The 288,358-nt window shown below is 40.9% G+C and overlaps 1 protein-coding gene across 1 annotated transcript; it reads right to left on the reverse strand.

Moving 5' to 3' along the window:
• Window positions 1-6,767: 6,767 nt before the first annotated feature.
• LOC149149332 (organic cation/carnitine transporter 7-like) lies at window positions 6,768-231,401 on the reverse strand. Its single transcript, XM_089439759.1, has 6 exons — window positions 230,759-231,401; window positions 168,415-168,683; window positions 74,718-74,955; window positions 57,403-57,934; window positions 56,963-57,165; window positions 6,768-7,205 (listed from the first exon to the last, which is right to left on the reverse strand). The coding sequence occupies exons 2-6, from the start codon at window positions 168,681-168,683 to the stop codon at window positions 6,978-6,980; spliced, it is 1,470 nt and encodes a 489-aa protein (XP_089295885.1). The 5' UTR covers window positions 230,759-231,401; the 3' UTR covers window positions 6,768-6,977.
• Between the last annotated feature and the right edge of the window lie 56,957 nt (window positions 231,402-288,358).

Below are 288,358 nucleotides of genomic sequence, written 5' to 3' on the forward strand. Positions count from 1 at the left end.
ACACAAGAGACAATTAGGAAGACGAAGTGAGGTGTATAGGTGGAGCTGTCGTAGCAGCGAGGCTAACCATCAGTTGATGCGGGAAAATAAGGAGAGGACAACGAATTTGAAGAGTAGCTAGAGTGATACCGATGTGGGAGTGGCATAGACGATGACGTTGAAGTCAATATCAGGGGCATTTGTCAGTGCCAACATGTCGAAGCCGAGGACAGTGATGGCAATGCTCAATGTTGAGGACAATGGTGGTGTCATTATACAAAGGAATGAAGATGTTCAACAATGGTGCCAAGTTCGCTAATGTGGTGGTGCATCACTGGGCAATGCCATCCAAGAGCACTGTGTCATTCAACTCATTGTCGTTGCAACCATGTCCAAGGGCCAAAATGTCAAGGACGCAAGATAGGAATCTGCAGAGAAGATTCGATAGTGAGGGGGGGGCACATGGAAGAGGTACACAACTGCTAGCAATTGACAGGAGTGACACTAGTCAAAGCAGCAGGTCGAGGCAAACACAACCAATAGCCTCTAAATATGCTGCAAGGACTCGTTGTGGACTAGCCGGGTGCACACTCACAAAGGTCTAGAAGTATGTGGGCAATTGCAATGTCCCCAAATTTTGGATTTCCACATGATATGGTTAAGGGAGATCTCCAAAGCCTATGTCAGCCAGATCATAGAAGCAGGATTACACCATTGGTGAACCCGACAGATTTGTAGGAGTTTAATGGGGACCCAGTGGGATCACTTACCATGACCACTTACCATATTTCATCATTAGGATCAATTCTGCATGGTTCACTCTTGGTTTTGTTGCATTCCGACAATTCCCGTAAAATGGGGTTATTAGCATACATTTTAATTATTTACACTTAAACTACTATTTGGGGCTGATCAAAGTAGGAACAACTCAATGTAATAGCTTGTTGGAATCAGGGTGAAAAGATCTACAGGGAAGGATGATGAAAAGGGGCTTTGGGTGGGCAGTGTGATCATGGAGGTGAATTAAGCATTTTCCGGAGTTAAAAGCAACTTTAATTAGTTAATAAAAGTATATTAAATAAAGAAACGAAAAGTTATTTTATTATTTAATCGGAGGGAAACCCCCCACGTTGCCTGCTTGGAGTGGGTTACACATTCGGTATATGGATTGGCAAAAGAGTCAAGTGAACTATAAAAAGGGGAAATGAGGAGGTCTCTCCTCATTCTTGCATTTGTTCACTTAAAAATTAGAATTTTGGAGAGCTCTTGAGAAAGAGTCTAGGGTTTTTGGAAACCCTCATACCTGATTGCTAGTTTTGGTGTTGAAACTATACACCCTAGTTGGTTGGAAAACAGGATCACTCAAATTCAAACATTGTGCTTTAAGGAGAAGAATATTTTTGGCAAAATAAATGAGTCCACAATGTTATGAGTTGATTTTATGGACTAATTGATGTTCTGCATTTTTCTCTCAGGCTGAGCTTTCATTATCCAAGAGAACAAATTCTTGAAGAAAAAAGGGGTCTAGTTTTATTGTCTAAGAAGGGGTTGAGTATCCCTATATGCTGACTAGGTTTTTTTGACAAAGAGGGGTCAAATATCATTGTCAAAGAGGCACAAGTTGCATGGTTATCTCTGGGTTGAGGCTAAAAGGAAAAAGGGGGAGGAGTTATCATTTTTGTGGGCTGATTTCTGTTGTGTGAGTGCGCTGAGTTTTGATGTGAATGAAGGCTAGTTATACTTGTTACAATGGCCAAATACAACACTTCATCGCTAGGCTAAGAGGACTGCTATACATATGCATGCATTTCGTGGCTGAATACTCAAAGAAGGGTTGACTTAATTGTCATATTCAACTTGTTCGTGAAGCTAAGTTTAATTGTTGATGGTGGTGTCTATCATCAAAGGTATCTCTATTCGTGGTCTAGCAAGAGGCTAATAAAAGGGACGAGATATTAATGGATGAGATGAGTATTATTTCCATCCCTGTAGGATGAGTTACAAACTACTATCTTGGTGCCATTCTACAAACAAACTCTTTGAATTTATTTGCTGATATATATATTGTTGCATCTTCTTCAATGTTGCTATAGCATGCTAGCATTGGTATGTACCTCTCATGAGTTTAATATAAATTGCAATCAGCTGATTTGAAGCAATTTGGTCCCGTGTGTGTTATTTTTAATTAAATACAAAAAATGCATCTATAGCCATTTACGCACAAACTATTTAACAAAATAACACACTGGAAACTCAGACCAAACTCAGAAAATAAAAAGGGGAAATTCTAAGGTATTCCAAGAGGGTATCTTACAACAACCCAGAATAGGTGTTGAGTGGACCATGAATGAGACAACCACTGTAGAGGATCGTGTTATGGGTAGAACACTGAACTGGGCATGGTCAAGTTGTTGTGAGACATAATGACCAACAAAAGGTTATTGTGCATGGGACCTGCGATGACAAACATGAGCCAGTAGTAGCCGACATAGTTGGTGGCATCCAACAGTAGGTACAAAGGACAATCCCACTAGGATTTTCCAAAAAGACTGGGGGACGCTAGACCTTAGAGGGAGAGAGGGAGATTGAACTAGTTAGATTGGCATTAGGTTTCGTGGGTGTCTTCAAGGACCGAGACAAACCCACAATAGCGCTAGAAGGGCTTAGCATATGAGCACATATGTGCTATGGGTGTCAAAACTGGAGTTTTCTCTCAGTCTTGATGATCGAGAAGAAGGGGTTTTGTGTAGCATTCCAAGATGGACAAACATTGATTAGACCTAGGGGATCTTATCTTAGATGGTGGCCACATCATTGGAGTTAAAGAGAGAAACCATTATAGGTTAGAGTGCCAGCCTATTCAAGTAACGACAAGCAAATTCATGATAGAGAACAAGGTGTAGGCAACTTCGAAGGTTAAGCAACTCAAAGGGAGTCTACCTTCCAGTTTAGGAGGGGAGGAGTAGTGGACATATTGTTCCTATTCCATCAAGAAGGTCTCTTGGTATGAGAAGAACTTATAAGACGTTCAAGAGAAGGAGGCTTCTAGAAACAAGGTCACATGGAGCAGGTCTTCGAGGATGATGTAAGGGGAGTCTTCTAGTTTAGAGGAAGTAGCCATGGTAGTGGATGAAATCAGTTCTAGGTGGCAGAACTACCTCCCTTGCTAAGAGGGAGTGCTAATGTTTCTAACTTGGGCAAGTACTTCTGCACAAGCCTATATCTATGCATGCAAAAGTTTCCCATAGTCTCCTTAGGTACTTCCTCTAGTATGAGCAAGTTGCTAATGTAACTTAGCCTAAGTCTAACTTAGGAAAAAACACATATTATTATGTTGGCTTATTGAGCTAAAGAAACTTAGGAAAAGTAAAGTAAATTACTTTAGTGAATATGTTTTAATCTCAACCTTTGATCTCAAGTGAGGCGAGATCTAATCTCAGCCGTCACTCACTTTGGAGACTAACGTTAGGGATTTAGTTCAATGAAAAGTTATAAAAACAAGGCTAGGGAAATGGTAAAAACACACTACAATAACACAAGATTAAGAGAGTCTTCTTAGTGAGTGTTGGGTCCGATGAAGGACGACAAAGAGATCTAAATCAACCAAGCAGAGTTGGTTAGTTGGATATGATCCTAGGTTGTATGCTATTCCTCAATTGGGCCATTATCCCAAAACTAGAGCCCAAGTAAGTTTGGATTATTAATGAAAAAAATTGATTTGGCATAAAATGTGTTGCGTTTTTATGAAATTAGTTGTTTATTTTTGCTTCCGTTGAATGTTAAGAACCCAACTGTGTAAGTTGTTCAGTGGATCTGTAATCTACTAGGTTAATAATTTACTGGGTGCTAGGTTCAACGGAAATCTAACCTATCTTTGGTGGAGAAGAAGAAGAGAAGAGGATGTCTTGCCTTGGAGGACTTGTTAGAGTGACTTTTGCATCTTGTAGCTCTTTGGTTGAGCTAGGGTTTTCTTGTTTTCCATAGCTAGGGTTTTGGAGAGGTATTAGACTCGTATTAACCATGATAGAAGGCTATGCTATGCACATGTACCTCATCTTTGAACATATAAAATAGAATTTTCAGTGATCCAAAACTCGTGCATTTTTTAGAATTGAGTTTCAGGAGGTATGTTCTCTGTGTATAAGATTTATATCATATATATATTGATGATTTGACATCAATAATAGGACAATTGTTAAGTGATTTAACATCATCATTAACAAGTTTAAAAGTTGTTTTGCTACTGTTATACCTGCTGTTTTACCACTATTATAACTCTTGTAAAAGTGAATTCCTAGAACTATGGAATAAGTTGCTCGAGAGAGCTGAAACTTATCCAAATTTGTTTGGAATATTTTCTCCTCGGCTTGCTTAGGAAATTGGATTGTTAGAAAGTGAAATATTGTACTTAGGAAATTAGATTGTTAGAAAGTGAAATATTGTATTATTTCTATGGTTGTTTTATACTTCATTTTATAGCCATTTTATAACAATCCTAGGGTTGAAAGTTCACATGACTAAGATATAGGGAATCTATTCAAAAGGGTTAATTTTTTGTTTTTGTTTTGCATAAAAAAATGAGAATGAAAAAGTTTTTACATTGCTTATTCAGAGCTAGGGGAGCAACAGATCTTTGAGTCAAATTTATTTTTGTAACCCTAACAAAATCACCTTATTGTTATAAAAAGAAGGCAAAGGTGTGCATTTAATTTATTCAGTTTTAGGTAGCAAACAGTGAATTAGTTTGTTGTTAGTTTCTTGTAGCAGATTTTATTTGAGAATCAATAAAAAACAATCTCAGATTTCGAGGGTGCATCTATTTAGTTTTTTTGCTTTATATTTTCTACAATGTATAAATCTAGCATTATTATAATTATAATTTTGCTATATATTTCTACAATTTATAGATCTAGCATTATTAGAATTGCAATTTTGGGTGGCTGTTGATTTTCATATATATAATTCTTTCAGAGTGCAGAGTTAATTTATCTTGGTTGAGAAACTCTAGCAAAGGCATTCATATGTGATTATATTAAATGGCTAATTGAAAATTCAGGTAACAACCAAAAGAAGAAACAAACCAATCTCGCGACCATTAAAAGCCAAAGCATAGCATGTCATGATGTCAATTAGGCCATTTTTATGGTTGCCATATATTATATTAAGGTTATGGTAAATAGAATGTTAATACAAAATATGATAATTAGAAAGTCACTTAATAGATGAGTTAATAATGTCCAATGGAAACGACGTCTCGTTGACAAGTTCAATAAACTACTAACCCATCCATTGTGATTCCATTCTCATTATGGTCTGCCCAAATGGCATAAGTTACATACGGATTAGACTGGGAAGAATCTCTAGCGAATTTGCAATAATAGTTACCCCTCATATGTGGCACTTAATAGAAAGACTGCAATGTAGAGTATCCCCTGGAGTGTGTTTCTCTGAGCTCTTTCAAAATGAATGGAAAAAATGTCAAGAGGGCACAAGGTTTAAGTATCTCCATTGCTCTGATAAGAGTAGGGAAAATATACGGGTTGAAAATTACATTATGAATGGTTTGTCCTATTATAGTTTCTAAATATCATTTCATCATAACAAAATAGTGATATTTTATCAATATCATTGATGTCTTTGATAGTATTTTGTCAGGTTTAATCACAAAGACTATCACAATTTTTAATACATCTCCTCCAAGACAAGAGGAGGTCTACATCTTTATGTTCTCTTCACAATCTTTCTGGTTGATAGCATCTTGATTTCATCACATTAATTGAATGTATCCAAGTACTGGTGCTTTTCTCAGACATATATAGCTGTTCTTTGGCCTATTAACATCGTTCATGAGCTAGTCCAATTTGCTACTAAAATCATTTTAGCTATTAGTGAAACGGCGCATGTTGCCAATGGCATCACAGGAATGGGTTAGCTTACTTTTAAACAAAAATGGATTTTGCAGTTACCTTGTGAAATCAAGCTTTTTAGTTCTCAAACAACATACTCAAATTCAAGGTTGACTATTTCACTTGAAATTGTCCTTTCTGTTTTTCTCATTCTCAAGTTAAATTTTATTATCCGATATTAAAAAACCAAAGAACATCTGGATCACACCTACAGAACTTGTGTACAAAAGAACACTAGTTTCATGTCAGAATGAATCTAAGCTTAATGAAAAATTACGATCAGTGGAAATAAAATATCTGACCTAGAATCACAGTTCAACTGCTAGTAATAAGCTGAGATAGAAAATTCGTTCATGAACTGGCGATAATGAGGAAACTTGCTGCTAAATAAACAGAATGATTGAAACAAAATTATAAATGTGCGTATATAAAGTGGCCATAATGTAACATTAATTTGATTTGTGAAAGAATTTCAGCTTAATGAAAAATTATGATAAGTGGAAATAAAATATCTGCAGTACAGAAACTTTAAGGATGAAAAATTACCTTCAAGTTTATAAGCCTTGGCTAATCTTACTAGTCCTTAGTATGCAAATTGTAAAATGTTCAGTGATAGCTTTCTAAAAATAATCAAATCTCTAATGATGTTAGATATAGCCTTCAATAATTTTTTTATGATTTTTAAGATAAATAATTTTATATTATAAAATTTGGGCGAATAATTAAAAAAAGTGAAAATTGGCAGAAAAAGAAAATGAGAAATTAACTACTTGGGAATATTAGCCCCTAAATATTCGCCTAAAATCTTCTCTGCCTAGAGTCACAGCTCAACTGCTAGTAATAAACTGATATAAAAAAAAATCTTTCATGAATTGGCTATAATTAGGAAACTTGCTGCTAAAATAAACAGAATGATTGAAACAAAATTATAAATTTGTGTATATAAAGTGGCCATACTGTAGGTTCACATCAAAGTTTATATTTCTACCAAAAAAAGGTGAAGGGAAATGTACTCTTAAGTAGACATCTATTTGTAAACTATCATCTACCTCAACTGGCAACAATGTGTCTAAGCAGAAGACCTAATAATTGTTATTTAGAATGAACAATGTCACTCAGAGCCCGTCCTCTGGTTTCTATAGGAAGAAACAAAACAGAAACTCCGGCTGATAGAATTACAACTTCAAATAAAAAGATAGCCAATACTCTATGGCAGCTTTTTATCAGAGCTACAGCTATAACAGGGCATAATACTCCTCCAACTCGTGCAAATGAACTTGCAGCTCCAAATCCTGTTGACCTTATTGACGTTGGATAAACCTGCAATAACATTCAATGCAACTGTAGTCTCTGCCTTTAATGACCGTAACTAGATAAAATAAATCATTAGGATTTAGTCAAGTGGAAACATGGGATATCACTTAGCAATGTGAAAAGTAACGAACGTATTGGCCATGCCAAATTTTCCAGCCTAGGTAACTGTAAGTAAAATATACAAAATTTTAGTTCTCGTAAGTTGTTTGCTAAGTAAAATACTCCACTTCAACAATACATACCGTATGGAAAAATATTCAAATGATTCTATCTACCAATAACAGGAGCATTCCTGGGGTAAAAGGCATTGAGCAAAGATGGGTAGGTTGGAAGGAAAGAAAATACATCTTAGCGACGCCGTTCGTTTAATTTCTTGCCGCATTTTGTGCACAATACGCAAGTATATTAGAGATATTCCAAGATACACTCCAAAGAAATTTCTCATCAATGAATTCATCACCTTTTCTAAGCCACGGGAACTGCAGAATCACATACCAATCCATTTGTTTCCATTACAAGATTGAAAGTGTGAAGAATAACTCTCCAACTAACAGGGATAGGCCGGTAAGAATGGAGGACTAGCCCTATGCCTCATATGGAAATCTGGATGGAAATAAAAGGATCTGCAGATGATGCGGAGAGACTTGGGTAAAGGCCAGTAACAGCTGGGGAAAACTATAGATAAGCAATAGCATCCCCGCTCAACCAAGTCAAGGTACCAGTTGTTTATGTTTTCTTCATTATTTGCAAATGTGACTTTAGCTCAGCTCAACCAAGTCAAGGTACCAGTTGTTTATGTTTTCTTCATTATTTGCAAATGTGACTTTAGCTCAAAATCTGCGCATCCAGAAAGCCGACTTTGGATTTTAAACTTAATTTTGCACAAGATTAGCATATATGGATGACATACGGAAATGAGCTTTAAAGCTTCAATGGTGATTGATACTTGTCTTTTTTCTTTTTGCCATGTAAAAAAGCACGGGAAACCCCCAAAGACTTTACCAGGTGGTAATGTAAACCATCAACATAAACTATAGGCATTGAATATTAACATATCACATATAGCCAGCCTCGGAACTTTGACCTTGAGATCTCTTATTTGCAATTCAAGACACTCAACCATTTGAGCTAACCCACCAAGCTAAACTTGTGGTTAGTTTACATGGCTAAGCTTTCCATGTTATTATTGTTAGATTATGGTAGCAACGAACAGCTAACCCACCAAGCTAAACTTGTGGTTAGTTTACATGGCTAAGCTTTCCATATTATTATTGTTAGGTTATGGTAGCAATGAACGAACATTTTAGTCTCTATGATGTATAAGAGGCTAAGGAATACGAGATCTCCAAAACCCAAAACAAGTTTTCACGAGAAAAGACTTGGAGACACCACAATTAAATTAACTAGCCATGATTAAAATATTTCCTAAGTCTAACTTAGGAAAACTGACTAATTAAAATGAATTAATTGAGGGAGTTTGGTTTTGCTCTAAGAAACTTCCAGAAAAGTTAATCGACGGAGTCAATATGATCTTAACCATTGATTGAGATGTAATCATGGTCATTGAGACTCCAACGAGAGATTATAAGAGCAGGTCGAAAGGCTTGGAGAAATGACATCGAATTAGTTGTGTTGGGTAGTTCAACTACCTAGTTGCGGGTATTTAGCAAGGGCGCAATTGAAGCTAGGGAAGCATAAGTCGCAGGGGTTCGACAAAGATTTGCACACAGGGGTCCGAAGGATATTTCCTTAGTGTTTTCTAGTGTCCGAGAGATAGGAAGAGGAGGTCGAATTCATCTGCAAAGGAGGCCGCATAAGCTAGTGCGAATTGTCAGAGAGACCACGTTTTAGTTGTCGGACGCTGGATCTATTTCTTGGAGGCAGAGCGAGTGAGTCTAAGCAGCGAGAGGGTCTAAGCAACGACAGGAGGAAAATCAACTTGCAGGGAAGGATTCCCAAGGGCTGTGCGAATTATCCTCACTTAGATTTGCACATTTCAAGAGGAAGTGCAAGTGGCTAGGAGGAGGTCAAGTTGGTTGCAGAGGGAGACAAATAGTCTCCAAATTATTTTTCTAGTGGAGATTAGTATCTGCCGGAGGATTGCCAGTGAAAGGCATCCAGTTGTCATTTCTCAAATTGTTGAACATAATAATAAAACCCTCATTTGCTGCATTGGTTTTCTCTTTAGGGTTTTTCCAGGGACAATTGTCCAAAAATAACGGTGTCATATTTTTATGTGTGTGTGCATATTTTCTCAGTTCCAGTTTTTATATTCTACAACGTTTTTAATTGTGAAGATTGTAATAGTGATTTAATCGTTATTTGCCACAAAGTAATTACAGAAGCCAAATAATTTGCAGTAGATAGAAGATTAAATTTCAATTTATTGCAATCGTGGAAATTTCACATGGTATAAGAGTGACAAAACGTTGGATCAAAAAGGCTCTAGAGTGAAGGGAGTAAGGGTTGTGCCGTTCAGAGGGAGATCTGAAGCGCAGAGAACTAGATCTGCGGTTTGGTCTGTTGACTTTCTGTTGGGACAACGTTGACCAACCTTTGACTACATTTGACTTGGGTTTGTTTGACTTTAAATTATTTCTATTTTGGAAGGCCGAATTTCCCCCCCTCTCTCAGGCAAGTAAAGACCGTAAGACGTACGTGGATCGAAGGCCCTAATAAATCTATATTGACTCGTATGATTTCGTTGACTTTAGTTTCGCATAAAGATCAAGGAGATAAGTACTTGTCATATGGTGAGGGAGAGGAAGAATGGCTCGACCAGCGGGCGGCCATCATGCCCCCATTTCAGTCTTGACCAACGCCATCAAGTCCCCATTTCAGTCTCGACTGTTAAGGCTGCCATCATGCCCCCATTTTAGTCTCGACCAACGGGCCGCCATCATGCCCCCGGCAGGGTGAGAACCGACAGGGTGCGTAAGCACGCTCGACTGTTAAGAGGGATTTATCGCTCTATTTTCCCAAAATAGAGGGCCCTTTCCTTTGCGTAGAGGGAAGGGGAAGGGAGCGTTATTTGAATGGATAAATGAAAGACTCCTATCTTCGTTCGAAGGAAGTGCTTAGCCCGGATCGGGATAACCTTAGCGGAGCTGCCGACGGCAGGCCCCCCGTCCGAAAGGGTACATGCACTAGCGATCAGCGCATGTACGTACAGGGGAGTTGTTGCCTTCCCCCCCGGAGCCAGATTGGACAAGAGATCAAACTTTTTTGGGCTATTTGACTAAGGTTAGCTGTAAACTTTGACCACAATTGCTGCAAATTTGTTGAAGTTCGACCACAAGTTCCATATCTCTCCTTTGACTGAGTTTTTGGAGGTTGCATTGACAGGGTTTGACTAAGGGAAGAAGGTCAATTTCTTTGATAGTTTGATCGAGCCTTTTAAGGGTTGATTTGACCATTGACTGGGACTGGTTAGGAAACAATTCACTGTTGTTGACTTTGACCAAAATTTGTAGAATTCAAGTTTGACCAGATTTCACTGTTGGGCTCATCTTTGATTGGATATTGAATTGGTATTTAGGATAGTCAAGGCTTTGACCTTTGACTCTTTGTTGATGAACTTGAACATTGTATCTCTCTGTTGAACATTTGATGACAATCTAATAGAAGAAGAATTTGGAAATAATTTTCTCCCTTGTGGGGTTTTTCCCTAATCTTTGACCGAATCTTGTCTCTATTGTTCTTGGTTGTCTTCTGTTGTGCATTTGGTTTACTGTTCTATCTACAATTGTTTATTTTTGTTGGAATATTGAATTTATATTGGATAAAGTGATTGTTAATTGAAGAAGAAATTATCATAAGTGATTGTGTTAATCATAGAAAGCTGGAAAATTAACAGTCAACGAAGGTATATAAAAATTTCTACAGCATTTTTTATCACCATTGTAAGCTCAAGGTCATAAGTTACAATCCTCGTAACGACCATGTGAGGCCATGTATTAGGTATCCTAGACTTGTTTGGTCAGACTATGGCTAGTCCCTTTGGGTTCAACTCCTTTCACCTTGGATGGCATTGGAGGGTCTTGGATGAGCCTATATGAAGACTCATGGTTTTAGAGAAACCTGTTTTTTGTTGGGTTGATAACCAGTGTATGGGCTAGTCCTGTGCACATCAAGGTGCACCTATGTCTTTCCTCGTGATTATGTGTCTATAGAATGTGTATGCAACCTTGGCATTGGTACAGTATCCCTCAGAAAATTCTCATACATGGCAGTCTCACATTGACAACTTTTCACGTTTCCGAAGGCAATTCATGTTTCCCAATGCACGTGGTCCCAGAATGCCAAAAAGTCAACTTCGTTTCATTTTGTTCAGCTTGATGAGAGGATGACGTGCCATGTAAAAAAAATAGATTAGAGAAGGCAGTGGCAAGTTACAGTTGGTCAAAGTGTTAGTTTTTATAGCACTAGAGGTGTTCTAGTCTTGACATCTTGTGGAGAGGTTAAAACAAAAGAGTTCTCCAAAACCCATAAATTGTTTCTAGAAATTCCACCTAGAAGTGGCTTAATTAGATTATTAACCTATTTTTAAATATTAACCAATTTTAACTTAGGAAAATTAGTTAATTAACCAGTGTTAATTGAGAAAGGTGAGAATTATCTAGAAACTCACACCGATCGACTAGGAAATAATATCAGCCATCGATTAAGGTTTAATCTTGGCCGTTGGAGTCCCATAGTGAGATTATAAGAAGAAGTCGATGGATAGATGGAGGAACACACTTGTGACACTTGAAATTGATTTCCTTGGGCAGTTCGATTTCTCCAGAGAGTATCAGTGGTTGCCGGAAGATTTCGAGCCAGATAAGGGAAGCAGAAGCAGAGGGGCAAAGATAGTGAGCCCGGAGGAAGTTTTCCAGTTCCAGACAGTGAGAAAGAGGAGGTCAAAATTTTCTCTAGGAGGCAACGTAGAGCCTCAAGAGGGAAATTCGATCCAACGAAAGAGGAGCTTGTTCTCAGTTCCATAGGTCAAGAATATTTTCCAGTGCCGAATAGAGTTTCTCAATCAGCAACAGGCAAGACGACTACATTAGCAACTGATTCAGGTAGTGCGTGTGAGGGACTACGATAGGGTGATGTAGGGCTTACACAAAGCTACTTGGATGAATAGCTTTCTAGAGGAAGTCAAGTGTCGGGATTGCTCAAAGAGAGGGTAATTTCCCTTAGAGAATTTTTGTCAGTGTTTCTCTTGGATAGATTTGCCAGTTTGGTGATATTTATCATACTCAGAATTTCTCACTGCTACTTAATAATAAAAACCCTCAGCTGCTGCACCGATTTTTCCAAGGACATTTGTCCAAAAATAACTGTGTCATAATTTTGTGTGTGTGTGTGAGTATTTTCTCAGTTTCCAGATTATCTTCCGCATTATTTTTTTGGGTGAAGATTGCAGTGTGATTAACTCATTATTTCTGTAGTGATAAATTGCATAATTAATTTATTAGTTAGAAGAATTAATTCTAGTTACTGCAATAGAATTTCAGTGGTGAAATTTTCACATGGTATCAGATCTAGTTTGATCAGAAAGGGAAGCTCAGAAGCGGAGGAAGAAATTCGTTGTTCAGAGGGAGTAGCATGACAAATTTTTTTGGGGCGGCGCAGAGCCTAAGCCAGGCAATACGAATTGTTGGGTTGTTTGATTTTTTAGTTCAAGTTGCAAGAAAAATTTAGCTTGCCAATTTGAGTGATTCCAACAAACAAAGGGGGAAACAACTCAATAATTTTCATTGCGCAGATTCCTTGTTTGGGTGCAGGAGGATTTTGCAACGGGTGCCAGAGCAGAATCAACACCGTGTGGAAGAGAAAGTGCACACACAAAGGGAAATTTCTCTCAGAGGGTTTCTAGCTTAGAAATCCAAATTTCTTGTTGTAGTCGACAGTAGCTACAAGCAGGTTGTCTCACTCTAGAAGGTATAACAGATTCAACAATCGAGCAAGTGAAAGAGAGAGTTTTCCATTTCAGTTTTAGAGATGGCTACAACTGGGCTTAGAGATCAGGCTAGGTTGGAGGGAGCTTCCAACTATGTCATCTAGAAGGCTAGGATGTCCTTCTTGCTAGATGAATTTGGCCTAAAGACCTATGCAAATAATGTTGTGACAATATCGACCGATGCAAATCAGCTCCGAGAGTTTAAGAAAGATATGGCAAAGGCGAAGCGGATGATCTTGGACGCAGTCTGGGACCATATAGTCTCGCATATATTGGCCAATAATACGTCCAATGAGGTGTGGGATGCTCTTGCTCAACTATATCAGAATCCTTCCAAGCAACGAAAGATATTCCTGCAAGAGAAGCTAAGAAACATCAAGATGCAGAAGGGTGAAGGCATAGATCCCTTTCTCACCAGAATTCAAGAAATCCGAGATCAACTTGCAACTGTTGGGGAGATGCTTCAACCTACAAAGCCTGTGTGTTTGGCCCTAAACAGTGTCTCAAAGGAATGGCAAGTCTTTGTCCAAAGCATCTTGGGACGAGACACATTACCAGGGTGGAACAGGATGTTGATGATAATCCAAAAATCGTCGTGTCATAATTTTGTGTGTGTGTGCTAGTATTTTCTCATTTTCCAGATTATCTTCCACATTATTTTTTTTTTGTGAAGATTGTAGTGTGATTAATTCGTTATTTCCATAGCAATAAACTGCATAATTAATTTATTAGTTAGAAGAATTAATTCTAGTTGTTGCAATAGAATTTCAGTGGTGAAATTTTCACATGGTATCAGATATAGCTTGATCAGAAAGGGAAGCTTAGAAGCAGAGGAAGCAATTCGTTGTTCAAAGGGAGTAGTATGAATTTTTTTGGGGGGGCTACGCAGAGCCTAAGCCAGGCCATACAAATTGCTAGGTTGTTCAATTTTACAATGCAAGTTGGCAGAAAAATTTGGCTTGCAAGTTCGAGTGATTCCAACAAGCAGAGGGGGCAACAACTTAGTATTTTTCGTTGAACAGATTCCTTGTTTGGGTGTAGGAGGGTTTTGCAGTAGTTGCTAGAGAACGCCGGGTGGAAGAGAAAGTGCACACACAGAAGGAAATTTCTCTCAGGGGGTTTCTAGCCTAGAAATCCAAATTTCCTGTTGCAGTCGGCAGTAGCTACAAGCAGGTTGTCTCACTCTAGAAGGAAGTGTGAATAGCAGATTCAACAACCACGCAGGTGAAAGAGAGAGTTTTCCGTTCTAGTTTTAGAGATGGCTACAACTGGGCTTAGAGATCAGGATAGGTTGGAGGGAGCCTCCAACTATATCATCTGGAAGGCTAGGATGTCCTTCTTACTAGATGAATTTGGCCTGAAGTCATATGCAAATAATGTTGTGATAGTATTGACCGATACAAATTAGCTCCGTGACTACAAGAAAGAGATGGCAAAGGCGAAGCAGATGATCTTGGATGGAGTCCAGGACCATATAGTCTCGCATATATTGGCCAATAATACATCCAATGAGATGTGGGATCCTCTCGCTCAACTATATCAGAATACATCCGAGCAACAAAAGGTATTCTTGTAAGAGAAGCTGAGAAAAATCAAGATGCAAAAGGGTGAAGGCATAGATCCCTTTCTCACTAGAATTCGGGAAATCCAAGATCTTGTAGCTGTTGGGGAGACGCCTCAACCTACAGAGCTTGTGTGTTTGGCCCTAGACAGTGTCTCAGAGGAATAGCAAGTCTTTGTCCAAAGCATCTTTGGATGAGACACATTACTAAGGTGAGACATGATGTGGTCAAATCTACAGTAGGAGGAGATGAGGAAAGCTCTAGTAAAGAGATCCATCAATGAAAACAGTAGTAAGCGTTTGATAGGTAAGGAGGAAGAAGAAAATCTAGCCCTTGCATCAAAGGGTCCCAATCAGGGACAGGGGGAGAAGAAGAAAAATGACTTATGTAAGGTCAAGTGCTTCAGGGGTAGCAAGTTTGACCACTACAATACTCAGTGTTCTCTCAAGAAGAAGGACAAGTAGGAGAAGTAGGACTAGGCAACAACATCCGCAGAGATAGACAAGTTATCCTCCAAGTTGGAGGAAGACTTTGCCATGTTTGCAACTATACCTCCAGGAGTGGGTGTTGATTTGGGGTAGCATCGAATGTGCTCTAGCCATGAAAATTGGTGGAGAGGCTAAAGCACATGAGATCTCCAAGACCCAGAAATGGTTTGAGCAGATTCTAACCGGTTTGGGAGATATTAAAATAATTAATATTTTTAATGAAGTTCATATAAAATTGGGTTAGAAGGGTCCAAAAGTCATGGATCAAGCCAAATTTAATCTTAGTCGTTGATTAGAGATTTAATCTCGGCTCTTGTGGACCAACGAGAAAAATATAAGAAGAGGCTTGAGGGTCAATTGGAGAACACACTGAGGGAGACCAGTCGGTTCGATTTCTGGAGCAAGATTAGCTGAGAAATTCGAACTAGTGGTCTGGAGAGCAACAGGAGGCAGCAGGTACGGAACATAGAGTCGGGAACAGCACCAGAAAACCAGCGCAGAGGTTGGAGAGGCAGAGGCAGCAGCAAAATTCGCAGTCATTGGAGGGCCTACGTGGGTGACACAGAGAGGCCAGTGCTGACGTAGAAAGGAAGGGGCTGACTCAGAGTCTTTGGGAGCTACGCAAAGGCCAGCCAGGTTGATGCAAAGACTAGGAGAAGTGCTGGAGAATTTTCTCTTTGTTGGGTAAGCCAGTTTGGCACCCTGTTGTACTAAAGAATTGCTGAATAATAAAATCCTCCCTTGCTGCACCAGTTTTCCCACATTGGGTTTTTCCGGGCACTGTTGTCCAAAATATCTGGGTCGATGCGTTGATTCTTGTGCATGTGTTTGTTTTTGTATTATGGTGTGATATTTGCAACATAATTTATTTTAATGTTTATTGAAAGAATTTCATAAATAACTTATTGGAAAATAAGTAGGTAAAGTAAATCAGTTGTTGCAGTGATAGAATTTTCATAGTGAGGTGGGGTGATATGGAGTTATAGTCCCAAAGTTGCAGAGGATGCACAAGGTCCATTGAGGTGTCTTCCTCATGGATCATTACCTTGCTACAAGTGGCCCACAATATTCAATAGCAGGATGGATCAATGTCAATAATGCAGTCAGATTCCCGAGTTACAGTTGCAAACTAGTAGTAGTTAGGTGCCGAGGAGCGCAAAGTAGTGTTGATGGCAAAGCAGGAGGCTCGAAGGCAAAGTCAACAGCAACACAAATTCTTCAGTGGACAATGCAGTGGCTAGTAGCAGTGAGATGCTCAGGAGACAGATGCAGCACAAAGACACTAGCAACAACAACAATAGATGAGAGGGAGTTGCAGTGCAAATGAAGAGTTGGTAGCAACATAGCAATGTTAGCGGCAACACATATGCAACATCAAAGTTGTGCAGTAGTTGTTGGTCAGTGGCAATCACTCACAGTGGCCAAACATCAACAATGTAGGGAGGGTGATGCAAAGACACGGCGTTGGAACAATTCAACACTATAACACCTTCCTCGCTAAGAGGGAGTGTTAGTTTTTATAGCATCAGAGGTGTTCTAATCTCGAGACTTTTTGGAGGCTAAAACACAGGAGTTCTCCAAAACCCAGAAATCATTTATGGAAATTCCACCTAGAAGTGACTCAATTAGATTATTGTACCAATATTTCTTATCTAAAATTAGGAAAACTGGTTAATTAATCAGAATTAATTGAGAAAGGTGAGAATTAGCTAGAAACTCAAATAGATCAACTAGGAAATAATTTCAGCGATCGATTAAGGTTTAATCTTAGTCGTTAGACTTCCATAATGGGATTATAAGAAGAAGTCGGTGGGTAGATAGAGGAACACACTTGTGACACTTGAGATCGATTTCCTTGGGCAATTTGACTTCTTTGGAGAGCAACAATAGTTTTCAGAAGAGTTCGAGCCAGAGAAGGGAAGCAGAGACAATGAGTCCGGAGGAAGTTTTCCAGTTCGAGTCAGAAAGAGGAGGTCGAGATTTTCTCCAGGAGGTTGTGCAGAGGCAATGTAGAGCCTCAGGAGATAAATTTGATCCAACTGAAGAGGAGCTCTTTCTCAGTTCCAGAGACCAGGGATATTTTCCAGAGTGTTGGAGAGAGAGTTTTTCAGTCAGTAGTAGGTAGGACGGCTAGATTAGTAACTGAGTCAGGCACTGCACTAGGGTGACGTAGGGCTTGCGTAGAGCTAGTTCGACGACTAGCTTTTAAGAGGCAGTCAAGTGTCGGGATTGCTCCGAGAGGATAATTTCCCTCTGAGAATTTTTGCCAATATTTCTCCTAGATAGATTCGTCAGTTTGGCAATATTTATTGTACTCAGCGTTTCTCACTAATGCTTAATAATAAAAACCCTCATTTGCTACACCGATTTTCTCAAGTTGGGTTTTTCCGGGGCCATTTGTCCAAAAATAATTGTCATAATTTTGTGTGTGTGTGTGTAAGTATTTTCTCAGTTTCCATATTATCTTCCACATTATTTTTTATTTATGAAGATTGCAGTGTGATTAATTCGTTGTTGTCATAGCAATAAACCGCATAATTAATTTATCAGTTAGAAGAATTAATTCCAGTTGCGACAATAGAATTTTAGTGGTGAAATTTTCACAGAAAGGTGGTCAAACAAGTATTACATGTTTTCAAGTGGTAGAACAGGGTTAGCATTGGGCAAATTGAGGCATGCATTATGTCAAAAATGGGCTACAAAAGAATAGGAACAAAACCCAAGTCTCAAAATCCTAGGGGCATTAGAGAAGCCAAATAACGGCTCGATGATGTGGAAATGGAAGTGATGAAGTGGAAATATAGGGTTGATTACAACAAACCTAGGTGTCAAAGAAGTCAAATTCACTAGGGTGTTGGAGATCTGGAGTACAAGTTGAGTTTACTAAAGAAAAAAAGTTGAGAAAACTAGTCGTTTTAAGAGTCAACTAGCCATTTGAAGGGTCAAATTAACCTTTGGAGGTATCTTGGACTGGAAGTTAAGGAGAGTACCATATACTAACTATTATGAAGTCAAAGAACATCTTGTTGCACCCATTTTTTCAACATTCCAAGGAAGCAGGATCGGGAGATTTGAAGAAAATTTTTCAAAGTCAGAATCATCAGCCAATAGTCTATTATGTCATTATAAACCAATTTTGCAAGTTTTTAATGTAAATGATGCTAGTAGGACCGCTAATTATGTAAAAACCTAGGTAATCCTATGATTTTGACGACGAATTTCATCCTAGAAGGTTTTTTGTCTCACTGATTATCTGCATTTCTAAACACGGATGATCATCAAATTTTTCCCTCTAACCTCAACCCAAAGCTAAGGTGGAATTTATCGTCGAAGTCTTAGGTGAGTCCTCATGTTTTAGTCGAGTCTTTTGTAAAATTGATTTGGGATTAATTTAAGCTATTTGGCTATTTTTTTCCTATTACAGATCACTTGATCTACTGGATCATATTGTATCGCAGAATTGGGTAATTTTTATGAGGATCTATAACGAATGGGTATTCCCCTTTTGAGGGTTGAATTTGTAAAATCATATGTAAAAGATATTTTAGTTCATGGTCCTTCATACTTAGACACCATGGCTAAAATATTTAAGGGTGGAAAAATAATTAGTTACCTAATGAGTCAATTAATTAATTTTTCTGGCAAAAATAAAATTAAATCCTAAGCCAAAAAATCAATTAATTTAAAGTGAAAACTAAAATGTTAGAAAAATTAATTTTTTCAAGTGGAAAAATTCATGGGTTTAAAATAAATAAATTTTTGGAGGTCCCACACCAAGGGAATATTGTAAATTTCAAGAAAATTTTGACCCTTGGACCTTGGTGGTTAAGTCAAAGTCAAATTTTAGAGGAAATTAGTTCAAAATAATTATTTTTGAGCTAATAAAAAATGGTTTTAATGATAAATTCGAAAATTCCTCACAAAAAATTATATTCGACAATAAAGATTAAAAATTGAACAAGTATTTATCAAGAATCGAGATTATTTTGACCGGGATCAAGCCAACTAGCTGTTATTTTCCACTTGGAGGAATTTCTCTATAAATATAAGGCATTTTGCTTCTATTTGGATCATGATGATATTTGGTCTCATTTAATTTTGTAAACATTGGTGTGAAGCCACCATTCTAATAGGAACGTTTGAACTTCATTCTAAAAGACTTTGGGGTATAGTTCATGGTGTCTTTGTCTTATTGATCTGTGGTATGTGAATCCCTATATTGTGCTTTAATATTATCTGAATCGTTATTTCATTTGTAGATGATAAGAGCATTCTATTGGTAAGTTTTGGGCATATCTTAGGTGATCTGATTCGTTGTATGTTCTAACGATTTTTCTTGAGAAAATAAATAGAGTTTGGAGGTTCTTCGACCCTTGGGCTCCAAGTTCACAGATTGTGGGCATAGGCTGGCCGTGTTTGGACTTCGAATATTTTATGTGATGTTCTTACTTTGCTAACGCTCTGGTCGACATCTATTTTTTCGAAATACATCTAGCCATCGTCAAAATTTTATTTAAAATTATTCTTCAAAAAATCTTTCAAACATTGTACATTTGTATAATTTGTAAAATATTTTTTTGTAAATAAATTTTATTTTTCTTCTAACCCTTGTTTGTAGTTGGGGTTTTAAATTTTTTGTATATATTGGGGTTTTGGGTACTTGCAAACTTATTTGTCCAGGTGAGATTCAAGAAGATTTGCTGGATTAGAGCTAGAGCTAGGCCCTTGAGGGTAAGATCTAGTCTCTAGAATTTTCTTTTGTAGGGCCAACAACTGAAGATTTTGTAGTGAAATTTGAAGATATGAAGCAACTTTAACTCTTGGCAAGGGTTTACAAATTTTTTAGGGCCTCCAGGCCCAATGTCTTCCATAAACCTAGCCGTCTAGCCCTTGAAGCCCCCGCGTCAACCCTTTCTAGCCTTCCAAGGCTAGTCATAGGCCCCTAAAGGCCTCGGCCTACCTTTTTAGCCTTGGTTGTGGCCCGTGGGCATTTTTGGCGTTTTTAGGCCTAGCCATAAGGCTTAAAGCCCTTAGCCTCCCCTGCCGCAGGCCTTTCCCCCCTTCGTCTACCCTATGTTCCGCCTCCCTCAACCCTCCTCTCCACCCAAAGCCGCATCCCTCTAGGGCTTGCAACAGCCCCTTGTGGGGTCTACTCCCTTAGCCGCAACCTTTTTAGGCTTGTGGCAGGCCTTCAAGGCCTTGCCTACCCTAGCCACAGGCCTAACTAGGCCTTGCAACCATATTCCACCTCAACGCTAGCCCTTTAAGGCATGGCGTTTCCCTTCCTTGGCCCTCATATTGTCTCTTGTCCCCTCATTTCATCTCTGTCTGAGCATTTGATTTTCTGAAGCTAATCATTGGTGAGTTTTGCAAAAGAGTTGGTGAAAATTGGTGTTTTCATATGTTGAAGAAAATTTGGGCAAGCTTCTTCCGGGCCTAGGCCCATTGGTTTGTTATCTCTAAACCCTTACATATCTTTGTTTTTCTACAACAGTCATATATTTTCTTGAAAGTGATAAAAAACACATAAGTGGCATAAAATCAATTGATAAACTATCTAACACATTGGCAAGTCACTTAGGCAAATTGGGCATCGCTCACTTGGCATAGATCTAGTTGTTTTAATGATTTTCATCTCTGCATAACAAGTATAATCAAGTATGATCTAACAGTGGCATTTGATTCATTAAAAGGCCTAATACATTGATAAATTCGCATTTTGAAAAGTGGTTTGATAGTAGCTTGTTTCACTTGCATATTGACATTTCAAGTTTGCATTTAAGAGTACTCTAAATCTATTGTTGTCATAAAAGTTAATTAATGCTCATTGGGACACAAGTAACATGGGTGATTTCTTTGCTCATACCCTATATATAATAACTGTTAATTGATTCATGGTTTTATGTGCTATTGTGAAGAAGATAATTAGCATTGGTAATATTAAGTCTGTAAGTAAAAATTTGCGATTGGTTTCTAATTGTTTAAGTACACTAACACATTTGTTGTGGTGAGCTGACTGAAATTTTCATAAGATCACATCTAATAAATTCACTCACTAAAGCACTCTAATCTCAAGTGGCATTGTGTTGAATGGTTTAAAGTTTATTTGGGCATTCTTGATCAAATTGTCTCTCTTAATTGGCATTGAAGTAGCTTTCTCTCTTAAGTGTCTAAAATCATGGGCATTGAGAAATCTAATTATTGTTTTAGGTTTCTAAGTGAATCATTGGATAACTTCTCTTGTTCTCCTTTGCCATTATTGGTTTATGGTAAGTCCTTGGCATATTGGCATATCTTGAGAAGCTCTTAATCAAGAATTGAATGTCATTGAATGTCTCTTAAATTTTTTGGAAATTTAGCTTGAATATAATTACATAAAAGAGACTAATTGTTCAAGAGTATTGGCATAAGATCGTTTATAATCTTGTTTTGAAATAATCATTGGCATCTTGTATTGAAAATCAATGACTAATTGTTAAGCGGACAAGTGCTCTAAATTTCTTTAATTTCTATCATTGTTATCATTTATTGGTTAATATCTTGTGGAAGGTAATTTTTGAGCACTCGAATAATTGTTTCGTGGAGATCTCTTGTTGGCACTTGTCTTTTGGTTGAGATTTCCTTCTTTAAGCATTTTCAAGTATTTGATATCTTAAATTGAAGTAAATCATAAAGAACATTTAAGTAATCTCACCTTAAGAATCACTCATAATCCTTGCATATCATTCTAAGTTAGTTTTGCACTTAATAATTTACCTCCAAGCATAAGCTTGGTTAATAGACATTTAGGGCCACCCTTTCTCAATTTAGCTTGAGGGACTCAACACCTCTTTAGTGGTTAACACGGTGACGTTGCAGTCGTCAGAGCCACATTCTCTGCAGTGTCAAAGGCATCAAATTGTTAAAACACGGGGGGGTTATTGTTAATCAAGTTTTTGTTTGCTTCCTGTTGGCTTTTATCCCACAACCTACTCTAGAGACTAGTTCCAAAATACTTAAGAGGAAGGTCACATTTAGAATAGGCATTTAATTAAAAGTAACCAAGATTCTTGCATCACACCTAGGTCTTAGGATTTGCATATCATATAGGATAGTCATTCATTCAAGTAGTGGTTGTTCATCCGGTTACCTAGTCTCTAATCGATATAAAACAAGAAATTGACTCCATAAGGCACTGGTCTCATATTTAAAATCTAATCTAATCTATAAAACTTGCTAAATCAACCAAGTGGTTAGGCCATTCAACTGTGTCTCCCGAACTTGTTGGTTGCCAACGAGTCTTGCATTTCCATCTTCCATAGGGACTACCCCCCCATAGCCTGTTGTTGGGAGACAGCTATAACAGAGAGTTCGGGGATCAGAGTGGCAACCCCCGACCTGAGTCGTTGTCGCACTATGCCTGTACAAGTTGAGGGACAACACATCCAAAGGACCAAATCAACTAACTTTTTACCAAATGGAGTTGTGTTGTACTTGTACCGAGCCAAGCTACCAAGGATACATTGGTGAGGGATGTTGAGCTACTTATGGTTACTATTCATTGCTACTATTATGGACCATAATGGAAAGGGAATCTTGGATCAAATTGGGCTTTGTGAACTAAGCTGGCTCCTTAGTGCGAAAAATTAATCTTGTATATAATATTTTATAAAATTACTAAGTCTTCGACACGTGGATGGCTAGTAAAAAATAGTTTTCTAGAGGAGTCTAACTAGGTATTAGCTAGTCGTTATAATTTTTTTATAGAAGGCTAACCTCACCCCTAGGAAGGTTGTCATTGTATTGTGAAATTAATACCATTAACAAAAGAAACTTCATTTTTAAACCTTGTAATTTCTTGCATTGTGTGGGTTGGTTCTTACTGTGGTTTTTTTCCTTGAACTATTGTGGTATTTGGTTAAATCTAATAATTTTCCCAATTAGTAAGATCAGATAAAAGCTAGAGGATTGAGTCATTGAGGGGCCACATAACCACATGGAGGGGGCAAGCTAGGGAGAAATCCTGGTAGGTGGGTTGTTCCAACAAAGGTTGAACTATTCCAACAAGGAGCTTTAATTGAGAAGGAAGCTTGCATTTCACTGCATACTTAAACCGAAGGCTAGAGAATGCCATGTTAGGGGTCACTCCTAGTTGGGTTTGAAAATGGAATAATATGAAGCCACAAGTAGGGGCAATTTCTCTTCAAGACCAATCCCACTTCCCTGATAAAATGAAAGATCAAATTAGAGAGGAGTGTGTTCCGTAACCTAGCATTTGAAGTCACATTATTTGGTACAATGTAAAAATTGTAGTAACCACTTTATTTTAAAAACTCCAAATTTATTTTATTTATGTTTTACTTGTTTATTTTTCATAACTATATCATAAACAAGAAGATTACTTGAAAAATTAAAATAAAGTTGAAACTAAGCCAACATTTCATACATTGAGTTGGAAATTTGGAATCATTTTTGGATATCTTTACCTATGTGTATCCAGTGATTTTATTGTAAATATGTGCATTTTGCTGGTTGTTACTGAAGAAATCAGCAACATTCTTCAAGGTTCTCTGCTCATACCAAGTACGATATTTGTTTGGAACCTTGCACATAGACTTTAGTTTAAATTTACACATTGATCTATTGATTTATAGTAAAAGCAAAACACTTATTTCTAGCTGTTATGGAAGTAAATTAAATTCTGGAAATTTCCTAGACATTGTACCTGGTGGGAATTGAACCAGGAACACAGAAATGCAATTTCTAGCTTATTGGAAATTGGTATTTGTTGTTGTTCATAACTTGGAAGTGGTCTTTTAAGATAAAATTCATTCCTTTCAGCTTCCCCACCACTAGATGAGTGATATAGGAGTGCTTGGTCACTCATTGAGTGGTTTGTTTGAGTGAAACTCGTTGTTGTCCTTGCAATTTATTGCATATGTTGCAGTTTGCTTTGACAGGGCATCGAGCAAATTTTCTCTGTATGCCCTCTAACCAGTAACCCAAACTAAAAATTAACTTTATGACTGTTTACTATATTATTTTCTACATCAATTTTGAGTATTTGCATGCCATATCTAACATCATTTGGTGTAGTGTTTCGCTATTTTTAATTTTCTATTGCATACTTACAGAAATCAGCAAGACAGATTTAAATTAACTCATCCACCTCATCTTTTGACTCCATTTAATGCACTAGTATTATTTAGGTGGGTAGAGGGTATTGAGAGGGAATCCTCCCTTTCCCCTGTTATCCACCAAAAAGTGGGTAATCCATAAGAGAAAACTTTTCTCCTTGGACAACCAACTGGCCAACACCCCAATATGATCAACACATAACATGATGCTAGGATCCCCCACTTCTTGCTTCGGTCAAATTTATCTCTCCCATATGACATTCCTATTTGAAGGAAGGTGGGTCATCCATTGGTAGGTAGTTTAACCATTTTGTAATCGAGAGCTTTCACTTAATGTATGGGCATACTAATATGGATCAAGGAAGAAACTGAATGATTGACCGACCTTCACTATATTCTTGTTCCCTTACTTCACCCGGGAGGTTAATATTTGACTCTGCTCCAGTGGAATCTCCTCTGAGGCCTTTGGGTTTTAAGAAGTGTACTACTGGGGAGGCTCTTATTGAAGTAGCATGTCCATAATATTCCATACTTATCACTTTCCATCTCTCCCATTTTTCATCTCCATTCTTTAGGCTAGTGATCATTGGTTAGGGGTATTGGCACCCTTTCAATCTCATCCTTGACTCTGGGCCGGAAAACTCTGTCCTAGAGGTTGATGCAACTAAAAGAAAGGTAAAAGCATATGAAAGCCGCAATGAAAGAAAAATATAAAATGCAAAAGATGGCTAGGACATTTGATTAGTGCATGGGCAAAAGCCTGGAATGAGCTCTACCGCCCTCATTAGCCCTCACCCAATTGCTCAAGCACATGATACTTCATTTATTAAATGGAATTTTGGTATTGTTCCAACCTTTATGAGCAATAAATTGACTCATCTTCAAGGGGTGTCGAATGAAAAACCTCAAAAGGCAAGCTTGGGATCCTAAGTTACGCACCAAAATCAAAGCAAATCATAAAGAAGTAAAAGGCGCATCAAAGGAGTGGAAAAAGTAGGTCGAGGAAAGAGGTAACTCATGCCTCCATGATTGCTCCCGATTAACATCTATACACTCAGGATGTCGGACCTCCATTAGTTGGTCTCTTGGCCATGGCACCTAGCACTAAAATCTTTCCCACTCCGCAACCACCATTCTCACACACCCATGAATTGATGGGCGAACTTGGTACGTGTCACATCCCCTTGGGGGCTAGAAAAACCTAATAGGGTTATCCATCTAACCATCCCTAACATAACGAGGCAACCTATTTATGAGACTTGATCTAGTTAGACATTTGAAGGTGAGCTTTGCGTGAAGTATAATTGTTCCCCCAACATTAGGTATTGTCCACTATGATGCTTTTATGGTTATCGTCCCTAATGATAGGTGATTTCGCTCGATTTTAGGAAAGGTTTTGTCAGGTGGTATTCTCATAGCAGTAAAGGCCTTTGGAGACATGATTACCACTCCATCCAATAGCATTCCAAAAGTTGTTTTACACGTTTCAAAGAGCAACTTTGACCTCGTTGATGCAGTGTTTCCCACCCAGAGCAGAGAGTTGGGCTACTTGATGATTCCACATAGTACTTAACACTTTGAGGCACCCCCAGATGTTGAAATTCTGAAGTTTGAACCTATGAAGCTTGGTTTTGGAAATATTGGTGATGTGCTCAGTGGACTCGGGATGCCCTCAGGCTAGCCTTGACACTATTTGATGGGCATTTCTTGTTCCAAAGCCGGAAATATGATGGTCATCCTTGAGATGACAAAGGAGGGCTTGCACATCACTTTTTAGCCCCAACGCTTGAGTAGAAAAGTGTCACGTCACCCTTCTTGCCCTTTGCAGTGTGCTTTTAACATCATGGCAATAACGTCTTAGTTGGAGGCATTCCCATGGACATGGAGCTACTCCTTAGAGTGTGAAGCACTCCACTAGAGAATTTTTGAGGTCTGAAATGTGAAAATTCCTCAACAGGAATCCCTACTGCAACAACTGATGATATTACTCCTATTTGTTAAATTCCTTTAAACAAATTACATGCAGTTTCCTACAGAAAATATCGTAATATATACACTACAACTTTCACTTAATTAATTATTATGCGGAAACAAGAGAATGGGCAAGAAAAACATCCTTACATCTTCGTTGCTCCTGTTGTCCCTTCGATGTAGGGGTTGCATTGTCCTCCTCCTCCTTGGGCTTTAACCGACTGTTGCTACTGCTTCTGTCAAGTTTGACCTTGACTAAGTCTCTCCTCAACTCCTCTCGTTTTAGAGCTGCCCACATCTCATCCCAATTTGACAATGTTGCTCTGCCCAAGATACTCTGGACAAAGACTTGCCACTCATCTGACATAGAACTGAGGGCCAATCTAACCAACTCTGAATCCTGAGGTGTATGCCCTGCAGCAGAGAACTAATCATGGGTTTCCTTCAGCTTTGTGAGGAATGGATCCATATGCTCTCCCTTCTGCATCTGAGAAAATCTCAGCTTTTGCTCCAAGTACATCTTGCGATGCTTGGAAGATCCCTAATATAACGTGGCCAAGGTATCCCACATCTCCTTAGCAGTTCCTCTGCTAGCAACATGACACACCATATGATCCTTGACTCCATCCGGGATCATCCTCTTGGCCTTTGCCATTTCAGCCTTGTACTTCTTCAACGGATCTTGATCTGCTGGTTCAACCACCACACTGTTGACATACGTCTTGAAAGAATGCTCATCTAGAAGGAATGACATTCTAGCCTTCCAGATGACGTAGTTGGATGCTCCGTCCAACCTATCCTGATCCCTCAAGCCACTGGTTGCCATTTCTGCCAAAAATAGAAAGTCGAATGACCTCCTCTCTCCTTTGTGCTGCTGCTGGGCTAGCCTATGCACTCCCTGCTGGAGCTAGTAAAAATGTTGCCCCTTGTTGCTACTCAGCTCTAGAGAAATCAAATTCCTTGGCTAGGAATTCTCTAAGGAAGAAATTCCCTCAGCAGTGTTTCTCCTCTTTCTTCTGACGATTTTCTGCCCAACAAACTGCCTGTAGAAAAATTTGCATCCCACCCGCTTCTCCTCACGTTGAGGCTTCAGTGCTGCTCCCTCTGCCTCGACAAACTTTCGAATTGGGAGTCCTTCCTCTCTATCGACTCACTCAGAGAGAGACTGCCTTGAAAATTAGCCCTCTGGCTAGAATTGCGCAAACCCTCTAGGGTTTCAAACTGCTGCCTCCTATAGCTTTTCGATCTCCCTCTTCTGCTCAGTGCTGGATCTACCGGCTCTGCTCTTCTTACTTCACGTACAACGTTGATACCATGTGAAAATTCCTCAACAGGAATCCCTACTGCAGCAACTGATGATATTACTCCTATTTGTTAAATTCCTTTAAACAAAATACTTGTAGTTTCCTACAGCAAATATCGTAATACATACATTGCAGCCTTCACTTAATTAATTATTATGCGGAAACAAGAGACTGAGCAAGAAAGAAAATACAACACAATTGACACCGTTATTTTTGGACAAATGTCCCCAGAAAAACCCAATGCGGGAAAACCAGTGCAGCAGATCTGAGGGTTTTATTATTATGCAGTAGTAAATCTGAGTACAATTCTTGGATGCTCAACTAGCAATCTGATACAGAGAGAAACTGGACAAAATGAATGGTGAAGTGATCTCACCTTGTCACTGGGAGAATTTGAGTCTGATCACGCTGAACTGGAGCCTCTGCATACCCTCTGAATCACTCCTACGCAATTCTTGCGTCACCCTTGCTAAGTATAATGCTGCTCCTTCTCTGGACCCTCTGTTGGCTAGAAAATCCAAATCTCTGCCTCTCGGTCTCACACCTCGGCTCCCGGCTACTGAAAACTCGATTTCCTCAGTAGGAATTCGATTTCCCTCTAAGGCCTGCGCTGCCACTGCATCAGCTCTGCGTGAGCCAATGTATGCCTCTCTCTAGAGGTCGTTCTACCCTCTCTCTGCCTCATACTCTCCGGCCCAGGAAAAATTCCTTCTTCTGGAAACTCACTGCCCCTCGCTGCAAGAAATCTCCTCGATCAGAACTTCCTCCTGAGAACTTCTCACTTCAGAAATTCGATCTCTTGATCTCTTGGCATGTTTTCCAAATGACTCTCAAGCCCCGTCTTATATCTTTCTATTGGACAACCAATGGCCTATATTAACTCCTAATCAAAGGCTCAAATCATTTTGGCTTGATCTCTGTCTTCTTCTAGAAGTTACACCTGCAATTAGATTAATACCCACTAATATTTTTAATTTCCTAAGTTTAGACTTAGGGTCCCATTAAAAAATATTAATTATTTTAATAAAATCGTATCTAGGTGGAATTTCCCAAAACGTTTTCTGGGTTCTTTTTGGAATGCATGTGCCCAAGCCTCCTTGCAAAATTTGAGACCTAGAGCACATCCGATGCTACCCCAAATCAACATGAAATGGGCCTCCTAAAAAATATTATAAAATAATAGTGGAAATAATAAAATAATATTAGATTACATCATCAAATTTTAGAAGGAAAAAAGAAAAAACTATTTTTTCAACTTCTCTCCCTACAGTTTTATTCAAATCTCGAGCGAGAGAACTCGTTGGATGTGGAATTTAATTCCTCATCCACCCATGTTGTATACTTTCGATGGACGCTACATGAAAAACGAGAAATACATTAAAAATGTGATTTTCATTTTTTCTTGCTTTTCATGTAGCAGGGTCCATCGAAAGTATGCAACATGGGTGGATGAGGAATTAAATTCCACATCCAATGAGCGCTCTCGCTTGAGATTTGAGTAAAATCGTAGGGAGAGAAGTTGAAAGTATGAGTTGAAAAAGTAGCTTTTTCCTAAAATATTTTTACTTTTTTTATTAAAAAAATGGTGAATCATCCCCCATGGTTGACATCATCTTGAATCCTTTTAGTTCTTATAAAGTTGATTTTGGTTGTACATTTTAGTTTTAAATCCCATTTCTAACCTCAAAATTTCTCTAATGATTAGATAACTTGACACTTGCTTGTAGCATTTAGAGCTCATTTGGAGGATGATATCATAGTAGAGGAGGCATTTTCTACCACACCTATGGACCTTTTGGTATCTTTTGTTATGTTTTTGAGGTATGAGGTCGGCTTGCAACTTCTCTCTTGTGGAACACTTGGTAAACTTGTAATTAACAATTTTTACTTGTATTGTTGTAGAAACGAGGGAGATAAGTCTCGCATAAATGGAGAGTCTCCTCATTTCAATTTTTCATCATCACACATTCTATTATCTTCTCATAAAAGAGAGTGTGAATAGTCTTTTTTGCTACTAGGGGCAAGATGCAATCTTTTGTGGTGCAATTTTCTTGTGGAATTGATCTTTTGCATGGAGATGTTATTTTTGGGATTGAAAGAAGTGCTTCTTTGGAGGATTTTGTAAGTTTAGTGTTTTATCATTGATATTTTGCATATTGAATGTATGAAGTAGGGTTTCTATTTATGCCATGACTAAATGCTTAATTTTTGTTGAAATCTTGCTACATTATTTTATTACAAAATTGTTCTTCTTAAGGCCTATAGGGAAATTTTGAATGTGCATTCCCTATATTTAATTTCTCCTCTCACAAGAATAATAGTTAGTATTTTAAAAGTGGAGGTCCTAGCCATTCTCCCATACTCCATCAAAGTCTCTCTTGAATTTTAGCCCTAATTAAACCCTAGTAGGATAATGCACTAATCATTGGTGTGTTGATCACCAATAATTTTTATTAAATTTCATTTTCTTCCTCCCATTCCTAGACGTCTAAGGTTAGTTGCTAGGGTTTCTAGGGCAGATTTATGCATAACAACAAATTTGGTGTGGATGTTTGTGCCTTATAAATTAGTGATTGCATCTATAAATCACATAAAGGAAAAATCTAGCATAATGCATGGTAAATATTCTTCATTTAGGGCTGATGTCATCCTTCCTTTTGTTGTTTAAGCATACTTAACAGCCATAAGAAATATTTTCCTAACCTAGTTATGGTCTCTATTGGAAGGCCTTTGTTCCCTTGTTGTTGATTATCATTTAAAGGCCTCTTCCTTGGCTGCTATACGACATGGTGAACCCTATCATTGCATATCTATCAAACCCTAACTTAAAGCAACATTATTTTTGTTTTAGGCATAGAGTATTTGAATCCTAATATAGAACATCTAGGTGTTAGTTTTTGGGGTAGCAGTAGATAGATGTTCTAGTCTCTATGTTGTCTAAGAGGCTAAGGAACAAGAGATCTCCAAAACCCATAAAATGTTTCGCAAGAAAAGCCTTAGAGACAACTTAATTAGATTAATTAGCCTATAATTAAATATTTCCTAAGACTAACTTAGAAAATGTGGTTAATTAAATTAGATTAATTGAGGGAGGTCAATTTTGCTCTAGGGACTTCTGAAAAAGTTAATTGACAGAGTTAAGATAATCATAGCCATCGATCGAGATGTGCTCATGGTCGTTGGTTGCCCAACAGCTGATTATAAGAGCAGGGTCGTATGGTAGAGCAGTTTACGAATGTCTCCATGGTGGACTCGATTTTACCAAGGATAAAAATAATTTGCTTGCCTTAGTTCAAGCAATTTGACTTACCTAGTTGCAATGATTCAGCAAGGGCACAGTTGAAGCTAGGGAGACACCAGCAACGAGGTATTCAACAAAAATTTGGGCTAGAGGCAGGAAGGAGATCAATTAAGTTTGCAGAGGAGGAGGTCTATTTAGCAGAGCGAGTTACCCAATTTATCCAGTGCGAGTTGATGGAGAGACTACGTTTTAGTTGCTAGTTGTCGGAAGCATTTCTCGAAGGCAGAGCGAGTGTGTCTAGCAGCTGTTGGAAGTAGTTTTACTTGCAGGGACGATTTCCCCAGAGGCTGTACGAATTTCCTGGGACCAGTAGTGTGCATTCCAGCCAGCCAGTGTGAATGGGCTGAGGAAGTGTGAATTGGTTGGGAGAGGCCAGACCTAGTCACAGAGGGAGACAAAGAGTCTCCAGTTATTTTTGATACTGGATATTAATATTTAGTAGAGGTTTGCTATTCTACAACAACTAGTTGTAATTTCTCAAATTGTTGAAGATAAGAATAAAACCCTCATTTGCTGCATTGGTTTTCCGTTCCGGGTTTTTCTAGGGAAAATTGTCCAAAAACATTGGTGTCATATTTATTGTGTGTGTGCATTATTTTCTTAGTTCCAGTATTTTATTTTCCACAACGTATTTTATTTGTGAAGAATTGCAATGTGAGTTTATCATTATTTGTTGTTAATAAATTAACAAAATACAAATAAACTACGTAAGTTGCAAGATAAATTTCCAATTGCTGCAGTTCATGGAATTTTCACACTAGGCCTTTCAAGGCCCTGCTAATACTCTGTGCCATATTAGAGACCTATTTATCCATCACCTCAAGCCATAGCATTTAGAATATCTTTTAGGTGATTTAGGGAAGCCTCCCTTATGGTTGAATACCACTAAAGAACAGGAGAAAAGGTTGTTGAGGTAACAATGGAAACCCTTTCTCTTGTTGCTATCAAGTCTATCCCTGCCTAGTGAGGCTTTTCACTAGGCCTGCTAGATTTTGCGGCAACAGGCCCTTTAGGAGGAAGTTGGGCCTAAAGAGTTGGGGTTCAGGCCTATGTGATAGTGGGCCCTTACCCTGTGTGTATCAGTCATAACAAGTTGCACGAACCTTTGCAATCCTACTAATCCAATAAGTATCAAGTCCACCAAGGAAGAAGAGGCAATTTTTTTTGTAAAGGTTAAATTTCTATTCATAGATCAAAAACACTAACAAAGCATGAGAATATTCATGTTGGTTTGCCGCTAGGGAAACCAAACCAGGTACAACACTGAAGTTTAGAAACCATCCATATAAACCAGTTACTAATGTTTATCCAACTAACTAAAAAGCCTAACAATTAAATCAAGGCCACAAAGACCATAATCAGATGACAAAAATAGAGACTGAAACCAGAAAGTCATAACAGTAAACATAAAGAAAACTATCATCTAGACTTATCAGAGTCTGTAGCTTCAACTATAGTGGGTTCCTTGCGACTTCCAGGTGAGCAGCCAGAGTCAAGAGGTATGCCAGAATGGGCTTCCACAAGGCTCTGTCTTTTGTCCAATGATTGTGAAGTAACCTGCATGTCATCCAACACCAGTAGAACCTCCTCTTTAACCTCATTCTTGTCCATTAATACCTTTCCCAATAAGAGCTTAAGATGCCAATATATGTCAACAACATACACATATTAGTTGGACCTGCCAAAAGTATGACCTATGAAAATTTCTAAACAGAAATTCTATTATTGCAACAACTGATTTATCTCACCTACTTATTATTCCCAATAAGTTATTTATGAAATCCCTTTAGTAAATATTAAAATAAATTCTACTACAGATATCACACCATTATACAAAAACAAATATATGCACAAGAATAAATCACATCAACACAATGATTTTTGGACAATTGTCCCCAGAAAAACCCAATGTAGGAAAACCGGTGCAACAGAGGAGGGTTTTATTAATCTTCAGCAACAATCGCTTTTACAAAAAAATTTACATAGACATTGGGAGAAAACACCTAAGACTTTTCTCCGAGACTTTCTGACACCCTAGAGAGCTTCCTTTCTCTACTGCGTCAGCCCTGCATCATTCTGCGTGGCTTTGCGCAGCTCTGGTCCCTCTCTCCGTCATCCTAGCATCTCTTTGATCTGTGTCTCCCTCTGCACTGTCTCTAAGAGTCCTTGCGTCACTTCTTCTAAGACTACTGTTAATCCCTCCCCCCCTCTTTCTCCACCATGCAACTCTCCCTCTGAAATCAATCTCCTTCTCTTTGAGAATCGATTTTCCTTGGAATATTGAGTATCTGCTAGTGTGTCTCCAACTGAACCTCAAGCCTCCTCTTATACTTTTCCTGTTGAGTCTTCAACGACTGAGATTAAGTTCCTAATCAATGACTAAGATTGGATTTGGCTTCATCCATGTCATTTAAAACATTCACCTAGTTTTATATTAATACCCATTAATATTTTAATTTTCCTGAGTTTAGACTTAGGAACCCTATTAAAAATATTAATTAATTTAATATCTCTCCAATCGGGTGGAATTTCCCCAAACCATTTTTGGGTCTTGGAGATCTTATGTGCCTTAGCCTCTCCACCAATTTTCATGACAAGAGCACATTCGATGCTACTACAAATCAACACTCCCTCTTAGTGAGGAATGTGCTCTAGTAATGCTCCACCACTGAAACATCACATTGATTCTTCTGCACCGGTACCTGTGTTGATGCTTGGCTTGATGCCTCACACCATCTGCATTGTTGCTTTTTGTATCGCTGCCCATGACATTGCCCCTGCCACTACTACTGCTACATCTGTACTGCAACTCCCTCTCCATACGTTGCCCATGCTGCCCATAACACTGCTAACTGCTACACTGCAACACCTGACACTTATCCATTTCTGCTATTGAAATGGATTCATTACCATCCCCATCTTCTCCCTAAAATAAACGAACTGTGTTCTTCCTAGGGCCTTGATGAGGATGTCTGCCATCTATTCTCCTGTAGGAGTGTAGCTCAACTGTACTGCTCATCATTGAACACAGTCTCTGACAAAGTGACACCTGATATCAATGTGCTTCGACCGATCATGAAATACTGGATTCTCAGAGAGCTTGATGCAACTCTGATTATCACACATGATCCTAGTCGCTTCCATCCTTCTACTGAATAGGTTCACAAGCAAGATTCTAAGCCATATGGCTTTGCACGAAGCTATGCTAGCGGCCATATATTCTGCTTCCGCTGAGCATTATTCTAAGCCATATGGCCTCGCACGAAGCTGTGCTAGCGGCCATATATTCTGCTTCTGCTGAGCTCAGAGCTATGGATTTTTGTTTCCTACTGCACCAGGAAGTCATCCCCAATCCAATGTTGAAACAGTACCCAATGGTACTTTTCCGATCTACTGAACTTCCAGCCCAATCTGCATCAATGAACCCACTCAACCTGATGTCATTGCCTCTGGTGTACAATAGTCCATGCTCGACTGTTCCTTGTATATACATGAGAACATGTTTGGCTGTTGCCCAATGCGCCCTCTTAGGTTCCACCATGAACTGACTGAGTGTGTTGACAGCATAACAAATGTTTGGCCTGATATTGACCAGATATATCAGGGATCCTATGAGTTTCCTGTACAAGATGGGATCAACATATTTATCTTCTAATGCATCAATTTTCTTCCAATTGGTGACCATTGGAGTAGCCATAGACCTACAGTCCTGCTTCCTGAATGTCTTCAGAATTTCTGTAGCATATCTCCCTTGTCCAAGGAATATCTCACCCTTCTGCTACCAAACTTCCAACCCCAGGAAATAATGCATCTGTCCCAAATCCTTCATGTAAAATTATGTGGCTAGATTCTTCTTGTAGTCCTTGATGAGCTTGGATGATCTTGTCAGGAAGAGATCATCCACAAATAATACTAGGACTAGAGGCTCATTCTCTACGACCAGATAGTAGAGATTGAGATCTGCATCACTCTTGACGAACCCGATCTTCTGCAAGTAGCCATCAATTCGACCATACCATGCTCTAGGTCCCTGTTTAAGCCCATACAAGGCTTTCTTTAATTTGCATACATGAGATTTCTTCTCATGTGTCTCAAAGCCTTCTGGTTGTTCAATGTATACTTCCTCTTCTATTACCCCGTTCAAGAATGTCGTCTTGACATCCATTTGATGAATCTCCCACCCCATCTGTGCTGCAAGAGATATCACGGTTCTAATAGATGTATACTTGGCTACTGGGGCGAAGGTCTCTTCGTAGTCTATTCCTTCCTTCTGAGCATACCCCTTAGCCACAAACCTGGCTTTGTATTTCTCCACACTGTCGTCTGCAACATATTTGATCTTGTAGATCCATCTCGAACCTACCACTGATCTGTCCTGAGGCCTAGGCACCACTTCCCAGACATCATTCACCATTATAGAGTTGTATTCCTCCACCATCACATCCACCCATACTTGATGTTGAACGGCCTCCTAAAAACTGGAGGGTTCCCCAACCTGAGCTACTAAGGCCTGGTATCTGTCTAGCTGTCTTCGCTCCCTTTTACTGTTCCTGGGTGCACCAATGAATTCTTTTGCATCCTGTAGAATCTGTCGGAGTTCCCGGCTCATTCTTCCTCTGGTAGTAGGCGCATCTGTCAGCTCTTCCTCTTCTTGTGATTCCTCCTGTTCTAAAGGAGAATTTATGGTACTACTTTCCGCTGGTTGAAGTGGTTTGACCAATTTCTTATTTTCAAGTTCTTATACTTCTTCATTGATATGGGCTTCATTTGTTTCCTCTCTTCTTCTTGTCCTTCTTGAGTTTGGGACAATTCCTTTTGTAGTGCCCATATTCATTACACTCATAACATTGTATCTTTAACATATCAATTTTCTTCTTTTTCCGAGGACCAAACTTTCCTTTTCTCCTAGCCATGGCAACATATGCTTGAACTTGTTCATTTGATCCCACATCACTTTTTGCTTTCAACCTAGTTTCTTCAATATTACATAATGACCAAAGTTCACTGGATGGGGTGGCTGTCTTCTTTCTATAGATACTTGATACAAAATTTCCCCATTCATTAGGTAGTGCATTGAGCACAACGGTGGTCATTTCTTTATCAGACACTATTTCCCCCAATTCTCGTAGTTGATCTCTTATTTGTGACACCCTCATAAGGTATGAGGCTATCCCTTCTTCCTTTGATATCTTCATCTTGTATAGTTGGGTTCTTAAAGAAATCACTTCTCCTGTAGTGCTTACAGAAAATAGTTCTACCAACTTTTCATAGATTTCTTGTGATGTCTCCATCTTTGCTACATAATGGATAAGGGAATCCTTGATTGATTCTATAAGGATTCTTTGAGCCCTTATTTCCCCTTTCATATACTTTGATAATGCTTGAGCTTGTTCTTGAGAAGGTTTCGAGATGGAGCCCTTTAGATATTCAACAACTTCATTCTCTATGTGGATCAACTCTATCTTCTTCTTCCATGCAAGGAAATTTGATGACCCAACCAATTTATTGCTTTCCTTGCAAAATGATGTCATTTTGATAGTAGATTCAGACATAGATATAAAGATACTTACTTGTCAAGTGAAGATGCTTCTTTGATGGTGATATCTTCAACTTGATGCCTTCTTGATTTTCATGATTATTGATGATGTTTTCTTCCTTGAAGATGACAATACTTCTTCTTCTAGAGATGTCTTTCTTCAAATATGCTTGAGATGTGATCCTTTCTCCAAAGAGAGGGATATCACTTTGGTTCCTTTGATGATGATGGCAATGCTTCTTGTTGCTTCTTTGGATGATAATGTAAAATGTGGAGGCTTCCCAAAGTGCTTCCAATGTAGATTCCTTCTTTGAGTGAGGTAGGGTCTTTGAGGTCTTCTTCTCCTTGTGATGATGTGATCCTTGAGATGAGTGTTACCACTCAAACTAGCAAGGGACCTAAAGGGGATCCGTAAAGGGCAGATGTGAGGCCAAGGGCAACAAATGGAGACTTAGCCCACTGTCACCTCAGCTAAGGCTCCCTTCTATTTACGGACTTTCACCGATGGGAGGAGGTCGAATATGTATGGAGTCACTTATGAATAATAAGTCAATGGATATGAGTGACCCAAACAAACCCTTTCCCAGAAAAGTTTTAAGGATGGAGCTTGCTTGCTTTCTAAGCAAGGTACTATGTATTCTAGGGAAAGGACGAGAGGATTTTGAGGGTTAGGTTTTATGGGATAAGAGTTGTGAAGGAGTTCCCTAATCCCTAAAATCCTTGTTAGAATTGGTATCCCGGATGGTTCTTGAAGAATGATCTTTTTAAAGGAGCGAGACCACACAAGGCCAAGTGGAACCGGTCTAAGGTATGAGGAAAGTATGTAGAAAGTTAGCAACCAATGATATTCTTACCCTAGACAAGGTGGGAAAAGTATCAAATAAAGTATTTTCACTCAAAGATGTTGTTTTGACCCCTAGGGATGTTAGGGCGAGTTTTGATCCCAAAGCTAGGGCTTGGCTTTTCACCCAACTCCATCGTCATAATGCTTCAAAATCGGAGGAGAGCTTGGCTTTTCACCCAACTCCATCGTCATAATGCTTCAAAATCGGAGGAGAGCTAAAGGAAAGGCCAACGTAGGAGACCCTAGGTTATTGAAGTCTTTTGATGGCTAGATTGTCGGGGAATTGATGCCCTAGGTACCCCAATGTGGCTACTCCTAGAAGGATGTGAGAGAATATGAGTTTTAGTGACCACCCTTGGTAGATCAGAGCCTTAAACTTTGGGAGAATGGAGTCTATGTTGAGTATGAGTAGGATTTCTTGGTTCCCAATCAAGGAGGCCGCAAGATCACTTAGTTTGCCTTTTAGGTCAAGAAGAAGCAACCTTACCGCTTTTATACTTCGATGTGCAAAAGTAATGGCTTGTTAAGGTCGAATTCGTTGATAGAATTACCCATAGGATATTTCGCTCCTATTACATGGCCCATACATCGAGAGATGCTATAATAGAGACAAATTCCCCAATTTTAAGCAATAAATGCATGCAACAATTAGCCCTAGAACAACGAAAAATCCCAGTCCAACATATATGACAAAAGTAAACAAGAATAACATCAAAAAGCACGTACTTACATGTAACAAAGTATATCCAACCATTCACAATATATAATAAAGAAGCTCCAAGAGAAGATAGACCAATATCCACACATCAAAACTCATCTATAAAGCTCCAATTCATCCTATAGAAAAAGTGCGAAAATCTCAAAAGAGATAAGAGATCCAAAACCAAAGTGATGATGAACAAATGAGCTCATCTCACTTGTATTTATACACAACTTAAGAGTTCGAATTAGCCTCCTAGGCCTACATAAGCCCCAAAAATAAAATAATGTTCTAATATTCTAACTTTTGGTGACAAGCCCACCAAACTAGCTCATAAATGAAAAAGTAAGCCTCTCAAGAGATCAAATAATAATCTATGCATGTCGTAGGGCCCTTTAACAGGCCTGATGAGGTCCATGGGTGCCACCATGAAGAATAGGACCCTCAAAAGCAATGGACATGGGGTTGGCCCCTTGTAATAACCTGTGGTGCTCCAATTGACACGTGGGGGCACACAAGTATCTTCATGGGTCTCTGAACAAATCGAAGATGCCTGTAGATTGTCTGCAAGGGCTAGGATGATGGTGTAGGTGATGCCACATCATCATGCAAGTCCTGGATCATTTGCCAAGTGTATGGTGTAAGTCCAGGGCCAGTTGGGAATGATGCATCAGGTGCATCCTCCTCGTCCAATAAGTGAACCACAAGCAATATTTGAATGGTTGTGGGGATCCATGGAGTGCAATTTGCTGCTGTGGAGGCCCATGGCTCTCAACGCTCACCCTACATTTGCCAATGTAGCCCTCTGGAGGGTTAAGACCCTGTATAGGGAGACCAAACCCAAAACGGAAACCATCTACAATCCTGCATAAGATCCAATGCATCCCCTCGCTTTCCAGTACAAAAATTCATTAAAGAAATCGAGTAAATGACCTTACCTAATCATGGACCACAAGTGGGGACTTCATAATGGCCTGCCCTTCCATAATGGGCTCTGAGATGTGCCAATGTCCCCTAAACTCCAAATGGGGTTAACCAATAATCCTATTAGGTGGTTTCTACTTCTAAAGGGGATAATATAGTCAAGGTACATTTCAAAGGTGGTGGCATGTGGTAGATAGATGAATGAAGTAGGGAATGAGAAGGGGCAGCCTTGGGTCACATGCTGGGGTACAAGGGTAGCTAATAAGAGGGAAGCCCACACTTGAGTTTATAATGTATAGGAGGAAGCAATCGTGGTACATGAGGTGCCCTGACCTTGATTTTTTTTACCCTTCTTTATATGTCTTTTGCCTTTTTATGATTTTCTTTGATTAATTGCTCGAGGCTCAAGGGGTAAGAGCATGATGCATAAGATATAATAGTGAATACCCCCTTTTAAGGTGGGGCGGTTCATTGCCCACAAAGGGTTGGGACAATCATGGGTTCCTATATGAAGAAGGACGTTCATAAAACCTGTAGGAACCAGGGTTATGGCCATGATGATGGGGTAGAGCTCATGTACTAGCTTTTGCCCACGTGCTAAATGTATTTGTCCCGACCATATTTTGCATTTTGTGGTACATTTTCTAGTTGAATGTGGCCATATATGCTTTTAACTTTCTTTTCAGCTACATCAATCTTCGGTCTTCATTTCAGGCCATGACCCAAGTTGTGCGCAAAGGGAAGGGGCAAGTTAACCCTATGTGGACCCAATGGAGGAATGTGGACCCAAGCGGGAGAAATGATGAACGGGGTAAAAATGAATGGAAAGGGGGGTAATATAGGCGGATAAGGGAGTGAGACCACGCACAGCCAAAATCGGGGTTTCCCATTCAATACCATCCCTGGAACCAAATGGTCAATAAAAGAAATCCCATGGGACTCGAATCCAAGGTTAATTCCTAAAAGGGGTCTAGGGGACAAAAGCACAAACCTAGCCCATTCTTTCCATCGAATCCCCCCATTAATCCATGCCCAAAAGTGTCCATGATAAGCAAACTACAATACTCAATTTCCAAATGACAAGGCCTACCTTTAGATTCGAGAGGCACACCTTCAAACATACGATCATGGCAGATGGGCGAGGGACCACATGGCTGGCTCAGGTGGCAGAGAAATGGCACAATGAGCTCGCTGGTGGCTGCTGGCTACCAGTTGAGGACCCACCTTGGTGAAAAAAATTCTCCTAGGGATATTACCCACAAAATGGTGGGTAACAATGAGTACTCCTCCTTGGTGCTTCTTAGTCCTCTTTATTGATTTCCTTGTGCTTGACCCTTATGTATCACTCTTCAATGATGTGATCTTCAAGCTGCCTCTTCTTTGAAATGTCATCTTAGCTTTGATATCATGTTGAAAAATGTGGGGCAACTAAATTAGGTGATTTCTCTTTCTTTGATAATTGATTGTGATGTATTTTTACTTCACTTGATTAGCTTCTTTCACTTAGTTATTATTAGTGTTTTGTATCATCAAATAACTACCAAACAATGAAGATCAATACGCAAAATGTGGGTTGTTATCCAGGGCCAAAACCTCTCCTCTTGAGAGGAAAACCCACAAGAACTCTTCTCTTCCTATAGAATTTCAAATGACGAATTCCAAGACCTATGACCCTTGACCAAGACACCTCCAAGACCAAGTCAAACTTCTCCTTTGAAGAACTTTCTTCTAGCAAAGTCAACCCAAGTCAAACTAGCTTCACATTTGTTGCTACTCTCTTCTTCGACCTCAACTTCAAACCTACAATTTATGATTGCAATTTCAGCTACTACAGAAACCCTAGTTTTAACACATGTGGGGGAATACATTGTTTTTACCCTTCTCTCTTCTTCGCTTGAGATGGCTTCTTCTCCTAGGTAATTCGGCTTGCAAGGGAGACTTCTTTTATAGACAAATCTCGGCTTCCTAGTGTGACTGCAATTTGGTACTTGATGCAACAAGATTGATGCCCTAACTTCGCACATGTGAGGAAAGAAATCCCAAAACAATCCTTGAAATACCTCTATTTATCTCTCTTTTTCTCTCCTCCTCCTTTGCTTGATATAAGATTTCTTCTTGCCTTGTGATCGAACTTCTTGATGATTGAATGATCTCCTTTAAATGAGGTCGAGTGCTTCTATTTATAGGCTTCTTTGAGTGCCCTAATAGGTCGACTTATTCTTCTTAGAAGGTTGACTTGTCATCTTTTGAAGGTTGAATCGTTGTAGCACTATAACAAGGTCTTGGAGGGTCTTTGACTCTAATTTGACTAAAAAAATTCTTTACAATATACAATATGCCCAAAAGGGTCTTCCATACATGACAATGACTCTTTATGACTTGTTGACTCAAATACAAGCCCTAAAAGCATTCAATATATGCTTGACCTATAAATCAAGTAACCTTGAGCATGAAATCCATGCCTCAAGAATGACAATGATAATTTTATTTTTCTCGTTACATCAAATACATAAAATCATGATTACATTATGAAGACCGAACCTAGTTACATATTTCAACAATCTGGGGCCTGCTAGCGGGTTGTACGACTTTCCCATGCGAGGCAGTGCGAATTCTGGCAAAGTGAGTTGCCATTGAAAGAGTTCGAGCAAGCCATAGGGAGGCCGAATTATTGCAAAAGGGAGAAAATTTCTCAAAATTATTTTGCTAGCATATTTTCTGGAGGATTGCCAGTTGGGCATCCAAATTATTGTACTCATATTTTTACTATTGCATATAATAAAATAAACTCTCATCTACTGCATTGGTTTTCCCTTTGGGGTTTTTCTGGGGAAATTTGTCCAAAATAACTGTGTTAATTGTGTCCATGAATTTCCTAGTTCCAATTTAATTTTCCGCACCATATTTATTTTGTTGTGAAGAATTGTAGTGTGATTTATTCGATATTAATCAAAAAATTAATAAACTTCTAATCGGTTAGGAGAATAAACTCCAGTAGTCGTAGTTAAGGATTTTTCACATGATATCAGAGTGTGTTTGATCATATCCGAAGCTCAGAGGCAGGAAGGAGTGAGATCGTGTAGTTTCGGTGGCAAATCTGAAGCACTTTCTCCAGATCTATGCAGGCTATCCAGGAAATACATATAGCAGAGAGGCAGAGTTGGATTTCTAGATCCAGATTGGTAGAAATGTGCAAATTGCCTCACATCTATAGCAACATGCAGTGGATTTGCTAAAAAGAGGGTTTTGGTGGGCAGATTAGTTATTTTGCAGAGGAAATTTATCTAATCTGGGTGCAGAAGGTTTGCAACAAGTGTTTCAGTTGCATATTTACACACGGAAGGGAGAGAAAAGCACACTAAAGAGAGGAGATTTCCATATTTTATCATATTTCCAGTTGCAGTAGCAGGCTTGCCAGCCCAACTAGTCTGAGTTGTCGGAGAAGGATTTATGGAGGCAAGCAGAACTGCTCATTCCAGAGGGGTGTGAGTAGCAAAAGAGAAGCTGAGCAGGAGAGAGAAGGAGATTCCCAGGCTTAACCTCAAACTTATTTGAGTTTGGCAAGGATGGCCACAAAAGGACTCAAAGATCAAGACAGACTAGAGAGAGCCTCCAACTTTGGTGGATGGAAGGCTAGAATGTTGTTCTTGTTAGATGAGTATGGTTTGAAGGAGTATGTGGAGAACACTATTGCCATACCTACAAATGCTCAACAATAGGCAACGTACAAGAAAGAGATGGCCAAGGCTAAGAGGATGATCCTAGATGGCATCCAGGATCATATCATTTCGCATATTGCTACACTGAACTCAACGACAGAAATGTGGGATATCATAGTAAAGTTGTATGAGAATCCATCAAAGAATTAAAAAATGATTATCAAGGAGAAGTTGAGGACCACCAAAATGTAGAAAGGAGAAGATGTTATACCTTACCTCACCAAGATTCAGAATGTCAAAGATGAACTTGTTGTCATTGGAGAAAAGCCATCATATAGCGAGCTAGTCAGAACAACTCTAAACAGTTTCACCAAGGAGTGGCATACTTTCGTCCAAGTTATTTATGGACAAGATACGCCGCCTGGATGGGATCATTCATGGAGTGATTTCACTCCGAAGGAGATTAGACTCATCCTTGTGAATGGTACTTCCAATAGCAGCAATAAGGGATAGAAATAGGAGCAAGAGGAGGAGGAAAACATAGCCCTTGCAACCACGGGAAAGGCAAAGAAGGGTCCCAGTCAGGGACAAGGCTCAATGGGAGATGGAAGGAACAAAAAGGATATGTTGAATATCAAGTGCTTCGAGTGCGGTGAGTATGGCCACTATGTCACCCAGTGTCTTCAAAGGAAGAAGGACAATAAGGGGCAACAGGAGAAAACAACAACTTCGATAGAGATTAATGAATTAATCGCTAGATTGGAGAAGTTTGCATCGATAGCAACAATACCTTCAGGAGGAGGAGAAGTTTGATACCTATACATATGAAGCTAGGTAGGATCTAGCGCGGATGCAACAAGGAGATCAGTTTCAGATTGTTGCAGCAAGACCATCACCTTTGCTGCAGGGGCCCACATTATCGTAGTACCAGGATTAAGTGTTACCAGAGCTAGTTGCAGTCAAATGCTTGATAGATAGTGGTAGAGCTAGTTGCAGTAACACAGTGTAAGCAAATAGTAGTCAGATAGACAATAGTAGAGCTAGTTGCATTCAGATGATCGAGAGATAGTTGTAGAACTAGTTACAGTGACACAAGTGTAGTTCCAACCAGAAGATTCCCAGCGCAGAGCTATGCAATTCAATTTCCTATATAGGAGGACAGTGTGAATTTCCAGGAGGGAGCAAAGATATTTCCCATAGGGAGATCGAGACTCAGAGGGAGTCTAGCTTCAGAGGGAGTAGTGGTATGGAAGCTAGCACTTCAGGATCTAGGGAGATCAGAGTCATTATTGTAGTAGTTGCAGCAATAATGCAAAGATAGAAACAGAGCAATAGTAGTGTCACTGTGTCAGTACGAGTAGATCAAGTTTTTCACAATAGCTTGATAGACAATGTTTTCTTCACAGTGATTTCTAGTGACAGGGAGATTGGTCGGCGTGGAGAAGTGGAGGAGGTCAGTCAAACATCAACAATGCAGGATTGTCCAGGTGCAAGATAGTAGTATTAGTGGAGAGAACACCTTCCTCGCTAAGAGGGAGCGATAGTTTTTTGTAGCATCAGACAGGTGTTCTAGTCTCAATTTGTGTCTAAGAGGCGAAGGAACATGAGATCTCCAAAACCCAAAAAACGTTTCTCATGATAAGATTGCGAAATGCCTCAATTAAATTAATTGATCAATAATTAAAAATTGTCCAAGTCTAACTCAAGAAAATTGAATAATTAATGGGACTTTATTGAGGATGATCGAGAATGCTCTAGAGACTCACATGGATCTAGTCTAAGATTATATTAGCCGTTAATGAGGATATAATCATGATCGTTGAAGCTCCAACAAGAGATTATAAGAGCAGATCGATGGGATGAGGAGAGACACAAGTGAGGGAGCAATTATCCAGGCAGTGCAAATTTCCCCATGCATAGTGATTCAGTGAGGGAAGAATTAGAGCTAGTGGAGGAGCATCAGTAAGAGGGAGAAGCAAGAGGATAATTCCAAAGAGTTTTCCAGTGTCTCTCCAGTGCCAGTTTGACAGGATAAAGGAGGCCAAAAATTTCTGCAAAAAGGGCCGCATAACCAGTGCGAGTGAGCCAAAACCCAGCGCGAAGTGTAAGAAAGGTGGTCAATTCAGTTGCTGAAGGCCAAAAGATTGTCCGAAAGGCAGAGCAACTTCATTCCAAAGGTAGAGGGAGGCAAGATGACTCATCTAGAGCCAGTGAGTAGGCTGTATGATTTTCCCAAGCTAGGCAATGTGAATTATGGCAGAGCGAGTTTCTAGTGAAAGAGTTCAAGCAAGCTAAAGGGACGCCAAATTATTGCAGAAGTGAGAAAAATTTTTCCAAATTATTTTGCCAATATATTTCCATAGGATTGCTAGCTGGGCATCAAAATTATTGTACTCAAGTTTTTACTATTGCATAATAATAACATAAACCCTCATCTGCTGCACTTGGTTTTCCCTTTGGGGTTTTTCTTGTTGAGATTTGTAGCTTGGGAGGTATTCCAAACCCTAGGATTGAGAGTTGTAGAGGACTTGGTAGGCAAAAGTCTTTTGTGGACTTGAAACCCAAGCTTGGGGCTTTGTACCCATCGATGTTGGGGCTAAAACCATGGAGAGACTTAGACATGTGATGGATGGAGATGATAGAGGATGTCGAGATGAAATCAAACGCATCAAGAATCATCAAATTATTAATTGTGTATGTGAAGTTATTAATTTTTTAATGTAGAGTGTGGGATTGTAGCATGAGGTTCATGTAGGCTTGAGTTGGACAAGCCACATGACAAGCTGGCAACCCACTTTAGAGGCATTCGTTGGAGCCCTCTTGATGGATATAAATAAGAGGTGTTTATGACTCATTTGAACATCCATTTGTGCAACATAAGGGCAAGAGAAAGCGTGAGAAAGGGACTTGCTCTAGGAGAAATACATCTTTGTTTTGGGCCGTAGGTAGGAGCTACTTCAGCGAAGGAGAGAGACGACGTTAGGGCCTCTCTTGACACTATTTTGGAGTGCAAGTTAATTTGCAGCAAGGCCGCATAGGAGAGAAGCTATCCTGGGCTTGTTTGGCATGGAAAATCTTCCTTGAGCAGGCCAAAAAGGTGACATACCTATAATTTCTAGGCCGCATACCTGTAGTGGCAGTTTGGTAGGCTAAAGAAGCCTAAGATAGGGTGTTGTAGGAGCCTAACAAGGCAACGAGTTGCCTAGACTTGAAGAAGGGAGGATGCCACAGTATTTTAGGTGAGTTTTGGCCATAGATGGTGGGTTGTTGTGGGCTACAGGAGTTCCCTAACCAATGACCAGAATTCAGTCCATGAACAACAGTTGAAAGGTATGTTATTTCTCCATTCTTGCTAGGTGTTGGGTCTAGTTTTGGACCAGATTGGATGGGTTGTTTGTGAAGTCTGTTGGCAGCCGAGAGGAAGGGTTTCCTAGTAGTTGGATGCCCTAACCAGGAGCAGATGCTACAACAAGGATTGGTCACTCGTGGTCTGTTGGAGGGCAGCGTGAGAGTGGACCAAGTGTGGACAGTGGATTGGGCATTTATGGTCTGTTGGAGGGCAGCGTGATAGTGCCCAAGTTGGAGCCCGGTGTGCACCATCTTCATGGACTTAGGTGGTTTCTAGAGTGGCAGTTGAAGAGCTCAAGCGTTTGATCAGCCAGGAGCAGTTTGAGTAGCCCCAAACTTCTGTGTGGAGAAGAACATCTACAGTAGAAGATGGGTGGTCCTCCTAGCTCGTGTTGATTGTAAGAGATGGACATCTTGCAGTAATAAATGGAAACCCTCCATGCCCTATGTTAGTCTTCATTGGAGTAATGCAGGAAGACTATAGTGGGTTGAAGTCCCTGAGTAGCTGAGTAGCAGTGGGCAGATGAGATTTGTTCACAAACGAAGTTGTGCACAACTCGACAGGTGTCTCGATATGTTGTGCCCTTGATGGACTAAGGGACAACTAATGAACAAATTGGATAGTCGAGGTTCAGTGGCTAGATGGACATGGATAGTTTATGGAGACAGTTCTATAGATTGGGAGCCAAAGGACCGAGCAGGTACAAGGTACGACCGAGAGGAGTTGAGAGAGTGCCCTACAACCAGATGGTCAGAGTATCTTGTTGAGGGTAGATTGGTTGTCGATGGATTGAGACCAAGCCCCAGTTTTTGTATCTTGTACTAGTGGATATTTGAGGGCCATTATCTCTGGTACGAGAGCCCTAGACTGTTGTATTATTCAGTTTGATTAATATAACAAAGTTGGGTTGAAAATTTGTAAAAGATTGTCTATATTTGTGCATGTGTGATTTACTGTTCTTTATTTTCCACTATAATATGTTTTGATACGTGGTTTGGTAGCGTTAGTGATTCAAGATTCTATCCTAGACACCAATATCATGGGAAAACAACATTTTTGGGTACATTAGTCTAAAATAACCATGTTAATTGTGTGCATGAATTTCTTGGTTCTAGTTTAATTTTCCACAACATATTTATTTTTTTGCAAAGAATTGCAATGTGATTTATTCAATATTAATCAGAAAATTATTAAACTGCGAATCGGCTAGGAGAATAAATTCCAGTAGCAACAATTCAAGGATTTTTCACACATTGAATATTTCTTGCCCTAGGTCTTGATCTTTCTCTTAGGTATTTCTTGGAGAACCTTTATTCATCAAGCCAAGATTGAGCCTCTCCTTTGAATGGGCCTTCAGAATCACATCATACTATGTCACTGATACTATCATTATTGGTGATTTCCTCCATACCAGGACTCCTCCCATCAATGAAAGTTTGTAAAGAGCAGGGGACACTAACTGAGGTGACAAAGGGTCTTTATCTCGTTGTTGTCATTTGGTCTAGTAGTTATTCCTTAGGTACCCCTACTAGACTGTGTGGCAACAGTGCACATTGAACCTTTTGATGCATTATATTGTGAAGTGTGAAAATTTCAACGCTGAAGTCCTATTGCAGGAACTGGAATTTATTTTTCTAATTGTTAATTAATTTAACAATTTATCTGCTACGACAAACATCAAATAAATCACACTGCAACCTCACAAATAAATTGCAGAAGAAAATAACATTGGAAACTGAGCAATGCTAGCACACACACACATAAAAATTAACACATTTATTTTTGGACAAATGTCCCTGGCTAAGTCACATGACACGAGGACACAAGACACGGAGGACACATTTTATATATATATATATATATATATATATATATATATATATGCCGAAATATAGTTTTTTATCCATATTAAATTGCAGGTTGTAGCTTATCTAATCAAATTAAAATATAATTACTTCTCAAAGTTCATAGTTCACTTAAAAAAAATAAATAGAATCAAAATTTACTATTTAGAAATTAGAATGTGATATGCTTGGTCTTGATTCTTGAATATTCAATGTTCATTGTTCATGTACAACTTACAAGCACATAAGAAAATAACTAAAGTCTAATCCTATTGATTTCCTCTGCCCTTCTTGCGAGAAAATGCCATAGCTTTCCCTTTCCCTCTAGATGTAGATGCTGGTGCTGGTGGAGTTGGCAGTGGAGTTTGCTATGCTCTAGAAGCTGAAGAACTAGAAGTAGGAGCTATAGGAGGTAGACCACGTCCTCTACTGGTGGCAAGGGTAGCCCGGGCAGGTGGTGTCACCTGGAAACATTACAATCTCCCAATCCTGAAATCCTGAAAAACTGATAAGTCTGCTGCATTTTGAATGAAATCTAAAATTCTACCTTCTCCATATGAAATCCAATGAGGCCGGAACCACTCTCAAACATCCTGAGTCATTTCATGGTAATGTTAAAAATTTAAGTAAAAGGATGAAAATGAAGATTAAGGAGAATTTCACTTTTAATTTAAGAATTTAACATTACCATGAATAGCATATCAATACTAGGGCCTAGACTTGATCATTAAGCTGCCCCACTCAAAAATTATTTGTTTCTTTCAAAAAAAATTGCAGCTTATGTAGGCAATGTTTTCTATCAACGGAATACGTGTTTTCTAGATGTAGGACACGACAAATACCGGCGAATATGTTTTACATTTTACAGGACATGATGAAAAACGTTTTCGACACGTTTTAGGGCCGTTTTCGTGTCCGACATGTAAAATACGGGACACGGGACCTTGGAGGATGTGTCCTGTGACTTAGGTCCCTAGAAAAACCCAACTAGGGAAAATTGCTGCAACAACTAAGGGTTTTTATTGTTATGCAGCAGAGAAATTCTGAGTACAATCTAGATGCACAAACTGGCAATCCACTATAGGAAAAATTGGCCACAAAATTAGTGAGACAAATTTTGTCTCACCCGACACTGATCTAGCTCTGAAACTGGCTCTGAATGGGCTCCACGAAACCCCTGTGTTAGCGTCTATGTCAAATCTACGCAGACACTAGGACGCTCTACTTGGAACTATGACTGATCAAGCGGTCTGCCTAATCCAACCTCTGAGAATGATTCGCTGACAGCTTCTAGAAATCTTCCTAGCCTCCAACAACTGAATCGACCCTCTGTTTGGATAAATCAGACTCTACCTCTAAATCTTTTGTGTTGGGACTGCGTAGCCTCACTGAGAAACTCGGCCTCCTGTAGCTGACTCTCTGGATCTGGAAAAAAACTTTCCTCCGGACTCACTGTTCCTAACCCTCTCTGTCTCTACTTCCTTTTTTGGCTTTCTAGCAATTATCGTTGCTCTTTGGAAATCAAACTGCCAAGGAACTCGAACCCCACAAGTGTGTTCTCCATCTACCCATCGACTTCTTCTTATAATTCTCTGTCAGAGCACCAACGACCAAGATTAAAACATAATCAAGGGCTAGGACCATATTGGAGTCGATATGGGTGAGTTTCTAGATTATTTTCACCTTATCTCAATTAATTATGATTAATTAACCCCTTTCCCTAAGTTTAGACTTAGGAAATAATTAAAAAGAACTTAGGAAATAATTAAAAAATGGGCTAATAATCTAATTGAGGCACTTCTAGGTGGAATTTCCAGAAATGATTTCTGGGTTATCGAGATCTCATGTGTCTTAGCCTCTCCACAAAGTTTTGAGACTAGAACACCTATGATGCTACAGAAACTAACATGAATCATAGAGAATGTGGATGGATTAATAAGCTTTACAAGAAAAGGAAGCAACCATTAAATTTGTCACAGGGCATACAAGGGTAAACTACTTTTATGGCACTTACTCCAAGTTGTAGTTGTTTAAACTTTCAAAAAAAAAATTGCGAGTTATTATCTCACCTTTAGGCAGCCAGTGAAGGTAAGACAAGATTTAACTAATATGGCGACATGTGAATCATGGGATGATATTAAAACTGATAGAGATGGTGCTAATGTAGTGAAGGACACTATTCTTTACAATTACTTTTGGTCACAGATTAAATGTGTTTTGCAATTCACCAAACCAATTTATTACATGATCAAGTTTGCAAATTCAGATCGGACAAAAATTGGGGAGGCGCATGGGTTAGATGGATAACATGTTGGGGTACATTAAAGACATTGTTGAGCCTAGAGATATCACCTTGTACGATTATATTCATGCAGAGGTGGAAAAATGATGGGAAATGCTAAACATTCCATTGCATGCCTTAGCATATGTTCTAATACCTAAATACTATCATCCATCATGGCTTTCAACACCAATGCCTAGGGGGGTAGCAAGAGAAAACCACACCTAGATCTAGAGGTTCTATTTGGTTATATGAAAGCATTGGATAGAATAGTCCCTAATGAGAGTCTACCATGCTACTGAAACAATTGAGCAACTATACCCATGGTACTGGTCCATTTGGGAGCAATCATGCAATTAAAGATCAAGAGAATTTCTCTTCTCATGAGTGGTGGAACATGCATGGAGGTGCTACTCCACTTCTACAAACTTTGGCATTGCGAGTGCTATCACAAGTGCTAAACACTTCTTCTGCAGAGAGGCGTTGGAGCTCTTATTCTTTCACCCATAGTGTTAAAAGGAACAGGTTAAATTTAGACCAAGAAAAGAGCTTGGTTTATCTTCACTACAACTTGTGATTGTTGTCCCATTATTGTGAGGATGCAAAGAATAATAAAGACCTTAACCTTTTGGACAAAAATCTAGAGGAGGCCAATTTGAAGGATGGAGTGTTGCGATTAGATAAATTTGAGGATGTTCTTCTCCAGGATGATGATGATCGAGTTCATATTCCACCCCCATTTGGTCCCATAGTTCCCAAGTTCCATTCTTCAACGCCAACATCAGGGACTTCATCTTTATCAATTCCACAACTTCCACAACCACCATCTTCTTCACCACCACCACGTGGAGGCTCACGTAGTGGTTGTGTTGAAGATTCTAAGTTTACTTAGTTAGAAACCCTCCATGCACTTTATCTAATTTATTCCTACCTACTTGTTATTTTACTTAACAAGTTATTTCCAATGTAAATATTGAAAATAAACACTAGTGCATGCTCAACATTTTACAGATCAGCAACTAAAGGAAACAGAAACAATCACACCATATGACACCATTATTTTTGGACTAATGTCCCCAGAAAAACCCAATGTGGGAAAACCGGTGCAACTATCTTAGGGTTTTCTTATTAAGCAATATCAAAGTACAATATGGGTGCCAGAACTGGCCTACCCAACAGAAAATTTCCTTGGCAGTAATACCTCTCAATTTCTGACAAATATCCTGGCTGAAACCCTTGATAAATCTTCCGGCAGCTACTCAGCACAAATCTGCCCCAGAAACCCCAGCGACAAATATCCTGGCTGAAACCCTTGATAAATCTTCCGGCAGCTACTCAGCACAAATCTGCCCCAGAAACCCCAGCATCAGCCTCTCTCTGTACTGCGTCAGCCTCTCTCTGTACTGCGCCAGCCCCTCTTTGCCCAGCGTTGGCCCTGTGTTACACCGGATGGATCTCTGTCAACCTTAGAGGCCTTGCGTCAGCAACGATGGCCTCTCTGAGGCTCTGCGCAGCTCCCGGCAGCCTCTGCATGGCCCTGCGTGAGCCCTGGCTAGCTCTACGTCACTCTCCCAGGCTACTGCGCTGCTCTCCCGGCACTATCTCTACCTCTCTGTCTCTCTGTACTCAAATGCCCCTCAGCTACATCTCCCAATCACTAATTCTATCTCTCTTAGCAAACCCCGCTCTAGAGAATAGAATCACTGATCACTCTAGTGTCCTCTCCAAGTGACCCTCAAGCCTCCTTTTATACTTTTCTCGTTGACATATCAACGGCCAATATTAAGTCCCTAATCAATGGCTAAGATTAGATCTGGCTTGATCCATGTCTTTTGGACCATTCTAACATAGTTTTATATTAATCCACATTAATATTTTTATTTCCCTAAGTTTAGACTTCGGGACTCCATTAAAAATATTAAATATTTTAATAGAACCTGAACTGTTTAGAATCTACCCAAACCCTTTCTGCGTATTGGAGATCTCATGTGCCCCAATCTCTCCACCAAATTTCGTGGCTATAGCACATCCGATGCTACCACAAATCAACACTCCCTCTTAGCGAGGACTGTGCTCTAGCAATACTCCTCACTGAGTATTACTCTGATCATCCAGCATCGGTCCCTGTGCTGATGCTAGGCCTGTTGCCCACCATCCTCTGCACTGTTGTATCCTGTACTGCTGCCCATGGTTCTGCCACTGCCACTACTGCATCTATACGACAGCTCCCTCTGCATCCGTGCTGTTGTTGGTCCTTTCTCCCAACACTGCATCCGCACTGCAACTCCTCTCATCATGTTGCATCATGTTGCCCACTGCTGCACTGCAACTCAATTACTGAGAAGTAAGTAACTGATCTCCCAACTCTGACCTCTCTGTTGGGCTAGAGACCCTCCTGATGCTGAAGCTCCCTCTACCGCTGACAAGTGCTCCCTCTCTGACCTTTGCGCTGTTGCAACAACTCCCTGCATCTCGCACCGTTGCACACCTCTTTGTGCCATCCTACACTGGTGCAACACTCCTGTGCCTCTCGCACTGTTGCAGCCTGCTAGCCTCGCGCTGTCTCGGGACTCCTGCACTGTAGCTCTCTCTGCTGCTCCATCCACATCCATCTCTACCCACATTAGCCAGTCCTGCTACTCTTCGGGGCTCCCGTAGCAAGGTCTAATCCAAGAGGCTGGGTACCTCAAGGATCCTGCCCCTCATCGCCTGTAGTCTGCCCGACTATAGCTCGATGTCTCCCCATTTCCGCTCAAGTGGTGCGTGTGCACTCATGGCACACAAAACAGAATGGATCCTGGCCTTCCAGATGACAAAGTTGGATGCCTCATCCAACCTATCCTGATCCCTAAGCCCATTCATGGCCATCTCTTTGCTCTTCTTGTTGACTCCTCCGAGTCTCTCTACTTCCTGCCTGGAAGTTCTCTGTTCGACTCCTACTAAGTCTACTTCCTGTCTAGAAGTTCTCTATTCGACTCCTGCTGAGTCTACTTCCCGTCTGGAAGTTATCTTCTAGACTCCCTCTCAGACCTTATTTCCCTGTTGGAAATCCTTTTTCTGCTGTCAAGATGCCCCCTACTTTGATCATCTTGTGTAACCGCACCACTGATCCAGGTTCCTTGGCTAGAAACCATTGGTAGCAGCTCCTCTGGCCTTGCTCTGTCAGGTACTGTTCTGACTACAGTACCTCACCAGCTCCACTCTACAATATTCCCACAGCCTTCTAAACCCCATCAACCTGAAGGTGAGAGCTCCCAAGCTCTACGCAGTCCTCGCACTAGCAACCCGACCTCCTTAGCCCACTGCGTCAGCCCTTCCAGCGACTGCGTGGCTTTGCATGAGGCTCCCTTTGCCTTCCTTAGCCTCTGTGTTGCCTATTCCCAACTCACCTTTGATGACGCAGGCACTGCATCACCCTTCCCTTGTTGCTGCTCTGCTAGAAACAACTTTTGTCACCTCGGGACCACTGTTTTTTGCTGCTATCGCTCCGCTCTGCTGATGTCCTTAGTCCTCCTGTGATCTGCAATCATGCTCTGATAGCATGTTGAAGTTTCTAAGTTTACTTAGTTAGAAACCCTCCATGCACTTTATCTAATTTATTCCTACCTACTTGTTATTTTACTTAACAAGTTATTTACAATGTAAATACTGAAAATAAACACTAGTGCATGGTCAACATATTACAGATCAGCAACTAAAGGAAACAAAAACAATCACACCATAAGACACCATTATTTTTGGACTAATGTCCCCGGAAAAACCCAATGTGGGAAAACCGGTGCAACTATCTGAAGGTTTTCTTATTAAGCAATATCAGAGTACAATTTGGGTGCCAGAACTGGCCTACCCAACAAAGAATTTCCTTGGAAGTAATACCTCTTAGTTTCTAACAAATCTCCTAGCTCAAACCCTTGATAAATCTTTCGACAGCTACTTAGCACAAATCTGCCCCAGAAACCCCAGTGTCAGCCCCTCTCTGGATTGCGTCAGCCCCTCTCTGCCCAGCGTTGGCCCCAGAAACCCCAGTGTCAACCCCTCTCTGGATTGCGTCAGCCCCTCTCTGCCCTGAGGCCCTGCGTCAACCCTCTGGCCCTCTGCATCAGCGACGATGGCCTCTCTGAGGCTCTGCACAGCTCCCGGCTGCCTCTGCGTGGCCCTGCGTGAGCCCTGGATGGCTCTGCGTCACTCTCCCCGACTACTGCGCTGCTCTCCTAACACTATCTCTGCCTCTCTGTACTCAAATGCCCCTCAGCTGCATCTCTTGATCACTAATTCTATCTCTCTAAGCAAACCCCGCTCTAGAGAATAGAATCACTGATCACTCTAGTGTTCTCTCCAAGTGACCCTCAAGCCTCCTCTTATGCTTTTCTCGTTGACATATCAACGACCAAGATTAAGTCCCTAATCAACGGCTAAGATTAGATCTGGCTTGATCCATGTCTTTTGGACCATTCTAACACAGTTTTATATTAATCCACATTAATATTTTTATTTCCCTAAGTTTAGACTTAGAGACTCCATTAGAAATATTAATGATTTTAATATCTCCTAAACTATTTAGAATCTGCCCAAACCCTTTCTGGGTATTGGAGATCTCATGTGCCCCAACCTCTCCACCAAATTTAGTGGCTAGAGCACATCCGATGCTACCACAAATCAACAGGTTGTGGTGGAAGGAGGAGAGATTAATAGATACATTCATAGTTTACTACTTTTGTCATAGATTAGACTCTAGACTCTAGAGTGTTAGACTTGCTGTGAATTTGAACTTTTGTCTTACTCTTCCTAGTTTATTGTATACTTGATGGTGGCCAAGTGCCCTATTTTGTAAACATTATTATTTGAATTTTGGACATGACTCATGTTGACAGTTGCTCACTTGCTAGATAAGTTATTTGAATGTTTATGATTTTATCTTCTAAATGTCTACTTTCTATTATATGCTTAAAATTTTGGTACTTTCTACCTTCTATTATCTATGATATGCTTAAAAATTTGATGTATGTTTGTAATTGCTAGAATCTAGATGGTTGATGCTCAAATAATTAATCATCGATTTACAATGGATTCCATATCTATCTTGATTTATGTACACATGCATGTTTTCATATTTTCTACAACTAATTTGGTATTTTGGATGTTTTTTTTAAATATAAATGCATATATATATATATATATATAGTAGACGCTTCGCTTCCTAGATTTTTGGAAAATGATGCTTCCGACGCTTCACTTCCAAAAAAGGTCCCCACTTCATGCAACATTGGGGATGACTATTGGCAAGGGGGAAACATATTGCAAAAAAAGCTAGGCATGAACACTAAGACGAGAGGAGAAACAACAATGGAACAATATTGAAAAACTTTGAAAGGAAAAGCCCATAATTGAGCCATGGAAATGGTCAGTGTCCAAGAGAAGAAAGCTACAAGGTAAGGCCGTGAAAAGCTAGGCAACTGACAAAAGTAGCCAGAAGATAACGGAGCGAAAGAGAAAGAGGTCAATAAAATATCTGTTTTGCAAGGGAGAGGAGGAGAGAAGATTGGTCTCTTGCAGAGCCTCCACAAAGCAACAAAGAACCAAGGAAGGAAAAAACTCTTGATCGACCAGAATATATAAGAAATTGGAATGATTACCTGCTAAGAAATGCCACTGCCAGAGACTTCTTGTCCCATGAAGAGCCATCATTCCGCTAGTTGAGCTGCATTGATTGATAGAGGATTGCAAGCCACGTGCCAATTGATTCCATAAAACCACATCATTACCATTTACCTCGTGAGGTGATCATCCGTCATAATCTGTTTGCCTAGGGCAGGGCTATCTGGCGACCATCGATCACCAAGAACGCAGGCCATGGATATGCCCAATACCCATCCTAAACACTTGACATTGTACTGTAAAGTTAACCAAACTGGTTGCCCTCGAACTCCAACTATCACTCATGTTTAAAGGTGGTGGAGGATTAATGCACCTAGATGGCATAGTACGCACCCACACCCGTGGCAATACGCATGCCCCGCCCGTCGCCCATCAAACACCCCATCAGGGATCAAAGAAAAAGAGTTAAATGGGGATGACGTTATGAATACTTTTCTTAATGGTGAAAAAGACCAATTTTTTTTCTTAACCCCGTGAAATTGAGCACTCAATGATTGATACCCCTTGTCAAAATCTTGATCCTATTGATCCATCTTTTGAGCATATTGAAAGTGTCAATTTTGAAGAAGAAATAGTGGACTTTTCCTCATCCTATGAATAAAATGATGATTCTGTAAGTGTTGTTTATTTTTTCCACATCAGATCTAAATAAAACAACATTGTTGTCACTTTGAAATGACCCAATTTATGATACTGATGTTGAGGGAGAAGATACAATTGATGAACTTGGATTTAGTGAAGATGCAGATGGGCTGTTTTTGTCTTCTCCTCTAGCATTTCTTACCTATAAAGAGGGCAAAGTGGAGGTGATTATTACTCAATTTTTTTGAGTGTGAGATTGAGTTGTGTGCTAATCAGTAGCAGACGAATTTTGTGTTGCAGCAGTGTACTGTTTTTCCAGATTTACTGAAAAGCAGGTTTCAGGTTTGAGAGTTCTTCAGTTTTGTACTTTCTGTCCTATATTTTCAGTATGATGTGTTTGTCAATTAGCGTATTCAGAATCTACAGTTTTGATAGTCCTCAAAGTTTTCTGTTTTAGCTGTTAGCATTTTCTGAGTGCAGAATCTGCCTATCATTGTTTAAATTTTTTTCTGTAAATGTCCTTTCTTTCCTGTCAATGTAGGTTGTTCTTCAGAGCCATTAAAAATGAATTGATGACAATTTGCTCTCATGGTTCTCCTAGATGAGGCCTCAACAAACATCATTGAAAAAAATGAGTCACCAATACTTTTGACCACAAAATTAAAATTTACAAATCAGATAATTAACTTTAACCACCAACCTCGGGGGCATAAATGTAGGCAATTGTAAAGGCTCCTAAAATGCATAGTCGTGCTCCGAAGAGAAGAATAGTAGTGACAACTTCATGCTGAGGAAACATTAATGGAAGAATAAAGATGCAACATAAGAAAAAAGTTGCAGCCATTGACAATTTGCGCCCAAAACGGTCCATAAGACCTGCTGACAAGGCATACCCAGGAATCTCTGCCACCATGCAAAGCCAGTTGTAATAACATGTATTAGAACTAGAACCCATCAAATTAGTAACTTTAACATAAATGTGAATAAAGAGATCTTCCTCAGCTTTCTTGCAAGATAACATGAGTATAATCTGTAGCATATCTTTCATTTGACTCATCAGGCAAATTTGATGTGCAGAAATAGAATGAAGTGCAGAAAGCCCTCACATTTGGGTTCAGTAATGTCAGATGGAATTCTTACCTGCTAAACTTGAAATAAAAACATCTCTGTAAAGACTACTATCACTGGAAGCCGTTAAATGGATAGCCTTCGATGTGCAATCTCCACTTCCACCACTCAATTGGGAAGAAAGCAAGACAACTCCATAGTAGCCAAATGCATTTGAAAATAGTAATGACCATAGCAGAAGTGTTGATTTGACTAATGAAGGGGAAAAGAGACCATAAAACTGTGACAAAACTCCTTCACTTTTTGTTTCCATTTTGCTTACATCTAACTTCCCTTGGGATTTCAACAAAGCTTCTTCCAACCCATCAATGTCATCTACTTTATTGAGTTGCATTCTGAGATCATTAACAAATTTCCCAGGTGGAAGTTGCCTTTTATTCACATGTGCAACTTTTTCAAGAATGTGAAGCGCATCTTCATTTCTACCCTTCATTATAAGATACCGTGGAGATTCTGGGACTACAAAATAGAACAAAAGCAGAATCAATAAAGGTGCGGAAGATAGTCCAAGTAACCACCTCCAACCCAATGTTGGCATGACAATCTGCAACAAGAGAAAAGAGAATATTAATATAGTGTCAGAATTTCCACTGCACATCAGAAAAAACAATTATCAACCTATAAACGTTTTCAGTACAAGGAAATTACATCTGATGCTCAATAACTGGTAGCCCCATATTACCATGAGAGACTACTACATATTCAAATCAGACCAAAACAAATAGCAAGGAAGCTATGGAATGAGGTGAAAGAAAACAAGTTGGGAACCAATTTGTTTGGGAGACACAAATTAGTGGCCTAGCCACTTGGTTGAATTTGAGCAAGATTATTGATTAAATTAGATTTTTCTATTATGAGACCAGTGCCTTAATGGAGTCACAATTCTTGCTTATCGTAAATTGAAACCAAGTGACCGGATGGACATCCGCTGCTTGAATGATTGACTAGCTTATATGATATGCAAGTCCTAGGACCTATGTGAGATGCAATGATCTTGGTAAATTTTAATTATATGCCTAGTCTAGGTGGAAGTTTACCCCTAACTGTTTTGAGAAACCATCCTCAAAGTAAGTTGTGAAATGGAAAACAACGGGAAGCAGGCAGCGACCTGATTAACGATACCTCCCTCTGCGTTCCACTCGCCCAGTGCCTCCGACGTTGTAGAGACTGTGGCTCTGACGACTGCAAGGTCACTGTGTTAACCACTAGGAAGAGTTGAATCTCTCAAGCTAGTTTGGAAAGGGTTTCCCTAAGAGTCTATCAACCTAGCTTATGCTAGGAGGTAAATTATTAATGCAAGCTAGATCCTAGAATGCTTATGCAAGATGATGACTGAAGTTTATCATAAGTTAAGATTTGTTATGTTATTCAAGTACTAAATGTGAATTATCTTAAAGCAAGAGTACTTAACAATATTGAGATAACAATCTTAAACAAGATAAATGCTAATAGATACAAGTGCAAACTTCAACTAGAGATCAATCCACGAGATGCTTAACCAAAGCTATTCAAAAAGATTCTTATGCCAAGTACCACAATGCCAATTAGATCTTAGATGTTCAGATTACAATTACCAAAGGTGATTCCAAACAAGATTATGTGCGATCCTATTACTTAATGGCAATTATGAAGAGGAACTCAATCAGATCCACAAGACACCAATATGCACAAGAGACTTATCACCAAGATGATTTATGATTCAAGTACTTTTAGTGAGTGAGCCCATTAGATGTGAAATATAAATTATTATATCAAATAAACTCACAATAAAAACACAATGTTAGCCACTTCCACAATGTAAATGCTAGAAACCATAGTTACAGGAACCGTCCCCCCTGCAAGGATCTGGAGGCAAAACCGCGTCCCGTCTGGATCTGCTACCGATCCTTCGGCAAATAGGATCCGCGGTTCCGCCTTTTTTTGGCAATTCCTGGAAAATTGGATCTGTGGGGCCCCGATCCACGGATCCGGAAAGGATCGAGTGCGGATCTGGAAAGGATCGAGTGTGTATCCACCGCAGATCGCGAGTGGATCCGAGATAAGGTGGACGGTTCACACGGTTCCGTGGGGCATTTTTTTGGAAATTTCGAATTGTTATGTGAGGAACTACACTTTCCAAATACTCTCAAGGTGCCCCTTGATGCTCCCTAGACGCTTCCTAGATTCTCCCTAATGGTAATGTTATATTCTTAAAGTAAAAGTGGCATTCTCCTTTATCTTTCATTTCCATCCTTTTACTTAAATTTTAACATTACCATGAAATGACTCAGGATGTTTGAGAGTGGTTCCAACCTCATCAAACTTCATATGGAGAAAATAGAATTTCATATCCCATTCAAAATTCAGCAGACTTAACAGTTTCAGGATCAATGGAATTATGGCGTTTCATTGGATTATATCATGTATGAGAGCATGTGATTGGCATTTAATCAAGAGCAACAAGCCCTATATGTACCCCAGCGTTGGTGTTGTTGATTGTTGAACTCCTTTGTCATGGCCTTAGCAATTATGTACGCTTCACTCAAGTCAAAATCATTGATCAGGATTGTTAAGCTTTCTCTACGATATTATAAGGCTTGGATTAGGTTGTTTGATCAAAATTAGGCAGTGTTGGCTAATAGCCCTATATAATTGAAGTAGAGGCAAAGGCTAGACAAGAGAAGAGGAATCTAGATTCTAGATGGTTGATGTTGGAATAATTAATGATTGATATACAATGGATGCCATATCTATCTTGATTTAAGTAAACATATGCATGCTTTTATGTCTTCTGCAACTAATTTGGTATTTTGGATGTTTTTTAATATAAATGCAAAAGATTAAAATATATATATATATATATATATAGTAGACGCTTCGCTTTCTAGATTTTTGAGAAATGACGCTTCTGCGTCTCCGCTTCCAAAAAACATCCCTGCTTCGTGCAACGTTGATTTGACTCCATTAAGGAACTGGTCTTTCAAGATAATCTAATCTAATCATTAAACTTGCTAACTAACCAAGTTGCTAGGCCATTTAGTTGTGTCTCTCTGACTTGTCATTTGCAAATGAATCTTGCATCTTCACATTTCATAGGGATTACCCCCCCATAGCCTGCTATAGGGAGGCAACTAGAACAGAGAGGGCGGGGATCAAAGTGACAGCCCCCGTCCTGAGCATTGTCGGATCTTGCATGTACAATTTGAGCGACAAAATTTTCTGGCACCATTGTTGGGGATAACTCTATCTTGTTCTCAACACTTTAACGACATTTTCTCCATCTTTTCATCTCTTCATTTAATTCGTCAAGTGGCACATCTTCTAATGCTTTGACATCTCATCAATCTTCTCCTCACCTTGTTCACCATCATTTTCTATCTGCACCTTTAGCACTTGGACTTTTGGGTTAGTTTCCTGTTTGGGTGGCAACTCCAGTGATTCATCCATTCACAAGAGCTTATACTAGAAGAAATCCTAATATCTTGGTTAACCCCGCTCTTGGAGCTCGGTTAAACAAATTACATTCTAGTAAGCATTCATCTTTTCTCAGACACGAAACTCTCCCTGATATTTGTTGAAAAGTGTAACTAGGTTCGGTCTTCATAATGACATGTAATTATGATTTTATGTAATGAGATGTAAATAAGAAAAATGAAATTATTATATTGACTTGCTTCATGGGTTTCATGAGCAAGGGATTTTGTTTTTGAGTCAAGACTCCCATTGAGAGTCTTTAGGATTTATTTGTCATCTAGTCATAAAATGTAAGAGTCATTGTCATGTAAATTAAGTCATCTTACACTTTGTAAAAGGTCAATATTGTCTATAAAAGGTATCCTCCATAAACTTGTCACATAACCTCTTCAAGTTGGCCTACAAACAATGAAGAAGCTACTAGATAAAGTCGGCCTAAATCTAGTTGTCAAGTCAGCCTAAAGGTTAAGTAAAGAAGTGTATAAATAGCCCAACTCGACCTCATTTGGAGACACACAATTCAAACAAGCAATTCGATCTGATTTTGGCTAAAGAAGTACGAAGAGAAGGCAAAAGAAAGGTATGAAGAGAGGGCTAGAAAGAAGTGCGAAGAAGAGGCAGAAGTAAGGTGTGAAGAAAGAGAAGTTTCTTCTGGGCATGTGAAGTAGAATTCTTCTGGGATCTGTGAAGTAGGGTTTCTTCTGGACAGTGAAGGAAGGAATCTTCTGAGGCAACAAAGGAAAGACTCTTCTGGGTGATCAAAGTAGAGACCAAGATTCTCTAGATAAGACCTAGAGACCGAGATTCTCTAGGGAGGTTGTGAAGAAGCAATGAAAGAGATAGAGACTGAGTTTCTCTAGAAGAAGCCGAGAAGGAGCAATTCTAGATCAAGAAGAAAGGCGAAGGAAGGAAGAGGCAGAGCATCAAGGTTGGTGACAAGGTTCTTGAGAGGATACTAGAGTCAAGGGTCTGTGTCAAGGTCTTGGTACTTATCAATTGAAGATCTAGAAGAAGAATTTTGATCGGGTTTTCCTCTTAAGAAGTGAGAGGTTTTGGCCCTGGCTAGAGAAACCTACATACTATGTCACTTGTCTTTTATTATGCATTTTGGTAATTATCTTGATGAAATAACACATTAATAAGCTAACGAAGAAAAGACTATAAGATAAGAAGTAAAAGCATATCACAAGCAATTATCAAGCAGAGAAATTGTTAACTTTGAATGCCCTAGATTTCTCAACAATATCCACTTGCTTTTCCCTGACTTGGGGTAGAGCTTTTTTCTTTTCCTAGTTCTCGACTAACTGTTCAGTTTTTGCCTTTTGGATTTTAGAGTTAGATTCATGTTCAAGTGGTGACTCTACTTCATTCAGTTTTTACAAGAATTTTTGCTAGAAGCTTGCTTCTTGTAGACTTCTTGTCTGATATCCATTAGTTGTTGAAATTTCTAAGTCTAACACGTTAGAAATCCCTACTACATTATCTGGTTTAATTTCTCCTACTTGTTCATTCTATTAACAGGTTATTTATAATATAAACACTGAAATAAACACAAATGCAACCTTAACTCATATACAAATCAGCAACTAAAATACTGAAACAAACACACAAGGGACACTGTTATTTTTGGACAATCGTCCCTGAAAAACCCAATGCAGGAAAACCGATGCAGTAGTTTTGAGGGTTTTATTATTATGCAGATTCTTGAGTACACCTAGGGTGTCGAAATGGCTCACCCAACAGAGATTGTTACACGACAGTGATACCTCTTCTCAGAGACAGATATTCAGCCTCTCAATCTAGTCTGCCCCACGAAAATCCTTCCGGCGCTTCCTCTTGGGCTCTACGTCAACCTTGCTAACCTCAGCATAGCTCCTGAACCCTCTACGTCAGCCTTCTGACTCTCTGCGTCAGCTCTCTAGCCCTCTACATCACCCACACAGGACCCTCAGCCTCTGCGCAGTCTTTAGCTGCCTCTGCGTCAGCCTCTTTGCTCAATGTGCTGACCCTCTGGCACTATCTCTACCTCTCTACTATGTACTCACTGCCCATCGCTGCAACATATCACTTGTTCGGATTGTCTCAACAAGCCCTGCTCCAAAAAATCAAACTGACTGATCAATCTTGGTGTATCTCCAACTGACCCTCAAGCCTCCTCTTATACCTTCCCTGTTGAGTCTTCAACGACCAAGATTAAGTCTCTAATCAATGGCTAAGATTATATTTGACTTGATCCATGTCATTTAGAACATTCTCACCTGGTTTTATTAATACCCATTAATATTTTAATTTTCCTAAGGTTAGACTTAGGAACCCCATTAAAAATATTAATTATTTTAATATATCTTCAACCAGGTGGAATTTCCCCAAACCATTTCTGGGTCTTGGAGATCTTATGTGCCTTAGCCTCTCCACCAATTTTCATGGCTAGAGCACATCCTATGCCGCCACAAATCAACATTAGCTCTTTTTCCCTTTAAGCAAGTCATCATGAATGACTTGTTCAACCCTTGTCATTTTACTAACATTCCTCATGATATTCCGGAAAATGACGTTACCAATTTACCTTCTTTCACGGGTAATAATGCAATCACCGCTAAAAATCATCTCATTAAGTTTACTCGTTGTATGCTAGGGTTCTGCGACTCTGCACATTATAATCATGAAGACGTCAAGATGCGACTCTTTGTCCTTTCCTTGAAAGGTGATGCTAAGAATTGGTTTCATGATTTTCCTGACAATTATTTTGATTATTTGCAAGCCATTGTCAATGCTTTTAAAAATAGATATGAAGATCAAAGGGATTCACCATGTGCCAATTACAATGTAAAGAGAGATGAAAGTGATCCTATAAAGGGCCCAATTATTGTAGAAAGGCCTCAAGAGAATGCGTCACATCAATCTTTGCCGTATTGCAGACCTTGTGAGAATTTTCATGATGAGTCCACTTGTTTCGTTGCAAGAAGAATCCTCGATAGTGGAAAGGCAGGAAAAAATGATCAAAGGAGCGTTAATGATAAGTATCTTATCAAGGAATTAACTCAAATGCTTAGAGACATGAAATTCAGTCAAGCTCAGTTGATGAAAACCGTGGAGCTCAACCAAGAAAGTCACTTTAGGGCAATGAGATCCATGCACACCAAGTTATTAGCTATGGAAGAAAATCATGTTAAGGAGCTGGAAACCATGGAAGCAACTCATGAGAAAGAGATGAGTACCATCCAAGAAAATCATGACAAAGTAATAAAGGATATGGAATTTGGTCAGATCTCTCTTTAGAACAAGTTGTTGGCCATGGGACAAAACCAAGCACGATTAATAAAGACCATGGAATTAGATCATGCTAAGGAAATGAGTGCCATGGAGGACAGGATACAGAACATGATAAAAACCATGGAGGCTGATCACATACAACAAATGAAAATTATGGAATCAAAGCACGCTGAAGAAATGACTGCCATGAAGACTGAACAGATCACTCCTCAAAGCAAATTGCAAATGATGGAAAAATCATGGGTTAGGAATTCCTGCTCAAACCAAAGGATCCAAGGGACAAGCGTAAAGATCTTTCAATGAATCACAACCCTCCTAGTCCGCTAAAGCAATTTCCTTCTCATTGCAAGGAAGTCACTTGTCCCACTGAAAGGGGGTTAGTTGGTAGTGGCATAGTTGGAAAAGAGACTAAGAAAAATTAGGCTATTGAGGTCAATCACAGTGCTTTCTATACTTATGAGTCACCTTTGACAGAATATATTCAGAATAAGATTGGGAATACCTCAATTTCTTCAAATCTTTCATCTGATCATTTTCAAGATCAAGACAAAAAATCTACACTGGTTGCACTTTCAGCATCACAACCAACTGGAAGCAGAAGTATAAAATAGAAAAGACGAAGGAAAAGGTTTGATGCCTCTGATGGTCAGGAACAACTCAATATTCGAATACGTCAAAGTCCTAGGATCTTCAGAATTCAACATGGCACATCAGAAAAGCAACCCATGGACCTACCTGAAAGTCAACAGATGCTCAGTATGCACTTCGTTGAAGACATATGATGGAATAGGGCATGCTCTATATTGTATTTCTAACCCTACTCTCTTAGATCGGATTCTATTCCTATCATTAGTTATTTCCCTTTTCATGCATTTAAGTTTTATGTCTTTATATTTCATATGTTAGAATAGTTTTTCTATTCCAGCAGATGTTTTATATGTTTTATGATGTATACATTATGATATTGATTTTGGGTAGATACCTATTTGATGTACTTTTGTTTTCTTGGATACATGATTCTAGATTTTTCACATTCCTTTAGTGAAGAAATGTGTCCCCATGTGGAGCCAGATGTTGACCACACTTTGTCAACAGTCCGAGAAGGCATAGTACAAAGGAGTGGAGAATTTTTTTTGAATATCAAAGCCATCAATTGCCATCATTCATCATTGTTAAACCCAATTTCTACGAAGTTTATTGTAAATGATGCTAATATGGCCATTTAATTATGTAACAACACCTAGGTAAGCCTCTGATTTTGGCAAAGGATTTCATCCTAAGAAGTTTTTTAACCTCCCCAAATTATATGTGTTTGTAAACACGCCTAATCAGCAGAGTTATTCTTCCAACTTAAACCACAAAGCTAGGGTGGAATTTGTTGACAAGGTCTTAGGTGAGTCCCAGCGTTATCGAGGTCTATTGTAAAAATTTGTTGGGGAATTATTTTAGTGCATGGTCCCTCGCAATGAGACACCATTGCTAAATTATTTTATTACAAGCACACTTGGTTTCCTACTAGATCATATTTTGTTGCAGAATTGGGTAATGTCTTAAGGGTCTAATATAAATGTGTATTTCCTCTTCTAAGGGTTGAATTAATTGTAATATTTTGATGTAAAAAATATTTTATTGCATGGTCCCTCACAGTCAAACACCATGGCTAAAATACTTGCGAATGGAAAAATTATTAATCCCCTCTAGGGTCAATTAATTAATTTTTTTGGCTAAATTAAATTAAAATCCTAAGCTAGAAAATTAATTAATTTTGAGTCAAAAAAAATAATTTTAGAGAAATTAATCTCTCCAAGTGGAAAATAATCAAAGAATTCGTGGGTAAAAAAAAAGTCAATTTTAGGAGGTCCTCCACTGAGGAAAAAATGGATATTTTAAGAAAATTTGAGCCCTTGGACCTTTGTGGTTAAGTCAAAGTCAATTTTTTGAAGAAATTAATCCAAAATATTAACTTTTTGATTAATAAAAAATAGTTTATAAGAGAAATTCGATTTTTCCTCATGATTAAAGATTTGACAGTGGAGATTAAAAAATTATCAAGTTATTTTCAACAGTCGAGATTATTTTGACAAGGATCAAGCCAACTAGTCATTATTTTCCACTTGGAGGGGTCTCTCTATATAAAGAAGCTATTGAGCTTCTATTTATATATGATCTCTGGATGAGAAAAAATTTGTAACGTTGGTATTGAGCTACTTCTCTACTTGGAACATTTTTTTATCATAATAGAAAGACTTTGGGGTTCAAGTTCATGGTGTTCTATCTACTAATATGTGGTATGTGTTAGCTATGTGTTATCTTATATTGTGTTGAATAATTTTTTAAATTGTTATTTCATTTGTTAGTGATAAAAACATTCTATTGGTTACATTAGGTGATCTCATTCACCTTGTGATCTAACATTTTTATCTTGAGAAAATTATAGATATTTATAGGTATACTAACCCTTTGGCTCCAAATTCACAGACTATGGGGAAGAGCCGACCTTGTTTGGGCTCTAAGAATTCGTTTTGGTAAATTATTTTGCAGAAGGGTTTTGGCCAATCTATCTTTTGAAATTATTCATCCATTGTCATTTATCTAAAAAATATTTTTCAAAATTATTATTTGATCTTTGGCTAAAAAGAATTAATATGCTAATGAGAGTTTGTAATTTTATTTTGTAAATATTGTAAATATTTTTTAAATTATTTTTCTTACCCTTGTTATTTTGTAGCATTTGGGTATTTGGGGTTTTATAATTTTGTATATATTTGGGGTTTGAAATTCTTTTATTCATTTTTGCAAGTGATAGCTCAAGGGTTTGAAGCAACAAACTATTTTTGGGCTATTCATCCAAGCAAGGAAGGTTAATCTAGGCCCTTGAGGATAAGATCTAGCCTCCCCAACTTCCAGAAACTCAACATCTAGTTGAAGAAGAGAAGTCATCCAGCATTTTGAAGTCATTTTGGAATTTTTGTGAAATTTCAGGGGTTTCGAAAACATTTTAAGGCCCTTAGGCCTAGCCATCCTCCTCCTCTTCCCTAGCCGTGAGCCTTAGAGGGATTTTCTATCCCGCGGCCTTCCCTTTCATCCTAGCCACTATCCTTCTAGGGCTAGCCATGAGCCCTAGCAGCTTCTTTGGGTGACCCACATCCCTTTTTAGGGCTGACCATGGCCTTTTTAGGCTTTTTTCCTTAGGACAAAGCTCTCTAAGGGGCTTTCCCTTGGGTTGCTAGCCTTTTAGGCTTAGTGACAACCCTTTTTAGGGCCCTCACCCACCTCTTTTCCCTTGCCATTGCCATTAGAGGGTTGCTACCTCGAGCCGCATGCCTCTTTGGCCTTGTCGTTGGCCTAGGAGGGCCTCAAACCCTCTCAATCCCCTCCATTGGCTCTTTTCCCTTGGTCGCAAGGATTTTAGGCCTTTATCCCTCCATCATTGGCCTTCTCCTTGCCATAGCCTCTCCTTCTAGCCCTCATTTGGCCATTCTTTAGTCATTGATTGAGTTTGCATTAGTGTTTCATCTCTAACAATTTGCTTTGCAATGATTTTAGAGCTAACATTTTGGTTGCAGGTGGTCAAGTGCATTGGAAGAGTAACTAGTTTCCTACAAGGCCATTAGGCCTCTTGCTTTGCTCTCTAATCCCTCTTTGTCATCACTGTCTTCATTTATAATTCTGAAGCACTTTATGACAACAGTATATTCAGGGCCCAAACACACATCCAAGATAAGCCTAAATTCACTAATAACATTAAGAATTAATCTTGATGTCAAGTTGAATGCATATAAAGTGAACTTTGATGGATTGTGGGTTATGTTTGCTACAGCCATATAAAATCATCTACAACAATGGTAGAATAACATAACATTGGCATAATAATCAATTTGCAAAGCATTTTTCTTCGTTGGCATATCACTTGCACTAGTTGGCCTTGCATCTCTTGAAGGTTATCATAATAATTTGAAGTCTGTTATATACTGCATAGGGTCTGATATAAAAATTATAGTGGTATTAAAAGAAGTTGAAAATCCTCTAATTCTACTTGGCTCTTGTTCCTTGCATCTTGTGCATCTTTAATAATCGTTTTCTAGTGGAATTGGGTGTCTTTCTCACTACTGCAATCATTGGTCACTTGGCTTCCCCATCTTGCACTTCATTGCATTTTTCCATCTCTTGCATCATTGGCATCCATTTGCACTTGTTCATAAGCATATCTATAATTACATTAACAAACACCAGTTCTCTAATTGAATTGGTACTTGTTTCATAAAATTGGCTTAAAGAGTAATATTGTGGATTAATGCTCTAGTTTCTCATTGTTATCATTGGTTATTGGACAAGTGAATACATTGCTTTTCATTAATAAGTATCTCTTGTGGATTTACAATCTTGTTAATCTAAGTCACTCTTAAAGCACTTAATCAAGTCTAATCATAATTGTGATAAGAAGCAATCTAATTGTGTCCATATCTCTCTTTCTTGTGTATCTAATTGGCATATTGTCGTTCCATTGTTATAATCTTGAAGGTGGCTAATTGTGTTAAGAAGCATTGATCTTGTCAATATTGTCTATTTCGTAAGCAATTGTTTATCGGTAATCTTGGCAACAATTTCTAGCACCGTTTACTTTGAGCACTCCCTTGTGGTGAAGATTGTCGTTATTTATTGTTAAGTACTTCATTGTTCTAAATTGAGATATCATTGAGTATTTGAGAACCTTAAGAATCTCACCTTAAATATAATCACTCATATTGTGCATTTGCATTTTGGGACTAGTTTTGCATTAATTAATTCACCTCTAGGCATAAGTGATCCGAACTTAAACAAAAACGCAACAAATTACAGATATAACCGTAAATACAGAGATGCAGCAGAAGTAACACTTCATTTCATTAATATCAAATATTGAAATATGCTTACAAACATAAATAGAAATAAACTAGCTCGGACGATGGTATCTTATCTCTGAGAAGATATGCGGCGGCGACTGTGAAAATTCCTAATCCTCAAGGAACCCCTACTGCAACAAATCTGAATCTACTTCACCTACTTAATTTTAATATACATTCATCAAGTTATTCTCTGAATACTGAAGCAAAATACTTTTGCAACCTACGCTACTTTAATATTTGATTACATGAAACAAAAAACTAAGCAAAGAACAAGATACATGGGACACATTTATTTTTGGACAAAATAGTCCCCGGAAAAACCCAATGCAGGAAAACCGGTGCAGCAGCTCTGAGGGTTTATTATTATGCAAGAGAAAATTCTTAGTACAAATCTAGGATGCTCAACTAGCAATCCTTTACAGAGAAAATATTGGACAAAAGATTGGTGAAATGATCTCACCCTGTCACTAGAGAATTAGTGACTAATACTTCAACTCGGGAGGCTCTGCATCATCCTCTGCGTGGCCTCTGTGTCAAACTGCATCACCCTGGGCAGCTTCTGCGTCACCCCTCTTGGGTATTACGCTGCCTCTCTGTTCTAGATCCTCTACTGGCTGAGAAATTGACTTTCCTACCTCCTAGACTCACACCCCTGGCTTCTGACAACTCAACTTTGAATTCCCTCATCAAAAACTTGAATTCCCCTCACTGACTACGCTGCATGTGCGTCAGCACTGCGTAGGCCAGCGTCAACCCTCCTCTGGAAGTCTTTTTTCCCTCTCTCTGCATTGTACTCTCCAGAAATTCCTTCTCACGGATTCTCACTGCCCCTCTACTGCAAGATCTCCACAATCAATTTTCCTCCTGAGAACTTCTCACCTCAAAAAATCGATTTCCTCAATCTCTTTGTCTCTAAATGAACCCGAAGCCTCCTTCTTATACTTTTCTCGTTGAGACTTCAACGGCCGAGGTTAGGTCTCTAATCAATGGCTAAAATTAAAACATGACTTGATCCACCTTCTAGATCATTCTCACCCATATTTTGATTAATACCCATTAATATTTTAATTTTCCTAAGTTTTGACTTAGGAACTCTATTATTATTTTAATAAAACACAATCCGCGTGGAATTTCACCAAATGGTTTCTGGGTTCTTTAGAACTCATGTGCCTTAGCCTCTTTACCAATTTTCATGGCTAGATCACATCCGGTGCTACCAAAAATTAACGCTCCCTCTTAGCAAGGAAAGTGCTCGAGCAGCAATGTGCAATTGCATGCTGCTCTATCTCTGAAGCATCTCCTTCCCACACTGTTTCTGCCACCAACACTGTGTTTTTGTTGCTACTGTATCGTTGCCCATGACATTGCCACTACGACATCTGTACTACAACTCCCTCTCAAATGTTGCATCTGCTATGCTGCTAGCACTGCCACTACTAACACTGCATTCATACTGCAACTCAGTCGCTGAAAGAAGCAACTGAAAAACATCCAAAATTAACTAAACTTAACTGTGTTCAGCATAATACCATGAATGTTGGAATCTGACTGCTCTAGTTTCTAACCCTCTGAATCTTCTACGCTGTTGCTGACTTTTGCACTATGCCAACTGCATGGCTGCCAACCTTGCTCTGCATTGATCAGTCTCTGGTCTCCGACTACTACATTTGTCCTCCAAACAATCCACTGCATCATCTGACACTAAGTCCATCTCGCTACTGCTCAATCTTGGGCTCCTGTAGCAAGGAATTGATCCAAGAGGTTGACTCCTCAAGGATCCTGCCCACATGTAGTCCTCCCGACTACAGTGCAATATTGCCCCATCTCCCTCCTGAAGATGCGTGGGCACTCATGGCAAACTCATCTTCGTCAATCTTTGTTGGAGCAACCTTAGGATCATGTTTCTCATCCTTATCCTTTTGCTTCAAAGGACACTGGGATGCAAAGTGGCCCATCTCGCCACATCTGAAACATTTCACCTTCGAAATGTCCTTTCACTTCTGCTTCTGTTGTCCCTTTGATGCTAGAGCTGTGTTCTCCTCCTCCTCCTTGGTCTTCGTGCCACTCCCACTGCTGCCATTGAGGTTGACCTTAACTAGGTCCCTCCTTAATTCTTCTTGTTGAAGAGCTGCCCACATCTCCTCCCATGAAGGTAGTCTTTCCCTGCCCAATATGCTTTGGACGAAGACTTGCCATTCATCCAAGACTCCATTCAAGGTCGTCCTTACCATCGCAGTAGACTAAGGAGTTGATCCCACTGCAGCAAGCTAGTCTCTGGTGTCCAAAAGATGTTGAAGATAGGAGTTAACCCCTTCTCCCTTCCGCATCAATGTCCACTACAACTTTTGTTCTAGGTACATCTTCCTTTGTTCAGAAGAGCCACCATACAGTGAAGACAAAGCTTCCCACATCTCTTAGGCTGTATCCTTGCCCTGCAAGTGTGAGACCACATGATCTCGAACTCCATCGAGAATGAACCTCTTTGCCTTCCCTTGCTCGGCCTTGTACTTCTTCCTTTGATTATTATCAGCAGGAACAACTACAACACTCTTGACATAAGCTTCGAGATCATACTCCTCCAGAACAGCTAAGATTATGGTCTTCCATATGACATAGTTGGACTCTCCTTCCAACTTGTCCCGATCTCTGAGCCCATGTGATGCCATCTATTGATCTCGCCCAACTGCTGAACTGACTCCTCTAGTCACTGCTCAGTTGCCTAGCAAGTGAGAAATTCGAACTTTTGGGAAAAAGTTCTCTGAGGAGAGAATTCCCCTTCTATGTGTCTTCGCTCTTTTCTGGCGGATTTTTGCCCCGGCAGAAACTGCACCCTTCAAGCACTGAGTTGAAGCTCTGCGTCACTCCCTTTGCCTCTGCAAACTCACAAACTAGAAATCACACCTTTGTCGACTCTCTCAGAGAGAGATTTCCTCAGAATCTGTGCTTCCCAACAAAGACTGCACAATCCCTTCAAGGGGATTCGAATTGCTACCAAATGCAACTATTGGCCTCTCTGCTCAGCGTTGGATCTGCTCTTCCTGTTTCAAAATCAATGCTCTGATACCATGTGAAAATTCCTAATCCTCAAGAAACCACTACTACAACAAATCTGAATTTACTTCACCTACTTGATTTTAATATACATTCATCAAGTCATTCTCTGAATACTGAAGAAATTACTTCTGTAGCCTACAGTACTTTAATATTTGATTACATCAAACAAAAAACTGAGCAAAGAACAAGATACACAGGACACAATTATTTTTGGACAAAATAGTCCCCAGAAAAACCCAATGCAGGAAAACCAGTGCAACAGCTCTGAGGGTTTATTATTATGCCAGAGAAAATTCTAAGTAGAAATCTAGGATGCTCAACTAGCAATCCTTTACAGAGAAAATACTGGACAAAAGACTGATGCAATGATATCACCCTGTCACTGGAGAATTAGCAACTGATCCTTCAGCTCTGGAGGCTCTGCGTCACCCTCTGTGTGGCCTCTACGTCACCCTGGGCAACTTCTGCGTAACCCTCCTAGGTATTACGCTGCCTCTCTGTTCTGGATCCTCTGCTGGCTGAGAAATCAACTTTCTTGCCTCCCAGACTCGCACCTTGGCTTCCGACAACTGAACTTCGAATTCCCTCAACAGAAACTCGACTTTCCCTCACTGACTGTGATGCATCTGTGTCAACAATGTGTAGGCCAACGTAAGCTCTCCTCTGGACGTATTTCTGTCCTCTCTTTGCCTTGTACTTTCCGAAAATTCCTTCTTCCGGATTCTCACTACCCCTCTGCTGCAAGATCTCCCTAATCGATTTTCCTCCTAAGAACTTCTCACCTTAGAAAATCGATTTCCTCAATCTCTTTGTGTGTCTCTAAATGAACCCCAAGCCTCCTTCTTATACTTTTCTCATTGAGACTTCAACAACCGAGATTAAGTCTCTAATCAACGGCTAAGATTAAAACATGACTTGATCCGCCTTCTAGATCATTCTCACCCATATTTTGATTAATACTCATTAATATTTTAATTTTCTTAAGTTTAGACTTAGGAACCTCATTAAAAATATTAATTATTTTAATAAAATACAATCTGGGTGGAATTTCACCAAATGGTTTCTGGGTTCTTTAGAACTCATGTGCCTTAGCCTCGCCACCAATTTTCATGGCTAGAGCACATCCGATGCTACCAAAAACTAATAGCTACATTCCTCTCAATTATGTTACAATGAGGCTTGAAGGCCTATTTATTATTGAAAAATAATGGAAAACCCTAAACATCCAAAACCCTAACCCTAGGAGATGAAGCGCCAAAACTATGGGCCCCGTTTGGGTAAATTGGTACATCAACTTCCCGGGGTCATAATTTTGGCATACGATCTTCGTTTGACGCTCACAATACCTCATTAGAAAGATCTATCTGAGGACTACAACTTCCAACCGGCCAACATAGGTCAAAGACCTTTGTTGGCCCCGGTTTTCCCAAAAAACATCGTTTAGGGCCTCAAAACAGCTCTGAAAGTTCAGAACCGAAAAACTACTAAAAATAGTAAATTGTGCTACAATTAAGGAAACTGAAAAACTGAAAGAGACAGTGGTGGGAGTCCCAGTGGAATAGGCAGGTGGCCACCAACATCCACCTAGATCAATAAGCCTGGTTGATAGAGAGATAGTGCCACCTTTCTCACCCAGCTTGTGAAGCCTAGACCCTCCTTAGTGGTTACCACGGTAACCTTGCAGTCGTCCAGACTCAAAGCCATAGTCCCTGCAGCGCCAGAGGCATCGGGTGGTTAGAACCCCAAGGGAGGTATCGTTAATATAGCTTCTGTCGTCTGCCCTTGAGTTTCTCTCTCATAACCTACTCTAGAGACTAGCTTCAAAATAAATTAGAGGAAGGATTCACCTAAAATAAACCAAGACATTGCATTTCACTTAGTCTTTAGGTGTCGCATCTCATATAGGATAGTGAAGCATCCTAAGGCAACAACTTTTTATCCTATTACTTGGTAAATAATTTGTATAAAGCAAGTATTTGACTCCATTAAGGCACTGTTTTTTCAAGATAATTTAATCTAATCACTAAACTTGCTAAACTAACCAAGTTGCTAGGCCATTCAGTTGTTTCTCTTGGACTTGTCGATTGCCAACGAGTCTTGCATCTTCACATTTCATAGGGACTACCCCCCATAGCCTGTTGTAAGGAGACAACTAGGACAGAGAAGGCGGGGATCAGAGTGAGAGCCCCCGTCCTAAGCGTTGTTGCATCTTGCCTGTACAATTTGAGTGACAACAAGGCCAACCTAATCAATGTAGGCTCATAACCCCTCTTAGAGAAAACAATCTACCCCTTGAGTTGTATTTAGAATATCATTAAAGAGGATTCTCTTCCATCATTAGTAAGTGTTCTGCCTATGGGCGCCATGAAAGTGTTGAGCTCTCTTGTGCTTAGTTTATTTATCTCTACAACACTTATGCTTGAGCTTACTTTCTCTCCCTATGGTTATTTTACTTTGTTGTTGGTTTATTCACTTTATTGCAAAATTAGGGTTTTGCTGGTTGGTCCATTTGATCATCCCTCTGTCTCTCTCTTATGAACCTCAACATAAAGAATTGATTATTTAAGTACTCAAGGATTCTGTTTTTTTTTTTTGCAATTAAAATAGTGACATTTTCATTTGAAAGAAAAGGCTCAGTTCTGACAGGAAAAATTATCCTACCCATGCTATTGCAGCCTCCAATATTGTGCCAATTGTCCAAAACGCTGAAAGTATGACCATCCAGAAACCTCTGTTGGGAGCTGGGACAAATTCTAGAAACCATGAGAAAAGCACAGGGCCACCTCCCAGTCCAATACCAACCACACAACGAGTAGCAACCAAGAAAATGTAATTTGGGGAAAATGCACTCAAGAATCCAGCAATAAAAGTCACCATTGCTGTGGCAAAAAATCCATACCTGACAACAAAAGCCAGCAAATCATCAGATAACATGATTAGTTTTAATAGTTTCAGTAAAAAAAAGATAAATTTGCATATGTAGCTTTCTTCTAAGTACCAACCTATAATAAATTTACAATCCCACTTCATTTTCAATGCAAACTGTGATAATGATGCATTAAATCAGTCTTTAAGGTCTTGAAGGGGAATCTCATGTGCATATTGTCCAGAGTTTGGTTTAGCCAATTTAAGAGTTTTCCCTTTTCAGGGCTTATAGGCAAAACTCATATAAATGGGACTTGTGCTTGTAATTGGTGTGAATCATGCATAATTTGAATGGCTGACAAAAGATTCTGTAATATTAAATAACGGGTGGGATAATGATACAATAAAAATATGCATAATAAAAATCAGATCAAAGATTTCTAATGTTCATGAACATGTAAAGTCAAAGAAGATACTGACAGATACGACTTGGATACCTTTCTGATAAAAGCATTCATAGAATGGGTAAGACAAAATGATAAATAGAATGGTAGAAATAACTTGTGTCTGTGTTCACAAAAAACAAACTCAAATCCCGCACATCTCAATTCAGGATCTTGAATCCAACAAATGCATAGAAGATTCAAGAAAATGTAATTGTATGGGAATGCAATTAGATATCCAATTCATAGATATTAAAATGGAATAAATGTAATAACCCATATCGGTTCTTAAGCAAAATGGTATTAGCATGTATACGATGTATGCATATGATAGCTACATATGCATACTACGCATATCTTGCACTAGTATACTTATTGAATAATTATTCAAATAACTAAATTATTTAAGAAGGGAAGCCTAAAAATTTGACACTCCCAAAAGACACATTAAATATTTCATGATTATAAAGTTACTAAGTAAAATTAATACTTTCAATCCCCTTAATGTAAATATGTACAAATATTTATTTTTAAATATTCATTTTATATATATCTAGCAATTGACAACTATTCATTTATTCTAAAAATTAAAAATTAAAGTTATGTATTAAGACTCATTTGTTAAAAGTTATAATTCTAATAAAATAAATTAAAATTTAAAACTCATCCTCCACTGATGCCTTGAGGCAACACATAACAGATGACTAATGAATCAAATTGGATAAGGGCAACGGAAGAAGGCGGTGACTGCCTGAAGACAAGTATTTATCCATGCACAAAAGAACAGAGCGGGGGTGATTAGACAAAGGAGGAAAATTACAAAGAAGAGGAAATTCCTTGCCACTGATAGAAAGAACTCTGAGCTCAGTTGATCTTGAAATTTTGGGCACTGGGGACTAGAGTACCTCAAATTCGAAGTACTTTGGAGCTGGGTACTGAAGGTGTGTCTAGTTTCGCAGGGTGGTTTTGGTAACATAGCGGGAGCAAGAGTCACAACAGAGAAAAAATTTAGCCATAGAATGCCAGAGCAACTGTCAGAAACACCATCAGACAGAATTCCAAGTATTATCAAATGAAAAATTAGATTTCGAATTCTCTGTTTTGCCTGAATAACAATTTTTATTAAAGTCTGTTAATAAAAATTAGGGCTTCTCTGAGTAGCAGTTCCATTAAATTTTCTAAACTGAGTATCTTACATAAAACATTTGGAAACTTGATACATGTAGAAATATGACAGCAAGAATGAGTTGTCGACCTGTTAGCATAACATCTTTTCTTTGTACACCAGAATTATTCAAATGCTTGTTGTAACATTATTTGAGAAATCATATAAGTTATTTAAAGCTACTTTGTAATCCACAACAATTGACAGGCATGGATCCAATCATCTAGCTGCAAAGTTAATTCAATCCAGATGATTTAATACATTGCTGATGAAAATTTAAGTAACTTGCTTTAGTATATAGTTGCATCCAAAAAATTCAACATGTACAAGAATGTGGACATATACTGATTTGCAGGCTGGAAACATGGAAACCATTTCTCAGGATAGATTACTATGAGATAAACTGAATTTGAAGGCACATGGCTCAACCACAACCAACTCTTAGACAATGAATGAAAGAACCACTGATGCTTAGAATTCGACAGAATTCCAAGATGGATTATATCAACGAAACCACATGATGAGGAGCATATTAAGCAGATAAATTCATCATTATGTCAATATTTAATTAATTTTAAATGAATTTTAATATTCACTAGAGGCCATAATTAAACAATGGAACTATAAAATACAAATAAGAGTAAACATTGGGAGTATTAAAGAATCTTCAGAGAAATACAAAAGAAATAAGGAAATGCATAGGGTGCCAAGACAGATATAATCAAAGAGCATCAAGGAATAAGCCCGACAAAAACAATGCCACCTTTAATTATGATAACCAGAGGGTAAATTATCATCAAATGAGCTGGGAAAACAGGGACTCGGTGATGAAACCTCAATGACCAGAAGCACTAAAGAACCAAAGAAGACGGAAGAATCTAAGTAGAAGTTGTTTTGAGGAATGCCCCCAACCAATGAATGGGGCATTGTTACTTGAATAATGCTTCAAAGATGACGCAAATACAGACTGTGGCATTCTGTACCAGTAATAAATGACAATGAGATTGTCCACATCAACATGTTCCTAAGTGTCTACGAATGAAGACACAAATAAAGATAATTATAAACGTATTCAACAAAATAGCATAACAAAAGTTGATGGCGATGATGAGGAGGCCCTGTTACGAAGGGATAGGACTTCAGTCCGACTCTCTCCATGTATTTGACATTGTATTGTCAAGCATTTCAGGTGACAGGTGGAAGATTATGAGGTTCTAACATTCTCCCGGGTGGATCATGTGTTCCACAATTGGAGCCAGTTACCCCACATGTCAGTAGTGGTATATACAAAAATTTTGAAGCATTTTATCTCCGCCATTGTAAGCGCAAGGTCACAAGTCAAAGCATTGTAACAACCATGTGAGCCTTTGTATTAGGTATCCCAGGATTGTGTCTTGTTTTTGAGTCCGTATTGTTGATTTGGGGTAGCATTGGATGTGCTCTAGCCACGAAATTTGGTGGAGAGGCTAAGGCACATGAGATCTCCAATACCCATAAAGGGTTTGGGCAGATTCTAAATAGTTTGGAAGATATTAAGATAATTAATATTTTTAATGGAGTCCCTAAGTGTAAACTTAGGGAAATTAATATATTAATGTGAATTAATATAAAACTGTGTTAGAATGGTTCGAAAGTCATGGATCAAACTAGATCTAATCTTAGCCGTTGATTAGGGACTTAATCTCGGCCATTGATTTGTCAACGAGAAAAGTATAAGAGGAGGCTTGAGGGTCACTTGGAGAATAGACCAAGAAATCAAGATTTCGACTTTCTAGGGCTGGGTTTGCTGAGAAAGTTGAGAGAGTGATCAAGAGTTGCAGCTGAGGGGCAATGAATACAGAAGCAAAGAGGCAGAGATAGTGTTGAGAGGATTAGCGCAGCAGCCAGGAAAGTTGATGCAGAAGGCGAAAGCCGGAACTGTAGGGAACTGCTAGAACAATCGAGAAAGCTGACGCAAAGGACAGAAGCCGAAACTACCGTGAACAGACGGAACTATCGGAAACAACTGGAATTGCTGGGAAGCCGAAACAGCTGGGAAAGTTGACGTAGAGGGCAGAAGCCAGAACTGCCGGGAACAACCGAACTGTTAGGAACTTCCGAAACAGCCGGGAAAGCTGACGCAGAGGGCAAAAGCCAGAACTACCGGGAACAGCCAAAACTACCGGAACTGTCAAGAAAGCTGACACAGAGGGTAGAAGCCAAAACTATCGGGAAAGTTGACGCGGAGGGCAGAAGAGGCTAACGCAGTCCCTAGAGGCTGATGCTGGGGGTTTTCGTGGGTCAGATTGGAGCTGAGGAGCTATTGGAGTGTTTATCCGAGGTTACAGCCGGAGCATCTGTCTCAGAAGGAGAGGTACTACTGCCGAGATTATTCTCTATTGGGTGAGCCGGTTTTGGCACCCAGAGTGTTTTCAAAAACTACATAATAATTAAACCCTCAAATAGCTGCACCGGTTTTCCCACATTGGGTTTTTCTGAGGACATTAGTCCAAAAACAATGATGTCACTTGTGTGCTTGTTTTGTTTCCTTCAATTGATGATCTGTAATGTGTTGAGCATGTACTTGTATTTATTTCCAGTATTTACATGGTAAATAACTTGTTAATTAATAGAACAAGTAGGTAGGAATAAATCAAAAAAGTACATGAAGGGTTTCTAACGGGTTAGACTTAGAAATTCCAACATGGTATCAGAGCGTGGTTGCAGATCACAGGAGAACTGAGGACATCAGCTGAGCAAAACAGCAGCAGCAGAAAACAGTTATCCCGAGTGACAGAAGTTGTTCCTAGCAGAGACGCAACAAGGAAGGGGTGACACAGTGCCTGCGTCATCAAGTTTGAGCTGGGAAGAGGATTAGCGCAATGGCAAAAGGGGGCAGATTCGACCTACATAGTGCTCGGTCATATTTCTCAGTCAGGAAGGATTGACGCCCGTGGCCAGGAAGTGTGAATTTTGCTGGTGTCGGGATTGCGAAGAGCCTAGAAGCTCTAACCTTCAGTTTGTTAGGGCTTAGGAGGCTGTGGGTAAGTTGCAAAATGAAGTTGGTGGGTAGTCAGAACAATATCTAACAAGGCAAGACCAAGGGGAGGGAGCTGCTGCCGAGGTGGATTTCTAGCCAAGGAATCCAGATCAGTGGTGCAGTTGCACAGACGATCGGAGAGGGGCAACTTGATGGTTGGCAGAAGGATTTCCAGGAGGGAAATCAGGACTCAGAGGGAGTCTAAAAGAGAAGTTCCAGACGGGAAGTAGAGAGACTCAGCAGGAATCGAACTGAGAACTTCCAGGCGGGAAGTAGAGAGACTCGGAGGAGTCAACAAAGAAGAGTAGAGAGATGGTCGTGAATGGGATGAGGGATCAGGATAGGCTGGATGGAGCGTCCAACTTTGTGGTCTAGAAGGCCAGGATCCTGTCCATTCTAGATAAACATCATATCAAGGCCTTCGCCTTGAGGGATGACGATTGTGCCATGAGTACTCATGTGCCACTTGAGAAGAAGTGGGGAGACATCGAGCTGTAGTCAGGCGGACTACAGGCAATGACAGGCAGGATCCTCGAGGTACCTAGCCTCTTGGATTAGACCTTGCTACAGAAGCGCCGAAGAGGAGTAGCAGTATTGGCGATGTCAGTAGAGACAGATGCGGATGGAGCGATAGAGGAAGCTACAACGCAAGATTCCTAAGACAGTGCGAGGCTAACAGGCTGCAACAGTGAGAGAGGCACAGGAGTGTTTCACCAGTGCAGGATGGCACAGCGAGGTGTGTAACGGTACGAGATGCAGGAAGTTGTTGCGGTAGCGCAGAGGTTAGAGAGGGAGCACTTGTCAGTGACAGAGGGAGCTTCAACATCAGGAGTGTCTCTAGCTTGACAAAAATGTTAGAGTTGGGAGATCAGTTACTTACTTCTCAGTAATTGAGTTTCAATGCAGCAGTTAGCAGTGGTGGTGCTATGGGCAACATGATGAGAGGGGATGTAGTGCAGACGCAGCAGTGGCAGTGGCAGGGCCATGGGCAGCAGCACAGATGCAAAGGGAGCTGTCATACAGATGCAGCAGTGGCAGGGGCAGAGCCATGGGTGGCAATACGGGATGCAGAAGTGCAGATGATGGGCAGCAGGCCTAGCATCAGGGATTGATGTCGGATGATCAGAGTAATACTCAATGAGGAGTATTGCTAGAGCACAGTCCTCGCTAAGAGGGAGTGTTGATTTGAGGTAGCATCGGATGTGCTCTAGCCACGAAATTTGGTGGAGAGGCTAAGGCACATGAGATATCCAATACCTAGAAAGGGTTTTGGCAGATTCTAAACAATTTGGGAGATATTAAAATAATTAATATTTTTAATGGAGTCCCTATGTCTAAACTTAGAAAAATTAAACTATTAATGTGAATTAATATAACGTTGTGTTAGAATGGTCCAAAAGTCATGGATCAAGCCAGATCTAATCTTAGTGTTGATTAGGGACTTAATCTCAGTCATTGATTTGACAACAAGAAAAGTATAAAAGGAGGCTTGAAGGTCACTTGGAGAATACACCAAGAGATCAAGATTTCGACTTTCTAGCACTGGGTTTGCTGAGAAAGTTGAGAGAGTGATCAGGAGTTGCAGCTGAGGGGTAGTGAATACAGAAGCAGAGTGGCTGAGATAGTGCCGGGAGGATCAACGCAACAACCGGAAAGCTAACGCAGAGGGCAGAAGCCAGAACTGTCGGGAAGCCGGAACTGCTGGGAACGGCGGGAACTGCCAGAACAGACGGGAAAGCTGACGCAGAGGACAGAAGTCAAAACTGCCAAGAACAGCTGGAATTGCCGGGAACAGTCGAAACTATTGGGAAGCCGGAACTGCCGAGAACAGCCGGAATTGCCAGGAATTGTCGGGAAAGCTGACGCAGAGGGCAGAAGTCAGAACTGTCGGGAACAGCCGGAATTGCCGGGAACTGCCGAAACTGCCGGGAAAGTTGACGCAAAGGCCAAAAGCCGGAACTACCAGGAACAACCGAAACTGTCGGAACTGTAGGGAAAGCTGACGCAGAGGGCAGAAGCCCGAACTGTTGCGAACTGCTGGGAAAGCTGACGTAAAGGGCAAAAGAGGCTGATGCAGTCCCTAGAGGCTGACGCTAGGGATTTTCGTCGGGCAGATTGGAGCTGAGGAGTTGTTGGAGTGTTTATCTGAGGTTTCAACCGGAGCATGTCTCCGAAGGAAAGGTACTACTGCCGAGATTATTCTCTATTGGGTGAGCCGGTTTTGGCACCCAAATTGTATTCAGAAACTGCATAATAATTAAACCCTCAAATAGCTACATTGGTTTTCCACATTGGGTTTTTCCGGGGACATTGGTCCAAAAACAACGGTGTCACTTGTGTGCTTGTTTTGTTTCCTTCATTTGATGATCTGTAATGTGTTGAGTTGTACTTGTATTTATTTCCAGTATTTACATGGTAAATAACTTGTTAATTAACAGAACAAGTAGGTAGGAATAAATCAGAAAAGTACATGAAGGGTTTCTAACGGGTTAGACTTAGAAATTCCAACACGTATCTTATTGTCTTGGTTAGGCCAGGCCATGGTTGGTCCCTTGTAGTTCACTTCTGGTATATCTCATCCTATATAGAATTGGAAAGCGTTAGGTGATCTTACTTGAGGACTTGTGATTTTATGAGAGCCTACGTTTCCAAGGGTGATCACCTGTGTATGGGTCGGTCCAATCCGTGTCAAGGTGCACCTATGTCTTTGCCAAATGGTTATGATCTATAGAGTTTGTAGGTGGCCTTGGCTTTGGTGTGTATTCCTCAAACAACTCTCATGCATGATACTCTCATTTTTGACAACTTTCACATTTCCCAATGATCCAGGTGGATGTTGGTGGCCACCCACCTATCCCATTTGGACCCCCACAACTGTCTCTTTTAGCTTTTTCAGTTTCCTAAATTGTAGCACAGTTTACTATTTTTAGCAGTTTTTCGGGTCCTGAACTTCCAGAGCCGTTTTGAGGCCCTAAACGACGTTTTTTTGGGAATCTGGGGCAACATGGGTCCATCGACCAATGTTGCCTCCCAAAGTGGTAGTACTCGGATAGATCTTTCTAACGAGCTATCGTACGCGTCAAACGGAGATCGTATGCCAAAATTACGACCCCGGGAAATTGATGTACCAATTTACCCAAACGGGGCCCACAATTTGGCATTTCATCTTCTAGGGTTAGGTTTCGGGATGTGAAGGGTTTTCCATTGTTTCTCAACAATAAATAGGCCTTCAAGCCTCATTGTAACACAGTTTAGAACAGTTCAGAGGCATGTAGCCGCACATCTCTTCTCAGAGATAAGCTACCATCGCCCTAGCTGGTTTATTTCCATTTCTGGTTGTAAGCATATTTCAGTATTTTACAGTAATGAAATGAAGTATTATTTCCATTGCATCTTTGTGTTTATGGTTATCTCTGTATTTTATTGCGTTCCTGTTTAAATCCGGATCAGTGGTATCAGAGCGGTCTGCTTTTTCTCTGTTTTTCTTTGCATGTCCCCAACGAGGTCGGAATATAAGGAGTTAGGGCTTGAACTGGTCGAACCTTTGCAAGACCAGCCTCGCAAATCTCGACGGCCTCCCATGGCAGATAAGAAGAAAGACGAGGGGGCAGGAGATCCTATCAAAATCTTGCTCGAAGAAGCGCTCGAGCGGCAAAGGAACGCGATGATGGATAGCTTTGCGCAGATCCTTCAGCGGCTACCCAGAGGTGATGCATCGGCTTCCAACAGCGACTCTGGAAACGCCACACCGTTTAAGGTACAAGTTAATTTTGAAATCCCCATCTTCGAGGGTCAAATAGACGCAGATGCCGTAGATAAATGGTTAAATCTGCTAGATGGGTATTTTTCTGTTCACGAATTTTCAAGTCGGGAAAAGATTGTTTTTTCTCTTCTCAAAGCAGCCCCCCACGTCAAGGACTGGTGGGAAACCTACTGCGAGCAGAAGGATGAAAGTACAGGCTCACTATTTTCAGCCGCACCCACTTGGAATGACTTCCGGGATGCCATCAAAGAGCAGTACTACCCTGTCGGAAGCTATGAGGACAAATACATCAAATGGACCACACTGCGGCAGGGACGAGACCAAGATGTGCCGGAATTCACAAACATTTTTCATACCCTTCGCACACAGTTGGGTATCAAAGATTCTGAGCTACATCTGGTACTCAAATACCGTGGCTGCCTGCACAAGTACATCCAGGAAGAGATGGTGTTCTTGAACATCTCCTCACTTGGCACAGCATACCGATACGCTGTCAAAATCGAGCAAAAGTTCAAACAGAAGAAGCGAGACTTTGGATCTGCAAATCCGAAGCCCAAAGGACAAAGCCAAGGCGGGGTGACCCAAGACAACCCGTCGAAGCCGCAAGAAAAGAACAACACCACGAAGCTGAAGAAGGACACAAGAAAGTGGTGTGAGTTCCACAAGAGTCCCACTCATAACACAAGTGAGTGTCGGACCAAGCAGTTGCTTGTGGCCGAGTTGAAGGCTTCCGAATCAGATGCATGTTCTGACCATGAGCCAGAACCCGACAAGGGGAATGGCAAAGGGAAGCAGATCATTGATGCGGATCCCAACGCCACTGTTGCTACCGCCAAGATCCAAAAAAATGAACCCGAAGATCCAGAGGAGGAGGAGCGTCTCTTCCACTCCCAGATGTGGGTGAAGGGCTCCCCGATACAGTTCATTGTTGATAGCGGGAGTCAAAAGAACCTCATTTCGGCAGAGGTCGTGAAGCGGTTGGGCTTACCGACCACAGCGCATCCACAACCATACACCATTGGGTGGCTTCACGAAGGACGAGATCTAAAAGTTCGCCAACAGTGTCGCCTTCCGTACAGCATCAAGCCCTTCACAGATGAGGTATTGTGTGATGTTACACCTCTGGATGTTTGTGATGTATTATTAGGCCAACCATACTTGTGGAGGCGACATGCCGTGTATGAGTCAAGGCCTCGTGCTGTCATTATTTCTTTAAATAATTCATTATACAGGATACCGGAGGTAGCCCCACCTATGGCCACATCTTTGATCACTGCTAAGAAAGGTAACAAGCTCATCTCCCAGACCAGGAAATTCATCTGTCTGGTTCACTCCCAAAGTAAGGGGAAGATTGCCATCACATCCATGACCCCCACAAAGGGTTCCTCCATGCAGCAGCAGCAGCAAAGGGATACAGTCATGACAAGACACCGGAACAACTTCTCCTCACCCACAGGGGTACCACACAAGTTGCAGGTGGGCGACAAAGTTTGGTTACATCTGCAGAGAGAACGCCTTACCAAAACCCATCAGAAACTCAAGCAACTCCGACATGGTCCTTACACCAGTACCAAGGCTACGGGAAACAATGCTTTGAAGCACAGCATTCCTCCATTCCTTCGCTTGCACCAAGTGTTCAATGTGGACCATCACCGACCATGCTTCCCACCATTTCTGGTCACAGCAGAGATTGCAGAACAACTCAGCAGAAGCTTCCTCATCTCAGGGAGGAACTCAACGCAATGGGGACCATTGCTTCCTAAGGGGGGAGGAATGATCCAGGTGGATGTTGGTGGCCACCCACCTATCCCATTTGGACCCCCACAACTGTCTCTTTTAGCTTTTTCAGTTTCCTAAATTGTAGCACAGTTTACTATTTTTAGCAGTTTTTCGGGTCCTGAACTTCCAGAGCCGTTTTGAGGCCCTAAACGACGTTTTTTTTGGGAATCTCAGGCAACATGGACCCATGTTGCCTCCCAAAGTGGTAGTACTCGGATAGATCTTTCTAACGAGCTATCGTACGCGTCAAACGGAGATCGTATGCCAAAATTACGACCCCGGGAAATTGATGTACCAATTTACCCAAACGGGGCCCACAATTTGGCGTTTCATCTTCTAGGGTTAGGTTTCGGGATGTGAAGGGTTTTCCATTGTTTCTCAACAATAAATAGGCCTTCGAGCCTCATTGTAACACAGTTTAGAATAGTTCAGAGGCATGTAGCCGCACATCTCTTCTCAGAGATAAGCTACCATCGCCCTAGCTGGTTTATTTCCATTTCTGGTTGTAAGCATATTTCAGTATTTTACAGTAATGAAATGAAGTATTATTTCCGTTGCATCTTTGTGTTTATGGTTATCTCTGTATTTTATTGCGTTCCTGTTTAAATCCAGATCACCCAAGGTAGTACACAGTTCCCAATGCAAAGCGGTCTCGATGGTCAAAACGTCAACTTGGTCTCAAATTGTTCAGCTTAATGAGAGGTGTCCATGCACATTCCAAGTTTTTGATCGGAGGTGGTACTGACTAGTTAAAACTTGGTCAAACTTGGTCAATAGGTCAAACAAATTTCCAGGTAGCAAAACAAGGGCAGCGTTGAGCAGAATCATACATGCATTACATAAAAAATGATTAGCAAAGTGAGAGGAACAAAATCCAAGTGCCATATTTCAGAGATCCATTAGGGCATTAAAGAACAACCACAAACAATAGATGACGTGGTAGAGCATTTGATGATGTGGCAATGCCATGCAGGATATGAAGATTTCGAAAGAGACCTAGTTGAAATCCAAATTGGTTTAGCCATACATTGGTTCTAGAATTGCCAGAAGATCAAGGGCATTAGAGATCCAACTTCCAAGTGGCCAAGTCGAATTACTAAAGGGAAAAAATCAAGTCAAGATAGCCATTGGTAAAGTCAAATGGTTATTAGAGGGTTTAACTAGTTGTTGCAGACCTCATGGACCAATTAGTTATGTACCAAGAAAGTATTCGTTAAAAGATGAATCATTACTCCAAGAGACTGAGTCAAATTCCTCTCTCCAATTCAAACCACCTCCTAGACCAAGTCAAATTTCTTCAAGGGAAACTAGTGGAATGTTGCGCTACTTTAGTCTACTATTCTTTATTTTTGAGCATACCGAGCCATTAGCAAAGGAAAATATGGACCAAATTGGAAAATCTCAACCAAGTCAACCCCTTTGAGGGAAATTAAAAATTGGTAATAAAATATTTTATGAAAAAATTACAAAGTCTCCAACTTGTGGATGACTAGTAAAATAATATTTTAAGGAGCCCAACTAGCCGTTGTCTAGTTGTTGCAAATTATTCTATAAAAGATTAGCCTACCCTCATGTATTTGTTGTTGTTGTCATATGAGATCAGTGACATAATTTTAATAAAACAAATCACTTGTTGCAAACCTTTTTCCATATATTTTATGTTCAATGTGTGGAATGGATTTGATTTGTATTTTTTTTCTTGGTCATATTATTATCATGATTATAATCTAATAAACTCAATAATAAGTAGAATCTACACAACAGTTAAAAGGGTGAGCCATTGAGGGGCTACTTAGTCACATGGAGAGAGTGAACTAAGGAGAAACCCCACTTGGCCTTCTTGTTTTGTAGGTGGATCACTCCAAGCGACTAAACCATTCTGAAGGCGAGCTTCAAATCGTGCAAGGGTTCACATTCACCACACGTACAATTTCAAGACCAAAGATGTTATACCAAAGGGAGCACTCCTATTTGGGTTTGAAATTTTTTAAGGCTATTAAGTCAATAGTGGGGCTGACTTCTCGTAGTGACCAAACCCACTCTCTTGATTTATTGGCAAGAACAACTTAAGAAGGTGCAAATTTCACACTCCAACAAAGGTGAGGTAAGTTGGTCACAAGGTATTCACTTGACAACCACTCTATTATTTTAAAAAATTAGTTTACTTTTTTGCATTGATTTAGGACTTTATTTACTTGCTAATTTTAACTGATTTATCTTACTAGCAAGTTAAAACCCTTGGAGAAATTTGAGTTCATTGATAGATCTAGTCCCAAGGTAGATACATCTTTTATATGGATATATTTTACACTTGTATCTGATTGATGTTCTGTAGATCCGAGAGCGTTTTGCCTGTGAAAATTTTTGAATCTAACACATCAGAAACCCCTACTGCAATATCTCGTTTACTATCTCCTACTTGTTTTTTCCATTAACAAATTATTTATTAACATAAACATCGAAGTAAACACATTTGCAACCTTCACAAATATACAGATCAACCACTGAAATAAATTGAGACAACACAAGGGACACCGTTATTTTTGGACAATCATCCCCAGAAAAACTCAATGCGGGAAAACCAGGGCAGCATATATGAGGGTTTTATTATTAAGTAGATTTATGAATACAACTAGGGTGCCAGAAATGGCTCACCCTTCAGAGAATATCCTTGACAGTAGTACCTCTATCTGGAGACAGGTATTCCGACAAATCAACAACCGGATGAACAATCCCATAGTGACTCTGGCTGTTCCTTGTGCTAGACAGCGAAAGCTACTCCAAGCACTCCTCTAGAACTGTGTCACCCTTCCTCGGCTTGCGTCAACTGATCATCTCCCAGTGTGCCCCACAGACACTCCCAGCGCTGCTTTTGAAGCCCTCTTCAACTTTTGCATCAGCCTCTGCAGCCCTCTGCATCCTCTGCACTTGCCTCCTTAGCCTTTGCTTCAGCCCTTCTAGGCTATGCGTTGCCTCTTCTGACACTTTACTGCCTCTCTGATATGTATTCTTCAGCCTTTGATCGAAATCCCTTGCTGAACTGCCTCTCACTGCAACTGATCTCTAACTCGATTTCCTCAACAAACCCAGCCCCAGAAAATCAAATTCTTGATCTCTCTTGGTGTATCTCGAACTGACCCTCAAGCCGCCTCTTATACTTTTCCTATTGACGATTCAACGGCCGAGATTAAGTTCCTAATCAATGGCTAAGATTAGATCTGGCTTGATCCTCGTTATTTAGAACTTTCTCACCCATATTATATTAATACACATCAATATTTTAATTTTCCTAAGTTTAGACTTAGGATCTCATTAAAAATATTAATTATTTTAATATCTCTTCATCCAGGTGGAATTTCTCCAAATGATTTCTCGGCCTTGGAGATCTCATGTGCCTTAGCCTCCCCACCAATTTTTATGCTAGATCACTTCCAATGCTACGAAAAATCAACACTCCCTCTTAGCGAGGAATGTGCTCTAGTAATGCCTCACCATAGAAGCATCACACTGATCTTCTACATCGGTAATTGTGTTGATGCTTGGCATGCAGCGTCACATACCCTGCACTGTTGTTTCCTGTAATGCTGCCCATGACACTGCCACTGCCACTACTACATCTGTGTTGCAGCTCCCTCTCAAAATGCTGCCCATAGCACTGCCACTGCTACATCTGTACTGCAGCTCCCTCTCAAAATGCTGCCCATAGCACTGCCACTGCTAACTGCTGCACTGCAACTCAGTTACCGAGAAGTAACTCACTGACTTCACCCTAAATAGTGACATCCCGGTCAGTCTGGAAGCCTCGTGATGCTGAAGCTACCTCAACTGCTATCCTGTGCTCCCTTTGTTGCCACTGCGCTGCTGCAAACACCTCTGTGCCTCTCGCATTTTTGCAACCTCCACTACGCTACTACAGACTTCTGCACTCTAGCACTACCTTGCCGCTCTATCACACCTTGCTCCACCCGACACCTATCATCATGCTACTGCCGTTAAGGGCTCCCGTAGTCCTATGTGATCCAAGAGTTTGGGCACCTCAAGGATCCTGCCCTACTTCTCTAGTCCTTTCGACTACAGCGCTATATCTCCCTACCTCTTCTCTAGAGGTGAATGAGCACTCATGGCACAATCGTCATCAGTCTCGACATCCTTCTCCGTCGTTGCTAGAGCTGCCTTGAGTCAAAAGGTTCTCCCTTGCCTTTCCTCCTGGGGCATTGAGATGCTGTTGATTTGGGGTAGCATTGGATGTGCTCTAGCCATGAAAATTAGTGGAAAGGCTAAAGCACATGAGATCTCCAAGACCCAGAAATGGTTTGGGCAAATTCTCGCCGGTTTGGGAGATATTAAAATAATTAATATTTTTAATAGAGTTCCTAAGTCTAAACTTAGGAAAAATTAATATTAATGGGTATTAATATAAAATTGGGTTAAAAGGTTCCAAACGTCATGGATCAAGCGAAATCTAATCTTAGCAGTTGATTAGAGATTTAATCTCGGACGTTGATGGACCAACGAGAAAAGTATAAGAGGAGGCTTGAGGGTCAGTTGGAGAACACACCGAGATTGATCAGTTAGTTCGATTTTCTGAGCGGGGTTTGCTGAGAGAAATCGAACAAGTGATTTGAGTTGCAGCGAGGGGCAGTGAATACATAGCAGAGAGGCAGAGTTGGTACCAGAGAGACAGCAGAGAGCCTGGAGAGGTTGACACAGAGGTAGTTGTGTGCTACGCAGAGGCAGGGAGGAGCTGCGCAGAGCCAGAAGAGGCCAGCGTGGGTGATGCAGAGGGTCTGAGGGCTGATGCAAAAGCTTTAGTAGCGACACTGGGCAGACTGGGTGTTGGTGATCCGAGAAGGGTGACGCATTCCCTACAGAGTGACGCAAAGCAGTGGAAGTTGCAATTGTTGTTGTGGGATCGTTCATCCAGTGATTAATCAGCCGAAATATCTGTCTCCGAGGAGAGGTACTACTGTCGAGGGCATTCTCTATTGGGTGAGCCATTTCTGGCACCCTAGTTGTATTCTGAAAATTGCATAATAATAAAACCCTCTGAATAGTTGCACCGGTTTTCCCGCATTGGGTTTTTCCGGGGACCTTGGTCCAAAAATAATGGTGCCACTTGTTGAAGTTTCTAAGTCTACTAGTTAGAAACCCTCCATGCCCTTTACTGATTTATTCCTACCTACTTGTTCCGTTACTTAACAAGTTATTTACAATGTAAATACTGAAAATAAACACTAGTGCATGCTCAACATATTACAGATCATCAACTGAAGGAAACAGATACAAGCACACAAAATGACACCGTTATTTTTGGACCAATGTCCCCGGAAAAACCCAATGTGGGAAAACCGGTGCAGTTATCTGAGGGTTTTCTTATTAAGCAATTTCAGAGTACAATCTGGGTGCCAAATCTGGCCTACCCAACGGAGAATTCCCTTGGCAATAGTACCTCTCAGTCTGAGACAAATGTCCCAGCTGAAACCCCGAATAAACCCTCTAGCAGCTCCTCAGCTCCAATCTACCCTAGAAACCCCAGCATCTGCCTTTCTGGACTGCGTCAGCCTCTCTCTGCCCAATGCTGGGCCTACCTCACCTTGAATGGGTCTGTGTCAGCCTTCTGGCCCTCTGCACCAACAACGCTAGCCTCTCTGAAGCACTGCGCAGCACCTGGCTGCCTCTGTGTGGCCCTGGCTGCTACTACGTCACTCTCTCTGGCTTCTGCGCTGATCTCCCGGCACTATCTCTGCCTCTCTGTCTCTCCGTACTCACTGCCCCTCAGTTGCAACTCCGATCATTGATTCTATCTCTCTTAGCAAACCCCGCTCTAGAGAATAGAATGACTGATCATCTGCTGTGTTCTCTAAGTGACCCTCAAGCCCCTTCTTATACGTTTCTTGTTGACATATCAATGGCCGAGATTAAGTCCCTAATCGACGGCTAAGATTAGATCTGGCTTGATCCATGTCTTTTGGACGATTCTAACACAGTTTTATATTAATCCACATTAATATTTTAATTTCCCTAAGTTTATACTTAGGGACTCCATTAAAAATATTAATTATTTTAATATCTCTAAACTATTTAGAATTTGCCCAAACCCTTTCTAGGTATTAGAGATCTCATGTGCCCCAACCTCTCCACCAAATTTCGTGGCTAGAGCAAATCCAATGCCACCACAAATCAACACTCCATCTTAGCAAGGACTATGCTCTAGCAATACTCCTAACTGAGTATTGCTATGATCATCCGGCATCGGTCCCTGTGCTAATGCTAGGCCTGTTGCCCACCATCCTCTACACTGTTGTATCCTGTACTGTTGCCCATGGTTCTGCCACTGCCACTACTGCATCTGTACGACAGCTCCCTTTATATCCGTGTTGTTGCCCATAGCTCTGCCACTACCACTGCTGCATCTGCACTGCATCTCCTCTCATCATGTTGCATAGTGCAGCCGTGCTGCCCACTGTTGCATTGCAACTCAGTTACTGAGAAGTAAGTAATTGATCTCCCAACTCTGACCTCTCTGTTGGGCTAGAGACACCCGCTGATGCTGAAGCTCCCTCTGTCGCTGACAAGTGCTCCTTCTCTGACCTCTGTGCTACTACGACAACTCCTTGCATCTCACACCATTGCACCTCTCTATGCCATCCTGCACTGGTGCAACATTCCCATGCCTCTCGCACTGTTGCAGCCTACTAGCCTTGCGTTGTCCTGGGAATCCTGCACTGTAGCTCTCTCTGCTGCTTCATCCGTATCCGTCTCTAACCACATCCACCAGTCCTGCTACTCCTCTTCGAGGCTCCCGTAGCAAGGTATAATCCAAGAGGCTGGGTACCTCAAGGATCTTGCCCCTCATCACCTGTAGTCTGCCTGCCTACAGCTCGATGTCTCCCCACTTCCACTCAAGTGGCGTGTGTGCACTCATGGCACAGTCAATGTCCATCTCCACTTCCTTCTCTGCCCTTGCTGGCGCTGCTTTAGTCTCAGATGACTCTCCCTTACTCTTCTTCCTTGGACATTGGGTCGCATAATGACCTAGCTCCCCACAGTGGAAGCACTTGATCTTAGAGAGATCCTTCTTCTTTCGTTTTTCTTACTTTCCCTCAGATGCTAGGGCAACATCTTCCTCCTCCTTTTTTACTCTGATCCCCTTACTGCTGCTTCCTGCCTTTGTCTGCCATCTGATCTCTTCTTGGCGAAGAGCCGCCCACATCTCCTCCCAAGGTGGAAGGGTCCCTCTGCCCAGTATACTCTGGACAAATACCTCCCAGTCTTCTGAGACTGCATTCAGGGTTGTCCTCACCATTAATTCTTGATCCGGCGTGGCCCCTATGGAAGTCAACTGATCTCGGATCTCATTCAGTCCACCAAGGAAGGTGTCGATCGGTTCTCCCTTCTTCATCTGGTATGACCTCATCTGATTTTCTAGTAACATTCTTCTCTGCACAGAAGTATGTTGGTACAATTTCTTTAGGGCCTCCCACATCTCATTTGTCGTTTCCTTCTCGACAATGTGTGGTACTACATGGTCCTTGACCCCGTCAAGGATGATGCTCTTGGCCCTCGCCATTGCCTCCTCTTACTTGTCGTTATGAGCTGAGTCAACTGGGATAGCTATCGTCCTCAAGGCGAAGTGCTTGACACGATTTCTTTCAAGTACGGATAAGATTCTAGCCTTTCAGACTACTAAGTTTGAGGCTCCATCATGTCTGTCCTGGTCTCTTACTCCGTGTAGTGCCATGTTGCTCTTCTACTTCCCTCCTGGAAGTTCTCGATGTAACTCTCTCTAAATCTCGATTTCCCTCCTGGAAATCCTTCTGCCGATGTCGAGATGCCCCCTACTCTGATCGTCTATGCCACTGCACCACTAATCTGGATTTCTCGGCTAGAAACCCTCGGTAGCAACTCCCTCCTCCTTGGCCTTGTCCTACCAGGTACTATTCTGACTACAATACCCCCCCAGCTCCACTCTGCGACTTTCCCAAAGCCTCCTAAACCCCAACAACTTGAAGGTGAGAGCTCCTAGGATCTGCGCAATCCCGGCACCAGCGACTCGACCTCCTCAGCCAATTGTGTCACAGGACTCTAGCCCTCTGCGTGGCTCTGCATGAGCCTCCCTTGGCCTTTGCGCTGCCTCTTCCTGGCTCACCCTTGATGATGCAGGCACTGTGTCACCCTTCCCTTGTTGCTGCTCTGCTAGGAACAGCTTATATCACTTGGGATAGCGGTTTTCTGTTGTTAATGCTCCGCTCGACTGATGTCCTCAGTTCTCCTGTGATCTGCAAACACGCTCTGATACCATGTTGAAGTTTCTAAGTCTACCAGTTAGAAACCCTCCATGCACTTTACTGATTTATTCCTACCTACTTGTTTTGTTACTTAACAAGTTATTTACAATGTAAATACTGAAAATAAACACTAGTGCATGCTCAACATATTACAGATCATCAACTAAAGGAAACAGATACAAGCACACAAAATGACACTGTTATTTTTGGACCAATGTCCCCGAAAAAACCCAATGTGGGAAAACCGGTGCAGTTATCTGAGGGTTTCCTTATTAATCAATTTTAGAGTACAATCTGGGTGCCAAATCCGGCCTACCCAACAGAGAATTCCCTTGGCAGTAGTACCTCTCAGTTTGAGACAAATGTCCCGGCTAAAACCCCAGATAAACCCTCCGGTAGCTCCTCAGCTCCAATCTGCCCCATAAACCCTAGCGTCTGCCTTTTTGGACTGCGTCAGCCTCTCTCTGCCCAGCGCTAGCCCTGCCTCACCCTGAATGGGTCTATGTCAACCTTCTGGCCCTCCGCGTCAGCAACGCTGGCCTCTCTGAAACACTGCGCAGCTCCTAGCTGCCTTTGTGATGCAAATGATCAAGGTAATACTCAATGAGAAGTATTACTAAAGCACAATCCTCGCTAAGAGGGATTGTTGATTTTGGGTAGTATCGGATGTGCTCTAGCCACGAAATTTGGTGGAGAGGTTGGGGCACATGAGATCTCCAATACTCAGAAAGGGTTTGAACAGATTCTAAATAGTTCAAGAGATATTAAAATAATCTATATTTTTAATGAAGTCCCTAAGTCTAAACTTAGGGAAAATAAAATATTAATGTGTATTAATATGAAACTGTGTTAGAATGGTCCAAAAGACATGGATCAAGCCAAATCTAATCTTAGCTGTTGATTAGGGACTTAATCTCGGCCATTGATTTGACAATGAGAAAAGTATAAGAGGAGGCTTGAGGGTCACTTGGAGAACACACTGAGGGAGACCAGTCAGTTCAATTTCTAGAGCGGGGTTTGCTGAGAAATTGAACCAGTGGTGTGGAGAGCAGTCAGGAGGCAGCAAGTATGGAACAGAGAGACGGGAGATCAGCACAGAGGCAGAAAAGGCAGAAGCAGAGCCAGAGGAAGCCACGTAGAGGCAGCAGAGACTGTGCAGAGCCAGAAGGGCCTCTGTTATCCACGCAGAGGTTGCAGGAGTGACGCAGAAGGCCAGAGAGGTTGTGCAGAGCCTCAATAGGCTGACGCAGAGGGCTTCAGGCTGACGCAGAGGGTTTCAAGCTCACGCAGAGGTCAAAAGTGATGGAAATTTATATATCTGTGGGTAATCAGTTTGGCACCCTGTTGTACTAGAAAATTGTTGAAAAATAAAATCCTCCCTTGCTGCACCGGTTCTCCCACATTAGGTTTTTGTAGGGACATTAGTCCAAAATAACTGTGTCAATGTGTGCATATGTTTGTTTCTGTATTACGATGTGATATCTGCAGCAATATTTATTTTAATGTTTGTTGAAGTAATTTCATGAATAACTTATGATGAAATAAGTAGGAAAAGTAAATCAGTTGCTACAGTGATAGAATTTTCACATCGTAGTGGGGCAACTTGAAGTTGGCGGAGGGATTTCCATAAGGGAAATCAAGACTCAGAGGGAGTCGAACCGAGAACTTACAGACAGGAAGTTGACAGACTCAATAAGAGTCAAACAGAGGACTTCCAAGAAGGAAGTAGAGAGACTCGGAGGAGTTGAAAGAAGAGTAGTGAGATGGTCGTGAATGGGCTGAGAGATCAGGATAGGCTAGACAAAGCATCCAACTTTGTGGTCTGGAAGGCCAGGATCTTGTCCATTCTAGACAGACATCGCATCAAGGACTTCACCTTGAAAGTGATGGTGATCCCAGTTAACCTAGCTGAAAATGAGAAGTATGAGGAGGCAATGGCCAGGGTGAAGTGCATCATCCTTGATGGGGTCAAGGATAATGTGGTGCCACATATTGCCAAGAAGGACATGGCAAATGAGATGTGGGAGGCCCTGAAGAAATTGTACCAGCACACTTCCATGCAGAGGAAGATGTTACTTGAAAATCAACTGTGGTCATACCAGATGCAGAAGGGAGAGCAGATAGATGTATTCCTCGGTCGATTGAAGGAGATCCGTGACCAACTAACCTCCATATGGGCCACGCCGGATGAGGAATTGATGGTGAGGACCGCATTGAACGCAATCTCAGAGGATTGGAATGTACTCGTCCAGAGCATACTGGGCAGGACGAGCCTTCCAAATTGGGAGGAACTGTGGGCGACTCTTCGTCAAGAAGAGATCAGACAGGTGACCAAGGTGGGGAATAGTGGCAAAGGGGTCAGAATCAAGAAGGAGGAAGAAGAGGATGCGTCTCTAGCATCTACAGGAAAGCAGGAGAAGAGGAAGAAGAAGGACCTCTACAAGGTCAAGTGCTTCCATTGTGGGGAACTGTGTCATTTTGCAAACCAATGTCCTAGGAAGAAGAGCAAGGGAGAGGCTTCAGACTCGAAGGCAGCACCTGCAAAGGCGAAGAAAGAAGTCGAGGACGATGACGATTGCATCATGAGTGCTCATGTGCCACTTGAGAAGAAGTGGGGAGACATTGAGCTGTAGTCAGACGGACTACAGGCAATGAGGGGCAGGGTCCTTGAGGTACCCAACCTCTTGGATTATACCTTGCTACGAGAGCCCCGAAGAGGAGTAGCAGGACTGGCGGATGTCGGTAGAGACAGATACGGATGGAGCGACAGAGAGTGCTACAGTGCAGGAGTCCCGAAATAGCGCGAGGCTAGCAAGCTGCAACAATGCGAGAAGCACGAGAGTGTTGCACCTGTGGAGGATGGCACAGAGAGGTGTGAAATGATGCAAGATGCAGGGAGTTGTTGTAGCAATGCAAAGGTCAGTAGAGGGAAAACTTGTTAGCGGAAGAGGGAGCTTCAACATCAGGAGTGTTTCTAGCCTGACAGGGATGTCAAATGTTGGGTGGATCAATTACTTACTTCTCAGTAACTGAGTTGCAGTGCATTAGCAGTATGCATTAGCATAATGCAGCATGATGAGATGGGGATGCAATGTAGATGCAGTGTTGGGAGTATGGACCAGCAGCAACACGAATGCAGAGGGAGCTATCGTACGGATGCAACAGTGGCAGTGGCAGTGGCAGGGCCATGGGCAACAGTACAGAATGCAACAGTGCAGAGGATGTTGGGCGGGGAGGCCTAGCATTAGCACAGGGACCGATGCCAGATAATCAAGGTGATGCTCAGTGTGGAGTATTAATAGAGCACAGTCCTCGCTAAGAGGGAGTGTTGATTTGAGGTAGCATCGGATGTGATCTAGCCATGAAAATTGGTGGAGAGGCTAAAGCACATGAGATCTCCAAGGCCTAAAAATGGTTTGGGCAGATTCTAACCGGTTTGAGAGATATTAAAATAATTAATATTTTTAATGGAGTTCCTAAGTCTAAACTTAGGAAAAATAAAATATTAATGGGTATTAATATAAAACTGGGTTAGAAGATTCGAAAAGTCATGGATCAATCCAAATCTAATCTTGGCCGTTGATTAGAGATTTAATCTCGGCCGTTGATGGACCAACGAGAAAAGTATAAGAGGAGGCTTGAGGGTCAGTGGGAGAACACACCGAGATTGATCAGTCATTCGATTTTTTAAGCGGGGTTTGCTAAGAGAAATTGAACAAGTGATCTGGGTTGCAGCAAGGGGCAGTGAATACATAACATAGAGGCAGTGTTAGTACTAGAGAGACAACGCAGAGCCTGGAGAGGTTGACGTAGAGGCAATTGGGTGCTACGCAGAGGCAGTTGGGAGCTGCGCAGAGCCAGAAGAGGCCAGCGTGGGTGACGCAGAGGGTCTGAGGGCTGACGCAGAAGCTTCAGTAGTTGCGCAGAGGCTAGCAGAGTTGACGCAGGGCCAAGAGGCAACACTTGGAGGATTTTCGTGGGGCAGAACTAGGTGCTGATGATCCCCGGAAGGGTAACGCAGTCCCTACAGAGTGACGCAGAGCAATGGAAGCTGCAATTGTTGTTGTGGGATCGTTCATCCGATGATTAATCAGCCAGAATATCTGTCTACGAGGAGAGGTACTACTGCCAAGGGCATTCTTTGTTGGGCGAGCCATTTCTGGCACCCTAATTGTATTCTAAAAACTGCATAATAATAAAACCCTTTGAATAGTTGCATCGGTTTTCCCGCATTGGGTTTTGCCGGGGACATTGGTCCAAAATAACGGTGTCACTTGTGTGCTTGTTTTCTTTCAGTTGATGATCTGTAGATGTTGATACTGTACTTGTGTTTATTTTCATAATTTACATGGTAAATAACTTGTTAAGTAATTAAACAAGTAGGAAAAAATAAACCAGATAGTACAGGAAGAATTTCTAACAGGTTAGAATTATAAATTCCAATAGATTCATAATGTCCCAGCTCCCCATAGTTGAAACACTTGACCTTGGAAATATCTTTCTTCTTCCTCTTCTGAACCCCCTGTTGTCCCGCAGATGCTAGAGCTACATCCTCCTCCTCCTCTTTCTTGATTCGAACTCCCTTACCGCTACTCCCTACCTTAGTCAACCTCTTGATCTCTTCCTGTCGAAGAGCTGCCCACATCTCCTCCCAATTGGGGAGAGTCGCTCTGCGCAAAATGCTTTGGACAAACGTCTCCCAGTCCTTAGAGACTGCATTCAAAGCAGTCTTGACCATAAACTTTGGATCCAATGTAAACCCCATGGAAGTAAGTTGGTCGTGAATTCCTTGCAACCTGAGAAGGAAGTGATCTATCTCCTCTCCTTTCTGCATCTGATATGACCTCAGCTGATTTTCCAATAACATCTTTCGCTGCACAGAAGAGCCCTGGGATAAGGTGGTCAGGGTCTCCCACATCTCCCTCGTTCTTGACTTCTCAGCAATATGTGGTATTCATGAAACTTGACCCGGTCTAGGATCATGCATTTCGCTTTCGACGTGGCCTCCTCATACTTCTCATTTGCATCAGGGTCAATAGGGACAGCTACGGTTTTCAAGGCATAGTCCTTGATGCGATGTTTATCCAGGATTGCCATGATCCTGGCCTTCCAAATGACAAAATTGGAAGCCCCGTCCAGTCTGTCCTAATCCCTCAATCCGTTTACTGCCATCTCTGCTCCTCTTCTAGACTCCCTCTGAGTCTCGACTTCCCTCCTGGAAATCCTCCGTCCAACTGTCGAATCACTCCTCTCCAATCCTCCTTTGCCACTGCAACTCGGATATAGATTACTTGGCTAGAAATTTTTCGAGGTAGTGCTTCCCTCTACCTTGGTTTCGTCTCCTTAGACAATGTTCTGTATAGACAAAAACAGTGTCCCACCAACTCCTCAAATCACAATCTACACAGATCCCTTAGCCCCGACAACTGAAGAATCTGAACCCTTCAGGCTCTGCGCAGTCACGGCTTGGGCTGAATCTGCTCCTCCCGGCCAACTGTGTCAATCCTTTCTAGCTGAGAAAGATGTCGTGGCTCTACGTGAGCCTATTCTGCCCTTCTCTGCCTCTTCGCTAGCCCTTCTCCTGGCACAGAATGCTAACACAGGCTCTGCGTGAGCCTCTGCGTCACCCTCATTGCACTGTGTCACTCCTCTTGCCTCTTCAGCTCTGGAACAACATTGTCTCTCGGGACAGCTGCTTCTCTACTGCAAATTCTCAGATTTCTTCAGCTAGTGTCTTCGGTCCTCTTTGATCTGCAATCGCTCTGATACCATGTGAAAATTTCTGAATTTAACACATCAGAAACCCCTAATGCAATATCTGGTTTACTATCTCCTACTTGTTCTTTACATTAACAAGTTATTTATTAACATAAGCATTGAGGTAAACACAATTGCAGCCTTCACAAATATACAGATCAACAACTGAAATAAACTGAGACAACACAAGGGACACCATCATTTTTGGACAATCGTCCTCGAAAAAACCCAATGCGGGAAAACCGGTGCAGCATATATGAGGGTTTTATTATTAAGCAGATTTTTGAATACAACTAGGGTGCCAGAAATGGCTCACCCTTTAGAGAATGTCCTTGGCAGTAGTACCTCTATCCAAAGACGGATATTCCGACAAATCAGCGCAATGGGATGAACAATCCACAGTGACTCCGACTGCTCCTTGTGCTGGACAGCGAAAGCTGCTCCAAGCAATCCTCTAGAACTGCGTCCGCCGTCAACTGATCAGCTCCCAGTCTACCCCACAGACACTCCCAGCGCTTCCTTTGAAGCCCTCTTCGACTTCTGCTTCAGCCTCTACAGCTTCTGCATCGCCTCTATAGCCCCCTCTGCGTCCTTTGCGCTAGCCTCCTTAGCCTTTGCTTTAGCCCTCCTAGGCTCTAACTGCCTCTTTCGGCACTTTGCTGCCTCTCTGATATGTATTCTTCAGCCTTGGATCGAAATCCCTTGCTAAACTACCCCTCACTGCAACTGATATCTAACTCGATTTCCTCAACAAACCCAGCCCCAGAAAATCGAATTCTTGATCTCCCTTGGTGCATCTCCAACTGACCCTCAAGCCTCCTCTTATACTTTTCCTGTTGACGATTCAACAGTTAAGATTAAGTCCCTAATCAACGGCTAAGATTAGATCTGGCTTGATCCTCGTTATTTAGAACTTTCTCACCCATATTATATTAATACACATTAATATTTTAATTTTCCTAAGTTTGGTCTCATTAAAAATATTAATTATTTTAATATCTCTTCATCCGGGTGGAATTTCTCTAAACAATTTTTGGGTCTTCGATCTCATATGCCTTAGCCTCTCCACCAATTTTCATGGCTAGAGAACATCTGATGCTACCAAAAATCAACATTGTTGTCTATGCCTCTGCATAAATCTGCAATAACACCAGAGACTTCCAGCACTTCACAAATAAGTCATGCTAAAAAAATCTATCTTGTAACTCTATTGTGCCAAATATTGTCTATTTTACTTGTTAAGAGGGAATTTCTTTTAATTTCCAGCTATATTTGGAATTTTTGGGTAATTTGCCCAAGAGGGTTTGACCCAGTTTCTGGACAAGCAATTTCCAGCTTGATTGAAATTGTCTTTTCAGTTGTCATAGGTTGGGGAGAGACCTCATAAGCCTCAAAATAAGTCCTCAAACCTTCCTACCCCTAGACATAACATCTAGAAGTGCTAAAGCACTCAATAGGGTGGCTGATTTGGGATTTACAGGTTGTTGTCCCTGTGTTTTATGCAGACTTTACAGTAAATGACAAGAAGCTATTTTGACCCATAATTCCTTAAACAACATTCCAAATAAAGCTTTGATTGCATATTTGGCTAGGTTAAATTTTGTACCCCGAAACAGTTGGTCACATGATATACTTTAAATAATTTGGTGTCTATTAATTCACTATTTAGTTTTTTGTTGCACAGTTATATCATAAATAACTAGACAGTTGTCCGGAAGTTAACACCTCCACCTCCAATTGGTCCCATATAAGGCATAGTTTATGTTTGTGATTAGTTGATGTTGTATTTAGTACTCCTCCCTTCACCATTTAGGAGGTCTGGAAGTTAACACCTCCACCTCCAATTGGTCCCGTATAAGGCATTGTTTCTGTTTGTGATTAGTTGATGTTGTATTTAGTACTCCTCCCTTCACCATTTAGGAGGTTGATGGGTATAACCAATGAGGGCTTGGGTCGAGGTGATAGTGGGTCCCTGCCCTATATGTGCCCATCTAGAAAGCTTCCCAAGACCTTAGTGACCCTGATTTGAACAGTTTATAGGCCCCACCATGAACTAGCTCAAGGTGTTCATTATAAAGCATATATTTGACCTAATGTGGACCAAAGACATCAAAGAAACTATTATTTTCCTGTACATTGTGGGATCAACCAACTCTAAATCAAAAGTTGTCACCTTTTTCAAATTAATGATCATAGGTGTGGCCATAGGTTTGTATTCCTCCATCTGAAACCTCTTCAAGATCTCAACTGCACACTTGACTTGGCCAAGGAAAATCTCCCTTAGTTTTTGCCAAATCTCCAAACCCCAGATGCAATGCATCAAGTAGATATCTTTCATCACAAGCTTAGTTACCATGCATATTTGCACTTTGCAATGTGATTCTTTGTACCTGTAAGAAACAAGTCATCTACATATAACACCAAAATAAACAAATCACTCACAACAAATATATAATATAAGTTATGATCTGCTTCACTTTTAACGAATCCCATACCTTACAGATATCCATATACCCTAGAGCACCATACTCTCGATGCCTACTTGAGTCCATAAAAGGATTTCTTAAGCCTGCAAACATGGGATTCTTTTCCATTTACCTCAAAGACTTGAAGTTGCTCTATGTACACTTCTTCAATGATCCCATTAAGCAAAGTTGTTTTCACATCCATCCAATAAATGAACTGAGGACATAATTGCTCTAATGGAAGTGTACCTAGTGACTAGATCTAATGTATCCTCATAGTTCACTCCCTCTTTGTGGGAGAACCTCTCACCGCAAATCTCACCTTGAACTTCTCAATCGCCATCTGTTACATGCTTGATCTTGTAGAGACACCTAGAACACACTATTGACTTCACTCTAATCTTGTTATTATGTCCAAAACATTGTTCTTCATGATGGAGGTGTACTCCTCCACCATGGCACCCTGCCATACCTATTGGTTTGCTACTTCCTGAAATTTGGAAGGCCCAGAATCCACATGTGCCATTTGGACATCTATTGACTCATTCTAGATCTCATCTCATGAAGTGACCTTTTTTACAACCCACATGTGTGGATGAGGTTGGTTACTTGCACATTTATTCATGGCTTGATTGGAGGAGATCACATGTACATGTCCTATGATCATTTATTGAATGACGCACATTTATTCATGGCTTGATTGGAGGAGATCACATGTACATGTCCCATGATCATTTATTGCGGTCATTCCACTTCTTGCATGTTTATCTCACACATCAGACACCTCTAGAAGGACACACTTGCTATTCTTGGAGCTTAGACTTGATTTGTTTCTCAAACCAAGGAAGTGTCATAATCTCTTGGCTCTATCTTTAGAAAGCTGCTATAGCTAACTCCTATTTTATTCATTGTTAACTTAGCTCTTGAAGTTAGTTAGATGACAGCTTCATTGAAAATTATGTCCTACAATATTTATTGAAACCTCTTACAAGAAAATGTTGATCTCAACAAATTCTCGTCTATTTTGGGTGTGAAATTTGTTGATGAGGTTAGAGATGATTATATTATCATTATTCCTGGGAGAACTAATGGATCTAGGAGAACAATTCATTGTTTATTGTATGAGTAGTTCGAGCTAAAACCTATATAAGGAGGATTTGCTCTCTCCATTTGCAACATGTTAGTTCATTAATGGAATAACTTGTGAGCAAGCCAGCTTTGACCTAGAGAAATGAAGGTAAATTATTTGTTTAGGATATGTTTCATCATATGTAGAACTTTGTTATGAGTGGCATTGTGTTCTAGGCACACCATTGGAGAATTTTATTGCAGGTTTTGATTGTAAGAATTTATATAGGAACCATAGAGGAGCAACATTGTTACACTAGATGAGGTAAGCAATCTCTTCTTGTCACTTTGTTTTAAAGAACAAGAATTGTATTCCTTGGGTGTCTAAAGTGATTGTTATCCACCCAAGTGGGTAAACCCTCGGAGAAAATTTTTCTCCTAATTGATACCCTAATAGCCAATAGCCCTATGATGATCCACATATAGCTATGCCTTAGATCTCTCCACATATGTACTATCGGTGTTTTCTTCCTCACCTAACATACTTTAGCATCAGAGGTGTTCTAGTCTCTAAATTTTCCGGAGAGGCTAAAACACATGAGTTCTCCAAAACCCAGAAATCGTTTCTGGAAATTCCACCTAGAGATGGCTCAATTAATTAATTGACCATAATTAAAAAAATTCTCAAAGTCTAACTTAGGAAAAGGCGTTAATTAAATAAATTAGTTGAGAAAGGTGTGAATTATCTAGAAACTCACATGGATCAACTAGGAAATAATCTCAGCCATTGATTAAGAATTAATCATGGGAAATTATTTTTCGAATTATTAATTTATTTAGCAATTTATTTGCAGTTTGCTACGACAAATACCAAATAATTCACACTATGATTTTCACAAATAAACTGCGGAAGAAAATAGCATTGGAAACTGAGAAAATATACACACTTAAAAATGGCACCATTGTTTTTGGACAAATGTCCCTAGAAAAACCCAACTTGGGAAAATCAGTGCAGCAGCTCAGGGTTTTTGTTATTAAGCAGCAGTGAAATCTGAGTACAATCTATGGAGGCCCAACTAGCAATCCAAACAAGTAAATCTGGCCAAAAATACCTAAGGGAAATTCCCTTCCTCCACAAGCAACCCCAACACAACTTTCCTTCAGAAAATGCGTGCTCCTGGATCCTCTGAGTAGTGCTTACACAGGCAGGCCCTATGACGTCTAGCCTTTGAACTGCCTCTGATGAAGTCATTCTTCCTGACTCTGCAAAGGAAATCACTTCTCCAACACTCTGGGACCTCTATCCGGCCTCTGGAACTGAAAACAATTTTTCCTCCAACTAAATTGAGTTGCTCTTATGAAACAACTGCGCAGTCTTTTGCGCTACCCCATTGGGAGTAACTTGGCCTCTTGTTGCAGCCTCTCCGGATCACTGTCTCTACCCCTCATTGACTCAGCGTCGATCTCTCACTCTCCGACAACTATTGTTGCTCTCTGGAAATCGGTTTGCCAAGGAAATCGAACTGCTAGTGCGTTCTCTCCAAGTGCCCATCGACTTCTTCTTGTAATCCTTTGTTGAGACTCCAATGACCAAGATTAAATATTAATCAAGGGCTAGGATCATCTTGAAGTCGATCCATATGAGTTTCTAGACTATTCTCACCTTGACTTAATTAATTCTGATTAATTAACCATATTCCCTAAGTTTACACTTAGGAAATATTTAAAAATTGGTTAATAATCTAATTAGGCCATCTCTAAGTGGAATTTCCAGAAACAATTTTTGGGTTTTGGAGATCTCATGTATTCTAGCCTCTCCACCAAATTTCGTGGCTAGAACACATCCAATGCTACAAAAACTAACACTCTCTCTTAGTGAGGACTGTGTTCTAGTGCTGCACACCTTGCCACAACACTATGTCTTTGTATCATCCTCTGTCACGCTGCTACTACCCACCAACCACTGCACAACTCTGATGCTGCATTTGTGTTACTGCTAACCTTGTTGTGTTGCTGCTGACCCTGTTGTACTGTTGCCAACTCTGCATCTGCACTGCAACTCCCTCCCATCTGTTGTTGCTGCAACTGCAACTAAGAAGCATCCAAAACATTGAACCATTTGTGTTTAGTACAATGCATCTATCTCCCAAGTCTTTGACTGCTACTAGATTTTGCACTACCACTAAAGAATCTGCATTGTTGCTGACTTTGCAATGTGTTCCCCGGCATCTGACTGCTACTAGTTTGAAACTGTTACTTTGGTACTGACTGCATCAGCTGTGCGAAAATTCCCAAACCAAAATCCTATTGCAGCAACTAGAAATTATTCTCCTAGTTGTTAATTTTATTTAACAATTTATTTGTTGTTTTTTATGGCAAATATTGAATAAATCACATTGCAATCCACACAAATAAAACTGTGAAAGAATAAATGCTGGAAGAAATGCTAATGCACAGACATAAAATTAACACAATTATTTTTGGACAAAAGTCCCCAGAAAGTCTCTAGGTGGAATTTCTAGAAACGATTTATGGGTTTTGGAGAATACATGTATTCTAGCCTCTCCACCAAATTTCGTGGCTAGAACACATCTGATGCTACAAAAACTAACAGGCTAGACATCTAGCCTCAAATTGATTTCTGATGAATTCGTTCTACCTTCTGCGAACTCGAAAGATGCTTCTTCGGCACTTTGGGACTCCTTCCCGGCATCTGGAATTGAAAACATATCTCCTCCACAGCAAATCGACCTTGCCTCTAGAGACTACTGCACTACCTCAGCGTCAACCTCTCTATGGCTTTTCTGCCTCTCTGCAAATGCACTCGTTGGATCTGGAACGCCTCCTCCAACCTCACTATCTCTGCCCCTCTCTCACTCTGCCCCTCTCTCGCTGCTTCGATCTCTTTGACTCTCTCTCCGTCAATTGACTGCTACTACTCTGGAAATCAATCTGCCAATGAAACTGATCTCTACCAGTGATTTCTCCATCACCACATCAATATCCTCTTATAATCCTTAGTTGGAGCACCAACGGCCAAGATTAAAACTTAATCAATGGCTAGGATCATCTCTGGATCAATCTATGTGAGTTTCTAGATTATTCTCGCCTTGAATTAATTAACACTGATTAATTAACCACTTTTCTTATGTTTAGACTTAGGAAACATTAAAAAATTAGTTAATAATCTAATTAAGTCACTTCTAAGCGGAATTTCTAGAAACGATTTCTGGGTTTTGGAGATCTCATGTATTTTAGCCTCTCCACAAAGTTTTGTGACTAGGACACATCCGATGCTACAAAAACTAACACTCCTTCATAGCGAGGAATGTGTTCTAGTACTACTACACACCCAATAGCAATACTTTGTTTCTGCACCATCTCATATCACGTTGTTGATGTCTAGCTGCTACTGCCAACCAACCACTGTGCAACTCTGACATGCGTTGCATTTGTGTTTTTATTGACCCTGTTGAATTGCTACCAACACTACATCTACATTACAACTTTGTTGTTGCTGCTACTGCAACATCTGCAACTGAAAATCATCCAAAACTGAACAAATTGTGTTCAGTATGATGCATTTGTCACCTAAGTCTTGACTGCTACTAGCATCTTTACACTGTCATTAAGGAATCTGCGTTGCTGCTGACTATGCATTGTTTCCAACTCTACACTGCGCTCCCTAGCACCTTAATGCTACTAGTCTCTACAACTATCACTCTGGCATCTGACTGCACCAACTGCCAATGGTCCATCCTGCTACTGCATACTGTGGGCCCTTGTAGCCAGGGATTGATCCAAGAGGTGGACTTCTCAAGGATCCTGCCCATCTGTAGCACTCTGGGGCCACAAAACCAAGTCACCCTACCTCACTCCTGGAGGTATATCGAAGAACATAGCGAAGGCTTCCTCTAGCCTAGAGGAAAGCCTAGCGATCTCTACAAGAGCTGCCACCTAGTCCTGCTTTTCCTCCTTGTCCTTCTTCCTGAGAGGACACTGGGTACTATATTGGCCAAACTCGCCACACTTGAAGCACTTGACCTTTGACAAGTCTTTCTTCTTCTTCCTCTGCTCCCCTTGTCCCTAATTGGGACCCTTTGATGCGAGGGCCACATTCTCCTCCTCCTTTACCGCCTTCTTCCCGTTGTTGCTGCCACTGATGGAGCTCTTTAATAGAGCTCGTCTCAACTCCTCCCGGTGCCAATCAGCCCACATTTTATCCTAGTATGGTAGCCTATCTCTGTCCAATATGCTTTGGACAAAGACCTGCCACTCCTCTTAGACACTGTTGAGTGCCAATCGCACTAGCTCCGTGGGTTGAGGCACTACCCCAACAGTTGGCAACTGGTCTCGAGCCTCCTGAATCATGGTAAGGAAGTGGTCTATGCCTTCCCCTTTCTGCATCCGAATGAGGCTCAGCTTCTCCTCGAGGTACATCTTCCATTGCTCAGAAGTACCCTAATACAATGTGGTGAGACCATCCCACATTTGCTTGGTTGTATCTTTACCAGCGATATGCGAGACTACATGATCCCGAACTCCATCTAGGATCAACTACTTCATCCGTTCCATCTCCTTTCTATACTCCTTCAACTGATCTACATCCGTAGGAATTTCCACCACCGCATCAATATAGGATTTCAGGCCATATTCATCTAAAAGAAAGGACATCCTTGCCTTCCAGATGACGTAGTTGGAAGCTCCATCCAACCTGTCCTGATCTCTAAGCCCAGTAGTGGCCATCTCTGAAAATGTCGAAAACTACCTCTTCCCTTGTGCTCAAATGTTGCTCTACTACTCACACTCCCTCTTGGAATGTGTGACTGCTAATTGTTACTATCGATCTACAACTGAAAATTCGAACTTCAGAGACTAGAAGTTCCTTGAGAGAAATTTCCCCTCAGTGTGTGCTCTTCTTCCACCCGACGCAAGTTCTGCTATAGCGAATTGCTGCAAAAACCCTTAGCAACCAACGAGAGATCTTCCCAACGAAAATACTAAGTTTCTCCCTCTGCCTCTAGAATCACTCGATCTGGAAAACTCAAATTTTTTTGCCTCTAAAAAAAAATGGATTTCCTCAAGCAACTCGGCCTTTTGGCAAAGTCATCGAGCTACCCCTGTGAATTTCGATCTGCTGCCCACACTGAACAACGAAAATTCCTTCCTTTCGATCTGATCTCTTTGGTTTATCAATTGGGCAGTTATACCATGTGAAAATTCCCAAACAGGATTCCTATTGTAGCAACTGGAAATTATTCTCCTAATTGTTAATTTTATTTAACAATTCTTTTGTTGTTTTCTATGGCAAATACTGAGTAAATCACTGCAATCCACACAAATAAAACTGCGGAAGAATAAACGCTGGAAGAAATGCTGGCGCACACACATAAAATTAATACAATTATTTTTGGACAAAAGTCCCCGGAAGAACCCAACTCGGGAAAATCGGTGCAGCAGCTAAGGGTTTTATTATTATGCAACAGTGAGAAAATTTGAGTACAATTGGATGCCGAAATATTGGCAATCCTACAGAGAAAAATTATGGCAAAAATCTAGTGAGCAATTTTCCTCACCCCACACGCAATCTCCGGCTCGACTTTCCTTTAGAAATACGACCCTTTGACCCTCTGTGTCGCTGGCTTGACGTCTAGACTCAGACTAATTTCTGATGAAGTCGTTTTGCCTTCTGTTGACTGGAAAGATGCTTCTTCGACACTCTGGGACTCCTTCCTGGCCTTTGAAATTGAAAATGTCTCTCCTCCACAAAAATCAATCTTGCCTATAGAGACTACTGCACTACCCCAGCATTAGCCTCTCTGTGGCTCTTCTGCCTCTTTGCAAATGCACTCGTATCTGGAATGCCTCCTCTAGCCTCACTGTCTCTGCCCCTCTCTCACTACTTCGATCTCTCTGACTCTCTCTCCGGCAACTAATGGTTGCTACTCTGGAAATCGATCTGCCAATGAAATTGAACTCTACCAGTGATTTCTCCATCACCACATCGATCTCCTCTTATAATCCTCTATTGGAGCACCAACGACCATTGATTAGAACTTAATCAATGGCTAGGATCATCTCTAGATTGATCCGTGTGAGTTTCTAGATTATTCTTGCCTTGACTTAATTAATACTAATTAATTAACCACTTTTCCTAAGTTTAGACTTAAGAAGCATTAAAAAATTGGTTAATAATCTAATTAAGTCACTTCAACGCAAAATTTCCAGAAATGATTTCTGGGTTCTGGAGATCTCATGTATTCTAGCCTCTCCACAAAGTTTCATGGCTAGAACACATTTGATGCTACAAAAACTAACAATCTGCCACTAATCCATCCTGCTACTAAATACTATGGGCCCCCGTATCCAGGTAATGATCCATGAGGTGGACTCCTCAATGGACCCTGCCCATCTCTGTAGTTCTTTGGGGCTATATCACCAAGTCACCCCACCTCACTCTTGGAGATATATTAGCGAACATCACGAAGTCTTCCTCCAATCTGGAGGATAGCCTATCTATTTCAGTATCTATTTCAGCATGTGTTGTTGCTTGGTCCTGCTTGTCCTTCTTTCTGAGAGGACACTAGGTACTGTAGTGGCCAAACTCGCCACATCTGAAGCACTTGACCTTAGGTCCTTCTTCTTCTTCTTTCTTTGCTCCCCTTGCCCCTGACTGGGATGCTTTGATGCGAGGGCCACATTCTCCTCCTCCTTCACTCCCTTCGATCCACTACTGTTGTTGCCATTGATGGAGCTCTTTAGCAGAGCTCGCCTCAACTCCTCCTATTGCAAGTCGGACCACATCTTGTCCTATTCTAGTAGCTTGTCTCTGCCCAATATACTTTGGACAAAAACTTGCCACTCCTCATAGACACTATTCAATGCCAACCTCACTAGCTCTAATGGTTGAGGCGCTGCCCCAATAGCAGTAAGTTGGTCTTGGACTTCTTGAATCCTAGTGAGGAAGGGATCTATTTCTTCCCCCTTCTGCATCCTAATGCATCTCATCTTTTCTTCTAGGAACATCTTCTGCTACTTGGAAGAACCCTAATATAGTGTGGAGAGAGCATCCCACATCTCTTTGGTTGTTCCCTTGGCTGCTATATGTGAAACTATATGGTCCCAAACTCCATCCAGGATCAACCACTTTGCCTTCACCATTTCCTTTTTATATTATTTCTATTGATCAACATCCTGGGTAACTGCCACCACATTATCTATGTAGGCTTTCAGGCCATATTCATCTAGAATGAAGGACATCTTAGCCTTCCAGATGACATAGTTGGAAAATCCATCCAACCTATCCTGATCTCTAAGCCCTGCAGTGGCCATCTCTGATCAAGTCAAAAATTCCCTCTTTACCTATGCTCGGTTTTTGCTCTGCTACTCGCACTCCCTTCTAGAATGCGCATATTTGCTAGTTGCTATTGCCAATCATCTTGGAAAAATCGAACTTCTAAGACTCGAAGTTCCTTGAGAGAAATTTTCCCTCTATTGTGTGTGCTTTTCTCTTCCACCTAACGTTGAATCTGCAACTGACACTGCTACAAAACACTTTGCATCCAACCACGGAATCTAGTCAATGAAAATCTGAGCTACAGCTGCTCCCTCTGACTATTGGAATCACTAACCCAAGCAACTTGACTTTTCTGCAACCCTGCAATTGAAAATCGAATTTTTACCCCAACAATTCAGCCTGCCTGTCTGGGTATTGCGTTGCCTCTAAGAATTTTGGCCTACTGCTCCCTCTAAACAGTGAAATTCTTTCCTTCGCTTCTAAGCTTCCTGACTGATCACTCACGCTCTGAAACCATGTGAAAATTTCATCTATCACAGCAACTAGAAATTATTTTTCTAATTATTAATTTATTTAACAATTTATTTGCAGTTTTCTACGACAAATACCAAATAAGTCACACTGTGATTTTCACAAATAAACTGTGGAAGAAGATAGTGCTGGAAACTGAGAAAATACACACACACAAAAAATGACACCATTATTTTTGGACAAATTTCCCTGGAAAAATCCAACTTGGGAAAACCAATGCAGCAGCTGAGGGTTTTTATTATTAAGCAGCAGTGAAATCTAAATACAATCTATGGATGCCCAACTAGCAATCCAAACAAGAAGTAAATCTGGCCAAAATTACCTAAGGGAAATTCCCTTCCTCCACAAGCAACCCCGACACAACTTTTCTTCAGAAAACTTGTCCTCCTAGACCCTCTACGTCAGCCCCTGCGCAGTGCTTGCGCAGGCCCTGTTACGTCTAGACTTTGAACTGCCTCTAATGAAATTGTTTCGGTTGTCTCTGTTGAGGAAATCGCTTCTCCAACACTCTAGCACCTCTATCCGTCCTCTAGAACTGAAAACGATTTTTCCTCTAGCTAAATCGAGTTGCTCTTCTGAAGCAACTGCACAATCCTTTGCACTGCCCCACTAGAATAACTCGGCCTCTTGTTGCAGCCTCTCCAGATCATTGTCTCTGCCCCTCACTGATTCTGCTTCGATCTCTGGCTCTCCGACAACTATTGCTACTCTCTGGAAATCGATTTGCCAAAGAAATCGAATTGCTGGTGTGTTTTCTCCAAGTGCCCATCGACTTCTTCTTATAATCCTCCGTTGAGACTCCAATAGCCAAAATTAAATCTTAATCAAGGGCTAAGATCATCTTGAAGTCTATCCGTGTGAGTTTCAAGACTATTCTCACCTTGACTTAATTAATTTTGTTTAATTAACCATATTCCCTAAGTTTAGACTTAGGAAATATTTAAAAATTGGTTAATAATCTAATTCATCCATCTCTAGGTGGAATTTCCAAAAACGATTTATGGGTTTTGGAGATCTCATGTATTCTAGCCTCTCCACCAAATTTCATGGCTAGAACACATCGAATGCTACAAAAACTAACATCAACTAGGCATTATAAGAAGAGATCGATGGGTAGATGGAGAATACACTCAATGTGCGAGTTCCTTGGCAGATCGAGCTACCTAGTTGCAGAGATCAAGAAAGGGAGAGAAGTTCGCACCATCAGGACATACGAGTGAGACACAGTTGCAGATACTCAATGATTAGGTGATCTAGTAGCAAGTGTCAGAGGGACAAAGATAGTGATCCGAAGGAAGATTTCCAGTTCCAGAGAGGCAGCGACAAGTGAAAAAAGTATTCCACAGCAAAGCTAGCCAAGATCAGCCTAATGGGTCGTGTGAAATTTTTTGACGGGTCGTAGTTAGGGTCGCGCGGGTTTTCCTAGAACAATCGGGAGTATCACGCAGGTTTTCCCAGCACAATCGCGCAGATCATCAAAAGCAAAAATGATTTGCACAGGGGTTGGACGACCAGTTTTTAGAGGCCGAGGTTTGTTTCTGGAGAGCGAGAACCTTCTCTCCAAAGACGGGTGTTGATTTGGGGTAGCATCGGATGTGCTCTAGCCACGAAAATTGGTGGAGAGGCTAAAGCACATGAGATTTCCAAAACCCATCAATGGTTTGGGCGGAATCTAACTAGTTTGGAAGATATTAAAATAATTAATATTTTTAATGGAGTTCCTCAGCCTAAACTTAGGGAAAATAAAATATTAATGTGAATTAATATAAAATTGTAATATTCCTAATTAGCTATGGCTAATTGGAATATTCGATTTTGTTCAAATTTTTGCCTTCTATAGTTATTTGTAAATAAAAAGTGAGGAAGGAGAACATAACTCACTTTAGAACAATAAGTCACTTCCTAGGTAGCACAACGTTGTGACTTAAAGGGGAGCCAAGGGGGCCAAAAGGGGTCACAGAAGTGGAGCCCACGCAGACACATGGAGAGATTGCGCAGGAGGGAAGAACACATGGCAAGAGGGGAATCACGCAGAAGGAGGTGAGCCTAGGGATTGTGAGAGGCAGAGGCTATAAAATAGAGAGGAGCTCCCTCATTTTGGATTATTCAATTATGTGCATTTGAGCTAGTCATTTCGACTTCTGAGCACGCTGGTTGTTTAGCTAGTCTACAGCACTGTTTAATGCATTGAGTGTCTCCATTCGGAGATCTCACCCTTAACCCCGGGGGACTTCGAGTGCCTGCTCGGGCAAGGTATTTCCTTTGGTGTATCAGCCGTAGTTTCATCAGCATTCCAGCAGCCGTTTTAGCAGCGTTTTGGAGGACTGCACAGCACTGGGAGAGGCACGCAGTTTTGTTTGGTTGTTGTGCTGGATTGGGGTCTTGCGGGTGGATTTTCACTGGGAGATTGAGCAGGGGTCCAGCTCTTGTCTCATTGGAGGATTTCAGCAGGGTTTTAGGCAGGTTTCTGGAGTATCTCATTCAATGGCAGCGCAGAGCAGTGAGGAACTGCGCAGAACCCCAAGAGGGTGTTTTTCGAGGGTCGGCCATTCCAAGAAAGCTTTCTGGGTTTTTCTGGGTTTCTTGAGTAGAGCCCGAATCCAGAGTTTCAGCTTTTTCCGAGGAGGGGAGCAGCCCCAAATCATCACTTGTTTCCTAGCAGCAGCAGCATCCACGCAAAGAGGTCATTCTTGTCATTCTAAGAGTATTTCTTCACTTGCCTTGTGCAAGTCGAGGTGCCATCTGTCTGTTCACCTCTTGTACTCAGTTTATTGCTCAGTATAATAAAATGGCTTAGCATTTTCTCGCTGCATTTCTTGTGTATCTGCTTATATTTCTGGTTTACATTATTATTATGTGTTGTTCCACTGTTATTTTATCACTTCTGGGTTATTATATCATTTGCACATATTTAGTTGGAGTTTTTGCTGGGGTTTGAGGTTAGGAATATTACAGTGGTATCAGAACATAGATCTGGCTCAGCCTGTGGAGCTAGCAATCTATGACACCAAAGGAAAAACCCTACATTTGTTACAGAGGTAGGAGGTACAGAGACACTGGACGTAGGTTGGAGAATACCTACGGGGAGGGGAATTGTGTTCTTGTGGTGGACGCAGAACAGGTGGAGCCTGTGGTAGATGCAGAACCGAGAGAGCCAGTAGTGGACGCAGAACAGATGGTCGACGAGGACGGAATATGCTCCTCAAATCAGTGCAGGATCTGTCAAGACAGATTGAGGTGATGGGGCAGAGATTCACAGCAGTAGAGGCCAGACAGCGTGAGAGCCCACGAGGTTTTCAGATTGGTGAGGGATCAAGTGCATCCTATCACTTGCCAGAGCAGCGTGATACTGCACAGCAAGTGGCCTCACATGCCCCTACACGCTCTACCATGCCCATTTTCTTAGGAGCAGACACAGGGGCCGTAGCCCAACAAGAGGCAGAGCCTGGACACATGGGTGATTATTTTGCAGAGTACCAGGCCTATGGGCAGGAGTTCAGGGAAGCCCTCTCACTCCGTGATTTTGTTCAGCTCCAACGGGATAGTAGACCCCGCGACCATCACAGAGGGTACCGACCACCGTGCAGCGAGTAGATCCCACTTGCCTACGTTTGATGGCTCATCAAACAGTTCGGCAAAGTCTTGGGTGGCGAAGCTGAACATTTATTTCTAGCTTAACCAGATGTCGGAGGCAGAGGCCATCAAGGTGGCAACATTGCATTTGGATGGCGAGGCCTAGGATTGGTGGTTTCATGGGATGGTTACACTCTGGCACTCTACAGTGACGACATACGCTGAGTTTACCAAGAGATTGATGGAGCGATTTGACCGGAGGGATCCAGAGCAGCATTTTGTTGCGCTGACAAGGCTCAAATAGACAGGGAGCCCGGAGACGTACATTGCAGATTTCTTGAGGGTCTCAGTGATGGTGCCAGATCTATCCACGGCACGAAGGATCTATATTTATGTTGAGGGGTTAGCAAAGCCACTTCGGGGTCTAGTCAGATCCGCCAGACCGACCACCCTTCAGGATGCTATCAGCAAGACCCGGGACCTACAGGATGTCTTACCCATGACCTGGACACCTTACCCCCAGAGACAGACTTTCCAGTCTAAGGGGAAGGATGTGAGGATTCCACCTCACAAGGGGAATCCAGGACGAGTGCAGATTGACGATGATGTCAAGAGGGAGCTGAAGAAGAAGCGGTTGTGCTTCACATGTCAGGAGCCATGGGCACCAAGACATAGATGTGCTGCTGGCAAGGCACATTTCATTGAGGTTTTCTCCGAGCGCAGTGGAGAAGAGGATGACGAGGATGGTGTGGAGGCAGGAGATAGCCATGATGGATAGGGACCTTTGCCACCTCCACCGCCAGCAGCAGGTGGTGCATCTTTTGCACCCACCGGAGGGGCCCTTGCCGCATTGCGAGGAGTTCCCAAGTATTTTACGCTAGGCGTACGAGGGACAGTACATGGCCAGTGAGTGCCAGTTTTGGTTGACAGTGGGGCGACCCACAACTTCATCGATGCACAGATGGTTGAGCGGAGAGGCATACAAAGTTACAAACAGAGAGCTTCGATGGGTTTTCAGTCTTGGTCCCAGGAGATCAGACCATGACGTGTGCTCGATATGTTCTAGAGCTTTCAGTGACGATGGGCACCTACACATTGACTGCCCACTTTTTCGTGGTCGATATTCCGGACACCAACATGATACTGGGTGTTCAGTGGCTTATTACTCTAGGGAAGGTCACAACGGATTGGAAGACCCTAGAGATGGAGTGTGATGATGAGAAGACAGGGAGGCATGAGAAGATACGGGGACAGCTCACATATCCGCCTCAGACTGTGTCGACTCATCGGATGGAGGCAGTCTTCCGGAAGGGAGACATAGAGTGGTTAGTGGAGCTGCGTGCATCAGAGGCAGGGACTACAAGGCAGACAGTACATCCAGAGATCCAATCCGTCCTTGATCGGTATGCCATAGTGTTTGGAGAGATTCCACCAGGACAGCCACCGGATCGGGGGTTTGAGCACACTATCGAGCTTGAGCAGGGCATCCAGGCAATGATCACCACCCCCTATAGGCACCCCAAGGCCTATCGGGACGAGATTGAGCGGGCTATCCAGGAGTTGCTGGCTCTTGGGCACATTCGACCGAGCACGAGTCCTTTTGCTTCTTCTGTGGTGTTGGTGAAGAAGAAGGACGATACGCTGAGGATGTGCATTGACTACAGGGCCCTGAATAAGAAGACCCTAAAGAACAGGTACCCCATACCCAGGATCGATGAGTTGATGGAAGAGTTGAGAGGGGCACGTTTCTTCTCAAAGATTGATTTGAGATCGGGGTATCATCAAATTCGCGTGAGGGAGCAGGACATTCCCAAGACCGCCTTCAAGTGTCACTATGGGCACTTTGAGTTCTTGGTTATGCCTTTTGGGCTAACCAACGCCCCAGCTACATTCCAGTCTTGCATGAATCACATCTTCCGTAGTCACTTGAGGAAGTTTGTATTGGTGTTCTTTGATGATATACTCATTTACAGCAGGACGTGGGAGGAGCATCTCCAGCATATTGAGACAGTATTACACATCTTGGAGGAGCAGCAGTTCTATGCCAAGCTCTCCAAATGTGAGTTTAAGTTGACGGAGATGTTATACTTGGGATACATCATTGGAGTGGACGGAGTGAGGGTCCACGAGGAGAAGATTAGGGCCATCAGAGATTGGCCAGAGCCGAGAAACGTGACGAAACTTCGAGGATTCATTGGCATTTGTACTTACTACCGGAAGTTCGTCAAAGGTTTCTCACAGCTTGCTGCACCCCTGACAGATTTGACGAGGAAGGGGGCATTCAGTTGGTCAGATACAGCGCAGCGAGCCTTTAACAGGCTCAAGGAGGTTATGAGCAGCTGCCCAGTGCTTGCATTGCCAGATTTTACGCAGCCATTTGTTTTGGAGTGTGATGCATCAGGAGAGGGGATCGGCGCAGTATTGATGCAGGGAGGTCACCCTATAGCCTTTGAGAGCCGGAAGCTCCTTCTGCACGAGAGGTTGTATTCTATATACGACAAGGAGATGTTGGCCATCATGCATGCATTGGCTAAGTACCGGTAGTATTTGGTGGGGAACAGGTTCAGGGTGAGAACTGATCACAACAGCCTCAAGTTCTTTTTGGAGCAAAAGCAGTTGCAGGAGAGGCAGCAGAAGTGGATCAGTAAGATCCAAGCCTATGACTTTGACATTGAGTATGTCAAGGGTAAGAACAATGTGGTAGCAGATGCCCTTTCACGTAGACCAGCCACGTTGTCTCTTATGAGTTTGGATACAGACTGGAGGGCTCGACTCTTAGTAGAGTACTCCAAGGACAGGTTTGCATGTGAGATTCTGGACGGGCAGGTGGCAGATGACAGGTTCAGAGTGATCGATGAGATCATCTATTACAGGGATCAAATCTTCTTAACTGAGGGGTCTCGGCTCAAGAAGAAGATACTCCAGGCATCACATGATTCACCATTGGCAAGCCATCAGGGGTTTACCAAAACCTACAGGGCCATTAGAGAGAGGTTCTCCTAGAAGGGCCTCAAGGAGGACATACTCCGGCATATCAGGGAGTGCGATATTTGCCAGCGAAACAAGGGAGAGATGAGCCATCCCGCGGGTTTATTGCAGCCGCTACCCATTCCGGAGGGGAAATGGGAGAGCATTTCGATGGAATTCATCATAGGATTGCCCACGGTATAGGGCAAGGACTGTATCTTTGTCGTCGTTGACTGACTGACAAAGTACACACATTTCTTTGCCATATCCGCACACTACACAGCGGCACAGGTGGCCGAGCTGTTCTTCATGGAGATCTTCAGACTACATGGTCTTCCTAAGATCATCGTTAGTGACAGGGATAGCCATTTCATGGGCGGGTTTTGGCAAGAGCTTTTCCGGTTGGTGGGGACGGAGTTGACTCCGAATACCAGTTATCACCCACAGACGGATGGGCAGACAGAGATAGTTAACAAGTGGCTGGAGGGCTACTTGCGTAACTATGTCAATGGGCAGCAACGAGCATGGTTGAGATGGCTGCATCTAGGGGAGTATTGCTACAATACTTCACATCACATGTCCATTGGTATGTCACCATTCTATGCTTTATATGGGTATCATCCTTTATCTTTTGTTGACGTGATGTTTGGTGATAGCAAGGCTCCCAGAGCCAAGATATGGATCCAAGAGAGTCAAGATATTCTCTGAGCTCTCAAGGATAACATGGCTACAACACAGAACCAGCAGAAGCTATATGCCGACAGAGGTCGGGTGGAGAGACAGTTCGAGGTAGGGGACATGGTCTACGTACAGTTACAGCCATACCAACAGTCGTCACTAAAACAGAAGGGGGCTGAGAAGCTTAAGCCCCGCTTTTATTGGCCATACAGGGTGATACGCAGGGTTGGACAGGTTGCATATGAGTTGGAGCTGCCCCAAGGCACAATATTCATAACATTTTCCACGTATCATGCCTGAAAAAGGCATTGGGGCAGCAGGTGACAATGACAGATGAGCTACAACCCATGGATGACGAGGGGCATTTGGTATTGCAACCAGAGGCCATCATTGATACCAGGGAGAGGCAGTTGTGGAGTAGGATGGTCCGGGAATTCTTGGTGAAGTGGAAGAATTTGCCGGATGAGGATGCCACTTGGGAGAGTGAGAAGATCTTACAGCATCCATCACTTTAGTTGTTTGAGGACAAGCAACATTTTTCCTGGGGAGACTGTAATATTCCTAATTAGCTATGGCTAATTGGAATATTCAATTTTGTTCAAATTTTTGCCTTCTATAGTTATTTGTAAATAAAAAGTGAGGAAGGGGAACATAACTCACTTTAGAATAATAAGTCACTTCCTAGGTAGCACAACGTTGTGACTTAAAGGGGAGCCAAGGGGGCCAAAAGGTGATGCAGAAGTGGAGCCCACGCAGACACATGGAGAGACTGCGCAGGAGGGAAGAACACATGGCAAGAGGGGAATCACGCAAGAGGAGGTGAGCCTAGGGATTGTAAGGGGCAGCGGCTATAAAATAGAGAGGAGCTCCCTCATTTTGGATCATTCAGTTATGTGCATTTGAGCTAGTCGTTTCGACTTCTGAGCACGCTGGCTGTTTAGCTAGTCTGCAGCACTGTTTAGTGCATTGAGTGTCTCCGTTCGGAGATCTCACCCTTAGCCCCGGGGGGCTTCGAGTGCCTACTCGGGCAACGTATTTCCTTTGGTGTATTTGTAGTTTCATCAGCATTCCAGCAGCCGTTTTAGCAGCGTTTTGGAGGACTGCACAGCACTGGGAGAGGGACACAGTTCTGTTTGATTGTTGTGCTAGATTGGGGTCTTGCGGGTGGATTTTCACTGGGAGATTGAGCAGGGGTCCAACTCTTGTCTCATTGGAGGATTTTGGCAGGGTTTCAGGCAGGTTTTTGGAGTATCTCATTCAGTGGCAGCGCAGAGAAGTGAGGAACTGCGCAGAACCCCAAGAGGGTGTTTTTCAGGAGTCGGCCATTCCAGGAAAGCTTTTTGGGTTTTTCTGGGTTTCTTGAGTAGAGCCCGAATCCAAAGTTTTAGCTTTTTCCGAGGAGGAGAGCAGCCCTAAATCATCACTTGTTTCCTAGCAGCAGTAGCAGCACAGCAGCAGCGTCCACGCAGAGAGGCCATTCTTGTCATTCTAAGAGTATTACTTCACTTGCCTTGTGCAAGTCGAGGTGCCATTTGTCTGTTCACTTCTTGTACTCAGTTTATTGCTCAGTATAATAAAATGGCTTAGCATTTTCTCGCTGCATTTCTTGTGTATTTGCTTATATTTCCGATTTACATTATTATACATTGTTCCACTGTTATTTTATCACTTCTGGGTTATTATATCATTTGCACATATTTAGTTGGAGCTTTTGCTGGGGTTTGAGGTTAGGAATATTACAAAAATTGAGTTAGAATTGTCGAAAAGTCACGGATCAAGCCAGACCTAATCTTAGCCGTTGATTAGGGACTTAATCTCGGTCATTGAATTGTCAACGAGAAAAGTATAAGAGGAGGCTTGAGGGTCATTGGAGAACACACTGAGTTGATCAAGAATTCAATTTTCTGGGGTAGGGCTTGCTGAGGAAATCGAAGGAGTGATCAGAGTTGCAGCTGAGGGGCAGTGAATGAAGTAGCTAAGAGGCAGAGATAGTACCGGGAGCATCAGCGCAGAAGCCGGGAGAGGGTTGACGTAGAGCCAGCTAGAGGCCACGCACAAGCAGCGAGAGGCCACGCAGAGGCAGCCAGGAGCTCCGTAGAGCTTGAGGAGGGCTAGCGTGGGACACGCAGAGGCTCCAGAGGCTAACGCAGAGCCCCGAGAGGCTGACGTTGGGCCAGAGAGGCTGACGCTGGGAGATTTTGTGGGGAAGATTGGGGCTAATATCTATCTCTGACTAAGAGGTACTACTACCGAGGGCATTCTCTATTGGGTGAGCCATTTCTGGCACCCAGATTGTATTTTGAAACTGCTTAATAATAAAACCCTCAGATAGCTGCACCGGTTTTCTCGCATTGGGTTTTTCCTGGGACATTAGTCCAAAAATAACGGTGTCACTTGTGTGCTTGTTTTTCCTTCAGTTGATGATCTGTATGTGTTGAGACTGTACTTGTATTTATTTTGAGTGTTTCCATGGTAAATAACTTGTTAATTAACAGAACAAGTAGGAAGATATAAATCGGAAAGTACAGGAAGGATTTCTAATAGTTAGACTTAGAAATTCCAACAACGGGCAGTGCTGAGGCATACATGGCAGAGTTCCAAAGATTGGTTGTTATGGTCTATGACATATCAAAGACGAGGTTGATCATGTTGTTCATCAAGGGGTTCGTAGAGCCACTATGTGGTTGGGTGCGAGCTTATAGGTCGGTATCATTGCAGGACATCATTAATCAGACTAGGGACATGCTTGATGTGGTCTTAAAGACCAGGGCATTGATACCTTCCAGGCCTACCTTTTTCCATAAAGGTAAGACATTAGACCTCCTCAAAAAGAGTGGATGGGGCGAGGACAGTTGGATGATGAGATCAAGAGAGACCTTTGGAGGAGGAAGCTATGCTTTACTTGCCAAGAGCCATGGGCATAGGGCACCAATGCACCAAGGGCAAGGCCCATTATATAGAGGTATTTTCTGACAGTGAGTTGGAAGATGTTGACAAACCAGAGATAGATGGAGGTGATTGCGGCCCACAAACTGTGGAAAGAGGACCACCACCACCACCTGGAAGAGGGGGACAACCACTACCCACAGGAGGAGTTATTGCTTCACTTCGGGGAGATCCGAAGTATTTCAGACTAAGGATTAGGGGCACAGTGCAAGGACAATGAGTGTCAGTGTTGGTCGACAGTGGGGCTACCCACAATTTCATTGATCCACAGATGGTGGAGCATAGAGGTATGCACACAGAGGCGTTTGAGGGATTCTCAGTGTTGATGCCAGGAGATAGGACCATGCAATGCACAAGATATGTTCCCAGTATGACCCTGACCATGGGGAACTACTCTGTGACAGACCATTTCTATGTTTTTGATGTACCAAACACCAATGTCATGATGGGTGTCCAATGGCTATATTCTTTGGGGTGTGTCACTACCAATTGGAAGAAACTGGAGATGGAATTCGTGGGGCCAGATGGGAAACTGGTAGTATTAAGAGGCATGCATTCATACCCACCACAGACCATGTCAACTCACAAGATGGAAGTTGATTTGAGACATGGAGACATAGCATGGGCAGTGGAGTTATGCATCTTGGAGGAGGTCCTACACATCTTGGAGGAGCAACAGTTCTATGCCAAGATGTCCAAGTGCGAGTTTGGGTTGATGGAGATGTTGTATATGGGCCATGTGATTGGGGAGGATGGAGTTAGAGTTCATCAGGAGAAGATCATGGCCATTCTAGATTGGCATACACCCAGAATTGTGACGGAGTTGGGGGATTCCTAGGTATATGCACTTACTACAGGCAATTCGTGAAGGGGTTTTCTCAACTGGCAGCACCCCTCATATACTTGACGAAGAAAGGGGCGTTCGAGTGGATGAACGTGGCACAGGGGACTTTTGAGCACCTCAAGAGGGTGATGAGCAGTTGTCGAGTCTTGGCCTTGCCTAACTTTTCATAGCCCTTTGTGTTAGAATGTGATGCATCTGGAGAGGGCATTGGGGCGGTTTTGATGCAGGGAGGTCACCCTATTGCATTTGAGAGTCGGAAGCTACAGAGCCATGAGAGAATGTATTCCATATATGGTAAGGAGATATTGGTCATTATGTATGCTTTAGCCAAATTCCAACAGTACTTGGTGGGAAAGAGTTTCAAGGTGAAGACTAATCACAACAGTCTTCGATATTTTTTGGAGCAGAAGAAGCTACAAGAGAGACAACATAAGTGGGTTAGTAAGATCCATGCTTATGATTTTGAGATAGAGTATGTCAAGGGAAAACATAACATAGTGGCAGATGCACTCTCTAAGAGGCTTGCGACACTCTCACTCATGGATATTACTTAGGATTGGAAGGCTCAGTTGCTGGTAGAGTACTCCAATAATCAATAGACATGCGAGATCTTGGATGGTACCTATTTCCACACAATCTAGCAAGGGTCCTAGGAAGGGTACCGAAGGGACAACTACTAGACCAAATGACAACAATGGGACAAAGATCCATTTTCCCCTTAGTCAGTGTACCCTGCTCTTTACGAACTTTCACTGATGGGAGGAATCCCGATGTGAGGGAAATCACTATTAATTATAGAATCAATGACTAGGTATGATGTGATTTCCGAGGCCCATTCAAAGGAGAGGACTCAAATAAAAGCTTAATGCTTCAAGAGAAGCAAAAAGGCTCTCCAAGAAAGACCCATGAGGGGACCTCGACCTAGGGCTTATGGTATTCAATGATAACAAGGAGATCTAAGGCCAAGGCTCCAAAGAGATAGGGACCTTGCAAGAAGCTTTGTAAGATGGTTATATCTCTTGATATCAGCTTTCGCTATTCTTGAGAAGGACCTAGGATGGGACCACACAAGACCTAGGGTTTATGTATAATCGTGGGAGAAGACTCTTCAAAGAACTCTCTAGGTGAAGGTGGGATGAAAGAAAGGGTTTGAATGAGTTATTCCATTGAATACTATGTGCCAAAACCCTCAAGAAAGACAATAAACCTAAATGTTCAAGATGAGTTTCAAAGTTGGAGCTCGGGCTTCAAATTTCTCAAGAAGGAACTGTGGGAATTGCATAAAACCTGGAGGATAACTAGAGGAGAAACCCATGAAGTAGCTTATCCAGGGGGATTTGAAAAATAGTCCCTCAAATGGATTTCGCGGGAAGCCCTAACTAGGTCGTCTAGGTTTGGAGGCCAAAAAAATTGGAGGAGAAAAAGAGGAGGGAAAAGGGGGTGAAAAACAAATTTACTTGGATCAGTGTCTTGTCCTTGGGCTATGGAGTCTATGTGATTCGAAATTTGGCCAAGATTGTCTTCAAGGAAGTTAAAAAATGAGGACCTTGCAAGCACTCTCTAGCATTTACCCACCCAAGATTTATGGACCTTCATGGAAGAAAAACAAGTTTAACTCCACTAGGAACATTTATCCACTTGTTATCAATGAGTAACATGCACAAATTTGCAATCTGACAAACATTTACAATGATATTCAATAATTAGGGCACAAAAGAAAAAGCTAGTTACAAAATTTCCACACATTAGACATTTTTCATGCAAAAATCTTCCACAAGATTACTTACAAGACAACAAGAGATATATCCAAATCCAAGATCAAGAAGATGGCTCCAAGAGAGACCGAAATTTTGGCTCCAAGAGAGAAAATACATCAAGAGATCTCCAATAGACAACCAAGAGAAAAGTGTGAAATTATGAAGAAGAGATATCCAAGTACAAGTGATGATGATCCAAATGAATGAGGATTAACTTGATTTATATGAGCCTCCTCTAATTTAAATTAGCCTAACGATGCCCCTAGCATTATTTTAATGTGCAAAAATAATATGTTTTTGGTGACAAGCCCACCAAATACCTCAAATGTGTAAGATAAGCCATCCCAATAAATCCAAAATGATAAATAATGGTACAAAGGGTCGTTGAAGGGCCTAGTTGATTCCTCAAGTGCCATGATGAAGAAGAGGCCTCCACAAATAATGGTCAAAGGTGGTGGCCTCTTGATCTCCAAGTTAAACCATTATGTGGTGCTCCCAAGCGGCTCTAGGGCATAAGCAATGGTCTCATGGGTCTCCAAGTGGCTCATAATCAAGTCGATGCTCCATCAATGAGGGTTAGAAGATGACACATGCCCTCCCATGGCTTCCCGGGAAAGACAAGACCTCCTGTGCGCCCTGGATCGACTACCAAGTGTCAGGTGCAATGTGTAGCCGGCTGGGCAACATGGTCCAAGTGCATCATCATCCCTATATAACTGGGGCACGAATAAGCAATGTGGTGGTGCTGAAGAAGCCCATGGTGTGGCAATCAATGCTCTGCATGGCTGGAGGCCCATGGCTCTCAACGCTCACCCTACAAGTGCCATTGTGATCCTCTTGAAGGCTCGGATACCATATAGGGAGATGAAAACCCACTCGCAATACTGTATAAGATCCAGTGCGTCTACTCACCTTCTAATACAATAATCCATTAGTGCAATTGAGTAAATAAGCTTGTTAATCAAGGGCAAAGGTGGACACTTCATAGTGGCATGCTCTTCCAAATGGACTTTGAACATATACTAGATTTACCTTCCTTGACAAGAGAGGTTAATGGAGGACCCTATTAGGTGATTTCAACCTCTAAGGGAGTGATAGGTCCATGGTACATCCAGAAAATGGCAGGTGTCATGTATAATAGTGATGAAACAGAGTGCGATCAAGAGGGGAGGCTCCAAGCCACATGCCATGGTACAAGGGTAGTTATGATGAGGGAGGCCCACACCTGGGGTGTATGAATGCAATAGGGAGCTATCGTGGTACATGAGTTACCCCGACCCTTGTTTTTCCACCCTTCTTCATATTCCTTTTTCCTTTTTATTGATTTTCTTCATTTTACTGCTCGGGGCTCTAGGGGATGAGAGCATGATTTGTAATATGTAGCAGTGATTACCCCCAAGGTGGGGCAGTCATCGCCCACCAAGGGTTGGGACAATCATGGGTTCGTTAATGATGAGAGGGGCCCTAGGAACCAGGGTGATGGCCATAATGATAAGGGGTGGAGCTCATGTTTGGATTTTACCCATGTGCTAAACTTTATTGTCCCGACCATCTTTTGCATTTTGTGGTACATTTTTTGTTGCATGTGGCCATATTATGATTTTATCTTTCTTTTTAATTGCATCAACCTCTGGGGTATCATTCCAAGCCTGACCCAAGGTGTGGACAAGGGGAGGGGGAGGCTAACACCTTGTAGACCCAATGGACAAATGTGGACCCAGATGGGGAAAATGTGGAAAAGACTTGTAATGAGAGGAGGGAAGTGAGATATATGGTATCGGGAAACAGGACCACGCAACCAAAATTAGGTTTTCCCATGTAGTGCCACTCCTAAATCTAATGGCCAATAGAGGAGATCCCACAGGACTAGGATACAAGATTAACCCCCAAGTTGAGGTAAGGGAACAAGAGTACAGTCAAAGCCCTTTCTTTCCACCGAATCCCCCCACTAATCCATGCCCAAATGTGCCCAAGAAAAGAAAGCATAAACACCCAATTACATAATGAAAAATCATACCTTCAAGGTTGGATGGCCCACCTTCAAACATACGATCATGACAGATGAGCGAGGGCACACAATGGTTGGCTCAAGTGGTGGAGAATAGTAGCACATCAAGCTATCAGGTGGCTGCAAGGGGTTGTTGGCTGCCGACTGAAGACAAATCTAGGAGAAAAATTCTCCTATAGGGGTCACCCACTGGTGGTGGGTAACAGTACCCTTAGGGATGATAAATATCGGGTGATGGATGAGGTCATATATTATAAAGACATAATATATTTGGTGCCAGGCTCATAGTTGAGGGAGAAAATCTTGAATGCAACTCATGACTCACCCATGGTAGGCCATCAGGGGTTTTTCAAAACATAACATACTATCAGGGAGCGTTTTAATTGGAGAGGCCTCAAGGAGGATGTTCTAAGGAATGTGCGGGACTGCGATGTTTGCCAAAGGAACAAGGTGGAGCAGATACATCCGGTTGGCCTAATTTAGCCCCTCCCAATCCCAGAGAGGAAGTGGTAGAGCATCTCCTTGGAATTCATCATTGGGCTTCCAGTAGTACAGGGGTGTGACTGTATCTATGTAGTGGTGGACCGGTTGACCAAGTTTGTTCATTTCTTCGTTACTCCATCCAGGTCCTCAGTTTCACGGGTAGTTGAACTCTTCTTCAAAGAGGTATTCAGGCCACATAGTCTTCCCAATACCATCATCAATGACCAGAACAATAGATTATCGGGGTGTTCTGGCAGGAATTATTTAGATTGGTTGGCACCAAGCTCAATCCCAACACTAGCTAGCACCCACAGAAATATGGGCAGACAGAGATTGTGAATAAATGGCTCAAGGGATACTTGCGGAACTATGTGATAGTGCAATAATGCACATGGGTGAAGTGGCTACACCTTGAAGAGTACTGCTACAACACCACTCACCATATGTCCATTGGTATGTCACCTTTCCGTACCCTTTATGGTTATGATGCATTGTCTTTTGCTAACATGATTTTTGGAGACAGCGGAGCCCCTAAGGCAAAGGATTGGATACAGGACAACCAAGAGATCCTGAGGACTCTCAAAGATAACTTGCAAACAGTATAGAACCAGCATAAGATGTATGCAGACAAGCACAGGGTGGAGAGACATTTTGAGTTTGGGGAGTTAATCTTCCTATGTCTCCAACCATACAAGCAGTCCACACTAAAGCAAAAGGGAGTCGAGAATCTCAAACCATGCTTTTATGGACCATACAAAGTGACCTAGTGGGTTGGAGAGGTGGCTTATGAACTACAACTTCCACCAAGGAGAAAAGTGCACAATGTGTTCCATGTGTCTTGCTTGAAAAAGCGTTGGGAAAACAAGTTACAACTACCATAGAGTTGCCACCCTTGGATGATGAGGGACACATGATCTTGGTACCAGAGGCTATCTTCCAGGAGAGAGAAAGGACACTCAGGAATAGGACCATCAAAGAGTATCTTGTTAGGTGGAGGGATCTACCAAAGGAGGATGCCACATGGGAGGGAGAACAGGTTCTACAACATCCAACATTGTAGTTGCTTGAGGAAAAGCAACCTTTGGGCGGGGAGGACTGTCATGTCCCCAATAAATAATTTTGCTAAGTGAAATCCTCATTTTTGCAATTTTGGCGTTATAAAATATTTTGGCATATAAAACTTAGGAAAAGTGGGTTCAAGAGACACTTTATTTTTGGAGAAAAAGGGGAAATAAACATTAGAGAAAATAAAATTATTTTGTAAGTGGAATGTGGGGGCCACTCAAAAGGGAATTCAACCCCCCCTTGAGAAATTCACACTAGGAGAAAGAGAAGGGAAGAAGGGAGTTCGAATTTGTGGAGAAGGGGGACCCAACAAGGAGAAAAGGACCAACATCTATAAATAGCACATGGGGGCTCCATTTTTGCATCTTTTGTCCATCTATTTTTTGGAGATCGAACTCTCTCTTGGATGTTGTTTAACACAAGAGGACTTTAGTTGTTTAGCTCAATAGTTTCAAGCAAAACTCAACCTCATTTCAGAAAAAATTGAGTGTTTCCCTAGTGAGGCTTTGGGGAGTCTATTCCAAGACTTCTATTGGGGTTTATTAGAGAGATTGCACTTAGAAATTCACACTTCTTGGGCGCAGAAGGAGAACTATAGAGTATATTTGGAGCAATTTCCTTCCATTGCAGGTTTCAAGCTTTTGCAAGTGATTTTGTTTTGGTAGGAGGAGAAGATTGGCACCAAATTTTAGAGCGAAGACAAAGTCAATTGTTTGGGCCGAAATTCTCCCTTCCAGGGCCTGCGTAGGGGTTGATAGACATATATTTCACAGGGGTTTAGAGTGGTATTTGTTTCTAGTTTCAGCTGGGGAAGACTGCCGATTCCGGAGGATATTTAGCAAATAATTTCTTGTTGAAATTTTTAAGTCTGACACATTAGAAACCCCTACTGCATTATCTGGTTTAATTTCTCCTACTTGTTTATTCTATTAACAAGTTATTTATAAATATAAATACTGAAATAAACACAAATGCAGCCTTAACTCATATATAGATCAACAATTGAAATAATTGAGACAAACACACAAGGGACACCGTTATTTTTTGGACAATCGTCCCCGAAAAAACCCAATGCGGGAAAACCAGTGCAGCAGATATGAGAGTTTTATTATTATGCAGTTTCTGAATACATCTAGGGTGCCAGAAATGGCTCACCCAACAAAGAATGCCCTTAGCAATAGTACCTCCCCTCAGAGACAAATACTCTGGCTGATGAATCACCAAATGAACGATCCCACAACAACAATGGCAGCTCCTTAGCTGCACAACGAAAGTTGCTCCAAGCTTCTCTACTTCTCTGCGTCACTCTGCAACAATAGTGTCACCCTTCCCGGCTCACCAGCACTCATTCTGCCCCACGAAAATTCTCTCGGCGTTGCCTCTTGGCCCTGCGTCAGCTCTGCTAGCCTTTGCGCAACTACTTAAGCCTCTGTGTCAACCCTTAGACCCTCTGCGTCACCCACGCTGGCCTCTTCAGCCTCTACGTAGCTCCCAGCTGCCTCTGCGTAGCTCCCTGCTACCACTGCGTCAGCCTTCCCAGGCTTTGCACTATCTCTCTGGCACTATCTCTACCTCTCTGCTATGTATTCTCAGCCTCGTCCCGAACTACCCCTCGCTGCAACAGATCACTAACTCGATTTCTCAGCAAACCCTGCCCCAGAAAATCGAATTCTTGATCAACTTGGTGTATCTCCAACTGACCCTCAAGCCTCCTCTTATACTTTTTCTATTGAATCTTCAACAGCCGAGATTAAGTCCTTAATCAACGACTAAGATTAGATTTGGCTTGATCCATGTCATTTAGAACATTCTCACCCAGTGTTATATTAATACTCATTAATATTTTAATTTTCCTAAGTTTAGACTTAGGAACCCCATTAAAAATAATAATTATTTTAATCTCTCTCCAACCGGGTGGAATTTCCCCAAACCATTTTTGGGTCTTAGAGATCTTATGTGCCTTAGCCTCTCCACCAATTTTCATGGCTAGAGCACATCTGATGTGTTGACCAATGACCCATAGTAGGACACCTCTTTTTTTCGCAAAAGGGATAGTGCCTAATCGATGTGTTCGTGTCGTCCAGCTATCATCATCATCCTGAGGATCATGTTATAATGTAAACCCATTCTGCATGTATATGATATAAATAATCTCATCAGATCTGTGTCATGTATGTAATTTCCTAGGTAAACCTACTTTTCTGGTGACAATTTACATTCTTGGAGGTTTTTTGTCTCACCGATCCATTCTCGGATGGTCGACAGAGTTTTCCTCCAGTCTTACCCCAAAGCCGAAATGGATTTTGTCACTGGAATCTTAGGCGAGTCCTAGTCTTATAGATCGAGTCTATGTAAAAGTGATTTGGGAATAATCCTAACTATTTGGTGAGGTTATTTTATTACAAATTGTTTGGTTTGTTGGATTATATTTGTGTCGTAGAAATGGGTAATCTGTGAGGGTCTATCACAAATGAGTTTTCCCCCTTATGAAGTAAAAAATATGAAAATCATGATGTGAAGTGTCTTGAGGGGTGGAAAATTAATTTATCCCCTCATAGGTTAATTAATGAAATTTTCTAGCAAAAAATTAATTAAAATCCTAAGCCAGAAATTTAATTAATTCTAGGTCCTAGGTAAATTTAAATTCTCCATAAACAAAATTCGTCAGTATTTAAAAATTAAATTTTAAGAAGTCCAAGGACTAAGGTAAATTAATTATTTTGATAAATTTTAAGCCTTTGATCCTGGGGTTAATTAAAAGTCAAAATTTAATGCATTTAATTGAAAAATTCGAATTTCCTCAAGAATTTAAAATTTCAAAAGTTGAGATTAAAAGAAATTTTGATCCTCATCAACAATCGAGATTGCGTTGACAAGGATCACTAGAACTAGCCATTGGAGGATTTATCTTTAAATAAGAAGTCATTCGTCAGTCAATAGATCCGACCTTTGAGTCGTGTGCTAAGCGAAAAGCTCTCGTGTAATCTTTTTTTTTTGAATAATAAACAAAGACTTTGGGGTTAATCTTCGTCGGTGTTACTCTTCATGGAAATACTGTAAGATGCGTTGTTTTCATACATAAATTTCTTTATAACCATTGATGATAGCTTTTGAAGAATGATTTGAGTACAGGTAACTTGCTCAGTCGCTGGGGTTTAAGTAATAATCTAAAATTTGAATGTAATAGCAAGTATCTCTATTTATCTGAATTTATTATCATTTTCTCGCTCTATTTTAATGGTTGGATTGAGTTTTGCAGAAAGGTCTTGATTTTTAGATCCTCGGGCGTTAGAGGAAGTTTTCAGTTGGACCAACCAACTCCCGATCCGTGTTTTCTGAGCCCAGCTTAATTTGATCTCGAGCTTATCATAAGATTTTTATTGGTGATGCATTGAGGGTTTTGAGCTGAGCACCTCCTTTAAAATTTAAAAATTTAATTTTTATGTGGGAAATTGATAGATATGCTTGTTGAAAGCCTTAAATTATCATATCTGGGAGCAGAGTTGGACTCATACTCCTCAGATCTAACAGATTTATCATTCTTGTACATAGATCTGTAAATTATTGTTGGTTTTCTAACTTGGGTTTTTCTGGGTTTTAATTTTATCATTGTATATATCATTTGGGTGTCTTCTTGTCGTCATGCAGAGACATATCTGAGGAAGAAATCTATGTAGAATCCAAATCTAGGCCCTGAAGGGTAAGATCTGGATCTCTGGGATTCATCAACATCATTTTGCAGGAATATTATTCAAATTAATTTTGCAATCCAAGGGTTTAAAGAGTTTTAAATCTGAAAATTTTTATAAGGGTTCCAAAATTCTCAGATCTGGAAATTTTTTTAAGGGTTTCACTAATAAATCTTAAGCAGAATTATAACATTTTAATTCGGGAATTATTTTTTGGTTCTTTGGCTACCTGTCTGCTGCCTAGGGTTTTTAATTTCTTTGTTGCAGGAAAATTTTGAATTTTTTTTACAAGACTCACATCCTTTTGCTATTGCCTGCATTCTCCACAAATCTGCAAACCCCAGCCTTGCTGCCATCTCTCTCATCTGCGTTTCCAAACATTGCCTTCAAACCTTGCAAACGCATCCCTCTACCAACCCATCGCTTAGATTTGTAGCCATCTGTGTGCAAATCATCCTTGTTTGCAGCTTCTCCCATCGCTGCTCTTTCCACCTTTCTGTTGTGTCATTCCTTCAAGTATGGCCCATTAAAATTTTAAATTTTAACCCTTTGATTCATTTTAATTTCGTCACATTAAAAGATTTTGATTTCTTCATTCAACTAATTGCCTAAGAAATAATTAAAATTCTAATTTAAAGTTCCTTTGTGTTATTTGGTGTTTAAATGCATTTTTCATGATTTTTCTATGGTCAAGGTGCGATAAATGTTTTAAATCATATTAAATGTTGGAGAAAGATAATTTTTCTAGATTATCCTGCATGTTAAAGTTTCGAGCATTTTACATTTAATTGTTCATGATTTTCTCTTTGCCACATTATAAATTGCTCTGAGTGACTTGTCATTTATTTAGTCTTTGGTTAATTCAAATTAAAGGCACTGGTCTGTAGTCATTTTTATCTTGTTATTGTGTCTATCTATCTCAATTGACCGAGACTTATTCTAAATTCATCAAATTGTTCATCCTTAAAATCTCCTAGAGCCTGTGTTCCACAGGCCTTTCTCATTCATTCACCCTAGGGACTACCCCCCTCGACTTGTCTAGGAGAAAGTCTAAACGGAGTGAGTAAGGATTAGAGTGACAACCCTTACTCTTAGGGTTGTCGCTATGCCTAGACACTTTGTGCGACAACATGATGCTACCACAAATCAACACTCCCTCTTAGCGAGGAATGTGCTTTACTAATGTTTCATCATGGAAACATCACACTGATCCTCCGCACCGGTACCTGTGCTAATGCTTGGCCTGCTGCCTCACATCATCTGCACTGCTTTTCCTGTACTACTACCCATGACACTGCCACTGCGACTGCTACATCTGTACTGCAGCTCTCTCTCAACATGATGCCCATGTTGCCCCTAGCACTACCACTACTAACTGCTGCACTACAACTCAATTACCGAGAAGTAGGTAACTAACTTCTCCCAAATACTAACATCCTAGTCAGTCTGAAAGCCTCGTGATGCTGACGCTGCCTCTGCTGAGCCTGCTATCCTATGCTCCCTCTGCTGCCATTGCGTTGCTGCATACATCTCTGTGCCTCTTGCACTACTGCAACCTCCATTGTGCGGCCTGAAATTTTTGCACCCAAGCACTGCCTTGCTACTCCACTACACTTTGCTCCACCCGACCCCTGTCATCCTGCTACTATCGTTAAGGGCTCCCGTAGCCAGATGTGATCCAAGAGTTTGGGCACCTCAAGGATCATGCCCCTCTCCTGACTACAACTCGATGTCTCCCACCTTTCCTCTAGAGGTGCATGAGCACTCATGGCATAGTCGTCATTAGTCTCGACTTCTTTCTCGGCCTTAGATGGAGCTACCTTTGAATCGAAAGCCTCTCCCTTGTTTTTCTTCCTAGGAGACTGGGATGCATAATGTCCCAACTCCCCACAATGGAAGTACTTCACCTTGGAGATATCCTTCTTCTTCCTCTTCCCTATTGTCCTGTAGATGTTAGAGCCGCATCCTCCTCCTCCTCTTTCTTGATTCTACTTCCCTAGCCACTACTCCCTGCCTTGGTCATCCACCTAATCTCTTCTTGGCGAAGCGCTACCCACATCTCCTCCCATCCTGGAAGAGTGGCCCTGCCCAAAATACTTTGGACGAATGTCTCCCACTCCTCGAAGACTACATTCTGGGCAGTCCTAACCATAAATTCAAGATCCGGTGTAGACCCTACGAAAGTGAGCTGGCCGTGAATCTCATGCAACCTAAGAAGGAATGGAACTATCTACTCTCCCTTCTGCATCTAATACGACCGCAGTTGATTCTCCAATAGCGTCTTCCGCTGCACAAAAGAGCCCTGATACAAGGTCTTCAAAGTATCCCACATCTCCCTTGTGTTATTTTCAGCAATATGGGGTACGACATGATCTTTGACCCCGTCAAGGATCATGCACTTCGCCCTCACCATTGCATCCTCATACTTCTCATTCTCAGCTGGGTCGACCGGGATAGCCATGGTTGTCAAGGCAAAGTCCTGAATGCGATGTCAATCTAGGACTGCCAAGATCCTGGCCTTCAAGATGACAAAGTTGGAAGCCCCATCCAACCTATCATGATCCTTCAGTCCGTTCACTGCCATTTTAGCTCCTCTTCTAGACACCCTCTGAGTTTTGACTCCCCTCCTGGAAATCTCCCTCTAAGTCCTGATTTCCCTGTTAGAAATCCTCCCACCAAATGTCGAACCACTCCTCTCCAATCCTCCTTGCAACTGCAACTCGGATCTGGATTTCTTGGCTAGAAATCCGTCAAGGTAGCGACTCCCTCTACCTTGGTTCTGTCCCCTTAGGTATTTTTCTGCACCGACATAAACAACACCCCACCAGCTTCTCAATCACAATCTGCCCACAGCTCCCCAAGCCCTGGCAACTGAAGAAACTAAGCCTTTTAGGCTCTATGCAATCCCGACTACGGCAGAATCTGCTCCTCTTGGCCATAGAGTCAATCCTTCCTGGCTAAGAAAGATGACTGGGCACTGTGTAGGTCTGATCTACCCCTCTCTGCCTCTGTGTTGACCCTCCTCCTAACTCGAAATGATGACGCAGGCCCTCTGCGTCACTTGTTCTCTACTACTACTGCTCTGGAACAGCGTTGTCTCTCGGGACAGCGACTACTGCTGCAAATTTCAGATTTCTGTTTGTCCCTTCAGTCTTCCTGTGATCTGTAATGCTCTAATACCATGTTGAAATTTCTAAGTCTGACACGTTAGAAATCCCTACTGCATTATCTGGTTTAATTTCTCCTACTTGTTTATTCCATTAACAAGTTATTTATAAATATAAATACTAAAATAAACACAAATGCAACCTTAACTCATATACAGATTAGCAACTGAAATAACTGAGACAAACACACAAAGGACATCGTTATTTTTTGGACAATTGTCCCCGGAAAAACCCAATGCGGGAAAGCCGGTGCAGTAGATATAAGGGTTTTATTATTATGCAGTTTTTGAATACATCTAAGGTGCCAGAAATGGCTCACCCAACAGAGAATGCCCTCGGTAGTAGTACCTCCTCGAAGACAGATATTTTGGCTGATCAATCATCGGAAGAACGATCCCACAGCAACAATGGCAGCTCTGTAGCAAGACAACGAAAGTTGCTCCAAGCTTCTCTGCTGCTCTGCATCACTCTCCAAGGACTGCATCACCCTTCCCGGCGCACCAGCACTCAGTCTACCCCACGAAAATTCTCCTGACGCTATCTCTTGGCCTTGCGTCAACTCTGCTAGCCTCTGCGTAGCTACTGAAGCCTTTGAGTCAGCCCTCAGACCCTCTGCGTGACCCACACTGGCCTCTTTAGCCTCTACGTAGCTCCCAGCTGCCTCTACGTAGCTCCCTGTTGCCTCTGTGTCAGCCTTCCTAGGCTCTGCGTTGTCTCTCTGGCACTATCTCTACCTCTTTGCTATGTATTCTCGGCCTCGTGCCAAACTGCCCTCGCTACAATAGAGCACTAACTCGATTTCTCAGCAAACCTTGCCCCAGAAAATCGAATTCTTGATCAACTTGGTGTATCTCCAATTGACCCTCAAGCCTCCTCTTATACTTTTCCTGTTGAGTCTTCAACGGCCGAGATTAAGTGCCTAATCAACAGCTAAGATTAGATTTGGCTTGATCCATGTCATTTAGAACATTCTCACCCAGTTTTATATTAATACCCATTAATATTTTAATTTTCTTAAGTTTAGACTTAAGAACCCCATTAAAAATATTAGTTATTTTAATATCTCTCTAACGGGTGGAATTTCCACAAACCATTTCTGGGTCTTGGAGATCTTATGTGCCTTAGCCTCTCCACAAATTTTCATGGCTAGAGCACATTCGATGCTACCACAAATCAACATTTCTCAGTTATTTTGCAGGTGGAGTGAACCATTTCTAAGTAGTATTTCTCTGTTTGGGCACAAAACTAGTTGGCTACGAAATTCACACTATTTAGGGCATTCTGGGTTAGATGAAATTAGTCCAAAATCTTTCTAGGTTTTGGTTCGATTGGGTGTGAGGAACCTGTTAACCACCATTTTCTAGGTGACATCCCTAGGAGAATTTTTTTTCTCCAAGATGGTCCTCAGCCAGAAGCCCCTTGCAGACACCAGCGAGCTCATTGTGCCATTTTTCCGCCACCTGAGCCAGCCATGTGGTCCCTCACCCATCTGCCATGATTGTATGTTTGAAGGTGGGCCTCCCAAACCTAAATGTATGCCTTGTCATTTGGTAATTGAGTATTGTAGTTTGCTTATCATGGACACTTTTGGGCATGGATTAATGGGGGGATTCGGCGAAAATAATGGGCTAGGTCTATGCTCTTGTCCCCTAGACACCTTTTGGATATTAACCTTGGATTCTAGTCCCGTGAGATCTCCTTTACTGACCATTTGTCTTTAGGGATGGTATTTCACGGAAATCTTGATTTTGGTTGCGTGGTCCTGCTCCCTTATCTGCATATATTACCCTCTTTCCACTCATTATTACACCATTCATCATTTCTCCCACCTGGGTCTACATTCCTCCACTGGGCCCACATAGGACTGGCTCATCCCTTCCCCTTGCCCACACTTGGGTTAGGCCTGGAATGGTGCCTGGAGGTTGATGCAGCGAAAAAGAAAGACAAAAGCGTACTTGGCCACATTCAACAGGAAAATGTACCACAAAATGCAAAAGATGGTCGGGACAAACACATTTAGCACGCAGGCAAAAGCCAATACATGAGCTCTACCCCATCATAATTGCCATCACCCTAGTTCCTGTTACCGCTAAAACTAGCAGGGGATCCCTAAAGGGAAAATGCTAGGCCAAGGGCAACAAATGGAGACTTAGCCCACAGTCACCTCAGCAAAGGCTCCCTACTATTTACGAACTTTCACCTGATGGGAAGAGACCTGGTATATTATGGAGTCATCGATGAAGGATAAGCCAATGAAATGATATGGAGTGACCCAAACAATCCCTTTCCCGGAAGAGTGAGAAGGATAAGGCTTGCTTTTTTCCTAAGCAAGGTACAAGTCTTCTAGGGAAAGGAAAGAAGGATTCAAGGGTTAGGTTTATGGGATATGACGTATGAAGGAACTTCCCAATCCCTAAAATCCTTATTGTGATTGGTATCCCGGATGGTTCTTAAAGAATTGTTTTTTCAGAGGAATGGGACCACACAGGACCAAGTGGGCGTGGTTTAGGATAGGGGGAATGAGTATAGAAACCAATGATGTTCTTACTCTAGAAAAGGTGGGGAAAGCATCAAAGAAAAAAATTTCACTTGAAGGTGTTAATTTGACCCTTTGAGGTACTAGCCTTACGGATGCTAAGGCAAAGTCTGATCCCAAAGCTAGGGCTTGGCTCTTCTCCCAACTCCACCATCAGAATGGCTTCAAAATTAGAGGAGAGCTTGAGGAAAGGCTAGCGCAGGAGACCCTAAGAGATCGAACTTTTTGGAGGGCTAGCTTGTCGGAAAATTGATGCCCTAGGTACCCCTACATGGCTATACCTGGAAGGAGGTGAAAAAATATGAGTTTTAGTGACCACCCTTGGTAGATTCGTACCTTAATCATTGGGAAAATGGAGTCTATGATAAATATGAGTAGGATTTCTTGGTTCCTAGTCAAAGAGGCCTCAAGATCACTTCGCTAGCCTTCTAGGTCAAGAAGATGCAGCCTTGCAGCTTTTAAACTTCAATGTGGGAGAGGAATGGCTTATCAAGGTCAAATTCTTTGAGATAATTAACCCTAGGATATTTCGCTCATATTACATGGCCCATACATTGAGAGATACTATAATAGTGACAAATTCCATAATTTTAAGCAGTAAATACATGCAGCAATTAGCCCTACAACAGTGAAAATCTCAATCCAACGTATATGACAAAAGTAACAAGAATAACAGTAAAAAGCATGTACTTACATGTAACGGAGTATATCCAACCATTTACAATTGACAATAGAGAAGCTCCAAGAGATGATAGACAAATATCCACCCATCAAAATTCATCCATAAAGCTCCAATTCATCCTCTAGAAAAAGTGCAAAAATCTCAAGAGAGAGAAGTGATCCCAAACCAAAGTGATGATGAGCAAATGAGCTAATCTCACTTGTATTTATACACAAATTAAAAGTTTGAATTAGCCTCTTTGGCCTATATAAGCCCCAAAAATAAAATAATAGTCTAATAATTCAACTGTTGGTGACAAGCCCACCAAACTAGCTCATAAATAAAAAAATAAGCCTCTCAAGAGGTCAAAATAATCTATGTATGCTGTAGGGCCCTCTAAGAGGCCTATTGAGATCCATGGGTACCACAATGAAGAGTAGGACCCTCAAAAGCAATGGACAAGGGGTTGGCCCCTTGTAATAACCTGTGGTGCTCCAAATGACATGTGGGGGCACACAAGTGTCCTCATGGGTCTCCAAACAAATCATAGATACTTGTAGATTAGCAGCAAGGGCTCAGATGATGGTGTAGGTGATGCCACATCATCGTGCAAGTCCTGGATCATCTGCCAAGTGTGGTGCAAATCTAGGGTTAGCTAGGTATGATGGATCAGGTGCATCTTCCTCGTCCAACAAGAGAACAACGAGCAATCTCTGAATGAATGCGGGGATCCATGGAGTGTTGTCTGCTGCTATGGAGGCCATGGCTCTCAACGCACACCCTACATGTGCCAATGTAGCCCTCTGGAGGATTAGGACCCCATATAGGGAGACCAAACCCAAAATGGAGACCATTTGCAATCCTGCATAAGATCCAATGTGTCCCCTAGCCTTCTAGTACAACAACTCATTAGAGAAATCGAGTAAATGAGCTTACCAAATCATGGACCACAGGTGGGGACTTCATAATGGTCTGCCCTTCCATAATGGGTTTCGAGATGTGCCAATGTCTCCTAAACTCCAAATGGGGCTAACCAATAATCCTATTCGGTGGTTTCTACTTCTAAAAGGGATAATATAGTCAAGGTACATCCTTCAAAAGGTGGTGGATAATATAGTCAAGGTACATCCTTCAAAAGGTGGTGGCATGTGACAGATAGGTGAATGAAGTAGGGGATGAAAAGGTGCAGCCCTAAGTCACATGCTAGGGTACAAGGGTAGCTAATAAGAGGGAATCCCACACTTGGGTTTATAATGTATAGGAGGAAGAAATCGTGGTACATGAGGTACCCCGACCTTGATTTTTCCACCCTTCTTTATATGTCTTTTGCCTTTTTATGATTTTCTTTGATTAGCTGCTCGAGGCTCAAGGAGTAAGAGCATGATGTATAAGATATAGCAGTGAATACCCTCTTTTAAAGTGGGGCAGTTCATTGCCCACCAGGGGTTGGGACAATCATGGATTCCTATATGATGAAGGAGGTTCATAGAACCTATCGGAACCAAGCTGATGGCCATGATGATAGGGTAGAGCTCATATATTGGCTTTTGCCCACATGCTAAATGTGTTTGTCTCGCCCATCTTTTGCATTTTGTGGTACATTTTCCTGTTGAATGTGGTCATATATGCTTTTATCTTTGTTTTTAACTGCAGCAACCTCCGGGCTTCATTCCAGGAAAGGGGAAGGAGCATGCTAACCCTATGTGGACCCAGTGGAGGAATGTGTGTTGATTTTGGGTAGCATTGGATGTGCTCTAGCCTCAAATTTTGCAGGGAGGCTTGGGAACATGTATTCGAAAGAACCCGGAAAGCGTTTTTCAAAAATTCAACCCAAAAATAATTTTATTAAAATAATTAATATTTTCTAATGGGCCCCTAAGTTTAAACTTAGGAAATTAAAAATATTAATGGGTATTAATCTAATTGTGGGTGTAACTTCTTGAAGAAGACGAGGATCAAGCTAAAATGATCTTAGCCATTGATTAGCTTTTAATCTGGGTTGTTGAATGTCAACGAGAAGATTATTTAAGGAAGCTTGAGTGTCATTTGGAAAATACACCGAGAGATCAAGAGATCAAATTTCTGAAGTGAGAAGTTCTCAGGAGGAAATTTTTATCGAGTAGATTTCTTGCAGTTGAGGGGCAGAGATAGCATCCGGAGAGAGATTTTCTCAGTCGGAGAATCATCAGCAGAGAAAGGCAAAGAGTGATCCAGCAGCTCTCACGCAGAGGTAGCACAGAGGATGAGAGAGAGTCCGAAATTTTGTAGCAGAGCCAAATTCAGAAGCCGAGAGTAGGGGTGTGAGACCAGGAGGCTGAGAGCAGTGACTCCGAGCAACAAATCAATCAGTTGGCTAGGTGACGCAATGCCTAGAGGGGTTGATGCAGGGACTGCGTGAGGACTGCGTAGAGGCAGCGCAGGGCCTGCCAGAGGCACCTTATCCAATGATCGGATCATCTGAGATTTTTCTCATGATTACGTGAGGTAATCTCACAAATCTTTCTGTTAGAATTTCTCTCTTTGTAACCGAATAACCCTTGAGGTATTCAAAGATGTATTCAAAATTTGCTACTACTTAATAATAATAAACCCTCAGATCTGTTGCACCGGTTTTCCCGCATTGGGTTTTTCCGGGGACATTTGTCCAAAAATAATGGTGTTATTGTGTTGTATTTTCTTTCTTGCTCAGTCTCTTGTTTCCGCATATAAATTAATTAAGTGAATCTTGCAGTGTATGTATTTCAATATTTGTCGTAGGAAACTGCAAATAACTTGTTCATGTAAATCTAACAAGTAGGAGAAATATCATTAGTTGTTGTAGCAGCGATTCTAGTTTAATAATTTTCACAATGTGGACCCAAGTGGGAGAAATGATGAATGGGGTAATAATGAATGGAATGGGGGTAATATAAGTGGATAAGGGAGCGGAACCACACAACCAAAATGAGGGTTTCCCATGAAATACCATCCCTAGAGCCAAATGGTAAGAAAAAGAGATCCCACGGGACTAGAATCCAAAGTTAATACCTAAAAGGGGTCGAGGGGACAAAAGCACAAACCTAGCCCATTCTTTCTGTTGAATCCCCGCATTAATCCATGCCCAGAAGTGTCCATGATAAGCAAACTACAATACTCAATTTCCAATGACAAGGCATACCTTTAGATTTGGGAGGCCCACCTTCAAACATATGATTATGGCAGATGGGTGAAGGACCACATGGTTGGCTCAAGTGGGGAAGAAATGGTGCAATGAGCTAGCTGGTGGCTAGAAGGGGTTGGTTGCTACTGGCTGAGGACCATCTTGGAGAAAAAAACTTTTCCTAGGGATATTATCCACAAAATGGAGGGCAACAGTTCCTATAGGTACTATGAGCTTCATTCATCATATAGGAACCCATGATTGTCCCAACCCCTGGTGGGAAATGAACCACCCTACCTTAAAAGGGGGTATTCACTGCTATATCATATGCATAATGCTCTTACCCCTTGAGCCCCGAGAAATTAATCAAAAAAAATCATAAAAAGGAAAAAGGCATATAAAGAAGGGTGGAAAAATCAAGGTCGGGGCACCTCATGTACCACAATTGCTCCCTCCTATACATTATAAACCCAAGTGTGGGCTTCCCTTTTATCAGCGACCCTTGTACCCCAGCATGTGGCCCAAGGATACCCCTTCTTATCCCCTATTTCATTCACCTGTCTGTCACATGCGACCACCTTTTGAAGGATGTACCTTGAACATATTATCCCCTTTAGAAGTAGAAACCACCTAATAGGGTACTTGGTTAACCCCATTTGGAGTTAGGAGACATTGGCACATCCCGAAACCCATTATGGAAGGGCAGGCCATTATGAATTTCCCACCTGTGGTCCATGGTTGGTAAGCTCATTTAATCAATTTCTCTAATGACTTGTTGTACTGGAAAGCTAAGGGATGCAATGGATCTTATGAGGGATTGCAGATGGTCTAAATCTTGGGTTTGGTCTCCCTATACAAGGGTCCTAATCCTCCAGAGGGCTACATTGGCACATGTTGGGTGTGTTTTGAGAGCCATGGGTCTCCACAACAGTAGACAACACTCCATGGATCCCCGAGTATGGTCAGAGATGCTCGAGATACTCCCATTGGACGAGGAAGATGCACCTGGTTCTTTGCCCAGCCGACCCCACATATCTACCATGCACTTGGCAGCTGACCCATGACTTGTAGGATGATGTGGCATCACCTACACCATTGTCATAGCCCCTGCAAATAATCTACAGGCATCTTCGATTCATTTGGAGACCCATGAGGTTATTATTGTGCCCCCCACACCCACTGGGAGCACCACAAGTTTATTGTTTGGAGAACAAGGGGCCAACCCCTTGTCCATCACTTTTGAGGGTCTTATTCTTCATTATGGCACCTATGGACCTCATCAGGCCTCTTAGAGGGCCCTAGGACATGTATTATTCATCATCTGACCTCCTAAGAGGTTTATTCTTTCATTTGTGAGCTAGTTTGGTGGGCTTGTCACCAAAAGTTAGATTATTAGCACATTATTTTATTTTTGGGGCTTATGTAGGCCGAGGAGACTAATTCGAACTCCTCATTACTGTATAAATACAAGTGAGATCATTTGCTCATCATCACTTTAGATTGGATCTTTTCTCTCTCTTGAGAATTTCGCCCTTTTTCCAGAGGATGAATTGGAGCTTTATGGATGAATTTTGATGTGTGGATATTGGTCTATCTTATCTTGGAGCTTCTTTTTTGTCAATTGTGGATGGTTGGATATATTCTGTTACATGTAAGTACATTCTTTTAATGTTATTCTTGTTTTACTTTGTCATATACATTAGACTGGGATTTTCGCTATTTTTAAGCCTAATTGTTGCATGCATTTACTGCTTTAAATTGTGGAATTTTGTCTCTATTATAGCATCTCTCAATGTATCGGCCATGTAATGTGAACGAAATCTCCTAGGGGAAATTCTAACGGCGAATTGATCTTGATAAGCCATCTCCTTTGTACATTAAAGTATAAAAGCTGCAAGATTACTTTTCTTTGACCTAGAAGGCTAGCGAAGTGGTCTTGAGGCCTCCCTGAACAAGAGCCAAAGGTCCTCACTCATATTCATCATAGACTCCATTCTCCCAAGACTAAGGCATTGTTCTAACAAGAGGTGGTCACCTAAAATCACATCATTTTTACCTTTTTCCGAGACTAGCCAAGTTGGGTAACTTAGGGCATCTATTTTCCCAGTAAACTATCCCTCCAAAATGTTCGATCTCCTAGGGTCTCCTATGTTAATGTCTCCTCAAGGCCTCCTCCAATTTTGAAGTCATTATGATGGTGGAGTTGGGAGAAAAGCCAAGCCCTAGCTCCGAGATCAAGCTTTGCCCTAACATCCCCAAGGCTAGTACCTCATAGGATCAATTCAACACCTTCAAGTGAAAATTATTTATTTGATCCTTTCCCCACCTTGTCTAGGGTAAGAACATCATTGGTTGCCATACTCTTTCCCCAAACCTAGACTAGGTCTGCTTGGTCCCGTGTGGTCTCATTCCTTTGAAAATACAATTCTTCAAGAACCATCCGAGATACAAATTTCAACAAGGATTTTAAAAGTTGGGAAACTTCTTCACAAGTCATATCCCCTAAACCTAACCCTCAAATTCTCCCTTCCTCTCCCTAGAATACATTGTACCTTGCTTAGAAAGCAAGCAAGCTCCATCCTTCAAGATCTTCTGGGAAAGGGATTATTTGGGTCACTTATATGAATATCCATTCATTGATTTATCCTTTGTTGGCAACTCCATAACATGTCGAGTCTCCTCCCATCAGTGAAAGTCTGTAAATAGAAGGGAGCCTTAGCTGAAGTGACAGTGGGCTAAGTCTCCATTTGTTGCCCTTGGTCTAGCATTTGTGTGAAAATTCAGTGACCCCAAATCCTACTGCAACAACTGATAATGTTTCTTCTATTTGTTAAATTAATCAAACAAATTACTTGCAGTTTGCTACAGCAAATATTGAAACATATACACTGCAACCTTCACAAATACAATACTGCAGAAGAAATAAAAACATTGGAAGAATAGATGCACACACACAATAATACACCGTTATTTTTGGACTAATGTCCCCGCAAAAACCCAACTTGGGAAATCCGATGCAGTAGCCAAGGTTTTTATTATTATGCAGTAGTAAATCTGAGTACAAATCTATGGAAGCTCAAATCTAGCTTTCCATACAGAGAAAATAACTGACGGAAGTCTAGTGAGAAAAATCTCACCTCCACTGGTGATCCAACATTGACCTTAGCTCAAGATGAGCTACCCCTTGTTGCGTCTGCACTGCCTCTGCATCAGCCTACGCAGATCTGCGTCAGCTTGCTGGGACCAGCGTCTCTCTCACTCTGCGGATCAAATGCTGCTCTACAAACTCGATCTTCTGGCCTCCAGGCTCCCACTCTAGCTCTTGCCTCTGAATCTCAACTTCTCCTCAACAAAATATGCCAGCCCTCTGTGGAGTACGTTGTCTCTCTACTATGCACTCACCAAACTGGAAAAACTTCCCTCGGGCCTTACTATCCGTGTCCCTCTCTCATTGCTTCGAAACTACTGAATCACCTCCGGTAACACACAAATGCTACTCTGGAGTTCGATTTCCCAGCAATATCGAATTCCTTGCTCCTCAAGTGTGTTCTCCAACCCCCATTAAATTTCTTCCTATAATCTCTCGCAAGGCTTCAACGGCCAAGATTAAAACATAATTGATGTCTAAGATTAACTAGAACTCGAATCCATGTCTTCTTCTAAAATATTTCACCGTGACTTAATTAATACCCTTTAATTAATCAGATTTCCTAAGTTTAGACTTAGGAACCATTAAAAAAAAGTTAATTATTTTAATTAAGTCGTCTCTAGGTGGAATTTCCAGAAACAATTTTTGGGTTTTCGAGAATACATGTATTCTAGCCTCTCCACCAAATTTCGTGGCTAGAACACAACCGATGCTACAAAAATCAACACTCCCTCTTAGCAAGGAATGTGTTCTAGTGTTGCAATCTACTGAAACAACACCTGTTTTTGTACCACCTCCTGTCACGCTATTAATGTTTGGCTGTTGTTGCCCACCAACTACTGCGCAACTCTCATATACGTTGCATCGGTGTTGTTGTTGACCTTGCTAAACTGCTTCCAACACTGCATCTGCACTGCAACTCCCTCTCCATCTGTTGTTGCTGCAACTACAACAACTGCAACGGAAAAGCATCCAAAATACTGAAGCAACTGTGGTCAGTATGATACATTTGTCACTTGAGTCCTGACTGTTGCTAGACTTTGCGTTGTCTTTGAAGCCTCTGCACTGTTGCTGACTCTGCTTTGTGTTAACTACACTGTTGCCAACTCTGATCTGCGTTGCTCAGCATTTGACCTGCTACTAGCTATTGCACCTGTTACTCTGGCACCTAACCGCACCAATTGCCATTGATCCATCCTACTACTGCATGTTATGGGCTCCCGTAGCAAGGTATTGATTCATGAGGTGGACCTCCTCATGAATCCTGCCCATCCTGTAGCTCTTTGGGATACAAAACCAAATCACCCCACCTCACTCCTGGAGGTATATCAGTGATCATGGCAAACTCTTCCTCCAATCTGGAGGAAAGCCTATCGATCTCTGCGGATGCAGCCTATTGATCCTACTTTTCCTCCTTATCCTTCTTTCTGAGAGGACATTGAGTGTTGTAGTGGCCAAGCTCACCAGATCTAAAGCATTTCACCTTGGAAATGTCCTTCTTCCTCCTGCGCTGCTCCTGCTGCCCCTTTGATGCGAGGGCCACATCTTCCTCCTCCTTTACTTGCTTTGTCCCACCATTGTTGCTGCTACCACTGATGGTGCTCTTCACTAGATCTTGCCTCATCTCCTCCTGCTGCAGATCAACCCACATATGATCCAAATCTAGCAGTTTTTCTCTGCCCAGGATACTCTGGACGAAAACTTGCCATTCTTTAGAAACGTTGTTCAGAGCTAATCGTACCAATTCTGTAGGCTAGGGCACTAACCCTACTGAAGCCAGTTGGTCCCGAATATCCTAAATCCTAGTAAGGAAGAGGTCTATACGCTCCCCTTTTTGCATCATCGTGTATCTCAGCTTCTCCTCAAGATACATCTTCCGTTGCTTGGAAGATCCTTCGTATAGCGTAGAAAGTGCCTCCCACATCTGTCGGGCAGTATCTTTGCCAACTATGTGAGATACCACGTGATCTCAAACCCCATTGAGGATCAGCCTCTTTGCTTTCGCTATCTCCTTCTTGTACTTATTGAGCAGATTTGCATCTGCGGTACAACTACCACACTATCGATGTAAATCTTGAAATCATGTTCATCTAGAAGGCAGGAAATTCTAGCCTTCCAGATCACATAGTTGGAGGCTCCCTCCAACTAATCTTGATCTCTCAACCCTACTGATGCCATCTCTCAAAAATGTCGAATTCCTCCTCTTCTCCTCTGCACAGCTGCTGCCCAGCTATTCACACTCCCTTCTGGAGTGAGAAACTCTGCACACAACTACTGCTACTCTGCTAGGAAAATTCAAACTTCTTGGCTAGAAGTCCCTTGAGGAAAGAATTCCCTCAATGTGTGCTCTTCCTTCCTCCTGATGTTATTTGCATTAGCAAACTGCTGCAAAATCTGTGTCCCAATTGAAGATTTGCTCTACAAGGAAAACATTGTTGCTCCCTTCCGCCTCTGGTAAGCTTCGATCTAGAAAATTTAATTTCTCTGTCAACTCACTCAAAGAAATAGACCTTTCCTCAAAACTCGACCCTCTTGGCCCAAGGACTGCACTGCCTCTAGGGTTTCAAATTGCTGCCTACGCAGAAATTTGAACCTCCTTCTCCTCTTCTGTTACTGAGCTCTTTGGCTTACGATTTGTGCTCTGATACCATATGAAAATTCGGTGACCCCAAGTCCTACTGCAATAACTGATAATGTTTATTCTATTTGTTAAATTAATCAAACCAATTACTTGCAATTTCCTACGGCAAATATCAAAACATATACACTGCAACCTTCACAAATACAATACTGCGGAAGAAATAAAAACACTAGAAAAATAGATGCACACACAATAATACATCGTTATTTTTGGACTAATGTCCCAGAAAAACCCAAGTTGGGAAGACCGGTGCAGCAGCTGAGGGTTTTATTATTATGCAATAGCAAATCTGAGTACAAATCTATGGAAGCTCAAATCTAGCTTTCCATACAGAGAAAATGACTGATAGAAGCCTAGTGAGAAAAATCTCACTTCCGCTAGTGATCTGACACTGACCTTAGCTCAAGAGTCGCTGCAACTTGTTGCCTCTGCGTCACCCTACATAGATCTGCACTGCCTCTAGGGTTTCAAATCGTTGCCTATGCAGAAATTCGAACCTCTTTCTCCTCTTTTGCTACTAAGCTCTCTAGCTTACAATCTATGCTCTGATACCATGTGAAAATTCAGTGACCACAAATCCTACTGCAACAACTGATAATGTTTATTCTATTTGTTAAATTAATCAAACAAATTACTTGCAGTTTCCTGTGACAAATATCAAAACATATACATTGCAACCTTCACAAATACAATATTGCGGAAGAAATAAAAACACTAAAAAATTAGATGCACACACACAATAATACACCCTTATTTTTGGACTAATGTCCCCAGAAAAAACCCAACTTGGGAAGATGGTGCAATAGCTGAGAGTTTTATTATTATGCAGTAATAAACCTAAGTACAAATCTATGGAAGCTCAAATCTAGCTTTCCATACAGAGAAAATGACTTATAGAAGTCTAGTGAGAAAAATCTCACTTCCACCGGTGATCCGACACTAACCTTAGCACAAGATGAGCTGCAACTTGTTGCCTCTGCGTCACCCTATGTAGCTCTGCGCTGCCTCTAGGGTTTCAAATTGCTGCCTACGCAGAAATTCGAACTTCCTTCTCCTCTTCTGCTACTAAGCTCTCTAGCTTACGATCTATGCTCTGATACCATGTGAAAAATCAGTGACCCCAAATCCTACTACAACAACTGATAATGTTTCTTCTATTTGTTAAATTAATCAAACAAATTACTTGTAGTTTCCTACGACAAATATCGAAACATATACACTCCAGCCTTCACAAATACAATACTACGAAAGAAATAAAAACACTAGAAGAATATATGCACACACAAAATAATACACCGTTATTTTTGGATTAATGTCCCCAGAAAAACCCAGCTTGGGAAGACTGGTGCAGCAGCTCAGGGTTTTATTAGTATGCAGTAGGAAATCTGAGTACAAATCTATGGAAGCTCACATCTAGCTTTCCATACAGAGAAAATGATTGATAGAAGTCTAGTGAGAAAAATCTCACTTCCATCAGTGATCCGACACTGACCTTAGCTCAAGATGAGCTGCAACTTGCTGCCTCTATGTCACCCTATGTAGATATGCGCTGCCTCTAGGGTTTCAAATTGCTGCCTACGCAGAAATTCGAACCTCCTTCTCCTCTTCTGCTACTGAGCTCTCTAGCTTACGCTCTATGCTCTGATACCATGTGAAAATTTGGTGACCCCAAATCCTCCTGCAACAACTAATAATATTTCTTCTATTTGTTAAATTAATCAAACAAATTACTTGTTGTTTCTTACGACAAATATCGAAACATATACACTCCAGCCTTCACAAATACAATACTACAAAAGAAATAAAAACACTAGAAGAATAGATGCACACACAATAATACACCGTTATTTTTGGACTAATGTCCCTAGAAAAACCCAACTTGGGAAGACCGGTGTAGCAGCTGAGGGTTTTATTATTATGCAATAGGAAATTTGAGTACAAATCTATGGAAGCTCAAATCTAGCTTTCCATACAGAGAATATGACGGATAGAAGTCTAGTGAGAAAAATCTCACTTCCATCGGTGATCCGACACTGACCTTAGCTCAAGATGAGCTGCAACTTGCTGCCTCTGCGTCACCCTACGTAGATATGCACTACCTCTAGGGTTTCAAATTGTTGCCTAAGCAAAAAGTCGAACCTCCTTCTCCTCTTCTGCTACTAAGCTCTCTAGCTTACGATCTATGCTCTGATACCATGTGAAAATTCGGTGACCCCAAATCCTACTGCAACAACTGATAACGTTTCTTCTATTTGTTAAATTAATCAAACAAATTACTTGCAGTTTCGTACGACAAATATCGAAACATATACACTCCAGCCTTCACAAATACAATACTACGAAAGAAATAAAAACACTAGAAGAATAGATGCACACACAATGATACACCATTATTTTTGGAGTAATGTCCCCAAAAAAACTCAACTTGGGAAGACTGGTGCAGCAGCTGAGGTTTTGTTATTATGCAATAGGAAATCCGAGTACAAATCTATGGAAGCTCAAATCTAGCTTTCCATACAAAGAAAATCACTGATAGAATTCTAGTGAGAAAAATCTCACTTCCACCAGTGATCCAACACTGACCTTAGCTCAAGATGAGCTGCAACTTGCAACCTCTATGTCACCCTACGTAGATATGTGCTGCCTCTAGGGTTTCAAATTGTTGCCTACGTAGAAATTCGAACCTTCTCCTCTTTTGCTACTGAGCTCTCTAGCTTACGATCTATGCTCTGATACCATGTGAAAATTCGGTGACCCCAAATCCTACGGCAACAACTGATAACGTTTATTCTATTTGTTAAATTAATCAAACAAATTACTTGTAGTTTCCTACGGCAAATATCAAAACATAAGGAGTTCACCCCACACTCCTGGGCTACGTCTCCTGGTCCAGCCTTCAATGATGACCTCTCTATTATGTCTTTAGAAGCAGAGTTTTTTCAAAAGTGAGCTCAATTTGCTTCTCACACAACAGATACAAAACAACAAGGCTTTACTTGGATCCCCCAAGTCTTTCTGAGTACACAGACTCTCCTCACTGATTCTCTGTCTCTGCTTGCTCTCTGTCTCAGCACTGCTTCCCTTCTATCTTTGTCAGTTTGTGGCTTTAAAGCCAATCGGCATTGTCTGTTTGTTTCCCCTTCTCGGGCTCTCTGGCTCCCAGCCTCTGTTCGCTCGAATCCCCTTCTGAGCATTAGCAATCATTGCATAACGTCTTCAAGGAAGGTGGCCACTTGTTCTGCAATGGAAGGGACCATCAGGCCTTTGAAATCGCCAAAAATAATGTTTTCTGTTTACATAGAGAAACACTGTAAAACACGGGAAAAATCCGCCAAAACACTGTTCATCGGACTTCAAATATTCATAAATCCACACTATATTCCTATCGGGTCCACCTTTATATCGTGATCGCATCTCCACCGTTGATCTGAGGGATCTTGATCCAACGGCTGAGATTCATTTCGGGCGTCGAAAGCGTACAGAGATTACGCGCCCGAAAAGGGTGGTTTACTCTCTCCAGGGCCTGGCCACGTGGCAGCTAGTGTATGGGCTCAGGCGGAGCCTGGCCAAAACCACTTACCGCCTACGGCCCACCCAAAATCCCGCTTGTTTCGGATCTCAAAACATATATACCTGCATGTATAAACCCTTTCGGGTCCGGTTTATCGCTTTATTCGCATTTCTTTCGTTTTTCGTTCATTTAATGAAAATGCGATTTACATTGAAAAAGCCCTTTTACCGGACTTGAAATATTATCAAATATCATTCATAATTTTATCGGGTCCGGCTATCGTAGTCATAGTTATTATCGGCCCCGCTCCTTTGCATAGCTCCGATGCGATATTGCGATATCACGATCGCATGTCTCCGATCCTTCGGGCCGCGATTAAGTCCATATATATATATATATATATATATCAGCGATGCGATAGCGCGATTGAATCTGGACCGTTGATTTGCACGCATAGATCAATGGCTCTCGTTTGATCGCGTTGATTGCTATCGCGCTTCCCATATAGCCGCCTCCGATAGCTTTCGCCAATTGCAATATGCCGATCGGATCTGGAACGTTGATCAGCCAGATACGACAGCTCTCATGCAAAGTAGTTTTAAACCGTTGATACTCTGTTTTTCCACTATTTCTTCATGTTTTTCACTCCCGATAGTGTTATCCGCCTTTTTTAAAGGTTTTCTCCTTGTGGTAGTTTTTAACTATATGAAAGACTTAGAGGGTTTTAGGATCCATTTGGATCACCCCTTCCCACTAAAAGAAAGCTTTTAAACCACCAAAAGTGGGTTTTTAAGCATCAACCAAGTGAGGGTACAGCTTCTTTACTTGTCCAATCTCTATCCATCTTGCACTGCTTGGCTTTGAACCTTTGAGTCCGATTCTAAGGTACTCAACATCCCCTCTACGCGTAGTTCTCACCTTCCTGTCTAGAACTGTATCTTCCTGCATCTCATTGAGATATTCATGCAACAGATCATCAATAGAAGGCAACTAACTTTGCTCTTCAAAATCTTCACTTAATGAAGGTTCAAACAGTCTCAAGTTCTCTGCATTAACTACTGAATAGATGTGCATGTAAGCTGGCAAATCAAGGCGAAAAGCGTTCTCACCAATTTTCTCAAGTATCTTGAAAGGCCCATACCTTATTGGCTTCAGCTTCTTACCTTCACCTTGCATTCTGTCTTTGCTGATGTACAGCCAGACTTGATCACCAACTTGGAAGCTATGCTCAATTCGATGCTTATCATGCCTTGCCTTGTACTTGGCCTGGCTTCTTTCCAGTTGTTCTTGCACTGCTTGGTGAATTTCTTGGATCTGTTCAATGAACTTGGTTTCTTTGCTCACATCACTGTGTCCATCAACTACTATGTCTTTTTCAAAGACAAAATCCAAGGGAGACCTTGGTGTAAAACCAAAACAAGTGTCAAAAGGAGATCTATGTGTAGAAGAGTGCTTAGCACAATTGTAAGCATGTTGCACATAACATAAATGTTCATCCCAAAGCTTGGGATGCTTGCTGCAATAGCCCTGAGCAACTGGATCACTGTCCTGTTGACCACCTCTGTTTGGCCATCTGTTTGTGGATGAAAGGCTGTGCTCTTCTTCAGTCTGGTGTCCATCAATTCCCACAGACTTGACCAAAACTTCCCAACAAATCGGGAATCTCGATCAGATACAATGGAAGTGGGTAACCCAAAATGAACCCATACATGCTGGAAGAACAACTTTGTTGTTTGTTCAACTGTAATCTGCTTGTTACAAGGTATTAAAATACACATTTTGCTGAACCTGTCCACAATAACATATAAATAATCATGACCTTTTCTAGATTTTGGCAATCCCCCAACAAAGTCCATGGAAACACTTTCCCAAGGATGAGAAGGAACTGGAAGTGGAGTGTATAAGCCTAGTTTTCTATTGCTGGGCTTGCTTTTAGCACACATGGTACATCCTTTAATATATCTAGAAATTGTTTCATGCATTCTTGGCCAATAACAGAATCTTTGCAGCTGTGCAACTGTTTTACTTACACCAAAATGACCTGATATTAGAGAAGTATGTGCTTATCAGATTATGCTAACTCTTTCAGATTGAGGAATGTATAACTTTCCCAAATGATACAAGAGTTGGTCCTTAACATTGTAGGAATTTACAGGGTAAGTTCCTCAGAAAGAATACCAAAAGGACACCGCTCACAACCAGATCTCAAATCAATACACCAGTATTTTTGACGTGGTTAAAACCCTCAGAGTGCAAGGAGGGAAACAGTCCACGGCCTGTCCCAACGTGGGTACAGACAATTTATTAATCAAAGAATGAAAATTTACATAAGCTTCTCTCATGCACGGATTACCCGAACAATGACCCTCCATGCGCTTTAAATAGAACTCATGGACCAATCGGGTGTCAAGCCACGGATCAAGTGTCGGTAATACCGAGGTGAGAGTGAACCGTCGGATCACTACATATCGTGACCGTCGGATTGTAAGTTACAAAATGTACAACGGTAAAGAAACACACTTTACCTAACTCTAACCTAACTCTATACTAGACCAAGTTGAACTTAACTATATCCTATGTGTCGGAATATCCTAACATCCCCCCTTAAGAACAACTTGGGATAGGATTGAAGGATTTACAAATATGACACAATAGGAGAAGGAAGGAGGCACTAGAGCCTATCCCCCCTTAGTGACAACTTCCTGAACTCCAAGCATATATCGAAGTTTAGTGAACTTCGCCTCTGTGAGAGCCTTTGTGAAGATGTCTGCAACCTGATCATCCGTTGGACAATATTGCACTTCAAGAACATGGTCATGAATGAGCTTTCTGATGAAGTGCATGTGTAGTTCAATGTGTTTGCTGCGCTGATGCTGGACTGGATCTTTGCATAGCTGAATGGCACTTTGATTATCACACCAAAGTGTGGTTGGATGCTGCTGCTCAAAGCCAAATTCTGATAGGATCTGACGAAGCCACAAGGCTTCCTTACTAGCTTCCACGGCACCACGATACTCTGCTTCTGCTGACGAAAGAGAAATGGCAGCCTGTTTCTTACAAGCCCATGTAATAGGTCCTGAACCAAGAGTGAAGACATAACCGGCAGTAGACTTCCGATCATCAAGGTCACCAGCCCAATCAGAATCAGTGAAACCAACTAACAGAGGAGCTGCTTTGGCACTGTAATGAATCCCAAACTGTACTGTACCTCGAACATAACGAAGTATTCTTTTAGCTGCTTTCCAATGACTTTCACGGGGGTTTTGCATAAAACGAGCAACAAGGCCAACAGAAAAGGAAAGATCAGGACGAGTATGGGTTAAATACAAGAGTTTTCCGACAAGTTGACGGTATAAGGTAGCATCAACTTCAGGAGAAGTACAAGAGACTGAAAGTTTGACTCCAGACTGAAAGGGAGAAGGGGCTGGCTTACAGTCTTCCATGTGAAAATGACGAAGAATATCACAAGCATACTTGGACTGGGAAAGGAAAATACCTTCTTGGGATTGCAAGACTTGAAGACCGAGAAAATAGTGTAAGTGTCCTAAGTCTGTCATTTCAAATTTCTTTTTAAGGCTGGACTTCACATGGTTTATAAGGTTGGGATCACTACCAGTAAGAATAAGATCATCAACATAAAGAACAAGGATGATAAGAGAGTTGCCCACTTTCTTGGTGTAGACAGTATTGTCAGAATGACACCTAGAAAAGCCAGATTCTAAAAGAAAGCTATCCATTTTGGCATACCAAGCCCGAGGAGCTTGTTTGAGGCCATAAAGGGATTTCTTAAGTCGACAAACGAGGCTGGAGTCTGTTTGTATGAAGCCAATGGGTTGTTCCATATAGATTTCTTCCTGCAAGTCCCCATGCAAGAAGGCAGATTTAACATCCATTTGATGGACTTCCCATTTTAAAGAGGCAGCAAGGGAAAGAACAAGGCGGATAGAGTTCATTTTGGCAACTGGAGAGAAGGTTTCAGTGTAGTCAATGCCTTCAACCTGTGAAAAGCCCTTAGCAACTAGACGAGCCTTATGTTTATCAACTTTCCCATCTGGTCCATACTTGGTTCTGTAAACCCATTTGCATCTAACAAGTTTGCGTCCCTTTGGTAGAGGAACAAGATCCCATGTATCATTTGTCATCAATGAATGATATTCTTCATTCATAGCTGCTTCCCAATGTGGATGGCCTGAAGCTTCTGCGAAAGTGTCAGGATCATGATTTACTGGAGCTTGAGCCAGTAAAGAAGAGGCTCTTTCAAACTGAGAACGTGTACGTCGCTGATCTGTAGGATCACCGGCAAGATCACCTGCTGCATCCCGAGTAGCACGGACCCATCTTGGAAGTTGAGGATCCTGAGAAGGTGGGGGAGGATTATCATCCTCGCTTTCATCATCAGAAGAAGAAATGTTTTCAAAGATAGAAGAGATAGGAAGAGGTGGCACATCCGCCAGACTAGGCTCGCAGGCCGATTTATTTTCATCAAATTTTACATCTCTTCTAATGATAACATTTTTGGACTTAAATGGAATAAGTCTATAACCTTTTACATCTTCAGAATATCCAACAAAAGTACATTTCTCACTCTTAGGTTCTAAAGCTTTATGCTTTTCATCTGGAATATGGGCCCATGCTTCACTTCCAAACACACGAAAGTGACTTACATCTGGTTTAATGGAACTCCAAGCTTCTTCTGGAGTGATATTCTCTAGAACCTTAGTAGGAGTGCGATTGATTATATAATTTGCACAATTAATTGCTTCGGCCCAAAAACTAAGACTGAGTCCTTTAGATTGCAGCATACAATTAGCCATTTCCTTTAAGGTGCGATTTTTCCTTTCAGCTACACCATTTTGTTGTGGAGTGTATGGAACAGTATGTTGCATTTGAATTCCATTTTCGGTGCAAAAGTTGATGAATGCGTTTTTAACATATTCTCCACCATTATCAGTTCTTAGCTTAAGAATTGGATGTCCAGATTGTTTTTCAACAAATGCTTTGAAGGCCAAAAAAGTGCTAAATACTTCGCTCTTGAGTTTTAAGAAGTATACCCAAGTGCGTCTAGAGAAATCATCAATGAAAGTTAAGAAGTACTTGCAGCCAGAGAATGAAGCAACAGGAAGAGGACCACATAAATCACTGTGCACAAGCTGTAAAGGGGCTGAGGCGTGCCAAGAGGCACGTTTGTCAAAACTGTCCCGATGATGTTTTCCGAGTACACATCCGGAACAAACACCATCTTTGCAAGATACCATAGGAAGACCTGTCACCATATTTTCTTTACATAGATGCTGAAGGGAGCGATAGTTTAAGTGACCAAACCGCTCATGCCAAAGTTTGCTCACTTCATCATTATGAGCAACAAACACTGAGGGAAGATGGGATGACCCAAAGTTGTGAAACTTATACAACCTTTTGGAATCATCAGCAAGACCAGTAGCTAGAATCTGTTTAGGATCTTTTAGATCCTTGATTACAACATCATGAGGTGAAAATTCAACAATTTTACCTTCACCTGAATGAGTTATCTGATAGACAGATAGAAGGTTGCAGGATAAGTTTGGAACACATAATACATCATTGAACTGACCATTGTCTAGATGAACAGTTCCAGTCCCTACAACATTAAGAGATCTATCATCACCAACATATATATTTTTGGTGTTACAATCATTTAAAGAAGAAAACATGGCTTGGTTTTTGGCCATGTGACAAGAGGCTCCAGAATCAATGAGCCACTCATGAGAATGAGAAGAAGAAGAAGATACATTTAATGCATAACCAGACTGAGATGATTGACGATGACATGCAGAAAGTGCCGTTCCGGAAGTTGAAGTTGAAGTAGGCTCCAGATGGATGTTATGTTTCTTCATTGCGGCTTCCAAGGCTTCCATCTTCTTAAAGCATTTAGATTCTAAGTGGCCATCTCGATTACAAAAGTTACAATGTCTGTCAGTCCTCTTCCATTTGTTTTTATTGGTCTTGTCATTTTGCTGAAATGATCTTTCATCTTGAGGCTGAGTTGGTTTAGGACCATTCCTTTGAGGATAAGACTTCTTAGGATTCTTTGAATTTGGTTGCTGCTGGGCGGCTAACGCTTTCGAGGAAGAGTTTCCAAGATTAAGAAGACCAAGGTGTAAGAGTTTTTCTTGTTCTCTTATTAAGGAATCACAAAAGGAGTCAAAGGAAGGGGGTTTGTAGTCTTTGCCTTGACAAATGAAAGCTTCCCTTGTAGAATGGAAAGTGGAAACAAATACAGAGTAGGCTGGTCCCAACTTAGTAAGGATGGAATAAATAAGGTTACCATCTTCTTTCTTAACTTTAACACCTTCCAAGAGATATCTAAGGGTCTTGAATTTGGACAAGAAATCTTCAATGCAAGAAAAATTATTAGGATCCAAAGTAAGCAACTCATTCTCAAGTTGATGGGCTCTAATTTCATTTTTAATCCCAAAAACTTTAGCAAGTTTTTCTAATGCTTCATGAGGAGTTTCAATTTCTGCAATGTGGAATCTAAGATCAGGAGAAACAGACATTCCTATCAAACCACGTGCTTGATCTTGTCTATTTTCCCATTTTTCGGCCTTGTCTTCATCTTTGGGTTTCTTCTCTTGGTCTGTGGCTATTCTGAAGAGACCTTTACTTCTAAGTAAATCTCCCATGTAGGCTACCCATTGGAAGTAGTTAGTGCTGTCAAGAATGACTTGGCATGGACTTTCCATTTTTTGAAAAAAAAACTGAAGCTGAAGATGCTGAAAGTAAGTGGTCCAATGGATAGATCTCGAAAAAATAGGCGGTTTCAAAAAAAACGGCTCTGAAAAAGGCTTCCGGATGAAGAAGTTATGGCTTTTTGAAAAAAAATTGTTGACGTTGCCGGCAAAGTGCGCGAATGTGCGGGAATGAAAAAATCCGCCCCCACAAAATGGAGACTTGAACCCAAGACCTCTACTCTCTTAAAAAGTCTTTGAACCAATTGATCTATACAAAATATTTGAGAGAGAGAGAGAGAGAGAGAGAGAGAGAGGGGGGGGCCTCGATTTGCGTGCTTGCCTTGGGAAGGCTCTTTTCCCCTCCCGATCTGAAAAATGACGCAGCTAGGGCTACCGGAAACCTTTTCGCGTGAAACGAAAGGGGTTCCTCACTGAAACAGATGCTCCGAACGCAACAGAGCAGTCCTCTCGGCCCGAAAGCAGTCAGAAACAGCAGATCTAGGAAACGACAGCCGCATGCAGTTCTACCGGCTTCAGATTTGGATCACCAACGGACGCGGCCCTCAAATAGCTCTGATACCATGTAGGAATTTACAGGGTAAGTTCCTCAGAAAGAATACCAAAAGGACACCGCTCACAACCAGATCTCAAATCAATACACCAGTATTTTTGACGTGGTTAAAACCCTCAGAGTGCAAGGAGGGAAACAGTCCACGGCCTGTCCCAACGTGGGTACAGACAATTTATTAATCAAAGAATGAAAATTTACATAAGCTTCTCTCATGCACGGATTACCCGAACAATGACCCTCCATGCGCTTTAAATAGAACTCATGGACCAATCGGGTGTCAAGCCACGGATCAAGTGTCGGTAATACCGAGGTGAGAGTGAACCGTCGGATCACTACATATCGTGACCGTCGGATTGTAAGTTACAAAATGTACAACGGTAAAGAAACACACTTTACCTAACTCTAACCTAACTCTATACTAGACCAAGTTGAACTTAACTATATCCTATGTGTCGGAATATCCTAACAAACATGATAATTCAATTCTTCTACTTGTTTGCCATGACTTAAAGTTGCATATACATCTTTAAAATCTACATCTTGAGCATATTGTTCAATGTAACTTTCATGCAATACTGAGTTATGCTTAAGTATAGTAGATGCATTTATGATTGGTCTGGATAACATATCTGCAACTTTATTGTGTATGCCCTTCTTATATCTGATGACAAGATGAAACTGTTGTAGAAAACCCATCCACCTATAGTGTCTTGATCGCTACAATTTAGTTTGTGAGTGCAAATATTGAAGTGGTTGATGATCTGTATGTATAGTTGTTTCCTTGCACAATAGGTAATGTTTCCACTTTTTCACACTCTGCACTAATGCATACAATTCTTTATCATAAGTCAGATAATTAACTACTGCAGAATTAAATGTCTCAGAATGATAACCTAAGTCACATGACACGAGACACGGAGGACACGTAAATACGAGGTATTCAATACGAAACACAGCGACCTGGAAACAGGACACGGGGGACACGTTTTATATATATTTAATAAAAATATATATATATATATATATATACCGAAATATAGTTTTTTATCCATATTAAATTGCAGGTTGCAGCTTATCTAATCAAATTAAAATATAATTACTTCTCAAAGTTCATAGTTCACTTTAAAAAAATAAATAGAATCAAAATTTACAACTTACAAGCACATAAGAAACTAAGTAGTAAGTACTTACTACTAATTATAAATTTAGAACTTAGATATTAAAACCATAAAATGCAGATTTTCCATTAAGTCATCAAAATCAAAATGTATCACTGTTCAGTGTTTACAATGTACATAGATAGATCATAGACTATAGTAGATACTGACTCCTGAGAGAATGCCAATGGAAAATACAAAAGAGTAGATACTAGATACAAAATAAGTAGGAATATCATAGCTCGGTACTGGTCCATGAGTCATGACTCATCACTCTATCAATAGTCCATGTCCTCTATGTCATAGTCACCATCACTGCCACTGCCATCTGACTGTACTCCATCCTCCTCCTCTATGCCCAATCCAGGATCTGCTGCTATGGAGGATGACCCCTCAAGATGCTGTGTCTCATCATCAAAAGTCACTGGCTCTAGCACTGGGTCATTAAGATCCATGTTGGCTAATGCCAACTCAATACTGTCGTCCAAGCCCATATCATCAGGAAACACATCCCACATCTTTGTTTTTCCCTTCAACCACTCTGTCTCTGCCTGTAAATAAGACGAAGGTTGGTGTGCACATACACCATTGTCTCCGCCCTGGATTGCTCAAGCCTGCTCTTTTTCAAACTATATAGATTCCCGTAAGTGCTCCAATTCCTCTCACAACAAGAAGATGAAGTAATTTGAGAGAGGACCCTCAAGGCTAACTGTTGTAGAATAGGGCATGCTGCCCCATGAGTTGCCCACCATGCATAGGCACTTTTGACCCCCCCTATCTCCAAGTACATCATACGCCCCAAATCTCCTGGTGCCAATGGAGAACTCTACAAAGCCTTCCTCCACCTCAAGAAAAGATGTGTTATCCTGAAACATCCTTCTGAATGCTATCTTCCTCCCCTGTGAAATCTCTCCATCCATGTGAGGAGGGTATCTGTGTGAGGTCCCACCATGGAGCCACTCTTGACTGTAGTACTTGGGATTCAAAGAGTGAGCTAAGCAATGCAAAGGTGTGCAATTCTTATCCCACCTAGAGATAAGAATATCCTGTATGGTGGACCATAAGCTCTCTGCTGATGTCTCATATGCAGGGCACTCATTCTCCATAACAATAGTCTTCACAGACTCAATCATGGAATCCCAACCCTCATAAACCTCTCCTAAGATGGGCTGGTCCGTGTCTGCAAACCGCAAGAAAGAAATGATAGGGTTCATGATCTTTATGGTAAGATCCACCCTTTCCCACCAACCATCATCTAACACTATGTCCTTTACCTTTTTTGAAGCTGTTTGATCCGTCTTTCTCCAAAAAGACCAAAGATCTGAAATAACCATGGCCCCAAGAGCGGCCTTCACCTCCTTCAACCTCTTAAGCATGATGAATGAGGAAGCAAACCGAGTATCTGCAATCTTCAACAAGGATAGATGTGTGTACTCTTTATATATTGTGAGGGCATTGGTATGGTTTTGCACAAAATTTCGGATATGGCGTGCATCCTCAATAAGATTGCCAATCCATGTCACATCTGAAGCAATAGATTTGAGTGCCAAATTCAAAGAGTGAACAATGCATGGTGTCCAAAATATTTGTGGATATTTAGTTTCCACAATCAAGCCAGCTGCTTTGCAAACAGGTGCATTATCTGTGATAATTTGCACACAACTTTCAATGCCTACTTCTTCAATAACTTTAATAAACAGCTCACCCATATATTGTGCATCCTTGTATTGTCCAAGAGCATCAACTGCTTTCAAGAAAACCGGTCCATTTTGAGAATATACCATGAAATTGATGAGAGGATGGCGTGCTGTATCTGTCCATCCATTAGAGACAATACTGACACCAGATGAGATCCATGATGATTTAATAGGTTGTAGAATTTTATCCACCTCCTTCCTTGCCTTCACCAACAATGTGGTTCTAAGTTTTTCTGAACTTGGAGGCACATACCCAATTGGAGCCCTATCAACTAGAGCTCGACACATCTCAATAAACATAGGAGACCGTGCAACATTAAAAGAAATGAAGTTGAGATAGAAAAAGAATGCCAATGTAAGATCAACCTCATCTCGCTGCTCACGCCGAAAAATCTTGTCCATTGGACCACTATAAGTTTGGGCTGCCCTCTTTTTTGTTGGCTGAATTTCTTTTCTCCCAAATCTACTAATATTAGAATTCCTCAAGAATGGAAGAGGATCTTCATTTTTACTAGTTTTCCTGCTTGCTGCCACCACATTCACAGAGCCAGCTGCATCCTCCCTTTCCAAATCCATTCTTTCGTCCTGACTGATAGTTTTGCATGCTCCAATTCCACAAGGAAGGCCCAACAAATGGCCCTTAACTCGAAAGTAAGTGCTCTTAAATTCACCCTTGCAGAAATTACAAGACCAATGCACATTCCCTCCCGGACCAGTCTTTGGCACTTGCTTCTTGGTTACATACTTCCAGAGAGGGTATTTTTTTAGCTGTGCTTGTTGTCTTGCTGCAGCAGCATCATATGTTAATGTTGGCTAAGAAACACCTACAGCTTCACTTGAAGCACTTGGGGCACTATGACCAAGAGAAGGTGAAACAAAAACTGAAACACTTGGAGTTGGAGGGCGGGGACCACAAAAAGCACTGCCCTTCCTTTGACCTCTGTCGACTGCCTTGGATGATTGAGCCATTAATCTTCTCACTGTTATAAAGTCCACACACCTTCACCTACAAAAAAAACAATTAAAGTCACAATTAAAGTCTTGTTGTTTCTTACTATTTGTAAATTGTCACAAACCGCAATAATTATGAATTTGACACTCCTTTACACAGGTAAGAGGATGACTATTGACAATTTGACAGTTTATATCAATGTGTTTAGATTGCTACAGATATCTCATATGGGACTGTAACGGTGAAGTTACGAATACAGACAAACAAGCAGGGTTCCATGCCTTGAAGATGTCCTTAGAAGGTGGCAAGTTGGCAACTGATCAGAAGTGACTAGAACAGAGTATTAAATTTGTAACAGTTGATATGTGTCTACAAGATTAGCTTTTACTGGGCTTTAATTCTGTACATGCAAATGTGTTGTAGGATACCATATGAAGTTGGCCTCTCAGTGCAAACTGGAAATGGTATTTAAGACCTGCAATACAATCAAGCGAGTCACAAAAACCCCAACCAAAAGATAAAATAAACCCTGAACCAAGCAATTACCTGCTACAAGAAGATACAAAGGTGGATCCAAACAATAAAAGAAAAATCTAGCAAAGATTTGATCTGAAAGTCCAAAACATAAAAGAAATTTATCCCTGAACCAAACCAAGACAACACCAAAAGGGAATTTACTCCTGCATTCAACGAAAAACCTAAGTGAATCCACAACAAAAGCAAGAGAACTGGAACCACAGAACCAAACAAACAAAGCGATGATGGCTATAACTTTTAATATTCTGAAATCTGAACATTGAGCTTCAAACTCAGAGATCCAAATTGAAATTATAGGATTGTTTCTTTACTGGGCTTTACATTTATCGTTCACATTTCGGCAACCAAAAGAAGTCTCAGCAAACAAACGTGGCACTCTAATGATTCATACCACGTGGATGCTTGCAACTACAAGTTCATTTGAGATAGATGGGCTTGAAATTTGTGGAGTAAACACTTTTTGCTCATGGCAAAAGAGAAGAGGAATATTCAGTGGACATTGCATCTATTGAAAAATTATATGGTTATTGATAGTCGTATGAATAGAGATTAGACTCATTAATGAGCGTTGATGAAAAACTGAATAAACTTCAAATTTCTGTGATGAAAAACCATTAAAAAAATTTAAAAACCTGTGAAACATATGTAGCAAGTCGTTCACCGAATCTCACTAACCAACCGGAGTTTGTAAGCCGGAACTTCAAAGTATTGTCTGTTGTTTTTCTCGATGGGTATCGATGTAGAGACACAGTGGATATGGGGGATAATCATTACAAGCATAAATAATAAATATTAAATATCATAGACGTCACACGTGAATAATGTTACAGGCTTACAGCAAAGCCACTGTGGATTGCAATTAAAACACGGGTTCGGCTTACTGGTTTAACGCTGGTCTTGAACGAACACTCCCGCAGCTCCACACGACAGCTCCAGACAACCGAAAATAACCCGGGGGCCGGAATAGACCAACGCTTACGCTATAAACCATGTTTTTTTTTCAATACGTATTCAAAACATCGAAATACGTTAGGGCAACGTATTCTATGTACAAAATACGCGTATTCAAAATTTATGACACGAATGGAAAACGTCGAATACGTATTCGATTTTTATGACACGTTAAAAATCGTATTGGACACGTATTAGGGCCGTTTTCGTGTCCAATACGTAAAATACGGGACACGGGACCCTAGGGGACGTGTCCTGTGACTTAGATGATAACATATGGGTTTACCGTGTTGCATCAACACTGCTCCCATGGCATAGTCACTGACATCTGTTTCAATCTCAAATGGTCTTTGAAGATCTGGCAATGCTAGTACTGGTGTTGTACTAATTTTTTCTTACAAGGTGTCGAAGGCTTTCTGTTGTTTGCCTCCCCACTGAAACACCTTGTTCAATCCTATCAAAGCATGTAAGGGAGATGCAATCAAGGAAAAGTTAGCAATAAATTTTCTCCAATATTGTGTTGCTCCTAGGAAGCTCCTAACTTCTGTAGCAGATTTGGGTTTAGACCAGTTCACAATGACTTCAACCTTAGAGGGATCTATCTTCAATTCACCACCCCCTACAATATGACCCAAATAATTTAAAGATGTTTTGCCAAATTCCAATTTTGATAACTTCAAATAGAGATTTTCTTTTTTCAAAACATCTAGAGTCTGCTTTACATGCTTCAAATGTTCTTTCCATGTTTTACTGAAAACAAGAATGTCATCTAAATATACAATTACAAAATCATCAATAAAAGGTTTGAGTACATCATTCATAAATCTCATGAAAGTGGCAGGAGCATTAGTTAAACCAAAAGGCATAACTAGCCATTCATACAGCCCTTGCTTTGTTTTGAAAGCAGTCTTCCATGCATCTTGTTCTGCTACTCTGACCTAATGGTAGCCACTACGCAAGTCTAACTTGGAAAAGTAAACAGCTTCTTTCAGCTGATCTGATAGATCATCAATGTGAGGAAGAGGAAAACGATTCTTGATCGTTACTTTATTCAGTGCTATGTAATCAATGCACATCCTCCACGAACCATCTTTCTTTCTCACCAACACGATTGGAGATCCGCATGGTGATGTGCTTGGTCTTATGAACCCTTTATCGAGCATCTCATGTACCTGCTTCTTGATCTCTGCATTCTCTAAAGCGGATAACCTGTACATTCCGATGTTAGGCAATGGAGCATCTTGCTGCAAATGAATATCATGTACTATTTCCCTTTTGGGTGGCAGAGCTTTAGGTTCTTGAAATAGGATATCATATTCTGAAACAACTTTTTCTAAATCAGCTATCTGTTTAGCATCACAGCCTTCAAATACATTGGTTTTATCAGGGTTCTTTTTCTTTACAACAATTATTAAAAATTGCTTGCATGAATTTACAATTCTTTTCATCTGCCCTGAGTTAATGAGAGTGTAGTTATTTTTGAGTTGATGAGCTCTTACAATATATTCTATTCCATCTTTTGTGAGTTGATACTTATTTTCAGTTCTATAGAAAATAGATTTTCTATCATACAAGTAAGGACTTCCTAAAACAATACCACATATATCTAGGGGAATTATATCTAACTCAACCTCATCTACAAATGTTGACCCAAAAGCAAACCTAAGTTTACATTGTCTAGTCACTTGAAGCTTTGCTTTATCACATACCAAACCTAATGGATATGGCTTCTTGTGAGGTGTGGTTAGTAGTCCCAACTTCTTTACAATTGCTTCAGAAATCAAGTTTACTTGTGATCCACTATCAAATAAAGTATCAATCTTTTGATACTTGGAAATAACTCTAATATGAAAAAGCTCATGTATTTTCCTCTCATTTTCTTCATTATCAATAGATTGTGCAAAATTACTAGTAGATGCTTCATAATTTTTACCTTTTATAGCTATGGATGTGACTGTTGTTTCATCACCTGAGTCTAACCCCAAATCTTTCTGAATAGCAGCAGCAGTCTTCTTCTTCTTGCCATCGAACTTCTTGGGTTTCAGCTCCGAATGCAAAAACCAACAATGTGCATCATCATGTCCAACCTTCTTGCAGTGAGTGCATGAAAGTTTGTCTTTCTATACAGCGTTTTCCTTCCTCTCCTTCCATTTTTGCTTATTCTTTTCCTTGCTCTTGCTTGCAATGGGTTTTGATGATCCCGCAATCTCTAGGTTCGCATTCTTGCCTCTAACCTCTAGATGTGTAGCCTGAACTGATACCTTAGCTATGCTAGTAAGGTTAAACATGAGAATGGTGTGCCTCAAATAGCTATGCAGACCACCTATATACTTCAGCAAAGTTTCAGGTGAGTCTAGAGAAATGCCTAGAATTAAAAGCTCTTTTTCTCAATTCTTGGGTATAACTATGTAGACTTTGCCCCTTTAATTGGCGAAGAGTTTGCCAACTCATCATTGCTTGCTGCATATAAGCTAGTGGATAGAATTGTTTTTTAAGAGCAGAAACAAATTCAATCCAGATAGAAAGAATTTTACCATGCTTCTTCAAATCAGCGTGTGTCTTGCCTTCCCACCACACTAGGGCAGTTCCTCCAAGGCGAAGGCTAGCCAGTTGAATCTTACTCCTTTCTGAATTGATGTTCTGCACCCTGCAATACACATCAATCTATCTAATCCAGTTATCTAGCTTTTTTGCATTTAATTCTCCATCATAGATTGGCAAATCAAATTTTACATCTAATTTAATCAAAGATGTCTTCTTCTTTTTATTTTCAGGGCTAGAAGGAGGAGTTGATAGAGGAGGATTTCCCCTTTCCCTTTGCCTTCTGAATGAGCAAATAGAAGAGGTTCCTCTACTCCTTTGCCTTGTTCGGGTATTGAGGTGCTTGCACCTCGATCCTTCTTAAATTCTCGATACATTTCTTCCACCATGGCTCTCATGGTCATGAAACTGTTCATGAATTGAGAGTCTGATTCTAATGGAATCTCTTCTGCCATTTTCCTCCAAGGAGAGAGTCTTCATATTTCTGGGTTAGCCTCAACCAGTTATCCTTCTCCTAATTTGAGCTTTGGCCTAGTTAGCATTCAACAATCCAGCACAAGCTTGTCTAACCTTAGCAAACCTAAAGCTCTAATACCACTTAATCTGAAAATGAGATCTTAGACAATTATTAAGGTATTACAGACTCATGTGCATGGATTTGCCTATGGTACTTTGTGCAATGGATCGATAAGATTGCGAAATACATAAACAATGAAGCAGTTAAAGAACATAATAGACAAACACACATAAACACAACATGTTTAATAAGGAGCTCACCCCACACTCCTGGGCTATGTCTCCTGGTCCAGCGTTCAGTGGTGACCTCTCTATTATGTCTTCAAAAGTAGAGTTTTTACAAAAGTTAGCTCAATTTGAGTCTCACACCACAGATACAAAACAACAAGGCTTTACTTGGATCCCCCAAGTCTTTCTGAGTACACAGACTCTCCTCACTAACTCTCTGTCTCTGTTTTCTCTCTATCTCAACACTGCTTCCCTTCTGTCTCTATTAGTCTGTGGCTTTAAAGCCAATCGGCGTTGTCTGTTCATTTCCCCTTCTCGAGCTCTCTGGCTCCTGACCTCTGTCCGCTCGAATCCCCTTCTGAGCGTTAGCAATCATTGCATAACGTCTTCATGGAAGGTGGCCACCTGTTCTGCAACGGAAGGGACCATCGGGCCTTTGAAATCCCCAAAAATAGTGTTTTCTGTTTACACAAAGAAACACTGTAAAACACTGGAGAAATCTGCCAAAACATTGTTCATCGGACTTCAAATATTCTTAAATCCACACTATATTCCTATCGGGTCCGCCTTTATATCGTGAACGCATCTCCGCCATTGATCTAACGGATCTTGATCCAACGGCTGAGATTCATTTCAGGCATCGAAGGCATACGGAGATTACTCGCCCGAAAAGGGTGGTTTTCTCACTCCGAGGCCTGGCCACGTGGCAGCCAGTGTATGGGCTCGAGCGGAGCCAGGCCAAAACCACTTACCGCCTACGGCCCACCTGAAATCCCGCTTGTTTTGGATCTCAAAACATATATACCTGCATGTATAAACCCTTTCGGGTCTGGTTTATCGCTTTATTCGCATTTCTTTTGTTTTTCATTCATTTAACGCAAATGCGATTTACATTGAAAAAGCCCTTTTACCGGACTTGAAATATTATCACATATCATTCATAATTTTATCGGGTCCGACTATCGTAGTCATAGTTGTTATCGGCCCCACTCCTTTGCATAGCTCCGATGCGATATTGTGATATCGCAATCGCATGTCGTCGATCCTCCGGGTCGCGGTTAAGTCCATATATATATATATATATATATATATATATATATATATATATATATATATATATATATATATATATATCAGCGATGCGATAGCGCGATTGAATCTGGACCGTTGATCTGCACGCATAGATCAACGGATCTCGTTTGATCGCGCTTCCCATATAGCTGCCTCCGCTAGCCTTTGCCGATTGCGATAGGCCGATTGGATCTGGACCATTGATCGGCCAAATCCGACGACTCTCATGCAAAGTAGTTTTAAACCACAGATACTCTGTTTTTCCACTATTTCTTCATGTTTTTCACTCGCGATAATGTTATCCACCTTTTTAAAGGTTTTCGCCTTGTGATAGTTTTTAACTATATGAAGACTTAGAGGGTTTTAGGATCCATTTGGATCATATGTGCTGCCTCTAGGGTTTCAAATTGCTGCCTACGTAGAAATTCGAACCTCCTCCTCTTTTGCTACTAAGCTCTCCAGCTTACGATCTATGCTCTGATACCATGTGAAAATTCGGTGACCCCAAATCCTACTGCAACAACTGATAATGTTTATTCTATTTGTTAAATTAATCAAACAAATTACTTGCAGTTTCCTATGGCAAATATTGAAACATATACACTACACCTTCACAAATACAATACTGCGAAAGAAATAAAAACACTAAAAGAATAGATGCACACACAATAATACACCGTTGTTTTTGGACTAATGTCCCCAAAAAAACCCAACTTGGGAAGACTGATGCAGCAGCTGAGGGTTTTATTTATTATGCAATAGTAAATCTGAGTACAAATCTATGGAAGCTCAAATCTAGCTTTCCATACAGAGAAAATGACTGATAGAAGTCTAGTGAGAAAAATCTCACTTGCACCCGTGATCCGACACTAACCTTAGCTCAAGATAAGCTACAACTTGTTGCCTCTGCATCACCCTACGTAGATCTGCGCTGCCTATGCAAAAATTCGAACCTCCTTCTCCTCTTCTGCTACTAAGCTCTCTAGCTTACGATCTATGCTTTGATACCATGCGAAAATTCGGTGACCCCAAATCCTACTGCGACAACTGATAATGTTTCTTCTATTTGTTAAATTAATCAAACAAATTACTTGCAGTTTCCTACGACAAATATCGAAACATATACACGCCAACCATCACAAATACAATGCTACGAAAGAAATAAAAACACTAGAAGAATAGATGCACACACACGATAATACACTGTTATTTTTGGACTAATGTCCCCGGAAAAACCTAACTTGGGAAAACTGGTGCAGTAGATGAGGCTTTTATTATTATGTAGTAGTAAATCTGAGTACAAATCTATGGAAGCTCAAATCTAGCTTTCCATACAGAGAAAATCACTGATAGAAGTCTAGTGAGAAAAATCTCACTTCCATCAGTGATCTGACACTGACCTTAGCTCAAGATGCGCTGCCCTGTGCTGCCTGTGTGCTGCCTTTGCGTCACCCTACATAGATCTACGTCACCCAACTCGTACCAACATCTCTCTTGCTAACTGATCAGCTGCTACTCTAGAAACTCGATCTTCCTGGCCTCCGGGCTCCCTCTCCGGCTTTTGGCACTGAATTTCGACTTCTCCTCAGCAAAATACGGATCTCCCTCTACACCTCTACGCAACCTCTTTGCACTGCGTCAACCTCTCTGTGGAATTCTCTGTCTCTCTACTATGCACTCACCGGACTGATAAACCCATAGGAAAGCCTCCTTTGACTTAGTTCCATCCTTGGTTTAAAGTGCAGAAAAGAGTTGGTGAGGTGACAATGGCCAACCTCTTAGTTACACGAGTCTCCACCTAGGTTCTTGGGACTTTACATTTTCGGGTGACAGATTTTGTTGTAATAGGAACTATTTGTTATCTTTATCAGACTTATGTTTTTCTCCAAGCTTGATAATTTTAAGGTTTCCTTATTTCTCAACTATAACTATATTTACCTAAAATAACAAGCCAAAGTTGAGCTGTACTATTGGACATGTACCTAAAAAATATCATGAGATCAGATATTTACTCGCCATTGCATTTCATATATTATGTTTTGATAATTTAAAAGATGACTTTTGAAAATAATTACATTTAGATTTATATATAAATGTGTGTGCATTTTTCCGAAATGATATTTGGCAATGAAAAACTAATTATATCATAAATATTGTAAGAAGAAAGAAATTACCTTCTTCCTTTTGCATCTGAAATTACACCCCACAAATATGCACCCACCATCATTCCCACAAATACTACACTAGTGAGCATGCTTTCTTGATAAGGAGACACTCCCCACTCAGAATGAATTGCTGGTCCTAGAAATGAAAGGAGCATCATCTCCATTGCTTCAGCAGCCCAACCTAAACCAGCATAAGCCAGCAAAAGCCCTTGGAATTTCCCAAATCCCACAGCCAAAAGTGCATCATCAACAGAAAATACCTGACCGCCATTTTCCATCTGCAACCCACAAACATTAAAACAGAATTATTAGGCTTCTGGCAACATATATGCAAAGTTCAAAGATGCATGGATGTAGCAATGCAGTCAAAATCTCAAATCTTATGTAACAATATTATGTAGGAATATTGAATTCAAGAAATATTGAGAATAAACAGTAAAGACCGAAGAAAGCCTCCCATTTCATAATGGAAGAGTGCAGAAGATAGAACAAAGGAACTATCTTGAATAGGTTAACTAAAGAAGCATGATATGCACACATCATAATGGAAGAGGGTAGAAGATAGAACAAAGGAACTATCTTGAATAGGTTAACTAAAGAAGCATGATATGAACACACGAGTGGAAAAGCATGTAAAGTTTGGAATAACAATAACAAATATCTGACCATATAAGAACCAGCAGAAACACACCTATTCTTTTCTTCGATATCCTTTAAATATGGTTTTCAGAGACACTATACAATGTCGATACAAAATCTTTGGCCAGGATATGCATGGATGAAAGCATCCAGTCTCTTTGTGTTCGTGTGGATAATATCATAATAGAATCCACAACACCCTACACAACTTCGAACTGCAAAGTAATTATTACTCACAAATAAAGATATATACAACATTTACCTCTATATTGTGACTCAGCAAATGAACTGCTAACAGATTTTTCTGAGAGACCATTGTGATAAAATATTGAATTCTTATTATAAATTGATGAAAAGTTCACCACTGTAAAAACTACCTTCAACTTGTGCACCTACAATTCAATAAATGTCCCTTATCTTCTACAACCTTTCTGGCCATAGAATGAACAAACTATTATTATGGTTATCATCATGCCATATGTTGTCTACCATACAAATTGTGATCTCATACAATTTGCAATACCTCAAAATGTATTCATCCATAATATCTGCATTGTACAAGCAATGCCCTTTGGTACAAGGTTTAATGTTGAGACTCACTGTTACAAACAGCCCTGTTCAATAACTATAAAAGAATCCAATTCAAGATAGGTAAAATACATAAATCCATAAATATAAAAAATTAATTGATAATAATAAATGTGATATTTCATACAACTAATGTTGAAGTTTCTAAGGCTACCAGTTAGAAACCCTCCATGCACTTTATCTGATTTATTCCTACCTACTTGTTCTGTTACTTAACAAGTTTTTACAATGTAAATACTAAAAATAAACACTAGTGCATGCTCAACATATTACAAATCAACCACTAAAGGAAACAGAAACAATCACACCAAATGACACCGTTATTTTTGGCCCAATGTCCCCGGAAAAACCCAATGTGGGAAAACCGGTGCAGCTATCTGAGGGTTTTCTTATTAAGCCATATCAGAGTACAATTTGGGTGCCAAATCCGGCCTACCCAACAGAGAATTTCCTTGGCAGTAATACCTCTCAGCTTGAGACAAATTTCCCTGCTAAAAACCCGAAGAATCCTTCCCGGCTCCTCAACTCCAATCTACCACAGAAACCCCAGCATCTTCCTTTCTGGACTGCATTAGCCCCTCTCTGCCCAGCGTTGGCCCTACGTCACCCTGAATGGGTTTGCGTCAACCTTAGGAAGCCCTGCGTCAGCAACGCTGGCCTCTCTGAAGCTCTGTGCAGCTCGCAGCTACCTCTGCATAGCCCTACATGAGCCCTGGCTGCTACTGCATCACTCTCTCTGGCTCCTGCACTGATCTCCCAGCACTATCTCTGCCTCTCTGTCTCTCTGTACTCAATGCCCCTCAGCTGCAACTCCGATCACTAATTCTATCTCTCTTAGCAAACCTCGCTCTAGAGAATAGAATCACTAATCACTCGAGTGTGTTCTCCAAGTGACCCTCAAGCCTCCTCTTATACTTTTCTCGTTGACATATCAACGGCCGAGATTAAGTCCCTAATCAACGTCTAAGATTAGAGCTGGCTTGATCCATGTCTTTTGGACCATTCTAACACAGTTTCATAGCAATTCACATTAATATTTTAATTTCCCTAAGTTTAGACTTAGGGACTCCATCAAAAATATTAATTATTTTAATATCTCCTTAACTGTTTAGAATCTGCCCAAACACTTTCTGGGTATTGGAGATCTCATGTGCCCCAACCTCTCCACCAAATTTCGTGGCTAGAGCACATCCGATGCTACCCCAAATCAACACTCCCTCTTAGCGAGGACTGTGCTCTAGCAATACTCCTCACTAAGTATCACCCTGATCATCCGACATCGGTCCCTACGTTGATGCTAGGTCTGCTACCCACCATCCTCTACACTGTTGTATCCTGTACTGCTGCCCATGGTTCTGCCACTGCCACTGCTGCATTTGTACAACTCCCTCTGCATCCGTGCTACTGTTGGTCCTTTCTCCCAACACTGCATCCGCACTGCAACTCCTCTCATCATGCTGCATCGTGCTGCCCACTGCTGCACTGCAACTCAATACTGAGAAGTAAGTAACTAATCTCCCAACTCTGACCTTTCTGTTGGGCTAGAAACCCTCCTAATGCTGAAGCTCCCTCTACCGCTGACAAGTGCTCCTTCTGACCTCTGCCTTGCTGCAACAACTCCCTACATCTCGCACCGTTGCACCCCTCTCTGTGCCATCCTACACTGGTGCAACACTCCCGTGCCTCTCGCACTGCTGCAGCCTGCCAGCCTTGCGCTGTCTTGGGACTCCTGCACTATAGCTCTCTCTGTCGCTTCATCTGCATCCATCTCTACCCACATCAGCTGGTCCTACTACTCCTCTTCGGAGCTACCGTAGGAAAGTCTAACCCAAGAGGCTGGGTACCTCAAGGATCCTGCCCCGCATAGCCTGTAGTCCGCCTGACTATAGCTCGATGTCTCCCCACTTCTTCTCAAGTGGTGCGTGTGCACTCATGGCACAGTCATTGTTTGTCAATACTTCCTTTTCTGCCTTTGCTGGCGCTACCTTAGTCTCAAAAGACTCCCCCTTACTCTTCTTCCTTGGACACTGGGTCGCATAATGACCCAGTTCCCCACAACGGAAGCACTTGGTCTTGGAGAGATCCTTCTTCGCTTTTCCTGCTTTCCCTCAGATGCTAGGGCAACATCTTCCTCCTCCTGCCTCACTTTGATCCCCTTGCTGCTACTACCTGTCTTTGACTGTTGTCTGATCTCTTATTGGCGAAGAGCAGCCCACATCTCATCCCAAGTTGGAAGTGTCCCTCTACCTAGTATACTCTAGACAAATACCTCCCAGTCTTCTGAGACAACATTCAAGGTTGTCCTCACCATCAATTCCTGATCTAGCGTGGCTTCTATAGCAAGCAACTGATCTCGAATCTCATTCAGTCCTTCGAGGAAGGTGTCAATCGGTTCTCCCTTCTTCATCTGATACGACCTCAACTGATTCTCTAGTAACATTCTTCTTTGCACAGAAGTATGCTAGTACAATTTCTTGAGGACCTCCCACATTTCATATGTTGTTTCCTTCTTGGCAATGTGTGGTACTACATGGTCCTTGACCTCGTCAAGGATGATGCTCTTGGCCCTCGCCATTGCCTCCTCGTACTTGTCGTTATCATTTGGGTCAAGTAGGATAGCTATAACCTTCAAGGCGAAGTTCTTGACACGATTTCTATCAAGTACAGATAAGATTCTGGCCTTCCAGACTGCGAAGTTCGACGCTCCATCCAGTCTGTCCTAGTCTCTTACTCCGTGTAGTGCCATGATGCTCTTCTACTTCCCTCCTGGAAGTTCTCGATCTGACTCCCTCTGAGTCTCAATTTCCCTCCTAGAAATCCTTCTGCCGATGTCAAGATGCCCCCTACTCTGATCGTCTGTGCAATCGCACCACTGATCCGGGTTTCTCGACTAGAAACCCTTGGTAGCAACTCTCTCCTCTTGGCCTTGCCCTGTCAGGTATTGTTCTGACTATAGTACCTCACCAGCTCCACTCTGCAACGTTCCCACAGCCTTCTAGACCCCAACAACCTGAAGGTGAGAGCTCCTAGGCTCTACGCAATCCCGGCACTAGCAACCCGTCCTCCTCAGCCAACTGCATCAGCCCTCCTAGCTTCTGCATGGCTTTGCATGAGGCTCCCTTTGCCTCCCTTAGCCTCTACGCTACCTCTTCCTAGTTCACCCTTGATGACGCAGGCACTGCGTCACCATTCCCTTGTTGTTGCTCTGCTAGAAACAACTTTTGTCACCTCGGGGCAGCTGTTTTCTACTGCTATTGCTTCGCTCGGCTGATGTCCTTAGTCCTCCTGTGATATGCAATCACGCTCTGATACCATGTTGAAGTTTCTAAGTCTACCAGTTAGAAACCCTCCATGCACTTTATCTGATTTATTCCTACCTACTTGCTCTGTTATTTACAATGTAAATACTGAAAACAAACAATATTGCATGCTCAACATATTACAAATCAACAACTAAAGGAAACAGAAACAATCACACCAAATGTCACCGTTATTTTTGGACCAATGTCCCCAAAAAAACCCAATGTGGGAAGATCGGTGCAGTGATTAGAGGGTTTCCTTATTAAGCAATACCAGAGTATAATCTGGGTGGCAAATCCGACCTACCCAACAGAGAATTTCCTTGGCAGTAATACCTCTTGGTTTGAGACAAATTTCCTAGCTGAAACCCCGGATAATCCTTCCCGCAGCTCCTCATCTCCAATTTTCCCCAGAAACCCCAACATTTGCCTTTTTGGACTGCGTCAGCCCCTCTCTGCCCACCGCTGGCCCTGCATCACCCTGAATGGGTCTGCATCAGCCTTAGGAGGCCCTGCATCAGCCTTCTGGCCCTCTGCATCAACAACGTTGGCCTCTCTAAAGCTCTGCGCAGCTCCGGGCTACCTCTGTGTGGCCCTGCGTGAGCCCTGGTTACTACTGCGTCACTCTCTCTGGCTCCTGCACTGCTCTCCCGGCACTATCTCTGCCTCTCTATCTCTCTGTACTCAATGCCCCTCAGCTGCAACTCCGATCACTGATTCTATCTCTCTTAGCAAACCCCACTCTAGAGAATAAAATGATTGATCACTCTGGTGTGTTCTCCAAGTGACCCTCAAGCCTCCTCTTATATTTTTCTCGTTGACATATCAACAACCGAGATTAAGTCCCTAATCAACGACTAAGATTAGATCTGGCTTGATCCATGTCTTTTGGACCATTCTGATATAGTTTCATATTAATTCACATTAATATTTTAATTTCCCTAAATTTAGACTTAGGGACTCCATTAAAAATATTAATTATTTTAATATCTCCTGAACTGTTTAGAATCTTCCCAAACACTTACTGGTTATTGGAGATCTCATGTGCCCCAACCCCTCCACCAAATTTCGTGGCTAGAGCACATTCGATGCTACCCCAAATCAACAATTAATGGCGACATCATAGATACCATTGAATGGTCACAAGTACGAAAAGGCATTGGCCCCATAGGAGAAATTTTTCTCCTACCATCTCTTCCACCCAACACCTAGAAGCCCTTGACAACCACTAGTATCCAATGATGATCTGCCATTCATATCTCTGCAACCTACTTCAATCATATGTTTCCTCACCCATCTAGCAAGAGCACACATTGGAATGTAGGCTTTCGATAAAAAAGTACTTTATTCATTTTGCAATCTGGTGCTTATGCTTATTTGTATTTTGGGCATTTGGCATGGATTATGGGGTAACCTGGAAGGAAGAGGAGTTTTGACTGTCATTTTGTTCCCTCGCCTTAAATGGAGGGTTAAACTTTCATCCTAGTACAGTGCGACCTCCCCTAATGGCCCAATGGGTATAGGAGGGGCATTACTTGGGAAACCCTGATTGAAATAACGTAGTACCACCTCTCCCTATTCATACTTACCACTTTCCATCTTACATTACGAGCCCCATATTCCACCTCCCATCTTTGGGTTCAAATGACCGACCTCCCCTAATGGCCCAATGGGTATAGGAGGGGCACTACTTGGGAAACCCTGATTGAAATAGCGTAGTATCACCTCTCCCTATTCATACTTACCACTTTCCATCTTACATTACGAGCCCCATATTCCACCTCCCATCTTTGGGTTCCACTGACCATTGGTTCACTAGGATTGGCACCATACATCCTCATACTTGGGTAGGACTCGGAACTTGGCCCTAGGAGGTTAGTGCAACTAGAAGAACAAGAAAAAGCATATGATGACCACAAGTAAAAACAAAAAAGGATCAAAATGCAAAATATGGCTGGGTCATACACATTAGCACGTGGGAAAATGCCTACCAAGAGCTCTACTTCACACATTATGGCCATCACCTGGTTCCTGAGCACATATTGCTTGTCATATCATGAGAAAGAACCTTTGACTGTCCCAACTCCTGGTGGTCCATGAGCTACCTCACCCTTAAGGGGGTAATCAATGATATACATCGTACAAAGCAAGCTCTAACCCTTGAGCTACAAGCAGTAATACAAAGAAAAATGAAGAAAAGGTAAAAGGCACACGAGGGGTGAAAAAACAAAAGTCAAGTTGGTAAATTACACATCCACGATTGTTCTCTCCCCACATCTGTTGATTTGGGGTAGCATCGGATGTGCTCTAGCCACAAAATTTGGTGAATAGGCTAAGGCACATGAAATCTCCAATACCCAGAAAGGGTTTGGGCCTAAGTTGCAGGAAATGTGGCCCTAGGGGTCGTTTCCCCAGGGGAAACGAAACGAAACGCGTTTCCCCGTACCGTACGGCCACGTTTCCGTTTCGGCCGGAAATGCGTTTCCAGGCCGTACGGGCCACGTTTCCGTTTCGGGAACGCGTTTCCGGCCATACAGCCACGTTTCCCGAAACGAAAACGTGGCCGTACTGCCGGCAACACGTTTCCAGGCCGTATGGGCCACGTTTCCCCAAAAAAACAGTGGTTTTTTAAATTTTTTTTTTATTTTTTTTTTATTTTTTTAGGGTTTCCAGGATGTTCTAGAAACCTATTCTAAAGTTATAAAAGAGCAATTTGTCTCATTCTCTCATCACACTATTCAGCAAGTCGTTTCTCTTGGAGACTGGCAGTTGTTTCAGCTAGGGTGTTTTGAGCAGTGAGCAAAGTAGATTTCAGCAGCAAGAGAAAGAGATTTCAGCAGCAGATTTCAGTAGCAGCAGATTTGGCTCAGCTACAACCATATTTCTCTTCTCTTTTCTGGCATTTTGGGGTAGTCTCAGCCACAGATAATTAATTTGGGTAAGCCACATTCATTTTTTTAGTTTTTTCTTACTATTTCTTCAATTTTTCTAGGGTTTAGGCAGCCAAAAATATGAAAAACGTTTTTTATTGATAGATTTGTTTTTTAAATTTATTTTTGCAGCAGATTTGGCTCAGCTACAGCCATATTTCTCCTCTTTTCTGGCATTTTAGGGTAGATTCAGCCACAGAAAATTAATTTGGGTAAGCCACATTCATTTCTTAGTTTTTTTCTTACTATTTCTTTAATTTTTCTAGGTTTATACAGCCAAAAATATGAAAAACGTTTTTATTATTTACAGATTTGTTTTTTTAATTTATTTTTGCAGCAATGGCTTCCAGCCAAAGTGCAGCTGCAACTTCAAGCCCTAGGGCCAACCCAAGGGCTGAATATTATCCTCTTTGGAGGCATGTGACGAAAGCTTCAAAGATGTGGAGGTGGTGGCTCATGGGAATGGCGATGCAATCTTTGCAATAATACGTACAAGGGCTCCTACCCAAGAGTGAAGGCGCATCTATTGCATGGAGGAGGACAGGGGATTTCAGGTTGCACAAAAACATCAGATCCGTTGGTAAGGAGGGCATATCAAAGAGAGCAAGATGAGGCGGATGGTACTAAGAGAAGGCATGATGACCTTACTCAAGCTCCATCTAACATTGAGCCAAGGATTGTAGCTGAAGCAAAAAAGAGGAGAGCTGGTCACACTCAAGAACATGAACAACCAGCACCCAAAAATACCAGAGGCCCAGGGGCATCCCATTCAGTTCAGGATAGCAGAATTGCTAGATTGGTGAATGTGCAAGCAAGAGAAGAAGCTGATTCCAGAGTAGCTAGGTGCATTTATGCATGTGGTATCCCATTCAATGTTGTTCGCTCTCCTTACTGGCAAGATATGATAAGGGCAGTTAACAAAGCTCCTCAAGGGTACAAGGGGCCCAACTATGAGAAAGTCAGAACCCAGCTTCTCAAAAATGAGAAGGAACTTGTGGAGGACATTTTAGCTCCAATTCGTTCTTCCTGGAGTAGCTCTGGGGTTACCATAGTCTCAGATGGTTGGACAGATATGAGGCGCAGACCATTGATAAATATCATTGCCACTTCCCCCAAAGGAGCAATGTTTATCAAGGTAGAAGACTGCTCAGGAGAGGTGAAAGATGCACAGTTCATTGCTGATGTTATTATAAAAGCTATTGAACAAATAGGGCCTAACAGGGTGGTGCAAGTTATCACGGATAATGCACCAGTTTGCAAAGCTGCAGGTTTAATTATTGAGGGGAGGTATGACCACATCTTTTGGACACCATGCATTGTCCATAATCTGAATCTGATCTTAGAGGAGATCGACAACAAAGTTTCCTGGATAAAGGAAGTCACAGGGGAAGCAAGGGAGATTATCAAATTCATCACCAACCACCACCAGTCTCAGGCCATATTTCGAGAGTACTCCAAATTGGAGTTGTTAAAAGTTGTTGAGACAAGATATGCCTCAAACTTCGTGATGTTGTGCCGCCTTGTTGAGGTTAAGCATGCATTAGTTTCTATGGTGGTGAGTCAACTTTGGATTGAGTGGAGACAAGCAGATTCAGAGCGGGGATCTATGGTGCGTAGATTGTGCCTTGATGAGGATTGGTGGAGCAAGGTAGATTTCTTGCTAAAGTTCACAACCCCTGCATTTGAGCTTCTCCGGAGTGCTGACACTGACCAACCTTTCTTGGGAGAGGTATATGATGGCATGGATTCCATGGTTGAGAAAACTATGGAAATCATTTCGCAGGAGTCTCCACAACTTTTGTTTGTTGATGATCATTTTGCTGGTTTGATCAAGAAAATCATTGTTGACAGGTGGAACAATTTCAATACACCATTACACACTTTAGCACATGCTTTGAACCCCAAATTTTATCATGAGAAGCTTATTGCTAAAAGCAATGGAAAGAGGAAGGCACCCCATAAGGATAGAGAGGTGGCTACTGGGGTGAAAAAATCACTTATGAGAATGTTTCCTTCTCATCTACATAGGGAGGTAAAGGAGGAATTTGCCAGTTTTGCTGCAGGAATAGATGATTATGCAGATATATCAGCTTTGGAGGAGAGAAGCACCATGAATCTAGTTAGGTGGTGGATTTTTCATGGAGCAAATGGTGTACATTTGCAAAGCCTTGCCATTCGTATTCTTTCACAAGTGGCAAGCTCTTCATCAGCAGAAAGGAATTGGAGCACTTATGGTTTTATTCATTCTGTGAAGCGCAATAGGTTGGGCTCACAGAAAGCAGAGGATCTTGTTTATGTGCACTCCAACCTTCGCCTTGCATCTCGTAGGGGTCCAGAATACAACAGTGGTCCTTCTAAAGAATGGGATGTGGATGCAGAAAATCCTGATTTGGATCTCTCTCTTGTTGCCCTGAATATTGAGGACGATTCTGGAAGTGGAATTGGTGCATCATCTTCTTCAGCACCACCATCCACTGTTGAGCATTCTGCTGCTTCTATTTTTTATGAGGATTGTTATGATGAGGATTAGTCTTTTGTGACTTGTCTCTATAGTTCTTGCAGCCTTATAGTCTTTATTGTACTTGCAGCCTCATATACTAATATAAATAAAGGCTGATTTTGGATTTTCCAGTTCCTATATTTTTATTTTCATTATGTGATTATTCATGAATCATGAGTAAATGTGATGTAAATTTAATCTTAATGTTTAAATGTAATAAATTATAATCATATAATGTAAATGTATCATTAATGCTTTATGATTGCACATATATATATTAATAATTTTTAAATATTTTTAATATATATATATATATATTCGCGTTTCCCCGTTTCCAAAATTTGGGGAGGTCGCGTTTCGTATCTCTTCCCGTTTTGGAAACTCGTTTCCCCGTTTCGTGCAACTTAGGTTTGGGCAGATTCTAAATAGTTTGGGAGATATTGAAATAATTAATATTTTTAATGGAGTCCCTAAGTTTAAACTTAGGGAAATTAAAATATTAATGTGAATTAATATAAAATTGTGGTAGAATGGTCTATAAGTTATGGATCAAGCCAAATCTAATCTTAGTCGTTGATTAGGGACTTAATCTCGGTCATTGATCTGTCAACGAGAAAAGTATAAGAGGAGGCTTGAGGGTCACTTGGAGAACACACCAAGAGATCAAGATTTCGACTTTCCGGGGCTGGGTTTGCTAAGAAAGTTGAGAGAGTGATATGGAGTTGTAGCTGAGGGGTAGTGAATACAGAAGCAGAGGGGCAAAGATAGTGCTAGGAGGATCAGCGCAACGGCCGGGAAAGCTGACGCAGAGGGTAGAAGTTGGAACTGCTGGGAACTGTAAGGAAAGCTGACACAGAGGGCAGAAGCCAGAACTGTTGGGAACAGCAGGAACTTTTAGGAATTGTCGGAACTGCCGGGAACTGCCGAAACTACCGGGAAAGCTGACACGGAGGGCAAAGGAGGCTGACGCTAGGGTTTTTCGTGGGGCAGATTGGAGCTGAGGCGCTGCCGGAGTGTTTATCCAGGGTTTCAGCGGGAGCATCTGTCTCCGAAGGAGAGGTACTACTGCCGAGATTTTTCTCTATTGGGTGAGCAGGATTTGACACCAAGATTGTACTCTGAAACTGTGTAATAAATCAAACCCTCAGATAGCTACACCAGTTTCCCGCATTGGGTTTTTCTGGGGACATTAGTCCAAAAATAACGGTGTCATTTGTGTGCTTGTTTCTGTTTCCTTCAGTTGATGATCTGTAATGTGTTGAGCATGTACTTGTGTTTATTTTCAGTATTTACATGGTAAATAACTTGTTAATTAATCAAAACAAGTAGGAAGGAATAAATCAGAAAGTACATGGAGGGTTTCTAACTGTTAGACTTAGAAACTTCAACATGGTATCACAGCGTGGTTGCAGATCATAGGGGAACTGAGGACATCAGCCGAGCAGAGCAGCGGCAGCAAAAAACAGTTGTCCCAAGTGACAGAAGTTGTTCCTAGGAGCAAAACAACAAGGGGTGACACAGTGCCTGCGTATCAAGTTTGGGCCAAAAAGAGGCTACGCAGAGGCTGAGGGAGGCAAAGACAGGCTCATGCAAAGCCACACAAAGGCCAAGAGGGCTGACACAGTTGGCTTAGGGAGCTAGTTTGTTGACGCTGGGACAGCACAAAGCCTAGGAGTTCACACCTTCAGGTTGTTGGGGTTTAGGAGCCTGTGGATAAGTCGCAGAGTGGAGCTAGTGGGGTACTGTTGTCAGAACAGTGCCTAACAGGGCAAGACCAAGGAGGAGGGAGTTGCTACCGAGGGTTTCTAGCCAAAAAATCCGGATCAGTAGTGCGATTGCACAGACAATCAGAGTAGGGGGCATCTCGACATCGGCAGAAGGATTTCTAAGAGGGAAATCGAGGCTTAGAGGAAGTCACATCGAGAAATTCCAGGAGGGAAGTAGAAGAGCAACGGAATGGCACTACACGGAGTAAGGGACCAAAACAGACTGGACGGAACCTCAAAATTCGTAGTCTAGAAGGCCAAAATCTTATCCGTACTTGACAGAAATCATGTCAAGCACTTCGCCTTGGAGACGATAGCGGTCCCAGTTGACCCAACTGACAATGACAGGTATGAGGAAGCAATGGCGAGAGCCAAGAGTATCATTCTTGACGGGATCAAGGATCATATAGTACCACATATTTCCGAGAAGAATACGGCGCGAGAGATGTGGGAGGCTCTGACCAAGTTGTATCAGCGTACTTCCGTGCAGAGGAAGATGCTCCTAGATAATTAGCTACGATCATACCAGATGCAGAAGGGAGAACAGATGGACACCTTCCTCAGTCGATTGAAGGAGATCCAAGATCAGCTGACTTCCATAGGGCCACCCCAGATCAAGAGTTGATGGTGAGAACAGCCCTGAATGCAGTCTCAGAAGACTGGGAGGTGTTTTTCCAGAGCGTATTGGTCAAGGCGACCCTTCCAAATTGGGAGGAAATGTGGGCGGCTCTTCGTCAAGAAGAGATCAGGAGGGTGACCAAGACGAGAAGCAGTAGTAAGGGGATCAGAATCAAGAAGGAGGAGGAGGTGGATGCTGCCCTAGCATCTGAGGGTAAGCAAGAAAAGCGGAAGAAGAAGGACCTCTCCAAGGTCAAATGCTTCCACTGTGGGGAGCTGGGTCATTATGCGACCCAGTGTCCGAGGAAGAAAATCAAGGGAGAGGCTTCTGAGACCAAGGTAGCACCAGCAAGGGCAGAGAAGGAAGTGGAGACAGACGATGTATGTGCCATGAGAGCACACACCACTTGACGAAAGTGGAGAGACATCGAGCTGTAATCAGGAGGACTACAGAGGATGAGGGGCAAGATCCTCGAGGTACCCAACCTCTTGGATTATACCTGGCTACGGGGGCCCTAAAGAGGAGTAGCAGGACTAGCGAATGTTGGTAGAGACGGATGAGGATGGAGCGGCAGAGCTACAGTGCAGGATTCCCAAGATAGCGCGAGGCTAGCAGGCTGCAACAGTGCGAGAGGCACGGGAGTGTTGCACCAGTGCAGGATGGTACAAAGAGGTGTGCAACGATGCGAGATGCAGGGAGTTGTTGCAGCAGCGCAGAGGTCAAAGAGGGAGCACTTGTCAACGACAGAGGGAGCTTTAGCATCTAGAGTGTCTCTAGCCTAACAGAGATGTCAGAGTTGGGAGATTAGTTACTTACTTCTCAGTAACTAAGTTGCAATGCAACAGTTAGCAGTGGCGGTGCTATGGGCAACACAATGTAGCATGATGAGAGGGGATGCAGTGCAGACGCAGCAGTGGTAGTGGCAGGGCCATGGGCAACAGCACGGATGTAGAGGGAGCTGTCGTACAGATGCAGCAGTGGCAGTGGCAGAGCCATCGATGGCAATACAGGATGCAGCAGTACAAATGATGGGCAGCAGGCCTAGCATCAAGGACCAATGTCGGATGATCAGAGTAATACTCAGTGAGGAGTATTGCTAGAGCACAGTCCTCGCTACGAGGGAGTGTTATTTTGGTGTAGCATCAGATGTGCTCTAGCCATGAAATTTGGTGGAGAGGCTAAGGCACATGAGATCTCGAATACCCAGAAATGGTTTGGGCAGATTCTAAACAGTTTGGGAGATATTAAAATAATTAATATTTTTAATGGAGTCCCTAAGTCTAAACTTAGGGAAATTAGCATATCAATGTGAATTAATATAAAATTGTGTTAGAATGGTCCAAAAGTCATGGATCAAGCCAGATCTAATCTTAGTCGTTGATTAGGGACTTAATCTCGGTTGTTGATCTATCAACGAGAAAAGAATAAGAGGAGGCTTAAGGGTCACTTGGAGAACACACCAAGAGATCAAGATTTCAACTTTCTGGGACTGGGTTTGCTAAGAAAGTTGAGAGAGTGATCTGGAGTTGCAGCTAAGTGGCAGTGAATACAGAAACAGAGGCAGAGATAGTGCCGAGAGGATCAACGCAACAGTCGAGAAAGCTGACGCAGAGGGCAGAAGCAGGAACTGCCAGGAACAGCTGGAACTGCCGAGAACTGCCGGAACGGCCGGGAAAGTTGACGCAGAGGGCAAAAGCCGAAACTGCCGGGAAGAGTCGAAACTGTCGGGAAAGCTGACGCTGAGGGCAGAAGAGGCTGACACGGTCCCTAGAGGTTGACACTGGGGTTTTCCGTGGGGCAGATTGGAGCTAAGGAGCTGCCGAAGTGTTTATCCGGGGTTTCAACCGGAGCACCTATCTCCGAAGGAGAGGTACTACTGTCGAGATTTTTCTCTGTTGGGTGAGCCAGATTTGGCACCCAGATTGTATTCTGAAACTGCTTAATAAATCAAACCCTCAAATAGCTACACCAGTTTTCCCGCATTGGGTTTTTCCAGGGACGTTAGTCCAAAAATAACGGTGTCATTTGTGTGCTTGTTTCTGTTTCCTTCAGTTGATGATCTGTAATGTGTTGAGCATGTAATTGTGTTTATTTTCAGTATTTACATGGTAAATAACATGTTAATTAATCAGAACAAGTAGGAAGGAATAAATCAGAAAGTACATGGATGGTTTCTAACTGTTAGACTTCGACAACATCTATATGCTCAAGATGAGGGGCCCATCATAGTTGGTCCCTTTGACCATGTCACTTGGCCAAGAAGTCTTTTCTCCTCCGTTCCATCAATGTTCACATGACACCTTGTTAGTTTTTGGAGCATCGGAGGTGTTCTGTTGATGCCCCGAAAATCGTTGTATCAACATTGGGGATAACCACTCGGTCTGGACCTTAGTACAGCTCCTTTTCCGTTTGGAATGATGGCTCCGACTGGGGATAATGGGACCAGTTTCCCAGAAATGGATAAACGGAATGAATGATTGGTTGATTAATCTAATGATAGGTGAATGACTTAATCTATTGACGAAATAAAAGAACTACTACTAATCCCGGGAAATATTGTACTCTTAAAGTGTAGCGCTTGATGATCTATATTTATAAACAGGCATGTAGACGACTCTATTCAATAAATATGGACTTTTATTCATTCAAGAATTACTTTGCTTAAATAGTTAAACAAAGGGATCAGCGCAATGTTGCTACACTTTATATATCATCGATACATATATGATCAAAGGAAAGGCATTCCATACACATCCAATAGTGGAAAACATACAGAAATGCTGTTAAAACACATACATATATGCGATAATAGCAAATGTAATCAAATAACAATTCATATGAAAAGAATGAATTCAGACATAGATAATAGTACCATATGAGCTGCTAGACACTCCCAATATCAATCGCTACTTGAGATTCTTCCTTCAACGCAGAAATACTTTCAAACAAAGACAGTAGTGCACAATTGCATAAAAGCTTCCTTGTCAAAATTAGAATAACTGGTCCAGTTTCATAAAAGAATATGGCTGAAGCACAATAGTGCAACTTCAGTCTTTAAGTCAAGTACAAAACTTTACGACCCTTTCCAAAACAATGAAAGGGTCTATAAATACTTAATTAATCTAACTATCTAAGAAACTGAAATCCTACTTAATTGGTATCAATTGATTTTGATCCTATTTTCTTCAGCAATCTGGCAGTTGGCGGCATGAATCATCAAGTAGGTTGTTTGCCTTTAAATCTGAGCTGACTTATCGCAAGCATCGGCTCCACTTCGGGTGGTCTGTTGAGGCGAGAGCTGAGCTGGGCGGCATAGGTGGCATCCTGAATATCGGGGATAATATACCCGATTGCATCCGTAAGGCACTTGAGGGCGGCTCTCTGTGTGTGTGGTTTTACCAAGAAGAACCAATAGGTGTCCCAGGTTAAACTGTTAATTCCAGCAATTAATCTCCCCTTTTCCTCTAGATCTGGATAACATGATTGCTCCAATGTTTTCATCGCTGTCAATTTTCCTAGTGTGCATTGGGAAATCATGTTTGATAAGTAGAGAGTGTTATTGACTAATTCAACTAAATTGCTTGAAGTTGATTTGCATCTTGAAACTGCCCTCTCTGCTTTCATCAACTGGGACTGCCATTCTGTAAAGAGTATATCTTTATGTGACTCTAAAATTCTTGGTAAATTCGCCGCTTGTCCTTGATCAGTATCTTGCCAGTCGAGAAATGCAGCTATCGTTTCTTCAGCTTGATCCAATTCAGTCCTAGCCTTATCTACTTTATTACTTATGGATGCCGTTAATTCACATAGTGGCTCTGCCTGGGCGATTTGTTGACATAGAAGCTTAATTTGGGCTATCAATGTAGTATTTATCTGTAGTGCTTCTACTCTGAATTCAGCTACTTGTGGAACGCCCTTTGTCTTTTCAAGCTGTGCTGATAGTTGAGCGATTTGCTCATCTTTTGATTTCAGCATTTTCTCATTCGCTGCCTTCAATTGCGCCAAGGCCTCTGACAATTCTTTCTGCTTTTGGATTGCGCTGTGGTCAATCCTTTGTTTTTCTGCCTGCAATTGTTGAGTTAGTTGACTGTTTAATTGCTGTTGTGTCAACAATTGCTGCTCTGCCTGCTCCGCTTTCTGCTTTGCTTCAGTCAGCTGTGCCTGTAATAAGAAAATTTCCTGGTCCTTTGTTTTCAGTAAAAGACTCACCTCCGATGCCTTATCTATTGTTGCCGCCGAATAGGCTCCAGCATATTGTGACAATTTTGTCAGGTCATCAGAGGGGTCAAATTCCTCCTTCCAAACCACATTGCCCGTGACCGTCTGTTCTGGGAAAAGGGAAGGTTGATCAGTCCTTCTTCTTTTCCTTTGTCGTTTTACTACAGCTTTATGCCTTGGGCTGTAGAAGACATCCAAGGGAGGAATCTCTTCTACCTGCAAAATGATTTGATCGGAGGGGTCCTTTGGTATTATCTCTACTTCTTTTGAAATGGGTGGGCCGCTGGTTCCACTTAGAACCTGTGGTGAAATGGTTTCCTGTGTGTCTGCTGCCTTCGAAGTTTCGGTGTCCTTTGAACATTCCAGACCACTGATAATAGAATCAAATTGCTGCCATTCCTGGAGCAATTTTGGGTCAATATGAGTATCCACGTTTACTTCAGTGGTGGTCTGTTTCTGCTCTTTCATCTGGGTCTCTTCCCGCACTTTCTCCTGCTCTGTAGTCTGAGTTTCCTCCTGTGGCTTTTCTGGTTCTATTGTTGTAACCGGAGGCTCCTTTGATTGTTGTCGTTCAGGCTCGCTTGTCGATGTTGTTGGGGTTGTTGCTAATAGATCTAGAGGCAGAGTTTGCAACCTCTGTTCTCTAAGTCTGTTAAATTCAACCAACCCTTCATCTTGATATTTCATTCTGGCAAATGCCTTAACCTGCATTATTGACTCAGCGGAGGAGAACAGGTCATCAAACATATCTTCTTTATGATCAAATTTTGACAATTTGGCATGTTCTAGTGCATTATAGGCAACTTTGTTGGGATCAAATTGCCTATTAGGGAGAGTTGCTAGAGTTAATGATTTAATCTTTGTAGCTTCTTTCTCTGCATGTTTGAGATCATGCAAGGTATAGACACCGCATCTCAAAGAAAAAGAGGGCCAGCCCTGCTTCTTATTTTTCTTGAGAGTCTGTGTAACACTCTCAGCAATGATCTGGTAAGCGATTTCCCTTGCCAGCAGTTTATCAGATATGTATAAAGGGAGGACGTGAGGTTCGGCTTGGCTACCGAAAACTCTTATATAAGTGAACTTCTCCTCCCCGAACCATCTCCCTACTGCTGTTAAATCAATCCCAGCTTGGTAGGAAATCTTGGGAGCAGGTTTATCAAAAATAGAATAATGAATAGGCAACATAAAGCCATTGCAGACTTGGTATAAATGGTGCTTATAAGAGGATTTCCATAATTTCTGATGGTATATGTGAATAGGCATGGGGTCTTGTGGTGTCCACCTCCAGCCGAGCACAGGAAATTCAGAATTAAAACACAAGGTATCTAAAATATAGGCACTGTAATAGAATGGGGGAATTAGCCTTTCAGTAATGCGGGTCTTATTCCTAAACTCAAGAACAGCTGTAGCTAGTTTATCTGAGAGAATAGTGGCCCAATCCATTATTTCACTGTTGCATGCCGCTTCCATCAAGGGAACCATTTCTATAGTGAAATTAGAAGAGTCGTGCAATCCCCACAATCTACACATCATTATTCCAGCATAACAATAAGGAGAACATAGGGAATCAACCGAGTACTTACCGGAAGACTCATGTTTGTGTTTTGCTGGATTTTGTCTCCAATCCCGGATGGGCTCGGATTCCACTTCATTCTCTTTTCGGAATTTCTCCAAAAATGCCTTGTTATACTTCTTCTCTGGCTCAGGCAAATGATACATTTGCCTTAAATCATCAGCCTTGAATGACCCGAAAATTCTCCCGTCTCTGGTGCAGAAGGTTCTGTCCATGATCGGGATTTCCTCAATTGCCCATCGCACTACATCTGTATATGGGAGAATTTGCTCCCGAGCTGCTATCCGATGAAGGAAGGAGTCAGCCAAGTCTTTTAAAGTACCCTCAGATTTCCTAGTTGAATCTGCAGAAGCTTGTACTGTTGTCACTTTAGGTTCTTCGACTTCAATCAGATTGTAGGTACTCTGCCAAGTAGTTCTGCCGAGGCCAGAACATGTAGTATCAGATATCAATCCTTTCTTTTTGTTTGTGGGATCAGCGACAGCTTGTCCTGTGGCTGGCGCAACGGAAGCGACTGTGGTTTTCTTAGATTTCTTCCCCATTCTGCTTGAGTTTTCTTCTTTGGATGAATTCTGCACAGAAGTGAAAATGAACGTAACACAGAGAATTGGCAATGAAAACTCAATATGAGAAAGATAAATTGATCAATGGGTAATGAGGAATTAGCTTTTAAAATGGCCGCGAATACAATCTATAGGAAGATTTCAGGACTTATTATTACATTAAATGGCCGTTTAAACCTGCCAATCCTTTAAATGCCCATCATATCATTAATCGGCCGAATGATTCGTTTAAGCGTGCCTTGGATGTTTTGGCCGTTAAGCGCAAGTAAATCACCGTTTGACAGATCGAGCTTTTAATATGAATTGATCGTAATATCCCTCTGTCTTAACGGCTTTTTTGAAATCTGTGCTTTTGGCTTTATCGCAATCGGGCGTCGGGAAAACTTAACTCCTTATGTTGACACTTTTTGAAATCCCCGATCGCCGATAGCGATATCGCATCGCATTGGGAGTATGGGCGCTCTATAAACATATGGATAGCATACCGCCGATCGCCGATAGCGAAATCGCATCGCATCGGGGTGAATGGCCTGGGGCGCTTTAAGAATGTGCATAGAACATTGCCGATAGCCGATAGCGATATCGCATCGGCGAAAACCAATGTGCCATTTACTTATGCTCCTTATGTCATTGCGATATGCGATCTTGCGATCGCTTTATCGCAATGATAAAAGATTGATTATTTGTATAAATATGATCAAAATGGGTTTTTCAAAAGGTTTTCATAATGTTTTTCATTTTGTTTTCGGATCTTTTTAACAATACAATATTGATACCAATCAAAACTAAAAGGGACCCATTTCATATGATAGTTTTTCAAAAGAAATAATGATAAGAAATGGGGGGTTGTTGTAAAGCACAACATGTTCTAGTCTCGAAACTTTGTTGAGAGGCTAAAACACAAGAGTTCTCCATAACCTAGAAATTGTTCAGGGAATTCCACCTAGAAGTGTCTCAATTAGAGTATTAGCTTATTCGTAAATATTTCCTAAGTCTAAACTTAGGAAAAGGGCTTAATTAATCAGTATTAATTGAGAAAGGTGTGAATCATCTAGAAACTTACACGGATCAATCTAGAAATGATCTCAGCCATCGATTATGTTTTAATATTAGTTGTTGGAGTCCCAAATGGAGATTATAAGAGGAGGTCGATAGGTAGATGGAGTACTCACTTGAGATCGATTTCCTTGGGAAGTTCGATCCCCCAGAGAGTAGCAGTGGTCGTCAGAAGAGTTCGAGCTAGAGAAGGGAAGTGAAGAGGGGTAGGGACAGTGAGTCCAAGGGAAGTTTTCCAAACCCAGAGAATCCGAAAGGGGAGGCCAAGATTTTCTCTGGAAAGCAGCACAAGGACTGTGCAGTTGCTTCAAAAGAGCAATTTGATCTAGCTGAAGAGGAAGACGTTTTCAATTCTAGAGGCCGGAAAAGTTTTCCAGAGGGTTGGAGAAGCATTTTCCTAGTCAGCAACAGGCAAGATAGCTAGATTGGCAGTTGATTCAGGCAGAGTGTTTGAAGGACTATGCCAAGGTGACGCAGAGCTAGTTGGACGGCTAGCTTTCTAGAGGCAGTCAAGTGTCGGGACTACTCGAAAAGGGTAATTTCCCTTGGATAATTTTTCCCAAGATTCCTCTTGGATAGATTCGTCAGTTTGGCGATATTTATTGTACTCAAATTTTTCTCGCTGCTACTTAATAATAAAAACCCTCAATTGTTGCACTAGTTTTTCAAGGTACTTTTGTCCAAAAATAACTGTGTCAAATTTATTGTGTGTGTGTGCCAGTATTTTCTTAGTTTCCACCACTTTTATTTTCCACAATGTTTTTGTGAAGACTGCAATGTGATTATTTTGTCGTTGTTGTAGCAATAAACTAATAAATTAGTTTACAGTTAGAAGAAATAATTCCAGTTGTTGTAATAGAATTTCAGTGGTGAAATTTTCACATGGTATCAGAGCAATTTTGATCAGAAGGGGAAGCTCAGAAGCGGAGAAGGAAATTCGTTGTTCAGAGGGAGCAGTTGCCAATAGGACAAATTTCTGGAGGCTACGCAGAGCCCAAGTCAGGCAATATGAATTGCTAGGAAGATTGAATTTTAAGTGTAGGTTGGTAGAAAAATCCAGCTTGCCAACTTGAGTGATTCCAACAGGCAAAAGGGCAACTATAGCTCAAATTTTCGCTGAGCAGATTCCTTGTTTGAGTGCAGTAGGGTTTTGTAGCAATAGAATCAGCGCCAGGTGGAAGAGGAAGTGCACACACACAGAGAATTTCTCTCAGAGGGTTTCTAGTTTAGAAATCTGATTTTCCAAGTGCAGTTGGCAGCCGCTGCAAGAAAAATTTCTCAGTCCAAAAGGGAGTGCGAATAGTAGATTCAGTAGCCGAGTAGAGGGAAGAGGGTGTTGGACAATTGGCATTTCCCGGATGGCTAGTGGCAGTGAGTGTGTTGGCATTGATGTCAACAACCATGGAAGAGATATGTTGGAGAGTTAACATTGTCTGATAGTTGAAAAGTGTGTTGGCATTGATGTCAACCAGATTAGCATTGAGGTTGGTGGTAGCAGATGTTAGCATAAGCTCAGGGGGAGTCTCATGGTTGTTGCAGTCTCTTGTAGAGAATCACCATAGCAGTAGGTTTATTGGAGAAGCCATAAAATGATGACTATGATGGTTGGGAGTCCCAGGCTTTGAAGGCATTTCTGCCTCAGGAGCTTAGCTCAAATGCTTCTAAAGTGGCATAGTTGGACAGTGCTCAGAAAGAGATTTCCAACGGTATATTGAAGTCTGCAAATAGGCCTCCTGGATCACAACTTATTGCCAGTCAAATTTGAGGTGCCCAAAGTCAAAGTGGCAGAGATAAAAATGGTTGGAGGACCCCTTGGAGCACATTAGTTTGGTTTTTTGCCAAAAGAAATAGCAGCAAAGGTTGGCGAAGCCGCTACACAGAGCTTCGGGCAAACGTGGCCGACAATGCAACAGCAGGAAGCATTTCTATTGACGCAGGCAGAGCCCACTTGACAGCTTGGCCCAATGGGAGAAAGCCTAGAGGTAATCACCCGACGTGATTAAAAGGGGTGCAAAAAGTTAAGCATTGGGATGTAAGTTGTCAGGCCACAAAGGAAAGCACGAGCGAATGGAAAATGCGTCCAGAAAACCCCACACTATACATCATCCCGCAAGGCTCATCTCGAACAATTGCAAAGGGGTAACAAAATGGAAGCGCCGGGAAATAGACGTCGAGCCACGCAATGACATTCTGACGGGACTTGAGATGGCAATCTTGTCAGGCTTGGTAGTCACGAGAAGTGGTTTCCCAAACCACGGATCGCACAAATCAATGGTGGAGAATAACCTCGGGGCCACTCCCCCTAATACCACAAACCACAATGGAGTGGTGTCGAGGCTTGTTTCTTGAACCCTATGGGTTTTTTATTAACAAATGAAATTGGCGAAAAACCAAGGCCTCAGGACCCCCTTTCTCTCTCCTCTCTTACAGTGGACAATGGCAACATTTGATTAGCTCTCAGGAGATGATGGTGGCAGATGACGTTAGCATGACATAGTTGTACAAAGGACATGTGGTAGGCAATTTCGACATTTTTGGGTGGTCTAATGGGACAAATCCAAGTGACATGTGTCACCACTCAAGAGCCGCCACATGGGGTTGATGACATAAGCATGACATCATCCCAAAAGGATTAGAAAGGCACACAAGCGAATGCACCTAGCAAGAGGTGGCAGGCAAACGTGGCAGTTCACTCAGCCCGACTGCGTTTTTATTGGCTCCAGGATACAGCAGACGGACCCTATCGGACAACTCATCCCTCAGGCATAGAGCCCAAAAGTTTAATAAGGAATCGCAAAGGGAATGTGCCAGAAGAAAAAGCACTAGGACACATTGCACTAACAGGCGGTCTGTTGTCGCGCGGATTGGCACGACAACGCTCAGACCGGGGGCTGTCACTCTGATCCCCGATCCCTCCGTTTAAGCCTGTCTCCCGCGGCTAAGGGGGGTAGTCCCTGCGGGATGATGAAGACCAACTGTCGACCAGTTGGTTGGGAGACACGAGATACGATACAAGCACTTGATGGATTTAATTAATGAAGCAGACCAGTGCCTTAAGAGATGATTATAAAAACGATTACTTGTTGAATGATATAGAAAAATGGACCATGAACAGCAATCATATATCAACTTCGCATCTCGACTTGAAAATTCAGATCCCAGCGTAAAGATATGACAATTCCCGAAGGTAACTGAATCTAAAAAAAAAAAAAAAATTTTTATATTTTTTCGATTTTTTTTTTTTTTTTTTTTTTTTTTTTTTTTTTTTTTTTGTAAATAAAATCTAAAAAAATTTATCAAATAAATCTAAAGAAAACTTGAACTAAAATTAATCTAAGTTGAACTAAAATCTAAAAAAAAAAAAAATTATAAATGAGAACTTAGCTAATAAAACTAAATCTAAAATCTAAAGAAATAAAATGAATCTTTTTATTTTTTATTTTTCATAACAAATCAAAAAATCTAATTTGAAATCTAAATTTAAAATATAAAACTAACACATAAATCAAATCTAAATAAACAAAATAAAATCTAATTAAAACAAAACCTAAAACATATACATTCTCTCTTTCTTTCTTTTTTATTTTCATTTTTTTTATTTTTATGAAACTATTTAGAAGGAAAATTAAAATCTAATTAAAAGCCTAATTCTAAAGACTAATTAAAATCTAAAAAGAAATAAAATGAAGTTAAAATCTAAATCTAATCTATTGAAAACTTTATAAAAGTCTAAACCAAATAAAACTAAATAAATCAAAATCAAATTTTAAATCTAACCTAAGCTACGCTAGATAAAATCGAAGTCAAATGAACAACCATTAAAATCTAAATTAAATAAAAAAAAAGGGAAAACAAAAGGAATTCGATTTAATGCTCTTTCTTTCAACTCAACGAAAAAAAAAAAAAGTAACTAAGACCCTAAACTAAATGAGCAAGGCAGAACACGTATTTGTGAAATCGAATCGAATTACCTGCTGCCCGCTGAAATAAAAATTCGATGCCCACGCAAATGCAGAATTGGAATACGACTTCAGGCAAAAAAGGAAGGCCGACAGAAAGAAATCGTAACCCTGACCCGCTATTTACCTGGCTCAACAAAAGACGGTTTGCTGCAAAGCGTACAGGTGACCGCGGATTTCTGAGCTTGAGTTTGATGTAACAGTTTTGTTTGTCTGTACGCAGGTCAGTGTGGAGCGAATCGATGGATGGAGCAACCTGGTCCGATGACAGATAGCCTATCGACGAATTTTTTGGTTGCTGATCTCACCTGAGCAGATCCGACGTTGAATAGTTTAGACTGAGAAAAGTTCTGCAAATTTTCGGATACAGTTCAGAAATCGACGGATTGCTTTTGTGCGAATGATCGATGACGGATTCACGATGAGAAATTGGAGCGGAAAGTTTCAGAAACAACAAGTGACGGTGGCGATCTGGAGAAAGATGCGTTGATAGCCTGACGTTGCTGACCAGATACGAATTTATACCAACCGTAACAATTTTTTACTGCTGCACAGGTCGACGGCACAAGGGACTGAGATCGTTTTAGAGCGTTTACTGATTTGGATCGATGAGTGTCTAAATGAAATTTTGCCTGCGTGATGAATTTGACTCAGGGGATACGCAGATCCACAGGGTTTCAATGGAGTGTACGTCTTGCCACGTAAAACGGCTGCCCAGATGGATAGGGATAGCAGCAATATGAATGAGCAGCCCAGAAAACGATGAAACCTCTCCAATTATATCTAGCTTTTCTCTGATCTGTAGCACCTGCGGCCTGAAAATGATGAATCAAACAACCAGAAACCTAAAGAAAAATAAAAAAAATAAATGAAACCCTTAAAAATAAATCCTAAAATCACAAAAAAAAATTTGCAGTAAAACCCTAAATCCAGAAAAGAATTACAGATATGGCCCCTTGACAGCCTGATTTAGCAAATAATGACAGGAAATATTTAGAATATCAGATAATACTTCAGAAATCTCTCATGTAAACCAGAAAACAAATTTTAATTGATAAACCCAGGGCCAAAATCAGCTAGGCTCTGCACAGAAAAGCCTGTGGGAGTCGGCTGGTTCAGCCTAGAACTTCCCCAAACGCCCACCAATATTCTCTATCAACAGGTTTTCCTGCACATCTCAAGCAACCATCAGCACAGAGAGAAGGAAAACTGCTAGATCTCAGTAAATAATGGAGATACCTGCCATTATTTCAGAAACCCTAGCAGCCTTCAAACCCTAGCAGGTGAACAAGATACCTGTGCTCACACTACTCAAAAAACAAGCTATGATTAATGGCTGAAAACCGAAATAATGCAGAAAATATTAAGATCTCACAGCAATTCCAGAGAGTAACACCAGCACAATTTGGACCCCAAAGTCTTCTTTATTAACCAGAAAATCAGATTACACGAGAGCTTTTTCAGTGCTGACTCACAGATCGAATGATCTGAAAATGACTCCTAGCACCCTATTTAAAGGAAATGCTCCAACGGCTAGTTCGATTGATCCATGTAAAAATGATCTCGACCGTTGATGAGGATCAAGACATCTCTTGATCTCATCCGTCGATTTATTCAATTAATTTTTTATTATTATTTTTAAAATTTTAAAATTATTTTTTATTATTATTTTTTGAATTTTTGAATTTTTATTATTTTTTTATTTATTTCATTTTAAATTTTTAAATTTTTAATCTTTTATTATTATTCTTTATTAAATTTTTAAATGTTTATTATTTTATTTCATTTTTTAAATGGATCATCGAACTAAGCCATTGGAAACATCACCTAGGACCTAGGACTTAGGACTCACGAGGGGATTTAAAACATTTCTCAACCCTCAGGACACATTACATCATGATTTTTTACAATTTACATCTCAAAGGGATGAACCCACTTAACACAGACCCTCATAGAACACCCAGTTCTGCGACACAACTATAATCCAGCAGACTAACATATAAGACTCTCCCAAACTTTCTGATGACGAAATCCATCCCGGCTTTGGGGTCAGGTTTGAAGGAAAACTCTGCCGATCCGTGGATCGGTGAGACAAAAAACCTTCCGGGACGTAGATTATCAACAGAAAGTTAGGTCCACCTAGGCAAATTACATACATTGACTCATGTCTGCTTAGATTGTTTACAATTCATATATGCAGACTGGGTTTACAATTGAAATCCTCAAGCTGCTGATGACTGTAGGCTGGCACGGACACGTCGTTCAGGTGTTACCCCTTTCTGCCAAGAAAAGAGGGTGTACTGCATGGGAAGTTGACCAGTAGTGGTCAACACGGTCAATTGCAACCACAAGGAAGAGCGGAAGCAACAACCCCACATGACAGTGTGGCCCGAAGGAGATTACCCAAAAGAAGTTCATTGCGCAGTTTAAACAATTGTCGGGATAAAAGCGTCGAGCTTGGGAGCTCCAGCATTAGCACCAGGCCTTGGTCATTTTGCGTAGAAATGAGATCAATGGCGCGGAGCCATTAACAAAGTAATTTGGCCCTCCAATGGTCGCGAAGACCTGGTCCTATGGCAAAAAATAGTTAAAGGGCCTGAGCAAAAGGGGATTAAGTCAAAATTCGACAGTACTATCAGTTTGGAAGCTCTTGGGCACTATGTGCCATATTTGGTAGATGCGCCAAATTGAACATTCGCCATAAGTTGGTTATGCAGGCATGGATGAGTCAGCAGTTGGTGAAGAGCTTAGCGCCTCTGAGCATGAAAACGAGTTGGCAGCAAAAATAAGAATTGAAATCAAAAGCAATTGCCGAGAAATTATTGATGCAAGGACCACAATGCGCAAAATGAATTAATGGAGCATGGCGTGAATAGAATTTTCCATCTGTGATCTTCCCTACACGACATGAAGAATTTAATTGAAAAGAATGTTGAGTGCAGAAGATTTGTTCATAGTCCAAGAGAGCCATGCCCGTAGTACACTCAGATCTCTGTGGGCAATCAAGAAGCATGGAGAGCCTTATTGTAGCCTGCAATTTGACTGAGAATTAATTCCTAGTAGGGAGATCGCCCAGAAGACCATTCCTTGAATTAATTCAGCTGCAGTGGCTAAGTAATTTTGGACGGAACAACAGAATGGAGAGCCATGTTGTGAGTACACTTGGGCAGTACGGAGGACAGCAGAGACAAGATCGACCAGTGTGCAACAGAGGAACAAAACTCAAGATTGCAATTGAGCAATTAGGGGAATGTAGCATAGTCGAGTGAGTTGAGTGGAGAGCTTTGTGTGTGAGTGCACTACTGAGAAGAGGCCAAGTGTGCCGATGTTGCAGAGAAGAGGCCTAGAGTGCCTCTGTAGAGGAAAGAGGCCGAGAGTGCCTGTGCAGAAGAAGAAGGGCGAGAGCAGAGAGCCCTGTGTGAGTTTATGTTGCTGCAGAGTGGAGAGAGTACAGAGAGGGTTGTGTACGAGTGGTTGTTATTGAGCAGAATAGAAGGCTAAATGTTGAAGGCTGCAGAGGAGAACATAGTTGATATCAGTTGTACAATGAACATTAGTTTCCTTATTAGTGTGGGTTGGATACTACATACAGGAAGTTGGTGCTTCCATCTTAGTGGGTGCCTAAGGAAGGCTTGGAGGTTGGTGCCTCCTGAAAGTTGGTGCTTGCACAAATCGAAGGAGCTACATGTTGGTGCTTGCAACAAATCCGTGAAGTTGGTGCTTTTGATCAGGTGTTTACAAAAGGAGGGAGTTGGCACTTCCTACTAGTGGGTGCTAGCAAACAATCAAAGGGAGTTGGTGCTTCCTGTGAGTGGTGGCTCACAAACATATTGATGTAATAGAGTAGGTGCTCTTATTTTTACATCAATAACAAAACAAGCTTTGGTGGTTTTTCTCTTGGAAGGGTTTCCATGTTAAACCTTTGTGTCCAATGTGTATGTTGCTCATGGTGCTTGTATTCATGTGATGATTTATGTTGCTACACTTGATATATTGTTGATTGCTCACATGAATGGTTGCCATGTTTGAATGAAAAAATATAAATTGGCATAAAAGTTAAAGTTAGCCTTAATACTGATTCACCCTCCCCCCCTCTCAGTATTAACATTGTTTCCAACAATTGGTATCAGAGCCAAGTTCCTTCAGGAACAACTTAACTACTCGAAGGTAGATCAGAGGGAAACAATGGCTAATCAAGTTTGGCTAACAGCAAAAGGAGTTCCATTTCTAAATGGATCAGACTATGAGCTTTGGAAGATTAGAATGGAAGCCTATTTGATGGTAATCAATGAAGACATTTGGTTGTCTGTGATATATGGAGAGAGGAATGAGTTTAATGCAAAAGCCAAGGAGATTATCTTGAAAGGGATATCAAAGTCAGATGTTGATAAAGTAAGGCATTGTGAGACAACAAAAGAAATGATAGACAGATTGCAATCTTTGTATGGAGAATATTGCAATGTGGCTCAAGAGAAGGCCAAAGAACCTTGCTACTCAAGTAGTGAACCAAAACATGTAGTTTCTAGTATAAGAAGAAAAGGAAGAAAAAGGAAAAGGCATCTAAAAAGAAAGACGCTCAAAAGATTGAAGATATTTCTTCCAGTGAGCAAGTTGTTGTTGTCTGTGATATATGGAGAGAGGAATGAGTTTAATGCAAAAGCTAAGGAGATTATCTTGAAAGGGCTATCAAAGTCAGATGTGTTCATTTGGGGTAGCATCGGATGTGATCTAGGCCTAAAATTTTGTAGGAAGGCTTGGGCACATGTATTCCAAAGAACCCAGAAAGCGTTTTGGAAAATTCCACCCATAAACAATTTTATTAAAATAATTAATATTTTTTAATGGAACCCTAAGTCTAAACTTAGGAAATTAAAAATATTAATGGGTATTAATCTAATTGTGGGTGTAACTTCTAGAAGAAGACGAGGATCAAGCTAAAATGATCTTAGCCATTGATTAGCTTTTAATCTGGGCTATTGAATGTCAACGAGAAGATTATTTAAGGAAGCTTGAGGGTCATTTGGAAAACACACCGAGAGATCAAGAGATCGAATTTCTGAAGTGAGAAGTTCTCAAGAGGAAATTTTGATCGAGTAGATTTCTTGCAGTTGAGGGGTAGAGATAGCATCCGGAGAGAGAGATTTTCTCAGCTAGAGAATCATCAGCAGAGAGAGGCAGAGAGTGATCCAGCAGCTCTCACGCAGAGGTTGACGCAGGGCCATGCAGAGGCAGCACAAAGGGTGAGAGAGAGTCCGAAATTTTGCAACAGAGTCAGTTTCAGAAGCTGGGAGCTAGGGTGTGAGACCGGGAGGCTGAGAGCAGTGACTCCAGGTAGCAAATCGATCAGTTGGTTGGGTGACGTAGTGCCTAGAGGGGTTGACGCAGGGACTGCGTGAGGACTGCGCAGAGGCAGCACAGGGCTTGCTAGAGGCACCTCATCCAATGTCCAGATCAGCCGGGATTTTTCCCAATGATTGCGTGAGGTAATCTCAAAATCTTTCTGCCAGTATTTCTCTCTCTATAACTGAATAACCCGAAAGGTTTTCAGAGATGTATTCAAAATTGCTACTGCTTAATAATAATAAACCCTGAGAACTGTTGCACCGGTTTTCCCACATTGGGTTTGTCCAAAAACAACGGTGTCATTTGTGTTGTATTTTCTTTCTTGCTCAGTCTCTTGTTTCCGCATAATATTTAATTAGGTGAAGGATGCAGTGTATGTATTTCGATATTTTCCATAGGAAACTGAAAATAATTTGTTTGAAGGAATTTAACAAATAGGAGAAATATCATCAGTTGTTGCAGTAGGAATTCTCGTTTAGGAATTTTCACCTGGTATCAAAGCTGCAGGTGAAGCAAGAAGAGCAGTGCCAAAGACCCCGGCGCTGAGCAGAAGAGGGAAATCGAAAAGCTGCAGGAGGCAGCAATTCGAAACCCCAAAGGGTTTGCACATTTCTTAGCTGAAGGGTTGAAAAATTTCGAGGCAGTCTCTCTCTGAGTGAGTTGACGGAGAGGACTCCCAGTTCGAATTTTTGTCGGGGTAGAGGGAGCAGCGTCGAAGCCTCAGCGTGAGGAGAAGCTACTGGGACGCAGATTTTTTTGCACGCAGTTTGTTGGGGAAAAAATCATCAGAAGATAGAAGAGAAGCAAGGTTGAGGGAATTTCTTCCTCTGAGAATTCCTAGCCAAGGAATTTGAATTCTCTAGAGCTGAGCAGCAGCAAGGGGCAACAGTTTTACTAGCTCCAGCAAGGAGCGCGTAGGTTAGCCCAGCAGCAGCGCAAAGGAGAGAGGAGATTTTCGACATTTGTGACAAAAATGGCAACTAGTGGCTTGAGGGATCATGACAAGTTGGATCAAGTTTGGTTTCCATCACCACATCGACCTCCTCTTATAATCCTCTGTTGGAGCACCAACGACCAAGATTAAAACATAATCAATGGCTAGGATCATCTCTAGATCAATCCATGTGTGTTTCTAGACTATTCTAACCTTATCTCAATTAATATTGATTAATTAACCACATTCCCTAAGTTTAGAATTAGTAAATATTTAAAAATTGGTTAATAATCTAATTGAGATACTTCTAGAAGAAATTTCCAGAAATGATTTCTGGGTTCTGTAGATCTCATGTATTCTAGCCTCTCCACAAAGTTTCGTAGCTAAAACACGTCCGATGCTAGAAAAACTAACAATCCCTCTTAGCAAGGAATGTGTTCTAGTGCTGCTACACACCCTGTCTCTGCATCATCTCCTATTACGCTGTTGATGTCTGGCTGTTGCTGCGCACCAACTACTGCGCAACTCTGATATACACTACATCTATGCTAATGCTGCCAACACTGCATCTTCACTACAACTCTGTTGCTGCTACTACTGCAACTGAAAAACATCCAAAACTGAACCAACTGTGTTCAGTATGATGCATATGTCACCCGAATCCTGACTGTTGCTAGTCTCTGCACTGTCCACTGAAGACTCTGCACTGTTGCTGACTCTGCATTGTGCCAACTGCACTGTTGCCAACTCTGCGCTGCGCTCCCCAACATCTACACTGCAACTGTCACTCTGGCATTTGACTGCATCAATTTCCACTAGTCCATCCTACTACTGAATATTGTGGGCCCTCGTAGCTAGGTATTGATCCAAGAGGTGGACTCCTCAAGGATCCTGCCCAGCTATAGCTCTTTGGGGCTACAACACCAAGTCATCCCACCTCACTCCTAGAGGTATATCGACGAACATAGCGAAGTCTTCCTCCAGCCTAGAGGAAAGCCTATCAATCTCTGCAGAAGTTGCATGTTGCTCCTGCTTCTCCTCCTTGTCCTTCTTCCCGAGAGGACACTGGGCACTGTAGTGGCCTAGCTCACCACAACTAAAGCACTTGACCTTTGACCGGTCATTCTTCTTCTTCCTCTGCTCCCCTTGTCCTTGATTGGGACCCTTAGATGCAAGGGCCACATTCTCCTCCTCCTTCACGTCTTGTTCCCAATGTTGTTGCCACTGATGGAGCTCTTCAAAAGAGCTCGTCTCAACTCCTCCTGCTACAAATCAGCCCACATCCTATCCCATCCTGGTAGCGTGTCTCTGCCCAATATACTTTGGACAAAAACCTGCCACTCCTCAAAGACGTTGTTGAGAGCTAATGGCACTAGCTCCATAGGTTGAGGCGTTGCCCCAATAGTTGACAGCGGGTATCAGACCTACTGAATTCTAGTAAGAAAGGGGTTTATGCCTTCCCCTTTTTGCATTCGGATGCATCTCAACTTCTCCTCAAGGTACATTTTCTATTGCTCGAAAGTACCCTGATACAACGTGGCGAGAGCATCCCACATCTGCTTGGCAGTATCCTTGCCAGCTATATGCGAGAGTACATGATCCCGAACTCCACCTAGGATCAACCGCTTTACCTGTGCCATCTCCTTTCTGTGCTCCTTCAGTTGATCTGCATCCGTGGGGATCGCCACCACATTATCGATGTAGGCTTTCAAGCCAAATTCATCTAGAAGGAAGGATATCCTTGCCTTCCAGATGATATAGTTGGAAGCACCATCCGACATGTCCTCATCTCTAAGCCCAGCAGTGGTCACCTCTGAAAAAATGTCGAAAACTCCCTCTTCCCCTGTGCTCGATTGTTGCTCTGCTACTCGCACTCTCCCCTGGAATGCGTGGGTCTGATAGGTGCTACTTCCAATCTGCAACTGGAAATTCGAACTTCCGAGGCTAGAAGTTCCCTAAGAGAAATTTAACCCTCTTTATGTGCTCTTCTTCCACCCGACGCAAGTTCTTCTCTAGCGAACTGCTGCAAAAACCCTTTGCGTCCAGCTAGAGATCTACCCAATGAAAAACACTGAGTTGCTCCCTCTGCCTCTAGACTCACTCAATCTGGAGAGATCGAATTTTTCTGACCCTCAATCAAAAAAATCAAATCTCCTCAAGTAACTCAACCTCTTGGAAAAGTGATTGTGCTACCCCTGAGAACTTCGATCTGTTGCCCACACTGAACAACGAAATTCCTTCCTTTTGCTTCTGAGCTCTCCGGCTGATCAACTGCACTCTAATACCATGTGAAAATTCCTACACTGGAATCCTATTGCAGCAACTAATATTATTTCTCCTAATTGTTAATTAATTTAACAATTTATTTGCTACAACAAATATTGAAATAAACACACTGCAACCTTCACAAATAAAATTTTGCAAAAAAATAAAATGCTAGAAGCTAAGAAATGCTAGCACACACACAAAAAATATAAAACAATTATTTTTGGACAAAAGTCCCCAGAAAAAACCCGATGCAGGAACACCAATGCAACAGTGAGGGTTTTATTATTATGCAGCAGTGAAATTCTGAGTACAATTTGCATCCCTGAAACTGGCAATCCAAAGCAAGAAAATATGGGCAAAATTATTGAACGGAATTTACCCTTCCTCCACCAGCAATCTTGACACAACTTGCCTACAGAGAACTCAGCCCTCTGGAGCTTTTGCATCACCCTTTACGCTGTACTGCACAGTCACTATGACGTCAAGCCTCTGACCGGTCTCTGATGAAGTCATTCTTCCTTCTGCTGCTGAGAAATTCGTCTCTCCAGCCCTCTGGAACCTTTGTCCGACCTCTGGATCTGAGAATGGCTTTCTCTCCAGCAAATCGAATTGCCCTCTCTGAAGCGACTACACAAAGCTCTGCACTGCCTCACTGGGATAACTCGGCCCTCTTACTGCTGCCTCTATGGATCTGGAAAAACTTCCTCTATATCACTGTCCCTGCCCCTCACTCACTGCTTTGATCTCTGTCTCTCTCCAGCGACTGACTGTTGCTACTCTGGAAATCAATTTGCCAATAAATCAAACTGCTCAAGTGTGTTCTCCATCACCACATCGAACTCCTCTTATAATACTCTGTTGGAGCATTAACGGCCAAGATTAAAACATAATCAATGGCCAAGATCATCTCTGGATCGATCTGTGTGTGTTTCTAGACTATTCTTGCCTTATCTCAATTAATACTGATTAATTAACCACATTCCCTAAGTTTAGACTTAAGAAATCTTTAAAAATTGGTTAATAATCTAATTGAGATACTTCTAGGCAAAATTTCTAGAAATGATTTTTGGGTTTTGGAGATCTCGTGTATTCTAACCTCTCAACAAAGTTTCGTGGCTAGAACACATCCGATGCTACAAAAACTAACACATGTGATAGGTGGTAGATTACTACACAAATGGTTGTTACAAATTACGTTTAACAAATATGATGCCTAGGAGGATCTATGATAGATGGTTGATTTGTTTAAGAGTTGCTAGTAAGTTTTGCCTCGTGAGAGGTAGTGGATCTACATGAAAAAATGACTAGTATAGATTTATTTTCATTGTGTGAGATGTCCAGGAGGACCTATGATAAATGATTGATTTGTTCTAGTGGAAACCAATGTGTTCGACTTCATTTATGACTGGTATCAATTTATTTTGAGTGGATATGATGCCCAAGAAAACATGTGATAGGCGATTGATTTGTTCCAATAAATTCCAATGTGTTTTCCCCTATGATAGGTGGAGAATTTACTTTATTGATGGCTGGTATCCGATCTATATTTCAACAGGTGTGATGCCCAGGAGAACCTGGGATGTTGAAATTGAAACTAGGTTTGGTCTTCATAATTATTGTACTTCTATCAATATGTATTTCATGTAAAAACAAATATATATATATATAGTTTTTATTAAGCATGTTCTTCATGCTTTATTTTGGTCAAAAGAAAAAGTAAAAGGGCATGTTCTTCATGACCTGAAAAGAAGAAAAATCTGAATTTTGTAAGTATCATTTGTACCTCCAATCTGCCAAGTCAGCCCTCCAAGTAGACAAGTCGGCCTACCCAAAGGACGTGACCCTTCGCATGAAGAAACGACTATAAATTGGCACCTATCCTCCACTATTTGGCAAGTAGTTCGGTGATCATTTGTTGTCAAGAATTTGAATGTCTAAGGCATACCTTTATGTGATATACAAACTTACTGAGGCACCATTATTTCTGAAGAACACAAGCTACAGGAAGAGTATTATCTCTGTGGAGAATGCGAGCTAAAGATAGATTGTTATCTCTATGAAACACAAATCGCAGGAAGGGTCTATATCTCTATGATGCGAGTTGCAGGAAGGGTCTTTATCTCTATGAAATGCGAGTTGCGGGAAGAGTCATTATCTTTGTGCAATGCAAGCCATCTAAGACACACTATCTCTGTGAGACACAGAATCTAAGGACAGGCATGTGTTAGGCTTATTGAAGGCAAAATTTGAACTATGGATGGAGGGTTGACTTGGCATTTGGATCAGTGGTTAGTTTGACTTGGATTTCTCTTGTTGACGAAGAATCTATAACAAAAGGATTGTTGGGTTTTCCCCTTGTGGATTTTTCCCTGGCCTCTGGCCTATTCTTTGGTGTCTCTTGTCTTTTTGTGCATTGTATTTGTGTAATTGTTTGATGATCTAATGAATGAAGTAAAAACTAAATGGAAAATACATACATAAACAATCACAAGTAATTACCATGATAAGAAATTCAACCTTGCATTCAAATTTCAATATGGGATAGGTGGTTAATTTGTTCTAGCCAATTCCAAGGTTTGGAATGAATTGATAACAATGATAGGAATTCTCGACCATTTGATTTTTTGCTAATTCTTGGACCCTAGGATGGGCTCATAAATTGATAGATATTGGTTGCTCTATTTTCATTGAGTTGTGCCTCAATGATTTACAAGAATGGTGACCTTGCGCAGTTTCAATGATTCTTATAAATGTAGGAAACTTCAATCATCATTCCTTGGGAATAGAATCAATTGTACATCTTGTACATTTCTAGTGAGATTAATCATGGATGTGATAGCTAGTGTGATACTAAGCTATTGGGATCTTGAGCATTTGTACTTGGAGATAAATTCAAAACCTATGGTGGTGGAATCAATGATTGATCCCAAGTGTTTTCACTCATTGCTTTTTCAATCAACAGTGGCTTCAGAAGCCAAATAACAGTGATGTTTGTTGCCAAATTTTGGGCCACAGAAGCTATCACAACGAGATGGGACCCTCTCCAATGCGTAGTGCTCGAAAAGAGCTTTCTGGGGGTATATAGAAGTCCAAAAAAGGGTTCTTGGATCAGAAGTTAGGAACTGTTGAAGAATCCCTCTAGAAAGCTCAGAAAACCCAAAAAATGGCTGAGTCATCGCATACCGGCATCGGTAGGTCTAGGCACATCGCATATCGGCATCGGCGGGATCAAGAGGCAAAGAACATCGGTAATTGTAGAAACTGCGATCCGCCGATCGCCAATATCATACAATGGCGTCGACAGGTCAAGGCACCATGTTTATTGGTATAGGCGGGATTTAAGTCATGAAGACTGCACTGGGGGGCCGATTGTGATATGATGTAATATCACCAAGGGATTGGGAAATTCATTAACAAAGAAAATGGTTAACAAAACAGAAGCGGGCCGCCCCCCTTCCCTCTCCTTCACGTGGCACAACCATGCATCCCACATCACAACAGTCCCGTAATCTAAAACTTCAAAGACCTTGCGAGGGCCGATTGCGATGCAGAGTTGTATCGTTGGGAGGGGTCGATTCTAAGTTACAAAGGAAATGGCTGCACCAACCAAGGGTCGGGCCTCCCCTTCTCTCTCCTCCACATGGCATCGGCGATCGGCGGATCGACAGGGTCACAAGTCTGAAACTATAAGAAATCGCCGATATTGCGATATGGACCAAAATCGTCGAAGAGGACCGGTTTTTAAATACAAAGAAAAGCATGGAAAAACAGGGCTTGGCGGGCCTCTTTCTCTCTCCTCCAGGGGGGCCATGTGGTGGCCTCTAATTGATCCACCAAGCTGACATGGCAGCTGACGTCAACAATGATGTGGCAAGTATAGAATATGACGTGGCAAGTGGACACGTGTCACTCGTTTTGGGCATTTTTAGGGGTCCTATGGGGTTGTTTCTGGGTGCCATGAATCACCATTTACAGGGTGACACGTGGCAGTGATGACGTCACCCCGTAGATCGGTGATCGCAGCAGTTAAGAGGTAAAGGTTTAAGACAACAGTGTAATGCGATTGCGATTTGTGAGACTTCCCTTAAGGATGCCACATAAAATTATGGCAGGGTCTATAGGGACCTCGCGTCCGAACTCTCGGCCCACTCCCAAGAAAAAGGTAAAGAGTCCCCCCTCTTCGTGGTTGCAATTGCGATATCTTTTGGCAAAACCGACCCCGCGAATCGCCAATCGCGAGGACAAAGGAAAACGCCACAAGCGAAACACAATTGAAGCGCGATATGCGGGATTTGCGATAACAAAGGAAAAGGCTCTTGGGCACCTGTCCGATGGCCTTAGCGCCTGAGGGCTAAGCCCCTGGTTCTAGCCCCCCAGTCGTATATGGAAATTTACAAAAGGGGTTGTAATAAGGGGGTTAAAGAGGGAATTAAAAGCGACCTCCTGTTTTGTCTGTTTTTAGTGTTTAAAGACCCACAGTCGTGGTGCTCCAATAGTGTCCTGCAGCGATTTAAATGGGCAGATGGGCCAGTAGCTGCAATAGTTAATGGAGCATGGCACAGCTGCAGAACAATATAGGGGGACTCAGGAGGACTTAATGGCACGGCATGGTGCCCCATCCCTCTACACAAAAAAGGACTCAGCCTGTAACACACCTCCATAATTCGGTGTCGAAAGTAGTCAAAGGAGAGTTGACAGAAGTCGGTCGATGCAGCAATAAACCGCCTCAACAGCAAAGAGAAGCATGACAACAGCAAGGACATGGCTCCATCCAAGGCCTCCACTGAAGCAACAAGGGGACACCTCCTCCTTCCTCGCTCGACTTTCTTTTTCTGAACATTTATTTTTGTATTTTTCCAAGAAAGGGATTCGATCCCTGTTGTAATCTTAGGTAGGTGGTAGCAGAGCCTAACAGAACCGAGACAGCTAGTCTAGCATGACAGCTGGGGCTTAGACTTAGATATTTTGATTGTAATTCAAAGCTCTCCCCCTCTTCTTATAAATAGGGGGATGAAACATAATATAAAGGTTCCGGATTCTCGAACCCGCGAGGGCTGAACTCTGTGTTGCCATTTTGGTTCAATATGTTTTTATCGGACTTCACTGATACCATGGCTGAGTGTATGGACTGGTTATTGGGCCCTTTGGGATAAATGGTGTTTCCCTGTTGATTCCAAGCATGATTAATGTGCAGCACGTTTCCTCCTAATAAATATCACTTCATTTGTATTTTCCCATTCTTGAAATAGTAATGAGGCTGTTGGTTTCTCGCTGATTTGTGGATTTATCTTGGCTGCTAAATAGAGAACAGTACCTGGGCTAGCTCAGATTTACTTTAGCTGTTGGCAGAGAATGATACCCATGTCATGTTTAGCCTGAAACCTTCTTTTGCACTCCTTTATTTCTATCATTTCATCGGAAAACCATGGTTTAGGATTTTGTGTTGTTTACAGCCCTATCGATCAAATTCCACCTTCTGCTGGAACATTATTGCCTAGGATTTTGTTTGTTACACCCCTATGCATCTATTTCCCTCCTTACTTTCCTCCTCTCCACGATCACTACGACTTCAGTTTTAAGTTGTCTCATTTCCGTGTGTCGGCCACCAGAAGAAGAAACCATTTCTCTTTGAGATTGCCCCATATACCCCCAACATTTGGATCCATGAGTTGGCTTGAATCTACCTCTTTGAAGGCTAATTGAACCAAGCCCCCTCCTATTACTTTTTAGGTGACAATTGGAGTGCTGCAACCCCCTCACATGTAACCTTACAAGCACTCCTCTATTTAAGATGTCTTAGGCACTAGTCTACAATCAACCCAGAGGTTGTCTCTAGGGAGCTTTCCTTGCCTCCTACTGCACTTGTGCTGCAGGTGCAAGATTTAGCCACAACACCAAGGTTGTAGCTGATGGGAGTTGTGATTAGTATCAATGATAGGGTTGTTGTATTCCCTAAAGAAGAGGGAGTTGACCATGATGATACTTTTGCTTGAAGACGCTTAGTCAAAGGGAAGTGCTCTTGTTGAGACTATTGTTTCAATTGCTAAAGTTTTTGAGGTGCATTAGAGGGATTCTCATGCTCACAGTTGAATGATGACCATTTATGGGTTGTTGTTACTTTTCCCTCAAGCTTGATATCTTAGGATCGATGAGTTGAATTGTTGTTATTGATGTCTTCCTTGTTCTAGAGTGATTACAAAATTCAATAAGAAGCAATGACCCAAGATTATGTTCCTTCAATTTCACAGATGATCATTGGTCTTTTGGAGCCCCAAGCAAAGGGAAAGATAATATAAGATGATTTTATTAAATTTCAACAAATGACCACAAAAGTAGGCCAACAGGATTGACGAGTACAACTAGTATGAAAACAATGTGGTAATGCTAGTGAAACTCCTAGAAAATGCCGAAAATAATACAAGGAAAGAAACACACACACACACATATAAATATATATATTGAAGGTATGGTGATATAGAACACTAGGTGAGTTTGTCCAAGATTGGAAAGGTGCACAATCTTGTCAAGAGAGTGAGAAAGGGAGATCGAATGATGGGGTTGATGATGTCAAGGTCTCTTGAATCTGATGGTTGAGGGCAAGAGGCAAACTAGGCACTAGCTCACTGTCAAAGTCTTCTAGAACCATCGATGAGCTTGGTTGCCTATTCCTAACAATCGAGGTTGAAAGAAGGAAATTATGAATAGATCTCTAGTTGCTACTCCAGATCTGGGACGTAGTCTAATGGGCAGGGCAAGCTATGTTCTAGATTTGTCTAAAGTTGATCTCTCTAATACCCAAGAATGTGTGACCTGATGTACATTTCAACATCTCCAAACAATCTATAAAATATTGGGAAGCCTCCTAGAAGAGGAGGCTAAGGAAAAACGTAGGATCTCACCACAATGTTGTTGAATGCGTTTTGGAACTCTGTCTACCATTTGTTACTCTGAGGTAATTCGTCTGGTCATCCCAAGGCAAGGCATGTTGAAAATCTCCCTGTTGAAGAGCGCTAAGCATCTTTAATACTTATACTAGAAGAAAGTAGAGAAGGAACCTCTCAAGTCCCTATAGAGTCAGTGTCCTCTGATCTCATAGTATAGGGAGCATTGAAAAAATGAGGTACATCTCTGTCTCCGACTCCTAAAGATGCCACACCTAGTAAATCCTAGCAGATCGTGGTATGTGGTGATTTGTCTCTATTCGAATTCGATGGGAGCTAACCCACAACTATCCCAAAGGGATCCTAAGCGAGTGCATCCAACGTCTACATGTATACAAGGGCAGATGATCATAGCATCATGCATCTTCAAAAGGTGCTTTAGGTAGAAAGACATCTTTGAGCCCAGGCTCATCGCAGGTGAAATCCAAGTGACCTGAAGATACATTCTGTAAATATCCTCTTTGATAGCTTGCTTCAATACATGTCTGGTCAGCAAGAGATGGTGTGGCACATCAAGGGAGAATCTGAATGGGGGAAGGCATTTTAGGGAAATAGTAAACGTCTAAAGAAGTCAAGATGCCTCTATGTACCAACCTCCTGCCCGACCTGGGGAACAATCTGAGGCGAGAGCCTCCAAGGAACAAAGTGCAATGTAGGGATTTCTCTCTCGCTCAATGACAAAGCCTTTGAGAGATCAGACTCTATGAAGGAAAGGAACCAAGTAGAAAATGACCTTGAGGCGGAAAGGGTGGACGCCAAACTTTCCCTAAATGATGGGCTTTGGAATCATCCATTTACATGGGATGATGCACCTAAGAAGCAACTTGGTTTGGTGGTGTAAACCAAGTTGCCTTCGATTTTTTCTTGCAGATTCACCATCTGGAGGTCAATTCGCAGATTACTTCATTGATTGCTTGGACAAAGGCACACCTTTGTGAGCATTGATTGCTTGGATGTTGAATTGTGTAAACCTATACTTGTGGGTTTGACTCTTGCAGAGTAGGTATGATGTTCTATCATGATGGAGAACGATTCTTTCACTATTGTAGAGGCACTAGAATTACAAGTTGCCTTAGGGAGAGTTTATGGGTGTTACAGAAAATACTTTTTCGTAACTGACAAAATAATTTGTGCACAACTAGAAGAAGAATAGTTGCAACTTTTTGAAGGAGGTCAAGTCTTGGGAAAACAAAATACTTCAACATCAATAATCCTCTCCAATCATGCTTTGAAACCAAAGCAATTTTGTTGATTTGGGGTAGCATCGGATGTGCTCTAAGCCTCAAAATTTGCAGGAAGGCTTGGGCACATGCATTCCAAAGAACCCAGAAACCGTTTTGGGAAATTACACCCATAGACAATTATATTAAAATAATTAGTATTTTTAATGGAGTTCCGAAGTCTAAACTTAGGAAAATTAAAATATTAATGGGTATTTATCTAATTGTGGGTGAAACTTGTAGAAAAAGACGGAGATCAAGTCAAAACGATCTAAGCCTTTGATTAGGAGTTAATCTAGGCCGTTGGTTGTCCAACAGGAAGATATAAGAAGGGGCTTGAGGGTCATTTGAAAAACACACCAAGAGATCAAGAGATTAAATTTCTGAAGTGAGAAGTTCTCAGGAGAAAATTCTGATCGAAGAAATCTTTTGCAGTAGAGGGGTAAGGACAGTGATCCGGAGGAATATTTCCAGATCCGGAGAGGCAGTAGCAAGAGGCTGGAACGCTCGAGTGCAGGAACTCGCGATTGCAGGAACTCGCAAGTGCAGGAACGCCGAGTGCAGGAACGCCCGAGTGCAGGAACTCGCAAGTGCAGGAACTCGCGAGTGCAAGAATGTGAATGCAGGAATGTGTAAGTGCAAGAACGTGTCAGTGCAAGAACACGAGTGCAGGAACGCGAGTGCAGGAACGCGCAAGTGTAGGAACGTGCAAGTGCAGGAACACGAGTGCAGCGAACACGGGTGTCGGGGTTGCTTAGGGAATAGCTCTGCCAGATTTTCTTGCTGTTTGGATTTCCAATTGGGCATCCATAGATGTACTAAGATTTCACTGCTACTTAATAATAATAAACCCTCAAAACTGCTGCACCGGTTTTTCCGGGGACATTTATCCAAAAATAACAGTGTCCTATGTCTTTGTATTTCATTGCTCAATTTCTATGTTTCAGAATCATATTTTTAATTTGGTGTAAGCTACTTTAGTAATTTACTTCAATGTTTCAATAAGAAATCTGAAATAAGTTTGTAATGTAATTTATGATCTAGGTGAAGTAGATTCAGTTGGTTGCAGTAGGATTCCTGAGATTGTTAGATCTAGAAATTTTCACATGGTATCAGAGTTGTTGATGTGAAACAGGAAGCGCAGATCTAGCACTGAAGTAGGGGCCAACTTGTTGCAGCAAGTAGCAGTTTGAATCCCCTGAGGGATTGTGTAGTTCTAGCCAGGAGGGCTACATTTTCGTGGGTGTCTCTCTCTGAGTGAGGTGACAGAGAGGTAAGGTTGCCGAATCGAGAATTTGACAAGGCAGAGGAAACCACACAGAGCATCAACGCAGAGCTAGAGGGACGCAGTTTTCTGCAAGCAGATCGCATAGTGAGGGAATACTTCCTCAGTGATTTCTTGTCAAAGAAATCAATATTTCTCATTTGTTGAGCAACAGAGGAGCAACAGACTTACCAGCCCCATCATGGACTGCATAAGTCGGCCTAGAAGCTACATAGTAAGGAGAAAGAGGGAGTTATTCAATAGCGTTCGGAGGATATGGCAACCAGTGGCTTGAGGGATCAGGACAGGTTGGACAGAGCTTCCAACTACATCATCTGGAAGGCTAGAATGTCCTTCCTTCTAGATGAGCATGCCCTCAAGACGTATGTTGATAGTGTGGTAGTTGTCCCTGCGGATGCAGATCTGCTGAAGAAGTACAGAGCTGAAATGGCAAAGGCCAAGAGGATGATCCTGGATGGAGTCAAGGATCACGTGGTGTGCCACGTTGCTAGCAGAGCAACTGCTAAGGAGATGTGGGATGCTTTGGCCACATTGTATCAAGGATCTTCTAAGCAGCGGAAGATGTACTTGGAACAGAAGTTGAGATCTACGCAGATGCAGAAGGGAGAACGTGTGGATCCATTCTTCACGAAGTTGAAGGAGACCCGTGATGCATTGTCGGTTACGAGGCATACACCTCAGGATTCGAAGTTAATGAGACTAGCCCTAAATTTTGTCTCGAATGAGTGGAAAATCTTTGTCCAAAGTATCCTAGGCAGTGCAGCATTGCCTAATTGGGATGAGATGTGGGCAGCTCTAAAATAAGAAGAGCTAAAGAGAGACCTGGTCAAAGTCAAACTTGACGGAAGTCGCAGCAACAGTGAGTTGAAGCCCAAAGTAGAGGAGAAGGATAATGCAGCCCTTGCATTGAAGGGGCAGTAGGGGCAACAAAGACGAAAGAAGGACATCTCCAAGGTGAAGTGTTTCAGATGTGGCGAGATGGGCCACTATGCATCCCAATGTCCTTTGAAGAAAAGGACAAAGATGAGAAGCACGATCCTAAGGTTGCATCCGCAAAAATCGAACAAGAGAAGGAGTTCACCATGATAGCCAAGATGCCTCCAGGAGGGAGGTGCGCTGATATTGAACTCTAGTTTGATAGAGCTACAGATGGGCAGGATCCTTGAGGAGCCCACCCCTTGGATCATCACCTTGCTACGAGAGCCCATGATCAGTGGTAGCGGGATGGAGGAGTTTTCACTTGGTGCCATGGAGTGTTGATTCGACAGACGCAGTGGTTAGTAGCGCTAGAATGTAAGCAGCGCAGAGAAGAGAGGCAGCAGTGCGGAGCTTCAATGGCGCAGTGGCTTCAGAAGAGAGCGTGGGACTAGCAGCAGTCAAGATTTCAGCACCGAGGTGTATCCACTAGATACTTGTCCAGTTTTTGGGTGTTTTCAGTTGCTTCTCTCAGCCACTGAGTTACAGTACGGATGCAGTGTTAGCAGTGGCAATGCTAGTAGCATAGCAGATGCAACATTTGAGAGGGAATTGTAGTACAGATGTAGCATTGGCAGTGACAGTGTCAAAGGCAGCAGTACAGTAGCAGCAGCAACACAGTATTTGGTGGACAACATGTCAGACATCAACAGTGCAGAGGACGATGCTTCAGATTTAGAGCAATATGTTGTAGCAGTGTATTGCTAGAGCGCATTCCTCGCTAAGAGAGAGTGTTGATTTGGGGTAGCATCAGATGTGCTCTAAGCCTCAAAATTTGCAGGGAGGCTTGGACACATGCATTCCAAAGAACCTAGAAACCGTTTTGGGAAATTCCACCCAAAGATAATTATATTAAAATAATTAATATTTTTAATGGAGTTCTTAAATCTAAACTTAGGAAAATTAAAATATTAATGAATATTAATCTAATTGTTGGTGAAACTTCTAGAAAAAGATGGAGATCAAGTCAAAACGATCTGAGCCTTTGATTAAGAGTTACTCTGGGTCGTTGGTTGTCCAACAGGAAGATATAAGAAGGGGCTTGAGGGTCATTTGGAAAACACACCGAAAGATCAAGAGATTCAATTTTTGAAGTGAGAATTTCTAAGGAGGAAATTCTGATCAAAGAGATCTTTTGCAGTTGAGGGGCAGGGACAGTGATCCGGAGGAATATTTCCAGATCCAGAGAGGCAGTAGCAAGAGGCTGAGTTATTCCCAATGTAGGAACGCGAGTGTAGGAACGTGCAAGTGCAGGAACTCGCGAGTGCAGGAACGCACGAGTGAAGGAACGCACGAGTGCAGGAACGTGAGTGCAGGAATGTGAGTGCACGAATGCGTAAGTGCATGAACACACGAGCGCAGGAATGCATGAGTGCAGAAACGTATGAGTGCAAGAACGCTCAAGTGAAGGAACTCGCAAGTGCAGGAACTCGCGAATGCAGGAATGCGTGAATGGAGGAACGCGAGTACAAAAATGCGCGAATGCAAGAACGCGAGTGCAAGAACACGAGTGCAGGAACGTGGGTACAAGAACGCAAGTGTGCATGAACACGAGTGCAGAAACCCGCGAGTGCAAGAACGCATGAGTGTAGGAACTCGCAAGTGTAGGAACACGCGAGTGCAAGAACGCAAGTGCAGGAACGCACGAATGCAGGAACATGAGTACAGGAACGCGAGTGCAGGAACGCGAGTGCAGGAACGCGAGTGCAGGAATGTGAGTGCAGGAACGCGTAGGTGCATGAACGCGTGAGTGCAGGAATGCAAGTGCAGGAACGCGCGAATACAAGAACGCGTAAGTGCAGGAACGCGAGTGCAGGCAACACAAGTGTCGGGGTTTCTTAGGGAATATCTCTGCCAGATTTTCTTGTTGTTTGGATTGCCAATTGGGCATCCATAGATGTACTCAGATATCACTGCTGCTTAATAATAATAAACCCTCAAACCTGCTGCATCGGTTTTCCTGCATTGGGTTTTTCTGGAGACATTTGTCCAAAAATAACGGTGTCTTATGTGTTTGTATTTCCTTCCTTAGTTTCTATGTTTCAGAATCATATTTAATTTGGTGTAGGCTGCTTAAGTAATTTACTTCAGTGTTTCTATAAGAAATTTGAAATAAGTCTGTAATGTAATATACTATCTAGGTGAAGTAGATTCAGTTGGTTGCAATAGGATTCTTGAGATTGTTAGATCTAGGAATTTTCACAAATTTAACAATAAAAGACTTGCAATACACCTAGAGTACATTATGTATAAATAATATACTAATAAATATATAAATAGCCATGACATCAATAATAAATAACATATTAATTATTATACAAACTGTTGATTTGGGGTAGCATTGGATGTAATCTAGCCATGAAAATTGGTGGAGAGGCTAAAGCACATGAGATCTCGAACACCTAGAAATGGTTTGGACAGATTATACCCAGTTTGGGAGATATTAAAATAATTAATATTTTTAATGGAGTTCCTAAGTCTAAACTTAGGAAAAATAAAATATTAATGGATATTAATATAAAACTGGGTTAGAAGGTTCCAAAAGTCATGGATCAAGCCAAATCTAATCTTAGCCGTTGATTAGAGATTTAATCTTGGTCATTGAAGGACCAACAAGAAAAGTATAAGAGGAGGTTTAAGGGTCAGTTGGAGAATACACCAGAGTGATCAATGATTCATTTTGCTAGAGCGGGGTTGCTAAGCAAAAAGTTGAATCAGTGATCAGCAGCGAGGGGCAATGAGTACAAGGCAGAAAAGCAGAGACAATACTTGTTGAAGTTTCTAAATTTACTTAGTTAGAAACCCTTCATGCACTTTTTATGATTTATTCCTACCGACTTGTTATTTTTTCTTTAACAAGTTATTTAAAAAGTAAATACTGAAAATAAACACCAGTGCATGCTCAACATATTACAGATCAGCAACTAAAAGAAACAAGAACAAACACACTACATGACACCATTATTTTTGGACCAATGTCCCCGGAAAAAACCCAATGCAGGAAAACAGGTGCAGCTATCTGAGGGTTTTCTTATTAAGCAATATCAGAGTACAATCTGGGCGCCGAAACTGGCCTACCCAACAGAGAATTTCCTTAGCAGCTATACCTCACAGTTTGAGAGAAATCAACTGACTGAAACCCCGGAAAATCCTTCCGGCAGCTCTTCAACACAAAACTGCTCTACAACCCCAGCATCTACCCAATCTAGACTGCGTCAACCCCTCTTTGTCCCATGTTGGCATTGCGTTAGCCTTTCTTGGCCTGCATCAGCCCCAGGAGGCCTTGCGTCAACCCCAGGAGGCCTTGCGTCAGCCCCAGGAGGCCCTGCGTCGGACACGCTAGCCTCTTTGGTGCTCTATGCAGCACTTCGCTGCCTCTGCGTGGCCCTACGTGAGCCCTTGCTAGCTCTGCGTCACTCTCCTTGGCTATTGCGCTGCTCTCCCGGCACAATCTCCACCTTCTCTGTTTCTTTGTACTCAATGCCCCTCAGCTGCTCTCCTAATCATTGATTCTATCTCTCTTAGCAAACCCCGTTTTAGAGAATAAAATGACTGATCACTCTAGTGTAATCTCCAAGTGACCCTCAAGCCTCCTCTTATACTTTTCCTGTTGACGATTCAACGGCCGAGATTAAGTCCCTAATCAACGGCTAAGATTAGATCTGGCTTGATCCATGTCTTTTGGACCACTCTAACACAGATTCATATTAATACTCATTAATATCAATTAAAAATATTAATTATTTTAATATCTCCTGATCTGTTTAGAATCTTCCCAAACCTTTCTGGGTATTGGAGATCTCATGTGCCCCAACCTCTCCACCAAATTTCGTGGCTAAAGCATATCCGATGCTACCCCAAATCAAAAGTACTAGGAAACCAACGCAAAAGTAGAGAGAGCGAGAGCAACAGCCAATCCAGGCTAAGCAGAGCCCAGCAGAGACAGCGTAGAGGCAGAGGGACTGTGTCATCCACGCAGAGGCTGCTGGAGTGACGCAGAGGATCCCAGAAGTCGCGCAGTGCCTCAAAGGGCTAATGCAGAGGGTCCTGGGGCTGACACAGGTCAACAAGAGGCTAACGCAGAGGCCAGAAGGGCCAGCGCTAAGCTTCAATTGTGCTGGAGAGGGTTTCGTGGGACAGGTTTTCTGAATACCTGTTTCCGAATATAGAGGTATTGTTGCCGTGCATTTTTCTCTGTTGGGTGAGCCGGTTAGGCACCCTGTTGTACTCAGAAAAACTGCATAATAATATAACCCTCAGAATAGCTGCACCAGTTTTCCCGCATTGGGTTTTTCCGGGGACATTTGTCCAAAAATAATGGTGTCACTTGTGTGCTTGTTTTCTTTCAATTGATGATCTATAGATGTTGTGATTGTATTATGTTTATTTCGGTATTTAAATGTTTTAAATAACTTGTTCAGAATTTACAAGTAGAAGAAATAAACCAGAAGAATACATATTAATTTTCTAACAGATAGACTTAGAAAATTCAACACGGTATCAGAGGGTGGTTGCAGATCACAGGAAAACTAAAGGCATCAGCTAAGTAGAGAATTTGCAGCAGATTCAGCTGTACCAAGTGACAAAGTTGAGCCTTGCAGAAAGCGACAGAGGAAGGAGTGATGCAGAGGGACTGCGTCATCAGTCTGGGCCAGAGAAAGGCCAGAGCAGAGGCTGAGGAAGGCAAAAATAGGCTCACGCAGAGGCCAAGAGGGTTGACGCAGTTGGCTGAAGGAGTTGTTTTTCCAGTGTCGGGATTGCGCAGAGCCTAGAGGCTCAATCCTTCAGTTGCTGGGGCATAGGAGGCTGTGGGTAGTTTGCAGAGCGAAGCTGGTGGGATATTGTGGTCAGAACAGTACCTAACAGGGAATACCAAGGTAGGGGGAGTTGCTGCCGAGGCGGATTTCTAGCCAAGGAATCTGGATCAGTGTTACAGTTGCATAGACGATCGGAGAGGGGCAACTTGACGTTGGCAGAAGGATTTCCAGGAGGGAAATCGGGACTTAGAGGGAGTCCAAAGGAGAAATTCTAGATGAGAAGTAAAGAGACTCAGGAGGAGTCAAACTGAGAACTTCCAAACAGGAAGAAGAGAGACTCAACAAGAGTCGAACAGAGGACTTCCAGGAGGGAAGTAGAGAGACTCAGAGGAGTCGACAGAAGAGCAGCGAGATGGCCGTGAATGGGCTGAGAGATCAGGATAGGCTGGACGGAGCGTCCAACTTTGTGGTTTAGAAGGCCAGGATCTTGTCCATTCTAGACAGACATCATATTAAAGGCTTCGCCTTGAGCATGATGGCTATCCCAGTTGACCCGGTAGCTAATGAAAGGTACGAGGAGGCAATGTCTAAGGCAAAGTGCATCATCCTTGACGGGGTCAAGAATCATGTGGTCCAACATATTGCCGAGAAGGAAACGGCAAAGGAGATGTGGGACACTTTGAAGACATTGTACCAGCATACTTCCGTGCAGAGGAAGATGCTCCTGGAGAATCAACTAAGGTCATACCAGATGCAAAAGGGAGAGCAGATAGATCACTTCCTCAGTAGGTTGCAGGAGATCTGGGACTCGTTGACTTCCATAGGGGCCATGCCGGATCAGGAGTTGATGGTAAGGACCGCACTTAACACAGTCTCCGAGGAGCAGGAGATATTTGTCCAAAGCATACTAGGCAGGGCGAGTCTTCCAGATTGGGAAGAACTGTGGGCGACTCTTCATCAAGAGGAGATCAGACAGCTGACCAAGACGAGGAGTAGCAGCAAAGGAGTTCGGATCAAGAAGGAAGAGGAAGAGGATGCGGCTCTGGCATCTACGAGAAAGCAGGAGAAGAGGAAAAAGAAGGACCTCTCCAAGGTCAAGTGCTTCCACTATGGGGAACTGGGTCACTATGCGAACCAATTTCCGAGGAAGAAGAACATGGGAGAGGCTTCTAAGTCCAAGGCGGGAAATAAGTCGAGGAGGATGATTATTGTGCCATGAGTGCTCATGTGCCACTCGAGAAGAAGTGGGGAGACATCGCGCTGTAGTCAAGAGGACTACAGGCGATGAGGGGCATGATCCTTGAGGTACCCAACCTCTTGGATTATACCTTGCTACGGGAGCCCCAAAGAGGAGTAGCAGGACTGACGGATGTGGGCAAAGACGGATGTGGATGAAGCGGTAGAGAGTGCTACAGTGCAGGAGCCCCGGGCAGCGCGACGCTAGCAGGCTGCAACAGTGCGAGAGGCACTGAATGTTGCACCAGTGCAGGATGGCACAGAGAGGTGTGCAACGGTGCGAGATGCAGGGAGTTTTTGCAACAGCGTAGAGGTCAGTAGAGGGAGCACTTGTGATCAGGAAAGGGAGCTTTAGCATCGGGAGTGTTTCTAGCCTGACAGGGATGTCAGAAGTTGGGTGGATCAATTACTTACTTCTCAGTAACTGAGTTGCAGTGCAGTAGCAGTATGCAATAGCACGATGCAGCATGATGAGAGGGGGTTGCAGTGTAGATGCAGTGTTGGGAGAATGGACCAGCAGCAACACAGATGTAGAGGGAATTGTCGTACGGATGCAGCAGTGGAAGTGGCAGTGGCAAGACCATGGGAAGCAGTACAGGATGCAACAGTGCAGAGGATGATGGGCGGGGAAGCCTAGCATCAGCACAGGGACCGGTGCCGGATAATCAGAGTAATGCTTAGTGAAGAGTATTACTAGAGCACAGTCCTCGCTAAGAGGGAGTGTTGATTTTGGGTAGCATCGGATGTGATTTAGCCATGAAAATTGGTGGAGAGGCTAAAGCACATGAGATCTCCAAGACCCAGAAATGGTTTGGACAAATTGTACCCGGTTTGGGAGATATTAAAGTAATTAATATTTTTAAAGGAGTTCCTAAGTCTAAACTTAGGAAAAATAAAATATTAATGGGTATTAATATAAAACTGGGTTAGAAGGTTCCAAAAGTCATGGATCAAGCCAAATCTAATCTTAGTCGTTGATTAGAGATTTAATCTCGGCCGTTGAAGGACAAACGAGAAAAGTATAAGAGGAGGCTTGAGGGTCAGTTGGAGAATACACCAGAGTGATTAGTCATTCATTTTACTAGAGCGGGGTTGCTAAGCAAAGTTGAATTAGTGATCAACAACGAGGGGTAGTGAGTACGAGGCAGAGACAGTACTAGGAGACCAACGCAGAAGTAGAGAGAGCGAGTGCAGCAGCTAGTCCAGGCTACGCAGAGCCCAACAGAGACAGCGTAGAGGCAAAGGGAATGTGTCATCCACGTAGAGGCTGCTGGAGTGATGCAGAGGGTCCCAGAAGCTGCACAATGCCTCAAAGGGTTGATGTAGAGGGTCCTGGGGCTGACGCAGGTCAGCATGAGGTTGACGCAGAGGCCAGAAGGGCCAGCGATGAGCTTCAGTTGTGCCGAAGAGGGTTTCGTGGGACAGGCTTTTTGAATACCTGTTTGCGATATAGAGGTATTGTTGTCGCGTATTTTTCTCTATCGAGTGAGCCAGTTAGGCACCTTGTTGTACTCAGAAAGACTGCATAACAATATAACCCTCAGAATAGTTGCACTGGTTGTCCTCCATTGTGTTTTTCCAAGGACATTTGTCCAAAAATAACGGTGTCACTTATGTGCTTATTTTCTTTCAGTTGATGATCTGTAGATGTTGTGACTGTATTGTGTTTCTTTTGGTATTTAAATGTTTTAAATAACTTGTTCAAAATTTACAAGTAGAAGAAATAAACCAGTAGAATACAGATTAATTTTCTAACGGATAGACTTAGAAAATTTAACACAAACAAATGATGTTTATTTATACAATCGTCACATGATATTGAATCTTTATCATCAATTATTTAATTCTTTATCAAATATATTTTTGTATGGTCTCTATGCAAATATATGTATCTAGCAAGTCCATAACATTTGCATATTTTGTCAATAATTCCATAGCTCTCTTCACTGCATCCTTGGTCCAATAATTACTAATTTTAGCTTTCTAACATTGCCTAAATCCTACTCTTGAGTTCTTAATTTTACCCACACTATAGAAAACACCGCAATTCCTTCTATCCATTGCACTCTTGAAAAAGGCACCTGATATCATTCCTTAAGCAAAGTTGGGTTCCATAACACGCTCCATAATGTACACATGCTTGATGGTGAATGTTTGTTCAAGCGCTCAAGGCATTGTTTGGCCTCTTGGTACAATGGATGGGAGGCGATTTTTGCGATACCGATTCTTTTGATGGGGCCAACATCGCTGACATAGCCCATTTTGCCAACAATTCAGCACTATCTCCAAATATCCAACACTTTTGTATTTTATTCAAATCTAACATGCCATCATTATCAAAGAATGAAACACCTATTTCTTCAGTATTCTTCATCATTGAGATACTTAGAAGCTATCAAAAGTCTATTACGAGATTACTGCAACGAGAATAGCACAATGCATCTACATTGCAGCTAAATTTGTCACATTTATAACACTCATTAACTAGTTATTAAGAAAATTAAATTGAAATTGAGATATCTAAAAATGAAATATATATAATAATAAAATGATGTTATCCATATATTTTTATATATATTTCATTCTTATAACCAGTATAGATCCATCTTAATCCCTGATCTACTAAGCATCTAGAGGGATCATATCTCTTGATATGCAAACCTCTTTTAGAGTGCAACCTCAAGAGATTTAATCTCTCTTGGAACTTGATAAATCAATAGTTAATAACTTAAGATAGATCTATATTGGTTATATCATGTAGTCTAACTAATAGACAAAATGGCCCTTTTCCGAACACTTTTTATGGTCAATTTTGTTCAAAATCCAATAGAGATTTTAAAAAATCATATGTTTATCTTATCTACAAAGATTGAGTGCCTTAGGGATTTTTTAGGGTGTTGAATTCATTTATGCATTCAAAAGTGCATTTTAAACAATAAGAAATCATAATCTTACTAAAAATTGTATTGTTGTATTTTGACCAAAAAGCCATTCCATCTATTAGTGAGACTATGCCTTGGTTATATACATTTAACCATGTGTAATTTTTCATTATTTAGATTGCATTTTTTAATGCATAAATCAATACAATGCCTTGAAATTCCTTCTAAGTACTTGGATTGTGTAAACTACACAATCTAAATTTGCAATTCCAACAAACCTTTGCTAAATTTTAGACAAAATTGACCAAATTATATACTTGAAAAAGGGCCAAAATGCAAAATAGTGAGACAGCTTGACATGTTTTAATCATAGGATTTATTTTTTCTTTTTTCTTTTTTCTTTATATAACCAGCCTAGATCCATCTTAAATCTGGATCTACCAAGCACCGAGAGAGATCAAAACTCCTTTCGTTCTAAAAGAGGTTTGCATCTCAAGGGATTTGAATCAAAACTCCTTTCACTCTAAAAGAGGTTTGCATCTCAAGGGATTTGATCCCTTTACGCGCTTGATAGATCCAAAGCTAAGATGGATCTAGTTTTGTTTTATTATTAATTATAATTATTTATTTTATTTTCAGTTTTATGTAATTTGACCAAGTCAAAATGTTTTATTGATCATTATTAATTATTTTATTTTAATTTTTTATACAACTTAAGTGGGCCTAATGGTTAAGAGAATATGTTTCCTCCTAAGAGATCATAGGTTCAAAACTAGAGGGGGTAGAGTGTGTATGCCTTGGTAGATTTCATAGGTGGGTCCCTTGTCCCACAAACAAGGGAGTCTCATACATCAATTTGGTGTCTGGTTGCACGGAGGTGGGTCCCTTGTCCGGCAAACAAGGGGGTCTCATACACCAATTTGGTGTCTAGCTAGGGAGTCTCATACATCAATTTGGTGTCTGGTTGCACGGAGGTGGGTCCCTTGTCCGGCAAACAAGGGGGTCTCATACACCAATTTGGTGTCTAGCTTGGTCGTGACCTTAAAATCGCATAATAATAATTTTATTTTATTTTTAATTTTTACTTTAATGACCTAGTCAAAATGTTTACAACACATTACAACATCTCTACATATTGGGTTGGAGAGCGTCTCTCTATCACTTTTAACCTTTTATTATTTTTTAATTGAACCCACATGTAAATGTTTACAAACATTTACACCACTACAACATCCCCCATAGCTTTTTGCATTTAGATTTGATTTTGATTTTGAAATGAGTTATGGTTTTTGGAAAGTGGTATTGATAAGTCATGGTATCAAAACAAAGTCTATTTACAAGTTAATAATATCGATGGTAAAATGAGGGTGAATATCCATGGTTAAGAATATTGTTATATTTATGTTTATTGTAAGTATTAACTTTTAATTTAAAGAGTGTTATAATATTAAATTAAATTAAAATATTTAAAAAATAAATAAATAAATAAAATTGAAATGAGTTATGGTTTTTGGGTATGTGGTATTGATAGGCCATTGTATTAGCCCGTAGTATTGTAAAAAAAGACTATTTAGAAGTTAATAATTTCCATGGTAAAATGGGATGCATTTCATGGTTAAGAATTTGTTAAAATAATTTCTTTCTTTTTTCCTTTCTTTGTATTGTAAATATTATTTTTTTATGTGCTTGAGAAACTGTTTTCGGTAGTAATCACATAGGAAGGAAAAAGACAAGATGAAGAGTCACCAGTTTACGGAATCATTATTTTAATTTATATGGTAAAATGGATGTTAATTTATAACTACTATTTATATGTGATATATCTTGATATATTTTAATTTTATATGTATATTATGATTTTTTTTATTTAAAAAAATGTTATTAATTTTATTAATAAAAACAAAATTACAATATAAAAAAGTTTTAATTTAATTTTTTTGACATCTAACTTCTAACATCCAACCCCTAGACATTGAAATATTTCATTTAGACTTACATATGTCAATTCAAAATTGAGCATGGAAAGAATTACCGGTGTTCCTCATTCTGAGCTGTAGACTAGTTTATGAGTGTTATACAACTAGTTTATGGGTGTGACTTACATATGCTCCAAGAGTTAGCTGAATAGGTTGAACTGTAGGCTTGAGAGAATAGGGAGTATTGGTTGAACTCTCCACTCTGGAATAAAAGGGAGGCCATAAGTCACAGATTCAACTCCAGTAGAGTTAAGTTAGCTAAGTCACAGATTCAACTCCAGTAGAGTTAGCTAAATAGGTTGAACTGTCGGCTTGAGAGAATAGGGAGTATTGGTTGAACTCTCCACTCTGGAATAAGAGGGAGGCCATAAGTCACAGATTCAAATCCAGTAGAGTTAAGTTAGCTGAATAGGTTGAACTGTCGGCTTGAGAGAATAGGAAGTATTGGTTGAACTCTCCACTCTGGAATAAAAGGGAGGCCATAAGTCACAGATTCAAATACAGTGGCGTTCGTTGGTGTTACCAACCATTTTTGTGGTTGGCAATCTGACAATTGAGCCATCCTTCATACAAATATTAGTGAGAAGAGGGTTCTGCTAAATTTTCCTGGAAATTAAATAACAATATGGCATTGTTGGAGTCAAGTTCTGGACCTCTTGATGCCAGGAGCTTGATACCCCCTCAAATAGCCCCTTTTTAGCTTGATACCCCCTCAAATAGCTCCTTTTTAGCGACCTTCACTGTAATCCAGCCACCAAAAACTGCTCAGATCATAATTTCCGTTACAGCAATTTGCAAGACCTGGGATCGATTCAGATTGCTCGCAAACCCTTAGATTGCAATTTGTAGATAGATCACAGTTTGTATATGGCAAGGTTGCAGGTTTGCTAAGTTGCCTCAACCGGATTGAGGACAAAAACGTGCTAGAATAGTTGTCAGAAAAAGGGGCAGTTGAGTGCCCATTATCCCACGACTAAGAGCCATTTTCAGGGCCGATACCGAAATCCACTAAACAGAGCCAAAATGGAAAACTTTTGGTTGCCCAAATTTGCACTTTTGGGGATCGAAGACAGCCGTCATCGGGTCATTTTTTTCGTTCGTGAATTAACACCTCTTTTGGAGAAATTTCCATGCACATCATTAATTTTTTTTTTGGCGTCGGCCCCGAATGGTACCTCAAAGTTCCTAACCGGAATTCTTCACATTTCTTCATGTTTGCAGAGTTGCATTGTGTGTGGAATTACTTTGGTTTGTTTTACGTGTTGCAGCGAACCACATGTTATGTGGAAGATCGTGACAGGTTCTGCTATGGCTCCTCCGGAGTCGCGTTCACCTTAGCATGAGCCTCTTTGGACTATTGTGGTCCTGCGGCGACTATGCCTCTCTGCGGCGAAGTTGTGTAAGGATCACGAAACACCAAGAGAAGTGGTGGTAGTGTCTAAAGGCACTTTTGTTGTTGGAATCTCACTGGTCACCAGAACATTTAGCTGGAGTATTTCCGCCTTTAAACAAATTTAGCTGGAGTCTTCCGCCTTTAAATAAATACCATAGTCAAAACCGTGGGTTCTGCTGGTAACTTCACAGAATCAAGTTTATCCTAACCATCCTAACAAGTCGTACCTTCTCCGCACGACAAAGCCAGTTTTCTTTTGGTATTGTACAAGCAGTTAGGCTCTTCCCACAGTTGTGCTCAAAGCCGCGAACGTGATTGGTTGTGTTACAGCCTCGCCAGTTTCGGGCGTCTGTCAGACATTGGACGGATTCTTTGCCTTTTCTCCGCCCCCTCTCACAGTTCCTCTGGGCGTTTCATACTGCAATCAGATTGGCAGCAGATCACATTTTTTTCAGCAAAATGCTCCTTTCTGGTACAGCGTGCTCGCCCTCTTTGCATTCCCGTGCCCTATATCAACCCTTTAACAAACCTGTACACGGACCTCCCTCGTTACGCGACAATTTTAGCTCGAAATCTTAGTTCAGTGCAGCTCACTCTCATATTTTGTAGGAATTTTGAAAGGAAATCGGTTTTCTCTCTTCGAGGAGAGGTAGAGCCTTTAAAACTGTTCGTGGGACTGTAACTCTTACTGCATGCATTGGGATCCTCCGGCTCTTCACAAGCGGGGCCCGTCTAAATATTATAACAAACTTTTCCCCAATTCTTGTAACAATTATGTCAAATTTTTCTTCAGATCTTATTACATTTATGGCCAAAAAGAGTCGCTACAAGATTAGTTCAAGTAAATCTGATAGCGAACTTTTCTCCATTTTTTATTATACTTTATATCAAACTTTTGTTAGGATTTTATTAGATTGATGGAAAAAAAAGGGTATGTTGGTATTGTTTGATACATGATTAGTCTACTCCCTTTACAAACAAATGTTTTGGTCAGCTTTATCATAATTTCAAGTTTCGAGCTCATAAGCTTATAGACCACTAAAAATATATGTTTGCTGCAAGATTAGTGCACTCATCATCGTGGAAACCATAACCCTGAGTTTCAAACTTACATACTCACGTAAAAATAGTTGGGAGAACAAAATGGAAGATGCATCTAAAACCAACCATGGCTTGGTGTTGATCACCAAAAGTGATGAGAAAAAACTCCCTAAAGACAAAATGAATGAATGTTAGTCTTTCAAAACCTCGCACTTTGTGCACCCACCTCGATCCTCTTGCTATTCATATGCAAGCACTTCAAGTGCAAGACAACATTGTTAAGAGGATCATAACATTGATCTTCAAACTTTCAAAGAGGTCACAGGGTCAAACTTTCAAAGAGGTCACAGGGTCAAACCAAAGGGGTAGAGTATGTATACCTCCATAGGGTTCAAACCAAAGAGGGGTAGAGTACATACACCTCCATAGACTTTAATAGTCAAATAACTGTGTGGAAGCGGGTCCCTTGTCCCACAAATAAGGGGTCTCATGCACCAATTTTGGTGTCTAGCTTGGTTGTGACCTTGAAATTAAATTATTAGTATGATTTACGAGAGCAAAATGGAAAATTTGCTACAAAGTTGTGGATCACCAAAAATGATGAAAGGAAACAAAAATAAAGAACATTGGCTTAATAGAGATAGTGAAACTCACTCATTTAAAACAAAAAGAAGGAATGTTTGAGTAAATAAAGCTAATGAAACTCGTGGCCTTACTCACTCATTTAAAACAAAAAGAAGGAATGTTTGAGTAAATAAAGCTAATGAAACTCGTGGCCTTATTGACATCCATGTGTGAGAGGAATTAAGATTCCACATTAAAAATGGGAATCCTCCAAAGAAGCTTGAGATACTCTCAAGAAGGTTTCCTCTCAACTTAATGAAGTTTGAGTGGTGTTACTTGAACATTTTTTGATGTATATGATACCATGCAAATTCAATTGAATTGAAGATTACATAGCTCATTCAATGACCCATGAATGCATATGGATGAACATGGTTCTTACTTGAAGAAGCCAAATGCTCACTTGATAGATATTGCGCTCTAAAAGGGTTCCAACTCCTTATGATGCATTCCACTCCACTTACGATATGAAAAAAATGTTGGTGCTCAAGTTGCTAAGATAGATTTTAATACATTGTGTAATTCTTGGATTGATGAACAACAAAAGTTGGGAGATCTTGGTAACCTTGGATTTAGATTCTAAGTCAATGGCTTTTTTTTGCCAAAGAAAGCAAAACAAAATTCCCAAGGGTGCACTAGTAGTCTCAAAAAAGAATTCCCTACCCTCTCTCTCTCTCTCAGCGAAAGCGAAAGGAAAAGAAGTAATGGAGCAACAAACCTCGTGAACATTATAGTGAACAAGGGCATCCTAAAGACAAGTGTCATAAGCAATGAGACAAGTGACATAAACAATGGGATGAACTTAAGAAGCAATTGAAGAAGCTTTATGTGCGATCAGCATCTAAACAATTCTCGTAATAATCACAGGGTCATTCATGTAGCATCTTCCAAAGCATTACATGCTCATTCTTCTTCTAGTATTGAATGGATTGCTTATCCCAATTCCATTCATCACATTGTAGATGATTCCTTATTTCCTATCCTAGACACTAACCGAAATACTAATGAGAAATTTTATAATAGAAAAGAAATTTCCCTTTCTGTAAGTGGCACTAGTAATGTCAAAGTCGAAAATCGTGTTGTGAATGATGTTTACCATGTCCCTCATTTAATTGTGAGTTCATTTCTATTTACCAAATGACCCAAACTAATAAGAAGTTTGAATTTTGGTTTAACCGTTTTGTATCTAAAATTGTAGTGATCGGATATGTTGATAGTAATGAGAAACTCTACAAGTTGTCCAAGATTTCCCATTTGATTTCTATTAGAAAATGCATGCCTTTGTTGCTAAGACTAATCCTATGAGTCGTTAATGGCATGTAGATAAGATAAGATAATTATATTTATGTCCAACTATTGACCACAAAGTAGGTCAAAGGGACTGTTGAATACAATGATGTCCATACAATGCGGGAGAACCAAACGGTTGGTCTCCTATAAAAGATGCAATGCATGAATACAAAAGATACAATGGTTCACTTTAATTTTAGTAGTTTGTAATCAATGAGCAAGTTGAAGATGGTACATAGTTTGCATTCTTTATCTCTACAAGATGGTGTTTACGAAGAATGTGTTGTGGACAAGCATCATAGAGAGAATTTTGAGAATGACAACCATGGTGTATGGCAACTCTCTTGCAACTTGTTCATAGCAATTTTGTGACACAATGGATAAGCCTTCTCTTTCATGTGCAAAGTACATTTTGACTTTCATTTATGATTATTCTAGGCATGTACAAGAGTCAAATCCTGGACAAGTGTCAAGGGTTCAAGTCCCTTGTTGATAATCAATGTGATCAAACTATATAACTCTTAAGGGCTATAAGGATGGTGAATATGTTAATCATTTAATTGTGAGTTCATTTCTATTTACCAAATGACCCAAACTAGTAAGAAGTTTGAATTTTGGTTTAACCGATTTGTATCTAAAATTGTAAAGATCGGATATGTTGATAGTAATGAGAAACTGTACAAGTTCTCCAAGTTTTCCCATTTGATTTATATTAGAAAGTGCATGCCTTTGTTGCTAAGACTAATCCTATGAGTCGTTAATGGCATCTAGATAAGATAAGATAATTATATTTATGTCTGACTATTGACCACAAAGTAGGTCAAAGGGACTATTGAGTACAATGATGTCCATACAATGCGGGAGAACCAAAAATCTCCTATAAAAGATACAATGGTTCACTTTAATTTTCGTAGTTTGTAATCAATGAGCAAGTTGAAGATGGTACATAGTTTGCATTCTTTATCTTTGCAAGATGGTGTTTACGAAGAATATGTTATGGACAAGCATCATAGAGAGAAGTTTGAGAATGACAAACCATGGTGAATGGCAACTCTCTTGCAACTTGTTCACAACAATTTTGTGACACAATGGATAAGCCTTCTCTTTCATGTGCAAAGTACATTTTGACTTTCATTTATGATTATTCTAGGCATGTACAAGAGTCAAGTCCTCAACAACTGTCAAGGGTTCAAGTCCCTTGTTGATAATCTATGTGATCAAACTATATAACTCTTAAGGGCTATACGGATGGTGAATATGTTAATCATTAGGAACTTGTAACAAATCTAGCATTACTTGTCAATGTCGCACAAGTTACACACCTTGGAATAATGGTGTTGCCAAAGGAAGAATTGCACCCTTGTTTAGATGGACTGAGGCATATTTTCATAGAAAATGGATGGAACTCGACTTTTGAGTTGAGGTGATATTTGATGCATCTTATATCTCAAATGCCATTGTTACCAAGGATGTGAGGAATGTGACATCCAAATAAACACGAAGTGGTAGGAAGCCCATTGTTGCAAATTCTAGTGTCTTTGGTTGAAATGCTTCAACCCACATTTCAGATGAGAATAGAAAGACATTGAAGCCCTAGAGTCACAAATGCATTTTTGTCCATTATTCCTTCCATTTGTATGACCCACCTCTCAATGATGTTAGCATTCAAAGGGATGTCATCTTTGAAGAGAAGTATGCTTCAAGTTCACCTCCCACTATTCTTTTTATTTTTGCTTATAATATTTTCCTTAACTTGTCATCTTTGAATAGACTAGATACTTATGCTACAACAAAAAGTGAGGTGGTGGTTGCGGTCTCTTCCTAAGATGTTCCCTATACACTTCCATCTCACTTAGGGGATGAGGTTCATTGTCCCATGTGTGTTGAAAAAATCTTGAAGCTATAGGCCCTGATGTTGGTGATGCTTCTTATCAAAAGCAATAGGCCAATTTTGCACTTATAAAGTTATATCAAGGGTCATGTCTACTTGTGATCGTCAATCTTATGCAAATGTTGGTGACAAAACAAATATTGGGTAGATGCAATGGCAAAAGAACACAAATCTTTCATGAAAAATCACGCATGCGAGTTGGTACATCTTCCCCAAGAGAAGTATGTTGTTAGATGCAAATGGATCTACAAAGCCAAGTTCTCCTCAGATGGTTGTATTGAGAAACATAAAATTCACTTGGTGGCTTGGGCATTTTGTTAAAACTAATAAATTGATTACACTAAAAACTTTCTCTTGTCACCAAGATGAACACCATTCAAATTATTTCATCACTTGCTGGTAGTTAGTAGTGAGAGATTCACCAAATGGATGTGAAATCAACTTTAGTAATGAAAATCTTCATGGGGGTATATATATGCAATAGCATCTAAGTTTTGTTGATGATCATTGATGGCACTTCTAAACTTGCCTATGAGTTGAAGAAATCTTTGTATGGGTTGGACAAGCCCTAGGACATCATATGGGAAGATTGATCACTTCATTCTTGATAGTAAATTCATCTGTTATTGCCAGATCCAAATCTGTATATCAAACGTGCTAATGACAAAATTTTGATACTTGTCGTATACGTAGATAACTTGCATCTTACAATGGTACTAACATGATTTTTTACATGAAGAAGAAGCTTAGCTCATGAGCACTTCTAAAATCATTGATTTAGGCCTTTGCAGCTTGTCTTGAGGCTGAGGAGATCAAGGAGGCCCAAAAGGCCAAAGATCTAGTTCTAGACGTCTTATCCTCGAAAGAAAAAACCCCTTATTCTAAAGGCTTAATGGAGCCAAGAGTTCAGCAAGGAAGTAGGCCTTGGATTATCTTCAAGTGAATATGGCTTGACTCTAGCTGAGATGAGAAAGCAAAAAGGACAATATTCTTTAATTTCTCAAGTCCCCACATAATATTCGTCAATCTGTCATGTCCCCTCAACAAATCACGCAACAACAGAAAAACAAGGGTAAAGATACAAGTGAATAAACAGTAAGGATAATCCCCTGCTGCGTTGACTTACTCTTTTAGTTTTATTGGTTTGCTTCTTCTTTCGAATTGGTGATTATGGGTGAAGATACAAGTGATAAACAGCAAGGATAATCCCCTGCTGTATTTTACTGGTTTGTTTCTTCTCTCTTGAATTGGTGATTATGGGTGAAGACACAAGTGATAAACCGCAAGAATAATCCCCTGCTGTGTTTTACTGGTTTGTTTCTTCTCTCTTGAATTGGTGATTATTGTGTATTTTCAGAAGGCAATCATCTACAGGGCTATAGCTTATGACAGATATAGTCTCTTGGGCATTATGGCCTACACGTTTAGCTGGGACAAAAAGAACCTTTTGGATTTATAATACAGTTCCTTTTGTATTTATAACACAACTTTTTTTGAAAGGAAAAAAAATCTTTCCTCAATGGTATGTCTCCATACCTCCCTGATTATTCTTTCTTTCATGGGAGTTTGCATCTGAACTGGCAAAGATTAGATCAGTGCAAACCTAACTATGTGCCTATTAGGTACCCATATAAGATTAGATCAGTGCAAACCTAACTATATGCTTATTAGGTACCCATATAAGATTAGATCAATGCAAACCTAACTGTGTGCCTATTAGGTACCCATATAAGATTAGATCAGTGCAAACCTAACTATGTGCCTATTAGGTACCCATATTCTGGCTGTGGTTTGGGAGGTCCACATTTGGCAGCTTATCAATTTTCGATTATTGTGACAGTTTATACATTTTCATTTACTGTGATTATTAACTTATGATTTTGCTCATTGTACTCCTAGTAACTCGGATACTCTCCACATCGTCCTCCTCCAAAAGATCCAACAAAGCTGTTTTCTCAAAAATGGTATTGGAGTAAAGGCAAAAGTATTAAAAAACTATGCTGCACCTCTATGTGCCTTGACAAGAGAGCAACCCCTTCCATATTGCATCCAATCTTCCAATAGCCTATATGTCATCTAGCCACATATGTTAACCCTGAGCATCCTATATGTACTTATATCTACCGGCATAACTTTCAAAACTGCCATTTTGCTACAAACATCTTATGTTGACATCAGACCTTAACAGGCAATTTTTATACCTCAGAAAAAAAAATCTTATGTTGACATCAGACCTTAACAAGCAATTTTTATACCTCGTCTATATGAAAGCTTGCAAACCCAACCTGAAGGTTACAAATTCAGTACCATTTATATACCTTCTCTATCTGACAGCTTGCAATACCCAATACCCAACCTGAAGGTTGCACATTTAACGCCCTTCCCAACTGCCAACTCTTAGCATGGAAACAGTAGTTTTTATTTCCCTAGCTAATATATAATGAGGAAAAAGCCCTAACTTGGAGAACTGCATTTTTAACAGGAAATCAAGCAGTAAATTTGCATATGACCAAGGATAAAACGTAGGGACTGTTGATAGCCAGCATTCAGTTTAAAATTTATAAATCAATGTGGAGAAACGACTTACCGCTAAATCGTGCACTTAAACCGACAGCCCCTCCGTCAAGAGTGTGTAAGAGCAGACGAGCTCCCTTCTCCGTCTCCCTGTATACTAAAGGAAGAAGATATATTGGCATGTGGGTTTCCACTGGAATGCTTGCTAGATTTACAACAATATCTTGAACTGGTGGATTTCGGCCTCATGATTGATCTCAATTGAGCAATAATGGGTTGAATTTCGGCCTAATGATTGATCCAGATGAAGCAATAATTAGATTCTCTTTGTTTCATGTGTTTTTGCAGCGATAATTGATCAACGAAGCAAACAATGTTATTTGTCGCTTCCAAAGATTTTCATGGTGTACGGAGCTGAGATTTTCATGGTGTACGGAGCTTTTGAATTGGGCCTGAAGAAATTCAAAGGTTGCTGTGAGTTTTGGTCTATTATAGCGAAGGAAATGCACCGCTTGGATAGGCGATTGTGAAACGGAATGCAACTTTGCTGGTGAGCATTAAATGACCAAGTAGATAAAAGTACTATGAAATTATGAAAATTTGGTAAAGCAGCGTTCTTATTCACTCTTTCCATGGCTGATTGGATGAAAATTTGGTAAAGCAGCCTTCTTATTCACTCTTTCCATGGCTGATTGAATGTATAACACGATTGCTACTATCCATATTGGACGTGTAACAGGGTTGATGCTACCGAGAGATTCACATCAAAATATATTAAATCTGTGTTGTTGTTACCGTGTTACGATGACAGATGTGACACAACTGCAAAAATCAAATATATTAAAAATTTGAAGTAGCAATTACGCTTTAAGGAAAGGATAAAAATCAAATTATAATCATTAGTAATGTTGGCTAAGTTCAGTATATATTGATTTGTATCTATAACAATTCGTTTTTTGGAAGTTTTTTTGGCGAGTTTTTCTGGTTTAATTTTTCTAAAATCTTGAAGAAATTTATTGAAATCACAAGTTTGATGAGTAATCCTATACAATTTAATTGCTCTAGGGTTTTTCATGGTGTTGAATCTAGTAAAAAAATCAATTTAAATAACATAAATCAAGATTTTATTTCAAAATTTTCCACCTTGGAAAGTCCAAAAAGTCACACTAAAGACAACTCTATATATATAATATGTATAAATGAGAAGAAAAGTTGATATATATATTAGTTTCAAATTGTATGAGAAGAAAGTAGAGATGGTTTGAAAATAAAATTTGTTTTTGAGCCACATTTAGATTTGACTAGATTTTATTTAATTTTGGTCACAATAATTACAAGTAAATAGAATCGTTTTTTATATTAATTATTAACCATGATTTAAATTCAATCTAATTAAAATATAATACATATTTGGCTTGAAAATAAATAAAATATATGTATAATTTTAATATTTAATTAATTTCTTATTTTTAATATTTAAAAAAAAATAAACATAAATTATGTTACAATTTTTAAATAAATCATTTTAATATATAAATTTAAAAATTAAATAATAATCAGGTAGGGTGGGAAAGCAGCTTGCAAGGTTAACGAAAAGGGAGGTTTTTGTTGAGGTTTCTGTTACTATATTTTAATGTTGTTTCTTTAGAGACAAGGAAAGAAATTCGTAAGTTGGAAACTCAAGTTGGAGAGCAAAGGCAAGCACACTATGACTTTGAAATCATGGATGAGGTATCTGCTTGGGTACTAGACCCTGGTCACACCAAGGGACAAAAGAAGCAGTACTTGAACTCTGTACCTTTGCACTGGCAGATGAAGACTATGTTGGACGTGATCTTGAAGGATAAACAGGTTGAAAGGTATAATGTGTTTGCTTCTTTAGAGGACATCAAGAGGATGTTGAGGAACCAATGCTTCACCTTGGATAGGTTCGACACAAGGTTGGCCCATGTAGAGGGACACATACAATGTGACTCTGACACTGTGACACCTCCCAGATTGAGTGCCAGAGACCTTGTTCCCATATCTTCTTCTGAATCTGAATGATGCATATGCTTGTTAACTTTTTAGCCTTATGTTATGTCTGGTTAAGACAACCTAGCAAGAAGGGCTTTTGTAATATTTTATAATCTAGGTTTATTAGTATGGCATCTTTTTGGATAGGGAAGTTACTTAGTAAAATTTTGATCTATGGGTACTTTTGTATCCCAAGAAAATCACAAAGAAATCCTTCGCTAGTGATGACAGACTGATTTTGGGTCTGTTAATTTTGACCTCTAGATGACTCGACTCCCTCGAGCCTAAATTTTCCGCCTTGGGTTATAGCAATGGAGCAAGTGCTCCTCTGAATCCCAACCTTCATCACGTCAACCCTGTTAGAACAACACGGGAACACCATATATCCCTGGTCTCAGCCACTTCAAAGCTCTTCTTGATGCACCATTTTGGCCCTGAGTGTTTGGGACCACATTGAGGTTAAAATTTGGCACTGGTATTAGTTGAGGTAGTCGAGGCTTGTTCCCATTTTCCATTTTTCACAGTTGGTCTCAACTAACTAGTGCTCGACCAACCGAGTGGGCCTCTCCTAAGTCGAAGGTCGAGTTGGTCGGCTCCTCTCTGGCATTTACTTCGAGTTGCGGCCCAACCATGCAAGCCTCGACTCCTTCGTTCTTGCTTGATGGTTATATTCATTATAGAGCTCCCCTTTGTACAAACATCTTTCATGGTGTTTCATGCCCAAAGCACCATAAATTGACAGGGAAAAATGCATGGACTCCCAAACAAAACTCAATGGATTTAGATGATTATAACAAGATGGTGGCAAACTACCAAAATAATGGTAGGGTTGTCTAGATATATATAGTGTTTTATCCAGACTACCCTGCCATTGTTTTGGTAGTTTGTCACTGTCTTGTTATCATCATCTGAATCTGTTGAGTTTTGTTTGGGAGTCCATGCATTTTTCCCTGTCAATTTATGGTGCTATATATATATATATATATATATATATATATATATATATATATATTAAAATTATAGACAGCCTCTCAAGCCTGAGGCCTGATCCAAACTCGACCTAATGTTACATTAATTGGTCGCTTCCCTGATAATTTTAAAACTAAACAAAACAAACCCTGAGAGAGACAAGGAATCTCATCCTCTTGCCACGTTGGGCTTTCTATAGGCTTACAAATTGACTAAAATTACAATAAAAATCAACGAAACCTTGTCCTCTGTCTCTAGTTGCCACACCGCTTCTTCTGGAAGCCCCTGGGAATCAAATTCAGTTGGGAGCAAGATGATGCTCCTACATCAAACTCCCGCACTTGAAAATTTGCATGATCTCCCGATCATGTGCTTCATCATTGCATCTCATTCAACTGCACCTACGATCTTCTTTTCACATGTATCACTAATTGAGTTGCAATCACGCCTCATTGACACCTCATCAACTCTCCTCCCTTGGCTCGGACGCTTAGCATCTTGGTTCGCCTCCTCTAGAATCTCTCAAGATTCCTCTACTCGCTTGGTTGTTGCACATTGGCTCACCTCTCGTCAATAATTATACCTACAACCATAATTATGGAATCGTCCTCTTACAGGAATATTTCCTCTTTCCTGCACTCTGATACCACTTGACACAAATTGATTATGGGTTCTACGTACCTCGGTCGATTTATGGCTCTAATTTCTTGAACTTGGCTCTCACGACCTTTCGTTGCAACAATGAGCTTCACATCAAATTGACAGAGCCTCATATAATTCGAAAACATAACCTCCCAACACGTCGATAATGATCTTACATTGACGTTAAAGGTCGGGGTCATATGGTATTGGTCAAGGGTCAACCCCCTCTTCATTCTTTCTTGACAATCCATTATTTCAAAGCTCGACTAGGCGACTGGGCCCCACCCAAGTCGAAGGTCACTCACCGTAATTGAAGCTCGTGGGTTGACCAATGATCCACTTCATTTCACCAACCCCCACCCTTCTTCGTTTCAATTCCAACGTTTGACATCCTTGGTTTCCTTGTTTTGGTTATTGGCAGCTTATGACCACACATTGGCCCAAACCTGGCCCATTTGGACCATCCTTCTCCCTCCATTACGATCTCTATAACAATAAAATGCTCATGGTCCTCACTCAAGTGAAATGCAATGACTATGATATTAGACATGTTCTGGAACTTAAACAAACACACACAAAAGTCACTAACACCCAGAATTATTGGATTAAAAGAAAAGGACTTGGCCATAGACAATGACCCCTTAGGCCTGGTGCCACTCTCGACGACCTAGAATCTACATTGTGTTGGTTGCCCTCTAACACTGGCAGGCGTCCTATTTAAAAGAAATAGACCCTTAACAAAAACAAGAGAATCTTGCCACATTGGGCATTTATACAAATAATTCAAAATTACAATAAAATCGAGGAGATTGTGTCCTCTATCTCTAGCTTCCACAACACCCTTATAGAAGCATCTGTAATCAAATTCAATTGGGGTGGTGGGTCGGTGATCCTCCATCAAACTCCCTTGCTTGAAAATTTTCATGATCTCTTCATCATGTGCTTCATCGTTGCATCTCGTCCATCTTTTTCTTCTTTGGTCTTCTTTCTCCACATGTATCTTTGAACTTTTCCCCATGCTCAGTGGTGAGTTGCAACTAAGCCTCCAATGACACCTCATCAACTCTCCTCCTCTACCTCAGACTTTTGGTATCTCAGTTCACCTCCTCTAGAACCTCTTGAGCTTCCTCTGCTCCTTTGGGTGTTGCACACTTTCTCACCTCTCCTTGACAATTCTACCCATAACCGCAGTTGTGGAATTGCCACACAACTTCAACCCAACTGCAGCTGGAAGTTGCTCTCCTACAGGAAATCATCCCTTCTTCATGCGCTTTGATACCACTTGATGACAGATGGATTATGGGTCTGTCAATTTTGACCTCCAGAAGACTCGACTCCCTCGAGCCTGGCTTTTTTGCCTTGGGTTGCAGTAATGGAACAAGCGCTCCTCTGAATCCCAACCTTCATCGCGTCAACCCTGTCAGAATAGCATAGGATCACCATTTATCCCTAGCCTTGGCCACTTCAAAGTTCTTCTTGATGCACCCATTGGGCCCTAAGCGCATGGGACCACATCAAGGTTAAAAGTTGGCACTGGTATTAGTCGAGGTAGTCAAGGATTTTTCCCCTTTTCCATTTTTCACAGTTTGTCCTGGCAAGAGCAGGGCCCAACCAGTCGACTAGGCCCCACCCAAGTCAGAGGTTCTGTGGGTCAGCTCCTCTCTGGCATTTACTCTGAGTTGCAACCTAACCATGCATACCCTGATTCCTTTGTTCTTCCTTGATGGTTCTGCTCATTACAGAGTTCTCATCTATACAAAAATCTTTCATGGTGTTTCATGCCCAAAGCACCATAAGTGATTGGAAAATTGCATGGAATCCCAAACGAAGTACAACAAATTCAGATGATGATAACAAGATGGTGGCAAACTACCAAAATAGTGGCAGGGTTATTTGGATAAAACACGTATATATATATATATATATATAGACACACACACGAAAACAAAATTACAGATAGCCTCTCAAGGCTAAGGCTTGATCTAAACTCGGTTTGATGTTACGTTCACTGGCCACTACCCTGACAATTTTACAAGTGGCTCATTTTAAAACTAAACAAAACAAACCCTAAGAGAGACTTCTTGCCACATTGGGTTTTCTAGAGGCTTACAAATTGATTAAAATTACAATAAAAATCAATGAAATTGTATCCTTCGTCTCTAGTTGCCACGTCTTCTTCTAAAAGCCTCTAATAATCAAATTCAGTTGGGAGCGAGATATGCTCTTACATCAGCTAAATAAATATAATAACCATATACTTCTAAATTTATTTTAATAATAATAAATTCAACACTCTTAATATATTTCTTAGATTATAATTATTATTTTAATAAACAATACATATCGTTATGATCCTAGATAAATATAATAACCATGTACTAAATTTATTTTAATAATATAAAATATAATAACCATGTATTTCTAAATTTCTTTTAATAATATAAAATATTAATTAAAAAAACAATGATAATAAATTCAACACTTTTTGAGAAGAATCTTCGGCGAAAAATCACATAGAGATATTTTAGTCGACGCGTTTCGAACCAACCAGTGTGGTTCATCGTCAGGACAAGTTGAATGACCAGAGCTTGCTATGCATTATAAATAGATCAGGCAAAATATCCCATGACTAAATTTCCAGATCAGGTAACGGCTAAAATGATAACAGCTAGATTTGACCAGAAAATGGCTAGCTTGACTATGAAGGGCATGTTTTCTGAGGCAACATAAGAGTGCCTTGGTCCCTTGAGATCCTCCAGAATCCCAAACACAGTCGTTTTCTGTTTAACACAAGAAAATGCATGCATAACTGTGAAATGCCGCCAAAACATAATTCATTTCAGACTTCAAAAGTCCCTAAACATGGTTTATTCCCCTATTGGGTCTGCCCTCCATCGCTATCGCGAATCACTTCAGTCTCGCTCCGAGGTTCCCCCTTGTATTTTTGAAAATACGTTAAAAATCGCGAAATGCATTAAAATGGCCTTTCTTCAAACTTGAAACAATATATAATAGCCTTAATGGACCCTTTTGGGTCCGGCTTATCGCATCGGCCTTCATCCTTCGCTTTTCGTGTACTAACCGAAACTGCGAAAAATGCATTAACATTGGCTTTTCCGCGGACCTCAAATCTTATGAAATATTACCGATAAACCCGTTGGGTCCGGTTCATCGGATCGCACATCATGGTTGCTTTGATCGCAATATCGAAATCGCTTATCGCAATAACCCCCGAGCCGTTGTAAGCGCTCCTACCTTCCCTGATAGTGATCCTGCAATGTAATATAGGTCGTTGATCTGTGCGCTTGATCGACGGTCCAGATTAACTCCGCCAATTGTCGTCGCAAGTGTCATGTGGTCTACGCCAATACCCGTTGTCTGCCTATGCCGTTTGCGATTGCCGATTAGATCTGGACCGTTGATCGGCCAGATCTGACAGCTATTGTACATCCATGGTTCTACGCCTCCAAACTCTGTTTTATTCACTATTTTCTCTGGTTTTTACCTCTCGACAGTGTTTTTCAGCCATTCGAAGGGCTCTTGGCATGTGATGGTTTTGATCTTTGAAATGATTTTAAGAAGATTTCAAGACTTAGAGAGTGTTCTTGGATCCATTTGGATCATCAGATATCTACAGCTCCTCACGTCCGTTTCGCCGATGGTGCTTGCCGAAGTACCCAGAACCTATCATCTGCGACATGGGCTATCTACAATCCTAACAATGAGTTGATTGACCTTCAAGGTATCTTCCTAGGTCGTACAACCAACAACATTGTTGAATACAATGCGATCATCGAATTGCTATCAGAAGCCATCACTCTAGGCATCAGAGAATTGGTTGTCAACCTAGATTCACAGCTTGTCATCCTTCAACTCAACAAGCAATATTCTGTCAGGAACCCTAAAATATTACGAATGTATCTCCATATCCGTCTATTGGAAATACATTTTGATTATATTACATATCATCATATTCCTAGACACATGAATACATTAACAGATGCATTAGTTAATTACGTGTTGGATTGACATTTGTGAAACATGTAAAAGATAAGACAAACCATTTGTACCATAATAGATAGGAAAATATAACATATATACATATATGAGAATGTTTGATACATCAAAACCCCAAAAAATAATATGTATGTCCACAATAACATCGGCGGCTCGCAGGCCTCGTACATTCGTGGCAGGCAGGCCTCAAAACATATGTAAATATTGGACCTAGGAACTACTCAGCATGGTGGTCATGATAGCATGAGACGACTCGTACTACAGGACTCAGCAATCGGCGGATCCAATCTCAGACTCCCACTGTGTGCCCCTGGTACAGCCGAGGCATGTCTCCTATTCAAGCATACTCAGGGATAACATGAGTCAACCCTTCGAGGTTCCTCGCAATATCCTCCTCGTTATCGCTCCCTTCCTAATAAGGGGCGACAACATCAATAGGACGGGGATAGTGCTTGGCTATCGGGGACATCTTGGTTGGCCGCTCTGGTCCAACATCTGCATACACAAGAGAAATGTTATAAGCATGCATATACTAAAAACAATTAAAAAACATCAAAATCAAAATTTGGTTTGGTTTTTACCTTCATCATCAAAGTCCTCCCCATCTGGCAAGGGCATATCCAGGTCTCCACAGAAATCAGTTCTGTTGTACGGCCAATCCTCCACAACGATTTTTTGTCGTCATAGCCACGAAAAGAATGTTGGTCAGTAGGACATCTGCTGACCCCCAGTGATCCTGGGCATCAAACGACTCCAACAGGCCATCCGCGGATCGCGTGGTGCAGGAGGATCAACCTTAGTCAAGTGATACTAGAACAATGGCACTCGTTCTAGGAAAAAGGTCATGAGTACTAATCTAAAGCCAAATTTCTTCAAATTTCCCGCCTTTGCCTTGGACAACTGGCGCTGTAAATTCATCTTCATAGCCTTTGCCCAGTTGAAGATAATATGAGTTGTGCAATCAATAGTGTAAAGGAACTTCAACTTATTAGTCTCATGTTCCACCTAGGACCCCACCACTCTGTTAATGGTCAACAGAATCACCCTCAGTGTCAAATCCCACACACTGGAAATCTCGATCTTCCCACTTTTGGATTTCAGGGCCTCAGGACAATGTGCAACAAGCAGAGAAGATATGCTTGCCTCGACCGGACGTGACCCATACAAATTCATTGGCTCACCTCTGCAAGACAGACCAGTGATGAAGTAGATGTCTGAGGTTGTCAACTCCAGCTCTTGGTCCCAATGACAAAAATCTCACGATTGATGTCCCAAAGGCTTATCTAATACCGAAAAAATTCAGGTTGGGCCCGCATCCCTGGTGTAAGGAAAAATTTGAGGAGCCCGCAAGCCCTCAAAGCCTCCAGGCAGTTTGGATCATTCATTGCCTGGGTGTCAACATCTTCGTGTTCTCTTTCCTTCCAATCCACCATTTTTGGCAATTTCTCTCCTATAAAAGCCATTTATTTGAGTCATTCGTCAATTTTGGCACATAAGAATCAAATTTTAATGGTCAGTTCTTGAGAAAACTTGTTTTTTTCCCTATCCATGGTGTCGGCGCGCCTATTTTAGAAACAGTCGTATCGGTCGACGCATATGGTCGTGCAAATAACCCTCGGCTGGCACGATCCCGTGCCCGGAAATCGCGCTCACTGAGGGCAAAATTTTTTCTCAAAAACCTCCCTAAAAATCCAAAAAAATGGTTAAAAGCATAAATAAATAGCATGAAAATGGAGCTCAGGGCTTCGGCTGTTACCTGGAACTGACGGCTCGTCGATTGACCTCCTGGATCTCTCGCAATCCGCTCCGGAAAAACTAGGGCAAAAGTGGGTAAAAGTCTTCACTACAAAGGTAAAATGGTAAATGGTAAAAATGTATTTACTTTTCCCCTTTTTATTCTTTTTTTCATGAAAATATCAAGTTTTGTAAATATTTTTGACCTCTTTTGCCTCAAGGACTCGATAATACACTTTGCCTTGCTTGTGCAGCGATAGGTGATGGATGTTCAACGATGGCGATGAGTCATATTTCAGCTCTTTTCTTGACTCGTTAAACCCATATGAAAAGATGACCGAGTATTTTTCCCTTTTTGACTCGTTAAAGAGAATAAAGATGGGGGATCCGCTTTTAGCTCTTGTCTGACCCTTTAAAAACGAAAAGATGGTTGAGCCCTTGTCGTTTCGAACTCGTTAATGGATGCGAAATGTCATGCGCCCAATATAAGTTTACCCCTTTCTCGGGCTAGGAGGCACTATTTACGAAAAAGGTACTCCTTGACTGAAATGGTCAAGCGGTTCTCTCAAGTATTGTTTTCTACCTTTTCGGGCTCGAGAGACACAAATGTATGAAAATGGACCATGTGTAGTTTTCTTTTACGTGTCTTTTTCAAACTCTCTAAACATGAAAAAGGTACTGAGTTACACCTTTGTCGGACTCGTTAAACTATTAAACAACGTCGGATTCGTCACCATGATGAACACGAGCTTCTCCTTCCTAGGGCTCGTTATACTTACTAGGTCAGGTTCGTCCGAAGGATGAACTTACAATGCAAGCATATGCTATCCCCTTCAAGATTACGATTAAAAATAATTGGGGTACTCGCCAAAAATGGTGGGGGAAGATTTGGAAATCTATCGAGTCGTGTTGGCAGCTCACTCTTGAACATGACACTCTTTGCTTCGTGTCGGTTTGGGACATCCTCCTTTACATCGTTGACCTTCTTGGGTTTGGGCCATTCATTTTTTCCTTCCACCTGATCTCTACTATGCCACCATGACCACCGATCCTATGGATCCAAAAACTGCCAAACTTCCAGTTGTGTCACCAATACGTTCAAGAGTTGTCCTTCTGCAGTTACACTTACCTCTGTTTCTCTGTATCATCCAAAATCATTTTGCATCCTCTTGTCTCGCGTCAATGATGTGGGATTCATTATGGCCCTCCTTCGACACAGTCGCTTTCCATCGACTTCAACTCATTATCCGGGAAGTTGATCGAGAGACTCCCTTCCAGTACCTTAGAGCTTGCATGCCTCAATGGCAAGTTCTTCGCACTTGACGACAAGTTCACATCATTGGCTTTCGATCGAGTGATTTCACGGGTGTTCGACTTCAGTTCCTATATTCACATTCCATGAATTGTGTTGATAGTACCTTGAGGGCCATTGTCATTATTGGTGGTTTCTCTCGCGCTTGTTAACAGTTTACATCATTGACTGGTAATCAAGCGACTTTCTAGCATGTTCGATGTCAACACATCTATTCACATAATAGGATTTGTACTATGATTAGGTTGTGTTGGAGCGCAAGGACCTGGACTGAGATCACGAAAATCCAGGTTGTGAAGTGGTGTGACATGGTTATGATGATATGCATGTCTCTATTAGATGGTTGGCCGCTACCAGACCATGATTTATCATATGTGATCATTCTCATTATTGGATGGTTGCGATCATACCTTGGTTTCGTTATGGCTGTACCCATACCTGGATCCATTTACATAATCATTCTCTGGATGGATGCATCCATGCCACGATTCATGTATCATTTGACAGAGATCTCAGTTTATGTATATGTATCTGTACTTGCTTGCAAGTTTTCCAACGATAGACTGGTTCCCCGCACTGATTTATAAATTATTTCATCCCTCACTCCTGTTCAACCTTCACACTTTAGGGGGCATCTGTTACACAACATTTTGTCACTGTCCCTGTACTCCCCATTCCTTGATCCTGGAGGACCTCTACAGTGAACCCCACATGATTTGCCTTCATGGAGAAACTCCCATTATGTCCCTCTTCATGACCAAATCATTCCCTTTTGCAACATTTCCCCTGAAACTTCTGTTTTTCCCAATTTACAAGACCGACGCTAATGGCCTTTGTCTCCCCCGTGTCGATGTGCAGAGATTAGCATTATTACCTACGCCGATCAGTGCGATTAAGCTGTGTTCCAGTCACGCCGGTCTTTTATGTAAAGTTTTTTAAATTAGAGCCGAAGCTTCCATCTCTAGAAGCTCCATAACGGAAGTCTGGTAAAAGGTTTGGCCGGATGGGGTCGAGGATGATAGTTTGGGCTTCTTTCCCCTATAATGATGGAACTATCTCAAGGGATAAGTCCTTATCCCATGAGAAGAAGATCCATCTCCCATCCATCTTTCCTATATAAACCTCCCTTCTTCCCAAGCACAAAGTAGTGATTAATGTGAAAATCAGAATTAGACAAGCAAGCTATTACTAATTGTAGCTATTTAGTTGTGTGAGGGAGAAGTGTGTTTGGTTTGGAGTGAAGCCTAAGGGGAAGAGTCTTTAAACTATTGTTGTTTGAAGCCATCATGAAGTGCTAGCAGAAGTGTGTGGGAACCTGGTCTTGTCAGAGGAAGACTACGACGTTAAGACGAATGGTTGTAATCTCTCTTTGATATTAATATATGCAACTATCGATTGGTTTCCTACATGTTTTGTAATATTACATATTCATGTCTTAATGCTTCTTGACTCATTAAGTAGGTTGAATTGCAATTTGTCTATTATTATGTTTGTGTGCTGTTGTTGTTTACTTGTTTCAGGAGCTTGAAGAAGGAAGCGAGAGATTGCTAGAGCGAGCAAGCGAGGATATCATCAAGTAGGATAAGCGACCAAGAGGTAGGCCCTCTTGATTGATTCTAATCTAAGGAAATCTTCCATAGAATGTATTTGTTGTGGCTAGACCCATTATCGGGCTAGAGGAATTCGTTCATGTCTGCACTTATAATTTTATTTCACCACACTACTATGACAAAGCTATTGAATGTGTTGATGACAATTGGGAACCAAGAGTTTTGCAAGGTAAGAGGAAAGCCACATCAGTTAGGATGGTGACAGCTATGCAAGCAAAGCTTAGCTGCAGGAAAGGGAGTAAGCTATTTGTAGTGCATATTTCTAGTGATAAGGGTAAGGAGGTTGAAGATGCAGATGTGTTGAACAAGTACCTAGTTTTACAACAATTTAGGGATGTATTTCCTGAGGACATTACAAAGTTTCCACCTCATAGGGAGGTAGACTTTTCTATTAAGTCATTTTCTGGGGCAGCTCGAACATCGAAAGAAACTTACAGGATGAGCACACCTAAGTTAGTTGAGTTAAAGTTGTAGTTGAAGGAGATGTTGGACAATGGATACATTAGGCCAAGTGTATCACCTTGGGGCACACTGGTCTTGTTTGTGAGGAAGAAAGATGGTACCGTCATATTATGCATTGATTACAGGAAGTTGAACAAAGTGACTATCAAAAACAGATACCCTTTTCCGAGGATTGATGACTTATTCGATCAGCTGAAGAGAGCAATAGTGTTCTCGAAGAGTGATATGATATTTACATACCATCAGGTACGCATCAAAGAGGAGGACATATACAAGATTGCGTTCAGGACCAGGTATGGGCATTATGAGTTTGTTGTTGTTCCATTTGGCTTAACTAATGCTCCAGCTACATTCATGTGTTTGATGAATAGTGTGTTGCGTCCATATTTGGATAAGTTTGTTATTGTGTTCATTGATGATATACTGGTATATTCTAAAAATGAGGAAGAGCATGTTGAGCATTTAGCAGCAATATTGAGGTTGTTGAGAGAGCATCAATTGTATACTAAGCTTAGCAAGTGTAGTTTCTTTCAGACTGAGGTGCACTACTTGCACATGCTGTCTCCAAGGAAGGTATTACATTAGATCCAGAGAAGATAAGGGCCATCATGGAGTGGGTATCTCCTAAGAATGTGGATGAGGTGAGATCTTTCATGGGTCTGGCAGGCTATTATAGGAGGTTCATCAGGAACTTCTCGCAGATTTCTTATCCTATCACATCATTGTAGAGGAAAGGTAAGAAGTTTGAATGGACCGCAGAATGTGAGACTATATTTGAGCAGCATAAGGAGTTGCTGACACATGCACCAGTGCTATAGATTGTAGATCCAAAAAAAGATTTCGTAGTGTGTACAGATGCTTGCAAGAGAGGGCTTGGTGGAGTCCTTACGCAGGATGGAAAAGTGGTCTAGTATGAGTCTCGTAAACTAAACGAGCACGAGCGGAACTATCCCACACATGATCTCAAGTTGGAAGCGATTATACATGCATTGAAGATGTGGAGACACTATCTTATTAGCAGGCGGTTTGTGCTTATGAGTGATCACATTGGGTTGAGGTATTTGTTTGACCAGTCGAATCTGAATGCCAGGCATGCCAGATGGTTGGCTACGATCAACGAGTTTGACTTCGAGATTAGGTACATCAAAGGCAAAGAGAACAGAGTGCTAGATGCTCTCAGTAGAACGATATAGATACATCACTTGGCAACTATGAGCTCGTATGGGACCAATTTACAAGATAGGATCTTATAGGCAGGACAACAGGATGTTAGATATATGGAGATTGTGCATAGGTTGCAACAGAGTACATGTACATGTGATAGTATAGGTACAGGTACATGTAATGAAACAGGTACAAGTACATGTATTGGTACAAGTACAGGTGCAGGTGTAGGTGCACAGGACTTGGATCATTGTCTTACAACAGATGGGTTGGTCAGGTTTCGAGACAGGATATATGTACCAGATAACAGTGAACTCAAGAAGGTGATCTTGAGGGAATTTCATGTGAAACCGTATTCAGGTCACCTAGGTTATTAGAAGACACTCACAATGGTGAAGAGATATTACTATTAGCTGAATCTGAAAAGGGATGTAGCAAAGTTTGTGGCAAGATGTTTCGATTGTCAGTGAGTGAAGGAAGAGTGCAAACATCTAGGTGGAATGCTATAGCTAATCACAATTTCAGAGTGGAAATGGGAGGTCATTTCCATGGATTTCTTCACAGGGTTTCTGAATAAAGTGAAGCAACATGATTCCATCATGGTCATTATGGACAGGTTAACAAAGGTTGCACACTTTGTTCTGGTGAAGTCTACGTTCTCAGCTAGTGATGTGGCATAGGTATTCATCCGAGATGTGGTTAGAATACATGGTGTTTTGAACAAGATTGTGTTAGACAAGGATGAGAAGTCCACTTCCAAGTTTTGGAAGGAGTTATTTGTAGGTTTGGGCACCAAGTTGGCCTTCATCACAACTTATCATCCACAGATAGATGGACATACAGAGAGGTTCAACATGATATTGGAGGACATGTTGAGGATGTATGTGATGCATCAACAGAGGAAGTGGGAAGAGTATCTTCCTTTGGTCAAGTTTGCATACAACAACGGTTATCAAGAGTCACTAAGGATGAGTCCTTTTGAGGAATTATATGGGTGGAGTTGTAACACTCCCATTAGTTGGAGTGATCCAGTTAGCAGAGTATTGATTGGACTGGATATGTTGGAAGACATGGAACAGGAGATGCAGGTGATCTAGAAGAATCTCAAGATAGCACAGGATAGGCAAAAGAGTTATGTAGATAGGAATAAGTTGTTTAAGGAGTTCCAGGTAGGGAAACAGGTGTACTTGCGCATCAAACCAAAGAAGAACTCCTTGCGGATTGGCTCATGTGACAAGCTAGCACCATGGTTTTGTGGGCCCTTCAGTATCATTGAGTGGATTGGGCCAATAGCCTATTGAATTACACCACCTCCAATAGTGAAATTCCATGATGTTTTCCATGTATCTTTACTTAAGAAGTATGTTAAGGATGTTGATCATGTGATTGACTGGTCTGTATTGCAGGTGGAACTAGATGGAGAATTCCAGTCGAAGCCTCATTGTATATTACAGAAAAAGGTTCTCATGCTCCGGAACCAAGCAATAGAGCAAGTTAAAGTGCAATGGAAGCACTTTGGGCCCGATGAAGCTACATGGGAGATGGCAGATCAGATGCGGGCCATGTATCCTTCCTTATTTGCCGGTTGAGGTAAAGCAGCCTTGATATGGTGGTTTGGTGATTTCTTATGGTGGTTTGGTAGTTTCTTTATGGTGGTTTAGTATTTGCTTATGATGGCTTGGTATATGCTTCATGGTGGTTTAGTATTTTCTTTATGTTGGTTTAGTATATGCTTTATGGTGATCGATATATGCTTTATGTTGGTTGATACATGCTATATGATGTTTTGATATATGCTTTATGATGTTTTGATATATGTTTGGTATGATTTGGCATATGTTTTGGTATATATTTCAATGATGTTGTTACATGTACACTCGTGTATGGAACATTGATTTGCTTTGTCTTTGACTGATATGCAAGGTTCTTTGGCAAGAAAATTGCACCTTGGTTGTCACAGTCTATCCTTATAGCTTCCTGTACTAACCCCATACTTGAACACAATCTTTGCAACCAAACTGCTTCCTTGCTTGCATGAGTGGCTACCATGTATTTTTCCTCTGTAGTTGATAGTGCCATTACATATTGTTTCTTACTCATCCAACTGACTACACCTCCAAATAGGTTAAACACATACCCACTTGTAGATCTTCTCTGATCAAGATCTCCAGCCCAGTCTACATAAACAAAGCCACGAATATCCAACACTCTGTCCAATCCTGGTCTTCCTTGGTAGCATAAACCATATTCACTAGTGCCACACAAATACCTGAAAACCCGCTTCATTGATGTCCAATTCTCCTTTCCTGGTTTTGACGTAAACCTACTCAATACTCCCACTCCATGTGCAATGTATGGTCTAGTACAGACCATTGCATACATCAGGCTACCGACTGCACTTGCATATGGAACATGGGACATGTCCTCTTCCTCTTCTTATGTCTTGGGACATTGTTCAGCAAATAACTTTACACCTATAGGAATAGGAACCTTCATCGGTTTACTATCCTGCATATTAAATCTCTGCAATATTGTCTCGACATACTTCCTCTGGTTTAACCAGAGCTCCCTCTTTGCCCGATCTCTTTTAATTTCCATGCCTAAAATATAGTTTGCAGCACCAAGATCTTTCATGTCGAATTTGGAGGACAATTGGGTATTCAAATCCAAGATAATTTCTTTATCATTTCCAACCAACAACATATCATCCACATACAAGACCAAATAAATAACACGGTCACCAATTATAAAATACACACAGTGATCTGCTTTGGTTCTGGTGAAGCCAAGTCCCCGTATAAATGTATCAAATTTCTGATACCACATCCTTGGTGACTGTTTTGACCCATACAGAGACTTCTTTAACTTGCATACCAATTATTTCTTACCCTTCACCGCAAAGCCTTCAAGTTGCTTCATGTAGATTTCCTCTTCCAAATCCCCGTGAAGAAATGTTGTCTTCACATCCATCTGTTCTACCTCAAAATCAAAAGCAACAAAAATAGATAAAAGTAATCTAATAGAAGTTACCTTGGCAAGAGGAGAAAAAATATCACCAAAATCAATTCCCGACACCTGGGAATAACCTTTTGTTACCAACCGAGCTTTGTATTTCTCCAGCTTTCCTTCTGCATTTGTCTTCTTCTTGAACACCCATTTGCTACCAATGGGTTTCCTTCTAGCCAGAATCTCCACCAAATCCCAAGCCTCATTTTTATGCAAAGATGCAATTTCATCAACCATGGCCTCTTTCCAGAGTTTTCCATCCTTTGAATCTATTGCTTCCTTCACAGTTCTGGGATCATCATTAGTAATAGATAAAGCAAATTTTGAACAGAAAGTAGATGGACTATACCTTTCTGGCTGCCTTCTTTCTCGAACTGATCTTCTCACACCCGGAGTTTGTGGATCTTCATCTTCTGATTCCTCCTCTGCTGTAGAGTTTGATTCTTCCTCCTTTAGCTCAAACTCTATCTTCTCAGGTTCCTTTGGTTGGACTTCATGTTTAATAACATCTTTCACCTCTCTGAACACCACATCTCAGCTGTACACAACCTTCCTTGTTGCTGGGTTCCAAAGCTTATAACCCTTTAAACCATCCTTATACCCAATAAAGATGCACTTTTCAGATTTACTATCCAACTTGGTTCGTTTCTCCTTTGGAACATGTATGTTGGGTCCCTATAATACTAGTGATTACCCCATTACTATTGTAGTTGTACCCCTTATTAATATTGTTGTGCCGCTATTGTCCCCATATTGTTATCACTGTGCCCCATAGAATCCCACTATTGTTATTTTTATGGCTTTATATTATTATTGTTAGGTCGGCTGAGTTATATTGTGACTCCTTAGACTCCTATATATAGAAAGGAGGTTTTGTCATTTGAATCATCCAAGAATTGTTCATTTATGTAATGTAAAGGAGGTTGCCCCCTCGAAGAGGCTGAATTTTAAGGCGTTGATCTATCTTTTTCTTGAGCTGGTTTCATAACATTTGGTATCAGAGCTTTGGATTCTAGGGTTTCGCTGCTCCAAACAGGTCATTGTGGTATTTTTGATATAACTTTTTTTTTGCGATGTTTCAGAAGCTAAAAAAAAACCCATTTGAGAAGACATCGCGCTGAAGCTCGGGTCCGAATTTCAGAGTTTTTCGCGCTATATTTGTGGAGATATGATCTGAGGAAGTTGGTCTTTTTTGCAGACTCCTGAATTACATTCCAAACAGGTGACCTGGGGAAAATCATCATAACTTTCTCTCTGAGCATTGGATTGAAATTTTGTAAGAAGGTACATAAAGAGGACGGACTTTAGTTTCTTATATATATTTTTCAGAGCCAAAGGTCAAAACAGGGACACGTGGCATGTCGTACAAGTTCGCTCTACTAAATTAGTCTATAATCAGGTCACTGTGGGAGATTTGGCATAACTCTTCATTGGAGAATCCAATTGGGGTCAGACTGGTGGCATTGGAAAGAGGACACAGAGGGCTACCACAGGTCACAATTTCAGAATTGCATGATTCGAAATTACAGAGATATATCAGAGGCAATATCGAGCTCCTACAAAGTGAAAAAGGGTGTGTAGATTTTTTAAATTTTTGCTTAAGCTTGGTTTGGAAAATTATTTTGAAGGAATTCAAAGGGCATAGTAGAACATTAGTATCGGTAACTGATGCCCCGAGGAAAGAAAATGCAAACACCTAGTAAGCAATCTGAAAGCTCTAGCATGACTCATGAAGAAGAGGAAGAAATGCTACATGATATATCAAAATTACAAGAACAAGTGCAACAAATTTCACTCTCACAAAAGCTAAGATAAATGGAGTGGAATCTAAGATAAAGGGCATGGAAGCCAAGATTGATGATTTGAAGATAGATTTTAAGGCAGATTTGACAAATTTTCTACAAGAAATACTTACTAATGGTGAAAGGGGAGGAAAGGAAACTCATGATGCAAACAAAGGAAATGTTAATCATGATTTCATAGACTCTAATGTTGGATCCAAGACGCACCATATTCCAAAAATCGATATGAGGAAGTTTGATGGCAAGGATCCCGCAACATGGATATTACAGATGGAGCAATTTTTCGATCTCAATAATGTGCAAAACACACAAAAGGTACGTATTACAACTTTATATTTGGAACCAAATTAGTTTGTATGGTATCAATGGTTTTGCTCTCGTAAACAATTTATCACTTGGGCAATTTTTACGGAAAAATTGATAGCACATTATGAGGATACAAAAAGCAGATTGAGGAGTTCCAAAAATTGAACATAAGGGTAAAAAATATTCCAGAGGAGCATAGGATTGATGTGTTCATAGGGTCTTTAAAGGATAATATCCAACATGATGTTCGCCTTTGGGAACCTGATTCATTAGAGAAGGCATTCAGGTTAGCAATAAAAATGGAAAGCAAAATTATGGCAACCAGGAAGCATACCACTCACAACTATAATTGACAGAAGTGTTGTTGCCAATAGTCTTCCACAACCTATAAGGTTGACACCACAACAATTGGAAGAAAAAAGAGCAAAAGGGCTTTGTTACAGTTGTGATAGCAAATACACTAAAGGTCATAATTGCGTTGAGAAGAAATTATTCTACATAGATTGTGAAGAGGAAGAAGAAAAAGAGCAAGAAAGGTCAAAAGAAGAGGATATACTCCAGGAACAAAGCCTAGATGAAGAACAAATGAATCTGACCATATCTTGTAATGCATTGGCGGGAATTACCACTCCTCAAACCATCAAGATAGAAGGACAAATCAAGAAGAAAAAGGTAATAGTGTTGATTGATTCAGGAAGTACCCACAATTTTATTCATTGTAAGGTAGCAAAAGAATTGAATTGCTTCTTATATCCAGCACCAGAGTGTCAAGTGATGGCTGCAAATGGAGGAACAATAAATTGCTCTGGAAAGTGCCATAATATCAAGCTATCCATGGGAGAATATGTATTGACTAGCCCAATGCTTTCCATTCCAATGGGAGGTGTTGATGTTGTATTAGGAGTCCAATGGCTACAATCCTTGGGTACAATAGGTTTTAATTTTCAAGAACCTTTCATGAAATTTTCTGTGGAAGGAAAGGAAGTTGAATTAAGGGGTATTGCAGGGAAACTAGGAAAGATAACAGGCTCTAACGGTATGACAAAGCTTCTAAAAAAGGAACGAAAAGGTGTAATTGCACAATTATGTTCGCTAGATGTTTCCACATTGGAATCATCTATTTCTCTAGATCTCCAAAAAGTCTTGGACAATCATTCCAAGGTATTTGAGACTCCCAAAGGTCTCCCACCTATTCGTGATCATGATCATGCTATTCATCTGATTCCAGGAAGTGTTCCTCCAAACATCAGGCCGTACAGATATCCCTATGCCCAAAAGAGTGAAATTGAACGTATGGTTGCAGAAATGCTAGAGGCTGGTATAATTCAACCGAGTCAAAGTTCTTTCTCTGCTCCAGTAGTATTGGTGCACAAGAAGGATGGATCATGGCGCATGTGTCCGAATTATAGGGAGCTCAACAAGCTCACTATTAAAGATAAGTTTCCCATTCCTGTCATTGATGAATTACTGGTTGAATTGCATGGATCAATTTACTTCACCAAGTTGGATCTTCGTTCAGGATATCATCAAATCAGAATGAAGACTGAAGACATTCCGAAAACAACATTTAGAACTCATGAGGTTCATTATGAATTTTTGGTCATGCCTTTTGGCCTTACCAATGCACCTTCAACATTTCAAGGTTTGATGAATTCAATTTTCAAACCATTCCTTAGAAAATTTGTGTTAGTATTTTTTGATGATATACTAATCTACAGCAAGTCTTGGAAGGATCATGTTGAACATTTTGACAGGGTGCTACAACTATTAGAGGAGAAACAATTATATGCAAAAAGATCCAAATGTTTCTTTGGAGTACAAAAGGTGGAATATCTGGGTCATATTGTATCTCATGAAGGAGTTAAGGTAGACCCTAGCAAAATTAAAGCCATTAAGGAATGGAAAATCCCCACATCCATAAAGCATCTGCGAGGATTTCTTGGGTTGACAGGGTATTATCGCAAGTTTTTTAAGAATTATGGGAGAATAGCAGCACCTCTAACAACATTATTGAAGAAAGATGCATTTTCATGGACTCCAGAAGCAACAAAGGCCTTCGAACATCTTAAAGAGGCAATGTGCCAAGCACCTGTCTTAGCTACACCGGACTTCACAAAAACCTTTATTGTGGAATGTGATGCTTCAGGAAATGGAATTGGTGTTGTTTTAATGCAAGATGAAAGACCCATTGCTTTTGAAAGTCGTCCAATCAAGGGAAAGTTTTTACACAAAGCTATTTATGAGAAGGAAATGTTGGCAATACTCCATGCACTTAAGAAATGGCGACCCTACCTAATGGGAAGACACTTCAAGGTAAAAACGAATCATGATAGCCTTAAATACTTTTTAGAACAAAGATTATCCTCTAAAGAGCAACAAAAGTGGGTCACAAAGATGTTGGGTTATGACTTTGAAATCATCTACAAAAAAGGGAAGCAAAATGTGGTGGCAGATGCACTCTCAAGAAAGGATGAGGATGTGGAAGCATTGTTGTGTGCCATTTCTATTATCCAACCAGATTGGATAAATGAAGCAAGGGAGGAATGGAAGAATGATGAAGAAGTGTGGGCACTTATTCGAAAGTTACAACAAGATTCCAGTACGTCGGATACATTTAGCTGGAAAAATGATTTGTTATGGTACAAAGATCGCTTATACCTCTGTAAGAATTCCCAGCTAAAACAAAAGATTCTTATGGAATTGCACACTTCTCCCTTAGGAGGGCACTCAGGATTTTTAAAAACTTACCATAGGGTTAAGAAGGAATTTTTTTGGGATGGCCTTAAATCAGATATTCAAAATTTTGTGGTGGAATGTTTGGTTTGCCAGCAAAAAATAAAGTTGAAACAATTACAACCTTTATCCATTCCAAGCCAACGTTGGGAGGAGGTTTCAATGGATTTTATCACAGGTTTACCCAAGTTTGAGGGAAAGAGTGTCATCATGGTGGTAGTTGACAGACTTACCAAGTATGCACACTTTTGTGCATTATCACATCCATTTAAAGCTAGTACAGTTTCTACTGCATTTATGGAAACAATTCAAAAGCTACATGGAAACCCAAAGATTATTGTAAGTGACAGAGATCCCATTTTCACTGGAAATTTTTGGACAGAATTATTTTCTTGTCTTGGTACTCAGTTAGCTCATAGCTCATCTTATCATCCTCAATCTGATGGGCAAACTGAGATAGTAAACAAATGTTTGGAAGGATATCTTCGTTGCTTTGTATCTGATAAACAGACACAATGGGTCAAATGGTTGCCTTTGGCTGAATGGTGGTATAACACTTCCTTCCATACAACAACAAAAATGACCCCATTTATGGCACTTTATGGGTATCACCACCATCCATCACATCATATTTAAGAGAAAATTCTAAGGTTCAAGCAGTGGAACATCACATCGAACATCAACAACAAGTCCTCCAACTCTTAAAGGATAACCTCATGTTGGCACAGAATAGAATGAAACAACAGGCAGATCAACATCGCAATGAAAGAAGTTTTGATGTAGGTGATTGGGTATTCCTACGGCTACAACCATATAAGCAAATGTCCCTCAAGCAAGCTAAGAAGGATAATAAATTATCACCAAAGTATTATGGTCCGTACAAGGTGTTGCAAAAGATTGGTACTATGGCATACAAATTGGAGCTTCCTGCAGCTTCTCGATTGCACCCAATTTTCCATGTTTCATGTTTAAAGAAGGTTATAGGCGATAAGCTCCCAGTTCAAACAATATTGCCAGAACTTGACGAGGAAGGAAAAATTATATTGGAACCAGAAGCAGTCACAGAAACAAGAACTCGACAGCTACGAAATCGATCAATTTCAGAGTATCTTATCAAGTGGAAGAACTTATCTGTTGAAGATTCCACATGGGAGGATGAGAATTTTATACAGAAGCATCCAGAACTACTCAAGCGTTGAAGACAACACTTTTTTGAAGGAGAGGGGCATGTTGGGTCCCTATAATACTAGTGATTACCCCAATACTATTGTAGTTGTACCCCTTATTAATATTGTTGTGCCCCTATTGTCCCCATATTGTTATTACTATGCCCCATAGAATCCCTCTATTGTTATTTTTGTGGCTTTATATTATTATTGTTAGGTCGGCTGGGTTATATTGTGACTCCTTAGACTCCTATATATAGAAAGGAGGTTTTGTCATTTGAATCATCCAAGAATTGTTCATTTATGTAATGTAAAGGAGGTTTCCCCCTCGAAGAGGCTGAATTTTAAGTCGTTGATCTATCTTTTCTATCTTTTCTTGAGCTGGTTTCATAACAATGTACATATGCATCACATCCAAATACCCTCAGATGTGAAAGAGAGGGTTTCTTACCAGTCCATACCTCTTGTAGAGTCTTATCCTCCAACGCTGATGAAGGTGATCTGTTGACCAGGTAACATTCTGTATCCACTGCCTCTGCCCAGAATTCCTGTCCTAACTCGGCACCACTAAGCATGCTTCTCACACTTTCCATCAACGTCTTGTTCATTCTTTCTGCAACTCCATTTTTCTGAGGTGTATATGGAGTAGTCTTCTGCAGTGCTATACCACAATTCTTACAGAATTCTTCAAATTCCTTACTGCAAAACTCTCCACCGTTATCTGTCCTCAACAACTTTATCTTCTTCTCTGTCTGGTTTTCCACTAGAGCCTTAAATTCTTTAAACCTGTCAAAGACTCCATATTTCTTCTTAAGGAAATATATCCATGTATTCCTTGAGAAGTCATCTATAAATGATACATAGTACACAGACTTACCCAGTGATAGAACCGTCACAGGTCCAAACACATCACTGTGCACAAGCTCTAATATTTGTTTCGCCCTCTTACTACCAAAGGGGAAACTCACCCGATTCTGCTTCCCATATACACAATTTTCACAGAAATCAAAATCCAGAGAGCTATTCCTCATACCTTTACCATGAAGTATTCAGAGGCCCTTCTCTCCAATATGTCCAAGCCTTTGATGCCACAACATGGTCTTCTCTCCAGAGACCACTAGATTTTTTGCTCCATTTTCAGGAACCATAGAACTGTTGCACCCATCAACAACAATGCTACCTTGCAGCTTGTACAGAGTTTGAGTCCGAACTCTCTGCATCAATACCAGTGCTCCTCGAACCATCTTGTAGGTATCCTTCTCGAACACTGTTTTTACACCTGCATCATCCAACTTGCTTACAGAAATCAGATTTCTAGTCAATGCAGGAATATGCAGAACGCCAGGAAGTGTTCTAACCCTTCCACCTTGCAACTTCAACTTTACTTTTCCACGACCAACGATTCTAGCCTTCCTATCATCCCCTAAGAAGACATCACCACCATCATATTTCTCATACTTGCAGAACCACTCTTTATGGGGAGTGAAGTGAAAGGATGCACCTGAGTCAATCAACCATGCCTCATGATCTACATGTGTACTTGAAGAAGCCAAGTACACATCCCCACCTTCATCTGAGGTGGTTTTCGCCTCTGCAGAAGGAGCATCATCAGATCCCTTTCCTTTATTAGGAGCTTTAGATTTACAGTCCCTTTTGTAGTGCCATTCCTTTCCGCATTTCCAGCACACCACTTTTACAGGTTTTCCTGGAGATTTAGATCTCCCACTTGATGACTTATTTTTATTTCTATTCTAGGACCGTCCTCGTACAAACAAGGCATCACCATTCTGGCTCTCCATATTTTTCTGTCTAATCTCCTCCGTGAGCAAGGATGAGACTATTTCATCAAACAACAAGGTAGTTGCATTGCTACCTATTGTAATAACCAAGCTATCCCATGAATCTGGTAGAGAACACAACAAACTGATGCACTTATATTCATCTAAAATTCTAATATCAACAGATGCTAACTGACTTACCACAATATTAAATGCATTCATATGCTCTGTCACTGAGTCTCCATCTTTCATCCTCAGGTTATACAACTTTTTCCACAGGAACAGTTTATTCACTAGAGACTTAGATTGGTACAAAGTCCCTAACTTGTCCCACAAAGCCTTCGCCATAGCTTCCCCTGATACATTCAACAATACTGAATCTGAGACACACAATCATATTGTTCTCTTAGCCTTCCGATCCAACTTCTTCCATTCTTCATTGGATACTCCCGTTGGTTTAGTACCTGGATCTACCACGATCCACTGACCTTTATCCACCAACAGATCCTCCATCTCGAGTTTCCACAACTCAAAACTCTGACCATTAAATTTCTCGATCTCTATCTTTCCACTGCTCGCCATCTTCTTTCACCACCAGAATCGATCTCGGAGATCTCCCACTGAACAGGGTCTACCACAGGCCCGAGCGAAACCCCTCAGCAACAAAGGCATCCCCTTGAAGCCAAAATAGCTCTGATACCAAATGTAGGTTTTAAACCTGTACAGAAATTACCTGCACACAAATTCTAAAACACAGAAAATAAACAATGCAAGAGCATAACACATAAAACACATATACACAGAGATTTTCCCTTAGATCCCAAAACCGGGACTACCAGCTTGATTTTTCATTATGTTCCTTTCAATGTTATAATACGTATTGATACATGCCAAAGCATCCAATACCATGGACCGAAAACCATCACGTCCAAAACCATGGACCAAAAACCATCGCGTCCAAAACCATGGACCGAAAACCATCGCGTCCAAAACCATGGACCGAAAACCATCGCGTCCAAAATCATGTGCGAAAATCATGCACAAAACCATAGGTGGGTCTGCCCTACCTAGCATAGGTTCCAAAATAAAAAATTTCCGGGGCACCGCCCCAGACCCCATAGAGTGGGGTTACCTGCACCCCTCAAACCCCCTGTGACTGCCTCCTCTACGCAATCGACGCAACAAGGAGGGGCTCTGCCCCCGTCCTAACCCCCCAGTTAACTACGTGGGCTAGTTGTGGAACGAATATAACACAACCCAACATGTTTTAGTTGGTTCTCATGTTTCCTTAGCTTGGGTTGAGTTATTAGTCCTAGAAGCCTTGGTTGAACAAACGCTCTGGAATCCCTGTAACAACTTGGGTTGAGTTACTAGTCCTGGAAGCCCTAGTTGGACAAATTCTCTAGAAGCCCTTGGTGGGTTGAGTTACTAGTCTTGGAAGCCTTGGTTAGATAAACACTCTAGAAGCCCTCTATAAGTTGTGGGTTGAGTTACTAGTTCTGGAAGCCTTGATTGGACAAACACTCTAGAAGCCCTGGAAGGCTTGGATGGAGACCAATCTAATGATGGTTTGTGATGTACAACTGTGAGGTGCAATCACTATTTTATGGGTTGACGTGGATGGCCTCTGGAAGCCCTGAATGAGTTTTGATTGATGTGTTCTATGATATCCCACATTCATGCTTCAAATATGGCACAAGGGTGAATGTCTAAAGAGAGATTTGGCTCAACCATTCTATGGTCGGGTGGAACGTGGTAGTCCCATCTCTGGTTGGTTCATTGCATTCATTAATGAGAAATCCCCTTCCTTGATGTTCATGTGTAAAGGTATTGATGTATTTTTGGATTTGATGGTTGATATTCTTATTGTATTTATGTTCCTATTATGTTGGTTATATGCACATTTTATGACAACAACTATGTATGGCTCTCAGCATGTTTTTACTTGTATGTGAATGGATAATGTGTCTATGAATTGATGGAGGATAATGCAACAAATGGAATGAGGGAACAATAGTTCATAGTGATTCTCAGATAAGTATGAGATCCCTACACTTAATTATGTTATTTACACCTGTAGATTACATGTCAATGACATGTTTGACAAAATGCTTGTCCTAGCTAGTAGGGTTCTGGTTATGGTCATGTTTAGTTTATTGCTTTTTCATCCTTGCTTCCTTGTATTCTTCCCAATTTTAAGTGATCATTCCATTCTGGATAGTGTCCCGTGCTCTGGGCCGAAAAAGGTGGTTCAAATCCTGAAATGCTAGCAAACCAGAGCGTTAGTTTAGAGACTAAGTTGCCTGGGCAATGTCTAGGGAGCCTTATAACTTGTCTTACTAGTGTCTAGGGAGCGTTATAACTCACCTAGGCAGTTTCTGGGGGGTGTTTCTTTGCCCTAAGTTTCTCAAATAACACTGGGACCTAGGGACAAGATGTCTAAGTAGCTTACTTGTCTCCTGTAGGTTCTGTTGATGATATTGGATGACTGTATGTGATGTTCTGTCGATTCCATTTCCTTAAAGTCACCAATGAGGTTGAATCTTATCATAGTGTCCTCTCATCGCATGTTTACCCCAGTTGTCCAATTGCTTGGGTAGATGTGGGAGGAGGGTGTTACATGGAGCTTCTTTAAAATGATTTTTTTCTTTAAGTTTCAAATATAAAGAGTCAAATTCCTTTCCAAGATTTCTCAGTGAATCATATTTTAGGGAAATCTGGATATAGGTGCCATGTCACCTATGCCACATCACAATCCATGTCACATCCACATTATGAATCCATGTAAACTTCCATGCCATGTTGACATCAACTTGCACATTATCTCGCACTTCATTTCCACATCAACTTCCATCTTACTTGTGATGCACTTGCAATGTGGGGACCATAATCTAGAAGTTCGAAACTCTAGAGAAAATACTTAAAATTCACTTAATGGAAAGTTTTAGATTCTGAATATTCAAACTTTCCACGAGGTTGGATAGTTATTGATTCTTGGACGATAAATGAATATGAATAAATCTCTATTCAAACATGGATCTAGGATTTTTATCATCCATATGCTAAATAAAACAAATATCTAGGATTTTTCCACATTTGCAGTTTGTACTCTTCCATTTGATCCACTCTTTGATTTACTCACTTGCAATTTTACTCAATAATTTCACTAAAAAACACAGTTCATGGAAAAGTAATTCACACAAAATATACATAGAGATAATCCACATTATTTGTACAAAAGTAAATTGAACTGGAAATGATCATTTTTACACAAAAAGGAGTTTGTAATCATGTATATTATTCATTGACTTTGAACAATATCAAATCTTCATGCACATTCAATCTCCTTAACATATACTTTCCTTATCATCCTTTGCTTTTCAATGTAAATTGATCCCTAGGTTTATCGACTCATATCCTTCAAATTTAGAGAAATATAGTAAATCTCCTCTCTATCCCTAAAAGAAATTAACTCCTCTAACTACATACTAAAATAATCAAATTTGGTTACACTACATGGCAATGAGAGAAACAAACTTCTTTCTTCATACTCACACTAGAAACCTATAGAATTATTACAAACTTAGGAAAATTAAAATTAAAATGATGCGTTTGCATCACAACTCTCAAGCAAGCCACCCATTTTCACTTTTCCTAATAGTTGCCTCTAGGCTCTCCTATTTATGGTTATAAAATTTTCATCTACTGAGAGTTTGTTTGATAACATTTTCACATTATTTTCAAGGATAATGTCCATTCCCTAGATTTTAGAAGTTTTGATTTAGACATTTTGAGGAGTATGATTCAAAGACTTATCTAGTTTACTCACAGTGACTCCATTGTAGGGAAGAAGCCCTATACACTTTTAAGACCTACTACTTATAGGATGAAACAAATCAACAATTGAAGGCATCAACTTCACCTTGGCAACTCCACTCAATTTTTTATTAAGGCATGACTTAGAATTTTCAAGAGTTGAAACGTTGGATAACTAGAAAGCTTAAATTATAGGTGTCCTCCACTTAATTTCTCAAATGTTCTATGCACTCCTAATGAAGGTTATGATTTGGAATTTTTTTAGTCTATTGGGTGATTTCATTAAAACCATATGTCAACCCTATCATAGATTATATTATGAAACTTTCACTTGTGTTTGGTTATGGACCAAAACTAGGACATATAAAATATTGCATGGGCACAAGGTAAAAGATCCATCACCCTTAGGATTTGAATCAAGGTAATACCATAAGCATAAAGGACAAGGCCAAAATCTTACCAAAGTTAGTTGGTAGTACTACAAACATTTTCCATCCAATAATTAACAAGCATAATGTAATCATATGAGTGAGATATCCCATTGGTTTCATCATTAGAGTATGTAAAATTGTTAATATTACATGTTGAATCATTAAGGTGAAGGGGATTTGAAGGTTACTCGAACTGGAATCTGCATGAAAATTGTTGACTCTAAGTGTCACCTTTAATAACAATTAAGGAAGGAGAATGAGAACAGTCATGAAGCAAATCTAGGCTTTCCAACTATAATGAAAAGAGTGTTTCCCCATATATGTGATAACATCTTCACAACTTATCATTTCCAAAAGAGGGAAGTAATTGAACTCATTTTCTTCAAGACCTTAACCATTAGATACCTCTATAAAATCTTCTCAACTAAATCATTCATAATGGCCAAGTTCACCAATTTAATTTTCACAATCAACATTCATGTTGTAAATGGGACCCCATTCAAAATAAAACCAACTTATATCCCATCTATGTATTTTAATGTGTAAGAGGTCGTCATAGTAACCAACTTCAAAATCATCATATTCTTCATGGAATGAAGTAAAATCAAAGGATCCTTCTTGAAACTCTTACCTTTAAAAATTATCGAAGGATGTATCACAAGATTCCAAATTTTGAAAAGGGCTGAAAGTCACTAAATTCTTATATTCATATGGAGGATGGATGAATTTTTGGGTGTTATTATCACCTAACTGTTCGTTAAATTTCTCTTCATAAATAGATTACCAAGTTTGTTCTTGTCCTTCTTCATCCATTTATTCTTCCTTAATTTATCATCAAAATGATTGATCCTTTATGGGGAGATGTAATGGGTATTTATTTTTCTTTTGGGAGGATTGCTACGGTATGTTCAGTGAACACTTCATTCTCCTCATTTTCAAGAGAAGCTTCCCAATATTTGAGGAAAGACCTTAAAAATATCTACCAATGAAGTGATTGGCACTATAAGATCATCATAAAACCTATCATTTTCCTTGTATTCCAAAGTACACAAAAAAGTATGAATCCAAACATCCTCATGGATAATATGAGATTCATTCATAATTTTAACAAAAGATATAATATGTGATAAATATAACATATTATTCCATGAAATGACCCAACATAACCTTCATTTGGAGCTACTTGAATGCTTAAGAAACTAAGTAGAGCCATCATATAATTTAAGCTTTACAATTCTCCCATGTTTCAACTTTTCACATTTTTAATTGATACCTTCAACCGTGCCTTGATTTATCATAGAAGCAACAAGTCTTCAAATTATTGATCTATGTGGAACCAGAAATAGAAGTGGCCTTGAAAATAGCTCAAAAATCAAAATCATTATATGGAAGTGAAACTATAACCAGATTGTAGTGCTCGTCTCCCCGATTCCAATGGTGCAAATGACACTCAAATATGAGTTGTATGCTCAAGTTATAGTTGGTCAAATTTTTGGTCAAACTTGGCCAAGTGGAAGTCATTAACGAGGCAATAATTTGGCAAAGTCCCAATGCATGGAAAACAACGGTTGGAATGGGATAATTTTCCACCTTTGTAATTTGTCTAATATCCCTTATTTTCTGGAGAAATATTTTTAAGCATATGTTTAATATATATATATATATATATATATATATATATATATATATATATATATATATATATATATATATATATATATATATATATATATATATATATATATAGATGGGGTGGTGGGACGCCACCCCCGCCACCCCTCAATGATGATATATTATATTTTATATATTGGGTGGGCGGACCACCCCTGGTGGACCTGTCCAACCCTGGTGGACCCGCCCAACCCCGGTGGAACTGCATTCGTTGATCGTCCCTTATTATATAACAACTCAATCATATGTTAAAACAAGCATTGACACATTTAACAAACAGTTGGGAGGAAAGGGGATTCGAAACCAAAATCGCCGTCGACCGAAACAACTCTGCCACCAAAGAGCCATGACTCATACTTTGGAGGCTCTGCTCTCTTTTTTACATAAAAACATTTGCTCATTTGAACTAAACTAATGGAGGAACGACGGAGGTCCGGGCACGGAACCTTGAGCGGCTAGAGGCAATCGAACCATGAGCGAGGGAATCCACAAGATGTTGAAAAGATTCCTTTAGAGGGCCAGAGGTGCTAGTGTGAGAATTCGACAAGTTGATAGTCGATTTTGCATGATTTCGAGCCATGAATCCAACCGTGTAGTCTGTTTCTCTAGCTGAGATCTCCATTTTTAGGCAACCATCTGAATTTGAGGTTTAAGGGTATTTTTTTGTAAAGCTCCTTGTAATTGATTTCTTTGATGCCACTTAATGAAAAAAGGCCTCCCCACTTTAAGAAGGGCCTGGAGACATAGCCCACATTCAGTGAACTCCGTAATCAAATTGTTTGTGTGCCTTTTATCTCATGGTTTCTTTATGATTTCCACTTCTTTTACATGTGTTAAGTTACTTGGTTAATACGCTCTTTTATATGCAATTATGAATGCATCCTTGAAGTTAAAAGATCTGGATCAAGTTTGGTATCGGAGCAGGTCATCTCGATGCAACTTTCATGAGTGAATTCTAACAAGGAACAAGCTCCAAAGAGGAGAAGGAAAACTTAAATCCTTTGATCCTGAAGCGGGGCGTGCACCACAAAGACGAAACATGGCGGATGAGGAAGCTTGAATGGAGGAAGAGCGAAATTATCGCAAGATCTTCATCACAATGGAAGAGAAAGTTGACAAGTTGTTTGAAGAGTATGAGAAGAAAATCAAGCATGAGAAGAAAGAGCCATATGAAAATGTATCGATAAATCATGAAGGTCGAAGAGGAGATCCTCTTGAACCACCCTCTCCATCCTCTAGGGACAGTTCTTCTTCTTCTTCTTGTCATCACTTTAACATGCATCGTAGGAATACATTTAAGAAACCATTTTTTAAGCTAGATGTAAAGTTTGATTTGGCCACATATAATGGAGAATGTAATGTAGAGAAACTAAACAATTGGATTAGACATATCAAGTTTTATTGTTGGATTCAATAGATTGAGGAAGATGAGGCAAAGATGCAATTAGTATCTCTTCGACTGAGTGGCACTACTCTTGTCTTCTGGGAGAGAAAGTTGTAGAAAGGCAACAAAAACTTGGGTAATTTCCTTTCTTCTGTTGGGTGTGGAGCATGATTATCATCCTAATTTAGAGGTCTTTTGTTTCAGCCAAATGTATACTCCAGGAAGATTGTACACCCCTCCATTGGGGGGGGGTGTGGGGGGTACTTGTAGAATTCATCTGGGCCGTTCATTAGGCGGATGATTTGACAGTAGAATTTATGTTTAGTTTAGGTATTTTTTCCCTAGAAGGCAACCCCTCTCTTTGTATGAGGGTATTGTATTGAGGCTGTGGAATATATGTGTATTCTCAGAGCAAGAAATAGAGAGGTGAGACTGTGAGAGAAAACATAGGATATTATAGCGGATCTGCTGTAGGTTGTGTCTCTTCATTTTGCTGGATAATAGAAAGGAAGGACTGGCTGTTTGGGGTGGATGTAGCCCAAACTGGGTGAACCACGTATATCTGTGTCTCTCTAGTTTTATGTGTTTGTGTTTTTCCACATATTATATGTCTTGCATTTCTCTGTCATATATAATATTTTTCTAACAACTGGTATCAGAGTTGAAGGTCTATTTGGCTGATAAACTCGCAGGAAAGAAGGGTTTCTCATTCGAGTGGGAGCAATGGTGGAAGATGGTAAGTTTAGGGTCGAGAAATTTAACAACCAAAACTTCCCACTGTGGAAGATGCAGATGGAAGATTATTTGTATCAGAAAGATCTGTACCTACCATTGAGCAGAAAAACAAAGATGCCGATAGCTATGACAGATGAAGAATGGAACATTCTCAATAGAAAGGCACTCGGAACAATACGATTGTGCCTCGCAGCGTCAGTCGCGTTCAACATTTCGAAGGAAACAACGAAAAAGGGTTTGATTCAGGCGTTGGTGAAACTATATGAAAAACCCTCGGCCTCAAACAAGGTATTTCTTATGAAACGATTATTTAATATGAAGATGTCGGAGGGTGGATCTGTTGCAAACCATTTAAATGATTTTAATACAGTTACAAGTCAGTTAAGTTCTGTAGGGGTAAACTTTGATGATGAAGTTAGAGCTCTGTTATTCTTGTGCTCATTGCTAGAAAGTTGGAATGGTTTAGTAATGGCCATTAGTAACTCTATTTCTGGATCTAGTACTTTAAAGTTTGATGATGTTGTCAGTGCTATCCTTAGCGAGGAAATGCGATGGAAAAGCTCCGGTGAGACAGCGGGTAATGCTTTGAGTGCAGAGTCAGGGGAAGAAAAATGGAAAGAGGAAAGAGCTCAGGATATCGCAGTAAATCAAGGAAAGGCATATCCAAGTCCAGATTGGGGATAGTGTGCTGGAAATGCAGAAAGAAAGGACACCTAAAGAAAGACTGTAGATATCAGAAGGGAAAAGAAGGAGATGCACAACAAGAAAACAATCATGAAGCAAATGTGACAGGTGAGGTGTTACAAGATGCTTTGATTCTTTCTTTCGAAAATATTACTGATTCCTGGGTGGTAGATTCAGGGACCTCATTCCTTGCCACACTTGATAAGAAATATTTTCATGACTATGTTCAAGGAGATTTTGGACAAGTCCGTTTGGGTGATGATAAACCTTGTAAAATTGTTGGAGTGGGTAAGGTTCTTGTAAAACAGCAGAATGGAAACCAATGGCTACTAAAGGAGGTAAGGCATGTTCCAGATATGACGAAAAATTTGATTTCAACAGGGCAGTTAGGCGGTGAAGGATGTGTGACAACTTTCACAGATAAATCTTGGAAGGTCACCAAAGGAGCCCTGGTAATAGCAAAAGGCGAAAAGGTTGGTACATTGTATTTATGCAATGGTATTTCTAACTCTATTAATGCTTTAACTTCCAAAGGAGCAGATGCAACATTATGGCATCCTAGGCTTGGACACATGAGTGAGAAGGGGATGAAGATTCTTCACTCAAGGAATTTGTTGCTGGGTTTGAAGAATGTTGATTTGGACTTCTGTGAGAATTTAATTTATGGAAAACAGAAGAGAGTTAGATTTCTCAGAGTTGGGAAAGAAAAGAACAGCAAAAAATTAGAGCTTTTGCATACAAATTTATGGGGACTTGCTCAGGTATCATCTCTCGATGGCTCTCGTTATTATGTTACTTTTATTGATGATGCAACTAGAAAAGCTTCGATTTATTGTATTCAGAATAAATCTGATGTATTTGATACTTTCAAGAAATGGAAAGCTTTGGTTGAGATTGAGACAGGAAAGAAATTGAAGTGTCTCAGATAAGACAATGGAGGTGAATATTGCAGCAAAGAGTTTGATAGGTACCGTTCAGAGCATGGAATTCGCAAAGAGAAGAAAGTTCCAAGAACACCACAAGGAAATGGTGTGTCAGAAAGGATGAACAAAACAATCATGGAGCATGCAAGGTGCATGAGATTGCATGCAGGATTGCCTTTACAATTTTGGGCAGATGTTGTAGATACTGTTGTTTATCTAATAAACAAAAGGCCTTCAAGTTCTTTGGATGGTGGTATTCCAGAGGAATCATGGACAGGTAAAAAGGTAAACTACTCCTTTTTAAAGCCTTTTGGTTGTGAGACCTTTGTCCATATTAATAAAGAGAATATAACAAAGCTTGAGGCAAAATCAAAGAAATGTACCTTTATGGGATATGGTGTTAATGATTTTGGTTATCGTTTATATGATTATGAAAATCACAAAATCATTAGGAGGAGAGATGTAATATTCAAAGAAAAGGTCTTGTATAAGAATCAGTTTCATGAAAAGAAATAGGAAAAAGTAAACAAGGAATACACAGTTCTTGATGGGATCACTGAAAAAGTAAAGGTGCCTAAAAATAATAATAATCAACAACCACAACAACAACAACCACCACAACAGCAACAGGCACCCCAAACACCTGAAAGTGGTGTTAGAAGATCTACCAGGATAAGTATACTCCCTAAACAATACTCTCCTTCATTATATTATTTATTGTTGACTGATTCTGGTGAACCCGAATGTTATGAAGAAGAAATGCAGGTTGAAAGCAGGAAGAAGTGGGAGCTAGCCATTGAAGAAGAGATGGACTCCTTAATGCATAACTAGACTTGGGACTTAGTCAGGTTGCCTGCAAGTAAAACTACATTGTAGAATAAATGGGTTTACAGGCTGAAGGAAGAAGATGGAGGAAAACAGAGGTACAAAGCTAGACCTGTGGTGAAGGGGTTTGCACAGAAGAAAGGTATTGATTTTGATGAAATATTTTCTCCTATTGTTAAAGTTTTAAGTCTAGTAGCAGTTAAAGATTTGCATCTTGAGCAGTTAGATGTAAAGACAATCTTTCTCCATGGGGATTTGGAGGAAGAGATATATATGCAATAGCCAAAAGGATATGAGGTAAAAGGGAAGGAGAAACTAGTGTGCAGGTTGAAGAAGAGCTTGTATGGCTTAAAATAGGCTTCAAGGCAGTGGTATCTAAAATTTGACAAGTTTATGTCTGAACAAGGTTATACTAGATGTCACTCTGATCATTGTGTTTATCTGAAAAGCAGAATGATGGCAGCTATATTATATTGTTATTGTATGTAGTTGACATGCTTGTTGCAGGGTTTAACATGCAGGAAATAAATGTGCTCAAAAGAAAATTGGCAAATTCATCTGCAATGAAGGATTTGGGAGCTGCAAAACGAATCCTTGGTATGAGAATAATTAGAGACAGAAAAAATTGCAAATTAACATTGTCTCAAAATGAGTACATACAAAAGGTGTTGAAAAGATTTAATATGCACAGTGCAAAACCAGTTAGTACAACCTTTGCAAGCCATTTCAAACTTAGTAAGGAGATGTGCCCAAAGGCCCAAGAAGACATGGATTATATGTCTAAAGTTCTATATGCATCGGCAGTTGGAAGCTTAATGTATGCAATGGTCTCCACAAGGCCTGATATTGTACATGCAGTGGGAGTTGTAAGCAGGTACATGAACAATCCAGGAAAAGAACATTGGATGGCACTGAAATGGATTCTCAGATATTTGAGAGGTACCACAAATCAAGCATTATGCTTTGGTGGTTCAAACATTTCTTTACAGGGATATGTTGATGTAGATATAGCAGGTGATAGAGATAACATGAGGAGCACTACAGGATATGTATTTACTGTAGGTGGAACAGTTGTCAGTTGGGTTTCAAAAATCCAAAGTGTTGTTGCACTTTCAACAACAGAAGCAGAGTATGTTGTTGCTACAGAGGCTAGTAAAGAAATGATTTGGTTACAAATGTTTATGGATGAATTGGGTAAGAAGCATGATATGGGCATGTTATAAAGTGACAGCCAAAGTGCCATTCATCTTGCAAAGAACTCAAAATTTCATTCCAGGACTAAACACATACAGCTCAAGTACCATTTCATACGATCAGTGTTGGAAGATGGAGAGTTGAAGCTAGAAAAGATACACACTAGCCAGAATCCTGCAGATATGCTAACAAAAGTTGTAACCAGGGAGAAACTGAGAATATGCTCAGTTTCAATTGGTCTTCAAGGATGACGATGAAGATGTGAAACAACCAGGTCCAAATAGGAGTCATTGTCCAGCAAATGAAGCAGCGGTGGAGTTGCTACAATCATTCTCCAAGTGGGAGATTGTTGGGTGTGGAGCATGATTATCATCCTAATTTAGAGGTCTTTTGTTTCAGCTGGATGTATACCCCAGTAATATTGTACACCCCTCCATGCAGGGGGGTGCGGGGGGGAGTTGTAGAATTCATCTGGGCCGTTCATTAGGCGGGGTTTTTTGCCCTATAAGGTAACCCCTCTCTTTGTATGAGGGTATTGTATTGAGGCTTTGGAATATATGTGTATTCTCAGAGCGAGAAATAGAGAGGTGAGACTGTGAGAGAAAACAGAGGATATTACAGTGGATCTGCTGTAGGTTGTGTCTCTTCATTTTTCTAGATAATAGAAAGGAAGGATTGGCTGTTCGGGGTGGACGTAGCCCAAACTGGGTGAACCACGTATATCTATGTCTCTCTGGTTTTATGTGTTTGTGTTTTTCCGCATATTATATGTCTTTCATTTCTTTGTCATATATAATATTTTTCTAACATCTTCTTGGTCCAATTTTGTTTCTGCATTAAAAGATCAGTTTTATCCTTTGGATTATCGATAAAAGGCTTTAATGGGATGACAATATTTAAGGCAAGGAAAGGGTCAAAATGTACAAAGCTTCACAGAAGAGTTTAGAAAACAAGCATTAAATTTGGGCATTTTCATTTTATTCACCCGAAACCGTAACAAAGCATATTGGTGCTTTACATAGTTACATCAGACATCATTTGTTATTATTTGAGCCTACTACTATTGATGCGGCCAATGTGAAGTCCATTCACCTTGAAGAAGGGGCAAGAATGATAAAGAAGACCAATCGAATAAATCATCTTTCAAACCTCATAATGGCAAGTTCAAATGAAATGGCAAGGGAAAGGACAAGAAGGTAGCTACAACCAAGAAGAAGGAAGGAGCAGAGCCATCTTGCACACATTGCAGGAAGGAAGTCCATGATGATGAACACTATTGGAAGTTGCATCCGGAGTTGAAACCAAAGAGATTTGGTGGGAAGAACAAGCAAAAGATGGTGGAAACCGCATAACAGGACCTTAGATCTGATTATGGTGATGAGACATTGATCAAAACAGTGGGAACACAAGGTACTCTTTCTCTTCATGCTAATGAAAATTCTGAGTTACATGCAAGTACAAGTTCTTCGAATGATTCTCTTGTTAGTGAACGAAAGAGAATTGAATTGTTCCACATTATAGTCGTAATGAAACATACTAAAGTGGAAAACTTGTTTGATTCGGGCTCACAAGAAAATTTGATTTTAGAATCCTTGGTTAAAAAGTTAGGATTAGAGACCAAGCCTCAATTGAAACCATACCCTCTTGGTTGGGTGTGTGATAAGGAAAAATTACATTTGACCAAGAAGTGTAGAGCTAGATTTGTGATTGCATCCAAACTAGTAGATGAGGTTGATCTTGATGTTGTACCCTTGTATCTTTTGTAGTATTGTATTGGGGAGTCTATATTTGTATGACAAGGAAGAAATTTTCTTTCATCGTGGAAACAAGTACCATCTCACGAAAGATGAGGTGGAATATATTGTTAGAGCTCATCGCGCCAAAATTAATTCCAGTCTTGTAAGGGAAGGTCAGATGAAAAGGTTGATTAATTCTAGCAAAGGGTGCATGCTCATGGTCGTTAGAGCAAAAGATGTCAAGACATATGAAGCTTTCCAAGGTTGTGATCCCACTCATAAAAAAGAATTGTATGAAATTGTTTCTAACTATGATGGACCTTTTTTGGAATCAAGTGGGTTGCCTCCAAAGCATGAGATCCAACATGATATTGACTTGCAGTAGGATTCTCCTTTACCTATTATTGGTATGTATAGGTTGTCAACTATTGAGATAGAGGAGATAAAGAAGTAGGTACAATAATTATTGAATCAAGGGATCATAAGACCAAGTTCTTCTCCATGCGGGTCACCTATCGTGTTGGTGCCAAAAAAGGATGACACATGGAGGATGTGTGTAGACTATAGAGCACTACAAAAAATAACGGTGAAGAATTGGTACCCTCTCCCTCACATTGATGATTTATTAGATCAATTGAAAAATGTTGTCTATTTCAAAAAAATGGACTTGCGCAATGGCTATCATCAAGTTAGGATTGCAGAACATGACATATGGAATACTGAATTCAAGACAAAACAGGGGTTGTTTGAATGGTTGGTGATGCCATTTAGACTATGCAATGCTCCATCCACATTCATGAGGGCGATGAATGATATTTTTAGGTCTTTTCTTGATGATTTTGTACTTGTATATCTTGATTACATTCTTGTTTACAGTAGGACATGGGATGATCATGTGTGTCATGTTAAAAAAATGCTTAATGTTTTGAAAAAATAAAAATTGTATGTCAAAATGTCAAAATGTGAGTTTGGGAAGACCTCTTTGGTTTACTTAGGTCACATTGTTGGAGGTGGACAATTGAAAATAGATCCCTATAAAATTGATGTGATTGTAAAGTGGCCTAAACCCACCAATGTTACATAGGTTCATAGATTTTTTGGCGTAGCACAATACTGGAGAAGGTTCATTTCCAACTTCTATGTCATTGCATCCCCCTTACATGCATTGACGAGTGTGATGAAAACCTTTTAGTGGGGAGGAAAGCAACATAAATCCTTTGATGCACTGAAAGAGAAGATCATCACCGCACCAATTTTGGGCCTTACCTGACCTTCATCAACCTTTTGAGATTGAGATTGGTGCTAGTGGATACACCATGGGAGCAGTATTGATGCAACAAAGGAAACATGTATGTTACCATTCAGAGACATTCTCCCAAGTTGTCGTGAACTATCCCACATACGAAAAGGAGTTGTATACCTTGGTTCAAAGCGTGAAGAAGTGGAAGCTCTATTTAATCAACAAGGAGACTAGCATTCACACAGATCACCAGCCCTTGCAGTACCTCCAGTCACATACCAAGCTTCAACAAGCACACCATTTCAGATGGATGGGATTGCTTCAGCAGTTTCACTTGGTAATAAAATACAAGAAGGGCATAAGAAACAGAGTGGCAGATATGATTTCTCGCCCTCCTATTTATGCATCTATAGTTTTGAAAAATGCCTCTTTATCTTTTGAAAGTTATGTTGAACAATATGTTGATGATGATCATTTTAAGGATATTTATGCAAAGTTGAGTCATGGATCGCAGGTGGACAATTACCATTTGCAGGGAAAGTTGTTGTATCACCTTGGAAAACTTTGTATCCTCACCAATGAACGAATACATGTAATCAAAGAGGTACACACCTCTCTTGTGTCAGGTCAATTTGGTGTAGGGAAAACTTTGTGTCATTTGCAAAGGTTGTGTTATTGGCCTCACATGAAAAATGTTGTGACTTGATATGTAAAGGGATGTGTGTTGTGTTCATTTAGCAATCCCACTAATTGAAAATTGGGGCTCTACCCACTACTCCTTGTTCTGAGTCGTCCATGAGAAAGTGTGTCGATGGATTTTGTAGGCAGATTGCCTTTGTCTAGGAGAGTTCATGACTATTTGTATGTCTGTATTCAGGCTTCTATGATCCACAATGAACTAAGCAAAGTCTTTCGGTAGAAACCACATAAGAGAAATTTGTATGTCGTTGTGGATCGATTTAGAAAAATTTGTGTATTAATAATGTCTTGTAAAAAGCAGGTCACTACAAAGCATATTGCTCATCTATTCTTCCAATTTGTATGGGTCGACTTTAGGCTGCTCACATCCATTGTGTTTGATCAAGATTCTCATTTTCTTGGAGAATTTTGGACGAGTTTGTAGAGAATGATGGACACCAAGTTGAAGAGGAGCATGATATTTCATCCGCAGACCGGGGGAAAAATAGAGGTTGTCAACTACATAGTGATACACTTACTCTGAGGCTATTGTGGCAAGAATCCCAAGTTGTGGGACAAACAACTTCCTTAGTACAACATGCATATAATTGGGCAATGCATTCATGCACTCAGAGCTCACCATTTGAGACATGATTTAGTTATTTGCCAAAGGATCCCTTAGACATGGTATTTGGGAGAGATGAAGATTCCAATGGGCAAGATGATAGGGAAAAAGTGCGAAAGTTTATTCAACGAATTTAGATGATTCACCAGGTAGTGCAGGAGTGGTTAGAGAAGAGTCAAGCTCAATACAAAGCCCGACATGAAAAGCACTAAGTCGATCATCAGTTCCAGGTTGGAGACAAAGCGTGGCTCCACATTAGTGAAGACAAAATGAAAGTGGAAGGAAAGAATTTGCGACCAATCTGATATGGCCCATTCACCATATTAGAGAAGATTGGAGACAATGATTTTCATCTCGATTTTCTAGCATACAAGTAGATGTACTCAGTGTTGAACGTTGAAAAATTGAAGCTTTATGAGCCTTTGTTGATCATGGACAAAGAAGAGGTTGGACAGGTTCCTATGGTGGAATATTTTGCACCAAAATACTTGGACAAGCTACCAGAGGACATCATTCTTGACAGGAGGACTAGGACTTCATGACGGAGAGAGGTGGACTACCTTCATATTGGTTTCAAAGGAATGCATCCAAGTAAGGCTCGTCGGATGGAAAAGGATCAAGTGAGGGAGAAATCCCCCCACTTTCCAATTGACTGATAAATATTTTGGCAGTCCAAAAGCTCATTAGTGGGTAGGAATGATCTAGGTGGATCTAGAAATAGAAGTGGCCTTGAAAATAGCTCACAAATCAAAGTCATAATATGGAAGTGAAACTAGGACCATATCGCAGTGCTCATCGTCTGGATTCCAATGGTGTGAACAACACTTAAACCCAAGTTTGTATTATCAAGTTATAGTTGGTCAAAGTTCTAGTCAAACTTGGTCAAGTGGCAGTCACTAACGAGGCAACAATTTGGCAGAGTCCCAGTGCAAGGAAAACGACGGTCGAAACAGGTGAATTTTTCGCCTCTTTAATTTGTCAAATATCCCTTATTTTCCGGTGGAAGATTTTTAACCATATGTTTAATATATATATATATCTCTCTCTCTCTCTCTCTCTCTCTCTCTCTATATATATATATATATATATGTGGTGGGCCGCCACCCCTCAACGGTGATATATTATATTATATATATTGGGTGGGCGGGCCACCCCCGGAAGACCTGCCAAACCCTGGTGGAACCGCATTAGTTGATCATCACATATTATATAACCATGGAATCATATGTTAAAACAAGCATTGCCATAATTAACAAACAATTGGGAGGCAGAGGGATTTGAAACCAGAATCGCTGCTCCCCTAAACAACTCTGCCACCAATTAGCCACGACTCCTCCTTTGGTGGCTCTGCCCTCTTTCCTATATAAAAATATTTTCTCATTCGAACTAGACTGACGGAGGAGCGACAAAGGTTAGGCGCAGAACCCTGAGCGGCTAGAGGCAATGGAACCATGAGCGAGGGAATCCACAAGATGCTTAAAAGATTCCTTTAGAGGGCCAGAGGTGCTAATGTCAGAATTTGATAAGTTTATAGTTGATTTTGCATATTTTTGCACCAAGAATCCAACCATGCAGTCTGTTTCTCTAGCCAAGGTCTCCATTTTTAGGCCATCATCTGAATTAGAGGTATATGGGTCATTTTTGTAAAGTTGCATGTAGCTAATTTCTTTGATGCCACTTAATGAAAGAAGGCCTCCCACTTTAAGCAGGGTCCGAAGACATAGCCCACATTGGGTGAAATTCGTAATCAATTCATTTGTGTGCCTTTGATCTCACGAGTGCTTTATGATTTCTACTTCTTTTACATGTGTTAAGTTACTTGGTTATACATTATTTTATATGCAATTATGAATGCACCCTTGAAGTTAAAAGATCTAGATCAATTATATAGGGCTTCTTTCTCTCAATGCAATCACTAGATAAGTAAACGAGATAAATATTTGAATATACTAGTTGAAAGTGTTTGAAATAAAGCTTCTAATTACCAGGGAATGGACTTGATCCCCAAAAATGGTACTAAAATGTTACCACTCAAACTCTCCATAGATGTGAATTCCTAACTACAACGAGATCAATCATATTTTGAAATTATGTTATGATCAAATTAACCCCTATGGCCTTTTGTCTACCATTGTAAATCACTTTTTATAATATCATGAGCAAGGGACATGGCCACCTCATTTATATAAAGCAATAAACTTCCTAAGGAGATTGTGGTTATGCAGGTTGGTTCTTCTCCTCCCCCCCAATCCATCCTTGGTTTCTTCTCTCTCTCTCTCTCAATAATATCAATTCTCAAATTGTAAATAACGATAAGCAAATGATGATGTATTTCACATATGCATTTTCTCATAAGCTCACACATCATGGGGTAGTTGTTATCACCTAAAATTCGCTCATAGTGGATAACAATTAATGAAATCATCATCATTAATGTTCTAGATTGGATCATTATATTATTTGTCATCCATATTTATGCTTTTAAAGTGGATAAATTTCGAGTAGTTTTGCAAGTAGGTTATCCTCATTTCCCTCAATCCATCCTTGGCTTCTTCGGTCTCTCTCTCAACAATATCAATTCATAAATTGTCAATTACAACAAGCAAACAATGATGTATTTCAACTATATGTCTGCTCCTAAGCTCACACATTAGGGAGCAGTTGTTATTACTTGAAAAACACTCATAGTGAGATACAAGTTAATGAAATCATCATCATTAATGATTCATATTGGATCATTATATTAGTTTTTGTCCATAGTGATGCTTTCAAAGTAAAAAAAATTTGGAGGATTCAACTCATAGGACCATTTTTACTTGTGGGTCCTAGTTTGGAAAATTAAGGATTGAAACATTATGAAAGTATTGTTGTTGGAGATTTCCGGAAGTGAACTGTGTAATGTTTTTTATTCGTCCAACATTTCTGATGGTTACTTTATTCATCATTAGGGACCAAAGAGCTTTTGTGAGTAAACAAGTGTTGAAGAGCCTTTTTATATGATAAAAGGAACAAAGCATCTGTTGGGTTAACATGAAGAGAATAAATTTGGTCAAGATCAAATATAGAAATTATTAAATTCACTGATAAGTGAAACAAGTATTTGACCAAATTGATATTTAAAGAATTTAAGTCAAATTAAATTAATTAAAATTAATAATTGTAATTTGTATTTGACCAAATTCACAATTGAAAATTGAATAATAATAATTTTAAAAAATAAAATAAGAATTAATTAAAAATGAAGTAAGAATTAATAAAAAGTTAACTAATTTATAATAAATTGGAATTAATAGTAAAATAATACATATTAATTGAAAATAAGAATTAATGAAAATTAAGAATTAAAGCAATAATTACAATAAGAATTTGAAGAAGGAATTCAAATAAGAATTAATTAAAATTAAAAAATTAAAAATGAAAATTATTTGAAAATTTATTTATTTATTTATTTTTAATAATTTAATTAATAAAAGAGGAATTAGTTAAAAATACCAAATTTGAGAAATAATAATTTAAAATAATAATTAATTAAAAATTAAGTAATCTAAAAATATAAATTAGAATAAAGAAAATGAAATAAGAATTAATAATAAATAATATTTATTAATTGAAAATAATAATTAAATTAAATAGGGAATATAATTTAAGGAATAAGGTTAAAGAAGATATAATGAGGGTCCAATTGGGTCTAATTTGGAAATGATGAACAAATTTTTGGAAATGATAATAAGATTCATGAAAGGGGGGGGGGGGGGGGGGGTGGTTGGGGTGTTCGTTGAAGGCTACCGAGGGCAGGAGAGAGGCAACAAAGGGAGAGACGATAGATGACGGGTTTCTAGGATTGACTGAGCCTGTATCCACCCTCCCTATTAAATTTATTATGTTTCTTCTCGATTTCGAGGGCTTCTTGAATATTTTGAGAGTTATAGAAAGGAACAAAGGAAAGGATTTTGTAATGATCAAAACAAATTAAGTGCTTGGACTTAAATGAGTGTTCAATGATGTAATACTTTTAAAGATGATTATGGTTAGTATCGGCTATGTTTTATTTGAGTTGGGCTTTGAAAGGATGACCAAATTGGTCAAAATATGATTTACTGCAAGAACAAGGAATTTGATAGACCCTTGATCCTGGCATGGGGTCAGACTTTTCTTTGTTTGATCAGAATAATTGTTTGAGGGTTTTATGGGGCTTAAATACGTTTTTATGTTCTTTTTGACCAATATATTTGCTATAATATCAATGGTTCCTTTAATGTATGGGAGAGTAACTTGGCCACAAGAGTGAGAGGGATCATAATTGGAGGACCTAGGGTGAGCAACAAATTGAAATACTTTAATGATCTGGGTAGAGGAATAGCCATTAGCTTTGATATCTTGGAATACAAGTGATTTTTCAGCTAAAAGAAACTCAAGAGAAGATATTTTTAGAGCTCTGGAGATGAGGGTTTTAAGAACAACTAACTTTTGGGATGGGTGGTGATGTGAAAGGGTGTGGAGATAATGGTCAGTGTGGGTCTTTTTCTATAAACTTGATGGGAGAGGGAGCCATTGGGGAGATGGGTAACAAGTACATCTAGGAACGAAGGGGATTTATTTGATTCGATTTCCATAGTGAATTGGATATAAGGGGAAATGCTATTGAGATGGGAATGAAAGGCATAAAGTGCAGGTCAACCGTGTTTCCAAATGACAAAGGTGTCATAAAAAAAACAGAACCAACATTTGGGTTTGAGATGCTAAGAATTAAGAGCTTTGGCTTCAAAGTGTTGATGTTAGCAACTATTGGGGAAAGGGGGGAGCCCATAGTTGTACCTTATGTCTGCTCATAGATGGTACCTTTAAAAGAAAAGAAAGTTGAGTTGAGGAAAATTTGGACTAGGTTCAAGGTTTCAGGATCTACTAACTTGGATATTAGTTTTAAATCTTTGGGGACCAGGATCTTGGTGAAAAGGGAAACGGAATAAAAAATAACCAACAAGTCATTCTCATATATCATGATGTTTTTGGTTTTTTGAATGAAATTAGAAGAATTCTTGATATATGAGGAAGCGAATCCCAAAAATTGTTGAAGATTGGTGGCTAAATATCAACTTAATACATGGGGTGGAGCTCCAATAGCACTAACAATGGGCTGAAGGGGAACACCTTGCTTGTGAAATTTAGGTTGACCATAAATTTTAGGCCATTTTTTTGTCGGGGTGGTCTGGGGAATGAGCTTATGTTGGATGGAAGTAGGTAAAGAGGAATACTTTATGGCCTTAGTGACCAACTAAGTAATGAAATTTAAGGGGTTCTTAGTGAGGATTTTATAAGATGAAGAAGACAATAGATCCATCATCTTAGATTCATAGTCCTTTGTGTTCATGATGACCATAGCATTACCTTTGTCATCCTTGAGGACAAGGATGTGGGGGTTATCATTGAGGTGCTTGATGACCTGGATCTCTTCTTTGGATAAATTTGGATTAGGTGGTTTGGCACAACGCGGAATCCCGCCAAAGTCTTGACTAGTTTCTTTAGCGATGTGAGAAGGAAGGTTTTGGGAAATGAGCTCAATGGATCAAAGAATCTATTCAAAGGGAATCTTATGGGGAGAAAGTGTGAAGTTGAAACATTTTTCTAGGAGATGGAGGGTAGGGGTATCAATAAAAATAGAGGAGAGGTTCACAACATAAGAAGTTCTAGAAATGGGAGAAGATGAGGATGAGGGTAGAGATGAGGTGATGGATTTAGATAAAGAATTATCAAGATTGCTATCCATGACAATAGAATGAGAGGGATATTTATTACCCAGAGAATGAGGGTTAGAATTATCTTTAAAATTATTAGGATGATTTGAAGGAGTGGAATTAATATTACCAATCTCATTGGAGGAACTATTGTTATTATAACTTTGGAGATTATTAAAAGAGGTCTCATTAAAATTTGAAATAAATGAATTATTATTAATGGAATTGTTGTTAGTAATGGATGGATTATTGGAGATATTATTATATTGAATCTAATTCAAGTGATTCAAGTGATTAGAGTTATCCTTATTATGAAATAAATGTCAAATAACATAATAGCAAAGGTTTCGAGAGGATTTGTTAGGGGGGGAATAATTTGAGAGGGATTAGGATTTAATAACATGGGACATGGATTTAATTAAAGGAACAAAGAAGAAATGTAAGGGGGATATAGAATTAGAAGACAACTTTGAAATGAAAGTTGTAGAATGAATATGTATATGCGATTTGGACTACGCTTGTGATGGGATAGGATTAGGGTTTAAGTCGTGGTCTAAGGAGTCGTGATTTGAGGAGTGATATGGGGAGGATTCATGGTTCAAGTCGTGGTTTAGAGATAGGAATTGAGGATCCATGACATGATGGGGGTTTTCCAGTTGATGAGTCATTGCACTAGATGAAAATTTCAGGGGACTGTTGGCAGATAGAGAAGATGACCACATCAAGGGTGATGTCGCTGCAATTATGAAAGTAGTTTGAGGCATCAAATGGTGTTTTTTGGAGGTAATTTTTTTTCATTTAAGTGCACCCACTTGTGCTATTCTAGTTATCTTTCTAATGGCACAAGAGTCACCTCAATTTGAGTATGCATGCAAAAATTATGCCACGAGGAAGTTGACCTTCTTATTTTGACCACCATGATTTAAGAGGATGCCATATCAACGTCCATATTCGTGGGAAAGAGGCTATGCACATGATCATGAAGAAAAAAACTCTATAAGACTCAATATTGTAACTCTAGTTAAGCGTTGCAGTGGTAAAAATTAACCACTATAAGGCTAGTAGGTTGTGTTATAACCAAGCCACTACGAGGAAAAGGGGTTCCCTTCTATTCGAGTGCATTTTGTTCCATAAATGAGCAGAGTAGATGAGACTGGATAGAGGGAGAGAAGAAATAGAGAGGGTTCATCTACTATAGCATTCCACCAGCCACAGGTCTCATTTCTTTGTATTTTAATCAATTTTTGTTCAAATAAAGAGAGAGAAAAGAAGGCTCACCTTCCAGCTAGGTTTTCTCCCATAAGGGTTTCCTAGGTCATATCTTGAGATTTTATGGTTGTGAGTGATCATATTTTTTATGTTCTATTTTCCATATTTCATATATTGCATGCATAAGCATAACACAATAATTAACGAGTTCAAAAATCTTAGGAAAAATTAACCCTCATAGTGTAGGTTTTGGATTTTCATTATATAGTTAATAGATTTGTTGTGTCGAACTATCTAGTGGAATATCCATGACTTTACATATCATATTGGTATCAGAGTAGGTGTCTTTGGGTATTTTATGGGTTTAATCAAATAGTTGTAAAACCCCAGCAATGGTCGATGAACCTTTTAATATCCCTCGAGATATAGCAAAGGAGAGGCTCTCAACATTGGACGAGGTCACAAATATCATCCATAACATGAATCACCTTGTGGATACTCTTTTTTTTTTCTCGGAAAATTCTAACTACTATTGTATTAATATTTACAGAAAAAGATTACATCCAGAGACGCTGACTGCCCAGAGTCACTAGTGACTCCATGGGCGACAAAGACTGATTCATGAGGTTGCCTCGCAGGGCAATTCGAGCAAAAAGATCAAGAACCTTAACTATATGACCGAGAGAGATCAGAATAACAACATGACAGCCCACGCAGGGGTTCCTCAAAAAAACAACATGCCAGCCCACGCAGGGGTTCCTCAAAACAACCACATGATAGCCCACGCAGGGGTTCCTCAACAAGGACGTGTGGACCAACCGGACAGTGAAACCCAAAAGCAAAACACTGAAACTACAAGAAATGCCCGTCCAACGACATCGCGCCCACTGCGACTGTGGAGTCCGCAAGCGGGTCTTTACATCTAACAGAAAGCAAATTGAGACAAGAAACAGACAATTGGTGCTTATCAGAAACCCGAAACCGATAGGAGTAAACCAAACCTGGAAAAAGACAGCCAGAGCGCGGAGGTGGAATTGGGAGCTAGATGTCTGGTTCCTCTTCCTCAATTGCGTGCCAACCCTCTTCTGTTGCCTTCTCTTCGTCCATCGCCATGGGATTCTGCGAGGGGGAGGGTTGCTCCTGGGCTCGAAATTGGGAAAGGGGCCGAGGCTGATTGCTTCTGGAAGTGCCCACCGCCATTGAGGATTCCCCAATTGGGGCCTTGCCTTTGCCACTTTCAGCACTGTCAGCTGCTCGTGAAGACTCTCCCATTGGAAGCTTCCCTTTGCCGCGCCCTGAATTGTCCTCCGCAATAACCAGTGATGACTCTTCCTCATGTTCCTCTGGAATCTTGGTGAAGAGCACAGAGATGTGGGCATTGATGCCTGCATTCTCCCTGGAGCTACCCAAGGTAAAAATGACCGAACCAAAAGCTGGGAGCATTGGCTCCCCATCAGCAGAGCCTCCCACCTCCATGACTTGGTGAGCTGGAATTGGGTTGGCTCCCATTCTTCGATAACAATAACAGCAGCAACAATGGTGATGAATGTCTGCTGCAGGGGGACGGGAGGGCTCTCCGCGCCCAGGCCCTCTCCTGCAAGGCATACGCTCATGAACCATGATATCTTCCCCCTCCTCGTGCTGTTCGCAACAGCTTGAACTGGACCGTTCCCCCGGTCGACACTCCCAAAATGCAATCCAACAGCTCTCAATTGAGTGAAAACAATGGCGGAGAGGCTCTGGAATGAAGCCAGCCTCCCTCTGGTATTCCACCACCTCACTACAGGAGTTGCAAACTTGCGATGGATTACCCTCCACGCATAATACACCCAGCACCATCCGACGAACATACTTATGCCCCTTCCCATGACGAGCGACAGGACCAGAATTGAATGCGAACCTCAGGCGCAACCATCCCTCTCTTGGCTCCATTAATGAAGCTCTGCAACATTCCTTATGCCAATGCAGCGACGGCTTGGGGCATTAAAAGCCCGTCCCTCATCACGTGGCTGCCCGTGCTCTGCATGTGGCAAGGCCTTATCTCCGGTGAAGACACCCGCATCCGGGACACCTTGTGGATACTCTTGTGAAAAAATTGGAAATCAAATAATACGTAGGTTCCAACTCAGAGGTCATATCACAAGGAAAATTGAGGGATCGAGAAGAACTAGAAAGGGAATCTAAGAAATAACTTGAAAAGGAACAACCTAGTTTGAGTGCCATGAACCATTCACAATCACTATTAAAAATGCAAGCAAACGTCGGCATCAAGCCATATCAAGGTGAAATTTATGCTTTGAAGTTAAATTATTGGTTGCAGCAGTTGGAGGTTTATTTTAGTGTTCACGACATAGAGGAAGAACATTAAATTTTGACTATTCGACTGAAAGTAGAGGGACATGCCCTAATCTGGTCGGAAAGTCATAAAGAAACCATGAGGTTGGAGGTACATCTTCTAGTGACTAAGTGGGAGGATTTCAAAACCCTCATAAAGTCATAATTTTACCCTATCGGGTATATAGAGGACCAATGGATCTAGTGGTATTAATTTAGGTAGAGATAAGGGAAAAGTGTACAAGATTACACCACAAAAATCTAGAAATATGGTCATAATGTTTGGTATCTCCCATAGAACCCATATGTACAACTTAAGTATTTAGGAATTCTACAAAACCATCCATGAAGCATGTTATGTTGTTCAAACCAATATCAGTGGAGGAGGCTTGTGTACAAGAATAGTACCTAAAGAACATAGGTCAAAAGGAAGGAAATCAGGTGGGTCAAAGCAGAAGGAGCACCAAAAATATTACAAGGAGGGGAAGAAGAAGTGTAAAGGAGGAAAATGCAAAAGGAAAATAGCCACAACACACTAGTGCAATGATCCCAACGACCACTGCAACCACTATAACATTGATGTCGATACATATCAAGAGTGTTGGAAGTTGCATCTAGAGCTCAACCTAAACCAAGATAGGGTATAGAGAAAATATTTGTACATGTCAACCCCACTTTTCTTTCAACAAAACCTTTCTTAGTTTGGTTTCTGGTAGGCACATCCAACCACTTTATAGTGTGACAATAAAAGTGGCATCCAACTTGCTCAATGCACTATACACATGAATATAGACATGCACTTCGTTTGACAACATACTCATCCTCAAGTTGTTGTCCTATTATCAAACAAAGGAATATATTGCATACATATTTACAAATTCCCAATAAATGAAAAAAAAATCATCTTTGGATATTATTAGTTCTGAAGGTAGTTGTTGAAAGAATAATAATGTGTCATTCCTTGTAATTTTAATTATGAATGGTCTACATCCGAGAATGGGGTAGATGTTTGTTACATGAAAACAAAAAAATAAAAACTAAATAACTACATGCACATGTGACATCTAAAAAATAAAACAAGCATAATTTCATTTTAACCCAAAATCTATCAAGCACCGAGAAGGAACAAATTTCTTAAAGTGTAATTTTTTTGTCATTTAATATGAAAGAATAGTATATGACATGGAATTAAAGAATTCTTTTATTGAGGTTGTCTCTCTATCAAAGAAGGAGAGATCGTGAGCAGTGAAACCCTAACCATGGCGGAACCCTAGGGTTTCTGGCCACAGTCTCGAGTCCCTGGCTAACAGTGAGCAGCTTGCGGATATGGTCACGAGGTTTCTTCACGCGGGTCTGACTGCGGCTTGGTTTTTTAATGGTTTCTGCCCTCTACAGACGAGCTGGTCGGTGGATTTTTCTTGTCGGTAGTGTGGTATTACCCGTGGTTTTTGGCACAATCCCGTTACATCTCTACTGTTGGCCTCCTTGCAGTTAAAATGGGGGAAGAAGACCTCGTGGACTACGAGGAGGACCCCATGCCAGAGCAAGAGATCTGGGCACACCAATCGGCACCAAAGGTGGGTCGGATGACAGATGTTGTACAGTTGAAGCTACACCCGCCCTTTTCCGGCAAGCACCAGCACCCCGCTGTCAACGTTGCGGACCTGCCCGGGTTGGAATGCCCTCCCCTCTCTCCGGCCACGCTGAATCTTCTCGGTACCTGTCTTCATGCTTCACCCTCCTTCGACTCCCCCCTGCCTACTCCGACGCATCTTCCCCCTCCTCCATCCCCACAGAGCAACCTACCTATGCAACCTCCCTCCATTTCCCTGGCACAGGTGGGCCCGTCCAACCACCAGCGACCTGCACAATCTTTCTTCCACGTGGGCTCATGCAGTCTCAAGCCACAGTCCCCGATTCGCTCTGGTTGTTTCAGTTCCCCTATTCCAAACCCTCGACCCACCCCCTTGGTGCAACATAGCTCTTCGGAACCGTGCCGGAGCCTGCTGAAAGAGTATCCTATGGGCAAGCGCTCAGATAAGCTGAAAAAGGGCCGGTGTCTTAGAGCAGTGGATTCTGATATCAATTTGACCTTTGGTGAAGACGTGCATATGGCGGATGCTATGGATACAGTGAGGAAAGTGCTGGTTGGCCGTGTGCGAGGTAGGAATTATTCGGTGGAAAGACTGCGGCAATGGACAGTGGAGATATGGGGCTCCCTGCTGAAAGAACTTCCAGTCATAAGGGTGCTGGCTAGAGGATGGTTCGCCCTCCGCTTTCATAGGGAGGAGTATACGGAATGGATTTTATCGAAATACTGGCATATTGAGCTCGCACCAGTTCTTTTGAAGCGATGGGATCCACTTTTCGACCCAGAGCGTGAACAGCTTGGGGCTGGACCAATCTGGGTCCGTCTTCCTGGATTACCTATGCAATTTTGGACCCCTCAGGTTTTTAAACGCATTGGTGATGCTCTGGGGACATACCTTGAGCATGACAAGTCTTTTGAAAAAACAGGAATCATGACTATGGCAAGGATCTTGGTACACCTGGACACCAGGGCTGGACTTGAGGAGAAAATAACTCTACATAGAAGGCACTTCTCTTGGAAACAACTCTTGGACTATGAAGGAGTCCCATTTCGCTGCAGGAGGTGCCACAAAGTGGGTCACCTTTACAAGGATTTCCCTCTGCTCTCTACGGTGACCACGGAAAATTCAAAGGGGACGAAGCAACAACACTCTGAAGAACAGAACAAGGGGGAACAGACTCAAGGAGAGGTACCATCCGATGCAGCGGTGGGCTCTACAAAGAAGGCTGGTAATCGACGCAAAGCTCCGTCCTCACCTCCTCGGACACGCTCCAAATCAGCAGCGGAGGCGACTTCTATGCCGGGTAATGAGACTATTCCTATATCTGATGTTCTTTTTTCAGATGTTATGTTATCTTCGCTGCATACATCTTTACATCCCCCAACAACTGCACTGTGTTCATTTCCTTCTCTCCCCTGTTCTATTACACCTCCCCCACCCACTTTCTCCACCTATCCTACTTCCCTTAGGGACTTTTCCTCCCCTCCATCTCATTCTCCCTCCCCTTCAGGTCAGGGTTCCCATCCATACAACCTCCGGTCCAGAGCTCGACCTAAATCCCCGCATCTCGGTCTGGGACTCTCCCTTGGAAGATCCAAACTCCTCAAACCAGCCAGAGGACGCCCTTCCAAAATCAAGACTGCAATCAAATCTGCGGTGGTAGATGTTGCGAGGGGTCGACAATATACTATTGAGAGGGCGCTTAGAGCATGTGAGCCCATTGACCTTGTTTCCCCATGATTTGGCTCTCCTACAACTGTAGGGGATTAGCCAACCCCAAAAAGAGACTGGCTCTTAAAAGATTACTAAAAGACCCGCATTGTGACATCCTCTTTCTCCAAGAGACCCTTGGCACTACTGATATCATCACCAAATCACTACACTCTATTCTCCCGGGTTGGTTTTTCCAAGGGATGGATGCCATTGGCAGATCTGGTGGACTTGCTATTGGCATTAATCCAAAAACTGTCAAGCATATATCCACTTGGGGTGGTATGGGCTTTATTGGGATGGATATTTTTGTAGGGGAGCTGGGACTACAGCTTAAAGTGATCAATATCTATGCACCTAATCAAAACAGAATGGAGTTTTGGCACAACTTGCTGGAGCATAATCTTGTTACTAACACTACCATTATTGGAGGGGATCTTAACTTTTCATTGGGTATGGAAGAATCCTGGGGACATCATGCACAAATCGACCCTATTTCCGATCAGATGAGCTCCCTTCTGGATACCTCCAAGTTAGTTGATGTTCCTATGAACAAGAAATTACCCACCTGGCATAATAGACGGATAGGAGAGGCGGCCCTGGGTCGCAGACTTGACCGGTTCTTGATTCATGAAGAACTTATCCGACATATTCCTCTATATCGTCAATGGGTGGGCACTGGGGGATCATCAGATCATCTTCCTATTTATCTCCAGATCACCGGCCCATCAAAGAAGTCGCGCTCCCCATTCAAATTCTTCATTGGACATCTGAAAGATCCGGACTACATCAACCTGGTGACTGAATTCTGGAGAGCTCAACCACCCTTGAGGGAACAAAGAGTAGCTGTGGACTTCTGTAATCGGTTACATAAGCTTAGGACAATGACAGAGGAGTGGTCTAAGAAGAAGCTGAGAGATGAACAACATCTTGTTGACATTGAATTACAGATTGCACAGCTAACAGATGAACAGGGGCTGGGCTTTATTTCAGAGGAGTCCAAAACACAACTGGTTTCGCTGGAGAACCGAAAGATCAAAATATTACAGGAAAAGGAAGAACAATGGAGAATGAAAAGTAGGGCCATCTGGCTCCAAGCGGGAGATGGTAATACAAAATTCTTCCACAACTTTGCAAATGGGAGAAAGGCTACCAACACAATCTGGCAGATGCCCTATGGAACTGAAGGTTGGGCCTCTACCCACCCGCAATTAGCCAGATTGGGGATCACACATTTCAAAAGACAATTTACAGCTCCGACAGCCATCAATCTACCAGATATCATAAATTTGGCTGGTCACTTTCCTAGGTTTGTGGAACAGGATGATGTAGAGGACTTAACTCAGCCGGTCACCTTGGAGGAGCTGGAGGGTACTCTTAAATGGTTCAAGAAAGACAAGAGTCCTGGACCGGATGGCTGGCCGGTGGAATTCTATTTGGCATTCCTGGAGTTGCTTGGTGGGGATCTACTTGTTGTCATTGAAGAAAGTAGAATTACTGGCCATATCTATCCTCCCATCAACTTCACATACTTGGCCCTGATACCTAAGACTGATTCGCCATCCTCTTTTAATGACTTCAGGCCTATTTCACTCTGCAACTGTCTGTACAAAATCATATCTAAAATCATCACCAACCGCATTAAGCCCATTTTATCTAACCACATCTCTCAGGAGCAATTTGCTTTCCTCCACCATAGACATATTCAGGATGCCATCGGTACAGCCCAGGAAGCTCTACATTCCATCAAACACAAAAACCTCAAGGGTCTCACACTCAAAATTGACCTGTCTAAGGCTTTCGACAAAGTGAATTGGCTGTACATTAAGATGATAATTACCCACTTGGGATTTCCCCCTGCTCTCACCAACTGGATCATGGGCTGTATCTCCTCTGTTTCTTTTGCTATTCTCATTAATGGATCCGCATCGCCCTCTTTCAATATAGATAGAGGGATAAGGCAGGGATGCCCTTTATCTCCACTTCTTTTCCTACTAGTCATGGAAGGGCTGAGCAGACTAATAGCTACAGAAAAAAGAAGAGGAGGCCTACAAGGACTAAAAATCATGGAACATTTCTGCCTGACACACCTACTGTTTGTTGATGACATCTTGATTTTCCTGAATGGAAGTGTCCAGGACACGATTTCATTGAATGAGATCCTGATCTTATTCTGTAGGGCCACGGGAATGGAGATCAACAGAGAAAAATCCACCATCTCTCTATCTGATTGCTCCCTACAGGAATCTCAATTAGCCACTCAAAATTTTCCCTTTCAAGCAACTGACTTGATGGAAGGCTTGAAATACCTGGGCTTCAGACTAAAACCAGATGGATACAAGATTGCTAATTGGACCTGGCTCATCACTAAGGTGGAGAAAAGAATAAATAGTTGGTGCCATAGATTCCTCTCTCGTGCAGGCCAACTTACTCTAATTAAATCTGTCCTCGAAGCCACCCCGGTATACTGGATGTCGCTTGCCTGGATACCAAGAGGGATTCTGCATAGAATTCAACAAATCTGCTGTAAATTTCTCTGGAATGGTAGAAAGGAGGGCAAGCCTTTTGCCTGGGTCAAATGGTCCAAGATCGCTACACCTAAGAAGTGGGGTGGCTGGGGTCTAAAACTTCTTCCGGATTTTTCTCAAGCATTGGCAGCCAAACAGAGTTGGCTTTTACTCAAACAAAATAGTCTTTGGGCAGAGGTAGTACTACATAAATACATCTGGCCGTTGACTATCATTGACTGGATTAGAAGTACAACTTGGAACAGGAAGGGCATCTCGGTGATTTGGAGAGCTATCCTTAATTCTATTTCAACCATCAAGGATGGCTTACTATGGAAAATTGGCAATGGTAACTCTGTTCGTATTGGCATCGATCCTTGGATAGGCAGCGACAACTCCCATCTTCTACCTGTTGGACTGATACAACACCTAAACAACAGGGGCATTAAATTTCTGGGACAGATTGGAGATCACCAGAATACTACATTCCATACACAAGCCTGGCTGACTGATCCACTATGGCTTATTCCAAATGAATGGACTAGAATTTGGCAAGACTATCTTCAGGCACTTACCGAATCACACATAAGATTATGGAATGTGGAGGATGAACTTATTTGGGCACACTCGAAGGCTGGGCAATACACTCCGAAACAAGGATATGACATAATTATAGCAGACAAAAAACCAAAGATTACTAGAAGCTGGTGGGTCACCTTATGGAAATTAAAAGCCCCTCCTCATACCAGACTGTTGATGTGGAACATATTAGAAGACAAGATACCCACCAGATCCTATCTGAAAAGAAGAGCCTTCATGGGACCTACCCGGTGTGTACTCTGCCTCCAAGAAGAAGAATCGACTCAGCATCTATTTCTTACTTGCACTACCACCAGGAGCATTTGGTCCCAGGTCCTTCTGTCTCTTAACATGCATTCGCACTGGCAGGGAGACGATATTACATCGGCTTGGGAAAACTGGTGGAATACCTCGGCTGTGGCTAAAGCAAGGAACCTTCCACTCCTCATCTCTTGGTGCATTTGGCTCAAGAGAAATAGCAAAATCTTTGATGATGAATTGATACACTGGAATCTTCTCCCCCCATATATTTGTGCTGCATATGAGGAACTTCCAAACGAGGACAGCCAAAAGAGACCTAGAATAATTCAACAGGAACAGATAAATAGAGCAATCCCATGGGCCTTTTATGATGGTGCTGCCCAACAACATGGCTGTGGGGGTGGCATTTGCCTCTACCTTTCAGAAGTACACTTTTTCCAGATCAGTATGGGACTGGGACCGGGCACAAACAATCATGCTGAATTGATAACTCTCCGCCATCTGCTATATTTTGCTATACTGAAACAATGCCGAAATATACAAATATTTGGAGATTCAAAGATTGTGACTGATTGGTTTAATAATACAGCTATTTGCTCTGCTTACTCATTGAGAACTATTATGGAAGAAATTGTTTTTTTTTAAACATTCTTTGATCAGATTTCTGTTTCTCACATCTACAGGGAAAGAAATGAAACTGCTGACCGATTATCAAAAGAAGCGACACATCGTCCTCTAGGAGAGTGGATGATTGTCGAACATTCTCCAGCAGGGATCTATCAGTATTTTCACCGCCCATACATGGACGAGGGACTACAGGGGGGCAACAACCCCTAATTTTACACAGCTTTTGACTATGAACTTTTACTGAATTTTGTTTCTGTACATAAAAGAACAATGAATATGGTCGGTCAACCCCTGTGTGGGTGATTTTGGTTTTACACATAGTTTATTATTTTGCAACAGAACAACACACCCTTTGGGTCTCCTATGTACATAATTATGTTTTCTGGACTATGGTCAAAAGCCACGCTTACAACATATGCCTTCGGGCATCTACAACATGTAATTTCTCTAATATGCAATTATG

The sequence above is a fragment of the Pinus tabuliformis genome, chromosome 9 (genome assembly GCF_031772625.1).
Source record: "Pinus tabuliformis cultivar Carrire ecotype Pingquan chromosome 9, CPIR1, whole genome shotgun sequence".
In the NCBI taxonomy this organism is placed as follows: domain Eukaryota; kingdom Viridiplantae; phylum Streptophyta; class Pinopsida; order Pinales; family Pinaceae; genus Pinus; species Pinus tabuliformis.

Bases quoted from the DNA above. Each gene is read 5' to 3' on its own strand.
- LOC149149332 (XM_089439759.1), bottom strand. From the start codon at position 168,683: ATGGAAAATGGCGGTCAGGTATTTTCTGTTGATGATGCACTTTTGGCT. The intron at 74,956-168,414 runs GTAATTTCTTTC...TTTTGTTGTCAG, and splicing joins TCAGATGCAAAAGGAAGAAG to GTATGGATTTTTTGCCACAG. The intron at 57,166-57,402 runs GTAAGAATTCCA...GCATGGTGGCAG, and splicing joins TTTTATTTCAAGTTTAGCAG to AGATTCCTGGGTATGCCTTG.